The sequence below is a fragment of the Pecten maximus genome, chromosome 18 (genome assembly GCF_902652985.1).
Source record: "Pecten maximus chromosome 18, xPecMax1.1, whole genome shotgun sequence".
NCBI classification, from domain to species: domain Eukaryota; kingdom Metazoa; phylum Mollusca; class Bivalvia; order Pectinida; family Pectinidae; genus Pecten; species Pecten maximus.
In genome coordinates, this window is record NC_047032.1 from 9,338,266 (window position 1) to 9,563,031 (window position 224,766).

Consider the following 224,766-nt stretch of genomic DNA (forward strand, 5'->3'; position numbering starts at 1 on the left):
TTTCCGCATTCAGCGATATTTTCAGTATTTTGTTGTGGTGCACGAGATGTTACACGTCATGGGTGCCCATCACGAAATGTCACTTCCGAGCAGACACGACCACATAGACATAGACTGGAATTGTATACAGAAAGGAGCCAGAGTAAACTTCCAGCTCGAATCATCAGTTGACGATACGGAATATGACCTTGAATCAATGATGCAATATAACCCAAACGTAAGTGTACAGTAAAAGGTCTGAAGACCTTACAGGGTTGGACATGTCAGATCTCGAAATCATCGCAAAAATGTGTCTGGCACCTAACAAATGGGAAGTGTTTGATCTCTAAATCATCGCAAAAATGTGTCTGGCACCTAGCAAGTGGGACAAGTCTGATCTCTAAATCATCGAAAAAATGTGTCTGGCACCTAGCAAGTGGGACAAGTCTGATCTCTAAATCATCGAAAAAATGTATGTTGCACCTAGCAAATGGGAAGTAAGTGTTTGATCTCTAGATTATCGAAAAATGTGTCTGGTACCTACAAAATAAGAAATAACTTGTCCCTAAATCCTCGAAAACAGTGCATGGCACCTAAAAGGTGGAAATGTCTCGTCTCTAATTCATCGAAAAATATATCTTGCATCTAAAAAGTAGAAATGGCTGGCCCCTAAATAATCGAAAAATTTGCCTGACAGCTTAATCATCGAATAATTCAATAAGTGTAAACATTTACAGCACCGGATGTATCTGGTCCCTTAATCATCAAAAGGGTCGACAATGCTCTATGACACATAAGTCAACAAATACGAGTGAAAATATCTGCATTATAACTTAACTGTTACAGCTGTTTCGGGATTGTATCGTGGGCGGGAAGTATGATAACAAAACAATGCGTGCGAAAGATGAGAGGTTTGATTTCCTCATGTACAGACTGGTCCACCAACCCACACATTCTGATATAAAGGCGATCAGTAAAGCGTATGGATGTGAGGAAGGTAAGCGTGTCTTAATAGAATCACATTGATTACTGATAAAACATTCAGTTCCGTTAGTAAAAATTCTATATGAAATAACTCGTTTACCTCGAATATTCTGTATATCTCAAAGTCTACCCATCACCACACTGACTACGAGATGACAAGGATAGGATCAACTGTATATTAAAGACGACAAGCCGTTTATAAAAATAATTGTTCCTGTGTAGTAAGATGATCATATATAGATGCCGGTTGTATTTCCAAAATAAACATTTTAATTTTGTGTGACAGTACTTACATCGACATGATACACGAAAATACCGATATTTGACTGGTTTATATAAATGTTGTAAGTTGATATCTTGGATCACTCGACTTTTTTATGACATGACAAAATACACATGTGTTTAAAGATAAGAAACACCAACAATGGTATTAGATATAATAAATATATCACTTCTTCAATAATTAAATATTAATATCCTACGTATTCGAAAGAAATGGCAAAATTCGTTCTGGACAGGAAATGATGTATTTCGTTTTATACAAGAAATGGCACAATTCCGGAAATGACAATTTGTGAAGGGTAGAAAAATGGCAACATATCCTGTACTGAAAATGGCATAATTGGTTCTGTACAGAAAATGACGTAATTAGTTCTATACAGAAAATGACATAATCGGTGATGTACAAAAAACAACATAATTATTTCTATACATTAAATGAAATAATTTATGCACAGAAAATTACACAGTTAGTTATGTACAGAAAATTACATAACCAGTTCTATAAAGAAAATGACACAAGTTGCTATGTACAGATAATGGTACAATTAGTGATGTACAGAAAAAAACACCGTGATGTACAAAAAAATGCCATAATACGTTTTGTACAGGAAGTGACGTAATACAACACAATATTGCAGGTTGCACTGATGACTGTTTGTATGGCGGTTTCATCACTACGACGGTGAATAACCCCGATTGTCATTGCGTCTGTCCAAAATATTTCTCCGGAAGTCAGTGCACCGACAGGCTCAACGCAGGTATGTTTGTTTCTTCCTCAGCTAGGCTGCAGGCCATGCTATGTCGATAAATTTACCTAGACATCGTTAGATATAATCACATAACTGGCCTGTTATCCAGTGAATGTTACCATGTGACACTCGAGTATTACACCCTGGGGTGTTTTTCATTGGTTACGCCGATGAGAAATCGATTTAGACGTCATAATATTGACAATGACGTAACGTCATGAATTGACAATGGCGCAGCAAAATGATTGCCTCCATTGGATGTTTTTCTCCTCATTTTGACTTTAAAGCTGACAGTTATGCGATAAAAAAGTTTCTTAAAGTTTTCATTTCATATCAGATTTTAGGAAACTCGTCTCGAAGTTTAATGTTTGACCGTCAAGACTCGCAAAAATGTTGGAGAAGCTGATACATAACTGGCAATATAGATACACAGCCTTTCACAATCCAACAAAAGTGTTTTAAAAGTGTTATTTTTTTTACATACAACGCTTTAATGTTACATTTTGAATATTTTAGATAATTTTAAATTTTAGCGCAGTTAACACTTCACGTTTTTCGAAAGCAACCTTATTTATTTTGTGTATTTCATTCAGGAGTAGAGGGATCATTATTGATCCTGTTCGGGTAATAAACTTTACTGAATTTAATTTGCATAATTATTATTGTTGCAGAGTGATAGTAACAGTTAACAGTTAATTATGCTAATTAAATTCAGTTAAGTTTAATACCAGTACAGGATCAGATAATTATCTTTGATAATTTTTTGATCCATTACAAAACAAATCCTAAAATAGTCCCAACAATAATGACTTTTGTTTGGATGTTAACATTCAAATTGATTTTCATTGTGTAAACCTATATACCTGAACCTGCTATCAAGGATTTGGAGAACTAACGACTCACAATTAGGTTTTGCGAAGATTTTATGCATTTACACAATAAATAGCTTTTTCTTTTTAAACCTATTAAATATGTGATCCATATGTGATTAATAGGCCCTTTGTGTTGGACATCTTCTTCAGAAATTTGGGTTTTATAATGATACACGCTGCCTAGTACTGCAATCACAATGACAGTTGAAAATGAATTAATCATACGGAACACTTGAAATGATGATAATACTCGTGTTCTAAGATTGGCTGGTATCAAATGCATACATGTTACGCAGTGATAGCCAGTTTTGAGATCAGTTAGTTCTGATAAAGATCAATATCATTTGGAGTTCAGTACAGCTGTCTGTTTTAAATCAACGTGCCGGAAATCAAATAATCAACCCCCCGTACACCTTGTCATTATTATTTCGTCATGATAAATATTAATAGCGACAACAACGCCATCGGATACACATAGAACATTAATTCAATCAAATAACAGGAAAAGGGTAGCTATGGAGATATTAATTATCATTATTATAACTCATCGTCAACTGTTTCTATGATTGGGTACAAGGTATCATGTTTTCACTACTTTTACACATATCTTTGAAGAAAATGTCCAAAATAAGGGATGTAAGAATAATATAATTACAAAACAGGTTTAGAAGGGACAATAGCTATATACGGTGTAAAAGCAAACAATATTCAATTCAATTCAATTTTATTCCAGGGGCCTTACAGCCCAAAGGTTTACATAGTTAATTGACATTAATGAACATGTTGTAATAAACATAATTTCACATTTGGAGAGTGATCGATTGCGACGTAAACACAATTTTAAATATATGTTGTAAACCTGTGCAAAGCTTACATGTGTGTACATTCTCCACCTGCTTAGTACCAATTTCCGGTGTACCGGTACACATTGTCAACTTACTATGTACGTCTACATTTAACTTAGGGTATGGGAAGCTACGGTGACTGATTTGTGCCATTCGTCTTTTCGCCCCGAAAACGAAAATTAAGAAACCTTAAATTTCATCTTTTCGCCTCGAAAAGACGAAAACCAGTAAGTTCAATTTTCGTCTTTTCTCCCCTAAAAGACCAAATTTAACGTTTGTTAATTTTCGTCTTTTCGGGGATTACAGTCAATAGCGGTCTCGTGTCTTCTTCAACTTCTATCTGAAGATAGGCATGTTTAATATCAGTTTTCCTCGTTTTCCTCACGATAATGCTGCTGCAAAATATCCTTGATGCGCGGTAATGGGTTCAACCTCAACCTCAAGCACTTGGCTAGCGATGACCTTGGAATCGCAACACAACCTCGCCGAACCGCCCGTCTTCACTCTCGGAACAATCTGCGTAGCTCGCGTGTTTCTGAGTGACGCGATATATTCTCGAATCGTCTCATCGTCTCTTTGATCTCTCTGATGAAATCTAAACCTATCAGCGATAACGAGTGTTTTTTGGCATAGATGATTTTGGAGATTTCGGACTATATCAGCGTATTGTTCCTAAGATGGCTTATGTTGTGCTGTAAGACCCCTTAGCAGAGAATTTGTTCCCTCCAACCAAAGTTTACCATTACCGGAACCTTTTTCTCGTTCTTTACTTTATTGCATATGAACTATTTTTCAAGTCTTTCTTGATAATCCCTCGATTCCAAACTGTTGTCGACTGGGTCCATATGACCTTGTTTTTCTTTTTTTCCTGCCATTAAGGAAATTTACGTAAATTGACACACAAAACTGAGCAAGTTTACACAGTTCGGCCCCAGATTTGAGCGCTATTTTGCCCCATACTTTCGACTGTCTCAAACGTTACACAAACCTCGCATCTGCATAGTTTTCAGTCATGTTACGTTGTGGCCTAATAGGCTTGACTTCAAATACACGACAACACATTTAGCCTGAATACGTTGTAACATTGAGTAGATATTCCTTCGCGAGGCGTGTCTAATTCACTACGGTTTTATCCGGACCGGGATTAATAATGTAAGTTTAGTACATAACACTTCGGGTTGTAGATTTCTTTGTCACACCCTTAAGATAGGGAGTAACTTTAACATTTTCTTACCGTGGATACGACTATCCACAATTTTACTAGTGTGAGATTTTTTTTATCAAAACCTGGAGTAGAGTTAAGCTTACACGTGCTCTTTTCACGTTCTCAACAACTTTATGACGTCACGTCAACAATACAAGTACTGCACGAGAGGTTGATATTGAAATTTAAAAAAACCTGCCGTGAGCCCCACAGGTTAATAACTGAATCCAAAACACCTGCCGTAGAATATTGACCATTCAGACTGTAGAGTGTAAACATGGCAGACGACAGAGACGCCTCACCTAATGTTATCGTAAACAAGACACGATATGGAAGTATTTCGGAGGAGGAAGTTGCTTAATTTCCCTCTACTTTGAATAAGAACATTTTAAGGGGCATTCCTTCGTTTCAATAAAGTTCGTCAAAATCAAACTTACTGGAAAATATGTATTTTTTCCAAGAAGCAAAAATTATAATCTTTACATTAATACGGCAGATTTACTCTCAAGATAAACAAAAATTCTTCGAGTATTAAGTCCTGAAAATTCTTAATTCGACCCGATGTATCACTAATTACCGTAAAGACACACGGTTTTTGTATACGATACGCGTTTTCCCTGTACATTTCGGTGTTTATTTCATTACTTGTAGGCACAAACACTCATATAATCATCGTTCGCACAGAGATTTCTTCAATAGAAATAGTGCATGTGTCTGATGGCCGAACGAAGGAATGCCCCTTTAAGAGAACAAAACTATAAAACTCTTTCATCATTTAACTTTTCTAGAGACCGCGGCCAGTCTCGCCATTATCGACACAGTCAATTTCCTGTTTCCGTTACAATTTGCTATATACTGATATGTATTTTGTCATAGATGTCTGTGGCTCACATACCTTTGTTGATGTGAATAATCCGAGAATTGTCAAGTCTACAGGATATGATGCCGGATTTTACTTACTTGATCTTGAATGCGTCTATCTCTTTACGGTAAGTTTGACCACTATTTAATCCTTCAAAAAATCGTTAAATGTACTTCATATCCCACTTTAAAGTCATTATGATCGATTAATAACAAGAATAGGCTGCTGTTTGATATGCAATACCAAAAGCTTCATACAGTTTAATACTTTGCGCTATTACCACCCTCCAAAAGGTTCATACTTTTCGCTATTACCACCCTCCAAAAGGTTCATACTTTGCGCTATTACCACCCTCCAAAAGTTTCATACTTTGTGCTATAACCACCCTCCAAAAGTTCATTCTTTTCGCTATTACCACCCTCCAAAAGTTCATTCTTTTCGCTATTACCACCCTCCAAAAGTTCATTCTTTTCGCTATTACCACCCTCCAAAAGTTCATTCTTTTCGCTATTACCACCCTCCAAAAGTTTCATACTTTGTGCTATCACCACCCTCCAAAAGTTCATTCTTTTCGCTATTACCACCCTCCAAAAGGTTCATACTTTGCGCTATTACCACCCTCCAAAAGGTTATTCTTTTCGCTATTACCACCCTCCAAAAGGTTATTCTTTTCGCTATTACCACCCTCCAAAAGGTTCATACTTTGCGCTATTACCACCCTCCAAAAGGTTATTCTTTTCGCTATTACCACCCTCCAAAAGGTTCATACTTTGCGCTATTACCACCCATTAAAAGTTTCATACTTTGTGCTTAATACCACTCTCCAAGACAAAATGAGCTTTTTCTATCGTTTAGGATTAGAAAGTGAAAAATTGTTATAACTGCACCCGGAGAAATCTGTCGTGCTCCGCCTCTACATTATGTATGCAATTTTATTATGTTTTTCCATTGTTGATAAACAATACGGGTGACATTTATATGCGTATATGGCAAGCAATTTGTACGCTGCCTGCAATGGAGCATCATTTACCCTACATTGATCTTTTAATTCTCAAACCTTGTTGTATTATTTAAAGTTTTGATGATCGACATCATCACCTCATTCGGAAATGTTTTCTTTCCTTGTGCGATATGATGTCAAATATGTTTGTGCTTGTTATATGTCTGATGGTTCCGCTGTCTTTGCGGTAGTTCTCGTTTTGAGAACATGACCAGATTTGACCTAGATTTCTATGACGGGTGTCGCCGTGGCCTAGATTTGTCTGACGGTTGCCGTCGATGATGCAGAAGACGCTCGCTCTTACGAAGTACCTGGTTATATTGTCCTCGTACTTCCAATGTCTCCATGCAATTCTAGAGTCTTAGGTCATAATTGTCCCTCTCTTTATCGAATTGGAGTGATAACTGCGATATTGTTATTGTCGGTATTCTGTTTTTTTGCAGTCACCACCCGGAACTATAATTATGTTAGATTTCCTAGATCTGAAGCTCACAGTTACAGATGCCGAGATATCTACATGTGTGCACTTCTTAGAGGTCCGGACAAATCTGATGGGACAGGATGGTCCGGAGTAAGTTCTAAACTAAGAAATTCATTTGATAAACGAGTGTGAAACTATATGTACATTTCGTATCTGACAGCGCCTACAGGTACGAGGCTCCCTACCCGGGTCGGTTTGTGTTTCTCGGGGATGGGAAACGGGCCGATCTGTGCTGTCGTGACTATGCCCTTCGGCAAGACACTTTACCCTAATTGTTCTGCATGGCATGCGACAGGACTGCCGTATGTTGATTTGTGAGGTAGTCACCAACTACTACAAGGAAAACCCGCCTCAAAATGACCCTGGCTGTTTACGGAAAAAACAAGGTGTCTACTTAGCGAATATAAATTAGATAGCTCATGAATGTATCTTAATATATAACTATCTATACATAATTGGTTATTTTGTATTTGGAATTTATTTTCCCCAACTATAATTTTTTTGTTAACGATTTAAACTTTTGAAGTTTGGAAACATGCGAGACGTTTATCCATACCATGTCCAAATGTCATAGGTTTAAATAGAAACGTATGGGTGAGTTTGGTTATAATGCGATTTTTATCTTTTTTTTTTTCTTTTTTTTTTTTAATTATGTTCCAGAATCCGTTTAAATATTTATTAACAGCTTATATTACTTATTAAGCAATGAAATTGAAGTTCCTGTTGAGAGTATTTTTAGGATACTTACTTCGCTGATAATATAGTTATCTTTTCCAGGGAATGTGGCTCAACTACCAATCTAACATATACGACGTCCAAAAACTCGGAATCCAATATGGCAGTACTTATCTTGAACTCTCTACGGCCGGGTTCTCCATCCAGGGGATTCATGGTAAAGGCCAGCGCCATTATATCAGGTGAATTTCAGTGACGACTACAGGTAGACTAAATAAACCGGCTTTGGACTAGTTATGCAATTGGTGTATGTAAGTCCTGCGTTAGGTTAAATCTAGTAGCGCATAGTAGCTTTATACTTGTAGTACACTAGGTTAAGAATTCATGTTCTTTTACAATTATCAAATACAAAAAATGAATGCGGGGTTAATGCGCCCCTGTATGTATTAACATGTGTTCGGACCAATTTAGATTTCCCCGACTTTTGTGTTTTCACATGATTGGCTCCTGAGTCTTAAAAGGGCCAAATAGACCTTTGTATGATTTCACGATTCGACATAGTTTACTGTATCTATGTCTAAATATATAATTAAGGTACTATTTAGACAATGTCTTTAGTATGATATTATTATCTGTGATAACGTAAGACCGTGTATTTTCACAATGACATACACATGTGGTAAAATTTTACTGAATGATTTCTCTCCATACCAGAATGTGTTACCGAAGACCCCTGTCAGAATGGAGGGACATGCTCAGACGTTGAAGAAGCGTATGGTGTATACCATTTCCACTGTGACTGTCCGGCTGGTTTTAGCGGTGATCGTTGCGCAGACGTAGCGGTTGACGGTAAGCGGGGTGTGGGGTCGGGGTGTGGAGTCGGGGTGTGGTGTCGGGGTGTGGGGGTGTGGAGTCGGGGTGTGGGGGTGTAGGGTCGGGGTGTGGAGTCGGGGTGTGGGGGTGTGGAGTCGGGGTGTGGGGTCGGGGTGTGGAGTCGGGGTGTGGGGGTGTGGAGTCGGGGTGTGGGGGTGTGGAGTCGGGGTGTGGGGGTGTAGGGGTCGGGGTGTGGAGTCGGGGTGTGGGGGTGTGGGGTCTGGGTGTGGAGTCGGGGTGTGGGGGTGTGGAGTCGGGGTGTGGGGGTGTGGAGTCGGGGTGTGGGGGTGTAGGGTCGGGGTGTCGGGGTGTGGAGTCGGGGTGTGGAGTCGGGGTGTGGTGTCGGGGTGTGGAGTCGGGGTGTGGTGTCGGGGTGTGGGGTCGGGGTGTGGAGTCGGGGTGTGGTGTCGGGGTGTGGGGTCGGGGTGTGGAGTCGGGGTGTGGTGTCGGGGTGTGGGGTCGGGGTGTGGAGTCGGGGTGTGGGGTTGTGGAGTCGGGGTGTGGTGTCGGGGTGTGGGGTCGGGGTGTGGGGTCGGGATGTGGAGTCGGGGTGTGGGGTCGGGGTGTGGGGGTGTGGGGGTCGGGGTGTGGAGTCGGGGTGTGGGGTCGGCGTGTGGAGTCGGGATGTGGGGGTGTGGGGTCGGGGTGTGGGGTCGGGATGTGGGGGTGTGGGGTCGGGGTGTGGGGTTGGGATGTGGAGTCGTGGTGTGGGGGTGTGGAGTCGGGGTGTGGGGGTGTGGGGTCGGGGTGTGGAGTCGGGGTGTGGGGTCGGGGTGTGGGGGTGTGGGGTCGGGGTTTGGAGTCGGGGTGTGGGGTCGGGGTGTGGAGTCGGGGTGTGGGGGTGTGGGGTCGGGGTGTGGAGTCGGGTGTGGGTGTGGGGTCGGGGTGTGGAGTCGGGGTGTGGGGGTGTGGGGTCGGGGTGTGGAGTCGGGTGTGGGGTCGGGGTGTGGGGTCGGGGTGTGGAGTCGGGGTGTGGGGTCGGGGTGTGGAGTAGGGGTGTGGAGTCGGGGTGTGGGAGTGTGGGGTCGGGGTGTGGAGTCGGGGTGTGGAGTCGGGGTGTGGGCGGGGATTGGTGTGAGTGGGGATGGGGGTGGGAGTGTAAGAGTGTTGGTAGGGTATCTTTGTGTAGGGGGTACATCAAGGATAGAATGCTAGTTTGTATTCATCTATTGTTCTTCAAGCCAGAACATTTATTCATAACGAAATATCCCATTTGACATGTTAAGTACCAAAATGCTATCTTTGTTTTCCAAACTAACCACATCGATATAGCCATTAAATGAAACTCCCCGAAGAATGTCCCTAACAATTTCGTGCTAAAAAAACAATAAAAATAAATAAATAAATAAAAGCTGAATGTTACGAAATTCACACATTTTGTGAAATATCCTTCATTCTGATAATGGCTGTTACTCGGACCAGAAAAATACAGCACAATGTACCAGACATTGGAGAGAAGTCTAGTGCCCTCAGGGACCTGCTCGTCTCCAGTCCCGGGGTGGGGGTAGGGGAACACCCGGTGTTGATATAGTTCAATCATTACAACTGTTTTTATACATCGCCATACACCGAAATTCACCTATATTATATCATTTATCGGGTTATTGTGCAAATGTAAACCCATATTACAGATAAAACATTTCGTCCGGCGATAAATCATGTAGTGTTTTCGGCAAACACTCGTGATTGATTTCGCGTTGTTATTTAAGTGTCCGTCCTGTTAGCCCATGTTATATATCATTTACCGTTTATTGATAGAATATATTAATGTTTTATTGGACAGAAGTATTAACAGCGATTTTTTTTTCTGTGACCATGTAACTGAAATATAACCCTGCGTTCATAGATCCGAGGCCGAGTGGTTAAGGTGTCCCGACACTTTAACACTAGCCCTCCACCTCTGGGTTGCGAGTTCGAAACCTACGTGGGGCAGTTGCCAGGTACTGACCGTAGGCCGGTGGTTTTTCTCCGGGTACTCCGGCTTTCCTCCACCTCCAAAACCTGGCACGTCTTTAAATGACCCTGGCTGTTAATAGGACGTTAAACAAAAACAAACCAAACTACCGCAGTCAAAAATAGCAATGACATCATCTTACCTTTCAGTCCTTCCCTAAATACACATTATTTTTTCAGCTACTGTTACGTGTGATGCTGAAACTGGAGTAAATCATGGTGTTTGCTTTATGGAAGAGGACCCCGCCAACTCCGGGGACATGCGTTTTTACGAGTACCGTCCAACGGTAAGTGTTCACCGCACGTAGTTGTCCGCTAACTACGCTATAAATAGACTTAACAGAATGTCACGTTTTACAATATCTATACTTTGTGTATTGCATTTCAAATGCTGCTTTCATTTACTTAGTGAATGCTCTTCTTCGTATGGAAAATAAAACGTTATATCGACGATCCCAAATTTAGTCGCCTCTTACAACATGCAAATGACGTCATGAATGGTTTTTATTTCCTACCCGCATAGGTGGATATGTAAAGACATGGTTGAGAATCCAGTAAATATATCAATATCTTTATTCATATTCTAACGTTACGGTTTACACTGACTAGATAGGTGTTATTTATGGGACTGTGAATGGCATCTATTTCTTGGTTGTAATGACGTCATAACTGTAGCCTTGATGACGAAATTAATGGATTACACTGTCGGTCTCGAATAGCGTAATTGAGTTTTAATCGAATTAGAATCTACACAAGCTAGATAAATCTTAGAATCTAGATGAGCTAGCTAATCGAATTAGAATCTAAATGGAGCTAGGTAAATCGAATAAAAAGCTACACAAGCTAACTAATTTGAATTTAAATCTGCATAAGCTAGATCAATCGAATTAGTATCTACACAAGCTAGCCAATCGAATTAGAATCTGCAAAAGCTAGCTAATCTAATTAGAATCTGCAAAAGCTAGCTTATCGAATTAGAATCTACACAAGCTAGCTAATTTGAATTTGAATCTGCATCAGCTAGCTAATTGAATTAGCATCTTCACATGCTAGCTAATCGAATTAGAATCTGAAAAAACTAGTTAATCGAATTAGAATCTTCACAAGCTAGCTAATCGAATAAGAATCTACAAACGCTCGCTAATTCGAATTTACACAAGCTAGCTGTATGCTTTATTTGCACGCACAACTCTGTGATTTATAACGTCTATAAACTGCCATGGAAAGAGAGCTCATTGTTTAAATATATGTAGATATATCTAGGCTACCTGTATAAATCCATTTAGATGCATGTTTCCCTGTTCATTTGATTGATAGATTAGCTTTGTAGTAACACAACCAATACACTTATCATGTCCACATTAGAAATGATAGACCAAGAATTATTTGTGGACTGGAATTACCTTCATTCCACTGTATGTTTGGTAGAGCCCGGAGTATTCCTATGCCTATTTGTATGTGAAGTCACCGGATCTGTACGCTTCTGGGTATGCAACTCTCGTCTCAAGTGTGACATTTGCACGTAAGTTAGCCACTTATCCTCTTCAAAAGTGAAACTAGGGAATGTAAATTATATTGCATGAATTATTATGATGAATTGAATTTCAAATATATCTCTTGTTTGTGTGTGTGCGTGGGTAGGTGTAAACAATTTATATACACTGTAATTAAACTTAACGCTTTTTCGCTGTGAAAAGATTCTGCTTGGTTATGCTAACTCTACATGTGAACTTGTTTTTTCGAGGTATTCATTGTGTTTTTTCTGATTAACTTGGGTTGTATGATAAAATTATGGGGCTTCTATAGATACCGGGAGTCTTTTGTTATCATTTTGGACCCAGTAATCAGAGGAGTTTTAGAGTACTATAGTAATTATCTATTTTTTTTATTATTACATACTGTAATCCGAAATCATTTGAATGTAAAGCTCGGTGTTACTATAATAATTCATTATACCAGCAAATCCATTTGCTCTGCATTGCCACTATAACCTTCTCCAAACAAAATACATAGTTATCATATCACATCTTTCACATAATTCCCATTGCTTTAGTGATATGAAGAGCAATGATCGTGACGTCGTCACTAAATGACGTCACTATATCAAGTGTATTTTTGACATCAGGCTAAGTCGGCTACTGCGTTGAAAACCCGAATGACCAATCTAACTCGCAACCATTGATGAAGTTCTGTTGTATAAAAGGTGAATACACCATTTATTGATTGATTTGTTGAAATTGATGATTTTGTGTTTGTTTCCATGAACTCTACTTTTTGCCGGGAATTTTTGCGTGAACTCGTACGTCACAAAAACAGGTCCCATCAACAGCGCAAAATACCATTTGAATTTGACATCACTTGAATGGAATAACACTGTTACATGTTGAATAAAAGAAAACACTTGAACTTAAAGCGGAAATATACATTTGTAGCGGAAGTGGACCAGGTCGGTCGTCGGCGACCAGGTAGCTCAATTGGTAGAGTATCCGGCTAGTGTTCGGAGGTCCCGGGTTCGAAACCCGGTCTGGCCTTGCATTTTTCCACTTCTACTACATTTTCATGCCTGTGACCATACCGCGTTTCAAGTGAGATGAATACTTGACAAGGGGATACCCGAACCTGGGTTGTGAGATGTTAAGTCTTCGGGGTGGAAGACTTTAAAAGAGAGGGAAGAGTGTAGCGGAACTGGACTGGGTCGATCATCGGCGACCTGGTAGTTCAATTGGTAGAGCATCCGACTAGAGTTCGGAGGTCCTGAATCGAACCCTGGTCTGGCCGTGCATTTTCCCCACTCCTAATAAGCATTTAAGCATTAGACTGCTTTCATTTTATAATTTTGGGGTTATACCAGCGCGCTTCATGTTAAATTTCCCTATATTCAGTGGAAATTATCAGCCCATAACTGACAACGGAAAGCAGTTAAATGCTTATATTTACACAAACGCTCACTATAATTAACGGAATTTAAGTTTCCTCGCTATTCTCCGCTCGTCTGTAAGCTTGTTAACGGCTCTACCATGTTGTCCCGAAAAAAAAGCAGTGCGTAAATTAATAGAAAACCAGATAAGAATAATAAATGTAGCACTAATATTTGATACATATAAACATGAGGATAATACATAATATTTTCATCTCTCCCTTCTTAAGCTAAGTAAACGCAATGAAAAAAGGCTCAGCGGATTAATAAGCGCTGGAATCGGTAACATAATCATGACGTCGTCCCTTTGTGACGTTACCGGAACGTCAACAAGACGGCGCCATTTTCAAAGGACTGGTCAACGCAATTTTAGCGTTTTCTCCTGTTACCCGATGATCTTTGTACAAAAGCTTGTGAGTATTTTGTCAAGCTGAAGATTGCGGAAATGAGTGAATATTTAACATCTCCACGAGGTCAGCTAACAACATATGGCTAAAGCGTTCAGTTCCTATAGAACATTCGACCACGTCACTACTAAATCTGTGTCAATACTCGCTGCGCTTGACAACCATAGTTAATTCAAAACGGAAAGTGTTGATTGTAAATATATAAATCAATTGAAAACGTAAAATGTAAACAAAAATGTTGAGTTGTTTGTTTTGATTTTGTTATAATTAATTTTTCTTTGTTTTCATGGTAAATACTCAAATGTGATTGGTCGAAAAATTCTTTTCATTCTTCAATGAAAGAAATTCAGAGAATGGCGCGAAAAATGTGACGTCACAATACGACAATTGACGTTGCGTATTGATTTGAGAAAAAGAATCCCATTTAAAACCAGTAAAATTGTACATAAAACATGTTTTAAATTAGAAAAACCATTTTCAAAAGTTAATTATAAGCGTTGATGTCAATTTTTTTTTAGTTTCATCGGGGTATTTTTCATACCCCGATGAAACTAAAAAACAAAAGACATCAGTGCTTAAAACAATACTGGTGTCTTTACTTAGATTCATTGGAACTATATTATCTAAGCAACACCGGCTGCGGTAGTTACCATCATCGCAACAAATCACGAATGTTAATTTCGTTTGATGTAAATATATGCTTTGAACTGTGTTTTATTGCGTTTACGATGATATTAACGCAGTGGGATACAGACATATTCAATATATATAGCGGTAGCGCGCTATATACATGTAGAATATCTCTGTATCATATTGCGTTTATCCCACTGTAAACACAATGAAAACACTGTTCGTTCCCTATTTACACTTAACTATATTTTTTTCTACGGCGGAAGGTTCTTTTATTTTGCTGGGGCCGCCATATCTTACTGTTATATTAATACGCCAGTTGGCAGTTATGAGCTCGTAACGCCCACCAAGAGCTGGTAAGGTCATAAAGTGACAATGCGTAAGTGTGATAAAAATGTAAGTAATAAGCTGCCTTCTTTGGTAAGTTATAATCATATATATGGTCCAGACATATACTTTTCACAGGATTGCGGACAAATTCATCATCACGCGCTAACCCGTTATTCAATTTGTCTGAATTTCTGTGAGAATTATAGGACAATAGAAAACAGTTTGATGCTTAAATAAAATTCAATTTTTCAACTTGCTGTATTTTTTTATTACGATACTCGATTTTGAGTTGCAACATATTGACATCACTTTAATTGAAAGACTTATTTAACTGGTAAAATCATAGGAATTTTTCATGTTGTAAATACTTATCTATTAATTAAGTTGGAGTAGAAACAATGACCTTTCTTTACTGTAAAACCTTGTTTTAAAGATGACCTTTTGTTATGAATAGGGGCCGCGGTGGCCGAGTGGTGAAGGTGTCCCGACACTTTATCACTAGCCCTCCACCTCTGGGTTGCGAGTTCGAAACCTACGTGGAGCAGTTGCCAGGTACTGACCATAGGTCGGTGGTTTTTCTCCGGGTACTCCGGCTTTCCTCCACCTCCAAAACCTGGCACGTCCTTAAATGGCCCTGGCTGTTAATAGGACGTTAAACAAAAACAAACCAAAATTGTTATGAATAGGAGTACCTACAAATCGCCCTTTGTTTTATAATTACAACTAGCTGCCTATCGCTGTCTCAAGTACTACGTTGCCATTAGGACAGCAATGAACTATGGCGTCACAACAAACCTTCAGGTCTCATATACATCCGAAACAAACACTGTACCGGTGGTCTTACAATCGATAGATGATACGTCCGCAAGATGGAGTCTACGAAAAGTCACTTTACCTGAGGAAGAAGATGTAAAGGTATAAAGCATATTATCAAACTGTATCATACCTAACAATATCTCGAATAACATCACCGTATTCATAATATCAAAAGGTATTATGGAGTTTTTAAATTTACTTCCGCTCTGGATTTCAATAGGTTATGTTTTATTTTTTTTCTACACCTCATCATGGGACCGTTTGGAGCTCGGCTAGATTTTAACACTTTTGGCCCCCCCCCTCACACCACAGACGAGTTTTTGAAAAATATAACAGATATGTGCATGATATCTGTTACCTTTTTTAACTCTCAAATTTTCTTTTTACAGATATTTATGAAAGTAACGAAGCCTGCCGGCGCTGGAATTATCGCTTTGATTAACTTAGTAGTATCCCCTGGGGCGTGCTGTGAGTATTATCACTACACATTAATTTTAGTATGGTGAAAAATAAATTATGTTACCACTTCTTGTAATTCGTTAGGTTTCACAACGAAGATAAAGAAGTACAAATTTGAGGTTCGTTTTCATTTTGTCTTTTTAAGTTGCTAATTGTTTAAAAGTTCTTCTAAGACAGCACAATATTTATGATGAAATGTCATAGGCTTATTGATTTATGAAATGCCTTTATGATATGCTTATTGATTACTGAAATACATGTACCTTTATGGTAGGCTTATTGATTGATGAAAAGCCTTTATGATAGACCTATTGATTGATGAATGTCTTTATAATAGACTTATTGATCGCTGAAAAGCATTAATGATAGACTTATTGTTTGATGAAATGTCTTTACGATAGGCTTATTACTTGATGAAATGTCTTTACGATAGGCTTATTACTTGATGAAATGCCTTTATGATAGGCTTATTGATATATGAAATGTCTTTTTGATAGGATTTTTTTTCAGGTCTGACATTAATGTATATTCAATTTATTATTTTAATTATCAATCAAATTGATGAGCTTATTGTTACCCAAAGCAAGATATGATCACTTGTATCCCATAAAAAGAAAAATCAAACTTATACATAAAACATGTTCAGTTTAAAATAGCTATAGTTTTGCTAAAAATTAATGGGTCACTTACCGAATTGTTTCATAAAACGTAGATATATATGGGGATGCTATAGATTAATTTTAGATTTAAATGAAAAGCAGATAACAATGTCATACTTGATCTTTAAATATCAACAGACTTTGAAAAGACCCTTTATTCCCTTGAAATGTGTTTTATTGGAAAGACTAATATTCTTTGGATTTGATAGAGATATACCTTGGAGCAAACATTTTCTATTATTATATAACCAGCTTTTGAGATAGAGGTAGACGTTGGTCAAGGCGACACAACACTTTCTCGCCCGATATATTTATTCTGGTTGTTGAACTTTAAAGAAGGTATTCATAAATGAAGATGATGTGGCTGGGGTAAAAATAAACAACAATATGCAGATGACACTAGCTTTACTTTTAAGGATGAACATTGATCTTTTAACACTGCTTCCGAATTTTTAGATATACATGTATTTGGAGAATGCTATGGATTGGTAGCAAATTAAGATAAAATAAAAGTAATTTTGACAAGAAGCTAAACGACGTTGCGATGAAGAAATATTACTCGAGAATAAAGGGAAGCTTAAAATTTTCGACATCAAACGGAATTTTCAGGAAAAGGATATCACTTCAGATAATTATGAATAAAAAAAGGTTGATCGGTTAGAACATTAACAATAGTTAAAATATGTCTAATCAAAACTTAAGCCCTGTCTTTGTTTATTTCACTATTCACGTCATTGTCGGATCCATCAGATGCTTTTCTTTATAAACTACTTTTCTCATAACGAAATGGGCGACAAATAAGAATAATACAATGATAGATACATGAATACTTATGATGATTGAGAAAGCCACATGTACAACCCTTTTGTCATTATCTAAAAATATCACGGATTAAAAATTCGGATCCGAGAATTGTTTTCACACAAATTTAATGGCGATAGAATTGTATTAATGCCTTCAAAAAAAATAATCGGAAAACAACATACAAGCAAATTTTCCAAACACTTTTTGAAGAAATGTTTTAAATATCAGAATAAATTGCATGATTACATAAGCAGATGGCCATCAAAGATTTTAAAACTTAGAATAATAGCCAATATGGAAAAGTAATAACATTAAGAAAATGTATTTGATATGTATCGAAATTTTGTGAAACAGTAGTTTTTTGTTTTTGTTTTTGTTTGTAAATGTTTTATTAGATTAGTCAGGCTATTTCCGTAGTGCTATAGATTTCCAAGCGAAATTAACCAGTTAATTTAATGCATATTGCAGTATTATACATTAGAATCCACAAATAAATTTGGTATTAAGGCAATTTTCACGAGGAACGAATATCCAACGAAAATACACATATTTTGGACCTTATGGCTTTCATCAACTTTGATAGCGAATCAATTTAACATCGTCTCTCTTTAACTCATTCTCTGGCATTTCCACGAAAGATATATGTATTTTAAAATTCATATTCCTTTCAATGGCAGGAATCTCTTAGTGAAAAGCCCTCGTCACCATATACCACGTGCTCAAATGGCCCGTATATGTAGTTAGTGCCTGTCTAATATGACAGTGGTACATTAAGAACAAAAGAAGAGAGGTATGCTAGCTTGGACTGACTTATCGATAACTTTTCTATTTATAGACGTGTGTGATTCCTCGCCTTGCCTTAACGGGGGAGTTTGTTCGGAATCGGCAGAAGACTTCGAGTGCTCCTGCCCTTTGGGATATTTTGGCAAAAGCTGTGAAACATGTTAGTCGTTTTTATTTATTCATTGGTTTATTTTCATTTTACTCCTATATACTTATCACAATGTAATGGACTAAACAAGTTTACCTTATTGAGCTATATAATGTCATAACAAGGGAACTTATGCCGCAAACTGTCTCTTGGTGATTCTATATGGAATGGAACACTGTATCAATTATACTAGTACCGTGTATATCTACCTATGTAGCGTGGCATTTTGTTATAATGAGCCAATTTGCTACCACGTGCCAATTTGTAACAATGTGTGCTAATTTTTACAACGTGCAAATTTGTTACAAAGGGCCAAGTTTTATTTATTACAACGTGCCAATTTTAGCAACGTGAAGATTTGTTCTAATGTGCCTTGTTACAATGTGGTATAACTTATTTCTTACAAAAATAGTTTTAACAAATTGGCACGCTGCATACCTATCATAAGTAGGTAACGGGTGAAGTCATCAAGCTAATTTATCAGATAATAACAAAAGAACTCAGTTGTAAATAAATAAAGGGTGAACCAAAAAAGAAAATTATATATTCAGTACATATGGGCCTGCTGATTAAGGTTGTAGCTTAGAGATAAACTAGGTGTTGATACTTTTTGTAGGATCATGGTGAAACGATGCCTACGGTTTTATATATATTCATGACATTTAGATCAAAAACTATATGTTGGCTTCATGAAAGCCGTCGAATGTTCATATATCTGACAGTGTAGGTTGTTGTCGTGATGTCAGACTTCTTTAGATCTGACAGTGTAGGTTGTTATCCTGAGGTCAGACTTATTTAGATCTGACAGTGTAGGTTTGATATCCTGAGGTCAGACTTATTTAGATCTGACAGTGTAGGTTTGATATCCTGAGGTCAGACTTATTTAGATCTGACAGTGTAAGTTGATATCCTGAAGTCAGACTTATTGAGATCTGACTGTGTAGGTTGTTGTCCTGAGGTCAGACCTCTTTAGATCTGACAGTGTAGGTTGTTGTCCTGAGGTCAGACGTATTTAGATCTGACAGTGTAGGTTGATATCCTGAGGTCAGACTTATTTAGATCTGACAGTGTAGGTTGATATCCTGAGGTCAGACTTATTTAGATCTGACAGTGTAGGTTGTTATCATGAGGTCAGACTTCTTTAGATCTGACAGTGTAGGTTGTTATCCTGAGGTCAGACTTATTTAGATCTGACAGTGTAGGTTGTTATCCTGAGGTCAGACTTATTTAGATCTGACAGTGTAGGTTGTTATCATGAGGTCAGACTTCTTTAGATCTGACAGTGTAGGTTGTTATCCTGAGGTCAGACTTATTTAGATCTGACAGTGTAGGTTGTTATCATGAGGTCAGACTTCTTTAGATCTGACAGTGTAGGTTGATATCCTGAGGTCAGACTTATTTAGATCTGACAGTGTAGGTTGATATCCTGAGGTCAGACTTATTTAGATCTGACAGTGTAGGTTGTTGTCCTGAGGTCAGACTTATTTAGATCTGACAGTGTAGGTTGTTATCCTGAGGTCAGACTTATTTAGATCTGACAGTGTAGGTTGATATCCTGAGATCAGAATTATTTAGATCTGACAGTGTAGGTTAATATCCTGAGGTCAGACCTCTTTAGATCTGACAGTGTAGGTTGTTATCCTGAGGTCAGACTTCTTTAGATCTGACAGTGTTAGTTGATATCATGAGGTCAGATTTCATTAGATCTGACAGTGTAGGTTGTTATCCTGAGGTCAGACTTATTAAGATCTGACAGTGTAGGTTGATATCCTGAGGTCAGACTTATTTAGATCTGATAGTGTTAGTTGATATCATGAGGTCAGATTTCTTTAGATCTGACAGTGTAGGTTGTTGTCCTGAGGTCAGACTTATTTAGATCTGACAGTGTAGGTTAATATACTGAGGTCAGACTTATTTAGATCTGACAGTGTAGGTTGATATCCTGAGGTCAGACCTCTTTAGATCTGACAGTGTAGGTTGTTGTCCTGAGGTCAGACTTATTTAGATCTGACAGTGTAGGTTGTTATCCTGAGGTCAGACTTATTTAGATCTGACAGTGTAGGTTAATATACTGAGGTCAGACTTATTTAGATCTGACAGTGTAGGTTGATATCCTGAGGTCAGACTTATTTAGATCTGACAGTGTAGGTTGTTGTCGTGAGGTCAAACTTCTTTAGATCTGACAGTGTAGGTTGTTGTCGTGAGGTCAGATTTATTTAGATCTGACAGTGTTAGTTGATATCCTGAGGTCAGACGTATTTAGATCTGACAGAGTAGGTTGTTGTCATGAGGTCAGACTTATTTAGATCTGACAGTGTAGGTTGTTATCCTGAGGTCAGACTTCTTTAGATCTGACAGTGTAGGTTGATATCCTGAGGTCAGATTTCTTAAGATCTGACAGTGTAGGTTGTTGGCCTGAGGTCAAACTTATTTAGATCTGACAGTGTAGGTTGTTATCCTGAGGTCAGACTTATTTAGATCTGACAGTGTAGGTTGATATCCTGAGGTCAGACTTATTTAGATCTGACAGTGTAGGTTGATATCCTGAGGTCAGACTTATTTAGATCTGACAGTGTAGGTTGATGTTCTGAGGTCAGACTTATTTAGATCTGACAGTGTAGGTTGATATCCTGAGGTCAGACTTATTTAGATCTGACAGTGTTAGTTGATATCCTGAGGTCAGACTTATTTAGATCTGACAGTGTAGGTTGTTGTCCTGAGGTCAGACTTATTTAGATCTGACAGTGTAGGTTGATATCCTGAGGTCAGACTTATTTAGATCTGACAGTGTAGGTTGATATCCTGAGGTCAGACTTATTTAGATCTGACAGTGTAGGTTGATATCCTGAGGTCAGACCTCTTTAGATCTGACAGTGTAGGTTGATATCCTGAGGTCAGACCTCTTTAGATCTGACAGTGTAGGTTGATATCCTGAGGTCAGACTTATTTAGATCTGACAGTGTAGGTTGTTATCCTGAGGTCAGACTTATTTAGATCTGACAGTGTAGGTTGATATCCTGAGGTCAGACCTCTTTAGATCTGACAGTGTAGGTTGATATCCTGAGGTCAGACTTATTTAGATCTGACAGTGTAGGTTGATATCCTGAGGTCAGACCTCTTTAGATCTGACAGTGTAGGTTGATATCCTGAGGTCAGACTTATTTAGATCTGACAGTGTAGGTTGATATCCTGAGGTCAGACCTCTTTAGATCTGACAGTGTAGGTTGATATCCTGAGGTCAGACCTCTTTAGATCTGACAGTGTAGGTTGATATCCTGAGGTCAGACTTATTTAGATCTGACAGTGTAGGTTGTTATCCTGAGGTCAGACTTATTTAGATCTGACAGTGTAGGTTGATATCCTGAGGTCAGACTTATTTAGATCTGACAGTGTAGGTTGATATCCTGAGGTCAGACTTATTTAGATCTGACAGTGTAGGTTGATGTCCTGAGGTCAGACTTATTTAGATCTGACAGTGTAGGTTGATGTCCTGAGGTCAGACTTCTTTAGATCTGACAGTGTAGGTTGATATCCTGAGGTCAGACCTCTTTAGATCTGACAGTGTAGGTTGATATCCTGAGGTCAGACCTCTTTAGATCTGACAGTGTAGGTTGATATCCTGAGGTCAGACCTCTTTAGATCTGACAGTGTAGGTTGATATCCTGAGGTCAGACTTATTTAGATCTGACAGTGTAGGTTGTTATCCTGAGGTCAGACTTATTTAGATCTGACAGTGTAGGTTGATATCCTGAGGTCAGACTTCTTTAGATCTGACAGTGTAGGTTGATATCCTGAGGTCAGACTTATTTAGATCTGACAGTGTAGGTTGATATCCTGAGGTCAGACTTATTTAGATCTGACAGTGTAGGTTGATATCCTGAGGTCAGACCTCTTTAGATCTGACAGTGTAGGTTGTTATCCTGAGGTCAGACTTATTTAGATCTGACAGTGTAGGTTGATATCCTGAGGTCAGACTTATTTAGATCTGACAGTGTAGGTTGTTGTCCTGAGGTCAGACTTATTTAGATCTGACAGTGTAGGTTGATATCCTGAGGTCAGAATTATTTAGATCTGACAGTGTAGGTTGATATCCTGAGGTCAGACCTCTTTAGATCTGACAGTGTAGGTTGATATCCTGAGGTCAGACTTCTTTAGATCTGACAGTGTAGGTTGTTATCCTGAGGTCAGACTTATTAAGATCTGACAGTGTAGGTTGATATACTGATGTCAGACGTATTTAGATCTGACAGTGTAGGTTGTTATCCTGAGGTCAGACTTATTTAGATCTGACAGTGTAAGTTGATATCCTGAAGTCAGACTTATTGAGATCTGACTGTGTAGGTTGTTGTCCTGAGGTCAGACCTCTTTAGATCTGACAGTGTAGGTTGTTGTCCTGAGGTCAGACTTCTTTAGATCTTACAGAGTAGGTTGTTGTCCTGAGGTCAGACGTATTTAGATCTGACAGTGTAGGTTGATATCATGAGGTCAGACTTCTTTAGATCTGACAGTGTAGGTTGATATCCTGAGGTCAGACTTCTTCAGATCTGACAGTGTAGGTTGTTATCCTGAGGTCAGACTTATTTAGATCTGACAGTGTAGGTTGTTATCCTGAGGTCAGACTTATTTAGATCTGACAGTGTAGGTTGATATCCTGAGGTCAGACTTATTTAGATCTGACAGTGTAGGTTGTTATCCTGAGGTCAGACCTCTTTAGATCTGACAGTGTAGGTTGTCCTGAGGTCAGACTTATTTAGATCTGACAGTGTAGGTTGATATCCTGAGGTCAGATTTCTTTAGATCTGACAGTGTAGGTTGTTGTCCTGAGGTCAGACTTCTTTAGATCTGACAGTGTAGGTTGTTATCCTGAGGTCAGACTTATTTAGATCTGACAGTGTAGGTTGATATCCTGAGGTCAGACTTCTTCAGATCTGACAGTGAAGGTTGTTATCCTGAGGTCAGACTTCTTTAGATCTGACAGTGTAGGTTGATATCCTGAGGTCAGACTTATTTAGATCTGACAGTGTAGGTTGTTGTCCTGAGGTCAGACCTCTTTAGATCTGACAGTGTAGGTTGATATCCTGAGGTCAGACTTCTTCAGATCTGACAGTGTAGGTTGATATCCTGAGGTCAGATTTCTTCAGATCTGACAGTGTTAGTTGATATCCTGAGGTCAGACTTATTTAGATCTGACAGTGTAGGTTGATATCCTGAGGTCAGACTTCTTCAGATCTGACAGTGTAGGTTGATATCCTGAGGTCAGATTTCTTTAGATCTGACAGTGTAGGTTGATATCCTGAGGTCAGACCTCTTTAGATCTGACAGTGTAGGTTGATATCCTGAGGTCAGACTTATTTAGATCTGACAGTGTAGGTTGATATCCTGAGGTCAGACCTCTTTAGATCTGACAGTGTAGGTTGATATCCTGAGGTCAGACTTATTTAGATCTGATATCGTAGGTTGATATCATGAGGTCAGACCTCTTTAGATCTGACAGTGTAGGTTTGACATCCTGAGGTCAGACTTATTTAGATCTGATATCGTAGGTTGATATCATGAGGTCAGACCTCTTTAGATCTGACAGTGTAGGTTGATATCCTGAGGTCAGACTTATTTAGATCTGATATCGTAGGTTGATATCATGAGGTCAGACCTCTTTAGATCTGACAGTGTAGGTTTATATCCTGAGGTCAGACTTCTTTGTCATTTTAGATTGGTGCCTAAAACATATCAAACTTCTTCAGATCTGCTGCTGACTCTGTTTATGGTATTTAATGTTTAGCTTAGATTAAAAAGGGTTTTTACATTATATATTGATAATAATGGATAATGGTAAGATTGATTTAAAATCGTCATCGTATAAGGAATCGCTGTAATTTGTGGCTCCTTTTCACTAGATGTGTGTGACCCATCGCCTTGCCTGAACCAAGGGGAGTGTGAACCGTCATCGGAAAATGAGTCAGGATTCCAATGTAACTGTATGTTGGGCTACTCAGGAGACACATGTGACGAGTGTAAGTATAGTTTTTATATATAACATTTCAGATAAATATTGTGTCCCCGAAAATTGCCTTGATCGTCCACGTGATAAAGGACTATAATATCTCGGACAACTTTAAGTTTTAGGGATTTTGGGTCAAGGTCACGGTCACAGTTACTATTTTTAATGTGCAGGTAAGGGACATATATTACTTCAGCAATACCCAGTATGCTTGGTTGCATCACATTTGGTATGCTTGTGTTTGTTGACAATACTACCTATTCTGATTTCATTAGTATTATCAATTATTGTTGGGGTTGTTTGAGTAACATGTGTTATAATAATTCCTGTTACAATTCGTACTTGTTTTAATAAAATTTGATCATATTACGATTCAGTAAAATAGAACATTTCTGTTAGAACTGGCCTCTTTCATCTTCCGAGAATTTCCGAGGTGTTCTGATTTGTTGGAAAGATACGGATTCCGGATTCTATCGTTTCGTCTTCGGATTATTATATAACATAGTGAAACCTTTAGTGACCACCTGGATAAAGCGACTCCCTCTCTTATGTGACCTTATTTTTCCCTTCCAATTCATTCACTATACTAGTTATCTGATCCTGGATTAAGAGACCACCTGTCATATGTGACCTTCTTATTGCTTCCCTTGGATTGTCACCTATGAACGGTTTGACTGTGTATGTGACCACCTTATTGCTTCCCTTTGACTGTCACCTATGAACTGTTTGACTGAAAATGTGACCTTCTTATTGCTTCCCTTGGACTGTCACCTATGAACTGTTTGACTGTGTATGTGACCTTCTTATTGCTTCCCTTGGACTGTCACCTATGAACTGTTTGACTGTGTATGTGACCTTCTTATTGCTTCCCTTGGACTGTCACCTATAAACTGTTTGACTGTATATGTGACCTTCTTATTGCTTCCCTTGGATTGTCACCTATGAACTGTTTGACTGTATATGTGACCTTCTTATTGCTTTCCTTGGACTGTCACCTATGAACTGTTTGACTGTGTATGTGACCTTCTTATTGCTTCCTTTGGACTGTCACCTATGAACTGTTTGACTGTGTATGTGACCTTCTTATTGCTTCCCTTGGACTGTCACCTATGAACTGTTTGACTGTGTGTGTGACCTTCTTATTGCTTCCCTTGGACTGTCACCTATGAACTGTTTGACTGTGTATGTGACCTTCTTATTGCTTCCCTTGGACTGTCACCTATGAACTGTTTGACTGTGTATGTGACCTTCTTATTGCTTCCCTTGGACTGTCACCTATAAACTGTTTGACTGTATATGTGACCTTCTTATTTCTTCCCTTGGATTGTCACCTATGAACTGTTTGACTGTGTATGTGACCTTCTTATTGCTTCCCTTGGACTGTCACCTATGAACTGTTTGACTGTGTATGTGACCTTCTTATTGCTTCCCTTGGACTGTCACCTATGAACTGTTTGACTGTGTATGTGACCTTCTTATTGCTTCCCTTGGACTGTCACCTATAAACTGTTTGACTGTATATGTGACCTTCTTATTGCTTCCCTTGGATTGTCACCTATGAACTGTTTGACTGTATATGTGACCTTCTTATTGCTTTCCTTGGACTGTCACCTATGAACTGTTTGACTGTGTATGTGACCTTCTTATTGCTTCCTTTGGACTGTCACCTATGAACTGTTTGACTGTGTATGTGACCTTCTTATTGCTTCCCTTGGACTGTCACCTATGAACTGTTTGACTGTGTGTGTGACCTTCTTATTGCTTCCCTTGGACTGTCACCTATGAACTGTTTGACTGTGTATGTGACCTTCTTATTGCTTCCCTTGGACTGTCACCTATGAACTGTTTGACTGTGTATGTGACCTTCTTATTGCTTCCCTTGGACTGTCACCTATAAACTGTTTGACTGTATATGTGACCTTCTTATTTCTTCCCTTGGATTGTCACCTATGAACTGTTTGACTGTGTATGTGACCTTCTTATTGCTTCCCTTGGACTGTCACCTATGAACTGTTTGACTGTGTATGTGACCTTCTTATTGCTTTCCTTGGACTGTCACCTATGAACTGTTTGACTGTATGTGTGACCTTCTTATTGCTTCCCTTAGACTGCCACCTATGAACTGTTTGACTGTATATGTTGTTTTTTCCTTTTGAATTTGTCTTGATCTGCTAACTTTACCAGATGTGTGTGATCCATCGCCATGCCAAAACGGAGGAACGTGTGACGTCTCAGTTGAAAGCCCATATTACGAGTGCAGCTGTAAACTTGGATATCACGGCGCTAATTGTGAACACTGTAGGTTAATTTTGAGTCATAAAATATTATATTTCTTATCCGAACCCGTCTGAAAATATTAACAAAATCTAATGTGAAGGGTCTTATCAGAACCTGTCAGAAGATTTCAACACAATCTAATGTGAAGGGTCTTTATATGTACGTATTATCAGAACCTGTCAGAAGATTTCAACACAATATAATGTGAAGGGTCTTTATATGTACGTATTATCAGAACCTTTTCAGAAGATTTCAACACAATCTAATGTGAAGAGTATTTTCGTAAATATGTGTTTTTTATGTATTTATGTTCAGAACTGGTCATTAATTATTAACAAATCCTAATGTGAAGGCTCTTATCATTATTTATTTTCACATTTACAAATTGTCTGCATTAAATAGTTTGCATTTTAAAATACATGTATATATTTTACCTTTTAGTGACATTATCATATTTTGTTTTAATTTTAGATATATGTGATCCTAATCCATGCCAAAACGGAGGGACATGTAGCCCAGTGACAGACACTTTTCATTGTGATTGTATGTACGGTACTGGTGGTGAAGACTGTTCTGTCTGTAAGTTTTATTTGTTCGACTGCCGTCTATATGACCACTTTCGATCTTTAACATCACTGATTAGTCCTAAAATATAGCTGTATGATGCAGGTTAAACTCACTTTTTCTCTATTGTATCAAATCTATATTTGAAAGGTGCTGGTATCGTACTTGTTTGTCTTTTGTAAATTCTTTGAGATTGCACGTCCTAGGAATTTTTAGTCTCGTAAGTTTATCGAAAACTAATTAATTCATTTAAATAGTGACACGGTGATTAATATAAAAGAGCCTTAAGTTCTTTTGCAATCAAACATATCAAAATTAAGAAATTTATTAATTATGGATCTTGTGCACCTCCGCTTTCAGGGAGAAACCCCTGAACAGATTGTGGTCAAGGAAATAGTGCAGTACCATATATGTCCCTAAGAACCCAATGAGTAAAGTAAAGAATAGCAAATTGAGTGAAATTTCAAAACTCTTCTTCTCAAGACCCAGACATTGTAGCATCAAATACCGATGCTCTTCATTATGCAAGGGTGTTAAGGTGCTTTACCGCATCCGCTATTTCCATGACCCTTGGGTCTCACGTCTTATATTGGGGAGGGGTAAAATTATATATAGTTTATCAAAAAATCTAAATTTTAGCACATTGTTGAATTGCTGTTTGAAATAATTCAAAATTTATTGGAATTATTAGTATGGGATTGCAGTTTAATGGTAAGCACATATTAGCCCCGGCCGGTTTAACGTTGAAAATGGACCCCCGTTGAAAATTGCCCCTAGGTCAGTTTTCAACACTTAATACGAACCCTGGGTCAGTATTCAACGTTGAAAATTGACCCTGAATGACGTTTAAAAATGACAGTTTGGTGAATTCTTAACGGCTGGTCTGTTGAAATTGACTGTATCTCTATCTTCTAGATAGGTATTGGAATTACATACGCTCCCGATCCATCGTCGTATAGTAATGTTTCGTCCGTTTGTCCACAAAATCCTGATGATTTTGATATTGTTTAAGCATACTCTCAGATCAAAGGATATTCGGGCTACGTTGTTTTATACGGGAGTTTCTACATAGTGAAAATGACGTAAAATTAGGTTGCTTGAGCACGAGACTCCCACCAAAACATGACGTCATAATCATCAGAAGATGGGACAATGTGGGAGAATTATGCTCAAACCACGTAATGTTCACCATCTCGAAGCTCCCGTATTGTTTGCCAATATAATAAGTTTCGCACGGAACAAACTACAAGAATAAAGCGTGATCACGTGATTCCCAATGACTGGAGCGTGATGCACACGGAAATTGTGCGTGCTTCAAACATGATCACGCAATTCCAACCAAGTTTTTAACATGAATGGCCTTGAATTCACAGGGACATAAGAATCAGTTATAGTATTGTATGTGTGGTTTGCCCTATGCACTTATCCTAGTCTGTATAGGGCCTTTTGATTTTTTGCGGTATATTTCTGAATGTTGAATGTCATATGTCGCGCTTCACAACATTCATTTCTGAATGTTGAATGTTGTATGTCGAGCTACATGACATTCAATTGCTGAATGTCACATGTCGTATGTCGAGCTACCCTACATTCAAAAGTTTCCTCGTTGGCTAGTGAAAACATCTTAACTATGCTTCAAATCATCTCTTGACCTTGAACTTTGACCTAGTGCCCTTGACATATGGTGTGGTCGATCCGGCGATATTAATCGAGTCGACGGGGCGGGTTTAGTTACGAAATGGTAAACCATCTGTTACGGGGTCAGTTTTCAACGGGGTCCATATCCCACGGGTCTGAATAAAGAATGCTCTGTTGGTTAAATTTCCAAAATTGACCCCTGGTGATTTTCATCGAGGGTCCATTTTCAACGTTACACCGGCTCACAGGGCATGATTGGTGAAGCAGAATTGACTGAAACATATTGGAGGTCAGTGACCGATAAGGTCTGTAGACATGGGAGTTCTTCTGTATAACTTATTAATTACAACAAATGCATGTTTCAATATTTGAAATAAAAACAGAAATGTTCAACCGGTACAAAATTTGATACGTTATTTTGTAGCCTTGACGACCTTTTGTTCTTTCGAGGATGACAATTGCGACTTCAAAAATTCACCTGCTGTTAATTGTAAATGGGAAAAAAGTGAGGTAAGCTTCCATGTTGTTTAACAAAAATGATAAAATCATGGAGTAGAATTAGTATATGAAGATATTACATGGAAATGATAGGAACGAAGGTATTTGAAGCAAAAAAAAAGTAAAACATTTTACCATTATAACTGTAATTCTGTGTGTGTGATACAGTCCCTCTGAGCCTTTTACTGTAAAATCGATTGGCATAAAGTAAGTATATTACTACAGTGATCGCCTAAAATTGATTCAATATCTATCACAGTATATTCATTGTAACATAAACCACACTCTACATCACTAAATAGGGTTCTGGAGACGCATTTTACCCTTGGCCCGAGCGCGCGTACTCTGGGCGGACGTATCTCCATGTGGACTCGAGCAAAAACAAAGGGAAACGGTGCCAACTTGAGCTGAGGCAACAATTTGATGGTGAGTATTTTATTGATGTCCAACCAATCGACTCGTATCTTGATATTATTATTTTCGTTATAACGTTGGCCAAAAGACGTTTGTAATTTTAAACACGTTAGAGGTTAATTTCGACAGAGAAGTCATTAGCATATTGTGTGGTATATTTGTCATTGTGTAGTGTTTTATGCCGTAACTGTATAGACAGAGAGGCCATGGACACATGGATAAATTGTGTGGTCTATTTGTTGTCGTGTTGTATATTTGTCATTGTGTAGTTGTTAATGTCGTAACTGTATAGACAGAGAGGCCATGGACATATTGTGTGGTATATTTGTCATTGTGTAGTGTTTGATGCCGTAACTGTATAGACAGAGAGGCCATGGACATATTGTGTGGTATATTTGTCATTGTGTAGTGTTTGATGTCGTAACTGTATAGACAGAGATGCCATGGACATATTGTGTGGTATATTTGTCATTGTGTAGTGTTTGATGCCGTAACTGTATGGACAGAGAAGTCATGGACATATTGTGTGGTGTATTTGTCATTGTGTAGAGTTTGATGCCGTAACTGTATAGACAGAGATGCCATGGACATATTGTGTGGTATATTTGTCATTGTGTAGTGTTTGATGCCGTAACTGTATAAACAGAGAAGTCGTGGACATATTGTGTGGTGTATTTGTCATTGTGTAGTGCTTGGAAGTGTTTCAGTACTATTGTGTGCGCTACCGGAAATGAGTTGACAAGACCTCTCTCATTGTAAATATATTACAATATTGATATTTATAAATATTAAATAAGAAATGTTCGGATTTATAGTAAAATTTAAACTTTACCTAATTTGAAATAATTGCGAAAGAAGTTTATCAACTTAAATTAATCACGCTTGTTGTCCTGGATGGAAGCGCGGGATGGGTCTAATTGTGGAAGGTAACCGTAGTCGCGGCCACGTGGTCGGGCAGATCACCCCATGCCCTTTTACGTCCCTTCGGGTAATCGAAGCCCGGCCGATTAGGTGAAATGCAAGTGTGTTGCCACTATATATATACCATGCCACCCCAATAGCGTGTTCATGAATAGTATTATTGACGATTATGTTATTACTAAACAAGCGTCTCTCAGAGAACCTGACATCAGCATGAAATGGTTTTATGAAATCAGTCCGGGCCCGTATCCATGAAACCATCCTCATGCCCAAGCATGAAATCAGTGTTCAACTGAACTTCCTTTGAACTCGCTTATATCAGAAAAAAGCAGATCAAAAGAAACACCTAAACATCGAAAATAATATCTCACCTTAGGTCTTTTCTTTCGGATATCAGATTTAAAATCAAATGTTTTGAGCGTATGAGCAAATAAACTGATCTACAATCTCTCAAATAGCATTAATGTTTTCGTCGATGAAGCAGAAGACACTCATCCGGAACAACTTTATCCTACCCGCTTGACACCTCTTAGGTGTTAAACGTATGGATCTCCTGGCCATCTGTTGACATATTCTCTGTTGACATATTCTCTGTTGACATATTATCTGTTGACATATTTTCTGTTGAAATGTTCTCTGTTGACATATTCTGTGTTTATATGTTCTCTGTTGACATTTTTTCTGTTGACATATTTTCTGTTGACATGTTCTATGTTGACATATTCTCTATTTACATATTCTCTGTTGACATATTATCTATTGACATATTCTATGTTGACATGTTCTCTGTTTGCATGTTCTCTGTTGACATATTCTCTGTTGACGTGTTCTCTGTTGACGTGTTCTGGGTTGACATGTTGTGTTGACATATTCTGTGTTGACATATTCTCTGTTGACAAGTTCTCTGTTGACGTGTTTTCTGTTGACATGTTCTCTGTTGACATTTTTGTTGACATATTCTCTGTTGACATGTTCTCTATTGACATGTTCTCTGTTGACATATTCTCTGTTGACATGTTCTCTGTTGACATTTTTGTTGACGTGTTTTCTGTTGACATGTTCTCTGTTGACATTTTTGTTGACGTGTTTTCTGTTGACATGCTCTCTGTTGACATTTTTGTTGACATATTCTCTGTTGACATGTTCTCTATTGACATGTTCTCTGTTGACATATTCTCTGTTGACATGTTCTCTGTTGACATGTTCTCTGTTGACGTGTTTTCTGTTGACATGTTCTCTGTTGACATTTTTGTTGACATATTCTCTGTTGACATGTTCTCTATTGACATGTTTGTAATATTCGCGGAGGATTTAATTTTTTATGGAAATGGTAACATACACTAAATGAACTTACTGACATATTCTCTGTTGACATGTTCTCTGTTGACATACTCTCTGTTGACATATTTTCTGTTATAGGTTCTCTGTTGACATATTCTCTGTTTATATGTTCTCTGTTTTAGACCGGGAACGATGTTTAGTCCTGTTCTATGTCATGATTGGGGCCTTCGTTGAAAGTTTCTCTGTTGATATGAACGTAGATGGCAAGGTTACTAAGTTATGGACGGTGTCCGGTAGTAAGGGTAATCTATGGAGACATCAGCTGGTCGGCTTCAGTACCAGTTCTGCTGCTAATACAACCGTAAGTTCCATTCCGGAATTGATATGCTGTTATAGGAGTTATACAATTGATTATTTTACTATTTTTTACGGTATTACTAATTACTTCATCCCCTCAATCGCTCATTTGAATTTCAAATGATATGAGATTTATATCCAATTAATGTTTGAAGTTATTGCTACCTAAGATCATCCGGAACTCCTCGGTTTTTTTTTCCAAATACAGTAGGTAGAGCCAACCCAAGGATGATCCTAATGACCTAAGATATGATAATATTGTATAGATTTAATGGCATATAACACACCTGTAATCAAAAGACAGATATTTACAGTGGACGGGAAACCCCCACCAGGGAAATTACTTCCTTGTTTTACCTTAGTCCTATATCATTTTATTATTACAGTAGGAGTACATTTATATATTTTAGTTTTTCAAGTCCCAAGACATCATTCTTTAGTGCCTCCCTTGAGCGGTCTTTATAGACAAGTTAACTGTAGTTCTTAAATGTTTTAATTTTGAATTTTTGAATTTTTAAAATGTTCTGTTGACCTTATCAGGTACAGATAGTGGCCACAACAAGACATGTTTTGATGGGGAATATCGCTATCGACAACGTCCAGCTGAAGCCATACCCATGCTGTAAGTGTTGAACAGGAATTGGACCTTGTGTATTTAGTAACGAGTGCATGAATTTCACGTATTCATGAAACATTCTCAAAAACGAAATATTTGCTCCACTCTGCTTTCTTTTTAATCTCGCTGAAATCACGAAAAGGCGTTTTAAAATATAACCCGGTACAATGAAAACATTATCTGACATGAAGTCTTTCCAAAATTCATTGAAATCACTGAAAAGAAATATTAATACATATATCAGATTTATCACCAGAAGAATTTTAACCTGAACACCAAAAATGTGTATTTGAGCAAGTTTAGTTCCATTAATACGAGCCCAAATGATGCATATTAAACTACGTCTACAGCTTTTTCCACATTGTAAGATCATTTTGTGGTGCGTATAGGAAAGACGAAGCAATCAAAATTGCAACTGCTGAATAAAGTATTAGGATGTCATATATCCACACAAGACATATATAACCAAAGATGTTCTAAACCAGCACCATACCACATCGGCAGCACACAAACAAAACCAAATGAACACATCTTTGCTGATATCTCGACAGTTTTAATCATGAATGAAATCAGTGTAAATGATAATGTTGGTAAGATTTTTATGGCAAGCATTAACTTTCCTGTAATATATCCCTAGACATCGCCTGATACCCCAGTCGATTACACTACACTACGTTATACGTGTAGTGTAGTGGACTGCAACCAATCGCTGTTATCCTTGAATGACAGGAGTTTTCCTCAGTGATTCTATTTCCATATGCAATATTAAGTCGGGAGTGTTTGAGGCTTGTTAATATACCTAATGGTTCCGTTGCACTATTCTAACTTTCATTTGAAAATGTAATGTAACCATGATGTTTGGTTGGTGTCGACGATGTAGCAGAAGTCGCTCATACCTCCAGAGCACCTGGTCTTATTGTACTTGTGCTTTTTCGGTTTAGGAGTCCCCGTGCAAATATTTTTTTTTCATATAGTTTTATCAATTTCTCTGTATAAATCGAATGTTGAAATGTTAAGATATATTCTTATTTATCGGCTTTTGGCAATGCTTAGCATTGCAGACCATGATGCTGTACTTCAAAGTTTTTTATTATTGATGAGAAGGTACCTAGCAATCTTATAGTCTTTTTTTTATAATCTACATGAAGTTACTAAGCCACCTTATTGAAGTTTTAATTATTTACATGAATTTACTCAGCCAGATTATTGAAGTTTTTACTATTTACATAAAGTTATTCAGCCATCTTATTGAAGTTTTTATTATTTACATAAAATTACTCAACCACCTTATGTTTTTTGCTGTATCTTAAACCTACAACAAAAACATCCACCATTAATCATCATTTTTATGTCGCCTGAAAAAGGCGACATATAGGTATCAATGTGTCAGCGGCGGCGTCGACGTCCGCACAATGGTTTCCGTGCGATAACTTGAGTTCCCTTGGGCCAATCAAACTCAAACTTCATACAGTGCTTTCTTACCAAAAGTGCTTGCTTGGAATTGTTTTTCATCTTCAAATGCCAAGGTTACTGTTACTATTAATAGGAAATTGATTTTCATGCACTAACTCGAGTTCCCTTGGGCCAATCAAACTCAAACTTTGTATAGTGCTTCCTTATCAAAAGTGGTTGCTTGGAATTGCTTTACAGGTTTGAAGGTCAAAGGTCAAGGTCCCTGTAACTATAGATAGAACATTTGTTTCCATGTGATAACTCGAGTTTGCCTTAGCCAATCAGGCTCAAACTTCGTACAGTTCTTCCTTATCAAAAGTGCTTGCTTAGATTGCTTTTCAGGTTTGAAGGTCAAAGGTCATTGTTACTATAAGTAGAAAGTCTGCACAATGGTTTCCGTGTGATAACTTGAGTTCCCATGGGCCAATCAAACTCAAAATTCATATACTGCTGCTTTACCACATGTGCTTGCTTAGATTGCTTTTCAGGATCAGGTCAAAGGTCATTGTTACTATAAATAAAAAATAGGTTTGCTTGCTATAATATGAGATCCTTTGAAGCAACCAAGCGCAAACTTGATGTATTGCTTTCTTGCTTGTTTAAAATTAATCTCCTAGCTTGCTGCGCAGGCGATACATCCATTTCCGTGGAATTCTTGTTTCGTTGGAAAATCATCTACTTCCAAAGAGGATATAAAAATATATCTATATTATTATTAGATGTTTACACTTTAATTTAAAAGAAAAAAAATGTCAAAACATTTTTCCACAATACTTGTTTTCAGCATTTTCAAAGAAGTAATAGAAATTACAAGATAGAAATGTCGGTGAGAGTCCCAAGTGATCCACCAGGTATATTCTGTAAATGCCTATTTTTAGACTGAAATGGTACAAGATACACATACATACGGAAAGCCTGTTTTTTGTTTCGCTTGTCCAACAACTGACCAGCCACACTTGATTTTACAGCTAAAATTGTGCTTTGCGACTTTGAGAATGGTTTAGTGAATGTGCCAAGTGGTTTATCTTGCGTGAGGTTAAATCCAGAAGTCGATTATGTAAAGAACTGGAGAGTACGACAGGTAATTATAAAAGTTTATTTCATTACGGAATTATACATTTATATAAAATTTTGTACTCTAACACATTTAAAAGCATTTTGCCTTACCGATTTGCATCCCATTTAACACTAGATTCGTAAAAAATCATTTTTTTTAAATTCGACAAATAATACAATATTTTAGCTGTGGCTTATTATCTGATGTAATTGTTTGGATACATTTCAATAATATACTTTAGATTGAAGCCAATCATTTGTTCAAATCGCCCTTTGTCCAAGTTCTGTCGTTACTCCGTCAATCCGTCCGTTGTCCGTCCGTTATCAATCATTATTATCGCTATCTCAGAAATTGATGATGGACTTTCTCAAATTCCATATTTAGGATACTTATCAGAAAGCAGGATGACCGACAGGCGGCCATTTTGACGTTTGAGGTTTGATATCGCTATTTCTCGATCCTATGCTGTATCTTTCTATAAGTTCAAATGTTGGTTACTCTTGTTCCCTAGATGTGCGGGTTCGAAGATGACTTACAGGCGTCCATTTTGAATTATGACAGTTGAAAATTGTTATCGCTATTTCTTGGAAATTCTTGATGGATCCTGTTGGTGCCTAGTTATGCGATATTTCATGATTCTAAAAAGAAGCGTGATAGCTGGACCATTCGTTTGTACTGAGGAACTTACTTAACTGAATAAACAGGATCAATATGGAACATATACGTGTACAATAATACATTATGAGATTTAAGAAATGACCGGAAATTCACAATTCGACCGAATTATCAAACACATGCTGACATCAATGGAATCTATCTGGCAATGTTGTACTCTAACCAATCATTTAAAAATCACATTGTCACATCGTTGCCAATTTGTGATGGCAAAACATTTATGAATATAATAGTTTATTTGTAACTGGTTAATTAATTTCTTATTTAATCACAGAAACCATCACAACAAGTCCTCAACAATCCTTTTACTAGGACAACGGGACCATCGGCATCAAGGAGCGGGTTTCGGTATGCCTTTATCGACTCGTCGTATAACGTGGATGCTACGATGGAAATAAAACATACCTTTACAGGTGAGATTTGACATGACTATTTACATAGGCAATAGATTTCATAGATTTACATTAGAAAAGCAATGTATTACTATCACTCTATAAATAAATAACCATATTGCTACCAAGGTGACTGGTTTAAGTGACCGAAACATAATGCATAAAGTAGTGGTTGTGATATAAGAAAGACATTTCACACGCATGAAATGATGTATTATGTTATTGGGTCATTCGTGAAACACGGGTTTTCCGTACAAAAACGGTTAAGTGTATATAAATAAACGAAACAGTAATGTTTATGACAAAATAAGGGTAAAATAAGGGCAAACAATAGATTTGCATGGAGACAATTGAACAAAGCTACAAGAGAATAAGACCAGGTGTTCCGGGTGGCAAGCGTCTTCTGTTCCAAAGACATACCGGACAATTTCGATACGTCATCACAATGAGTCAACTGCATGACATTTCAGTGAGGTGGCACTTTAAAGTGGCACTCATATTGCCTCATAGACATTGCCTTTAAAAAGTTCAACCGCTGTGTTCTAGGTAACAGATACAGATTTCTAAAGTATATACAGTTTAATATTTTTTTCCTAAAACAACCTTCTTGTTATGTTCAGAGTTATTATTAGTATCTGATAAGAGCAGTTTTGATCATTGAAATGCCTAATCTACGTGTTGTATTTTTTGTATAACAACCAACCAGTCATGAGCATTATCTGTCAATAACTCCATGTCAGTACTATTGTAGACTATATTTAACCTTGGGTTATATCTTCCCTTCCCTAGGACGAGCATGTGTCTCCATCGGCTACCACATGTTTGGGAGTAACATTGGAACTCTCTATGTTAAACTGGCTAATGCGGATAGAACACAAGAGATAGTGGCATGGAGCAAATCTGGTAACCAGGGAGATGAATGGCACTATTATGAATTTGACATAGAATCCATCACAAATAAAAGGGTAAGTTAAACACCATTTTCTTTTGCTTCAACCAAGGTTGCATACGTTCTTTTTTAAGATTGTTTTTCATGTTCAAAGGTCAAAGGTCAAGGTCACTGTTACTATTAATAGAAAATTGCTATCCATGCAATAACTCGAGTTCTCTTGAGCCAATCAAAGTCCTGGTCAAAACTGGTCGCTTGGAATTGCTTTTCAATTTTTCAGAAATGTAAAAGTAAATATTTATAGATATAATATGAAGGACATAACTTCCTCTATGAAAAACGCTCACGTGACATTCGGGAATTCTGACTTATCATTGTTTTGTTTTATACTAAATAGAAAATATACATGGCATACCTTCTAAGGTCAGAACCGGTACCTCTTTGAATGTTTCAGATCATTATAACGGCGGATAAGGGCTACGGCATGCCTGCCGATGAGGGAGACATCGCTATTGACGACATCGTGGTTGTCAATCAGCCTTGTGGTAAGTACCCGTGACACAGCTGTCTAAACTAAGGGTTCAAATGTCTAAAAATACAAATTAAATCAACACAGCTAATATAGTTATATACCCGTAAGCAACAATATATCGAGTCTTAAATACCTTGTACTTTGATGTTGGAAATCAAATATCATACTCAGAATTACACTGGGTATATCTACAACTCTCGTTTAGACTCGGAGACCGTCTAGTGGTCCTTTATAACTCTAGTCCAGACAGTAATGCCTTAAAGCCGTTTTTAACCTTCTTCCGTATTTGATCCAATTTTGATCTAACTTGATTTGATTTTACTCGGGTGATTCTATATTTCAGAATCAGAATGATGGAGATGCGAGAAGACTAGCAATCCATTGACGTGGTCATTTGAAATCGTGATATCAACATTGTTATTGTTTAATGATAAATCGAAGGCTCGAAGGAGTTACACAATTCATCCAGGTCTTCATGTTTCATTGATGTTAGTATATAGTGTCATATTCGTTCTATTACTTTGCCTTTTTATTTGAAGATATTTAAGAGGAGAAAATGTTTTATTTGATGCAGTAAAAAGTTCCGTGATATTTTTTTTTTAATTCTGAGTTGAAAATTAAACGATATTAAGATCCTTTTCGTATTTAACCAGACATTTATGTAAATAATTCTCTTTCTGGAAATTAACATTGGTCCAAACGCTGGTTTCAATTCAATCAAATGAAATTACAAGCAGAGGTAATGTGGATAACATTAAATGCAAACGTATTATGGATTATGATACGTATAGTTCTGTTTAAGCTTGTTATTGTTTCGTTTTTCTTTTGTTTTCCCTAGTTATGTTAAATAAATTAATTAATATAATTAATTTTCTTTGTTTTCATGGTAAATACTCAAATGTGATTGGTCGAAAAATTCTTTTCGTTCTTCTATGAAAGAAATTCCGAGAATGGCGCGAAAAATGTGACGTCACAATACGACAATTGAAGTTGCGTGTTGATTTGAGAAAAAGAATCCCATTTAAAACCAGTAAAATTGTACATAAAACATGTTTTAAATTAGAAAATAATTTTCAAAAATTAATTATAAGCGTTGATGTCAATTTTTTTTAGTTTCATCGGGGTATGAAACAAATTTTGTTTGCAAACTTCTGTAAGAATCCGCTACGCGGATTCATACAGTTTGCAAACAAAGCAAAATTTGTTTCATACCCCGATGAAACTAAAAAAAAAATACATCAATGCTTAAAAGTAAATTTGCATTACTTTTTTCTTATTCTCAATGTTATAAACAATTTCATTTATTCAAGACAATACTAATACCAGTATTATGTTGATTTATCACAGGGCCGTTCTACCATGTCTTTCGGCTATACATACAGTTGCTCCGTATTTTCCTATTGACACAATGCTAAGAGGCAGTTGCTACCATATACACCTATAAAACTCAGTCGGTGTAGGAATACAGACAGATGTTTTGTCCAACTCTTGATGGAGATTTACGCAAACACTAACTTGTATCTGTTTAAACTTGGCGTAAAAATTTGTTTATTCTTTCTTACTTGAAATTCATTATGCTGCAAATGTATTTTCATGCCGTATCAATAAGTATGTAATTCATCAACAAATTAACCAAAAAATACCATTCTATCGTCTGCTATATTAGACTCGGTCATTGAGTATGAAAGTATACAGTTGTTTCGTGCCTAATCAGTCAATAGTCGAAACTTTTCCCCCGAGGTGTTGGAACAGTTTCCCGAGGCCGCAGGCCACAATATTCAGATCAGATATAGGCTATTTTATTAGGCTAAACTCCGATTTCTGGCTTTGGTGCAATTTCGAACCCCAAAGTTGACTTTCCTTTGGCCTCGCAGGTCGCTGTAACAATTATTACAGACTATTTTATGACATTCGGTGTTAGGCGAATCCCTGTTTTCCAACAAATCAACAAACCTTGATTGGAGATATCTTCGAACTTTCTGACTTTGAATTAGCAGCCATCGCTCGGCATTGCTATAGACACTTTTTACAAATCACGATCAGAAAGACGCTTCATCGTAACCATTTGGGTGTTTGGGACGCGTGCGTGCGTTCCTCGCTAGTCAACAGTCAAAAATATTGACCGGTCAACAGTCGAAAATACTTAATTTACATAGAGTTTGGTTTGGTTTGTTTTTGTTTAACGTCCTATTAACAGCCAGGGTCATTTAAGGACGTGCCAGGTTTTGGAGGTGGAGGAAAGCCGGAGTACCGGGAGAAAAACCACCGGCCTACGGTCAGTACCTGGCAACTGCCCCACGTAGGTTTCCAACTCGCAACCCAGAGGTGGGGGCTAGTGTTAAAGTGTCGGGACACCTTAACCACTCGGCCATTTACATAGTCAGGTACAATGTAAAGTTATTTAAAACAGCTTGTACCTCGTGTCCAACAGATTAACGAGTCAACTACGCCCTTTCTCAAGTTACGGACAATCGCCAAATAGCAATCCCAAGCGGTGTATCCGCTTCTAATCAAGTGACAATTCTATGACAAGCCAAAGTGGAAAAATGAATTATGGATATCCATAAATAATTCTAAATATCCATAATTAATTCTAATATCCATAATACGTATTTATGGATATCCATAATTCATTAATGGATATAAGCAAGAGATTTATGAATATTAAAAAATGAATTATCGATATCCATAAATCAATTTCAAGTATCCATAAATGAATTATGGATATCCATAAATCAGCGTCCTCTATATATTCCAGTAGAATTGGTCACATGCACGAGGAGTTCCGAAACACGATAGGTGAAATATAGACCGTATATAATATATCCAAGAGTTTAAATGATCCAGCATTAAATTTCCAATTGAATCAAAGCTTGCTACGGACGAAAAAACAACGTAAGCTATTTACAAAAAAATGAAGAAGAAAGAAATTCAACTACTTGAGAAATATGTTCAAAACGAGATATTCATCAAAGTATATTACACAAATGTATGCTGCATTTGTTTGTTTAATTTAGGTAAAGATTTAGCGATACAGTACTAGTATTCATTATTTCAACGACAACCTGCGTCGACACACTGTCTAGCAGCAAAGATACCATGGTTGGTTCAACTGACCGGTATAGTATACTGGTTGATTACACTTTGGTGGTGTCATCTTCTTGACAATTAGTAGACGACCAATTAAATGACTACAGCTAGAGAATAATACGAAGCCAATTGAAGGAAATTACACGTGTCATCTGATTTAACTACCAACACATCTAAATTGAAGATACTTTTAAAGAATATAAGATATATTTCATTTAAGTGTCACTCATTTTTAAATACATAAAAGCACATATATATAATGCATTAAAATGTCCAAACTTATCAGACTATAAACATTTACATTTCCAACATTAAAATTAGATATACATGAGATCGAATTAATTAACCAATGACGGTTATATAACGTCACAATGCAGTTAAACTCAACCAGTGTTGGAAATATGAAATCTCTGAAACTTTATTTGTCATCCTTTATCATTCAACTTACAAGAGTCGCTTGTGACATGGGGCGTATGTAGAAACCAAGATATTAAATCAACTGTATGTCCTCCGCCTCCTTTTAATCTTAATATATATTGAATAATGTATTAATGCTACCTTTATGCTATTTGCATTTGGAAATAAACAAACTTTTAAAATCGTTTGGTTAGATAAAAACAAACCTGACAAGGTTAGAATTGTGGACTTCCACCAAAACCTGTAAGGTGGCCAATCCACAGCGCAATTAACTAATCAGTCAACTAACACATATATCCCCAAGTGTCATTTCGCCACAAAAGCTATATCGCCCAATTATTTTATTTTATTCCTGAAGAATAGATACACAGCTGTAATATTCAATGAATATTTTTTATGTTCCTGTCATGCTGTGACGTTAACTATAATTAACTATAATTGATACTGATGGACTGACAACGGAGATAACTGCTCTATAATGTTAGAAGAGGTGTGTAATGACCTCAAGACTCAACTGCCAAAATAATTTCATAAATTTTGGAAAATGTTTCTTTTTCTGGATTGTTATTATTAATAAAGTTTTGTTGTCATAATAACAACAGCCAAAACACACAGTGAAAGTCAATTATAGAAAATGAATGATATGAAATCGATATGGCAATTGAGTTTCTGCCCTTTGATAAAAAGTTACAAGTTTGCCCGGGCTTCATCAGTTGAGAGGCAAAAATATCAATTTATTAAAAAAAATTAGAATTATTGAAAAAAATAAAAATTTATCTGAAATCAATTAAGAATAAATTTTGAAATAATATCTAAAGGAATCAATTAAAAAGAATTATCAATAAATTCAAAAACAATTTCAAGAATGAATTTTAAAAATCAAAAATTTATCTTAACAGAAAAACAGCCAATTAAAAATTGATCTGAAAAATGAATTAAAAAACTCTTGAATACATTTTAAAATGATTTCATTAATTCAAAACAACATCTTGAAAGGTTACACAAATTTTTTTAAGCTACATGTCAAAATTGATCTGGTTAGTAAATTCAAAAATTTATTATTCAAGAACAAATTTCTTAACATTTCAAGAATGAATTCAACAAAATTAAGAATTTGAAAATATTTAAAGACTAAATTCAACAATGACCTGAAAAATGTATTCAAAAATTTATTTTTAAAAAAGATACAAAAAGATGAAGGCTACAAGTCAAAATTAATCCGAAGATTTATTTTACAATGAATATTAAAATATTTGAATGAATTCATTTTTGTTTTAATAAATTCAACATTGATGTAAATATACGGAAAAAAAATAATTTGAAAAATTATATAATAATACAAGTCAACAAATCTGATCCAAAATGTTTTCAGGAATACATTCCAAATTACTTAAATTCAAAAATTTATTTCAAAACAATATAAAAAATATATATATATATTTAAAGATAAAATTTAACAATGATCTGAAGAATGCATTCAAAAATTTATATTTGATTTTGATTATAGCTGCAAGTAAACATTGATCTGATGATTGAATTCAAAAAATAATAAACTTTAAAATATTTCAAGAATTCATTCAAAATCTATTTCTAAGAATTAAAAAAAAAAAAAAAATTAAATACAGCAATGATCTGAAAAATGTATCCAAAAATGTGTATTTAAAAAATCTATAAAATAATGTTAAGACTACAAGTTCAAATAAATCTGAAAATTGAATTAAAAAAAATTATTGAAGAATACATTTCAAAATATTTTAACTCGAAAATTTATTTTAAAAAAATAATAAATATTTAAATACTAAACTCAATAATAACCTGAAAAAAGGATCATAAAATTTGTATCTGAAAACAAATTGATAAAAGATTACAAGTAAAAATTAGTCTGAGGATTGAATAAACAATTCTATGAGTTCAAAAATTTATATCTGCATTCAAAAATTTGTTTTAAATGAAAACATTAAAGACTATTAAATTCATCAAGAATGTATTCAAAAATTAATATTTAACTTTGTTTTTATAGTTGCAAGTAAAAATTTTAAGAATAAATTCAACAATGACAAGAAAAGAAGAAAAAAATCAAAAATTTGTATTTGAAGAAATCTATTAGAAAAGTCAAAATTGTTATGAAGATTCAATTCAAAAATTTGTTTCAAAGAGCCAAAAAAATAATTCAACAATGATCTGAAAAAGTATTCAAAAATTTATACTTGAAAAATATTCTGAAAAATGTCATGACTACAAGTCAAAATTAATGTGAAGATTGAATTCAAAAAATCATTAAAGAATAAATATTGAAATATTTAAATGAATTCAAACATTTATTTAAAGAATACATTCAACATTGATGTAAAAGAATGAAAATCCAAAAAAAAAAAAAAATTAAAAGAATTAGGTTTAAACAGTTTCATGTCAAAGTTAAAAAATAATCTTCAGATTGAATTAAAAAAAAATAAAAGAATAAGTTTCTAAAATATTTTAAGTATTCAAAAGTTTATTTCAAAGAACTAAAAATATTTAAAGACTTATTTTGACAATGATCTGAAAAATGCATTCAAAATTTGATATTTGTTTTTTTTATAGTTGCAAGTAAACATTGATGTGATGATTGAAATATAAAAAATAATGAATTTAAATAATGTCAAAAGATTAATTCAAAAATTTATTTAAAAAAATGAAAACATTAAAGACCATTAAATTCATCAATGACCCGAAAAATGTATTCAAAAAATTATATTTGAATATTTTTATAATTGCAATTAAACATTAATGTAATGATTGAATTCAAAACTTTATTAATAAACTTTAAAAATTATCTGAAGAATTATATTGTTTAATGTTTCATGTAAAAGTAAAAAAAAAAAAAATCTTAAGATTGAATTAAAAAACATTTTAAAAAATAAGTTTTTAAAATATTTCAAGCATTCAAAACTTTATTTAAAAGAATCAAAAAAAGTATTTAAAGATTTAATTCAACAATGACTGAAAATTAAATTCAAAAATTTATTAAAACATATGAAGATTGAATTCAAATATTCCTTAAAAAATAAATATTAAACTATTTAAATAAATTCAAATAATTATTCGATTAATACGATATTAAAATACTGATTTTTTTTTAATATTTCAAGTATTCAAAAATTTATTTCAAAGAATCAAAAAAGTATTTGAAAACTTAATTCAACAATGACCTGAAAATTGGATCTTGAAATTAGTATTTTGAAAAATAAGTAAATAGACTTCATGTCAAAATTAATCAGAAAATTAAATTCAAAAATTAATTAAAAAAATAGTTTAAAAAAATTAAATCAAAAATTGATTCAAAAGAATTAAAGAATATTTAGGACTTAATTAAACAACGACCTGAAAAATGGATCTAAAAATTTATATCAGAAAAATCTAGTCAAAAAGTTTCATATACAAGTCAAAAATTAATAAGATTAAATTCAAAAAATTATTAAAGAATGGATACAGTATTGATGTAAAGAAGGAACTCAAAAATATATATTAAAGACTAAATATTGAAATACTAATGTCAAGATTTTTTAATTATTTTTAATATTTCAAGTATTCAAAAATTTATTTCAAAGAATCAAAAAAGTATTTGAAAACTTAATTCAACAATGACCTGAAAATTGGATCTTGAAATTAGTATTTTGAAAAATAAGTAAATAGACTTCATGTCAAAATTAATCAGAAAATTAAATTCAAAAATTAATTAAAAAATAGTTTAAAAAAATTAAATCAAAAATTGATTCAAAAGAATTAAAGAATATTTAGGACTTAATTAAACAACGACCTGAAAAATGGATCTAAAAATTTATATCAGAAAAATCTAGTCAAAAAGTTTCATATACAAGTCAAAAATTAATGTTAAGATTAAATTAAAAAAATCATTAAAGAATGGATACAGTATTGATGTAAAGAAGGAACTCAAAAATATATTAAAGACTTAATATTGAAATACTAATGTCAAGAATGAATTCAAAAATTCATATATGAAACATCTGGCTTAAAAACTTTCATCTACAAATCAAAAAATTAATGTGAAGATTGAATTCAAATATTTAAAAAAAAAATTATTAAATTATTTAAATGAATTCAAAAAATTTATTTCAAGAATAAATGCATTATTGATGTAAAGAGCGAACTCAAAAATATATCAAATACTTAATATTAAAATACTGATGTTAAGATATTTTTTTTTAAATATTTGAAGTATTCAAAAATTAATTTCAAATAATCAAAAAAGGATTTGAAGACTTAATTCAACAATGACCTGAAAATTGGATCTTGAAATTAGTATTTTGAAAAATAAGTAAAAAAATATTTAGACTTCATGTCAAAATTAATCTGAAAATTAAATTCAAAAATTAATTAAAAAATAGTTTAAAAAAAATTTAAATCAAAAATTGATTCAAAAGAATTAAAGAATATTTAGGACTTAATTCAACAACGACCTGAAAATGGATATAAAAATTTATATCAGAAAAATCTAGTCAAAAAGTTTCATATACAAGTCAAAAACTTTTGTTAAGATTAAATTAAAAAAATCATTAAAGAATGGATACAGTATTGATGTAAAGAAGGAACTCAAAAATCTATTAAAGACTTAACATTGAAATACTAATGTCAAGAATGAATTCAAAAATTCATATCAGAAAAATCTAGTTAAGTTGTATCTACAAGTCAAAAATTAATGTGAAGATTGAATTGAAAAAATGTTTTTAAAATACATTAAAATATTTGAACTCAAAAAGTTTTTTTCAAAGAATCAAATAAATATTTGGAGACTACAATAATTTGAGGAATGCATTGAAAATTAAATTTGAAATTTCTTATAGCTTATTGATCTGATGATTGAACTCATTAAAGCTACCAAGCTTACAAGCTTACGAAAAATATTTTAGAATTTTCAATATTAAAATTATTTCAAATTCTTTTGAATAATTAATTTAACATCGATCTGAAAATAACATATCTTGTTAATATTTGAAAAATTACATCAAAAAGCGAAAACCATTGACCCCAAGAATAAATTTAAAAATCTATTTTCTATAATGTATATCAAAAATTCAAAAATACATTTCAAAACATATTTTTTGAAAATATTTAAAGCACCAATCAAAACATTATTTAATAGACCAATTAAACACGTCGCCGCTCCAGCCGCCATGGTCATTTGCTCCTTTCCGGATCTGAAAAAGTATTAATCTAAGAGTGTTATTTGGAAATATTTAATATACATGTAGTATCGATAGTTTTACCAAATAATTGTTTAGTAAAATCAATATTAGAATCGAATTTGTCGCACAAATGTCTTTCTAACCAATTCTGTAAAAAATTGGTTTTATAAATTTATTTCATTCGATTTGCACATAAATATTAATATTATATCAATTTAATTTTGGTTTTACATTTAATTTTTAGATTTTTTTATTGTGGTTTATTTTGAACTATCTTAACTTTATATTTGGTTTAATTTTTAATTCATTTTTTATTGGGTTTTTTTTAGAATTTTTATATCTGTTTTCATACGGATATAATTTTTAAATTGTTTGATTGTTGTTCACTTCAAATTTAATTTTAAATCTAGTTAATTTATTATTTTTTTATATTAACCTTATTCTGTATATTTCTTTTTAATTTTTTATCGGTGTTATTTTATCTCAGTTTTAATAAGATGATTATTGTTAATTTTATTTAACTTTAATGAAACGTAGAAAAAAACATGACAACCACCGTAGTTCAGCTGCTGGTCCTTAAACAGAATAGACAAAAATACATCTGACAAATAATCTGCCCTTCAATCCTACAACAGCAAAAAGTCATTACCTAGACTGGCCGGAAATACCTGACCGGATATCCGTCGGACATATCTCCGTCGTGGTCCAATGGGCGGCTGGTCCTTCCGGGATCTGCAATGTATTGATCTAAGAAGAATTAGAATTTGAAATTATTGAAAGATCGTATCGTTTTACCAAATCGTTTCGGTAAAATCGGCGATACTTTATATACACCGCCGCGATCAAATCGAAAGATACTTTTGGACAGATTTGTATCACCAGGCCGCGTCACTGATGCTACATGACACTATCACTTGTATCAAAAGATACTGTTTGTCGGGAGAAGGGAAGCAAATGTACAGAAACATCATTCGAACTTGGTGCATTCATAAGCATACGTTAAGGTTTGAATGTAGCCTTGTAAGAACTTGAATCTCACAAATAATCTGCCCTTCAATGCTACAACAGCAAAAAGACAAACAAAATCATTACCTAGACTGGAAAGAACCTGGTCGAAACAGATTAGTTGCCGGCAACCGATGGATTGTTGTTTGATCTGGATTTTTTTTCTGTGAGAGTATGACAGTACATGTACATGAGGGACTGAGTGAGTGTGCAAGTTTGTTTGGCTGGTGGTAAGTCTTTTTGACCTATTTCAATGATTTTACGTTTCCCGTTTGTTTGTATGTTTTTTTCTATGTTGTATGTTTTTGTACTTATTGTGTCTCGTTTAAATTCCCTTTCTTTCCTTTCTTCTGTTCTATCAGGTCAGGCATTTCAATATGATACTCCAGATACATGTATGTACGCCGCATACTTGCAGGATTCAAACACGTTATCTGATCCACGTAGTCCTCTAAATGTAATATCTAGACATGTAGAAAATACTTTAGTGTATCCATGTTACCGATTGTCCAAGTTGACAATATTATTTCTTCATGCAATAGTTTTGATTTTATCAATCCATTTAGGGAGATTAGAGTTACTTTCTTATAACTTTTATGGAAGGAATTAAGATATTAACAGCAAATTGTCAGGGGCTTGGGGACAAATTAAAAAGGAAGGATGTTTTTTCATACTTAAGGGACAAAAGTTACAATATTTACTGTCTTCAGGACACACACTTTACGGATGAAATGGAAAATATAATTCAATCAGAATGGGGGTATAAATGTTATTTTAGCTCTTTTAAATCTAATGCAAGAGGGACTGCAGTGCTGATAAATAATAACTTTGATGTGAAGATTTGTAAAGAAAAAAAAGATTTGACAGGCAACTTTTTAGCATTGGATTTAGAAATTGAAGGTAATAAAACCACATTAATCACTCTATATGGTCCAAATTTGGACACTCCTTCCTTTTTTGATAAGATCTCGGAAACTATCTCAGACTTTAATAATCAGAATTGTATAATTTGTGGAGATTTTAACTTAGTGATTGACCCTGACATAGATTATGATAAAAATTATAAACGGGTAAATAATCCAAAAGCTAGGGAAAAGATGTTAGAAGTTATAGAGAATTTGAATTTAGTTGATGTGTATAGAGAGCAACATCCTAATACCTCAAGATACACATGGAGAAAGAGTAGACCAATAAAACAAGCACGATTAGATTTCTTTTTAGTATCTGTAAACCTTCTACCAAGTATCTCTGATTCAGCCATAGATCCAGGATATAGATCTGATCATTCCTTCCCAAAAATAACTTTAGAATTTAATGAATTTAAAAAAGGTAAAGGCTTATGGAAATTCAATAATTCATTGTTGCATGATCAAAACTATCTTGAAATTATAAATGACACTATTGAACAAATCAAAATGCAATATAGTCTTCCAGTTTACAATCCTGAAAGGATAACTGATATCCCTGATTCATGTTTGCAATTTTTTATAAATGATCAGCTATTCCTAGAAACTCTTTTAATGGAAATCAGAGGCAAAACTATTTCCTACTCATCTTTTAAAAAGAAACAAAGTCGACTAAGAGAAAAAAACTCCTACATGAAGTGCAATTGTTAGAAAGTCAAAATAATGTTGACATTGAAGTTTTAAATCTGAAAAAAAAAAGAATTGGAAGATATAAGGTCACATGGAATTAAGGGCAGTATAGTGACAGCTAAGGCTCAATGGACTGAGGAAGGGGAAAAACCCACTAATTATTTTTGTAATTTAGAAAATAGAAACTTTACATCGAAGATAATTCCAAAATTACAGCAAAATAATGGGGAAATAATAACAAAACAGGAAGATATTTTGACTGAGGTAAAAACTTTTTATGAAAATTTATATGGAATAGATAGTAACACCAATGAAGTAAATATTGATGAATTTCTTGATGAGTTTGATGTTCCTAAATTAGATAGAGAGGAAGCTTTGGGTCTAGAGGGTATGATATCTTTAAAAGAAGCTTCTGTAACTCTTAAAAATATGAAAAATAATAAGAGTCCTGGGTCTGATGGCTTTACCTCAGAGTTTTTTAAATGTTTTTGGAAAAAGATAGGTAATTTTATTGTACGGTCTATAAATTTTGGTTTTGTAAATGGCCAATTATCCATTACCCAACGACAGGGCATTATTACTTGTATTCCTAAACAGATAAATCTAAATATTTCATAAAAAACTGGCGACCGATATCCCTTCTAAATATTGTTTATAAAATTGCCTCTGGATCAATTACAAGTAGATTTAAATCAGTCTTAGATAAACTAATTAACTCGGATCAGACTGGCTTTCTATCAGGTCGTTATCTTGGAGAAAATACTAGACTTATTTATGACATCATGCAATATACAGAAGAAAATAATATACCTGGTATGCTTTTGCTTATAGATTTTGAGAAGGCTTTTGATTCTGTGTCTTGGAAATTTATTGATAATGTTTTGAAATATTTCGGTTTTGGTAATGATATAAGAAAATGGGTTAAAATATTTCATTATAACAGTAATTCTGCCATTAATCAAGGAGGTAATTTGTCATCTTTCTTCAATATTAAGCGAGGCTGTCGCCAAGGCGACCCGATCGCCCCATATTTATTTATAATGTGTGTAGAGATTCTGGCAATACGAATCCGAAATAACAAAGATATAAATGGTATAAATGTTAATAACTGCCCTATTTTAAACTCTCAATATGCAGATGATACTTCACTAATACTAGATGGAACCGAGAAATCAATGAAGAAATCAATTGAGGAATTGGATTTTTTTGCAAAATTTTCAGGTCTAAAAGTCAATACAGGTAAAACACAAGTTGTTTGGATAGGCAGCAAAAAATACAGTAATGACATTTTTCTACCAGAGTTGAATTTTAAATGGGGAGTATATAGATTTACCCTTCTTGGGATTGAATTTCATGTAGATTTACATAAAATACCTAGAATGAATTTTGATAAAAAACTTACTAAGATGAAATCAATAATTAAGAGTTGGAGTAAAAGGTTACTTACTCCAATAGGAAGAATCACAATAATTAAATCACTATTAATATCACAGTTAAATCATTTGTTTATTTCCCTACCAAATCCAGATGGAAAGTTTGTAAAAGAACTGAATTCACTTCTGTTTAATTTTCTATGGAACAGTAAAACAGATAAAGTAAAGAGGGATGTAATTATTCAAAATTATAGTGATGGTGGCCTTAAAATGGTTAATTTGATAGCTTTTATTGAGTCTTTAAAGATAGGATGGATAAGAAGGATTTTCAATTCAAAAGGGAAATGGTTAGAAATTCTTAAGACCCGAATAAACCTGAACCTTTTGGCTGTTTCTGGAAGGAAATATCTTGACAAAATATTGACTTGTTGTAAAAAAATTTTTTGGGTGGATGTTTTTAAAGCCTGGAATGATCTTAGAGTAAGAGAAGAAATATATAAGAAAGATGGTTATTCTATTCTTAAATCACCGTTATGGTATAATAAAAATATAATTGTGGGTAAAAAAGTAATCTTTTTTCCAAACTGGTTTAAGAAAGGAATAATAATAATTAATGACCTAATTAAGGATAAAAGTGATGGTTCTTTCTTTTCATTTGAAGAATTTTGCAATATATATGGGAACATAGCTAACTATTTACAATATCATGGAGTAATTAGAAGCATAAAAGAGTTCCTTAATAACTATCCTATCCTAAATAGAACCCCACAATACCCGATCATCCCTTTAGATTTAGAAATTATTTTTAAACAGAAAAAGGGGTCTCAAGATTTTTACAAACTACTTATAAAACAAGAAAACATTGTTTTAGCTCAAAATAAGTGGGGAAATATATTTGATTTTAATAATGATGCATGGAAAAAGATATACTCTCTCCCATTTAGAATAACAAAAAATACAAAACTACAATGGCTACAGTTTAGAATAAATCATCACATATTAACCACTAATGCTTTTATTTACAAGATTGGCCTAACAAATAATCCTAACTGTACATTCTGTAATGGTGACAGGGAGACAATCACCCATATTTTATGGGAATGTAATGAAGTTCAACAATTTTTGTTCACTTTTGAATCACTTTTAGAGATCATTACTATTCCTTTTGCAATTAATAAACAAGCTATGATTTTTGGATTATTTGAACATAAAGGCATTTATAATAAAGTTGATAATGAAATTATTTTAATTTTTAAACAATACCTGTACCAAACCAGGTGCGCTCATAAATCATTAAATGTTATGGCATTGGTAAATTTGATAAAAGATTATTACAAAGTCCAAAAGCATATTGCTCAGGGAAAAGGTGAACAGTGCCTCAATGTTTTAAATAATGAATGGAAAAAATGGTTAAAACTTGTTGAACTTGCCTGATCAAAAACGTTAAATTTAATATTTTTTATATATAAACCAAAAGTCTGACCACCTCTCACCCTAATATCCCCCTATCTTCTCTATCTTTTCCATCACCATGGATCTAACGTAAGTATTAGTGTGATCAGTTAAACTGTTCAAATGAGAGAATGAAGAAAACTTGTGAGCAAGTAATTATATAAATGTACTTGTGAAATGTAACCTGTTTGATGTTTATCATGCAAAATGTTTAAAAAATAAAAGAAATATAAAAAAAAAAGTACCTAGACTGGCCGGAAATACCTGACCGGATATCCGTCGGTCCATATCTCCGTCGTGGTCCAATGGGCGGCTGGTCCTTCCGGGATCTGCAATGTATTGATCTAAGAAGCATTAGAATTTGAAATTATTTAAAGAAAGTATCCTTTTAACCAAATCGTTTCGGTAAAATCGGCGATACTTTATATACACCGCCGCGTTGAAATCGAAAAATACTTTTGGACAGATTTGTATCACCAGGCCGCGTCACTGATGCTACAAGGCACTATCACTTGTATCAAAAGATACTGTTTGTAGGGAAAGGGAAGGAAATGTACAGAAGCATTATTCAAACTTGGTGCATTCATAACCACCCGTTAAGGTTGAATGTAGCCTTGTAAGAACTTGAATCTCACAAATAATCTGCCTTTGAATCCTACAACAGCAAAAAGACAGAAAAAAATCACTACCTAGACTGGCCGGAAATACCTGACCGGATATCCGTCGGTCCATATCTCCGTCGTGGTCCAATGGGCGGCTGGTCCTTCCGGGATCTGCAATGTATTGATCTAAGAAGCATTAGAATTTGAAATTATTAAAAGATCGTATCGTTTTAACCAAATTGTTTCGGTAAATCGGCGATACCCTATATACACCGCCGCGATCAAATCGAAAGATACTTTTGGACAGATTTGTATCACCAGGCCGCGTCACTGATGCTACAAGGCACTATCACTTGTATCATAAGATAGGTTTGTAGGGAAAGGGAACGAAATGTACAGAAACATCATTCAAACTTGGTGCATTCATAACCATACGTTAAGGTTTGAATGTAGCCTTGTAAGAACTTGAATCTCACAAATAATCTGCCCTTGAATCCTACAACAGCAAAAAGACAGAAAAAAATCATTACCTAGACTGGCCGGAAATACCTGACGGATATCCGTCGGTCCATATCTCCGTCGTGGTCCAATGGGCGGCTGGTCCTTCCGGGATCTGCAATGTATTGATCTAAGAAGCATTAGAATTTGAAATTATTGAAAGAAAGTATCGTTTTAACCAAATTGTTTCGGTAAAATCGGCGATACTTTATATACACCGCCGCGATCAAATCGAAAGATACTTCTGGACAGATTTGTATCACCAGGCCGCGTCACTGATGCTACAAGGCACTATCACTTGTATCATAAGATACGTTTGTAGGGAAAGGGAACGAAATGTACAGAAACATCATTCAAACTTGGTGCATTCATAACCACTCTTTAAGGTTTGAATGTAGATTTGTAAGAACTTGAATCTCACAAATAATCTGCCCTTGAATCCTACAACAGCAAAAAGACAGAAAAAAATCATTACCTAGACTGGCCGGAAATACCTGACCGGATATCCGTCGGTCCATATTGGATCGTTTTCCCAAAGCGGTGGCCTTCCATTCAAAAAGCAAAAATTGAATTTAAAAAATTTTTAAAAAAATTTTTTAACCAAAGTTTTTTGGAAAAGGCGATACTTTTAAAAACCCCCCCTTTTTTTTAAAAAAATTTGGGGAAAGGGGGGAAAAAAAACCCCTTTTTTAAAAAAAAAAAAAAAAATTTTTAAAAATTTTCCCCCCCTTTTTTCCCCCGGGGGCCCCAAAAAACCAAAAAAAAAGGGAAAATTTGGGTTTTTTTTTTCCCCCCCCCTTTTTGGGGGTTTTTAAAAAAAAAAAAATTAAAAAATTTTTTAAAATTTTTTTCCCCCCAATTTTTCCAACCCCCATCAAATTTAAAAATTTTTTTTTGGGAAAAGGGGTCCCCAAAAAAAAAAATTTTTTTTAAAAAAAGGGGGAAAAAAAAGGGAAAAAAACAAAAACCCCCTTTATTCCCAACCAAATCAAAAAAAGGGAAAAAATTTTAAAAACCCCCAAAAAAAGGCCCGGAAACCTCCCCGGAAAACCCCCAAAAAAAAAAGGGGGGGGAAAAAAATTTTTTAAAAATTTTTTTTAAAAAAAAGGGGGTTTTTTTAAAAATTTTTTAAAAAAAAAATAAAAACCTTTGGGAAAAAAAAATTTTTCGGGTTTTAAACCCCTTTTTCCCCCCAAAAAAAAATTTTTAAAAAAATTTTTAAAAGGGGGAAAAATTTTCCCCTTAAATTTTATTCAAAAATTTTTTTAAAAAAAAGGGTTTTAAAAAATTCCCCCCCAAAAAACCCCCCCAAAAAAAAAACCTTTCCCCAAAAAAAAAAATTTTTTTTAAAAAAAAAAGGGGAAAAACCCCCTTTTTTTTTTTTTTAAAAACCCTTGGAAAAAATTTTAAAAAAACCTTTCCCGGGTTTTTTTTAAAAAGGGAAAAAAAAAAAAAAAAAAAAAAGGGTTTTTAAAAAATTTTTAAAAAAAAAAACCCCCCCCGGCTTTAAAACCAAAAAATTTTATTTAAAAAATTTGTTAAAAAAAAATGAAAAACCCTTTAAAAAAAACCCCTTTTTTAAAAAAAAAAGGGGGGAAAAAAAAAACCCAAAAAAAAAAAAGGGGGGGAAAAAACCAAAAAAATTTAAAAAAAAACCCCCCCCCCCCCCCAAAAAAGGGGGGGGTTTAAAAAAAATTTTTTAAACCCTTAAAATTTTTTTTAAAAGGGGCCGGTTTAAAAAAAACCCAAAATTTTTTTTGGGAAAAAATTTTTTAAAAAAGGGGTCCCAAAAAAAAAATTTTTTTTTTTTTTAAAAAAATTTTTTAAAAAAAACCTTTTTTTGGGGTTTTTGGGGGGGGGAAAAAACCCCCAAAAAAAAACATTTAAAATTTGGGAAAAAAACCAAAAAAAAAAAAACTTTTTTCCCTTTAAAAAAAAACCCAAAAAAAACCCCAAAAAAACCCCCCCCAAAAAAAGGGGTTTTTTTTCCCCCCCCCAAGGGGAACCCGGGCCCTTTTTTGAAAAAGGGGGGCCTTTTAAAAAAAAATTTTTTGGAAAAAAATTTTTAAAAAAAAAAAAAAATTTTCGGAAAAATTTTTTCCCAAACCCCCCCCCAAAAAAAAACTTTTTTTTAAAAAAAAAACCCAAAAGAAAAAAATTTTTTTTTTTGGGTTTTTTTTAAAAAAAAGGGGGAAAGTAAAAAAATTAAATTTAAAAAAACCCCCTTTTTTAAAAAAAAAAAAAAACCTTACCAAAAAAAACCCCCCCAAAAAAGGGAAAAAAATTTTTTTTTGGGGGGCCCCCAAAACCGGGGTTTAAACTGGGGTAAAAAATTTTTTTGGGGGTTCCTTTTTAAAAAACCAAAAAAAAAGGGGAAAATTTTTTTTAAAAAAAAAAAAAAAAATTTTTTTTGGGGTTTTATTGCCCTCAAAAAAAAAACAATTTTAAAAAAAGGGGGAAAAAGGAAAACCCCAAAAAAAATTTTTTTTTAAAAAAAAAAAAAAAAATTTAATTTTAAAAATTTTTTGAATTCCCAAAAAAAAAAAAAAAAATTTTTTTTAAAAAAAAAAAAAAAAATTTAAAAACCCCCCTTTGGCCCCCTGGGTTTTAAAACGGAAAATTTTTAAAAACCCCTTTTTTTAAAAAATCCCAAAAAATTTTTTAAAAAAAATTTTTTTTTTTTTAAAAAAAACCCCCCCCCTTTTTTTAAAAAAATTTTTTTTGGCCCCCCGGGTTAAAGGAAAAATTTTTAAAAATTTTTTGGGGGGGGGAAAAAAAAAAAAAACCCTTTTTTTTAAAAATTTTTTGGGGGGGGGGTTTTAAAAAAATTTTTAAAAATTTTCCCCAAACCCCCCCAAAAAAAAAAAAAAAACCCCAAAAATTCCCCTTTTTTTGGGGGGGGGCCCCTTGGGGGAAAATTTGGGAAAAAATTTTTTTTTTAAAAAAAAAACTTTTAAAAAATTTTTTAAACCGGGGGCTTTTTAAAAAAAAAAAAAAAGAAAATTTTTAAAAATTTTTTAAAAGGCCCCTTTTTCCCCGGAAAACAATTGAAAAATTTTTTTTAAAAAAACCCCCCCCCGGAAAAAAAATTTTTTTTTTTTTAAAAAAAAAATTTGGGAAAGGGGGAAAAAAAAAAAAAACCCCTTTTTTCCCTTTTAAAAAAAAAAAAAAAATTTTTCCCCCCCAAAAAAAAACCCCTTTCCCCCCCCGGGGGAAAAAAAAAAAAAAATTTTTAAAAAAAAAAATAAATTTGGGGAAAAAAAAAGGGGGTTTTTTTAAAAATTTTTTTAAAAGGGGGCCCTTTTCCCAAAAAAAAAAAGGGGTTTTTTTTTAAAAAATTTTTAAATTTTAAAATTTTTGGGGCCCCCAAAAAAAAATTTTTTTTTTTGTATAAAAGGGGGGGGGGGAAAACCCCAAAATTTTTTTTTTAAAAAAAAAGGGGAAAAATTTTTTTTCCCCCCAAAAACCTTCCCCCTTTTTTTGGGGGGGAAAAAAAAAAAATTTTCCCCCCCCCAAAAACCCCCAAAAAAAAAAACCCCCCCCCGGCTTCCGGGGGCCCCCCGGGGGGGTTTTTTTTTTAAAGGGCTTTGTTTTAATTCCAAAAGGGGTTAAAAAAAAAGGGAAAAAAAAAATATTTTTTTAAAAACCCCCTTTTTTTGGGAAATTTTAAAAAAAACCCCCCCCGGAAAAAAGGGGAAATTTTTAAAAAAAAACCCCCCCTTTTTTTTCCCCCCCTTTTTAAAAAAAATTTTTTTTTTTAAAAAAAAAACCCCCAAAAAAAAAATTTGGGAAAAAACCCCCCGGGGGAAAAGGGGGGGCCCCCTTTTTCCCCTTCCCCCCCCGGGGGGCCCCAAAAAAAAAAAAAGGGGAAAAAAATTTTAAAAAAAATTTTTTAAAAAAAAAAGGGGGGGTTTTTTCCCCAAACCCAAAACCCCAAAAAAAATTTTTTAAAAAAAAAGGGGGGGCCCCCCCTTTTAAAAAAATTTTTTTAAAAAAAAAAGGTTTTTAAAAAAAATTTTTTTCCCGGGGCCAAACCCCCCCTTTTTTTTTTTTTTTTTTAAAAAAAGGCCCAAAACCCCAAAAAAAAAAAAAAACCCCCCCAAGGGGAAAACCCCAAAACCCTTTTTAAAACCCCCCTTTTTCCCCCTTTGGGGGGGCCCCCCAAAAAAAAAAATTTTTTTTTAAAAAAAAAAAAATTGGGTTTTTCCTTTTCCCCCCCGGGGGGTTTTTGGGAAAATTTTCCCCCAAAAAAAAATTTTTAAAAAAAAAAATTTTTAAAAAAAGGGATTTTTAAAAACTTTTTTTGGGAAAATTTTTTTGGGAAAAGGGGGGTTTTAAAAAAACCCCCCTTTATTCCAACCCCCTTTTTTTTAAAATTCCCGGAAAATTTGAAAAAAAAAATTTCCCAAAATTTAAAAGGGAAAAAAAAACCCTTTTAATTTTAAAAAAATATTCCCCCCCCCCCCCAAAAGGGGCCCCCCCCCCCCCAAAAAAATTTTAAAAACCCCAAAAAAAAAAAAAAAAAAAAAACCAAAAAAAAACCCCTTTTTCCCCCCCCCCCCAAACCCCCCCAAAAAATTTTTTTCCCCCCGGCACCCCCAAAAAACCCCAAAAAAAAAAAAAGGGGAAAAAAAACCCCAAAAAAAACCCCCCCCCAAAAAAAAAAACCCCCAAAAAAGGGAAAATTAACCCCCCCCCCCCCCCCCAAAAAAAAAAAAAACCCCCCAAAAAAAAACCCCCCCCCCCCCCGGGGGGGGGGCCCCCCCAAAACCCCCCCTTTTTTGCCAAAAAAGAAACCCAAAAAAAAAAAAAAAAAAAAAAAAAGGGGGAAAACCCCCCCCCAACCGCCCGACCCCCAAAAAAACCCCCCTTTCCCCCTTTTTTTTCCCCCCCAAGGGGAAAAACCCCCAACCCCCAAAAAAGTTTTTAAAAAAAGGGGGGGGAAAAAAAAAAAACCAAAAAAGGGGGTTTCCCCCCCCCCCCAAAAAACCCCAAAAAAACCCCCCAAAAACCCCCCCCCAAAAAAAAAAAAAAAACCCCCCCCCCGGGGAAAAACCCCCCCCAACCCCCCCCCCCCCCCCCCCCCGGGGCCCTGAAGCCAAAAAAACCCCCCCTTTTTTAAAAAAAAAAAAAAATTTTTAAAAAAGGGAAAAACCAAAAAAAATTTTTTAAAGGGTTTTTTTTTTTTTTTTAAAAACATTGTTTTAAAAAAAAAAAGGGTTTTAAAAAGGGTTTTTAAAAAGGGTTTTTTTTTCCCCCCAAAAAAAAATTTTTTTTTTCCCCCCCCCCCAAAAACCCCAAAAAAAAAAAAATTTTCTTTTTGGGGGGGGAAAAATTAAGGAAAAACCCCTTTTTCCCCCTTTTTTTTGGGGGGGGGGGGGTTTTTTTTAAAAAAAAAAATTAAAAAAAAAAAAAAATTTTTTCCAAAAAGGGGGGCCCCCAACCCCCCTTTTTTTTATTTTGGGGGGGCCCCGGGGTTTTCTTTAAAAAAAAATTTTTTTTTTTTAAAAAAAAAAAAAAAAAAAATTTTTTTTTAAAAAATTTTTTTTTTCCCCCGGAAATTTTTAAAAAAATTTTTTTTTACGATTTTAAAACCCCCCCCCCGGGGGAAAAAAAAAAAAATTTTTTTTTGGGGGGGGGAAAAAAACCCCCCAAAAAGGGGTTTCCCTTTTTTTTTGAATTTTTTTTAATTTAAAAAAAAAATTTTTAAAAAAAAAAAAAAACCCCAAAAAACCCCCCCTTTTTTTTTCCTTTTCCCCTTTTTTTGGGGGCCCCCCGGGGGGGGGGTTTTTAAAAATTTTGGTTTTTTAAAAAAAAAAATTTTTTAAAAAAAAAAGGAAAATCCCCTTTTTGGTTTAAGGCCTTTAAAAAAAACTTTAAAATTTTTTTTTCCCCCCCCCCCTTTAAAAAAAAACCCCCCCTTTTTTGGGAAAAACCCCTTTAAACCCTTTCCGGGCCCCTTCCGGGGTTTTTAAAATCCGGAAAAATTTAAAATTTGGCCCCAATTTTTTTCCAAAAGAAAAAATAAACCCCCCAAAAAAAAAACCCCCCCCCCCAAAAAAAATTTTTTGGGGGGGGGGCCCTTTTTGGGGGCAAATTTTTTTTAAAAAAATTTTAAAAGGGGGGAAAAAAACCCCCCCTTTTTTAAAAAACCCTTTTAAACCCCCCTTTTAAAAAAAACCCCCAAAAATTTTTTTCCGGCCCCCAAAAAAAAAAAAAAATCCAATTTTGGGGGTTTTGGGGGGGGGAAAAAAAAAACCCCCCCGGGGGGTTTTTAAAAGGGGGGGGGGTTTTTTTTTTTTTTTTTTCTTAAAAAAAATTTTTTTAAAAAAAAAAAAAAAAATTTTTAAAAAAGGGGAAAAAAACCCCCCCCCCCCCCCCCTTTTTTTTTTTCCCCCCCGGCCCAATTTTTTAAAAAATTTTAAAAATTTTTAAAAATTTTTTTAAAAAAAAGGGAAAAAAGCCTAAAAATTTTTTTTTTAAAACCCCCCTTTTTTTAAAAAAATTTTAAAAAAAAACCCCTTAATTCCCAAAAAAAAAAATTTTTAAAAAAGGGAAAAAAAATTTTTTAAAATTTTTTTTTTGGGGGCCCCCCCTTTTTTTTTTTAAAAAAAATTTTAAAATTTTTTTTTAAAAAAAAAGGGAAAAAACCCCCCAAACCCCCAAAAACCCCTTTTTTTCCCCCCGGGGGCCTTTTTTTTGGGGTTTTTTTAAAAAAATTTTTTTAAAAAAAAAAAAAGTTTTAAAAAAATTTTTTTTAAAAAAAAATTTTTTCCCGGGGGGAAAAAAAAAAATTTTTTTAAAATTTTTTCCCGGCCCCCAAAAAAAAAAATCATTTTAAAAGGAAAATTTTTAAAAACCCCCCCCCTTTTTTCCCCTTTTTTTAATTTTTTGGGAAAAAAAAAAAAATTTAAAAAAAAAATTTAAAAAAAAAAAAAAATTTTTTTTCCCCTTTAAAAACCCTTCCTTTTTGGGGTTTTTGGGGGGGTTTGGTTTTTATTTTAAAAAACCCCTTTTTTTTTTTGAAAAAAAAAACCCCCCCTTTTTTTTTTAAAATTTTAAAGGGGAAATTTTTTTTTTTACAAATTTTTCCCCCGGGCCCCCCCCAAAAAAAAAAAAAATTTTAAAAGGGGTTTTTTTTTTGGGGGGAAAAACCCCCCCCAAAAAAGGGGGGTTTTAAACCCCAAAATTTTTTTAAAAATTTTTTTAAAAAAGAAATTTAAAAAAATTTTTTTTTTAAAAATTTTTTAAAAAAAAAGGGGAAAAAATTTTACCCAAAAAACCCCCCCCCCAAAAAATTTTTTTTTTCCCCCAATTTTGGGGGCCCCCCCCCCTTTTATTAAAAAAAAATTTTTTTGGGAAAAAGAAAAAAAAAAACAAATTTTGGGGGGCCCCCCCTTTTTTAAAAGGGGGAAAAAAAAAATTTTTAAAAAAATTTTTCCCCCCCAAAAAAAACCAAAAAAAAAGAAGGGGAAAAGGGGAAAAAAAATTTTTTTCCCCGGGGGGGGCCCCCCCCCCCCTTTTTTTTTATTTTTAAAAAATTTTAAAAAATTTTAAAAAAAAAAAAAAAAAAAAGGGTTCCAAAAACCCCCCCCCCTTTTTTTTTCTTTTAAAACCCCCTTGGGCCTTGGGCGGAATTTTTTTTAAAAAATTTTTAAAAAATTAAAGAAAGGAAAAAATTTTCCAAATTGGGTTTTTAAAATTTGGGGGTTTTTTTTTTTGGTTAAAAAACCCCCCAAAATTTTCCCCCAAACCCCCAAAAATTCCAAAATTCCGGAAAAATTTTTGGGGGAAAAAAAAAAAAAAAATTTTTTTTTTTTTTTAAAAAAAAAATTTTAAAATTTAAAATTTTTAAAATTTTTAAAAAATTTTTAAAAAAAAAAAAAAAAATTTGGCCGGGGAAAAAACCCCTTTTCCCCCCTTTTTCCCCCCCCGGGGGGCCCCCCCCAAAAAAAAAATTTTTTAAAAAAAAGAAATTTTTTTAAAAAAAAATTTTTTTTTTTTTTAAAAGGGAAAAACCCCCGGGTTAAAACCAAAAATTTTGGCCCTTTTTTCCCCCCCCCGGGAAAAAAAAAATTTTCCTAAAACCCTTTTTAAAGGGAAAAGGGCCCAAAATTTTTTCCTTTTCCCCCCCCTTGGTTTTTTTGGTTAAAAAGGAAAAATTTTTTTTAAAAATTTTTAAAAAAAAAAAAAAATTTTTTAAACGGGGTTTTTTTCCAAAACCCCCCAAAAAAAGGGGGGGTTTTTCCCAAAAATTTTTTTACTAAAATTAAATTTTAAAAAAAATTTTTGGGGGGAAAAAAAAATTTTTTTTTTTTTTAAAAACCCCTTTTAAAAAGCCTTTTGGGGGCCCCCCCCCTGGCCCTTTAAAAAAAAAAGGAAAAAAAATTTTGGGGGGGAAAAAAAAAAAATTTTTTTTTTTTTTCCCCCGGGGTTTTGGGGGTTTTTTTTAAAAAAAATTTTTTTCCCCAAAAAAAAAAAAATTTTTTAAAAGGGAAAAAAAAAAAAAATTTTTTTAAAATTTTTTTTTCCAAAGTAAAGGAAAAATTTTAAAAAATTTTTAAAGGGGGAAAAAAATTTTAAAAATTTTTTAAAAAAAAGGGGAAAAAACCCCCCCAAAATTTAAAGAAAATTTTTGGGGGTTTTTTACCAAAACCCCCCTTTATTAAAAAAAACAAAAAAAATTTTCCTTTTGGGGAAAAAAGGAATTTTTCCCCCCAAATTTCCCCAAAAATTTTTTTTTTTAAAATTTTTTTAAAAAAAAAAATTTTTTTTTTTAAAAAACAAAAAAAAAAATTTTTTTCCCCGGGGAAAAAAAAACCCCCCCCCCCAAAATTTTTTTCCCAAAAGGGGGGGGCCCCCCGGGGAAAATTTTTTTTAAAAACCCCAAAAAAATTTTTTTAAAAAAAGGGGGAAAAAATTTTTTTTTAAAAAATTTTTTTTTTCCCCCGTTAAATTGGGAAAAAATTTTTGGGGTTTTTCCCCCAAGGGCCCCCCCCTTTTTTTTCCCCAAAAAAAAAAATTTTTTGGGGGGAAAAAAATTTCCCCCCCAATTTTCCCCCCAAAACCCCTTTTTTTTTTTTTTGGGCTTAAAATTAAAATTTTTTAAAAAAAAACTTTAAAAAAAAAAAACCAAAATTTTAAAAAACCGCCCCCCCCCCTTTTTTGGGGTTTTATCCCCCCTTTTTTCCCCCCAAAAAAAAGGAAAGGGCTTTTTAAAAAAAAAAAATTTTCTTTTCCAAATTTTTTTAAAAAACCCTTTTAATTTTTGGGGGTTTAAAAAAAACCCCTTTTTTTTTCCCCCCCCCAAAAAAAAAAACCTTTAAAAAATTTTTTTAAAAAAAAAATTTTTTTTGGGGGGGGGGTTTTTAAAAAACCCCTTTTTAAAAATTTTTAAAAAAAATTTTAAAAAACCCCCCTTTTTTTTAAAAAAAAAGGGAAAAAAACCCCCCCCCCCCTTTTTTTCCCCTTTTTTTTTCCCCCCCCTTGGGTTTTTATTTTTTAAAAAAATTTTTTAAAGGGGGGAAAAAAAAACCCCTTTTTCCTTTTCCCTTTTTTAACCCCCCCCAAAAAAAATTTTTTTTTTTTAAATTTTTCCCCCCCTTTCCCTTTTCCCAAAAAAAAAAAAAAAAAAAAAAAGGGGGGAAAACCCCTTTTTTTTCCAAAAACCCCCGGGGGGGGGGGTTTGGGTTTTAAAAAAAACCCCCCAAATTTAAAAAAAGAAAGAAAAATTTTTTTTTTCGGGGTTTAAAAAATTTTTTCCCCCCCAAAAAACCCCCCCCCCAAAGGGGGTTTTTTGGGGTTTTTTTAAAAAAAAACCCCCTTTTTTTTAAAAAAGTAAAAAAAATTTTTTGGAAAAGGGGGGAAAAAAAAACCCCAAAAAAAAAACCCTTTTTTTTTCCCCGGGGGAAAAAACCCAAAAACCCCAAAATTTTTGGGGGAAAAGAAGGGGAAAAAAAAAAACCCCCCCTAAACCCCCCCCGGTTTTTTTTAAAAAAATTTTTTTTAAAAATTTTTTTTAAAAAAAAAAAAAAATTATTTAAAAATTTTGGGTTTTTTTTTCCCCTTTTTGGGGGGTATTTCCCTCCTTTCCCGGGCCGGCCCTTTTTTTTTGGGGGAAAAAAAAAAATTTTTTAAAAAAATTTTTAAATTTTTTTTTTTTTTTGGGATTTTTTTTTTTGGGTTTTTTAAATTTTTTTTTTTTTGGGGTTTTTTTTTTTTTTTTTTCCCCCCCCAAAAAAATTTTTAAAATTTTTTAAAAGGGAAAAAAAAAAAATTTTTTTTTTTTCAAAATTTTTTTTTTTTTTTGTTTTTGTTAAAAAAAAAATTTTTTTTTTTTTGGGTTTTTTTAAAAAAAAAAAAAAATTTTTTTTTGGGGTTTTTTTTTTTTTTTTTCCCCCTTTTTTTTTTTTTCCGGGCCCCTTAAAAACAAAAATTTTTTTTTAAAAAAATTTTCCCCCCTTTTTTTTTTTTTGGGGGCCCCTTTTTTCCCCCCGCAAAAATTTTTAAAAAAGGGGGAAAAAGGGGGGAAAAAAAAAAAAACATTTAAAATTTAAAAAAATTTTTTTGGGAAAGGGGGCCCCAAAAGGGGTTTTTTTTTAAAAACCTTAAAAATTTTTTTAAATTTTTCCAAAAAAAACCCCCAAATTTGTATCACCAGGCCGCGTCACTGATGCTACAAGGCACTATCACTTGTATCAAAAGATACTGTTTGTAGGGAAAGGGAAGCAAATGTACAGAAACATCATTCAAACTTGGTGCATTCATAACCACTCGTTAAGGTTTGAATGTAGCCTTGTAAGAACTTGAATCTCACAAATGATCTGCCCTTCAATCCTACAACAGCAAAACGACAGAAAAAAATCATTACCTAGACTGGCCGGAAATACCTGACCGGATATCCGTCGGCCATATCTCCGTCGTGGTCCAATGGGCGGCTGGTCCTTCCGGGATCTGCAATGTATTGATCTAAGAAGCATTAAAATTTGAAATTATTGAAAGAAAGTATCGTTTTACCAAATTATTGGATTGGCCATATTGTCGCTGCAGTCATTCATAGGTCCGAGATCTGCAATTGATTTGTGTATGTAAGAAGAGTTAGTATCTGTGATTATTGAAAGTATCGTTTTATTAATCCGATTATTTTACCTGGATTTATTGGTTTATTTTCATTGATTTTTATTTAGATTTTTTTTAATTTGATTTAATTTTTTTCTTCATGTTTTATTTTGATCTTTTATACAATTCATTGACTTATTGATGTTAATTATTGATTGATTTGCCTATTTACTTTTGATGATTTTTTTTTGATTTATTTCATTTTATTTCATTTATTTATTGTTATTTTGTTATTTCAACAGTTTATTGTAGTTTAGTTTTAGGTTGATTTTATTTCATTGTTTTAATTTAATTGCTTTTGCTTTTGTTTAATTGTTGTTATCTGTAATTTTTGTCAAGCAAATTTAATTGTTTTATAATTGAAATTTTACGTCACTCTTCGAAAAAACAGAAACAGACATTACCTAAGTTTTGAAGTTTCACCAGGCCATCAATCGCTCATATTGTCACTCCTGTTGTTCAGGTCCTCTGCTTCCATGATCTGCAATTTGCTATTCTAAGGAGTGAAAAAAATGAAAACGGTCAGATTAAAACATATATACAGAAAAAACATTGCTACAGTAATAAAATATTGAGTTCTTGGTATAAAGGCTCAGGCCCAAGAGCAGCGATCTGATTCTATGTATTTAAAATAGTCAGTTAAAACATATAAACACAATACATATTGAAACAGTAATAAAATTCTCCAGATCTTAATATACAGCCTCAGTTGATATATTCAAAATGGTCACATAAACCTACAGGACCCCCCCCCCCCCCCCCCCCCCCTCCCCAACACACGCACACCAGTAGGACCCCCTCCACCCAACCAGTAATAACAAATTCAAGTTCTTAATATGCAGGACCCACTCCCACTAGTAATAAAACATTAAAATTCTCACGTTACAGGACCCCCACCTCCCACGAGTAGTAATAAAACATTAAAAGTTCTCACTATACAGGACTCCCACCTCCCACGAGTAATAAAACATTAAAGTTCTTACAATACAGGACCACCCCCCCCCCCCCCCCCCCTCCGAAGAGCAATAAAACATTAAAGTTCCTACTATACAGGACCCCCACCTCCAACGAGTAATAAAACATTAAAGTTCTTACTATACAGGACCCCCACCTCCCCCCACCTCCTCCCACCAGTAATAAAACATTAAAGTTCTTAGTATACAGGACCCCCCCCCCCCCTCTCAACAGTAATAAAACATTAACGTTCTTTGTATACAGGACACCCCTCCCCCCTTCCACCAGTAATAAAACATTAAAGTTCTTAGTATACAGGACCCCCCTCCCCCGCCCCCCCCCCTCATTCCCACCAGTAATATATCATTAAATTTCCTACTAAACAGGACACCCCCCCCCCCACCTCCCACGAGTAATAAAACATTCAAGTTCTTACTATACAGGGCCCCCATCTCCCACAAGTAATAAAATATTCAAGTTCTTTGTATACAGGACCCCCCCCCCCCCCCCCACCAGGAATAAAACATTAAAGTTCCTACTATACAAGACCCCCCACCCCCCTCCCACCAGTAATAAAACATTTAAGTTCTTACTATACAGGACCCCCCACCCCCCCACCCACCAGTAATAAAACATTCAAGTTCTTTGTATACAGGACTCCCCCACCCCACCTCCCACCAGTAATAAAACATTCAAGTTATTTGTATACAGGACCCCCCCCCCCCCCCACCAGGAATAAAACATTAAAGTTCTTACAATACAGGACCACCACCCCCCCCCCCCCCCCCCCCCCTCCGAAGAGCAATAAAACATTAAAGTTCTTACTATACAGGACCCCCACCTCCCACCAGTAATAAAACAATCCAGTTCTTTGTATACAGGACTCCCCCCACCCCACCTCCCACCAGTAATAAAACATTAAAGTTCCTACTATACAGGACCCCCTTTTCCCACCAGTAATAAAACATTAAAGTTCTTACTATACAGGACCCCCACCAGTAATAAAACATTCAAGTTCTTTGTATACAGGACTCCCCCCACCCCACCTCCCACCAGTAATAAAACATTAAAGTTCTTAGTATACAGGACCCCCCCACCCTCCCACCAGTAATAAAACATTAAATTTCTTACTATATAGGGCCCCCTCCCCCTACAAGTAATAAAACATTAAAAGTTCTCAGTATACAGGACCCCCCCCCCCCCCCCCATTCCCACCAGTAATAAATCAAGAAAGTTCCTACTATACAGGACCCCCCCCCCCCCCCCCCCACCCCCCTCCCACCAATAATAAAACATTTAAGTTCTTTGGATACAGGACACACACACACCCCCCCCCCCCCCCTCATTCCCACCAGTAATAAATCATTAAAGTTCCTACTATACAGGACCCCCCCCCCCCCCCCTCCCACCAGTAATAAAACATTTAAGTTCTTTGTATACAGGACCCCCCCCCCCCTCCACCTCCCACCAGTAACAAAACATTAAAGTTCTCACTATATAGCTCCCCCCCCCCCCCCCCCTCGAATTCACACCAGTAATAAATCATTACAGTTCCTACTATACAGGACCCCCCTTTTCCCACCAGTAATAAAACATTAAAGTTCTTACTATACAGGACCCCCACCTCCCACCAGTACTAAAACATTCAAGTTCTTTGTATACAGGACACCCCCCTACCAGTAATAAAACATTAAAGTTCTTAGTAAACAGGACCCCACCACCACCACCACGAGTAATAAAACATTCAAGTTCTTTGTTCTTTATTTCGATTTAACTTTTCGTTTTAGATTTACACTCATATGATAAAATGTTTGACCCTGAACATGAAAATATGTTGCTGAAAGAAATTCAAAATCTACAATGGCTTCTACTCTACAAAATACTCACACCCAGCACTGGATCAGACCACGTCTTCTGAACAGCAAGTCTCGTGCAAAAGTGACGCTAAACTTCAAATCGCTGAACAAATTTCATTTTTTTTCTATCCGATTGACAGGCATCCAGTGAAAACACCGGTTACATAGGGACAGTTTTTAAGCAACATTTTCACTGGTCAATATGGTCACGTTGGAATGAATTCATACGCAAGCACGTGATATCGGTCCCCTGTGTCGCGCATTGTTACAACTGTGAAGACAATAGTTATCATAAAGTGCACACAAAATGTGCCTTAATTGTCTGTTTATGATTTACATTTCCTGGAATTTGATGAAATAAATGATAGGAAACCATTCATAGAATGAGTATAGGAAACCATTCATAGAATGAGTATATGTAGGGTTGGAAGATTGTAGCCTTGCGTCTGTGAAAAACCCCAATTATTTTCTATCAACTTTTTATGTCGTGTATTTGCACGTGCAGATGGTGCGCCTGAGATGGACTTGGCCTTTAAATTTGGCGCCACGTACACGTAGTGAGGTGTACAGGGACAGATAGTACTGATGATGGGGGTATTATCCATCGATGTTAATGTTTTTTGAAGAAATATGATTATATTTCATGGAATCAATCGATACTGTACGGCCTGTAATTCTAAACTTGTATTGGTATTAAACGTCATGTTGAAATAAATTTTAAAGTATGTAAAGAAATTATATGAAAAATCGATTACTGATTTTTTAGGTTTAAATATTTTACATAATTTTGTCAGTTGAATTGCAGTGCCTTTGTCGCTGTGAAAAATGTATTTGTGTGTGTGTTGTGAGTGCTTGTTTTTTTCTGTGTAATTGATCACTGGCAAATCAAAATCCATAACCAGCTGGGTACGTTTCATTCTGACATAATACATTCCTTAAACTCTAATGAAATTACATTCGAGTGGCGCATTAACAATATACAATAATTTCAAAACACGAGATAATATATAGTGGATTAATCCCTGTGTCATAAAAATGAAGTTTAGATATTTTTTTTAGATCTTTTATTTATTTTTTTTTCATTTTACAGACTGACTCTCTTTATTATCAGTTTCACGACTCTTCAATGTAAGAACTGTGAAGTGAATAAATGACATCATTTTTCACTGTTATATAAAAAGATAGAAGCTGTCTATTTCAGTAAATATATTTGAATATGTGATCAGTGCTAATCAATAAATAAAAACACATGTTTTGAGAGTCATTGAAGTCAAAGATGTTTCACCCTATAAACCCACTTCTCGGATGAATGCTAGGTGAGCGGTACAGGGCCATTGGGCCTCTTGTTATACATTTTGAAACACAAAGATTTCGAGTTTGTTTGACTACTCAGTTTTACCCATTATGGATTAAAATTTACCTGTAACTGGCACACTGAGAGAACTCTGTCTATAAAGTCGGCGAGACGAAACCTAGCGGTAGATAGTCGGCGAGACGAAACCTAACGGTAGGCGGATTAATGTAGGCGATAAAACCAAAAACAAACTAAAGCCGACAGAACACTGACTTAAAATTCGGCGAGACGAAACCTAGCGATAGGCGGAGTCACTTAGGTGGTAAACCTTTAACTAACACATTGTAACTGGGAATTTCAAATACAACGCAATCCACATCCAGTTAAAAAAAATGTAGAAAATATAGATATGGTTTTTTTTTTCCATTTTCGTTTATAAAGATATGAGACAACATGTGTAATATATGCATTACAAAATTAAGTATTTTCTCTAGACAACACCATTCTTTTACAAGAAACTTTAGTTATTAAAAACGTCTATAATCATTTTTGTTTGCCCTTATGGAAGCGCGCTAGGGGTCTTACGGTGTTCAAGTTTCAATTATTATGAACAATAATCGTGTAACATGACGTCAATCATCAATTACATGTAGGTATCACATACATACATACATACATACATACATACATACATACATACATACATACATACATACATACATACATACAAATATGTACATACATACATACATACATACATACATACGTACATACGTACATACGTACGTACATACATAGAGAATACATGGTCAGTGTCTTAAAATATAAGCTGTATTTTGGCGAGGGTAAAGAAAGACAAAAGTGGCGAGCCTTGGCTAGTCACTTTTGTCTTTCTGTCCCGAGCCAAAAATACAGCATATATTTCAAGACACTGACTATGTATTCTATTTATCCTGCAACAGTCATGAAAATAATGATCAAAAATAATCATTTTGAAGCGAAACGGTGTCAAAAATGACAGAAATATGTTCGCCTTTTAAACGTAGTTTCACTTTGAAGTAGGTCAGTCGAACTGACGCACGTGCTAAGATTCCAAAATACAGCTGTTTTCCGTCACTGCCGTATACAGCAAAAATATATACGGTGGGTGTATTCCGACAATGCGGTGGCAGTTGCAGGATAAATACATACATACATACATACGTACATACAGACATACATACATACATCATACATACATACATACATACGTACGTACATACATACATACATACATACATACATACATACATACATACATTAATGTACATAAATACATACACACATACATACATACATACATACATACATACATACATACATACATACATACATACATACATACATACATACATACATACGTACGTACGTACATACATACATACATACATACATACATACATACATACATACATACAACATACATACATACATACATACATACATACATACATACATACATACAAATATGTACATACATACATACATACATACATACATACATACATACATACATACATACATACATACATACGTACGTACATACATACGTACGTACATACATACATACATACATACATACATACATACATACATACATATACACACACACTTTCGCATCGGATCTCAGTATTCCATTTGAATAAAATATGTAGCTTTTAATATACTGTTACATAATGCTATATGTACAGATTCTTAACTCGTTCTCCACATTGTATTTTGTATAGCTGTTGTTCACGTATATTACGATTGTGTATATAATATGTACTAATGGGCAATATGGCACACAGTTAATAAAAGAATTGAAATTGAATAGAGGTAATACATTTATTTCCGGTATTTTGTCCATTCCGGATCAGTCCCAGGTTTCCAGAGATTTTTTTACATGCATATTTCACAAAAAAAATGATAAATGTTTTTATCTTTGCTTTTTAGCCTAGAACTATGTTTAGTTGGGTTTTTTTTACAATAAACTTTGCTTGGGAAAATAAGATTGGAGGTGAGAGACGGGTATATATGTGTGTAAGGTCGTATTGTAATTGTAATTTGCTCAACAACGCATAATTACGCGACAAGCTCTACTCTACGCGGCTGGCTGGTCGGCAAATGAAGTATTTGTGTCGGTGTTACTTAATGGAAGTAGGTAGAGCAATCGCAACATCTCGGGGAAATTTCCGGCAACACTCGGAAATAGATTTCCGAGTGTTGCCGGAAATTTCCCCGAGATGTTGCGATTGGTAGGTAGAGGAGTCATGGTAAAAACTATGGCTAGTGTGGAGGAAACTGGAGTACCCGGGGAAAACCCACGTGGTCTGACAGGTGACCCCATACCTTTTTGCATTCGATCGGGGAATCGAACACCGATCGTCTAGGTGAAAGGCAAGAGTACTACCACTGTGCCACCGACCACGCAATATTCTTGACCATGCAGTAACTAATAATTCTAGCTTTTATTCCTGACAAGGACCACTAGCACCGACTTCGACGTTTGGGGGATAGCTCAAGGTATAAGCTCAGCAAATCTTGATTATAATCAAATTATATTCATATACAGGTTTTGATGTTCGCAAACACTGTGTTCATGCATTTTAGCACAGGGACTTGACACAAAATCACAATCCATATATGCCGGTGTTTATGTGTGCACGTGTGATACATATGTATGTAATACACAATTATACATTTGATGTAACTGTGGGTTCGGCATCTCTCCAAGTTCGGAGTTACATGTAGTATCAGTGTCTGTGTCAGTGGTTCGCGTCGGGCAAAATCCGGGAAATGTCAATTAAAAGTGGACTGGTACCTTGTTCCCCAGAAACCGTGTAGTTTGCTCATGGACATACATAGTATATGGTATATGTACGTCCCTAGTTTGCTGTTACAGTACTTTGTAAAATCCGAGCAATAACTTACAAAATTTTGAATAAAAGCATTTTATATTATATATACGTCGGTGAATCCCAAGATTTCATCAATATGGGTTTCAATATTCGATCTTGTATATTTTGATGACAGTTTTTAGCCTTTGTTTACAATGTAAATGCAAACTTTCTTTATTCTACAACAATTACGAAACAAGTTATATCAACTTGCATTAATCACGCTTGTTGGCCCGGATGGAAGCGCGCGAGGGGTCTTGCTGTGGGAGGAAACCGGGGTACCCGGGGAAAACCCACGTGGTCAGGCAGGTGACCCCATACCTTTTCACATCCGATCGTTGATTCGAACCCCGGCCGCCTAGGTGAAATGCAAGTGTGTTACCACTTTGCCATCCGACCACCCAACACATTTTTAAAGACTATAGAGAATAGAGTCAAGTTTTTTTTTCTTTCTTTTCAGCATCATGCATAGCAATTTTAATATTTAGTTGATTGTTAGTTTTTGCTTTGTTTTTGTTTTGTTTTTATCTTACATTCAAGTCCGGATTGTCATTGGTATATGTATTTGCGTTGAATTGTAGTTGATTAAACACCACTTTAGATAAGTTTCACTTCATTATATAGTGTAACATTTATATCCTCGGCCCGAATTTGAATAATCTGAAAATAATAGACTACCTATCACTAAGATACATACAATTTAAAGGGATCTTTTTAATTTGAAGGGATCTCTCTCATATTTATTATGTAAGTTCATCTTGGTCCCTAGTTTTGCATATAGTATTTTGGGACATATAGGAAACAACATGGTCGATATGCAGCCATCTTGGATTTTGACAATTGAACTTTGTTACCGCTATTTCTATGAAAGTCCTCCATTTCTAGATAGTAATATGCCTGATTCCTCAACCGGCAGTATTTGATATTCAATGGATTTCCCCCAATATTGCATTTACCTTAATTAATTAATGTCAACTGCTGACAGTCAAACTAACAACATAGTGATGTAAGTTGATGAAAACCTGGGGTTGACATCATGAATCATTGAGAAATATCCTTGTACACCGTTTGATTGAAGCTTTATTTGTTCGCTGCTTATAAATATTATTGGGAGTTCGATGTCACCTCTCGGTTATTACAATGGGTGAGAGGCCATACCTGCTTTGACTTCAAATTTTGGCGGATGTTGCCGATGTAGAAGCTTACTCTGCCAGAATATCTGGTTTTATTCTGAATGTGTGATAACATAATCGGATAGGTTAATATCACGTCTTTAGGAAGTATCGAGGGGTATGATCGGGCAAATATCTGATATGATAGGTTAATATCACGTCTTTAGGAAGTATTGAGGAGTATGATCGGACAAATATTTGATATGATAGGTTAATATCACGTCTTTAGGAAGTGTTGAGCGGTATGATCGGACAAATATCTGATATGATAGGTTAATATCACGTCTTTAGGAAGTATTGAGGGGTATGATCGGACAAATATTTGATATGATAGGTTAATATCACGTCTTTAGGAAGTGTCCAGGGGTATCATCAGACAAATATCTGATATGATAGGTTAATATCACGTCTTTAGGAAGTGTTGAGGGGTTTGATTGGACAAATATCTGATATGATAGGTTTTTATCACGTCTTTAGGAAGTGTTGAGGGGTATGATCGGACAAATATCTGATATAATAGGTAAATATCACGTCTTTAGGAAGTGTTGAGGTGTATCATCGGACAAATATCTGATATGATAGGTTAATATCACGTCTTTAGGAAGTGTTGAGGTGTATGATCGGACAAATATCTGATATGATAGGTTAATATCACGTCTTTAGGAAGTGTCGAGGTGTATCATCGGACAAATATCTGACAAAGGTTAATATCACGTCTTTAGGAAGTGTTGAGGGGTATGATCGGACAAATATCTGACATGATAGGTTAATATTACGTCTTTAGGAAGTGTTGAGGGGTATGATCGGACAAATATCTGACATGATAGGTTAATATTACGTCTTTAGGAAGTGTTGAGGGGTATGATCGGACAAATATCTGACATAGGTTAATATCACGTCTTTAGGAAGTGTTGAGGGGTATGATCGGACAAATATCTGATATGATAGGTTAATATCACATCTTTAGGAAGTGTCGAGGTGTATGATCGGACAAATATCTGACATAGATTAATATCACGTCTTTAGGAAGTGTTGAGGGGTATGATCGGACAAATATCTTATATGATAGGTTAACATCACGTCTTTAGGAAGTGTCGACGGGTATGATCGGACAAATATCTGACATGATAGGTTAATATCACGTCTTTAGGAAGTGTTGAGGGGTATGATCGGACAAATATCTGATATGATAGGTTAATATCACGTCTTTAGGAAGTGTTGAGCGGTATGATCGGACAAATATCTGATATGATAGGTAAATATCACGTCTTTAGGAAGTGTCGAGGGGTATGATCGGACAAATATCTGATATGATAGGTTAATATCACGTCTTTAGGAAGTGTTGAGGTGTATGATCGGACAAATATCTGATATGATAGGTTAATATCACGTCTTTAGGAAGTGTCGAGGGGTATGATCGGACAAATATCTGACAAAGGTTAATATCACGTCTTTAGGAAGTGTCGAGGGGTTTGATCGGACAAATATCTGATATGATAGGTTAATATCACGTCTTTAGGAAGTATCGAGGGGTTTGATCGGACAAATATCTGATATGATAGGTTAATATCACGTCTTTAGGAAGTGTTGAGCGGTATGATCGGACAAATATCTGATATGATAGGTTAATATCACGTCTTTAGGAAGTATCGAGGGGTTTGATCGGACAAATATCTTATATGATAGGTTAACATCACGTCTTTAGGAAGTGTCGACGGGTATGATCGGACAAATATCTTATATGATAGGTTAACATCACGTCTTTAGGAAGTGTCGACGGGTATGATCGGACAAATATCTGACATGATAGGTTAATATCACGTCTTTAGGAAGTGTTGAGGGGTATGATCGGACAAATATCTGATATGATAGGTTAATATCACGTCTTTAGGAAGTGTTGAGCGGTATGATCGGACAAATATCTGATATGATAGGTAAATATCACGTCTTTAGGAAGTGTCGAGGGGTATGATCGGACAAATATCTGATATGATAGGTTAATATCACGTCTTTAGGAAGTGTTGAGGTGTATGATCGGACAAATATCTGATATGATAGGTTAATATCACGTCTTTAGGAAGTGTCGAGGGGTATGATCGGACAAATATCTGACAAAGGTTAATATCACGTCTTTAGGAAGTGTCGAGGGGTTTGATCGGACAAATATCTGATATGATAGGTTAATATCACGTCTTTAGGAAGTATCGAGGGGTTTGATCGGACAAATATCTGATATGATAGGTTAATATCACGTCTTTAGGAAGTGTCGAGGGGTATGATCGGACAAATATCTGATATGATAGGTTAATATCACGTCTTTAGGAAGTGTTGAGGTGTATCATCGGACAAATATCTGATATGATAGGTTAATATCACGTCTTTAGGAAGTGTCGAGGGGTATGATCGGACAAATATCTGATATGATAGGTTAATATCACGTCTTTAGGAAGTGTCGAGGGGTATGATCGGACAAATATCTGATATGATAGGTTAATATCACGTCTTTAGGAAGTGTTCTTACCTGTCTATAACTCCCGTTAAACCAATCGGACATCTATAGTAACTCAAGTAACACCTGAAATGAACGATCTGTTTTCCACATTCAAGTTCAATGGAGAATAGGGCATATGTAAGAAAAATGCTCAATGGGAAAAGACGGGCTAAGTAGCGAACAGTAAAAGGCGCTGTTGTATGGCAAACCAAAGTGGGGAAAAGTCACTATTGATGGATATCCATAAATCGTTTATGGATATTTAAAAATGAATTATGGATATTTGAAATGAATTATGGATATCCATAAAAAGTGATTTTTTTCCACTTTGGCTTGCCATACTGTTGAATACAATTCAATCTAATTAAAATTAGACTTGTGATTTCCGCTTCTCAACGATACACTACAATACAAGTATTGTATTGCAGTGTATCGTAGAGGAACGGAAATTACAAGTCTAATTTTAATTAGATTGAATACAGTTAGGCATTTCATTTACGTAAGTAATATCAAAATTGTTTGTAATTCTGCTCATAACAAAGTCACGGTCAGCTAAGCATGTTTAGAGAAAGTCACGGTCAGCTAAGCATGTTTTAGACAAAGTCACGGTCAGCTAAGCATATTTTAGACAAAGTCACGGTCAGCTAAGCATGTTTTAGACAAAGTCACGGTCAGCTTAGCATGTTTTATATAAAGTCACGGTCAGCTAAGTATGTTTTAGACAAAGTCATGGTCAGCTAAGCATGTTTTATATAAAGTCACGGTCAGCTAAGCATGTTTTAGACAAAGTCACGGTCAGCTATTTGTGGTGTTGATAGATGGATGAATGCCATGAAAGCATCCCATTAGTTTCCATGATAGAAAGTCAAACGTAAAGAATAATCTTAAGAAAGTTCAAAGAATCATAAAATGAAAAGGTTTTCCTTTAATCTAACACAAACATTTCCTTTTCGAATACATTAATGCATTAATATCATTATGTTAAGTGGTATGTAATTACAGACTTTTGGTAAGGTAAAATTTGAATATGATTCCATTCCAACATGGTAATCTGGCTTTATATTTTATCTGACAATTCAACATACAGTTCTGATCTCACACACCTATACCTGGTGATACAGCTGCATTGAAATTATAGAACACCATTTGGTAATGTGACAACTTCTGGGAACCCACCTGTCTGGTTTTGACAACAATTACATTGCTGTTCAAAGAACTTCGCAAACTGACATTAGAAGAGTGTTGATAAAGGTAGTATGGATCGTCAATTAAGTTATAAATATATGAAACAAATTTGAATTAAAAAAGAAAGATTTTTTTTTACAAATGGTGTTAAGATCTTTTTTTTTGTTTCTTTGTCAAAATAGCAAATTGTGTTATGAAAGTTCTCTCCGACTCTTTAAAGCATTATCAAGACTAGCTTGTTTGTTTGCTGGTTTTATCGCCCAATGGACAGCCAGGGTCATTTTGAGACAGGGTCTCCTTGTAGTAGCTGGTGACTACCTCACTGAACAACATACAGGACGGCCGTCGCATGTCATCTAGAACAATAAGGGTAAAGTGTCTTGCCTAAGGACACCAACACGACACCACAGACTGGCCAATTTCTCAGTTTTTTTTTCAAAGTTGACGAAAATGGCAAGATAATGTAAATATAAGTATTGAACAGTGCTTAAAATGTTTGTTATGGTCTATACGACAGCAAGATGTATGGGGGCAATTGCAGCATGGGAACCCTAATGGGTTCCACAGAATGTATATGGTGTCCACCATAACCTTGTTTAGTATGGCCTCTTAACATCTTAAATCTACATAATATTGTCAATGTTGGTAACCCACGAGACTATGTTCTATTGTTTGTGGGTTTCCAATGATGCAAGAAACCCATGAGACCTTGTTCTATCGTTTTGGGGTTTCCGGCTATGTAATACTGTATGACATCTATCATTTTACTTTGTGGAGGAGCAATCGTTTTGGGGTTTCTGGCTATGTAATACTGTATGACATCCATCATTTTACTTTGTGGAGGAGCAATCGTTTTGTGGTTTCTGGCTATGTAATACTGTATGACATCTATGATTTTACTTTGTGGAGGAGCAATCGTTTTGGGGTTTCCGGCTATGTAATACTGTATGACATCTATCATTTTACTTTGTGGAGGAGCAGGACTAGTATCTGTATTGTACCACATATGCATCCCTATAGATGCATTATTAAAGCAACTGAATCCCACTCGTGAAAATATCGATATTCTGTCATACTCGTGAAATATATGTTATATTAAACGGGAAACCATTCAATATCCTCTATATATTTCACTGGTACAAATGCTATAAAAATTGTTATAAATTTATTCATCAGAAATATTCAATTTGAGAACAAAATATGAAGTGATCCTCATACAAAGTGTGGACAAAATAAAAAACAGATCCAAATCTGTTTAAGACTTTATTCTATACAATTCATTTTTACGGAGCGTATTACAGATTCAATGAGGTGAACACGGAGTAAATAATTCATTTGTGTCCGTTCTGTGAAAAGCTGGTTATAACTCAAACATAGAAATAATAAAGAAAATATCTTACAGTACAGAACTGTTGTAAATATAATTTGTAAAGAATCCTTATAAATAAACATCAACATTGTAATACACTCTAACCTAGTATCTGTAACATACACACATAATTCCTTAAAAAAACATTTAATTATTAACTAATTTTTATTATGCAAATCATTAACCTCAAAGTACACTTATCCTCTGCTAGACCTTCAACTGAAAATTCAAGATGTTAAATAACAAGAGGCCAACAGGGCCTGTATCTCACCCACCTGGATGTGGCAGTAAATATATCGGGAAACAATATTTTTTTTACAAAATAAGATTTTTTTTTAACCAATTTGGTGCATATTTCTCTGTGTTGGGCCTTGCCACTCAGGTCCTTGGGGGGGGGGGGGGGGGGGGGGGGGGGCTGGCTTCTCTTCATTGTTGATATCTGCTCGGTGGTTCATGACTAGTAGTGTAAATTAAGAATAAGCTCAACGGTCCTTAAAACCAGGTGAGGTAAATAATTGTAAATTCACATTTTTGTGTGTAATTTCTAAAAGCTATGTATTAAGCAATGCTGTTAATTGAGCATGAACTAACCCATCACAAGGTATGTAACCGCAGATACACATAAATACTATTAATATTCTTCAATATGTAACATCTACACACCTGTTACCGGGTGTAAGACTGGACACCAGGTTCACATAACCAAAATGATGTCAGCTTGTAGACACTAAGACAATGTTTAAATATTGTTACAAAATAAGTAACAAGTAATGCTTTAAACAAAATTTTGACAAATTGGAGTTAAAAAATAAAAATAATCATCAAGATTAAATAAATATGAATGTTTTTGAATACTGTACATATATATAAGTATTACACTTGCATTATAAATAGTTTTCCTTGATTGAGCATCACATCAATTGCATAGCCAGTTCTTAATTAATGTATACAAAATCTATTAATTTTATCTGGTATACAGATATCTTCAGAAGAATCAAATTTCTTTTTTAAATATCATGTTAACTTTCCACGATTGTTAAAGTTACCATAATTAACAACAAGAGGCCCATAGCCCCTGTATTGTTCACCAGCCTATTTCAGTAATGAGGTGAACCATTCCGAAAACTAATTTCCCATTTTAGGATCATTAACCTTTTCTCTCAGTTACCATACATAAGGGACATCATAATACAAACTTCAAGGCCATGCTGTTTGGACCTTGTTTTATGTTAAAATACTATCCAATAAAATTTCGTATAATGAGCGACGCGACACAATACAAGACAGTTGAAGAGTCGAAAATGTCGTTCACGCACTTTCTCTCACATTTCCATTTCTGAAAGTTGACAGGCAGGTTTGGTTCATCATCAAAATTCGTCATCAGAATTTGTAAAATCATTCAACAAAAATTGACCTTGTGGTCTTGAACGTTGGTCAAGGTAATTAAATTCCAGAATAATTATAGGTCAACTGGCAACATGTAATGACATTTTGGCCTTTTTCACTGTTTTAACAAATTTGAGTAAAGGTATTTTTTCACAAACCTTTTAGAACCCTATATCATGAAAGCTACTGACTTAGTATCAACAGTCTTAACTGCCAAATGTTTCTTCACTTAAAGCCATTAAAACAATTTCATCAACGTCAATTTAAATATGGGTCCTGATAATTTCATCTTACAAATTTTGTAGTGCTGCCAGGTACCGGCGAAATGTATGTAACCATACCTCTTGGAATTCTGAAAGGGGTTTTTAAGGGCTGGGACAGAACAACATACCGGGTATATAAAGATGTCTATTTCCAGCCCTCCCGGGCCTCTAGATCTAAATTAAATGAACCCACGAACTAACACTTCAGTCCCCCCTAATCATAATAATTTATGGAAGAAATATATATCATATCTGAGAATGCAAAAGCTGCCAAATGTTCGCAGGTTTCTTAGACCTTTAAGTCTGGGTAACAAACAACCTTCATGGGGCTCCTAGAACAACTGTTTCAAGTTTATGTATTCCTAATTGATACGGAAGTTGGTAAGGAATCGTTCCACGATATCAACACGTCTGTACGGTAAGTAATCGTCCAAGATATCGAAATGTTATTAGTTCCATCACACTGGCAATATTAAAGTAGATACTGGCCTAACGCATTAACTAATAATAATCCGAAGATCATGTAAAATGAATATACCGCTATATTACAGCAATATAGCCATAAAGCGATTCACAAATTATTATTTGAGGTTATTTGGCATTTAGCTACGAGCCGATGTCATTCTCAACTCCCTGAATAGCATTCATCTGGAGCTGCCATTCAGTCGCACTAACATCCTGCCACATGACATTTCTTGCACTCATCCCACATATTCTTTTATAGCAGAGTCTACTAGAACACAATGGAGTAAAATATCTGTTCAGGGATACAACACCTTGTATACGCTGGGACTGAAACTGCCGACCATTTGGTCACAGACCTACAACAAGACCACCAAGCCTCCATACATCCTCTGTACCAACCATCTAACTGTATATAAACACTCTTTATTTAAACATCTTTCCATTAGAAACACAGGCCATAAACAATCTCTGTTCTCCATTGAGGAGAAGCTAACAGATTTAGTGTGATGGACTTTCCCCTACAGATGTCTTTCTGTGTGTTTTAGGACATTCTCTGATTCCGATTCTCTCTTTAAACATTTTTACAATATTCTTCATTTCAACATCTCGGACTACCCATGTTATACAGTAGTCATATACAATGTTTTCATTTCCACATCTCTGACTACCCATACTATACAGTAGCCATATACAATGTTCTCATTTCCACATCTCTGACTACCCATACTATACAGTAGTCATATACAATGTTCTCATATCCACATCTCTGACTACCCATACTATACGGTAGCCATATACAATGTTCTCATTTCCACATCTCTGACTACCCATACTATACAGTAGTCATATACAATGTTCTCATATCCACATCTCTGACTACCCATACTATACAGTAGTCATATACAATGTTCTCATTTCCACATCTCTGACTACCCATACTATACAGTAGCCATATACAATGTTCTCATATCCACATCTCTGACTACCCATACTATACAGTAGCCATATACAATGTTCTCATTTCCACATCTCTGACTACCCATACTATACAGTAGCCATATACAATGTTCATCATTTCCACATCTCTGACTACCCATACTATACAGTAGCCATATACAATGTTCATCATTTCCACATCTCTGACTACCAATACTATACAGTAGTCATATACAATGTTCTCATATCCACATCTCTGACTACCCATACTATACAGTAGTCATATACAATGTTCTCATTTCCACATCTCTGACTACCCATACTATACAGTAGCCATATACAATGTTCTCATTTCCACATCTCTGACTACCCATACTATACAGTAGCCATATACAATGTTCTCATTTCCACATCTCTGACTACCCATACTATACAGTAGTCATATACAATGTTTCTTCGTCAAATATGATATGTTACTATATGATAACTTTCTGAAAGTCATATTTTAGGTATATGTCAGCATGCTGCTGGAGTAGAAAACTTGACGTCATACACACATGTCTCCTGTTCTAGGATTGACACAACTCTGTCATTAATGCCACAAAGGAATGATATCTGCAATAAAAAGGAAAAGGAATTACATACTTGTACAAAAAGAAAAAAACCCAAGAAAACTTTTGTCTTATTGAGAGATGTCGGGAGGGACATGAGCTATACTGCCTATCGGTATATGTCTGTAACCCCTTTTCCTGACGAGGCACCAACATAAACACTTAAATGATACAGATAAGCTTTAAAAAGAGATCCCAGAGGGATCTTGACACCCACCATTGAATAATCTTTATTTGTTCTCTGTCAGAAAAAATCTTTTCTCTGCTTTTTCCTTCTTTCTTCTTTTTCTCTTAATAATCAGGTCACAAGAAGTGGAACCTACATGTGAAGTTTGAGAACATCCCTTCAATTCTTTTCAAGAAATATTGATAACAAACTTAAATTCTCAATATCCAAGATGGCCGCCTATTGGCCATTTTCTTTTTCTGATCAAAAATCTAAATTGAACTGGCACAACTAGGGACCAAGGGGAACCTACTCATCAGGTTTGAATGACATTCCTTCAGGGTTTTTTTTCAAGAAATAGTGATAACAAACTTCAATTCTCCAATTCAAGACGGTCGCTCGTCTGCCATTTCTTTTTATAATTATGACCAAAAATATATATAGAATTGGCACAACTAGGAACCAAGGAGTCATCACATTTGAGAAAATATCCATCCAGTACTTTTCAAGAAATAGAGATAACAATTAACAATTAAGCTTCAATTTCTCAAAAGTCAAGATGGCCAACACACAGCTAATTTCTTTTCCTGATAAAAAATCAAACTGACATTAGCAAAACAAGAGGAAAATATTCATATTTTTTGAGGAATATTCCTCCAGTACTCTTCAAGAAATAACGAAAACCAACTTCAATTCTCAAAATCTAAGACCATCCCCTGTTGGCCATTTTCTTCTCCAGGTCAAAAAACAAGAGGCCCATGGGGCCTGTATCGCTCACCTGGTTGGATTTGACCAAATATCAAAATAATGTTCATGTTCAATTTGTTAATTTGTCAATCTCGAACAATGCTATATATGGTTATAGTGTGGGATCCCAACTGCTTTAAAGAAATAACGAAGTCCAGACTCTCTAAGGGTGTGAAAAGACCTCAGGGATTGTTTTTACAACATGATTGTGTTTAAAGAAAGTAAGTCCCTTAAGGTGGGGAAAAACCCTTGGGCCTATTTTTACATCAGAATTGTGTTTATCCCTTAACGTCCAGTGATGCTATACGTGGTTAGAGGATGTTTCTGACTAAACTGGGTTCAAATCCATTCATAACTTTATGACTAGTAGCGATTTAAAGGAATTGCCTCTATTTCCCCTATTGGGTCCCACCTCTCAAGCCCCTTGGGGTTCAGCGTCACCGTTTATGCAAAATCTGATCCCCTTCTGCCAAGGATGTTTCTGACCAAATTGGGTTCAAATCCATTCATAACTTTATGACTAGTAGCGATTTAAAGGCATTACCTCTATTTCCCCTATTTGGCCCCACCCCTCGGGCCCCTTGGGGTTCAGCGTCACCGTTTATGCAAAATCTGATCCCCTTCTGCCAAGGATGTTTCTGACCAAATTGGGTTCAAATCCATTCATAACTTTATGACTAGTAGCGATTTAAAGGCATTACCTCAATTTCCCCTATTTGGCCCCGCCCCTCTGGCCCCTTGGGGTCAGAATGATCATTTATGCAAAATTTGTTCCCCTTTCCCCAAGTATGTTTCTGACCAAATTGGGTTCAAATCCATTCATAACTTTATGACTAGTATTGATTTAAAGGCATTACCTCAATTTCCCCTATTTGGCCCCTCCCCTCGTACCCCTTAGGGGGTCAGCGTCACCGTTTATGCAAAATTTGTTCCCCTTTCCCCAAGGATATTTCTGACCAAATTGGGTTCAAATCCATTCAAAACTTTATGACTAGTAGTGATTTAAAGGCATTACCTCTATTTCCCCTATTTGGCCCCGCCCCTCCGGCCCCTTGGGGGTCAGAGTCACCATTTAAAATCTGATCCCCTTTTGCCAAATAGCTATAACAAACTTATTCTCAAAATCCATGTTGGCCGCCTGTCAGCCTTGATGACTGTAAGAAACTCACCACAATTTGTATGACACCTGTCAGCCCTCTGTGACAGTAAGAAACTTACCACAGATTTGTGTGACACCTGTCAGCCCTCTATGACAGTAAGAAACTCACCACAGATTTGCATGACACCTGTCACTAGTGTCAGCCCTCTATGACAGTAAGAAACTTACCACATATTTGTATGACACCTGTCAGCCCTCTATGACAGTAAGAAACTTACCACAGATTTGTATGACACCTGTCAGCCCTCTATGACAGTAAGAAACTCACCACAGATTTGTGTGACACCCGTCAGCCCTCTATGACAGTAAGAAACTCACCACAGATTTGTGTGACACCTGTCAGCCCTCTATGACAGTAAGAAACTCACCACAGATTTGTATGACACCTGTCAGTCCCTTATGACAGTAAGAAACTCACCACAGATTTGTGTGACACCTGTCAACCCTCTATGACAGTAAGAAACTCACCACAGATTTGTATGACACCTGTCAGTCCCTTATGACAGTAAGAAACTCACCACAGATTTGTGTGACACCTGTCAACCCTCTATGACAGTAAGAAACTCACCACAGATTTGTGTGACACCTGTCAGCCCTCTATGACAGTAAGAAACTCACCACAGATTTGTGTGACACCTGTCAGCCCTCTATGACAGTAAGAAACTCACCACAGATTTACGAGGCACCTCTCCGGGACAGAGATGTGATGCTCCATTCAGCATGTTGAGGATGTACAGTCCCTCGGACATATATTCCCACACCGCCGTCTCACCAAGTAACTTTGATGCACGAGGAAACTGCTGCTGTTTCACACTTTTAAAAGGACAAACTGTATATTCATACCCCGAGGATTTAAAAGGGAAACAACTCCGGCTCAATTTGAAGAAAACGCCATCAGGTCCATATTTCTGAAAGTAAAGAAACATAAAGTAGAAAACTCAAAACATAAAAACACTACAGGAATTATTCAAATTAAAAGAAAATCTTATCTCAGTTAATTTTTTTAGGACTTATCTCCCTTTGGTATACAGTATTAAACTTGCTATGTAATGCTGTTTGCATCTGTGAATTTTATGTTGGGTAAGTTTCAATTTTATTTTAACAAATAACCACATAGGATAAATTACCCACTCCACATCATTGAGTCTGTGATCAATTATTATATTAAATCTTATTTTTGTCAGACTTTCACAAGGTATAAAGCTTAAGCTTGAGCATAATAGTAAACCATCTAGTGAGCTGATACCGGGTAAATAAATATCATTACTCTAGAACTCTAAAATATAGATAAATCAAAGTACTGGAAGTATTGTAAACGAACATTATTGTTTAATGCAAAATCAGTCATCTTCTTAGTTTTAAGTTGATAAATTTACTGATATCGGTTTAGGAATTAATTGCAAATAATTAGAAATGTTTGCAGCTGTTCTGATTTGATTGTACATATGCATGTTTCTGTAAGGTCCTAATTGAAATTGGAAGTTTGTTGATCTATCTTGGATCGATGAAAATAAAATATGTCTTCTTTCTTTCGGGAAGGCATCATCAGTTATAATACAGCCAGGACTCTGTGACCTTATTGATGCCAACTTCTAATATGCACTAAATTTAGGCTAGTTCCATCGTTAGTTTGGCATACATAGTTGTATTTCAACTAAATATGATGAAACACACATAAAGAATTACTGAAAACCAAAACCAGAGCTGCTAATCAAGGCCCGAATTAGGAATGTATCCTATTGAAACTGTACTCAAGCATTTATGGTACTTCAAAACAAAAAAACCTGACTCCTTTTGTTCAGGAAACATTTGATGTTAATAAATCTGTATATGAGAAGATAAACTTCTGTTATAATTACAGTATTGTAAACAATGTGATAAAGAATAACAACCAGATAAAGACTATCTTCATCGAATAATTCAGCAAACAGGAAAAGAAAACTTCAAGATTCATTTTCAACTTCAAACCTGATCACAAAGATTACAGTCCATTCGATGGGACGACACATTCCCTATTTATTGTCCTTTTCCAATGTTGATCATCCAATCATACTGAACCACACAATTCAGCAATGTAATTGCACAAATCACACCTTTATGTGGTGAGAAAATTTTTGGGGGCGTTATAAGATTCCATAACTGTATGCAAATTGTGAAGCGTTCCATATCTATAACTATATATATAACAGTACGTGTATATATTTACACATATCAAAATTGGAATGACACAGGAGATTTGCAAGTTTAAGTTCACCATCAGTCATGGGAGGTTTATGTAAAATGTTATATTTACCGGGGTAATTAGTAATTTTGAGAATATGTTTATGAAGCTCTATTCTGTACATTCTACCAGTGCTAGAGAATGGACACAATTTTCTGTTCTCCAATGTCAAAATTAATCATATGTAAAATATTAGGGGTTTATTCGCCATTCTAGGCCTGATTGCCGTCATAGTAAAATTACCAAAATGGACTTGAAATCAATATTTTTAAGAGAATGATCCATGACTTGAATATTTCATAAAAATAATGTAATACATCGTTTATTCAATTCATTCAGATCTTCAGACACCACATAATTTGTGAAGTCATATATAGAAATATATGAACCATTTTGTTATTATTTATAGTTCACACAAGTAAGCACTAGATGTAAGCAGAAAGCATATGTACTGCTATCTACTGGCATGACTTTGAGTACAGTAAACTACACTCGCTTTGTGGATATTGACAGGATAACATATATTTACATACTTATTCAATTTTAGAATTGTAACTGAAATCTTGTAACAGCATGGCACAAATAGTCATCTGAACATGTGTTGTATATTGAAAAATTATTTAAGGTAAATTTTCAGTTTATCAATTCATTGATTACTCCGTGTTTGAAGTATGGTGTAGTGAGAATTTCAAGTCTTGATCATGACTTGATGAAAATTTTAAATTAACAAATTATTAAAATGAATTTGTTTGAAAAATAACACAAGTTCCACAGCAATATTATATAGAGCATCAATCACAATATATCAAAAGTTATAAAACTACAAATAACAATTAACGGCTGAATATCAAATTAAGTGAATATCACAAGTCTTTTTGCATTTGTTTTTAGATAATCCGGATTTCGGTTTTCCGGCTTTAAAAAAAACGAGAAGTATTTTAATTGCCGTTATAGTTGAATTACCAAAATGGACCTAAAATCAGTATTTCTAAAAAAAGAATGATCTATGACTTGAATATTTCATAAAAATAATTTAATACATCGTTTATTCAATTCATTCAGATCTTCAGACACCGCATAATTTGTGAAGTCATATATAGAAATATATGAACCATTTTTGTTATTGATTTATAGTTCACACAAGTAGGCACGAGATGTAAGCAGTACGTATATGTACCGCTATCTACCGGCATGACTGAGTACAGTAGACTACACTCGCTTTGTGGATATTGACAGTATAACATATATTTACATACTAATTCAATTTTAGAATTATAACTGAAATCTTGTAACAGCATGACACAAATAGTCATCTGAACATGTGTTGTATATTGAAAAATTATTTAGGTAAATATTAACTCATTTGCTTGACTTTTAGAATTGTAACTGAAATCTTGTAACAGCATGGCACAAATAGTCATCTGAACATGTGTTGTATATATATAATTGAAAAATTATTTAGGTAAATATTAACTCATTTGCTTGACTTCAATTTTCAATTTATCAATTCATTGATTACTGTGTTTGAAGTATGGTGTAGCGAGAATTTCAAGTCTTGATCATGACTTGATGAACGTTCTAAATTAACAAATGATCAAAATGAATTTGTTTGAAAAATAACACAAGTTCCACAGCAATATTATATAGAGAATCGATCACACTATTCCAGAAGTTATAAAACTACAAATAATAATTAATGGCTGAATGTCAAATTAAGTGAATATCACAAGTCTTTTTGCATTTGTTTTTAGATAATCCGGATTTCCGTTTTCAGTCTTTGAAAAAAAATTACGTAGGCGTATTGCATAGTAAACGTAGCCATGTGTACATATGTAACAGCTGATTTCAATCAGATTGACTTAACATGAACTTAACACCGTCTCACTCTCAGTAGTTCGTCACAATCGAAAATTTGATCGTGAATTCGGTATTTTGCAAATTCTTTCAAAATACTTCCAGGTAAAGAAAAAAAATGCATATGGTCTCTATACACACACCAAAGATTAATAGATCCTATATTGGGTCCATTCTCTCGTAAAAATATCGATTTGGGTCCACTATCGGCCATTTCGGTAATTCAACTCTAACGACAATCGGGCCGCGATTCGCAAATGAAAAATTAATTTAAAATTCGTAAACCTCTAATATTTTACATATGATACAATTAGGCATTGGAAAACATATATGTGGGTCAATTCTCTGAAAATAATGCCAATTTATATTATAATTAAGCCCCATTTTTCTTCGTTTCGGTATTTCCAAGTCTGCTTCACCTGTGGTCCGTTTCAGTAAATATTCTCGACTTTGCCGAAATAAAAACAAGCTATATAATTGTTCATTTTAAACATAACAACTGCCGACCACACGTATCTAAAAGTGTTATTGTTGATATCATCTGAATATTGCCGTAGTTATCTGTCACTTCGATTGTAAACCCATTGCCAAAGTCATGGAAGAATCGACCAATCAAATTGGTTTAACGTTTGATTTCCGTAATCTTGCAGTTACCTCTCTTACAACAGTAAATACGTTCTAAGTATGTACAGTAACCTATAGTATGATACAATGTATCGTCTCGTATGCCGTTATTGATATATTTCTTTCTCTAAATTATATAAATACTCATCTAGTTGATAATGATGTAACATTCTAGAATATATTTAATACACATTTAAGTAAATCGCGGACATATTTGCAGACCGATGCTATAACGTCAGCCGTTTTGGAATGAACACGGAAGAGCAAAACTTTCTAAACATCCGGAGACGAATGCGCCTGCGCAATATTTGTTTACATAAATATATTGACCTGGAGTTATTCGCAAAGTTCAGGTTCATTTAGTCTTCACATTTCGCTAGCGTTATGCATTTCTCAAATCGTATGCATCTTGAAAACATCTACTGAATACATTTCAACATTTTCGGTAAAACTACTACATAAAACGAAGATATTTTTGCAAGTAAATTATTTGAAGCGTAAGGCAATGGGGGCAGCCATATTTCATTGAAACAGACAGTAGATGGCGTATTGGTGAATGTGGCTACCAAATATGGTCATATTTCTCAGTCCAGTTCTTGATGGCAATAACCGAACATTAATGTTCGTTTAAAAATGTAAAGTAGTTTTGATGCATTTAACCACAGTGACAAACTTGGTAGACCTTTATCACAGCACGCTCCATGCCAAATATCAAAACTAGAGCTGTGTATCACAGGGTGGGTAGCAATATGATTTGTATCGCTATACAGCGGTCACGATATGATACCTATCATGATATATGAGAAACTGATGACCTATATCTGGTAATCCATTAATGTTTTGTTCGTGACATTTCCAGAATATTTGAGTCTTTGCCTACATATGTTTAAAAAAAAAAACATAAATTTTGTCGGTTTCCCACAAAGTGTTCTTGAATTTAGATAATTAGACTGGAACGGCCATGTTGGTAAGCTAACGTTGATCAAGGGAGATAATACTAGTTTTCAAGTATCGTAATACAAATCAAGGTTAGACAATGCACCACTCTGCGATTCAATACATTGATGCATCCTTGAATCATTACACCACTAATCAAAACCCTAGGCCTCTTAACTATAAAGTTTTGAACATAGTCATATTGAACTATTTTGAATTTTAACAATTAGAACCCTTCAACATAATACTAGTCAAATTTAGGACTTTAAGTTATCAAGAACACTCCATACACTAGCAAAGCTGCTAAAGATAAATTGTTTGTGTTCAGCCTAACTGACCAGCCCATAGTTTCACCAATATTCCATTATTACAAGAGAAATTCCTTAACTTAAAATTCCCCATAGGAAAACATTACAGAAAGTTCTTTTTCTGATTACTAAGATTTGTTTCCCTAAATCCAGTAATGCATTTTTGGTTAAAACACATAATTATTTTCTGCTACTGACCTCAGTGACCTTAAATATAAAAAATGCTGACTACTAGAATTGGGATGTGGTAGAGTGGTGAAAGCTGCAAGTATTTCTGGTTTAATAAGCGATCAAGTGCTGTAGATCATGAATTCGTGGCCCAGTCAGAGCACGAGTCATAAAATTGTCTTCCTTTGCCATTTGTGTTACTATGTTATATATACCGTATTTGACCTAATAAGGGCGCCCCTACCTTTTTTCAAGGAAATACATCTTTGACTGAGTGTCAAAATGGTGTTCAAAAGTAATAATTCATGTGAAATATTTTGCTACTTTATGTGTTCAATTTTCTTCAGCAAATTAAGTAACTGGAACACATGTTTTCGCCACATTTTGTGTATTCCTACAGGCTACAGATGACATGTCAGTGCAAAGAGCACCCAAAACTAAACACACATACAAATAATAACTTACCATCTTTATTTGAAGTTAAAGTAAAGACTTCATTCTTGTTGATAAATAACTTTTGTTCAGAACAGAAAGCTAGTAAAATACATTGTAAATCAATTATTAGGTCAAAGAAAACGATGTCTGATGTGATCTGGGAAATCACCTGTTTCTATAAATAGAACACAAAAGAGTTCCATTTGAACATAAATGGTGGAACACACGTTCTCTGGTCTAAAGATCAGCTGGCATGGTTTACAAGTTTACAGGAGTATTCAAGTCATGTTTAAGCTTAATATATGATAATGAATAGATATCTTCATCTGGAATATTTTTATGACTGAATATTTTACCGTTTCCACAACCTTGAGTATTCTGCTATAAGGTATAGTCTGTTTCATAAAACTTCAGAATAACTAATCTTAATAAGGGCGCCCCCACTGTCAATTACCCGCGCCCTGCGCCCTTATTAGGTCAAATACGGTATGTATATTGAAATCTTAAAATTCCCAGTGTCTTGTAATGTACATGAAAAAATGATAAAATTGGAAACACAATGCTTTCATACTACTTTTGCTTAGTCAGTAGGCCTACATAAATATGTAGACAGCCATATAGGCCTACTGAGGTAGCAAATCCACATGTCACGCATCTGAAGATTGAATATGAAAGCGTTTATATGCTTAAGTAATTGGAGTGTTTCCAATATCATTTTTCTAGGTACACATTTATATATATGATGTACAGCAGTAAAATACCACTAGCTACCAACACAATTGTACCTCTTTTTCTTCTCCATGAAGGTGTGAGGCAGCCTTGACGTACTCTTGTCTGTGACGTTTACCGATCTCTCGGATCTTTGTGTCCTCTTCTTTTCTCTGTATGACCTTGTTACACAGATTCTGACAGGGTACTGTCAACACAGTAGCTGTATTTCGGGCTAAAATTTACAAAATGAAGAAAAAATAAATAAGATATGTTTAATACTTAAACTCAATTAATTATTATTTTTAGTAATAGCAATATAATGCTGAAAATAATTTTGAGAATGTGAGAACTTTTAATTAATTTATTCATACATATTTTCCATCAGAAACAATTTATAAAGTTTGACTTTTTTCATATTTGAAATGACATGCAATTTAAATGGGGATCCTGGACAGTGTGACAGACACATCTGAAGGATGGATGGACACAACACAAACCAATTGTCTCCAATGAGGCTAAGCTGAGGCATGACAGAGTGTATATGAATGATGTATGAACACAGCACAAACCTATAGGACCTGGTGGGACTAAATAGAGGCGTGACAGATGTATGAATGACTTATTAGCCTGGTATTTGTTTTAGATGTATGCATACAGATTTTGAGTAATATCATAATCAAAGACTTTTCCAGACAATCTCTGAAATTCAAGGACTTCTGTGGAAATCATGTTTTTCTTTAGCATACTAACTGTATAACATGAAATGTTTGTGTGTAATTCCTTTCATAGTATGAAGCTTTCAAATTATTTTGTGGAAATGTTCATGGTTAGCCCATATTAACAATAATACAGCAATAATACATACAACAATATTCCTTGTACATTGTATTTATATTCGTGGTTCCATAGCAACCAGCAAAAAAAAAAACGAAAGTTTATACATGTGATGGTTCATGGATATGGGCATTTCAGCTGCATAGTCCAATAGCTAGCTTTAGTGGCTGTGTGGTTTAGTGTCGTGTCTGTGTACCGAAGTTAAGCAACGTCGAGCGTGGTCAGCTTTTGGATGGGTTACCGCTCTGTTGTGCCACCGGTGCATGTTACATACACAGCAAATGTTCATGTTATAGAGTACATGTATATCAAATTACACCAGGGTTAAATAGACTTAAGGCTTCATCACACCAGTACCTGCTCGCTGCACACCAGGTGGAGCTGCTATTTCCTTCCATTCATCACTGCCATCACAGCAATCACAGAGGCCATCATTGACTCGGCTACTGGTAATACTCTGTGGCCGTTCATCTGGGATCTGGTGTGTACAGAAGAATCTGTAATATAACCAAATTACAGTAATAAGCTCATTTATCTTAGTGACCTAGTGGAAACTGTGTATCAAACAAGACATTGATAAACTTTAAACATTATGCTTTGGTATACACTTTCATCAATACTTTTTATGCAATATTCCAAATTAACCACACTTTATTAAGTTCATTAAATGAAGGGGTTAGCGTACATAGCCTTTGATTTTCCCCTTTAGGTTTTCCAAACCTTTTGATCGAGGTATATATAATGACATCTATCTAAAATCACTAACGAGTAATATATATGTAACAGGAAAGCGAGTAGTGTGCCTCCATCTGGGAAGTATGACGTTCCAACAACAATTAGTGTAATAGATAGAGCCCAGACAATCATTAACTATGATGTAGGTCAAAGGTCAAAATGTAGGTCAGAGTGACCTATTTTTGATAAATGATACACCGCCTTGCCAAGGTGAACCCATACCCCAAGTATGAAGATCTAGTAACAAGTAGTGTAGGAGAATGATCTCAGACAATCTTTTTCTTTGATGTAGGTCAAAGGTCAAAATGTAGGTCACGGTGACCTACTTCATATACATAAGACACTACCTCACCAAGGTGAACCAATATCCCAATGAAGTTCCAGTGACATGTAGTGCAAGAAATAGAGCCCAGACAAGATAGCGGAAGGAAGGATGGACAAAGGGACAGATGGACACAACTCAAACAAGAGGCCCATGGGGCCTGCATTGCTCACCTGGTTGGATTAGGCCAAATGTCAAAATAATGTTCATATTCAATTTGTTTTATTTGTAAATCTCTAACAATGCTATATATGGTTATAGTGTGGTAATCCGAACTGCTTTAAAGATTAATGAAGTCCAGACTCTCTAAGGTCTGAAAGACCTCAAGAATTGCTTTAACAACATGCATTCATCACTTTATGACTTAAGTAGCGATTCAAAGGAATTACCTCTATTTCACCTATTGGGCCCCGCACCTTTGGCCCCGCTGGGGTCAGAGTCACCATTTATGCAAAATCTGTTTCCCTTCCATCAAGGATGTTTCTGACCAACTTGGGTTCAAATCCATTCAAATCTTTTTGACTAGTAGCAATTTAAAGGAATTACCTCTATTTCACCTATTGGGCCCCGCCCCTTTGGCCCCTCGGGGGGTCAGAGTCACCATTTATGCAAAATCTGTTCCCCTTCCCCCAAGGATGTTTCTGACCAAATTGGGTTTAAATACATTCATAACTTTTTGACAAGTAGCATTTTAAAGGAATTACCTCTATTTCCCATATTGGGCCCCGCCCCTTTGGCCCCTTTGGCCCCTTTGGGGTCAGAGTCACCATTTATGCAAAATCTGTTCCCCAAGGATGTTTCTGACCAAATTGGGTTCAAATCCATTCATAACTTTATGACTAGTAGCGATTCAAATGAATTACCTCTATTTCCCCTATTGGGCCCCGCCCTTTTGGCCCCTCGGGGGTCAGAGTCACCATTTATGCAAAATCTGTTCCCCTTTCCCCAAGGATGTTTCTGACCAAATTGGGTTCAAATCCATTCATAACTTTATGACTAGTAGCGATTCAAAGGAATTACCTCTATTTCACCTTTTGGGCCCCGCCCCTTTGGCCCCTTTGGGGTCAGAGTCACCATTTATACAAAATCTGTTCCCCTTCCCCCAAGGATGTTTCTGATCAAATTGGGTTCAAATCCATTCATAACTTTATGACTAGTAGCGATTTAAAGGAATTACCTCTATTTCCCCTATTGGGCCCGCCCCTTTTCCCCCCTCCGTGGTCAGAGCCACCATTTATGCAAAATCTGTTCCCCTATCCACCAAGGATGTTTCTGACCAAATTGGGTTCAAATCCATTCAAAACTTTTTGACCAGTAGCGATTCAAAGGAATTACCTCTATTTCACCTTTTGGGCCCTGCCCCTTTGGCCCCTTTGGGGTCAGAGTCACCATTTATGCAAAATCTGTTCCCCTATCCACAAAGGATGTTTCTGACCAAATTGGGTTCGAATCCATTCAAATCTGTATGACTAGTAGTGATTTAAAGGAACTACCTCTATTTCCCCTTTTGGGCCCCGCCCCTTTGGCCCCTCGGGGGTCAGAGTCACTATTTATGCAAAATCTGTTCCCCTTCCCCCAAGGATGTTTCTGACCAAATTGGGTTCAAATCCATTCATAACTTTTTGACAACTAGCGATTTAAAGAAATTACTTCTATTTCCCTATTGGGCCCCGCCCCTTTGGCCCCTTTGGGGTCAGAGTCACCATTTATGCAAAATCTGTTTCCCTTCCCCCAAGGATGTTTCTGACCAAATCGGGTTCAATCCATTCATAACTTTATGACTAGTAGCGATTCAAAGGAATTACCTCTATTTCCCCTATTGGGCCCCGCCCTTTTGGCCCCTTTGGGGTCAGAGTCACCTTTTATGCAAAATCTGTTCCCCAAGGATGTTTCTGACCAAATTGGGTGCAAATCCATTCATAACTTTATGACTAGTAGCGATTCAAAGGAATTACCTCTATTTCCCCTATTGGGCCCCGCCCCTTTTGGCCCCTTTGGGGTCAGAGTCACCATTTATGCAAAATCTGTTCCCGTTCCCCCAAGGATGTTTCTGACCAAATTAGGTTCAAATCCATTTATAACTTTATGACTAGTAGCGATTCAAAGGAATTACCTCTATTTCCCATATTGGGCCCCGCCCTTTTAGCCCCTCGGGGGTCAGAGTCACCATTTATGCAAAATCTGTTCCCGTTCCCCCAAGGATGTTTCTGACCAAATTAGGTTCAAATCCATTCATAACTTTATGACTAGTAGCGATTTAAAGGAATTACCTCTATTTCCCCAATTGGGCCCCGCCCCTTTGGTCCCTTTGGGGTCAGAGTCACCATTTATGCAAAATCTGTTCCCCTTCTGCCAAGGATGTTTCTGACCAAATCGGGTTCAAATCCATTCATAACTTTATGACTAGTAGCGATTTAAAGGAATTACCTCTATTTCCCCTTTTGGGCCCCGCCCCTTTGGGGTCAGTGTCACCATTTATGCAAAATCTGTTCCCCTTCCCCCAAGGATGTTTCTGAGCAAATTAGGTTCAAATCCATTCATAACTTTTTGACTAGTAGCGATTTAAAGGAATTACCTCTATTTCCCCTATTGGGCCCCACCCCTTTGGCCCCTCGGGGGTCAGAGTCACCATTTATGCAAAATCTGTTTCCCTTCTGCCAAGGATGTTTCTGGCCAAATTTGGTCAAAATCCAATTAGAACTTTTAGACTAGTAGCGATTTGAAGCAAATGTTGACGGACGGACGGACGGACGACGGACGCTGCGCCATGACATAAGCTCACCGGACCTTCGGTCCAGGTGAGCTAAAAAACTACATGTATCATATACATACACATCATATACTGGTGCAATAATGTACTGCTATTACTTACCTTCCATCCAGACATGCAGACGTTCCCGGCTCATCAGATCCATCATCACAATCACAAAAGTCATCGTTAACTTGAGAAAAAGGAATGTTTTTCTGTAAAATACAGAAATAACAGATAGATGTATACTTGAATCTACATGTCACATACAGGACAAATTTAATCTTTTTTCTTTGCACTATAAATAATAATGTAATTTTAAAATGCTAAAATTTACTAATAGAATATAGTATGATACATACATGTATGTTTGCCAGATAGTATAAAACACATACAAATATGGAACTAACTTTTTTATCAAGACAAAGGAACAAATTGCCTGTTATCGGTTTATAGTATGTTGCATCTGTCCGATGTACACCTCTAGGAAGATTAACCAGGTCTGCCGCTGTTTGTTCTCCTATTTCACTGCCATCTGGTGGTCGATGATTGCTATCCTCAGGTTTAAATTTCAGACTGTCAGAGTTATCGCTCTTGGCCGTTTTTCGTTGATTAACATCTATTTCTACATGCATGTCAAATTCTTCTATTGCCTGATTTCTGCGGTGTCGATTTCCTCGGACAAGATTGATGCCCAATTCTCCATCGTCATCCATGGCCCTAAGTGCTGACAATCTATTGCTGATGTTCAATGCAGACAGAGAAAAGACTTGGAAGGTAAGAAATATAAATCCAGCAGCTAGAATGAGTAGAAGAATCTGTTTCCTCCTCTTTGTCAATACATTCCTTGGCATGTTGTGTCTTATTCATTCCCTGGAATATATATAACATCATTCTGAAATAATGAGACAAAGCAGTGTAATATTCTGTTGGCAAATTGATAACTAATACATGAACCCTTGTCTATGTTAACCCACATATAACTCCTTTCTTACAATTGACAGGATCTTCAATTTTCGAACTAAGTAACCAAAATTTGGTTCACATAAAAGCCTTCTAGAAAAACTCAAGTCCTAAAATGGAAATTTTTTAATAGCATAATATAGCAATTTTACAACAATTAATGAATTATCACAGATCATGAGATCCTCAATTAAAAGTTTCTAACATATATTTGAGTAATACTATATGCATTAATTACTAAAGATAGGAAAAGAACCAACACTCCAATCATTTCAAATAGTAGTATTCTTCTAAGATGGAAACCTGAGGGTATTCAGTAGAGATCCTTGCAAGCTACAAATGAACATAATGCATAGAAATAAGGCTTCTCAATTGCAACTCCCAAGAAAGTTGTCTAGCTTTATTGTTCAGTAATTAGTATAAAACCAAATGCCACATCAAATCATTTGGTGTTACATGGATGGCATATATTGTTTTAAAGTCACAATATGTGAATAAATTGGACTTAATTAACCCATGAAATGAATCTTACTGTTCTAATGAAGCTTTTATTGTCCTGTAGGTAGGGCGTAAGAATTGTACTTGCGCTGTCATCATTGCATGATCAAAGGAGGGCTGGCAACTAAATTTGGGATCTTATTTTTTCTCTTCTTTCTAAACAACATTCTTCCTTACATCTCACTTGACACTGCCTCACTTTTGGCCTTTAGTTGAACGTTCAATAAAATTGGTATATAGTTGCTTCTCCTGCAAAGTGGTAAGCATTTTTCGGAGTGTGGTGACGCTCGTTGTCAGTATAACATGGTGGATTGTTTGGCAGTAGTGAGGTGACACTATAATGTCAGCATCAATTTCGTCCTATCACTAGCTGCGATAATGTAGCTATGGACGACGGACGGACAATTTCTGACAGTTGGTTGTCATCAGAGCAGTCTTAGACTGAGTCTAATGAATATTCGTTCAATCATCTATACCATAAGACAAACACCTACATACCGTAGCCTCACAAAACATGCACACAATCATCACACTCATGCACCTGGCACACAAGGGAATTGTGCGCTCAAGTCACGCTTGAATGCGTTTGACTATCCCTGACAACGCAATAGCGAGCACGGCTACCAACGAACGCATGTCTAATGTCAACGAAATTGTGAGTATTTTTGCATTCAGAATCATTTCAGTAGTGCACTTCAATTTCGATAAAATTCTTGCCGTATCTAGAATCTCACCTACTAATCCGGCATATTGTCAAGTGGGCATAACTGAATAAGTTGAATGTGTTTTGTTTACATCCTTCCAATGAAACACGTCACCTTAACTGGAAGCCACCATTTTGATAGTCACGTGATAAAGTATTTCCAGAAAACATGTATATTACAGATTGAAATCAGTATCCATTCAAAAATATTACTTTTATGTTGAAAAATAGAAATTTTATTGATCTTTTTGTAATGGGAACATCATATCAATTTTATAATTTGTTAAGATAACATTTTCGAAATCCGACTTACAACCATACGTCATTTCCGCCTGGGTGGTGTCCATCTTGGAATGAGATCAAAACATGATGATGGATTGAAACAAAAGACTTCAGAGTGTGATTTGGGACGATGAAGTCAGATAATTTATCAAAACAAACCAGAAGAAAAGTTTCGTCAGGACTGTTAAAATGTAAGAAGTATTTATATGATTTACACTGGGAACTGGCTAGTTATTGTTAGTTTGTCATCTGGATCTGTTGACAGATCGCGGGTACAGTAAAATATGCATTTGGTTTGCTTCATTCTCAATCTGTCTGGACGATCGTGTCAATTATTTCTGGACTTGATCTCTAGAAAATCGTCCGTCATCAACCTGATCCGACGCTAAATTTCATTTTTTACGTATATGGTCATGGAAGTTTATGACATTTGAGGGAGTGTAGAATATTTAAACATGAGGTGTTTTTTTCGGTATTGATATTATATTAATATAATTGCAATGTATTCTACAGTATAGACTGCAGTAGTTATATGATGTAACACAGTTTATACTCTAGAACCCTATTCTTGAGGTGCTTAACGGAAAGGGGCTGTAGCCGTAACAGTTGTTATAAGCATATAATTTAGTTGAAAGACGATGTGATTAGACAACACTTTCATCTTTTAGTTACCTTGTTGTAAATTAATATAATGCACCATTAAAAACATAATGCATATATATACTGTTTAAGCGATTTAGGCTGTTTTAATTTAGAGCTGTCATCATTTCAAACAATATTGATGTGTTGTCAATTCTTATCTTCCGATATGATATTGTTTTTTTCAGTTATTTTACAGGATATCTCCGTCTTTCTACTTTTGTTCCTTCTTGCTAGTCAAGAGGAGCCATGCATTTTGCCTACAACTATATATATTATGTAATACACAATTTAACAATCACTCTCGGGATTTCTAAAAAATAATCCTTTTCATTTAATTTTATGTCAATTGGCTTTTTTTCCTGCTGTAAACACTGATTCAATCTTGCAAATTAAACAAAGGTCAACAATAAATGAATTTTAACATAATAACATAACAAAAAACGGAAAGGTATGATTTTGTAAATTCCATATTTTGGTTCTATTTTAAGCATTACTATTCCCCTTTAGTCAGGTCTCAAAAATATTTTACCGGGTATAAGCTTAAGCCTATGCTCTGGAATAAGCACCCCCCCCCCCCCCCCCCTATTTTCACTTCTCTTTTTCTGCATAGGCTCATGTTCGGGAATAAGCCCACCCCAACTTTTGAATTATAATCCACAATGGAAAAAAAATAAAATGAAAAATGACATGTAGTGAAAATAGTTGATTAATCTAGATCTAAATTCTATTTTCTTTGAACACTTTTTTTATGAAAAAAACCCTGATCTTTTTAATTACATCTGTACTGAAAAAAAATGATTTGTTTTTTTTTCGGATAAAAACGATCTTTTTAGATTATCATTGATATTTTGTTCTGGATAAATAACAAACATTTTAAACTTGAACATATTTCATATTTTGAACATTTATTTTTTGTTGCAAAGTCCAATGGTTCGAATATTATACATATAGACAATGTAGATTTCAAAATGAGGCTACGACGAGAAACGTACACAACGGACAACCAATTGACACAGTAAAATTCCTATTTGATTTCTCGAGTGTATTTCTTTTAATCCAGCTCAAATTTATACGCAAACAAGCCGAAGTGATTTATTCAAGACTTATTAAGAAATTATTTGTTTGCAATAAGTTGATGTACAGCATTGATAACCAGTACTTTATCAATTCACGTTACAGAAGCAAATTTGTGTCTTTGCCACATTATGTGTGTAGACATATATATGGAAGCCATGATTAATATTGTTTGTTGATTGCTATATCCAAGCTATTTGTTTTCGAAGCAGGGTGTCACAATTCTTGTCTAAGGCTCAACCGATATCATGATGTGACAATATATATATAATGCTCCATTAATTTATGCCCATGAATACTCAATACCAGAAAAAGTGGAAAAGGATGTTGGTGTCATATTTGTTTATTATTAATGAAAATTTATATAATGCTTGAGTATATACATATGTTGTGATCAATTAAGTCTCCTCTACCCACCTCTATTTATAGAATCGGTTATCAGTGGATACAATATATTGTTGGGTGCCAAGATCATTTCTCTTCTTTCATAAGATGAAATTCCTGATTTATGAATACCTGTGATATGTGATTGTCCAATTTGTCCCTTATATGATGTCTCTACTCGTATACAGAGACTACAAACTATGTAGTATACATGTATGTTCATGTATATTATATAAATTTAGCCTATAAAATGTTTTGTCCGATCGCGATTATATAATTATCAACTGGTCTCAGTGTTCCAGCATTTTCTTGAATTTAGAATATGAAATCAGAATGAGTAAACGAATTAGGGCTGATCATATTCGCCAGTTTCGATCAAAGCATTTGTTCCTTAATTTGCTCTCGTAAACGAAATGTAATCACAGACATGGCTGTCACATGACCCACGGTTAATGCAGAGTTAGCATTTCAGATATGAAAATAAGACAATATAAACTAAAATTTTGCAATTTTTGCTACCATTATTCACATGAGCAGATATTTTTATGTGACCTTTATTTATTTATGAAAAATAAACATTGTGTATGGAAATCCGTCAATCCAACAAGGAATTTGCGACATCTGCGTTTACAGTTAATCATTGGTGCCCCGCCAAACTTCATCAAATAAAATCAACCGAAAACTAATTTTTATCATTGGAAAATCACTGGAAAATTTTTAAATGATCTCATCATTTACTTAAAAGTTGCTTGGTTTACACCACAAGGATTTCGTGTCATCATGTGATGAAAATTTCAAAGATTTATGGATTGATCACCAATGCACCAAACACATGCTCATGGGATAACATCACAAGCGTGCAGCTCTTTTCAGTCTTGTCAACAGTTGTTTACTTAAGTAAAACAACATTTACATCCATTATCATTTCTTTGTCCATCTTCAAAAAGCCTTCGTGATTATGATTTAATTGGATTACCAACTGATCCTATTGACTCATCACGGTTAAATGAATGTATTAAAATAAACACGGCTCAATCCCCAACTGACCGACCACTACCCCGGGCAGTGTCCATCAGTACCGTACATAAAGGTCTACAGGTACGGGGACTAGTGTTACAGTATATAAGTGGCCAATTATATTATTTCGTGACTGACTGTATATTGCATGGCTTCATCAAATCGGATCTGACCTAGCTGGGACACTGGGTTTAATTTGTTCATGCAGTGTAATCAGTTATAATTGATATATGCCTGTATAGTTGTAATTTTAATTAGTTATATTAATTATAGAACTAAACAGTACTACGTATACTATCATGTTATAAGAAATGATATTAAAGTGAAATCTACTATCACCATATTTATCCAACAGTCATGATCAGTAATTAAACTTGCCTATAATATATGATATGTATACTGCAAATGTACTTTCCAAATATTTTTGTTTTCTTGTTATAGAATCCTATAAAAGCAAAACCCAATATATACGGTAAACCTCTGATTAGTTCGAACACACGGATAGTTCGAACACACCTTTTTTTCTAGAAAAACATTATTTTTTAGCTAGTTCGCACTCTGATTGTTTATAACTGACAGTATTTCGGATAGTTCGAACTTGTCAAATGAAGAACTTACAGTAAGATTTTTTCCGGGAAAACTCCATTGAAAGCTCGCGACGACCCGGCCCCGACGACTGGTCCAGAAAAATGCCGCCAAGACTTAAATTTGATCAACAGGCACGTTTAGGTTATTAGATTGTATGTGTGATCATTAGAATGCGTCTGTGATCTCTTAATTATTGCCAATCAAGGTATTACCTGAAAACCTGCGACCTCACGCTAGGTATAGCAGGCCACGCGAGGTGTCGCTTGCGGTAAAGTTGAAAGGATCGGCCGCCCGGTTGCGCTGAGTGACGTGATAAGCATTCATATCCAGTCAAAACAATCCACAGGTGTCCCAATTAGTGATGGATAATTTTGCAGGTATCAAATATGTTTGGTAGATAATACGACTGGGCATATTTAAAAGCAGACATGTTGATGTTCTGATCTAATTTTATCAACATATATCGCCTATTTTTACAGTAGTGCTTTCGTAAACGCAACAGGTTATGTAGACTATGCTTTCGATGTATTAAAGAGACCATTTATTACAATAATATAGCGATAGTTTCTGATTCGGATAAAAAAATATAACCATGCGGAGATTATACTGTACTGAAATGTGTACTGTACTGTTTTGGGGCCTAAAGCTGTGCATTGCCCGAGCGGCTTTGCGCAATAATCATCATAAGTATCACGAAATGAAGAACATTTAATGATCAATTAATATTGAATTAAATAAAACACTATCATTTTACTTATTTATAAATGTGCCATTGTTCAGACCGCGGTTGTTAGGTATCAGATTTACAATGGATGTGTTTGTGTCTCTGCCGAGATTTTCGCCGATATCGGCTCGGAGAGTTCGAACTTGCGCTTATTTTCTGAAGCATAATTTCGAATAATTTGAACAGGTTCGTCAAAATATTTATTTAATTTTATTCTAACAAACCGGAGGTTTACTGTATATACAGTGATTTTCTTACCCTAATTATACAGGGGCCTGTACCTTTTCCATTGGGAAAATATAGCCATATCTTTTTAATTTCGGCAAAAATGTACTTTCTTCCAAGCTCAAAAATAATCATCAAGACAATGGTTTAATATCATTTTGAATAAGCATAATATAGCTCTATGATCAATCAATTATAGCATTGGCTTGTGAAAACATTATGTGAGATGTTATATGATCAACATTTCTTCATATTTATTAACAAACAAGGGAAAATATGAACAAAAAATTGGGAAAATACAGCAAATTTTCTTTAGGGGAAGGGGCCTGTATTCGGCCCCAAATCCATGCCAAAAAAATCACTGATATAGTTCATGATTGGCCCCTAAAATGGGCTTAATTAACATGAACAGGATTCATACACAATTTAGTACAAAACAACTCGGAATGGAAAACTTGATAATTAAATGTTATAAACATCCAAGTTATTCATAGAAATATGTATCTGTCTGACACTTGTATATATATATAGATGAAGATGTTGACGCATATACGCATATACTGTGTTTTTCTCGGTCACAATGAGTTCATTTACAGTATAGCTATATAGCTTAAGCTTTGATTCATGACACAAGTAGGTCATGATCATTGATTAGTCAAGGCGGGATGGTGAACCAGTCATGTATGAGCTGTATTTATATATACAATGGGGTGGTTATATTAAGATAATATTGTGTCGGTCCTAGATACTGTTATACATTACATCAGAAAGTTCACATAATCTATTCGTTATACATATCTTTTATTATTTTAACCCACTTTTTTATCATAGTGATCTAAATATGCAATATGAATCTTTTAAAAATGTCTCCTTTTTTATCTGTATTTAAACTCAAATAAAATCAATTAGGTAATAGTATTTTGTTTGGCCCTAAATGACATGGGCCGTAAAACCTAAACAAACAAAATGTCTTAGATACTGTCGTAGATCATATACCAATTTCATTTCAAATTTCTTTGACATTTATAATTTTGAATATAATAGGAATTACTTTATTTCCACATATTTGGTTTCAGAATTATTTTGTTTTCTCTGAACATGATTGCCCTGAGAATAGGAAAAACATTATACCTTATGCCCTGCTATCAGTGTTTTATTTCAGGTGACCATTTGACGATGGTGGGCTATTCCAATCGCCCTTTGTTGGAAGTCCTCTATAAACAATCTTTGTTATCACTATTTCTTGAGAAGTATAAGAGGAATCTTTCTCAAACTTCACCTGTTGGTTCCTCTTGGTCCTTATAGCTAGTTGTGACCATATATATATATGCATTGAATTTTGAGTCTAATCACGAAAACAAGATGGACAACGAACAGCCATCTTGGACTTTGGCAGTTTAATTTGTTATTTCATTTCATTTCAACAAATTTTATTGTTTAAAAAAACAATAGGATTGAACATCAGGCTTAAGCCTATTTTAAGTTCTCTCTGTATTATAATAATATTAACAAAATAAAAACATCCGGTATTAATAGCATACAATGTAGAGTAATATATAGTATTACACACACACACGCACACACATGTACACTCGCACATGTTATACATGTATATGTACAGGGGAAAGAAATTAAATTTCTCTATGTATATATACAGTGGGTTTTCCATTACTGTTATGATTAGAATGTTGTTATCACTGTTTCTTACAAAGTTTTGGCAGGATATGTTTCACAAACTTGATATACATACCTGGTAGGTTTGCCTTTGTCCCAAGTTGTACACATTAAATATTGAATCTGATAGAGAAAATAGTCATCTTGAATTTTGATAGCTGAAGTTTATTGTCACTTTAATGTCACTTTAATTTCTTCAGTATATGTATATACGTATATATACGTACTGGAAGGTTATTGCTCAATTTTACTGTATAGATCCTTGGTTCTAACATGTGCCTCTGCAATTTTGAGACTAGTTAGAAAAACAAATTTCAGACTGATGGCATCTTAAATTTTAGCAGTTGTGGTGTTTGTTCTTAAATATATAAGAGAAATCAATCTTGAGGGCAAAAGAAGGACTCAAATCTATTTCTTGATGTACATATGTGTAAAGGAAAGGATACCAGTTGTGGTAAAAAGCAATGACTTGTATAGCTAGGAGGTGGCATATCTTGGAATTTGACTGTAGAAGTTTGTTATTCCTTTTCTTGAGAAAAACTTGAGGGACTTTTGAATTTCTCAAACTTGCATTGTTTCGTAGGATTTCTTTGATACCTTTTTTGTGCATGATTAATTATTTTTATGCTGCCATGAAATGGGGAGGGGTGGCATAAAGTGTTACCCATGTACATGTCCAATAGTCCATTCTGTGTTGTCCTGTCGTTTCCCCTCCACTCAGTCTCTTGGTGCAATGTAACTAGCTTATCTCAGGAACTGCTGATGTGATCCTCATGATCACCAAACTGTGGGGTGTCAAGTTGCAGCGTGGGGCTTATGTCTTACAGACATGTGCATTTTCTAGTTTTCAGAAAGTTCTTGATGATCTTTCTCAGATTTCTTATATAGGTTTCTCCATCTGTTTTCAAATGATCTAATAAAGACCAGTCTTAGGTATCCAAAAACAAAAACAAAAATGCAGGTACCAAGTGCAAGATCCTCTAGCCTTAAGGATCTGTTGTTTTCTGCAAATCTATGAACATTCACATTTATTGAATGCTATAACTTGAGTGTGGCATTATATGCAGACTTGCAAATATGAATGCTGCTGATCAGACTTAGTAAAACTATCCATTATATGTTATATATATATTAATTATTAACACAAATATCTTTAAAAATATATATATGAAGCACATATATCCAATTTTTGTACATCTACTTTTGTATGACCATTTTCGTGGCATTTATATATCACCGCCTATATATATCCGTGTATATATACATGATTTTGGGGAAGTATATATTGATTTGTTATCAGTTATCACAGAGGAGCAGTCTCATTAATGCCTGAACATGACAATTAGGAAAAAGTACTTAATGCGGTACATATATAACAATGTTTGCCAGTCAGATATAGGCAATATTTTTGCTGGTCTCTACCACAAACCCGTGGCCTAAAATATATACAAATATGATGTGTGCATTTAGAAGGAAGCATTGTTTCTAAGGAGGATATTTATAGAAAAATGAGAATAACCATACCATGAGTCGTAGGATTGAAAATTCCTCAAAACTTACAAATCGATATACCATGATGATGTGTTATATAATTAATGCAGATCTTTGGCACATGTAAGTAACAGTTTCATATATCTGCATATCTATAATATAAATGTACTATTTACATGAAGGTAGCTGTTTCTACGTATATCCTTTTATTATTTAAGTGTAATTTTTACAGTATATTATATATAGAAACAATAAAAAATCCAGGAAGACATTAAATACTGATAAATATATATACAAATATACATTGTTCATTGTTAATATATTGTTATATACCTCGTTATTTCATTTTTACAGTATATTTATGAAACAATATAATATCCAAGAAGATCCAATTGATAAATATAGATTGATCCTTGCCATTGTTGATAAATTGTTATATGGTTTTATGATTTTAAGAGTTAATATATATTTACAAAACAAACATCCAAGAAGATTGATTTATAGATTTATAAAAAAAAGAAAGAAATGTACACTGTCATGATATATAGAGCAAGGGTACGTAATTTCGCACAGTACATACATTCGCACACCTGACAATTTTTTTTTCCGTTTTTCCTCTAAGTGGTCGATGACTGTGCTTTTTTGTTTAAATATGTTGACTAATGTCAAACTTGAGTAGAAATTTTGCCATTTAAAATACCTCTTTTCAGATTAAGTTCGTTTTGAAAACAACTGATACAACTCTCTTCCCATAAAATGGATACCAGATGATTAAATATTTTATTTAAAATAATCCCAGTTGTTGATTGGGATGTGAATTTGCAAATATTTGGAAAGATATCATTTGATCAGATTATAATCAAAACTGAATACAAACACTAAAGTATAACTAATAACAGTGTTGACCTGCAGTGTTGTCCATTTTCTCATCTTTAAATCATTGTCACATGACAAAAGAATAACATGTATGATATTTAATATAAAGATTCTAATCAAAAGTACGTTTCTTAAGTTTTAGTTTTCATGCATTTGATAAAATTTTAGTCAGATTGAACTTAAATTTAAAACAAATTTCCGACTGTTCGCTTATGATACCTTGCATTTGTTAATATAGGAGGAGTAGGGGCTAATATTTTTTATCCATAAATACTTATACTGTCCATGAGCAGGGGCCAGGCCTGTGATAAAACTAGCGAAATTCCCCCTTTTAGGAGAATATGAATTATTTTATACCTTGACAATATATCTTGATAAGAGTATATATAATAAATGTTTTATTTATAGAAATGCACCTAGAAACACTATGTACATGTATATGATAGGTAGATTGTGTTCTATGTGTATATGATAAGTAGATATAGTCCAGATCCACAGGTAGTTATATATGACAACCTATACTGGTAAATGTATATATATAGTACTTATAATGTAGATGTCTTTTTTATACACTTATCTTGGTCTGTAATGATGTGTGCTTTGATGTATTGTGTATTGACATTTATATTTCTATATATGCCATGATTTATGGGGACTACCTTAAGCTAGTATATATACTGATCAAGACTACCAGGTGTAAATCGGTGTTGATATATCTGAAGAACATCTGAATGTGAAGTATAATACATTAGTGATTAGCTCAAATTCTATTCGTAATTTTGTTTACCTTTCAAATTTTAAGATTTGCTGTGACTTGTATGACCGTTATAGTGTTATATAATATATATATATCATTGACAGGATTAATCTAGAAAACTATAACACCCAGGATGTAGACGGTGTGCTGTATAACTTACCAGGTGTCAAACTGACAGTATTAACCTAGAAAATTATTACATCCAGGATGTAGAATTGTGTTCTGTAAATATTAATCGATTACCTGGTGTAAAATTGCCGTGGATTAACCCAAAAAACTATTACAACCAGGATCGATGTAGCTTGTAATTATAAGATATTGACAAGGATCCCTGATTACATATTCAAGTTGCATGCCCATTGCCTGTTGTACATGTCAACAATCCTTGTTATCACTATTTCTTAAAAAGTACTTATACTGGAAGGATATTTCTCAAACTTCCCCTTGGTCTCTAGCTGTGCCCACTCAATTTTGAGTTTGATCGGGGGGGAAAAATGGCTGACAGGCAGCCATCTTGGATTTTGACATTCAATGGTGGGTGCCATTAGATCCCTCTGGGATCGCGTTCTGTAATTTGTAAATATGTTCAGTTGTAGCATTGCGTTGTAATTTGTTGATTAATTGAGCAATATTAATTCTTGATCACAGTTCTGATATTACTCTGTATGATATATATACAAATGTTTATATTGTATGTATTCCAGTGAGTGGAATTTGCCCATGTTTTCCAGCTACATAATTATGATGTGATTAATACCAAAATCATTATCATAGAAGGTTGTGTATAGATTACAGTACTCGTGCATGTACAGTAACAATCATAGTACAAAAGTGTTACACTGATTTCTCTAGCTTGTATGATATATACTGGTAACTGATAAAGGTTATGTACTGTTCCTACTGTGAGCAATCAAGCCACCGTGATTAGCGACTTGAAGTATTTCAAGTCCTGTACGACATGTTAATTAACTTAAGTTTTTATGTTGTGTGTTTCAGAGATGTAGCTGACCTGTAAAGAGACCAACCATTCCAAAATGAAGAAGAGGGACTCGGAAGTTGTGTCTGTCTCTTCAGCAAACTCCAAGGGATCCGAGCGTCGAAGAAATGGCACAAGATTTTCTCTACGGAGAATTTTCTACCCAACCGGAAGCAGACGGTCTAGATCCAGAGTGAGCCTTGATTCCGATTCTGGTCGTTCTGAGATGAGTCTAAGTGTACCATCAGACCGAGATAGTATCACACAACATTCCATCACATCCGGTGCACAGACCCAGGTAGTCAGTTGTAAGCCTACAGTCAACGGAGGGTCGGTTCGAGAATGTCCGCTCTGTCTTACCGAACGACAAGTGGAGGATTTCCCAGAAATCATGACATGTCACCATAGGTAAATAGGGATTGTGTTGAATTTTGAATATTATGATTTTATAACACTGAATATGTGATATTGTACTTGGATGTATATATGTGAAAATAAAACAAAAAAGTAGGAAGTAGAGATTAATCACCCGCATTCCGACCCCCTTGCAGTAAAACTTGGAGTGTACATGTTTATATAATCTACTGCACTGAAATAGATTTACAAGTTTGTCAGGATAATGAACAGGTACCCTATTGTATTAAGTTGTCCTTCTGTTCATCCTTTGTTATGACAAAACCTTTAATAAAATATAAGATCTTTCTAAAATTTCTGAGGTTCTGTACTTGTTAGATTTTGGCGATCATCGGTCAATGTTACAGGGTCAGAGGCTGCTTGCATTGCCTGAGGCCGCTTGCTTGTATTGCCTGAGGCCGCTTGCATTGCCACTTGCATTGCCACTTGCATTGACCGCTTTTAAAATAGAAAAAAACTGTATGCGAAATATAAATCTGATTTCAGTTTGGTATCATGCACACACTAGTATCATAACATGAAAAATGTATTACATTACTAGTGTTGTGGTTTGTATAGTATCAGTATATTATAAGCAGTGATTTGATGTAATGCTTGGGTAGACTTCCTGTCTCTAAAATATCAAAATTATAAATAGATTTTGGGTCTCTAGGTTGTGGTTTTAGATTTCAAAGTTGCTAACTAGGAAGAGATGATCTAGTGTTAGAATTAGCTGGACGATTCTTAACAAAAAAACTTAAATAGGGGCTGAATGATGGCCAGTCTAAACAGTTAACACTGTGGTTAGGTTTAGAGTAGGATAATACATGTATTCTGATCATGATGTGTCATTACCCTATTCTATCAAAAAATAAGATATTAGCGTATTTCATTGAGTTTTCATCAACTTTAACTTGTGGAAAATCTATTATTTTTTCATTGTGGATGGTATTGCAATAAAAAAATTCTCCATAGTCTTTATTTTTTCGTGATTGTGAATGGAATTGCAGTTAGAAAAAATATCTTTAAATAAAAGAATATAAAGCTTAGTGGGTATAAGTCTGCAGGATACAGCTCTAAAGCGACATAAAGTCTGCCTCAATTAATTACACTGTGATAAATGTAAGTGTTGGACCTCATCATCCATTCCACGTTGATCCTTGTAGGTCCTGCATCACTTGTCTACAGACATACCTGAAGATTGAGATCACAGAAAGCCGTATAAACATATCATGTCCAGAGTGTACAGAAAAATTTCATCCCAATGACATTCGACTGATCCTGCAGAATGATTCACTCATGGGAAAATACGAGGACTTCATGGTCCGTCGAGTGCTTGTGTCGGACCCTGATGCTAGGTGGTGTCCAGCACCTGACTGTGGGTGAGTTTTACTTGCATCTTTATTGCAGGTTCTAATCGGCATCTTGTTTATAGAGAAGAGATGAGTATTTTTATCAAAAGCTGCTTGAACTAGCTATCCATTCAACCAATATTTTGTAAAATCTCCCATGGCCACCAGTTTGAAAACTTATTGAGAACACTGATATTAAAGTGACATAGTCCTATTTAAATCTAAAAAAATTCTAGAGGAATGCTACCTTTGTTTCAGTTATGCTGTGATAGCGACAGGTTGTGCCGGCTGTCCCAAGCTGAGATGTGAGCGCCCCGGCTGTGACACTAACTTCTGTTACCACTGTAAACAACACTGGCATCCCAACAAAACTTGTGATGCTGCACGTGCTGAACGCTCCCCCAACATGCGATCAGCCTCACTCAGCTATAGTCACGATAATGATTCTCAGAGTGAGGAAACTCTTCATTTACATCTCTGTAGCCACAATGATCATTTGTCTGGTTATGTCTTTGATGATGGTCTTGATTAAGATCTTCCTTATGAAGTCTGATCAAACAAAGTTTCAGTATCTGTTAAGATACCTAGAAGTTGTGTTTGTATCATGTTGCAACGTCTCTGTCCTCAGCATTATTTTTCAATTCATTAAAAACTTATGCTTCATATGACATATATGTTACCATATGTTTTGGGACTTGTTAGTATCAAGTCATTGTTTTCTTGTTAATTATAATAGATTTCTAATGAAATGTCATTCAAATTAAATCACATCTTGATTTTGTAAAGCATTTCTATTATCAAGTGGAATAAGTTAAAGAAACTGCATAAAAAGACCTATCTGTCCATCACTAGATGACGGCCATGGAATGTTTCTTGGACCATCAAGGTCACTTCCGTGTCAACATTCCAAGCGAGTCATGAAATGATGGAACACAATGTCTGAATGAATATAGTATTTCGTAACCTAAGTTGAATCGTGAAGCTGAAGTTGAAAACACCTTGGTGTGTTTAAGACAATGATTGATTTATCTTGTTTCTTTTCACTTGTATTGCGGTTTTTCCTGCAGAAGATGATATCAAGCCATGTCCTAGATGTGGTGCATTCATCATGAAGATGAATGACGGATCATGTAACCACATGGCCTGTCCTGTTTGTGGTGCTGAGTTCTGTTGGCTGTGTATGAAGGAAATCTCGGACCTACATTACCTAAGGTTAGTCAAGTGTTATCAGACCTAAATTACCTAGGGTTAGCCAAGTGTTGTCAGACCGACATTACCTAAGATTAGTCAAGTGTTGTCAGACCTACATTACCTAAGGTTAGTCCAGTGGTCTCAGACCTACATTACCTAAGGTTAGTCAAGTGGTCTCAGACCTACATTATCTAAGGTTAGTCAAGTGGTCTCAGACCTACATTACCTAAGGTTAGTCAAGTGTTGTCAGACCTACATTACCTAAGGTTAGTCAAGTGTTGTCAGACCTAAATTACCTAAGGTTAGTCAAGTGTTGTCAGACCTACAATATCTAAGGTTAGTCAAGTGTTGTCAGACCTACATTACCTAGGGTTAGTCAAGTGGTCTCAGAACCTTAATTACCTAAGATTAGTCAAGTGTTGTCAGACCTACATTACCTAAGATTAGTCAAGTGGTCTCGGACCTACATAACCTAAGATTAGTCAAGTGGTCTCAGAACCTTAATTACCTAGGGTTAGTCAAGTGGTCTCAGACCTACATTACCTAAGGTTAGTCAAGTGTTGTCAGACCTTACATTACCTAAGGTTAGTCAAGTGTTGTCAGACCTACATTACCTAAGGTTAGTCAAGTGTTGTAAGACCTACATTACCTAAGGTTAGTCAAGTGTTGTCAGACCTAAATTATCTAAGGTTAGTCAAGTGTTGTCAGACCTACATTACCTAAGGTTAGTCAAGTGTTGTCAGACCTACATTACCTAAGGTTAGTCAAGTGTTGTCAGACCTACATTACCTAAGGTTAGTCAAGTGTTGTCAGACCTAAATTATCTAAGGTTAGTCAAGTGTTGTCAGACCTACATTACCTAAGGTTAGTCAAGTGTTGTCAGACCTACATTACCTAAGGTTAGTCAAGTGTTGTCAGACCTAAATTATCTAAGGTTAGTCAAGTGTTGTCAGACCTACATTATTTAAGGTTAGTCAAGTGTTGTCAGACCAAAATTACCTAAGGTTAGTCAAGTGTTGTCAGACCTACATTATCTAAGGTTAGTCAAGTGTTGTCAGACCTACATTATCTAAGGTTAGTCAAGTGTTTTCAGACCTACATTATTTAAGGTTAGTCAAGTGTTGTCAGACCTACATTATTTAAGGTTAGTCAAGTGTTGTCAGACCAAAATTACCTAAGGACAGTCAAGTGTTGTCAGACCTAAATTTCCTAAGGTTAGTCAAGTGGTCTCAGACCTACATTATTTAAGGTTAGTCAAGTGTTGTCAGACCTAAATTTCCTAAGGTTAGTCTAGAGTTGTCAGACCTACATTATCTAGGGTTAGTCAAGTGGTCTCAGAACCTACATTATCTAAGGTAAGTCAGACCTACATTATCTAGGGTTAGTGAAGTGGTATCAGAACCTAAATTACCTAAGGTTAGTCAAGTGTTGTCAGACCTACATTAGTTAGGTTTCATCATACCGACTACAGTCAATGTTCTGTCAGCTTTAGTTAGTTACTGGTTTACCACCTACATGACTACGCCCATTGCTAGGTTTCATCATACCGACTATAGTCAGTGTTCTGTCGGCTTTAGTTAGTTACTGGTTTACCACCTACATGACTACGCCCATTGCTAGGTTTTATCATACCGACTATAGTCAGTGTTCATATCGGCATTAAAAATGACGCTGTATAAATATGTATATTATCATTACTCGGTCATGTCTTAATAACCTTTTGTTTTACACAGTCCATCAGGATGTACATTTTGGGGGAAGAAGCCCTGGAGTCGTAAGAAGAAGATTCTGTGGCAGTTGGGTACACTAGTAGGGGCTCCCGTTGGGATAACGTTGATTGCTGGGATAGCGGTTCCTGCAATGGTTATTGGGCTGCCTGTCTGGGTGGGCAGGAAGGTAAGAATGTTTAAAACTATACAATAAGAATTTTGTCAGAATATCTCCCAGGAATCAAACAAATGTCTTTCAGGACAAAATTTCTGACCTGTGTATTTTGGTCACTGACCAACGAGAAAAAACAAAATGACCAGCAAAAGTTAAGAAGAAGTGTGCACACCACAATGCTGGTTATACATTGTTGATAAGAAACAGCGTCAAGAATCATCTTCCATAGGGTCAATGAAATACCTGTGTTTCTTCTGCCTGAATGACCCAACATTTTGGTGCCTATCATGAAGTGTTTTGGTAGATTCCTTCTCTACATAATTTTTATGAAAAAAAATAATTTACTATGGAAATAGAAGAACTTCTGAAGAAAATATTACAGAAATAAAAAGATTTTTTGACTCAACTCACCTATTTTGTTCTGGTAATGGTCTGAGGAAACATAGGTTTTGTAGGTCAATAAACAATACACTACTAATTGTTGCTTCTCAATTACAGCTGCATTCCAAATACGAGCACAGCTCCCGTCACAAGCGTAATATGGCAATAACAGGTGGTGTGACGGCCTCCATACTTGTATCCCCAGTCATAGCGGGACTGGCTGTTGGTATGCTATATTTTAAAGTGGATCCTCTGTAGCAGTTTGTAAACCGGTTGTTAAGATTTCAAAAAGTTCTGGAACTTAGTTTTAATGTGTTTCATATCCTGAATTATGTCACTAGAGCCGCCAGAAAAATGTATATCCTGAATTATGTCACTAGAGCCGCCAGAAAAAAATTCAAGTTATTTGATTAAGTCGTTGTGAAAAAAGTCATTCTTAAGTCATAACTGAAGTTCATTAACTTCAAGCAATATACTGTGTGCATTAAGCAAAATACTGTAATTTTGAATTTTGGAATTGTTGTATAATATGTTATCTTACAGTATATTTTGTACTGTTCTGTATCACAATGAATTACAAAGGCTCAGACTATTATGAACAGTTCTGTATAACAATGAATTACAAAGTCTAGGACATCATGACTTGTCTTACCTCAAGGTATTGGCGTGCCTATCCTCCTGGCCTATGTATATGGCGTCGTACCTATCTCGCTGTGTCGCAGTGGAGGCTGTGGAGTAACCACTACAAACAAAGGGGGCGTCCGCTTCGATTTTGATGAAAATGAAACCGCAGGACAGCCTAGTGTTTATGCAGGTAAAGGACCATTAATGTTGGAGTTCCATCAGTCCTAGAAGACTTTAAGTTATATGTGGAATGTTAACTGTCTTGGGTCAGTTTAAGATCAAGACATTTTTAAAACAGTCTTTACAAACATGTAGATAAAATATTGCTATTTTATGAATTGATTAACGAAATATATATTTTATTTGTTGAAATAACTAATGCTCGGAAATTGGCTGGTTTATGCCGGGTTGTTTACACAGAATGGTGGACTCAGATTTTACTTTCATTTTCTAGGGTGTTGTTGAAAAGAAAAAATCCAAAATATCTACAATTCAATGGAATTTATTGTCCAAAATATAACAAGAATATGTTGTACTTTCTGTCATTCTACCAAACAATTTTACTGTAGATATTTAAGGAATGAAATTTATTTTTGCAACATTCATGAGGTCATAACAACATTGGCTTCTGGAGACATTCCATGCTGATATTATAACGTCACCCTGTTGTAAATCATTTTGTCAAAGCGGGCAGTGTCAACCATGTGCTTGGAAAAGTGTCGTGGGAAAAGGACCAACCCAGCAGCTACTTTTGGTAGCGACCCCTGAAATTTGAATGAGTACAGATCAGAGAGTAAAAGGCCAATTAATATTTAGTGAACAAATAAAAAATATTCTTTCAATAAATTTATTTCAATCTACTCAAGCTCGATTATATTATGGAAAGGTGAACTATGTGTCTTATTTTACATATCTGTTGCATATTTATACAGGTGATAATCAGAGTGTGGGTACTGGACACAATGTAGCCAACCCCAGCATAGCACCTAGCATTGGTGAGGCTTCTGTTGGTATGACAGGCAGCCTAAGCGCCAGTGGAAGCCACATGGAGCGTGTAGGTGTGATTAGAGATGAAAGCGACAGGGACTCCGCCAGTAACCGCGCCCTCGCAGGGTCTAGTCTCAACGGCAGTCTTTGTGGTGGATCATATGTTGTAGGCTGTTTTCAGAACAAGTAAGTTAACCTGCATAGAGTCGATGACAATGCATGCATCAGATCTTTTTCGTTGGAACATCACAGTTTAAACTTAAGATAAAAGGAAAATCGATGTGTCTGAATAATTTTGTGAATACTAAAGAACTTTCAGTGTTGCTATCTACAACAACATTAAGAAGTATTAAGATCTCTGAAAGTGCAAGTGCTTCATACTGAAAATGGCATCTAGTTTTTAAGGTGTGCGAATAAATTCATGACAAAAATAAGATATTTTGAATACTTTGGTCCAATTTTTGGCGTGAAATTTAACATGTGATATCAATCCATGTTTGGCTCATTTAATCTGATATTTAATGAGATATTTTGGGAAAATATTCATGTGTTTTTGGACTTTAACATTGTGGTTGACAAGACAATGTATTTATGTAACTTGCTTTCTGTCACAGGTTAGAAGTCCAAGCCGATATGGTTTCCATGAACAACACCCCTTTAACAAAAAGAAATAGCTTCAGCAGTGAGTCTGCCAACCTTAGTATCGGAGAGAAGTCCACCACCATCTCTTTCAGTGATGATGCCAGCACTAAGGCTTTGGCTGGCTCTATAGCTGGGTACAGGTATTAAACACGATCTTAGTTCACAACATTCCACATCTTATTAGAGAATTAGACAATATAAAGGTCGACTGAAATAAAATGACTTTAACAAAGACTGTCTAGACTAGAGGACATGTTACATTTCTTTTAAAGCCCCATTCCGGGAAAGTTTGTTTAATATTTATTATTTTCTACAGAAAACATCCCTAACAAAGGAAAAAATTAATAGAAAATTAAAATTCGTCGTATTTATGGAGTTATTAACAGAATTCCATCGAAACGCTAAAATTTCTAGTGGTGAATGAGATATGGTAATTTCATATGTTAATGAGATAAAGCGCCACCTACCGGAGACCTATTATCGAGAAGCAATATGGCGTCCAAAACAAAAACGCCAAAGCTCGTTCGAAAAAAAAACCTAAGTGACTCTGAAAAAAACGCAGGAAACAGCGGTATGCAACGGAGCATAAGCTAATAACACTTGGAAAGGAGCATACCCGTTGGAGAGCTCACCAAGATATAATTGAAACAAACATAGGGGAAATGTTTCCATTGATCAGAAGCGCGACATGTATCTAGTGCTGGCGATACTATTTATTTATTAGCTCACTTGGACCGAAGGTCCGGTGAGCTTATGTCATGGCGCGGCGTCCGGCGTCCGTCGTCCGTCAACCGTCAACATTTGCTTCAAATCGCTACTAGTCAAAAAGTTCTTATTGGATTTTGACCCAATTTAGTAAGAAACAATCTTGGGGGAAGGGGAACAGATTTTGCATAAATGGTGCCTCTGACCCCCAAGGGGCCTGAGGGGCGGGGCCCAATAGGGGAAATTGAGGCAATTCCTTTAAATCGCTACTAGTCATAAAGTTATGAATGGATTTAAATCCAATTTGGTCAGAAACATCCTTTGGGGAAGGGGAACAGATTTTGCATAAATGGTTACTCTGACCCCCAAGGGGCTAAAGGGGTGGGGCCTAATGGGGAAATAGAGGTAATTCCTTTATATCGCTACTAGTCATAAAGTTATGAATGGATTTAAATCCAATTTGGTCAGAAACATTCTTGGGGGAAGGGGAACAGATTTTGCATAAATGGTGACTCTGACCCCCAAGGGGCCAAAGGGGCGGGGCCTAATGAGGAAATAGAGGTAATTCCTTCAAATCGCTACTAGTCATAAAGTTATGAATGGATTTCAATCCAATTTAATCAGAAACATTCTTGAGGGAAGGGGAACAGATTTTGCATAAATGGTGACTCTGACCCCGAGGGGCCAAAGGGGCGGCGCCCCATATGGGAAATAGAGGTAATTCCTTTAAATAGCTACTAGTCATACATTTATGAATGGATTTGAACCCAATTTAGTAAGAAACAATCTTGGGGGAAGGGGAACAGATTTTGCAAAAATGGTGGCTCTGACCCCAAAGGGGCGGGGCCCAATAGGGGAAATAGAGGTAATTCCTTTAAATCACTACTAGTCATAAAGTTATGAATGGATTTGAACCAAATTTGGTCAGAAAGATCCTTGGGGGAAGTGGAACAGATTTTGCATAAATGGCGACTCTGACCCCCGAGGGGCCAAAGGGGCGGGCCCAATACAGGAAATAGAGGTAATTTCTTTAAATCGCTTCTAGTTATTAATGGATTTGAACCCAATTTGGTCAGAGATATCTTTGGGGGAAGGGGAACAGATTTTGCATAAATGGTGGCTCTGACCCCCGAGGGGCCAAAGGGGCGGGGCCAAATATGGGAAATAGAGGTAATTCCTCTAAATCGCTACTAGTCATCAAGTTATGAATGGATTTGAACCCAATTTGGTCAGAAACATCCTTGGGGGAAGGGGAACAGATTTTGCATTAATGGTGATTCTGACCCCCGAGGGGCCAAAGGGGCAGGGCCAAATATGGAAAATAGAGGTAATTCCTCTAAATCTCTACTAGTCATAAAGTTATGAATGGATTTCAACCCAATTTGGTCAGAAACATCCTTGGGGGAAGGGGAAGAGATTTTGCATAAATGGTGGCTCTGACCCCCCGAGGGGCCAAAGGGGCGGGGCCAAATATGGGAAATAGAGGATATTCCTCTAAATCACTACTAGTCATAAAGTTATGAATGGATTTGAACCCAATTTGGTCAGAAACATCCTTGGGGGAAGGGGAACAGATTTTGCATAAATGGTAGCTCTGACCCCAAAGGGGCGGGGCCCAATAGGGGAAATAGAGGTAATTCCTTTAAATTGCTACTAGTCATAAAGTTATGAATGGATTTGAACCCAATTTGATCATAAACATCCTTGGGGGAAGGGGAACAGATTTTGCATAAACGGTGACTCTGACCCTAAAGGGGCCAAAAGGGCGGGGCCCAGTGGGCGAAGTAGAGGTAATTCCTTTGAATCGCTACTAGTCATAAAGTTACGAATGGATTTGAACCCAATTTGGTCAGAAACATCCTTCGGGGAAGGGGAACAGATTTTGCATAAATGGTGGCTCTGACCCTAAAGGGGCCAAAAGGGCGGGGCCCAGTGGGGGAAATAGAGGTAATTCCTTTGAATCGCTACTAGTCATCAAGTTATGAATGGATTTGAACTCAATTTGGTCAGAAACAGGGGAACAGATTTTGCATAAATGGTGACTCTGACCCCCGAATGGCCAAAGGGGCGGGGCCCAATAGGTGAAATAGAGGTAATTCCTTTAAATCGCTACTAGTCATAAAGTGATGAATGCATGTTCTATAAACAATTCTTGAGGTCTTTCAGACCTTAGAGAATTTGGACTTCATTAATCTTTAAAGCAGTTCGGATTCCCACACTATAACCATATATAGCATTGTTAGAGTTTTACAAATAAAACAAATTGAATATGAACATTATTTCGACATTTGGTCTAATCCAACCAGGTGAGCGATACAGGCCCCATGGGCCTCTTGTTTGTGATTGCTTCAGTGTGTTAAGTTTCCGGGTTTATAATGAAAATCAGTCTTGATCTGGCCAGGGGTATTAATTAGAGATTAGAACAAAACAAAAAAGTGAAAATACATCACAACCTTGATATTCTGCCATTTTCTGTCCAATGTGATTTTGGCTGTACAATGAGTTTGTTGGCACAACTATTAATTTTTTTTGCAGTTTTAACAGTTGACTATGATTGTCTGCTGATCATCAATGGCCTCTTGCCTAATAATTAGATCACCTGAGACAAAGTCTCAGTTGACCTATAGCGATCACCTTTTGTCTAGCGTCCCCCATCATCTGTCATGCGTCGTAAACAATTTACATTTTCAACTTCTTCTCAATAACCAACAGGCCTAGAGACCTGATGTTATGTTTGTAGCATGCTGGGATGAAGGGCTACCAAGTTTGTTCAAATGGATGACCTTGACCTTCAATCACATCAGGATTGAATGTTTGTTGCTGGGTTAATGGCCAAGTGAACAGCCAGGGCGATTTTTAGGCAGGGGCTCCTTGTAGTAGTTGGTGACTACCTCACTGAACAACAAACGGGAGGTCCAACACATGCTATCCAGAGTAATTAGGGCAAAGTGTCTTGCCCAAGGACACAACCATGACAGCACAGACTGGCCTGTTTCTCAGCATCCCGAGAAATACAAACCACCATAGTTAGGGAGCATCAAATCACACACCTCAGATCTTCACCTGAAATTATGTGGCTGGTGCTCTAACTGACTGAGTTACCACGGCCTCTTTAAGCTGGTTTATGAGAGCAGAGGAATTGATTGCAGTGAGTTCTTAATAGGTAACAGTAAAAAATGGAAACAGAAGTAGCTATTTACATCTAAAATGTTGTTTAAAATGCTTTTCAGGCTAGACTTATTACATATTGATTGGAACTATTTTCCATCATTTCAGGGACAAAGACAGTGCCTCTATAACTACAACATCACCATACGAAGTGCAGGTAGATGTGGTGTCGCAGTCCTCCAGGGGACGAAACAACAGTGGGGGGAGTGCTAGTCTTAGTGCTATTTCCTCGGAAAATAGGAACAGAAACACTTCTGGTCAGAGTTCTCCAACCTCCGGATGTAGTACAAACATGTGTGTAGGAAGCGAGGAGACGAAAAACAACTCATTCAAGTGTCGCAAGTGTAAACGATTTAATGGAAACCATTGCGACAAAGTCACAGATCAGTGTGGTGTACATTTTGCAGAGAAAGTCAGTCTTCAAAATTTCCAGACTGACGACATCGTGTCGCCTACATTGAGTGAGGAATTTGTGAAGTATAATAGTAAAGACAGTACTAGAGATGTGGTACAGACAAAACTATCGGATCCTTTCATCGAAAACTCTGCCGCTTTAGCAGACACTACTAGTGAAGATACTCTGCCAGAGGTAGAAAGTGATCGACCTTCATCAGCGAAGAAATTGATCTCGGCTCCCAATAGGAAGTCAATGTCAACCTCAGCACTGATGAGTGAATGCTGGAGTGCCAGTGATGGGAGTCTTTGTAAAAGTCAGAGTCAGGAGGACTATATGTTCACCAAAATGCCGCTTATGGACGGGGCTCGTCTTCGACGTCTTAGTTGTGAACTAGCACGTGAAAATGGACGTATTTCACCACCATCAGATCTTAAGGATTGTAATTCTGAATCTGTTCCTTTAAAATGAAGGTTTTGATTTGATGAAGAAAGTGCTTCATCGTTTCGTTTTGTCAGGATTATTAAATGAATTTGTCGAAACCTTAATGAAATTATGATTTTGACAACAAATTTTATTATGTCACTGTACAATGCTATTGTGGTGAGTGTCTATCAGCATTGGCATATTTGACCAATCATGGCTCATTTAACAACCTTTCATGTTAAATACTAAGTTGTCATCAGTTTTATTGTGCAAATTCCATTCTTTCATGAAGTCGGTGAGAATCACATATTGGAGTGATCTGAAGAATGACATTTAAAAACTTTAGACAGAAACCGAACATGTGGTCTGTGAAAAATGACATCTGTGATTTTGATTCAAAGAACTAAAAAAATGTTGTTGCTCTGATCAAATAAAAGTAACAGATCTAGATGTATCGCCATATTATCAGCATTGTACAGTATTTCTGTTTTATGTATTTTGTTTAATGGTTTCTTCATCAGATGAAGTGTACACGGTAACTATTTATTATATTTTCTGTCTGTTGTATGTTGTATAAATGAGAAGATTTTGTCCGTCATGTAAACAAAGCTAACGATATACTTTCTGAGCTTTTCTTTGGTTCAACTTGAAATCTGGGCCCTTTTCGTTTGTGCGGTCCAAACGGTTAGACCTCTTGGACTGGTGTTGTTCGTTTATGAAATAAAGACCGACCTGGTGATTTTATATTGTTTTCAGACGAGTCTTGACAAAGACTTCCAAGGCCTGTATTAGCATTTACAGGTCCGTCAAGATATATGTTTGAAATATTAGATTTTAAAACTGACTAACCGCTGGTTTCATCACAATTCATCCATATATCTTTTTTTCTTGGAAATTTCCTGTCTCAGTATATTACCCTTGCTCTTGTTGTGAGGTCACAAAAATGTTTAGCAAACCAATTGTGTTTTTTCCCCTTTGAATTGGTAAAGTAATTCTCATATCATACATATTTATTTTAAAACTGCTATGATATACTTCATTACCACAGGTAAAACAACCACTTATTTTTGGTTATATGTAAATGCTAATCTATTGTGAGTAACACAGTCAACAGTTTTAGTTTCTTGTGTGCTAAAGCCATTGAGAGAATGTTAAACTGACTGCAGTTTTAGCTTGTGTGCTAAATCTTTTGTGAAAAGTTAAACTGACTGCAGTTTTAGTTTCTTGTGCTAAATCTACTGAGAGAACATAAAACTGACTGCAGTTTTAGCTTGTGTGCTAAATCTATTGGGAGAATGTTAAACGGACTGCAGTTTTAGCTTGTGTGCTAAATCTATTGAGAGAGCGTTAAACTGACTGCAGTTTTAGTTTGTTTGCTAAATCTAATGGGAGAATGTTAAACTGACTGCAGTTTTAGCTTGTGTGCTAAATCTATTGAGAGAACGTTAAACTGACTGCAGTTTTAGTTTGTTTGCTAAATCTAATGGGAGAATGTTAAACTGACTGCAGTTTTAGCTTGTGTGCTAAATCTACAGAGAGAATGCACGTTAAACTGACTGCAATTTTAGCTTGTGTGCTAGATCTATTGGGAGAATGTTAAACTGACTACAGTTTTAGCTTGTGTGCTAATAAATCTATTGGGAGAATGTTAAACGGACTGCAGTTTTAGCTTGTGTGCTAAATCTATTGGGAAAACATTAAACAGACTGCAGTTTAAGCTTGTGTGATAAAATCTTTTTTGAGAAAATGAAACTGCCAGCGGTTTTAGGTTCTTGTGTGTTAAATCTATTGTGATCATGAGAAAGTCATCAGATTGTTTATCTTATGATATGGTCTGAAATTGTTCTTTGTTTTCTAGTATGTGGTCAGCCAGTCCTCAAACAATTCTAATAACTGTTATTTCTCAAGAGATACTGCATGGATATTTCATGTATAGCTTCCCCTGGGTCCTTAGTTGTTTTATTTTCAATTTTTAGACTGATTTGGAAAGAAAGACCGCCACCTATCTCCCATTTCAGTGTCTGTATTTAAATTGTTTACGCAAATCTCCCAGAAACACTGGATATATCATTCCCAAATTGTGTTTGTAGATTTCTTTTCTTATTTAATTAAAATTGTGTATGTATAGTTTTGGAACCAAGATGGCCCACAGACTGCCATATATATTGTACTGGAATGAACCTTTGTCAGTTTTGACAGAGATTCAGCTCATGGTAGATCATACTTGTACAGTTCGGTTTACAGATAATGTATAAGTATGGAACCTTGTTATACCAGACTATTTGGCATGGTCACACTCAATTTATCTTACTTACTGCTGTTGGAGCCTAATGAGTCAAATTTGAAATTTCCCTAAACTTTTTTTTCCAGATTAACTTAATGATGTGTGAAAGAAGTATTTTGCTTATATCAATTCCTAGGGTAAGTTATTAGCTGAAAAATGTCTCCAGGCTATCACAAATACATTAATATGCTCCTTCTCTCAGATGTAAAATCTAATAAAGGCTTTGATGATCAGCAATTACTTGGACCTCAGAATACAGGTTATTTCACTTGTAGGCAGTCAATGTGCACGTGTTTCTCTTAGTGCTAATTTGCATATGCCCATGTATGGTATTGCAACTGCCTACCAGGCTGGCTGGTGTGTACATTTGCTTTGTGAAAGAAAGCAAAAAGAAAAGAAAAAAAATACCATTTCAGCCCATCAAAGAAAAAATGTAATGCTCCTGTGTGCTTTCTTTCTCTTACATTTTTGACATATTTGGTTACATTTTAATTTACTACAAGAATGTGTTAGCAGAAGAGTTCCATTCCTGACCGTTGGTGTACCTAGATACTCTGTGTAATGGACATATATAGTGCTGTCTCCTGCAGTGCTCTTGTTTTTTTTTTGTTTTTTTTTTACCATTTTAATGGTGACATTATACATTAACTACAGATATCTGCTATAATATATATCTAAAATTTGATTGGCTATACAACATAGTCCTGTCATTTGATTGGTTGCTCTTGTGTACATCTGTTGTGTGATTGACTACGCCATTGTACATATGTTGTCTGATTGGTTGCTTTAATATGCATAAATGTTGTTTGATTGGCTAAATCATGTGCAATTGTATTTGGACATTGTGTATTTTGATAATAGTCAAGATGACCAGGGTAACATTATGTTCTCTCTGTTGTAAACTTCAAAACTTGTAATGAAGTCATTTGTGCTATTTTTAATGTCTTTAAATATACCATGCTTGTAATTTGATAGAAGTTGAATGATGTTATACTACTTTTAGATTTTGTGTACACAAATATTTAATACAGAGACCAGGGTAAAGTCACTGTATTTTAGAAATTGTGTTCTTCATCCAGTTTAAACTGAACATTTCTTTTCTTTAACATCTGTTCTCAGAAATGTCATATTGTAGATCAACTATATTTCCGATGATAGCCAATTAGTCTCTGCATTTCAGTTAAAATTCTCCAAGAATTACTGTATAGCATGAACTATTTAATTTGTTCGTGAGAAGTCTTTAATAACCAATTGAACCATTGGTCTTGTATTTTTGTGTTTCCTTCCCAACCATGAAAACAGTGAATACAATAACACTACACAATAATATCATTGTTGACTTGAGTCGAAAAGTCAAAACAACAGTTACAGTAAATCTCCAGTAAAATTTGTGGACACAAAATTAGAAATCTTGTCCTATCACATGTATAGCAATCATGGTTAAGGTATTGTTCACTTCAAGAACAAATCATTTTGTGTTTTTCGTAGATATGACCCTAAACAATAGTTTGGTTTGGTTATTATTGTAGAAACAACAAATAGAAGGGTTGAAATGATGGGGCACTTAACATAACCAAAAGTTTTGAGAAAGCAGGTCCCTTTGCGAACACATCCCAGTATGTCAAGGTCATTTAAGCATTGAACGGCTTTCAGTTGGCATTCATATTGACTATGAATGCCAACTGAAAGCCGTTCAATGCTTATATTTACCATCTGCGATTTTTTATTTGTCGTGCGATTTTTTTTTGAAATTTTCAGATTCAAATTTCAGTTGGCAGTTCATAAGCTGGTGAACTCGCAACTGAATTGGTAGGGTTATATAGTGCCATACAATGGTAAATATACCCATATGGATCTTGGCTACAACATATTGTATATCCTTGAAATATGTTACAGAAAATGTGGGAAATGTCAAGATTTTTTTTTCTTCTAAAACATAGAAATTGCAAAAAAAATTAAAAAAAAATTACACCCAGTACATTTCAATGATTTTCAGAGAAAGTTCATCTTTCAAAAATAACCTGATATACCGTATTTTGGATAAGTTCTGCGGGATCGTCAGTTTCTGATGAAGAGCAGTCTACATAAGGCAGGTTCCCTAATATTTTCAGAGAAATATCTTTGATCAAATTTGAAATGGAGATAACGTCATGTATGTAATCTTTTACAATGTATACATGTACATCAGATATAAAAACAACAAGTAGGTCAACTATAACGTCTTCGATAAGTTTACATGTACTCATATTGAGGTAGGTTGTAGCATTTAGCTATACTGTCGTCGTGTTTTGTTCAGTTCTATGAAGATAATCTTTTTAATCCAATTTGGTTTTACTTGAAATATATTTGATCTACAGTATAAAATAAACAGGATTATTTCCCTTTGTTATCATTTTTATCCATGATGCTTTTGATGAGGAAGCTGATCTATATTTAGGTTGCTTCATTTATTGTATGTGCTATTCCGGTCGAATCTTCATCCTGCCCCAGGACTCCAGATTTTGTTTATAAGCACCACCCATGAATTTAATTAGGAATTCACACAGAAAAGGCTGTGAAGTCAACCATGAAATAAGTCCTGAGGCTTGATGAACATTTTACTGTGACTTTGATATTTCTTAATGCTATTAATGTGAGAAGTTCTATGTCTGTGATATTGAAAACATTGTCAAGATTTATACATAAAGTATTGTTAGCTTTATCTATATACAATATTGAGTTTTGTTATTTTTTTCATAAAATTATATACTTATATCTTCATGTTACTGATTTAACCTCAGTATAAACAGAAGTTATGATGAATAAAAAGACCCTAGCCATTTTCACATGTGAAAAAAAAAGTGTTTCAGCCAGTAGGGCAAGTGGAAAAATAAGACTGCTTTTAACCTGTTGACGTATGAAAGAAGACTTAACTTTATGACCAGTGAAAAAATGACACTTTTAGCCAATTGACCATTAAAAACAAAGAAGACTTTTAGCCATTTGACAAGTGATAAAAAAAAAAGACTTTTAGCCTTTTAACCAGTAAAAAACCAAACTGGTTTTTAGCCTTTTGACCATTGAAAAAAGGACTGTTTTAGCCATTTGACAAGTGAAACAGTTTGACATGTGTAAATGAAATAAGTTCTGATAGGCCTTGAAATCCAGGATATATAATTGTAGTATGAATGGGCCAGTTTATATGCAACAGAATGGCCAAGTCTCAGTACTGACCATTCAATATACCCACTTAGTTTTTATCACCAGTAAACAAGTTGTACAAGCTGAGGAATCTAATCAACATTTCAGGTTTGTTCAAGACTGAACAGATAATCTAGCTTGGTACAAATGTTCTACGAAGTGTTGAGCAAATGTTACTGATCGTGCAGCGAACATCTCCTTTTACAGCTGAAGGTTGTGTTCAGGTGAAATTATCTTGAGGGTGGCCATTATCCTTCCAATCTAAAAGTTACCAGGATTGGATAAGCTCTTTGAAGCAGGCTAATCTATGCTATCCCGAGTTTCCTCTGACCCTGCCACCATATGTGGTGTAGGGCGTAGGGCCCCTACACCACACATGGTGTCAGGGTCAGAGGAAACTCGGGCTAAATCTACGCCACAGTCCCTCAGTCTGCAGGCAGTACTCATCAGTCTGATGATACTTATAAGTATATCTAAGATGGACGCTCTGGCCTCTTATTGACGGAGACATGTCCATTTTCTTCCCAATCAAATGACAGGGCAGATTATCACTAAACTTCAAATGTTTTTTTGTAGTTCTGATGAAGGGGTGTCAATTTAAGATGTCTGTGAACTGTTATTTTTGTGCAGATTCTAGTCCACGATGGATACATTGACTTTTGATTAGTTAAGACATGTATACTAAACTCTCAGCCAATTTCAAGCCAATCTCTAATCTTAAGATGCATGGCCAATCTGGCTTCTGATAGTTTGACAACTTTTGACTTCATTCCCAGCATACAAATGTTCCATGACATTTCATGACTATATCAATCTCGGTTACAAAAGGTCTGTTTGATAACAAGGATTACTGAATTGGCATCTGATTGTGTATTTCATGAAGTAAACTGGAGCACCTGAAGAAAACTGAATTGTAGCATAAAGCTTCCTTGAAACCAGGCTGTAAAACTTGTGACAATCTACAAATGAAATGCATGTACAAGTAGACTATGAATGTCAATACTGACCTTAGTCACTAACCGTGGCAAGAACATCAAAGAAAAATGATTTAAAAAAAAACTAATTCTGTACTATTTAATAAGATTTGTAGGACTTATTGTTCCGTTCTCATTTTGTTTCTCGATTTGATTTTCTTTGCTGTAATTTATCGTTCATGTTATAATTTGAACCTAGCACCACTTGTGAGACAGATACATGTTGATCCATTATAATATCCGTTTCCCTCCTGGTCTGAGAGATTTTTTCCTAGAGAGTGTAAATCTCGGAGAAGACTGACCTAATACGTATAATGTCTACCACATGAATCCGTTAGAGATCGAGTTGTATAACATTTAATGTAGCCAGGTGCGAGTTCTGTTCAAATCCTTCGATTGTCATAGAACAAATCGTCTTAAGATTTTATAATTGTTATATCAGAGACGTATATACAAGTCTCTGGTTATATGAGATTGGAGTGCCAATTAACAGAAATTATACTAAAATCAGAAAAAGACCGACAAGTTTACGACTAATCTAACGTACTAAGTACCTCTGTACCAAAGTCACTAGCTGAAAGTGTTCAAAGCCTTACGAGATAATGCTGCAACAGTACGATATACGATCATCAAATTTGAATTTAAATCAATTTTATTGTATAAACAACACACAAAAGGACTGGAAGCAAGTAATCACAACTGATCAATGTCCTCTCCGTAATACTATTATACATAGTATGCAAAAATTAGCAATGACCAAATGATAATCAGCATATAATAATTTTATGATAGAATTTTAATTAGAGCAGAAAAAGAACGTGTAAAAGGAAAAAAGAAGGCGGGGGGGGGGGGGGGGGGGGGGGGGGGGGAGGAACTTGTAGATGAAATGAGAATACGGTCATCGATTAGACCAATGCATTGGAAAGACAGTCCAAAGTCCGCTACATTCAGAATTCATAGTGTGAATATCGGCTCTTGTTCACATTCAGTGTTAATTAAAATTTACAACCAATCCACATACGTTTGTTAAACTGCAACAAACAATTATTAGTTTGTCCAATAGCTGGGGCACCAACGATAACGTATCCGACAAAATATAGAGTACTTATTCCAAACAAGCCCGATATCACGTTCGATACGGAGCAATGTTCCTGGTACCTTCGCTAGTCTTTCTGATTGCAATCAGAAGCCTTGGCTAGCGAAAATGTGTTCTGATCGATTCTACCTCAAGGACAGACAATTGACTCTTTCCCTTCCTAAAACCGGAAATGTTTACCTCGGCACACATTAAACCAACACTTTCCTGGATCTCGAGTCCCCTGTCAGCAAGTGCAATATTTCTTAAGAGAAGTTTCTTTAAAAAAAAAACAAAAAAAAAAACACAATAATTCTTCACAAGATATTTAGCACTACTGTAAGTACATGTAGCGTATGACAGACTTAATATTTGGTAATTTGAAAAAAAGAAAGAAAAAAAGAAAAGAAAAATAAGATTGTGATCTTCCTTCTCCCACACTTCCGGGTAGCCTGTCCAGTCCGTGGGGACTTGAGAATTTGTTACAATCTGCATGTATTTGGACTTCCCCTAGTGTGTATAGCACATTTTGAGACGTCACAGTTTGGTGGCCTTGATTAAAATTCGGTAAAAATGACATAATGCTACAAATGAATTAGCCAACATCAATATCGATACTGTATTTGTAGAAATTCATTGAAATATGATATTCGTACAGAAGTTTTACGAATGAGAGATATTACTTTTACACATAAGAATTTATGAATATTAAAATTTGTCCTGTGGGGCCAACCGGGCTGTTTTTAATTTACGCATGCAAGATTTCAACAATATCTTCTGCAAATACAAACGGCATTAAATTATTTTCAATGTGTTATTCCACGGAGAAATGTCACCCATGTCCAAAATGACGAATGAATTAAGCCAGTTTGATGAAAACCTCACCTCATGCAAATTTGACTGAACCGATAAAAATGACCAAGTCCATGATTTTGAACAATAGAAATGTGAATTTTTCTTAATGATTGATGCGATCGCTGAACTTTTGGCAGGCATTTCCGCCATTACATGGTCCTTTTATTTAAACAGATCATTTTTTCTCTTTCACGGGAGAGTACAAAATGGTGGAGACGTAATGATCACCGATTGGTTGGTTTTTTTTAGAAAATCTGTGTTAAGATAAAGATTTTCGTATTTCAGTATCATGGTTTTTGCTAGTTTTTGACTGATGAAGCAAAATTGCATTAGATGGAGTTTTCACAAACAGAGCTTGGATACACTCGTAAACTCATCGCTTATCATACTCAAATGGACATAGTATAGAAGGCTTTTCAAAATTAATGTTTCAACAGAAGACATATTGTTCAGTTTCATAAAATATCACCAAATCAGCACAAATGTTTAATATAAACTTATAATGATGCTCAGATTAAGTGATACATGTATCATTATTTTTTGCATTTCAAAAGAAAGAAAAACGTGGTCAGATATGTAACTTTCTTTATTTTCCTGATTCTTTAGAAGACCAAAAAATATTATATAGTGGACTCTTTTCCTGAAAAAAATACTGATAACTACGCACCATTCCAAATAAATAGATACATATATATTTATATATATTTATATTAAAACAGTTTAGGCTACTAATGCCCATCGATCTCTGATCTAGTTCAATGCTGTACTGTACAGTATGTCTAGACTATCGATATTTAATATTCAGTTATATTATTAGTGAAACTGGTCAACTAGTCGTCCACCATTATCAATCGTTTATTAATGTTTATTATGTTTCAATTTTTGATCGTTTAAAAAAAACGGATTTATTTACCGTTACCTTTCCGATTTTAGTTCAACCAAGATGGCGGCGCCCATGTGAACACGATTTTTAAAGGTAGCTTTCAAGGATTGTTTGGGTCCGTTTTCTTCCAAATGAATTTGTCATCTTATGTAAAAGGGGCTGTAGTTGGGAGTAAGTATTTGTCACATTTTCTTCTCATTTAATATATTGTGTAAAGGTTGAGAGTAAGGTCCACAGTGTTTTCTTGTTTGCTGCTGCCTAAGTTCCGCTCGAAGATTTGTGGTAATGACTGTTTGGCCCGTTATAATTTCAATATTATCCATTTGTGGATCATGACAACATGTTCAGTTTTGTCATTTCGTTACGATGACACTATAAAAACACCCGCCGGTGGTCAAACATTTCGTGGCCAACGTATGACCTTATCTTCTTATTCTATTATTAACTTAACAAAATAAAAAGATTTTTTTCAATACAACATTTAGATACCTGGATTCAGGAGTTGGCACTCTTCTTTTTATTTTGTTATTTACCTGGATTGTTTAAGAGGCCTCTGTATCTACTATGGATCCTCCTGGAACCAAGCGATGAAACAAAGCATCTTTTTCAACTCTGCAGGACTTGGGTTCTTGGAGAATTTCTCCTTAGGGAGAATTTTCTCTTCTGATTTTTGTTATTAACTTAGGTTATAACAAGTTTAAACAAAACTTAACATTGCAAACCCATTGACGTCTGTACATTCTGTTAACAGGGACTGGTAGATTAATATCAAACCAAACTTTATGAACTCTATAGTGTTAAATTGATTGACCATTACGGATTTTCTTGGATGTAATGGTAGCTAGCAGCATCACTGAATCAATGAGTTGGCATCGTTGAAAGTTAATTCAATCTTTTTGTGATGCATCTTGGTCTTTTCCTATATCAAGATTAGTCCAGACAATGCTCCTGTTGCGGGTCGTGCATGGAGCAGCTGTCATCTGCCCGTTTTTCACCACTGCAGACAAACTTGTAGCCCGAGTTTCCTCTGGTCCTGATACCATGTCTGCTAGGGCCTAGAGGAAACTCAGGCTAACAAATTTGGGGACAAACTGTCAGGTAAACTCGACTCCGACACCAACACTAAATGGGGATATTTGTGGTGACAGTGGGCTAAAACGTGTGTATCATATTTTAGGTACCACCATGTTGTGTAGGAGATGCTCAGTCCTAACCTCATCCACACTGGAAGATTTCTCACATATGCAGAAACGATACATGAAGAGCTGGAAGAAAAGAGTGCAGGTGATTGAGGAAAGGAAAGAACAAGTATTTCAATATGTGAGAGACAATGCTAAGCCTACAGAGAGACTGTATGTATGGGGCTGTGCGACTACAGGGTCTCTTGGTAAGTAAACCCAGGTCATAAGTTCACCGGAAAAAGTAAAATTTATATAGTCTTCCAGCTATTTCCTAGTTCCATTGTATTTCGAAATATTGATTTTTTTAGCCAGGGAGCCGGGTACAGATATTGGCTGCTACTTTTTCTTTTTCAAATATTACCAAAATTAACCATTCTAAAAATGTCAAATTAGCATAATCAGGGATGAGATTTTTCCTCTTTTCAGAGGATTTCCTCTTTTTTGACTCAGTTTCCAAAAAACAAAAACTGTTGGAATCAGTCTGAAAAGCCCCAAAATGATGTTTTTGCAGGTAGGGTTAGTGTTTTTCCTCGTTATGTACTTTCCTCCTTTTTTGGAAAGGCACGAATCTCACCCCTGCATACTGTCAATTCCAAGGATTTTTATATTTCAGGTATATCATCGTACCTTAAGCCAGTAAAAGGACAGAGTTTCATGCAGTGTATGAGGAGACCAGCACGGCTTAAATTCTTTGACAATTATGATATCAAGGTATGCAAGTGACTTTTCCAACCACTGGTATGAGTTGTCTCCCATTTCTCAACAAAAGTTATCATATTGCACAATAGGAGAGATTATATTTTTATTTCATAATTAAAGTACATTATATTGCAATCTTGGCCCACTTTACTCGAGGGTAGGAGTTTGAAGTTTGACACAAGGCTTAGCAGAGTATTGTTCTCCAGTAAAATATTTATAAAGAAATAGTTTTATAGATTTAAAAAGATTTCTGCGGAAATTTGATCAAAAGATACATAAACAAACTTAATTTGTGTAGCCTTTTAACCCTGAAATACAAATTGTAGAACCTTCTTAGTATAGAGGTCATGTACTATGATACCTTAAAAAATGTCTGTTATTGGTTGCTAGGTTACAGAAGCAGCCTGTGGATATGGATTTACTATATTTCTGGCAAAAAAAGGAAAAGAACATTGTGTGTTTGGAACTGGGATCAACACAAACTCGCAGATAGGATTTCATAGAATACATAATGACAAAGGTACTTATATCATCCAGCCATAATGTTGGCCCTGACAATCAGGCTATATGTTTGGGGGAAGATGAAAATCATGCTATAGTAAAGCTGGGGAGAGATGAAGATCATGTTATAGTATAGGTGGGGAGAGATGAAGATCATGCTATAGTATAGGTGGGGGAGAGATGAAGATCATGATGTAGTATTGGTGGGGAGGGATAAAGGTCATGCTATATTATAGGTGGGGAGAGATGAAGATCATGCTGTAGTATTGGTGGGGAGAGATGAAGATCATGCTATAGTATAGGTGGGGAGAGATGAAGATCATGTTATAGTAAAGGTGGGGAGAGATGAAGGTCATGCTATAGTATAGGTGGGGAGAGATGAAGATCATGCTATAGTATAGGTGGGGATAGATGAAGGTCATGCTATAGTATTGGCGGGGAGAGATGAAGATCATGTTATAGTATAGGTGGGGAGAGATGAAGATCATGCTATAGTATAGGTGGGGAGAGATGAAGATCATGCTATATTATAGGTGGGGAGTGATGAAGGTCATGCTATAGTATAGGTGGGGAGTGATGAAGATCATGCTATATTATAGGTGGGGAGTGATGAAGATCATGCTATAGTATAGGTGGGGAGTGATGAAGGTCATGCTATAGTATAGGTGGGGAGTGATGAAGATCATGCTATAGTAAAGGTGGGGAGAGATGAAGATCATGCTGTAGTATTGGTGGGGAGAGATGAAGATCATGCTATATTATAGGTGGGGAGTGATGAAGATCATGCTGTAGTATAGGTGGGGGAGAGATGAAGATCATGCTATAGTATTGGTGGGGAGAGATGAAGATCATGCTGTAGTATAGATGGGGGAGAGATGAAGATCATGTTATAGTATAGGTGGGGAGAGATGAAGGTCATGCTATATTATAGGTGGGGAGAGATGAAGATCATGCTATAGTATAGGTGGAGAGAGATGAGGATCATGCTATAGTATAGATGGGGGAGAGATGAAGATCATGCTATAGTATAGGTGGGGAGAGATGAAGATCATGCTATATTATAGGTGGGGAGAGATGAAGATCATGTTATAGTATAGGTGGGGAGAGATGAAGATCATGCTATGTATAGGTGGGGAGAGATGAAGATCATGCTATAGTAAAGGTGGGGAGTGATGAAGATCATGCTATAGTATTGGTGGGGAGAGATGAAGATCATGCTGTAGTATAGGTGGGGAGAGATGAAGATCATGCTGTAGTATAGATGGGGAGAGATGAAGATCATGCTATAGTATTGGTGGGGAGAGATGAAGGTCATGCTATAGTATTGGTGGGGAGAGATGAAGGTCATGCTATAGTATAGGTGGGGAGTGATGAAGATCATGCTATATTATAGGTGGGGAGTGATAAAGATCATGCTATAGTATAGGTGGGGAGAGATGAAGATCATGCTATGTATAGGTGGGGAGTGATGAAGATCATGCTATATTATAGGTGGGGAGAGATGAAGATCATGCTATATTATAGGTGGGGAGTGATGAAGGTCATGCTATAGTATAGGTGGGGAGAGATGAAGATCATGCTATAGTAAAGGTGGGGAGAGATGAAGATCATGCTATAGTAAAGGTGGGGAGAGATGAAGATCATGCTATAGTATAGGTGGGGAGTGATGAAGATCATGCTATATTATAGGTGGGGAGTGATGAAGATCATGCTATAGTATTGGTGTGTGTATGGAGGGGGAGGGGAGAATGAAGATTATGCTGTAGTATAATAGGTAGATTCAGAAAAGTTAGAGTGGGCTCAGCTTGAAGCAGCGAGAATTATAACTGGTTTACCTTCTTATGCGAAAAATGAATCTTTATATATTGAATCAGGACTTGAACTCCTTTCTGATAGAAGGGCCAGAAGAAAACTGCAATTGTTATGCAAGATGAACAGTAATTTGACTCTAAGCTATCTATCAAATTTATTTGAAGACTTGGCTTTGGATATAAATAATTATGTGTTCGAACATGTGCAGGTTTTCATCAAATCCAGCAAAAGATTTTAAACATGCAATTTGTGTCTATCTTTATATCACTATTTGCATAATTATGTAAAATTGACTTATTTAAACTTTGAATTTGTAAATGTCTACGTCATCAATTGTGTAAAATGTTTTGCTGATAGGAGATGGCTTCATAAGTTGTCATAACTTGTGCCAAATCCTTTGTGCCTATTTTGGACAATAAATATGTTTAAAGTCAAAGTATAATAGGAGTTATTTCCCCTTACCCCTAAAAGACAATAATGACATTTGCGCTATTTATAACATCTTTTATCATATTGGTTTTAAACTTCTAATCACACTACAAACTGGAAACGATTGAAATACTACTTGCTACGCCAACTCTTCCCCATGGCACCACCAGGGAGCAATGTCAAAGGATAATTGTTACATCCTTGGTCCTCAAAGTTACAGATATTGATACTTTAATATTATCATTGTGATGTTACAGGAAAAGGACTTGATTACATCATAGAACCAATAAAGATTGATGTTCCGTTTGATAACCCAGACACCACTAGAGTGACGCAGGCTGCCTGTGGACGTGCCCATACGATCTTACTAACAAACAATGAAGGAGGTTGGTCATCAGCTACGTTATTTTGTTCTCATGTTTTTAAAATTGAGTTATGCCCCTTTTATTAATCCTCCACAGGGGACTGGAGGGACGATGGGTTTGTGTCATATCTGTCCGTCATTCTGCACCGTTGCCTGGGCCCTAACAACACTACCTTTCATTCTTGGAACAGGGTTTCACTTAAGTAAGACGAAGTGTCACTCGGAACTACATATTTGACCTTTGACCTATATGAAATAATCTCATCCTTGTTAGATCTACTTCAATGCTTGTCACCGGAATATCATATATGCGGCATGGATTCACATATGTGAGGCAGTCATCAAAAATAGGTTACTCAGACTTACATTTTGACCTCTGACCTAAATCGAAGTAATAGCTTGTCTGGTGTCAGTCTCCTTCACTACTTGTCATTGGAATACCTTATATAGCACATTTGTTAACCTATCTGAGTCAGTGTGCCATGTACCTGTGTTTTTCCTGTCTATATAATTTGGTGGCAATTGAAACGACCCCATTTCCAGTGCATCTTAGCCTTATTTTTCCCAAAAGGAGGTTGAAATTTTCCATTATGTCCTAAGATTAAAACTTATTAAAACAAGAGATCCCAGAGGGATCTTGGCGCCCACCATTGAACGATCTTTATAGGTTCCATGTCAGATTGATCTTTTCTCTATTTTTCCCTTCCTCTTACTAATCTGTGTAAATTGAGAAACATCCCTCTAGTACTTTTCAAACAAGGGGAAGCTATATATGAAATTTGAGAAAGATCCCTTCAGTACTTTCTGAGAAATAACGATATCAAATTTCAATTGTCATAATCCAAGATGGCTGCCTGTCGGCCATGTTGTTTTCCAATTGGTCTCAAAATGCAGTATGCATAACTAGGCATCAAGGGGAACCTACATATGAAATTTGAGAAAGATCCCTTCAGCACTTTCTGAGAAATAGTGATAACAAATTCCAAATGTCAAAATCCAAGATGGCTGCCTTTCGGCCATGTTGTTTTCCGATTGGTCTCAAAATGCAATATGCATAACCAGGGACCAAGGGGAACCTACATATGAAATTTGAGAAAGATCCCTTCAGTACTTTCTGAGAAATAGCGATAACAAACTTCAATTGTCAAAATCCAAGATGGCTGCCTGTCGGCCATGTTGTTTTCCGATTGGTCTCAAAATGCGATATGCATAACTAGGCACCAAGGGGAACATACATATGAAATTTGAGAAAGATCCCTTCAGTACTTTCTGAGGATTAGCGATAACAAGAATTGTTTACGGACGGACGGAGGGACGGATGGAGGGACGGACGGACGACAGACGACGGACCACGGACGGAGTTCGATTTGAATAGCCCACCATCTGATGATGGTGGGCTAAAAAAAAACCAGAACAATTATGGCAGATATTGCTCAAAATAGATCAGCAAAAGGACAGTTAAGGGTCAAGGTTGTTGTGTGCCTTGTCAAGCTAGAATTTACATTATAAAACCGGTAAGCATGGCTCATGAAATAATTATCAACAAGTGACTTTTTAACCTAATTTACACGTAAAACATTCCCAATTTGTTCAATTAGATTTTCCCAAAATATTGAGGAAAAACACTGTGTACCAAGAATTAGATAGACAATTAATATAATTGATGATAGAAGAATTGAAACTCATTTTAAAGTACACAAAATATCATCATAAGTTTTATAAACTACGAGCTCTTTCTCTAATATCATACCGAGGTGTTCAAACTGGAAAACTGGAGATTTTAGGACTCACACAACTAAATATTTTACTTCATGTTATTACTAGTGACTCCATCCCTTCATTAGCTCGTTTGAAGTTTAAATGATGTGAAATTTGTATCAAATTAAAGTTTGAAGTTTTTTCTATTGGATAAATGACGGCAAATAAGAGCACACGGGTACTCGAAAGACAGTAACCCTGACATTTACAGTACACTTGGGAACCCCCACCTGGGAAATTCCCACCTATTTACACCTGGAATCCTATGTCATTCTAATTTTAGAAGGAGTGTAGATTTTTGATTTCCCAAATCTCAAGACCCTACTCTTTATTCTCACATATAGAAAGTACCCATTTCATGTGTTATTTTCTCAGGAAAACAGCTACGAACCTAAGAAACATGTTTTCTTCAGGGACTTGGTTCAGATGAAACATCAGCTGATTGGCTGACTTAGTTGTGTGATCAGTCCTTGACAGTAGGTCGTAAAATGTGAAATTCTTTCTTTGACTTTACAGCTTTCAGTTTGGGAAACAATGCATATGGCCAGTGTGGGAGAACCATTGTAGAGGGAGAACTTTACAGGTAGGTTGTCTTTATTACTGTTAAAACAAAATTTCATGTGAGATTTATTTTCAAATTGCTATCCGAATGCAAATCCTTCGCAATTATTTGTAGGAAATAACAAGTTTGGATGTCAGGCAAGCTATCTGCTACAATATAGGTCTCTTGTAGAGTCCATCAATCTAATAGCGAATTCGAAGTCATTTCCAGATCAGCGTTCATGCATTTGCAAATATGTCTGAAAAGGTAAGGTCGTGAAATAATGTATTCACGAAATCTGTATGATTTACAGCAACTACAGCTACTGTGAAGTTGATATGGTCAAAAGCCTCTGACATTCAAACAAAACAATAATTCTAACTCGATTAAACAATTTTAAGAATAACAAATAAAACAGACCTTTTCATGAAAAAAAAAATGAAAAAAAATAATACACAGTCAAAGTTTATTTAATTCATGGACAAATCCTACAGAGATCTAAGGAGTAGAAATTGACACATGGAGACAAGGTAAATGATGAATTTGTACCGATCTGTAGTTAGGTAAAATTCTATGGTAATATATATAGAGGCTCACTGGAGTCATATTTTGTAATTATTTATTGATGTTATGTGATCACGATACAGCGTTATTTGTGTTACTGATGTGCTATGTGCGAGTAGGACCCCAGGGTGTAAGAATTTTACCTGGTCATTACACGATACATAAGGGGTGACTAAATTTGGGATCTTATTTTTCTCCTCTTTTTCTAAAAAACTTTCTGCCATCTAATGTGACAATGCCTAACATTTGGCCATTATTTGAGCGTTTGCCCATGTGAGGAAGGTTTTGGGTTATGTCCCCTGGATGAGACCTAACAGAGTCTTTAAAAATGGTAGTTTTTACTTAATTTTTGCTTAAAGCTCAGCATTTTAGGGAGCATGATGACTGTTTTGCCTGTTGTTAGTAATGATATATTATTATTTTTAAAATGTGATCGATGAGGTGTCCTGCTGGATGGCAGTATGCTTCAGTGAGGCAGCACTATAAAGTCGGCATCAGTTTCGTGCTATCACAAGGAGGCAAACAAGAACATTATGCAGCTTCCCCTGTGTGGGAAGCTGTCCTTAAGTGACCTTAAGTGTTCATAGGACATTAAACAATACAAAAAAACAATCCTTTATTGACTTTTAAACATTTCATTATTAGGTACAGCTCACAGATACAACAGATTAGGGATTTACCTGACAATGTCACAAAGGTAAGTCAAACATTCTTATACAATGTATATAAAAAGTTATTAAATAATGTAATAATGTAATGAAAAATTTTGAATCAGTCCTTTTCATACAGGTTATATTATTAATTAAAAAATTTAATTTAAATAAGTATTCAAAGTTATTATGATCATCTATATAGTTTCATTAAAAACTTCACTGTTACTACACATATGTATGATGATGTAGGTTGTCTGTGGACAAGACCACACCTTGTTTCTGACAAAGGCAGGAGAGGTATACAGCTGTGGTTTGGGAGCTGATGGACAGACAGGTAAGCTAATTACCATCTCTCTCTCTCTCTCTCTCTCTCTCTCTCTCTCTCTCTCTCTCTCTCTCTCTCTCTCTCTCTCTCTCTCTCTTGGTTTAGGAGCTAATGGACAGACACTCTCTCTCTCTCTCTCTTGGTTTAGGAGCTAATGGACAGACAGATCAGTTTATTTATAGCTCACTCCTGTGGTTTAGGAGCTAATGAACAGACAGGTGAGTTTATTTAAAGCTCACTCCCGTGGTTTAGGAGCTAATGGACAGACAGGTAAATAATATAATAACTTTGACTAATTATTATACTAGTTTATTCTAGTATGTCTTAGGTAAGTTCTAACCATACTGTCCAGGTCAGGCCAGGTCCTGGTGGGTTGGAGACACTGTCAGGTCAGGTCAGGTCAGGTCAGGTCCTGGTGGGTTGGAGACACTGTCAGGTCAGGTCAGGTCCTGGTGGGTTGGAGACACTGCCTGGTCAGGCCAGGTCCTGTTGGGTTGGAGACACTGCCAGGTCAGGTCAGGTTCTGGTGGGTTGGAGACACTGCCTGGTCAGGTCAGGTCCTGGTGGGTTGGAGACACTGTCAGGTCAGGTCAGGTCAGGTCCTGGTGGGTTGGAGACACTGTCAGGTCAGGTCAGGTCCTGGTGGGTTGGAGACACTGCCTGGTCAGGTCAGGTCCTGGTGGGTTGGAGACACTGTCAGGTCAGGTCAGGTCCTGGTGGGTTGGAGACACTGCCTGGTCAGGTCCTGGTGGGTTGGAGACACTGCCTGGTCAGGTCCTGGTGGGTTGGGGACACTGTCTGGTCAGGTCCTGGTGGGTTGGAGACACTGTCTGGTCAGGTCAGGTCCTGGTGGGTTGGAGACACTGTCTGGTCAGGTCCTGGTGGGTTGGAGACACTGCCTGGTCAGGTCCTGGTGGGTTGGAGACACTGCCTGGTCAGGTCAGGTCCTGGTGGGTTGGAGACACTGCCTGGTCAGGTCCTGTTGGGTTGGGGACACTGCCTGGTCAGGTCCAGGTGGGTTGGAGACACTGTCTGGTCATGTCAGGTCTTGGTGAGTTAGAGACACTGCCTGGTCAGGTCAGGTCCTGGTGGGTTAGAGACACTGTCTGGTCAGGTCCTGGTGGGTTGAGGACACTGCCAGGTCAGGTCCTGGTGGTTGGAGACACTGCCTGGTCAGGTCAGGTCCTGGTGGGGTGGAGACACTGTCAGGTCAGGTCTGGTCCTGGTGGGATGGAGACACTTCCTGGTCAGGTCAGGTCCTGGTGGGTTGGGGACACTGCCTGGTCAGGTCCTGGTGGGTTGGGGACACTGTCAGGTCAGGTCAGGTCCTGGTGGGTTGGGGACACTGTCAGGTCAGGTCAGGTCCTGGTGGGTTGGAGACACTGCCTGGTCAGGTCCTGGTGGGTTGGAGACACTGCCTGGTCAGGTCCTGGTGGGTTGGAGACACTGTCTGGTGAGGTCCTGGTGGGTTGGAGACACTGTCTGGTCAGGTCAGGTCCTGGTGGGTTGGAGACACTGCCTGGTCAGGTCAGGTCCTGGTGGGTTGGAGACACTGCCTGGTCAGGTCAGGTCCTGGTGGGCTGGAGACACTGCCTGGTCAGGTCAGGTCCTGGTGGGTTGGAGACACTGGTTTCTAACATTACTGTCCTGGTCAGCCTCATAATTACACTGATTTTCTCATTTTCTTTTTGTTCTTTCTAACAGGTTTAGGTCATTATAACTGTGAACATCGGCCAACCCTAGTACAAGGTGACCTTCAGGGTGTCAAGGTCAAGGACATCGGTGGTGCCGCTGACTGTGTACTAGCTGTGTCAGAACAAGGAGAACTGTTTGGTTGGGGAAATTCAGAATACAATCAGCTTAGTATGATCACAGACACTACCCAGGTGAATGTACCGCGTCATTTACCTGTGGACAGGTGTGGCAAGGTCAGCAAGGCGGTAGCGGGAGGCTCAATGTGTGCTGTGTTAACAGGTAAAAATAAAGTAGATTATGGAGGGGAAAAACCATTATTATTATCCTATCAGATTACATTCCGTCATCGTCGATAATAAATTTCATCAACATTCCTTAATTAAAGGAATTCCTCATTTTAAAGATTTTCTAGAGGAAAGCATTATTGTATTTAAGGAAATAATCTTAATAATTAGTTGGTAATATTCGTGAGGGATTTAGTTATGCTATACTCGCCGGTCATTACATATAGCGCAAATGTAAATACTAAGCTAATATTCATATATACATGGAAATGTATAGCAGTGTTTACTGTACTCCTATAACATAAGAGGCCGCTGGTCGGCTCTTTTTCTACTGCGACTTCCGACTGCGACACGGCACCTGTCAAAAGTATCTCGCCGTGTAAAACCTCTAACGTTGTTGGAGTATGTTTACTGCAGAATGGTTACAAGGAGTGATTGGACGAAATTTAAAACCAGCGATCTTTTACCAACAACTACTCAGTAGTAACGGAACTCTCCTTAATACAGTTAAGATATTTGGTTAAGAATGTTGTGACTGCGGCCTGGACTTTCATTACATCATTCCATTCATAATTTGATCAAATATATGTCAAATAATTTAATAAAATGAATGAATTCATGAAATAGAGCTATGATTGTCCACTCTTGGTAAAATCACGTGATATTTTCTGTTTACATTGCGTTACAGAGGAAGGCTACGTCTATGTGTGGGGATATGGAATTCTCGGGAAAGGTCCAAATTTGGAATCAACATCTAGTCCTGAGAAAATTCCTCCCTCTTTGTTTGGACAGTATGATTTGGACGCTCAGAGTAAACTGGTGGATATTGCCTGTGGCATCGGTCACTTCATGGCCTTATCAGGTAGGTCTGAAACTGGTCTCTGTAGAGTCACCCAATGAACAGCCAGGGTCATTTTGAGGTGGGCCTCCTTATGATAATGGGTGACAACTTCACTGAACAACATATGAGAGGGCAGTTGCATGTGATGCAGAGCAATTACGGTAAAGTGTCTTGCCCAAAGAAAGGGTCTGGGGTAGTCGAGTGGTTAACTCTTTCAGTACCGCTGTCGACTATAGTCGACATACAACATACAAATGTGCTCTCTCTTCCCCGTTGTCGACTATAGTCAACATGATTTCAAGCTCCGTCTTTTTAAGTTTTTAAAGTTTTTAAAGTGTTGATTTGTTGAAAGCATCAACCAACTTATACAATTACCAAATGCAATGACCTATAAAATGCGTTCAAAACTTTTGAAACAAACACTTTGGTTGATCAATTATTTTTCACTTCGTTGTGTTACGTGTTTTTTGGTAGAGTAATAGTTGATATTTTCTCAATATGTTCTTAATGTAAACAATATGGCGGCTTGCTACATTTGCATTTTAGATATCAGAGTCTAGGACGTTTCAGTGTGTTAATTTGATCTAGATCTTATTTTGTTAAATAATTCTTAATCATGTACAAAGATAACACTGACCTCTGTATGAAAAAACAACACACCAAAATGCACATGTAGTCTGCCATTTTGTTTAAACTTCTGGGGGCGAGGCTAATAACTACTTCCGGTACGGAATCCGGAAAGGACGCAAAGTACGGAAAGAGTTAAGGTGTCCCGACACTTCATCACTAGCCCTCCAACCCTGGATTGTGAGTTCGAAACCTACGTGGGGCAGTTACCAGGTACTGACCATAGGCTGGTGGTTTTTCTCCGGGTACTCCGGCTTTCCTCCACCTCCAAAACCTGGCACGTCCCTAAATGACCCTGGCTGTTAATAGGACGTTAAACAAAAGAAACAAAGTTGCCCAAAGACACAAACATGAAAGCACAGATTGGCCAGCTTCTCAGGCTTCCTGAGAAACACAAATTATCACAGATATGGAGTTTGAACCACATTACCATTGGTTCTCGACTGATATTCTATTGCACGAGGCAGGAGGCAGAGAGAAATAGAACATCGGTCGATTACCAGTACTGAGGGTGAAATATTCTGGACTAATGCACGGACAACCTTGATATATTTGTTTTATTACATAATCACTAAAACACACATAGCATAAACATCTCCTAACTCTGAAGCCAACTCGGCCTCACTGATTATCATATCCAAACTCGCTCCCGACATTCCAATAAGTCTTTGAAAATTCGCATTGAATAGTTTCATCACACTTTTCTTGCTTTTACTGTCGCACTGCCTCAGCTAGTCTGTCGATTTCGTCTTTATTGGTAACTCCAAATCTGGACTTTCCTAGAAGTCTGTTGCTGTCTGGCAGTGTTGACATCTGAGTGACTTAGATGCTTGAAATGGTAGGACTAAATTTCGAAACATGATAGGTGTTCAATACAGTGTATTCTGCTTTATTTGGTTGCCTATTTACCCAATTAACCGGCTTATGCAATAAGTAGTTCGCACTTCAATATAGCTTATGCGTATAGGAAAATCAAACGCATTATATGATAATATACATGTATACATGTATATATCTTTATTGATAGATAACCAGGGGTCATTCTTTGATTTTCAGATTCTGGTAATCTTTATGCCTGGGGAAAGAACAGAAGCGGCTGTTTGGGATTGTACGTACAGCGGGACCAGTTCTTCCCTCTTAAGGTGAGTTTTTTGTCATGTCACCAGTGGAACACAGACATACAATCTATTTTTAACTCCTTTTCATCTGTTGATCCCAGTATGTCTAAACAGTTATAAACTAATAGCTTAAGGAAAGCCAGGTCTATATTGAATATACCTAAAACAACATGGCTGCCTGTAAATGTTTCTTAATTAGAGCCATGGCCCTGGCTGTTCTTTACGTCATAGTTAACACTGCAACAAACACACATTATAAAAACCTGTGTGAAAAGCATGGTAGCTTTTTCTGCTCTGATATTTTGTTGTCCAAGAATTCCTCATTTTCATCTTTTCAACATACATTTATGGTAGTAGAAAATTGTAAAGAATAAACTTAATGAATTATAATGTTAAAATCATTGAGGGACCCATTTTGTACATTGGAAGATGTTTTTGAACTAATCATCAAAAAATGTTTCTCTTTAACCCTAAGTGTTTTTAGAGCAAAAAAAAATTAAATATAAAAAAGTCTTACGATGGTTAAGCCAGATAAATTAACTCGAATTCCTTGCCCTTATAAACTGGTAATTAATTTGAGTTCTCCCTCAACCCCCAGTTACTTTTTCAAGATGGAAGTGGGAACCTGCTGCCTCCCTCCTCCTTACCCTCATCTTATTAGGGTCTAGGTTTTGATCAGTTTCCCTATTCACCTCATTCAAAGACAATTATTGTAGATCAGCTTTAGTAGAATGAGTAAAGCAGACATGGTCTTTAGGTTCTCAAATTAGAAATAAAACATTTGTGCTGTTCATATTAGGTCAAAAATAGTATTACAGCTAAGTAGGAAATATTAACTTGAGGTTAACATTCTGCTTACAGGTGTCAATGCCAGCAGAAACTTACTCGATAGTTTGTGGAGTAGATCACAACGTGGCCTTCTGTAGATCATTCGCGTGATTAGTGATTAGATTTGTCGTAGAATCAATGATTCCGGAAATATAACACAGGACCTGGGGGAAAAGAGGACGGATTGATGGAGATACCGGTGATGTCACATGATTGATGTCGCAGATTGATGGAGATATAGGTGATGTCACGGATGATGGAGATACCGGTGATGTCACATGATTGATGTCGCAGATTGATGGAGATACCGGTGATGTCACATGATTGATGTCGCAGATTGATGGAGATACCGGTGATGTCACATGATTGATGTCGCAGATTGATGGAGATATAGGTGATGTCACGGATGATGGAGATACAGGTGATGTCACGGATGATGGAGATACAGGTGATGTCACATATTGATGGAGATACAGGTGATGTCACGGATTGATGGAGATACAGGTGATGTCACATGATTGATGGAGATATAGGTGATGTCACGGATTGATGGAGATATAGGTGATGTCACGGATTGATGGAGATAAAGGTGATGTCACGGATTGATGGAGATACAGGTGATGTCACATATTGATGGAGATACAGGTGATGTCACAGGATTGATGGAGATACAGGTGATGTCACATTATTTATGTCACAGATTGATGGAGATACAGGTGATGTCACAGGATTGATGGAGATACAGGTGATGTCACGGATTGATTGAGATACAGGTGATGTCACGGATTGATGGAGATACAGGTGATGTCACGGATTGATGGAGATATAGGTGATGTCACATGATTGATGGAGATACAGGTGATGTCACATATTGACCTATGTATTTTTCAAGCTCCATACATTGATATACATCCATATCTGAAAGGCAATATATGGATAATGTATGAATATCAACTGTCACATCGGTCCAATTTGTACTTAAACCATTACACAATCAAATGTAAGTTTCAACAGTATGTATATTTGTTTGAAATGTGAAGGGAAAAAACATGTCTTAATTGAGATATCGTGTGCTAATTCTGACATCACTCACTAATTGAAACATTACTCACTAATTTGTGACATCTCTGGCTATTGTGCCATCTCTGGCTAATGTGACATCTCTGGCTATTGTGACATCTCTCACTAATTGTGATATTCACTTCAGGATCAGAAGATGTACCTGTTATCCTAGGAGTAACAACAGGACAGTGATGGAATATTGAGAGAATGTGCGAGAATTAGGTATAAAAAATGTGTGATAGAATGCGAGGTGTGAGAGAATGCGTGTGGATGTTGAATGTGTATGTGAAAGTTTGTTGTTGAGGTTTATATTTATTTGTAAGATATATTTGATCATTAAAACAGTTTTATAGCGTGATCAGTGTTGATGGTTTTTTATGCTGATCGTTTGACCAAACATTGCAATCTCCCAGAGTTACTTCCCTTTATTTAACTGTGTCAGTATGGTAAAGTGATATAGCTCAACTGTTGATGGGGGCTGAGAATGGGCCCAAAGAACTGGTGTAGTACAGAATCAGTCATTTTGTATGTCCATGGTGTTGATTATGATATTCAAGGGATAGTTCCCAGTGTGTCAATATCTAATATGATGGATGACAAACATACAACAGAGGGATACAAGACAGATGAAAACTGGTTTTATGGTCTTCATTAGTAATCTCGTTGATAAATATTCAATTTCCTTGTGCGAAATGTAGTTTGATATTCAATGCTTCCTCAGTGTTGCCAACTCACCAGATTTCTGTGTGTTGACCCATTTTTAGACCACATATAATATTTCAATAATTTTCAAATAACCAGCATTTTAGACCCATATTCGCAAACTGTTCGGAAAGCCTCGGAAGTTATCCATATATAGATATACCAATGTGCATTGGTTCTGTTGTCCCATTTCATTTCATTAAGAACCGACATCTTGATTTGACTTAGAAATACATTGTAGTTTTTTATTCTTGTTTTGGTACATTTGATAAATCTGATTTAGATGTAGGACTTTCTTTGTTCAGTATCCCTGCCTTCAACAAGTCTAGTGTTAACAATTCTCATTTATCCTGTACGAGGACTCTTCTTATCCTAGAATTACAATTACAAATGGAAATCAACAAAAAACAAAATCCTAAATGTAGGATCAACTTTTTTATTACATGCTCCACAATATGAATACGTAGTACATCACAATTTACTGCATTATTCTAGAAGAAAGATTGGATTTTTAATGGAAACACAACATAACAATGTACTGAATACAATGTATTACATTGTTCTTGTTTTTACTATTTCAACCTACAAGACTACAATGTATTACATTGTAATGTAATATATTGTATTACATTGTACTAGAATACATTGTATTATATTTTACTACAGTACATTGTATTACATTGTATTTCAATACAGTGTATTACACAAACAGATTGGGGAACTATCGCACTGATTAAACATACAATAATCATACAGTACATACACAGGCATGAAAACAGACTAATTTGCTTGATGAAGAACTTTTTTCCTTTCAATTTAAAAAGTATTAAAATCATCTCAATATAACAAAGCATTATTGTTCAACATTTTTTTCTCAATAAACAATTTCAAGCTTTAAAAATATTTATTGAACAATCCTTTTAAAAAGAAAAAATATTCTTGAATAAAAAAAATCCATTCTCAGTTAAGATCACAGAATTATCCTCTTTTTTTCAAATTTCTTTTAAATGTAATGATTCTTTTCTTTTTTAACAATAACTACACACAAAGTTGTATTTGTCGTGTAAATCATACAACTATATGTGTGGGTATAACTTGTACACATGTTTGTATGTGTGGGTATAACTTGTACACGTGTTTCTATGTGTGGGTATAACTTGTACACGTGTTTCTATGTGTGGGTATAACCTATACATGTTTGTATGTGTGGGTATAACTTGTACACGTGTTTGTATGTGTGGGTATAACTTGTACACGTGTTTGTATGTGTGGGTATAACTTGTACACGTGTTTGTATGTGTGGGTATAACTTGTACACGTGTTTGTATGTGTGGGTATAACTTGTACACGTGTTTGTATGTGTGGGTATAACCTATACATGTTTGTATGTGTGGGTATAACTTGTACATGTTTGTATGTGTGGGTATAACTTGTACACGTGTTTGTATGTGTGGGTATAACTTGTACATGTGTTTGTATAACTTGTACACGTGTTTGTATGTGTGGGTATAACTTGTACATGTTTGTATGTGTGGGTATAACTTGTACACATGTTTGTATGTGTGGGTATAACTTGTACATGTGTGTTTTGGTAAACTTACTGTGGGTATAATTGCACTGTTTTTGTGTATAACTTGTACATGTTTGTATGGTGGTGTAATAACTTACACAATGTTTGACTATTATGGCTATACCTACATGTGTTGTATAACTTACATTTTATGTTGGGTAAATTGTCTGTTTTTTTTTATAATAATTTTGTATAGGATTTCCACATAGGTAGTATGGTAAACTTCACTGAAATTAATTCATGCTTTATAATTTCATGATGTGGTAAGTACATGTGTTTGAATTGTACCGAATTTTGAGTGTTGCTAAGAAACATGCAATCTCACTAGTACACATTTACAACACATAAATTATTTTCATAAATGTCCATTGTTTCTACGTGTGGGTAACTATACAGTTGTACACGTGTTTGTATAACTTGTACACGTGTTTGTATGTGTGGGTATAACTTGTACACGTGTTTGTATGTGTGGGTATAACTTGTACACGTGTTTGTATGTGTGGGTATAACTTGTACACGTGTTTGTATGTGTGGGTATAACTTGTACATGTTTGTATGTGTGGGTATAACTTGTACACGTGTTTGTATGTGTGGGTATAACTTGTACATGTGTGTTTTGGTAAAACATAACTTGCGTACATAAATTTGACGGTAAAAACTTGTACATATGTATGTGTAGGTATAACCTGTACATGTGTTTGTATAACTTGTACACGTGTTTGTATGTGTGGGTATAACCTGTACATGTGTTTGTATAACTTGTACACGTGTTTGTATGTGTGTATGTGTAGGTTCTGTAAATCAAAGCTAACACAATCATTGATATTATCATCCAAAATATGGAATGAATTAATAAATTATTAGAATTTATTTTTTTTTAATAATTTATAAGGATTTCCATCATAGGTAAGTCTACATGGAAGACTTCCCTGAAATCTAATCATGCATTTTATAATCTTCATGAACTGTGAAGTACATGTTGAATTTGAACGAGAAATATTTGAGGTTTGCTAAAGAAAAAAGGCAATCTCACTAGACATATATTTACAAACACCAATAAATATATCATTTCATAAATAGTCCACTGTTTCTACCTTTATTTACATTTCAAAACATATCCTATATTCCCTGAGGTAGTTTGTTATGTATTTGAGGCAAGAATACATCAGTCTTGATGCCTATATCAAAATGTGTACACATTATATTCTTCAAAAATTAATTATCATGAGTGTGTTGTATAATAGTCATTGTTTTTACCTAGTATATATTTATGTTATAAATAATTAACTTATTCACAGTAACCACAGAGTTAATGTTACCCCCTATCTTGAGACTAAGCTCCTGTCACAGGTAACACGAGGACTAGAACCCCTGTCACAGGTAACACGAGGACTAGAACCCCTGTCACAGGTAACACGAGGACTAGAACCCCTGTCACAGGTAACACAAGGACTAGAACCCCTGTCACAGGTAACACAAGGACTAGAACCCCTGTCACAGGTAACACAAGGACTAGAACCCCTGTCACAGGTAACACAAGGACTAGAACCCCTGTCACAGGTAACACAAGGCCTAGGTCGCCCTGCCACAGGTAACCAGAGGACTAGACCTCCCTGCCACAGGTAACCAGGGGACTAGGCCTTCCCGTCACAGGTAACCAGGGGACTAGGCCTTCCCGTCACAGGTAACCAGGGGACTAGGCCTCTCTGCCACAGGTAACCAGAGGACTAGGCCGCCCTGCCACAGGTAACCAGAGGACTAGGCCTCCCTGCCACAGGGGACTAGGCCTTCCCGTCACAGGTAACCAGAGGACTAGGCCCCCTGCCACAGGTAAACACGAGGACTAGACCTCCCTGCCACAGGTAACCAGGGGACTAGGCCTTCCTGTCACAGGTAACCAGGGGACTAGGCCTTCCTGCCACAGGTAACCAGAGGATTAGGCCTCCCTGCCACAGGTAACCAGAGGACTAGGCCACCCTGCCAGAGGTAACCAGAGGACTAGGCCGCCCTGCCACATGTAACCAGGGGACTAGGCCGCCCAGACATTTCAGTTACATTGTGTTTTCCCCATATGATGTAAATACCAATACCATGGAAATTTAAAATAACAAGGAAAATCGTGATTCTAGTTTGATTTGTTTTTCTTATAATCAAGCAAATTAATTCTAATTAACCAGAGTAAAATCTAGTAAAATGTAAAGATTATGGAATGTCCAAAATTGATTACAGACTTAAGATAGGTAAACTACTTCAACAATACACATACAACTGTATCAATTCATGTGAATTTTATTGATTAAAATATTTTGATTCATGGTCAATTGTTATAGAAAGTTTCACATCATCCGAAACAACAAATAAATTAATCATTACAAGTCTATACATTAACCTTCAAAACTGATTTTTTTGATTAATTTATGGAATCAGATAATATATCGATGAAAAGCATGGCTTATTTCCTAAGAAAAATAATATATATATTTTTTTTTTACAAATGAAAAGTCTTAAAATAAAAGAATAATTTCAAAACGTACATTTTCACAGTATTTCAACATTAACAGTTTAACACAAATTCTCTTCCTTGCTAATGCCCATAGTTATCCCCCTTTGGAAATATTTGCAGGGAAAAAATCATAATATTATAAACTCCCCCTACAATGATTGTAGGTAGTGGCGATCAAACATATCAGTTTAAAAGCACTAACGTTTAACAAGATGAAAAAACATCGCATCTACAACATAGTACAGTACAACATCAACCATAAAGAACTGGAGCCACTCTGTATAACGAGCAAATCAGTTGCCAACTGATTTTCGTAAAATTACCAGAGAAATTGATTACCATTTTGTAGATTTAAGGTAAATATCATTAAAAAGGAATAGTTTAATTAAATAACCATTTTCCAAAATGCTGACGAACAAATTGAGGCTTGACTACCGGAGGTAAAAGGTCACCAAATCAGAGCCTTTAACAAACAGTGCAATAAATTCCCTTCGCATGTTCGAGTGGGGGGAAAAAAATCAGAAATAAAACAAAAACAGAAATATTTGTAGAATAGTTATCGTTATGAGAAGCACCTATAAACAAAAATAAATGTTTATCTATCAAACTGTTGCATTCTGAACTGTAAAGTGAAACCCTGATATTTAAGATTTACAACGACATATTTTGAACGTCCATTTGCTGGAAAAATGGTAAAATATTAAATTTATTTCCTTTATATTGAGATCAAACGGCATTTGCTTATTCGACTTTTGAAATCGCATACTAAAACCACCAGCTTATTTGATACGCAGGAGAAATTTTCGCAAACATAAATATACTTGGTATCAAAGATCAGATAAAACATGTGACTACATTGTTATTCAAAGTCTGTTACGTTGGCAACACCGAAATTATCACTATAAAGTTCTGTAATGCAACATTTGGATATTTTAAACATTCAATAAAAAGCACCCATCCTTTGCAACTGCATGCAAGAACATAAAAGGATTAAACTTAAAAATTAAACATGCATAAAAAACAAAACGCAATCAATACAAATAGTTTGTGTACAGCATATTATCAGCAGAACTGTGTCAAAAAAAAATTACCCGAAAACAAACGATAAACTTGCACCATTTGTATGAAATGATTAAAATGGCTAATTGGTATGGGAGATGAAGATGTAAAATTTGGTTATCGGAACCCTATATTATGAAGGCATTTTTATTTAACAATTATCAAGTACCTTGCCCCCCCCCTCTTATTTGTACAAACTGTCTACCCCTCCCCTAAGCCCCTTATTTATTTATACATTAGTAAGAGGCTGTGAGTGATATTTATAATAGACCAATCCCTAAGATCCTCATTATGACATCTGTATAATAGTTAATTAGTCACAAGGATCGGGTAACATATACAAATACTACACTAACAAACAATATATTAATTAGGATGATAGGTACAGCCAGCGCCGATGACTAGTTGATTTAAACATTGAACTAAATTACCGGGATATCAAACGAAGCAAACAAAATTATTGTGTTTATGCTAAAACTATAGTGACAGTTCTACCATCTAATACATATTTATCATTTACACAAAATAGAAACATTTATTTAATTCCTAATGAAAAGTTATATCTTAATTCTAAAGCAGGATTTTCATAACACAATCCAGAAAAAGAAATTTAATAAAATGCCAGTTTAAAAAAAAAAAAAAAATTATAACTTGATAATGTTAAATTTAAATCTTGTACAATTCAAAAATGATTGTATTTAAAACATTACATCTGTAGATATTCAAAATGATCGTCTAACAAATCAAAAAAAAAAATTGTGTATTTCACACTTTGAAAATATGATGTAACTTTCAGAACATTTTCTGGGCCAGATACTATAGTACAGACAGAACAGAGACAGGTTACTCTTTCTCTTACCCTGGACAGGGACATCCACAATGATGTCACCACCACAACACTACCATGACATCACGACACAAAAACAATGACATCATGTCGACAATTCAGTCACTTCAACATAGTCTAGCATTGCTGTAGTGTCCATATTAGATATCCGAGGGCAACAGCGTAGGAGAAAAATGATCATTCACCCTTTTTGCGGTGAGAAAGGGATCTCAACCCTCAGGGTAAGCTTCTTAGGCTGCGAAACCCTCTGTAAACCTCGTATTTGGCAATTAAAGGGTCATTCCCTTGAGTTGAGATCCCCCTGTCTCACCGGTAAGGATTCTGTTAGTCCCACTAGCTACAGAGTTTACGTCTGGTAGTTCTGTAGAACTATATTTATACAGATACAAAAAGTTCACTGCTTCAGAATTAGTGTAACAACTCATCTGTGGAAAAGTATTCATTCAAACTATTTTTTTAATGATTGAATATGATGGGAAAATATTGTGATGTTTCTAAATAAAACCTCTGAGGATATGATATATAACCTTTATACAAGACACACGCTTGTGTATCATCAATATGGATATAAATGTCTATTCTATAGTATTACACAGGCATTTTAGAAATAATAATTTTAATAAAAAGACTGGATATCTGCTGAATGAGTTTGTGTTTAGGAACATGTCCAATACAATGACCCGTACTATGATGAGACATCCAATCAAATAACCCGTATTATCCATGGCCCCATCAGAAAATATCATGTGTAACAAAATAATATCCAATAAAGATGATTTTGACTAGCTGCCTTCAACAAAATGGTCAATGAAGAATAAAAGGGAAGGGCGACAACTCTTTATGCAGTTGAAGGATACATATGATGTCAATACACTAAATATTGCAGGAATCAACTAAATGAATAAATATAATTGGATGAGTTATCTCCCCTTCCACATAAAATATCTTTACTAGTTTTTCTCCAGTTATTCAAGAATTAACCTAAAATAAATAACTTTACACTATTTGGGAATAAACTATATCAAAATACTTCAATGTAGACTTGGTAGCCCCGTTTGGCTGAGGAACCATTTGTGTCTGTCCTATGGAATGGAGGAGCTCACAAGTAAAATGTCGGGATATATATACTGAATGATTATATATGGATTAAACCCGTTTTATAGATAAGCATATGAAAGGCATGTATTGCAATAAATTACCTCCATGACAGACTGGGACAAAACAATGTCTGTAGGTAACATATATATATATATACAGTAATAGAGAAATAAATAATTCAACAACAATGTACAATTAAACAATGGCCACTTTTTCAACCATGCACCTGTAACATGTATATTCTCACTCTGTACCACCCTGTCTACAGAAACAACTTCTAAATGCCACTTTTACAAGAAATGTTATGCAAACAGATTAGTCCCTCATTTGTCTTCCATGGGATGCAATCTATCCTCCAAAACTGTATTAACAAGGTTCAAGTGTTTTTATCTACAAACAGAGCCAGGCTGTTTTTATAGGCAGCACTAAACTGTATGGAGGAAAAAGTGACTAGTAGTAAAATTAGTCTTTAGCAACACTTGTGCAGTCTCTTCAGTTCAGAAATTGGTTTCCATGGTTATGATAATATCTGTCTGATCAACCAATCAATTGTGAGCCTCACGAGCAATGTGGAGGAAAAAGTCCACTTTGTCACTACAGGTCAAGCCACACATGTTACATTTGAAAGGATTGCGGTAACCATGGTAACCCATATGCATTGTATACATAACACAGTTACGAAAAGCTATTTCACAATAGGTACACTCGTACTTATCCACGTCATGTCCAATCATACCAGCACTTTTTGACTTGGGTGTACTGGTAGAGATAGGGGTGTGGGTATTGTCCACGGCAAATCGACTATGTAACACATCTAAATCGGGAGTCAAGGGCAGACTGTGACCATTCAGGCCTTGTGGAAAGTAATGAGCTTTATTTGATTCATTCCAAGCATGCATAGACATTTCCATTTCTCTTCGTCTTCCTGTTTCTTTCAACTTCATCTGAGCCATTTCCAGTGCTTTCTTGATATTCAAATTCATCTGTTCTCTGTTTTTTCCATTTTCATCCTTGTCCTTAATTTCTTCTTCCTTTACCGATTCTTTTCTCTCCATTTCTTCTTTGTTATCTACAAACTTACTGCACTTTCCATTGTTGAGGAAGGCAAGGTTTTTATGCACATCTTCAAAGTCATCAACATGGATTTTCTCCTCTGGTCCTTCTTCATTTTGATCCTCATGGCTATTTCTCTCTGCACCGTAGACCTCCGAGTCGCATTCTTGTTGAGTCCCAAGTGCCTCATTATCAACGTAGCCATCTGAACCACTGTAGGCATCCTCAACATCGCTGTCTCCAGCCTTCTCTTGCAGCTTCATACAAAGTGTGTCCAGCTTGAACGCTTTCCCTTTCCGTGACCGTTTCTTCGGGGGTCCACTTTCGAACATCTCCTGTGACTCCACATTGTGGGGACCCTCAGATGGTCTTTTCCTTGGGTGGTCGTTTTCATATGTTTCTGCACCAATTGGCATGTCGTGCTGGTCCATGTGCCTGTCGTCGAGCACACTCCTGTCGTGTGGATGATAACCTTCAGCTAAGGTAGGACTCATTGATGGGGACCTACGTTTGGTGAGGTCTAGAGGTGCCGATTCACGACTTACACGTGGACTTGTCGCTGGCATTCCTGATCCAAATTTATCCATCATCTGTCTGATGATATCGTCTCCGGCTGGAGGGTCAGAGACTTTAAGAGGACTCTTCATGCCATTTTTGTATGAATCATAGGACATCTTCGCCATTCCCCCCAGGCTTCCATTTGGACTGTGTAGATATCTGGCTTTAGTTGGTGAGGCTCCCATTGGGTACTCCTCTGGCCAGGATGGAGTGCTGGATTTCACACTGTCGGGGGACGGCTCCCTCTTTATGTGCAATGCTGGATATTTACCATCATCAGGATGCATCTTGCTGCCTGGACTTCCAAATCTATGTTTGTAGCGATCCTCCAGAAATGCCTCCGGTGAGATGCCAATGATTGAGAACAGATCTCTATTCTCTGAAGCATGTACTTTCATTACGTGACGAAGCAGGTCGTTTTTGATATCGGAAGCGAAACTGCAGAATTTACATTTGAAGAGAGAATTCGGTGACTGCTTGGGTCCTCCTGGACTGTGGCCTATACCTGGAGTGGATGATAGTGGAATATTACGTTGAGCAAATTCTTGAGGTAGACTTCCAAGCGGAGAGTTCATAGAAACGGGTACCAGTGGAGGTGGAGCATGGAGGCCATTTGGAGGAAACTGGTTGAGGACTGGCCAATAGGGGGACATCATTCCACTGTTCATGCTCGTTGGCATGCCTGGTAGTCCAACATGGGGCATTGTAAGAAACTGGTTGACGAACGGGTCAAATTTGTCCTTTCTTGGTCCCCTTGGTCCACGTGGTGGACCCCTCTTCTGCATCAGTGAGAGGCCGGATGCCTCTGCGTCAATTCCCTGTGGCAGACTACCATCAGAGTTCAATACGGTGGCTGGTTTGTGGTTGTATTTGCGAAGATGAAGTTTGAGACTGTGGCAATATTTTGTGGCATACGTACAATCAGCACATCTGTACTGATAAACATTGGTGTGGGATTTCATGTGGCTGTTCAGCATCGACTTGTTCACGCATGAGTAGTTACATTTGTTACACTTGAATGGCTTCGACCCGAAATGGTTGCGGAGGTGGTACTCTAGGTGATGTTTGTACTCAGTGACGAAGGGACAACGAGGGCACTGAAGAATCTTGTCCTCCTTGATGTGGCTACGGGCATGAGCCCAAAACTCTTCCTGTAAAACAAATGAAATTTGCTATCAATTGTGATATTAAGGGACCATTCATCAGCAGAATTGTCCATTTTTTATCATTTCATTTCACAATATTTCCAATTGAAATGTTAACAGCAGGAAATTCTCAAGTGTTGATTTACAGTTGAATTCAGGTAGAAAGGAGTCTCTAAAATATGTCAAGAGACAACACATTGGCTGGTGGGGAGGCAAGTTTTTAAAATCTTGTTTTCTTTTAAGTTTTCAAAATCTTGTTTTCTTTTTAAGTATCCTTTGGGAAAAATAAAATAATACTGCTGAATAAATTTCAAATAATCTTACGACAATTTTTTTCGAATCTGAATTTTTTATTCAAGCTATATTTATTTAATTAATTACCTTCTCTATAGCTGAAAAGTCGCACTGCTTGCATCTAAATACTTTTGGGCGGCCCATGTTCCTTTTGGAACCAAATCCTTCTGGAGGGTCCTCTGTATGGAAATCTTTGATATGACGTTTCAGACGTCCTTCCGTTCGTGATTTGTAGTCACAATGAGGGCAGGTATGTTCAAAATGACAGGTCATATGCTGTTCAAATTCTCCCTGATTTCTACCTGTAATTAGACATGAACAGGTGTTATTTTGTCTTTTACCTTTATCCATACAATACTTTGCTAGAACTTTTTTTTATCTTATTGTATGCCTTAAACAACACTTAAACTAACATGATCATTCTTAAATGCCCTTATAAAAACCTAAAAATCAATTTGTCCGCTGAAAATTTTAAAGTTGTCTAGAAAACAAATAACTTCATAGGTGTGGGGTTGATAGTACAGTGTAAAATATCTGTTCAATTAAGCTTAAGAAATATAGTTACATAAAATTTGGCTGAAAACTTGCGTTGGACATCTCCAACAATGGTTGATATCAGAAATCCATGGGTACAGTTTAAGAAACTTGATTGGAAATTGAAGTTCAAAACCCAAATACAAATTTTGGGTGTAAGAAAATAGATGGATAGCAATGGAGGGACAAATAGTGTTATCAAGATGTGTATACTCTGCTTAAAACAGGCACTCTTTTTTTAGAGCAAGAGTTAAGTGTTTTTTAAAGTTGATATTAAAGGCTTAATGTAGGGTTTTTAAATATTTTTTGATCAGTATCTTTCCAAATGATATATATATGTGTGTAAGAAATAATTAATAACAATCAGTTTTAAGCTAATCCAATTGACAACGGTCACAGACCATGTCTCTAGTCAAAATAGGATACCTACTCCAAAACAACATCCATGTTTTATTTGCAAAGATAAATTTACATTTTAAGTTTTTAACTTCAAAAAGTTTAAGTTTAGTTTGATTTATAGACATTTATTGAGGTTAGAAGTGTATCAAAGAGGTTAATAAAAAGAAACAAAATTTTATCAAACTTACTCACTGTTAATAAATTTAAGTCTATGTGTCAATAATGATATCGCGATGTCAGGTTAAATTGTTAAAACAGATTTCTCTGTACCGGGCCTAAAGCAAATTTCTCTGTAGCAGATTTAAGTTCCCTGTTAGTATATCAAACTTAATAAGAAGTTATTTATGAGAAAATAACACCAATAAAAAGTGTCAATTTATTTCACCTGTGGTTTTCATCATCTTATACAACAGGCCCCTCCTTACCCCTGAACCACTCCAGTCTGAACAAAACAAAATTAAATCAATCTGCCTCATGTTAAATTGGGATTAAATCTGGGATAAGTCTATCTCCAACGTACATTTTGTGGGAGAAACTAGGTCATTGTAGTGATAAAAAGATCATAATTTATCAGTAGAGTGTATTTTAGATAAGAATGTTTCTTAAACAAATACAGGTAAAGTTTTGTGCTTGAAGATTTAGACAGGTTCAAAAAGCCAGGAGTGTCTCTACATAGGTAGAGTCCGGTGTTTTTGACATTTTTGTCATGATAAGGTCACAACCTTTATTTATTTGCGTAGAACATTTATTTTATCATGTTTTGCTGATAAGAAGAGTAAAAAGTTCAGCAGATTGTATGGAAGTGAGGTCACAAACTTCCACTCAGTTATCTCCCCTGATAAGTCACCTGATTCCGGACATGATTGTCCGTGCTATACAACATTATTAATAATTGATAAACAATGAGAGATAAACTGTCAGTTTAATTGTCTCGTTTACAAATGAACTGTATTGTTGTTTATTTTAAACGACACAATCCTCGTGCCAGATTAACATTAAATTACAGGTTTTCCATGTTAAGGTTCAAATAAAAGAACAAATTTAAAAACTTTTAATATTTGTGGGAAATATGTATCAATAAAATTAAACATGAAACGTTTGTTGTGTATAAAATTTTGTTTGAAGACATGGTTGCTATGGAACCATGAATATATATCAAAACAAATGCTGTTTAATATATTGTTACATTAATGTTGCATATGCTAACCATGCAAGTTTATATCCAGAAAAAGAATTTGTTTGTTTGCTGGGTTTTTGCCCCAGGAACAGCAAGGGTCATTTTGAGGGCAGATTCCCTTGTAGTAGTCAAATGTAGTAGTCTGTGACCACCTCACTGAACAACATACAGGAGGCCTGTCGCATACCATCTAGAGCAGTTAGGGTACAGTGTTTTGTCCAAGGACACAACCACGAGAGCTGGCTGGTCGGTTCCTCAGCTTCCCGAGAAACACAATCCAACACAGGTAGGGAGCTTTGAACCACACACCTCTGATCTTCATCAGAGGTTACGTGACTGGTGCTCTAACTGACTAAATTATCACAGCCCCTAAATCACGACAGAAAGTACACACAGCTCTGACTGACACAGCTATTGTGGCCCCTCAACCACTGAAAAAAGTTCACACAAACATTTTATGTTAAAAAGAATTTACCTGAGAAGCTGCAGAGGTGACAGAAAAAAACTCCTTCCTTATTGGGAACCAAATTGATGCTGTCTGTGTCAAAACTGCTACCGTCTGAGATGTAGGAAGTGTTGTTAGCATTGAGACTGTCATCATATGGAGATACTATTGGACTGGAGCTATCCTCAAGGTCATGAGCATCTCTGTGGAAACTGGAGTTGTCAAGATGGTTGTCTTTTTCGTGACTATCACCATGGTAACTGGAGTTGTTTAGATGATCGTCCTCATTAATGCTTTCAGTGTATGATTTTTTCCAATCCTCTTGGTTTTCAATGAGGGTATGATCCTCCGACATCACCTTGTCTACCCCATCAGCTATCTGTGGCGACACAGCATCCGCCCTGAAAGTACAAATTACATAAGTCAACCAAGTATTAACATAAACACTGTCCTCCAAAAGTTCTGTTACACCTGGAATATTTAAATCGAAGGGCTAGCCAATAAAATTTGAGAAAAAGTGTTGTAATATCCGTAAGATAGTCCATTTGTTAGTGAATGATTGCAAATTATTTGAAAAATACCTCACTTCTTTGAAGTTGCAGGGAGAGGGAATGGGCGGTCCTATTTTCCATAATGTTCAAAAATGAATAAAAATATGGGTTTTTTTTTTTACTGATACAAATAAAAGTAATCGTTTAACTGATTAACAGTAAAAAAAATATAAGAAATGCATTTTTGAAATATATAAGAGGGAAATTTCCAGAATGTTGCATTTTTAGGATTTCCATTGTAACAAAACATATGCACTGTTGAAATATGAACATGAACATTTGAAATCATGAACAAAAACATCCTGATTTATGATTCTAACAAATTGTAATAAAGACTTTGAGATTAACTTCGTTGTGTTTTACGTAATAATTGTAACAGGACTTTTCGAGGGCAGTGTACATATACCTGATAGGAACATAAAAGGTTGTAGAATGAGACTTATAACCAGATAAAGATTATGAAGCCATAAAACCTGTCAGGATCATTTTTTTTTTCTTTTTTAGGGGTGGGCCTGTATAAACAATTATTGAAGGATGAATCTTTAACATATGTAGCCATTTTAACTGACCGGCAGTAGACATTGGTGGGCATTAAATATCAGATAAAAAAAAGTACCTTATGTAAGTCACCAGGTATTGTTTTAAAATTAATTACAGTTTGTTTATGCTGTCAGATCATGTTTTAAAGGGAGACAACTCTGCACAAAACTCATCTGCAGCCATTTAAAAGACAGTTAAGATTTCACAAAGACATGTCAAACAAGGTTAAGTTAGGGCATCAAATATGAAACCAACTTCAAATAATTCATTTATGATGTTAATAGTCTAATTAGGTGTTACACTTTGTAATTATCAAATCAAATAAAAAAAAATCTGTAGGAGTGATGGGTATGATTCCCATAATAAAACAACCAATCAGTGTATTTTCTTGCGACATGAAATACTCATCATTTTCCCACAAATCAACAATTGACCACTACAACACAATACATGAATATATACTGGTGAACATAAAAGTTTTGAATATATTTTTGCTTCAAACTGATTTTATTCTGGATTCTTGACTGAAGTTGATTTTTTTTTTTCACAACATGCACATAGTCCCAGCATCTAAAAGTACACCGAGACTTGCCAAAATCTCATAGTTAACATAGTTAATATAAGACTCTCCAACATCTCATAGTATACTAAGACTCTCCAACTCCTCATAGTATTCCAAGACTTACCAACATTTTGAATTATTCAATGGAAATCTTGTAAATTTCTAAGCAAATATTACAGTACTTTGATCTTAAAATTAATTAATTATTTGATTTAATTTCTTTTTTTAAACACTAAAATGGTTTATCTGTTAAGTTTATTATTTACAAGATAAAACAAAATATAAGTTCAATTCATTGTTAGGTATATTACTATGTTTAGCATCAAATGACTAATAGATAGACGTGCCTGTATATTTTATTACAGAATATTTCAGTAAAATGTACGAAATATAAGCATGGCTTCCTTAAAAATTTAAGTCACATGTTCAATACATAAATATATTAAAAACAAAACCACTGACAGTTACTAGGTGGGACTAGCTATTAAGTCTCTTACTTAGCCAATATATCTTTAAAAATACTTAAGTATTATTTAAATTAGGAACATTTAATGCCAAGACACTCACAGTAAAGGCCTATACAGTTTCTACATTTCAAAACATTATTTTAAAATCAGGTCAAAAAAATATTCAGATAATACTCTACAAAGAATCATGACGTATATGGTCACTCCAGGACATCTCAAATCCATCATCAAGAAGTTTTGCTGTTTATCTACCAATAAATGTTAGTTGTCTCACACAGAATAATCCACTCCCTCCTGTAGAAGCGTAGGTCCTGTCCCCTCCTTGGGTGATAATCTATCCTAGTACAGTGGGCTATATAGTACTTTAACCTCTGACCCTTGTGACTGTCGTCTAACAGGCCCTTATCTAACTTATCCACGTTTTTTAGTTGACCCTACACAGTAACTGTGTTACTAATGTTTTATCAATACATCAGACAAATAACTCAACCACTCCTCCTCAAAATCACTTCATTGGTGTTGTTTTTTTTTTAATTATTACTAAAATCTAATAATTTAAAATATTTAAGATTAATTTAAAATTACCTACAGCTGATTTTTTGTTGTAGTTTTTTTAAAAATGTTTTTTGTTTTGTTTTTTGTTTTTATCGTTATTTAGATTTAAACATTTAAAATATTCAAATTCAAACATTTTAATTTTTATTTAAAATTACCATGTCTACACCTATTTTTTTGGTTATTTTTTATCATTATCTAAATTTGATAATTAATAATTTAAATATCTAAATTTCATTAAAAAATTACTAAAGCTGATTTAAAAAATTTTTTAATCCTTTAATATTAATTAATATTCATTATGATTACATTTCTCACCTGTTTCTGTTTATTTTTAAAAAAAATCAGGCACTTTAAATAGACTGTTTAAACTTTTTTCATCGCTAGCAATTTCACCAAATTTTATAGCAGTGTTTTCATTAATTTCAGTACAAAGTAAAGCGAAGAAAATACTGGAATCACATCATTATGATATACAAGTTTCTTCCTTTCCTCCAGCATACTTGTATACCAACCCAGATTTGAACAGATTCATTAAGCTGGAACCTAATTACTGATTTAACTAATATTGGCCTCTTGTACATCAAGAGAGCAACACTGTTTCCTAACAAGAGGCTGATGGGCCTGTAAGGGTCATCTGAGTTCTGATATATTTTAGTCAATTTGGCCCTTTTATGCCTACCCATTAGCCTTAAGGGATCAGTCAGGTCAACCTGTACATACCGTCAAAATGCCATCCCCTATTGAAAATTCTAACTATGTTTGTATTATTTCCAATGGCAATTAAACACACCATACTCAAAAAATTGAGTTAAGTTTACCTCAACCTAGGGGCAAATGTGAGACCTCAGGCTCTATAACATATTTTAAAGTCTAATTATATAACAAAAACTTCCTTCAAAAGAACCCACACCTTCAGTGAAAACTAACATGGTTAAGACACAAACGTGTAGGGCTGCCAGCCACATTTTCAGAAAATAGCATTCAAATAGCATCATCTGAACTTGTGAATTAGCCATATTGATTAATGAAAGTTGAAAGTTAAAATTATATTATTGAGATTTGTGAAATTTGATCCAACAGAAGCTATCAGAATATACTTCCTGTCCCCCAAGCTGTTTGGAGGATATACATGGACTGGTCATCATATAACACATCTTAAAAGTTCACAACAAGGATGACTGTCCTTGACTTTTACTATGACTAATTATCCGATAAGGTATTATTATTTAAAAGCAAACAATTGCCTCTCTATAGGAAACCGGGGATTAGGAAGGAAATATTTTGTGGTCCCATTATCAGAAAGTACTCTTGTCCATGTTAATAAGACTAGCAGTGAGCAAACAAAATCATAATCTTACTACATCTATACTTTAATTTTTAAGTAATGGATTTTTTTTTTTTTTGTAAATCTTTTACTGAAAGTGACTGTTTATATACATACCGAAACATATGTATAATTTTATGTTACCTAAGGAATCTCATTACGATTGGATAGTTGAAGTCACATGGGGACTATTTCTGTAAGCAGTCAACAGCATGGCATCATGGATAATATATATGATCACTGAAACCATTAGAGTGTGTCGTCAGCCAACGTAAAACTTGTTAGTTAAATTATTGTTTGACAGAAAAGGCATTTTTCATTGCAAAATCATTAAATTTTTGTCTCAAGTCTATACTGGATTGTGCTGAAAGATCATTTGTGAGTAAAGATGTATCTTCCTTCAGTGAAAGACCTTTCAACGACAAATTAAATGAAGTGGATTCTGTTGTTTTCACTCATTATTTTACAATAACACATGAGAAATCAATTGTTTACACTGACTGACCCTCTTTATTTCTGTAGACTGACCCTCTTTATTTCCTCAGACTGACCCTCTTTATTTCCGTAGACTGACCCTCTATATTTCCGTAGACTGACCCTCTATATTTCCTCAGACTGACCCTCTATATTTCCTCAGACTGACCCTCTATATTTCTGTAGACTGACCCTCTATATTTCCGTAGACTGACCCTCTTTATTTCCGTAGACTGACCCTCTATATTTCCGTAGACTGACCCTCTATATTTCTATAGACTGACCCTCTATATTTCCTCAGACTGACCCTCTTTATTTCTGTAGACTGACCCTCTATATTTCCGTAGACTGACCCCTCTATATTTCCGTAGACTGACCCTCTATATTTCCGTAGACTGACCCTCTATATTTCCATAGACTGACCCTCTATATTTCCTTAGACTGACCCTCTATATTTCTGTAGACTGACCCTCTTTATTTCCGTAGACTGACCCTCTATATTTCCGTAGACTGACCCTCTATATTTCCTCAGACTGACCCTCTATATTTCTGTAGACTGACCCTCTATATTTCCGTAGACTGACCCTCTATATTTCCGTAGACTGACCCTCTATATTTCCATAGACTGACTGACCCTCTATATTTCCTCAGACTGACCCTCTATATTTCCGTAGACTGACCCTCTATATTTCCGTAGACTGACCCTCTATATTTCCGTAGACTGACCCTCTATATTTCCATAGACTGACTGACCCTCTATATTTCCTCAGACTGACCCTCTATATTTCCGTAGACTGACCCTCTATATTTCCATAGACTGACCCTCTATATTTCCGTAGACTGACCCTCTATATTTCCGTATACTGACTGACCCTCTATATTTCTATAAACTGACCAGCTTAATTAATAATAGTTTATAATGTCTTTACATATATGCGAGATATTTTATCATAAAAGTGTCATATTTGTTGGAAACTAAAACAAACTTTTTAGCGTTGAAACAGCAATGTATACCATATTCAGGAATACTCAATATTATGTTACAGATTGCTCATAACATTGATGCAAAGTTAGTAAGTTTTAGTCGTATGATTTATCCTAATATCATTAAATAGAAAAATTACATACAATATTACCTGTTCAATTATACTGGTATTTCTTCAAATTCCAACAGAAACAACATAAATATATACCGGTATTTCTTCAAATTCCAACAGAAAAAACATATATATATATCAAGTCCAGGTAAAATAAGATTATGTTTTTCTGACAGTGCGTGGCAGCATCTCAATCGTCCACTCTTATCGACTAAACTATATCCTTTTTTACAGTCCTCCTAAGGCTGGTAATACCTGGCCGTATGGATTTTGTGGTCATTTCCAACTGACCGCTACCTGTCCAGTACACAATCTCAGGTGTATAACATTTCAAGTTGATACCTGCTCATACAAATATTTTATCCTGTTTTTTTATTATCCACTTTTTCGACGGGGTGTAATAAAATCCTTTCAGTACAGCCAATGATTGAATATAATCAATCTCACTTTTTTCCTTTAACCAATAAAATAAAATCCTTACTGACAGAGGAAATGAAAGAAAAGCAACATCTGGATAGCTGAATTGGTTTTTGTCTGTGTTGAAAAAATATTTACGATAGTGATTTGATGTTGTTCAAAGCATAAATGAGATTTTTTATCATGTCGATGAATACACTTCATAAATAATCTTGGCAACATTTTGATAGTAAGCTTCTATAACAAAAAAGTTTGCCTATTGATTGCGTACTAGCCATGTGTGACCTCTGTCACTGGGTCCAGGATAACAGAAAGGCCATTCAATATTTTCTTTTCATCTACTTCGTTTATTGAAAAACGTCAGCTTAAAAAACAGGCTTGGTCACTTCCAGTGGGGACTGACGTACATACAAGGTGATAATCAAATGGGTGAAATTGAAATGAGAATATATCCCGAGGTTTAAATTCGGCAAGACATAGAATAATATTATATACATACATATGAACTCCGCTTAAAATATCTACTGGATATGTTTTAAAGGGATCTAATGAGAATATTGAATTCATTAAATTTTAAGTTCTATGAAAAGAAAACTGAGTGTAATATTTTCATCTAAGTTTACAAAAAATGGCAAAAATAGAGAAGATTTCAATAATGCCAATGCCATTCTCAAATATGATAATTAATCCATCATGCCATGGAATAACGGGACACGGACATTTAAATTCGAACACTTAAGAAAATGTATCAAAATTTACATGGACATTCTCCGAGGGGATTGATCTTTTTCTGAATTTATGTATGGTGATAGATATCACTATTTAAAAAAATGACACAGAATCCTTATCCTTTAAAAGTTCTTAAACTCTTATTCTGCAGGACATAATTATGAATGTTGGAAAAATTTGATATGTACATAATTATATTGGCAACTTTTTGAAAGAGTTACTTCCCTTCCCTTGGTGAATCGGTCTCATCACATTGATAATGTGAAAGAGAGCCATTGTTTTCATAATCAATTCTTTCCAAATAAAATTCCTCATAGCCAGAACAAATAAATTTGTTTTCAAACACTAGAATCTTGATTTTCCTATTCATAATTTTTTTGGCTGCATGCAAAAAATTTTAGAGAATGTTTTCATAATTATATAATTACTAGGTAGTTTCACAATGTAATTGAATCTGTATAATTTTTGACAACTCATAAATTCCTCTACGAAAAAACAGTTTTTACTCTAAAAGAACTGTTTTTCATTTCACTTTTGAAAACTTTCCTGTACTTATCTTTTTCTCAGTCATCGTTAATTGGAATAGTAATAGTGATATATACTGAATCTATTGTCAGAAAACTAAAACCTTACCTTATCCTGTTTCGATCCCTCGCTTACAAAAATGTTACTATCGGCACAATTTTCAATGAAGATTTGAAAATCAATGTCAAAATGGCAATTGATTTCCTGTTTTCAGAAAATTAACAATTTAGACTATGAATCCTGAAAACTCCGCGCAGCATTTTAGACTAACTGATACAACAATATACATATCATATATCTAGCTATTGTCAAAAAAATAATTTCCGATTTTTACAAACAAGGTGAAGTGGTCCCTTCCTGTTTGACAGTTATCTACGACTCCCTTACAAGTAAACATCGCTGTCATCACTCTGTTTAGTAGCTCAGATTATTTTTTCTAACGACACAATATGTATGAACCATGCTGGGTTTTATAAAGGTGTCAGTGATTATTTTATGATTTTTAAAAGATTGCCTCTTTAATTCTTTGATTTTTTTTCACAGGTATTTCAAGCCCACAACCTGATATGAAATGAAATAAGTTTGATAAGTTTATGGAGTTATTGATTAGGCTGATTCACTTAATGATGAGATTTTTATCGTCGAAAGCGTACTGTCGTTATATTTTTTTAATCAATTGATTGGTCAAGTACAAATATCTTTGATTTCAACTTTGTGTGTTTGTGTTTTTTCTTTAGCAGGGAGTGTGAGAGAAAGCTAGCTCCCTTTTAATCAGTTTTGTTTTAAAACTGTAACAGATTTCTTTTGCAATCATGAAAGAATCAGAGCTTTAATTATGACATCTAATAAGACTTTTAATATCTAGTTAATTTCAGAATCAGTACCTCTGGGTATTCATTATTCCATTTGGCATTAAATACTACAGTACAAGACAGTAAAATTGGTTTATCAAGCTAAACCTGTTTAAGCGCTGATATATTCATATACAATGATAAAAAAAATCTTATTTGTTATATTCTAAAATGTTTTCTTTTATTTTGGCCATAAATTGATATTTTTTTATATGTTTAACAGCACAAACCATATGTTGTTCACTTTAACTATACAAAATTTGAGGAATATCTTCCAAAGCTACATAAGGTATTACTACATGTATTAGGTTTCCAGTTAATGAAGACACAGGCTGGGAGAGACTGAGGGATAAAAACACACTATGGAATCCCCCGTGTGGAGCCCCTCTCCCCACGGTCCATAAGTACATATATTTATGAGGGGTTTTTACTGATAATAAAACTCTGGACAGCTGCCTGGGTATTTTTACTCTGTCTAGTTATGTAATACAATAACTAGGTCAAAAGCTTAAGCTGACCACCACATAGATAAGAGAAGAAAAGTTAGTGTACACTGGTCAAGGGGCTGTTAGCTTAACATCCCCTGTTTAAAGGAACAGTATGGTTAAAAATCATTGTTCAAAACTTCATCTTCACCAGAAACTGTAATAATATACCATACAGATATAATGTTTAGATCTTGATGAGAAATAATTAGTTTCCAGTCCCTTTACAAAGAATAAATTATAAGCTGGTCAAGGTTTCAATACTGGCTATGGTCAGTTAGATTGGCTTGGTCAGTAATGGAGAATTCTCTGATGGTCAAGCCTGGCATGTCCTAATAGATAAATGAGTCAGAAAGGAACAACATACAAAAACACTGTTGGTCAGTTGTCCAATTATTTACAACTGACCAACACATTAGTGTTAATTTAGTCCATCTTATCCTCTAATGATCTAAAATCCTTCAATATACAGTTACATAAAAAATTACCTATTTGCAAAAAAAAAACCCATCTTGATACTGCTCAAATGTTCTATTACCTTTCACTGTTTTTTGGTTGCCATAGAACCAAGAATATAATTGCATCATTGTTACATTATTGCTGCAAGGGCTAAACCACAAAAGGTTGTACACACAAAATATTTTCAACCACCAAGAAAAGTGCACACAAATATTTCATGTTATTCAGTACAAAATATAAAAGAATGTTTCTTCACAAACATAATCAGTCACAATTGACAGAATACCTCAACAGATGACTTTAACAGATCACTTATATAAATATAAAGTAAACAAAAAAGGCTTGAAATCTTGTCATGATTTTCCAGTTAATATAACATATTCTTTACATGCAATTTGAAAAATAGTAGTACGTTTATTTTTTCAGAACGATTACATTTATACAACAAAAGTCTTATAGTTATTTTCTCAATACTATAACTTTTATACAACAAAAGCCTTATGGAAATTTTCTCAATACTATATCTTTTAAACAACAAAAGCCTTATAGTTATTTTCTCAATACTATAACTTTTATACAACAAAAGCCTTATTGTTATTTTCTCAATACTTTAACTTTTAAACAACAAAAGCCTTATAGTTATTTTCTCAATACTATAACTTTTATACAACAAAAGCCTTATTGTTATTTTCTCAATACTTTAACTTTTATACAACAAAAGCCTTATTGTTATTTTCTCAATACTTTAACTTTTATACAACAAAAGCCTTATTGTTATTTTCTCAGTACTATAACATTTAAACAACAAATCAAACACCTTAATTATTTTGTCAGTACAATAACTTTTAATCAACCTAAGCCTTGTAATTACATTATACCTGGCTTTTATAACTTAATTGTGACACATCTTTATAAAACAATAACCTCATGATTATGTACATTAAAAAAAATAAAATTAATCAAATTTAATTGTTGCATACAAGATGTGATTGAATAAAGCTATTATCATATTATTTTCTGTGAGACGTATTGGACTCATGAACAATAACCAAAACTGATTTTTTTTTATAATTTCTCAAGCTTAAAGTCAAAATCTTTAAGTTAGTAGAAATTACACAATATAACCATTTTTGTAACTTACCCCATCATAGGAAAGTTTTTACTGGGATCTTCCTGTAACATGGTGACCACCGGTCAGTACTGTTAATACTGATTGTTATTCTGTAGGCTCTGGATAGTAGGGATGGCAGGTCCCAGGGGTAGGAACACATAGCAATGGGGGGCAGGGGATATCTATACCTGTCATCTACTCACAGGAAGGTGTCACCTGACATGAGAGGTGGGGAGGGGGGATACACAGTGATGTATACAGGATGACATGGGTGTAGTCTGGAGGGGACCAGGTTGACAGGGTACACACAGGTAATACACAGGGTGACACCTGATGGTTAAGTGGTGGTGGATGGATGAGGATGGAGGTTGTCATGTGAGCAAGGTCATAAATAATATTACAAAATTAATGTTTTGGGGGGAGGTTGGGACAAAAGATGGTTTAATGTGGGGGAGGGGGACAAAAGATGGTTTAGTGTGGGGGGATGGGGACAAAAGATGGTTTAGTGTGGGGGAGGGGGGACAAATGATAGTTGATTGTAGTAATTGTTTTGTAATAGAGTTAATCAGTGTAGGGCAACCCCTAATGTCCCCTATTTTGAGGTGATGTTTTAACCCCTAATCTCCCTTATTTTGAGGTGAAGTTAGTACCCCTAATCTACCCTATTTTGAGGTGATGTTATAACTCCTAATCTCCCTTATTTTGAGGTGAAGTTAGTACCCCTAATCTACCCTATTTTGAGGTGAAGTTAGTACCCCTAATCTACCCTATTTTGAGGTGATGTTAGTACCCCTAATCTACCCTATTTTGAGGTGAAGTTAGTACCCCTAATCTACCCTATTTTGAGGTGAAGTTAGTACCCCTAATCTACCCTATTTTGAGGTGAAGTTAGTACCCCTAATCGACCCCTATTTTGAGGTGATGTTAGTACCCCTAATCTACCCTATTTTGAGATGATGTTAGTACCCCTAATCTACCCTATTTTGAGATGATGTTATTACCCCTAATCTACCCTATTTTGAGGTGATGTTATAACCCCTAATCTCCCTTATTTTGAGATGAAGTTAGTACCCCTAATCTACCCTATTTTGAGGTGAAGTTAGTACCCCTAATCTACCCTATTTTGAGGTGATGTTATAACCCCTAATCTCCCTTATTTTGAGGTGAAGTTAGTACCCCTAATCTACCCTATTTTGAGGTGATGTTATAACCCCTAATCTCCCTTATTTTGAAGTGAAGTTAGTACCCCTAATCTACCCTATTTTGAGGTGAAGTTAGTACCCCTAATCGACCCCTATTCTGAGGTGAAGTTAGTACCCCTAATCTACCCTATTTTGAGGTGATGTTGGTACCCCTAATCTACCCCTATTTGAGGTGATGTTTTAACCCCTAATCTACCCCTATTTGAGGTGATGTCAGAACCCCTAATCTACCCCTATTTGAGGTGATGTTTTAACCCCTAATCTACCCTATTTTGAGGTGATGTCAGAACCCCTAATCTCCCCTGTTGGGAGTTAAGCTCCTTCCCTACAGATATTGAGAAGAAGAGTTTCCTAATCCTGGGCCCCTCCCTTATTTACTCATTTTGTCCACAATCTTCTCTACATTTTTTTGTGTACACACATAACACATTCTACAGTTTACAAGCACTAAACCACCTCTCTGTTTTACTATCATTGTGCTGAGTGTTATTGAAAAATTGACCACGGGTCAAGCTGACCTTTGGCAGGCGATGGTGTATCTGGAGCACATGACTAAGATTCCCTCTGCATGACCAGTAATAAAATGAATAAATATTGTGTTACATAATGTCCGTTATCTGTGGTCAGACCTTTACACATCCTTTGTGTGGAGTTCTGACCTATCATATACTAGTTCAACCTTAAAACAAGTGTTGGACACATATAGAGAGCTGGCCAATTACAGACTATCGCACATCAATCAAACTAGTGTGTTTTATAAACCATCTCTCGTACAATCCAATAACTCTATACAACTATAAAATTAATCATTCTCAAACTCCATTTTTTTAACGCACCCATTTCTCTTTAAAAAAAACACCCCATATGATATAGATAAAAAACGAGGAATATACTAAATATATATATTGCCTAATGTCAGTACTCCAACCAAGCAACAACACCAACATCGTCTCACTGTCTATCTCTCTCTCTCTCTCTCTCATAAAAAAAATATTTAAAAAATAACAGAAAAAAAAAATGAAAAAAAAATGATATCACTAACACAAAAAACTTCTTTTTTCTAGATCAAAATAAGAATGTTAAGAAATGAGATATATATCTATGTTATTTGAAAGTGTGTTGATCACAGGGAGTATTGAAGAAGCAACAGATATATATAAAGTAATATATATATTGTCCACTTGTGGCCTCATATATATTATAAAGCGTTGCCAAAATATTTCTATCAACATTAATACATATATTTTTATCTATTTTTTTTTAAGTAAATTGTTTATATTTTGTAAACATATAAATACCTGATAATTTCGATGTCATACCTGGTGATTATTGAAAAAAAAACTCAAAAAAAATTTTTTGCAACAAAATTAAGTGTTAAACAAAAATATTGTATGTAACCTTACGTTCCCAAATAGTACAAAAAAAATCTCTAAAACAATTAACTACCTTTTTTCCTCGATCCAGCTTTCAACACCTTCATCCAGAGAAGCAGTGTCCATCATTTTCATGTTTGTTAAGATGCAGTGATCCTTGTGCAGTATTTCCTATAGGTCAGTATTATGTCAAATAGTCCATTGTTATCCCTGTCAGCTTCAGCTGTACACTGACCACAGATGACCACTATTTAGGCACTGACCACTCTCTATAGGTCCTGGCTGACCACTGAAGTAGTACTACTATGTACCTACTAGTGGACTTAGGGAAAAACTAACCACACCACACACACACACAGTACTTTTGAGCTACAACTGACCACTGCTGAAGTGACCACTAGAGTACTAAAACTACTATGTGTAGTTGTTATCTTATCAATGTGTACAGACCAACACTGACTTTGAACAGTATGTGTACTCTGTCCACAAGTCCAAATATGTATTTGAGAAAAAAGCCTGATGTCCAACTAATTTTATCAATGGTCAGTGGGCGGTCACAACTATTACCTAATGGTTTCATAGCAGAGCAAGCCATCATGGTCAACCTTTTGTTGTCCAGGGGGCCCCAGGCCAAAAAACATTAAACATTGAAACTTTGTTCTACTATAAACATGTAAAAATGTCTGTATTGAGATCTTTTGTTGTTGGTCAACATGTAAGACTCCAGTTTCCAACCCTATTGTAGCACCAGTGGTGTATGTACAAAGTAAACACCAGCAGTTTTTAAGTAAATATTAGGTTGAAATGTTTTCCTTTTACAACAATTGAAAGCTTTTAAAATGCCCCTGGATTGATGTCTTCATTAGATAGGTATATCTGATTTTATCTCGGCCACCCTAACAAAAACAAGTAGAAAGGCTTCTTAAATTATGTAATTAAACATAACTTCAAAGGGAATGCACTACATCATCATCTTGCCAAAGTCAATATGTGGATTTGATTTTTAAGTATATTTTTGATCAAAGGTGTTTCTGCTATACCAATATGAACTACTGTTATCAATTTCATTTTCTGAAGTTGTGAAATGATAGATATATACTGTCAGCTCATACAAACATTTCTCATTATTATTTACAAATACTTTGTTTTAAAAACTTTTGTTATATATCTACTGTGTAAATAAGTAAACTATTGTGAAATATTTATCTAGTTTCAGCATTTACATTAAGGACGTGAATTATTAAAACAATAAATGCTGACAAAATAAAATCAAACTTTAAAACAAAAATAAGATGACTCAGATATTTTAATTAAAACAAATATATATATATATAATGACATTTAGTACCTAATTTATGATAAAATGTTTATAAAATCAAACTAAAATCATTACAAAGACTTGCAGATTTTCTTCATCAAACCATTTAATTTAATTAACAATGAAATGCACAATGAAAATTAATGAGTTGATTGTTAACTTATGATGAAATAAATGGTAATTATCCATCTAACTAAATGATATGATAGCTGATAAAAATAAACAAATTCCTCAAAATATCAAAGTACAAAGTAATTATACTTTAAAATTATACTCACTTTGTCATTGACATTTTCAATCATTTTTTAATTTGTAAAAATTAAGACAGTCATTCTGTTGTTTTTTTTTCTTTTTGTGAATTCACATTTTTTCTATAGTAGAGCACTGAACCTTATCGTAGTACATTTTTTACAGCTTTATGACCTTGACATTACAGTTACACAGATAACCTTCAGGGAGAAAACAGAATTTAATCAGTGACCAAGATTTCTTCTTTAGAAAGTTACATCACAGACATGTGTCAGGCTGATGGCCATATTTGTCTGGACAGTTTATCAGTCCATCTGGCTGTTCCCCTTAGGCCTACATAAGTCAACACACTTTATTATATATTCATATTATCCTTCTTTACACCATTCTCTTATTTTGCATATTATTTGTCTGTTTAAAAAAACAGTGCCTTAATAATTACAAGAGGAAAAAAAATTTAAAAAACAAAAACATGGCTGGCTTCTATCACAAACATGGACTGGCTTCTATCGCACCTTGAGTGACAGGTAAAAAATCCTGTTTTTCCAACAAAAACTCTTCCTTCCTTGAAGAAAATAAGTTATGCTTGCATCAATATACCTTTATTTATTTTTTTTACAAAATAAATCATTATAGAATTTCATGATCAATTAACTTACATTTTTCTGCTTTAATCTAGCGATTGCTTTCTATGCGAAGATTCAAAGTTAAATATTAACGAAATGTCTTTAAGTTGAAAGTAAAGCATGTAGATACTACAATTGAGTATGTTACTGTTCAACCATACATGAGAGTTTTTATTTGTAGAATTAAAAACTATTCTTACAAATTTATAGAGTTCGTTTTTTAAGGTATAAATTAAATCTAACATAAGAAAGGAATTTTTAAATGAAAACAAAATGTAAAATTTGATCCATGATCCAAATGGTAATTTTAAATTTCTGATATCAAACTCCACATGAGTACAAACATTTTAAATAACTTTGTCATGAAAATTACCCCATGGTTTTTTATTCAAGAATGCAACTTTCTGATTTCCTAACAGCTAGATGGATACCAGAGAAAGTATAAAGAATGGCTTGACCACTGGCCTCCCTCCCCCTTCGGTCCTAACAAACATATTGGTCAGTTGGAATCTTTAATCTTGATCAAGCCAAGGCTATCATTAAGTTAGATAAATGATCCCTGTGTTGTAGGAAAAAGATGGATTTTCCCTCAAGGGTCAAGTTCCTATGACCTTTAACCTTCTATAAACACTATTTTCTTCATATTTTTCCACCAGAGTAACAACTAAAGAATGTGAATTGTGTTTGTGGCGGAGACATTTGATATCACAATGATGTAATATGCTTCTAGCTTTAACCCCTTTCAGCCTTACCTGTGTCCATTTAAAATGGCCAAAGGCCCATCAATAGTAATTTCTTTCAATTTTTATCTGGCGAAGGCCCGTTGGTCACTTTAAAAATGTCAGACAACTACAGAAACATTTTAAGAGAGGAATTTATAAGAATCCTACCTTGCTACAATGTTACTGATGGTCGGGAGGCTACCTTGACATGTCAAATATGTTTATTTTTATCTGTAAAACTTTGTTGACGTGTCCACTTTAATGGACAGCATATAAAAGAAGATTTTTGTGGCTTGTTTATCGGATGGGATCACATCTCACCTTTTCAGGTTTGGACATGTCCATGTCCGTTACGGGGACATGTCCGTTACATATAAAAACACTGTAGGCGTGTCACTGTCTCAGAATATTTTGTTTTATCATATTTAATTTGACAAAGATCATAAGTATAATTTGTTGTCATATAAGTTCTTATGACAATAACACATGATTTTGTAATAACATTTAAGTTCATTTAATAAAATACATTATCCCATTAAAAAGACTAGAAGGCCAGGGTTTAAAAAGTTTTGCACAAAAACCACTTGGGAAAGTAAACCAGTTAACTGAAACATCACAGGAAAACTAAGCCAATTCAATGATTATACATAAATATATGTATGTCCCTGATATAGCCAAACTTATTCACATCTTACAGAAAAACTGAAATTTGGAGAAAAAGAACTTAAAGAAAAACTGAAATTTGGAGAAAAAGAACTTACAGAAAAACTGAAGTTTGGAGAAAAACAACGTTCAGAAAAACTGAAATTTGGAGAAAAAGAAAGACAATCAAGCAAATTTTTCAACAACATAAAAAAAACCAGAAAAAGTTGTGGTAAAATATACAAAAAAAGAGAGAAATTTTTACCGGTCTAAAATAAAGATCATGTCATTAATCATAAAGTAATGCTAATGTATATTGATTCAACTTGAGCGTTTTAGTTTCCCTGCCATTTAGCATGCAGGAGCATGTTTCGTCCTATCTTATCCTGTAGAATGACCAACAAAAATACACCACTATTCGTCTACATATAATACATAAATGTATATTTTATCACACATTTAATCTATGATTAATTCTAGCCATTAACTGACCCAGGGTCAGTATATAAAACAGCTGACACTGGACACCACAAACTGACCATTAGTAATGAGTCCTGGCCTTACAGCAAGTGACCAGCTGCTCTCTGACCAATAGACCTTTTCTTTGTTTATTTGAAATTTGATACAGCCTCTCTCTGATGTAATGATATAAAGAGTCCCATCATAAATTATGTAGAAAGCCCCAGGGGCCTGTTACTAATGAGTTATCTCCCCTAGATTTAATCACTTGAGTAAGTTGGAGTGCTTTAGTGAGGTTTTTATTGTATTTACCTAGGCAGAGCTGTCATGTCATAGGCAACAATGACAATAAAATTTAATCACCGTGGTAACTAAAATGGAAAGATTGAAAACTGATTACAAATAGTATTGTCCAGGAAAAAGTAAATTAACAAGTAGAAATTACAATAAAATGGCTGTGAAAATTAAACTCATGGTGATAATGTCAGTTTGATTACCGTATCACTGATGGACATTTAAATGGCATTAAACTGTCTCAAACTAAATCTTTTATTGGTAAATGAAAAGATGAATGAGAGATTTCGTTTTATAACTATTTCCTGTAGACATTCTTCTACTAGAATTTTCCCAAAAAGACATTCTATCAGTTATACTGCTGCTGTTAAAAAAACAACTCTGCTGAGCTATTGCTTTTAACTGGTGTTACAAATGACACAGCATATATAAATAAGTTTTCAGTTATTGTTTTTATAATTTACTGAACAGAAGCCTTTTACTTATGAATACAAATGTAGATATTTGTATTGTTATAGCTATAGATGTACAGGATATTTGTATAACTAGTTATAGAGGTATATATTTGTATTAGTTATAGTTTTAGATATTTGTATTATAGTTATAGATATTTGTATTATAGTTAGATATTTGTATTATAGTTATAGATATTTGTATTATAGTTAGATATTTGTATTATAGTTATAGATATTTGTATTATAGTTTTAGATATTTGTTTCTATCTATCTTTGTCTTCCGTTCTCGCTCTTTGTCTTCTCGTTCTCATTTTGTCTTCTCGTTCTCGCTCTTGTCTTCTCGTTCTCGCTCTTTGTCTTCTCGTTCTCGCTCTTTGTCTTCTGGTTTTCGCTCTTTGTCTTCTCGTTCTCGCTCTTTGTCTTCTCGTTCGCTCTTTGTCTTCTCGTTCTCCCTCTTTGTCTTCTCGTTCTCGCTCTTTGTCTTCTGGTTTTCGCTCTTTGTCTTCTCGTTCTAGCTCTTTGTCTTCTCGTTCGCTCTTTGTCTTCTCGTTCTCCCTCTTTGTCTTCTCGTTCTCGCTCTTTGTCTTCTGGTTTTCGCTCTTTGTCATTCTCGTTCTCGCTCTTTGTCTCCTGTTCGCTCTTTGTCTCCTCGTTCCCGCGCTCTTTGTATCTTCTCGTGTCTTTTCCCTCTTTGTCTCCTCGTTTCGCTCTTTGTCTCTCGTTCCCGCTCTTTGTCTTCTCGTTCTGCTCTTTGTCTTTCGTTTCTCGCCTCTTTGTCTTCTCGTTCTCGCTCTTTGTCTTTCGTTCTCGCTCTTTGTCTTTCTCGTTTTCTCGCTCTTTGTCTTCTCGTTCTCGCTCTTTGTCTTCTCGTTCTCCGCTCTTTGTCTTCTCTCGCTCTTTGTCTTCTCGTTCTGCTCTTTTCTTCTTCGCTCTTTGTCTTCTCGTTTTCGCTCTTTGTCTTCTCGTTCTCGCTCTTTGTCTCTCTCGCTCTTTGTCTTCTCGTTCGCTCTTTGTCTTTCGTCTTTGTTTCTCGCTCTTTTGTCTTCTCGTTCGCTCTTTGTCTTCTCGTTCTCGCTCTTTGTCTTCTCTCGCTCTTTGTCTCTCGTTCTCGCTCTTTGTCTTCTTTTCTCGCTCTTTGTCTTCTCGTTCTCCCTCTTTGTCTTCTCGTTCGCTCTTTGTCTTCTCGTTTCTCGCTCTTTGTCTTCTCGTTCTCCCTCTTTGTCTCCTCGTTCGCTCTTTGTCTTCTCGTTCTCGCTCTTTGTCTTCTCTCCTCTTTGTCTTCTCGTTTCCCTCTTTGTCTCCTCGTTCGCTCTTTGTCTCCTCGTTCCGCTCTTGTCTTCTCTCGCTCTTTGTCTCCTCGTTCCCGCTCTTTGTCTTCTCTCGCTCTTTGTCTTCTAAGTTCGCTCTTTGTCTTCTCGTTCTCGCTCTTTGTCTTCTCGTTCTCGCTCTTTTGTCTTCTCGTTCGCTCTTTGTCTTCTCGTTCTCGCTCTTGTCTTCTCGTTCTCCCTCTTTGTCTTCTCGTTCTCGCTCTTTGTCTTCATCGTTCGCTTTGTATTCTCGTTCGCTCTTTGTCTTCTCGTTCTCGCTCTTTGTCTTCTCGTTCGCTCCTTGTCTTCTCTTTCTCGCTCTTTGTCTTCTCGTTCTCGCTCCTTGTCCTTCTCGTTCTCGCTCTTTGTCTTCTCTTTCTCGCTCTTTGTCTTCTCTTTCTCGCTCTTTGTCTTCTCGTTCTCGCTCTTTGTCTTCTCGTTCTCGCTCTTTGTCTTCTCGTTCGCTCTTTGTCTTCTCGTTTTCGCTCTTTGTCTCCTCGTTCTCGCTCTTTGTATTAGCTATAAGCTAGCCTGACGTAATTGTCAGTGCCATGATTTGGTTTTGAGCCATTACACTCATGGTCCCTTTTTACTGACCAATGATGACCAACAATATGCTTGTTTATGTACGTTTCCCGACTTTCCCTGACTTTCCACATCATGTAAATCATAAGATAAGAAACAAATCAGGTTCTGTAGTTGCTAAAAGGAACTACTAGTCACTATTACAAAGTAAAAGTCTGTCTTACCCTAACAGACTATCTATAGAGTGTTTTTATCCATAAAAATTACTTCTAGCAATAAAACATGGATTCTTGAAGGCCTTTTATTTCTGATATCGGAAAGAAGAGATATTGTGATAACCATAAGATTATCAATAACTGTTGACCAAGGGAATGAAACTATTCTCTCAGATTACCACAGAAGGTATCCATGGTTACCGAGAAACTTCCTATATCAGTTGATGGTCTTCATTCTTCTATATATATTATGTACCCTTATCTTTTTGAGGCGTAATTTTTATTTTACTTTCTTAATTGTAATAATGTCTAACTTTAAAATAACAGCAATTTTGTTTATTTAAATAGATGAATGAAAAAAAAAGATTCATAAATATTCTAAAATAGTTTTTTTTTTATATATATATAAAATATATGAAATAGGAGAATTTTCCACAAAAATGTTAAAAAGTTTCAACAATCTTAATATCCAGATTCCATGCAGTTTCAGTTTTACTAATATATCTTTTCTAAAAGCTTCAACTGATAATTTAAACTGATCGTGACCTACCTGAATACGTAATACAGATTATGTACATCAATAGTGGCCGAGTACACATGTATTGATTAAACAGAGTAAATTAATTTCTATAACCTTATGCTTCTTGTTTTACCTGTCAGAACTGACCAACCTCAGGTCTGAAATTGATGATGGGCAGTCTGCTGACAGGTGTCCATGTGTCATTGTCAGATTAATGCCCAAACATGTACTGGTGGTCAGGAGATGACCAGGAGAGGTGACATAGGACATTAAATGAACACCAAACACCAACAAAACTGACAGCAACAGCTTGAAATTAATTACAAGGATAATATGTAACAACACATATGTGTCCAAACCAGCAATGCTTGGCGGTCACTGTGTTGCCACAGCAAACTTGTCTTTTACTGACCAGTCGGTGCAACTAATAAGGATAGCTGACCTTATATTTTGACATATATAATAACAAAGCATCGAAGCAAAAAACTGTACATTTCTTTGTACAAAGAACACTTATTTCAATGGTCTCTACATACTTGATATCAATTTGAAAATTCTTATTCATAATTGGTAAAGATTTTTCATATCAACTTAAAATTCAAGCACTTATCCAGCACTTTTCTCAATTTTCCATGTGCATGTTGTGTCCTTAAGTCTAAGGAATGAATAATGCTGATGATCGAAATATTTTTTATAATTTTCTTGTGATAAATTACTCATTTTTAAGGATTACAGAAAAACATGTTGTCCATGCCTGGTAATAAGCTAACTTAAATATACTGTTGTTCTGTAGTCACTGGCCTGGTCATAAGTCCACCCATATACTGTTGTTCTGTAGTCACTGACCTGGTCATAAGTCCACCCATATACTGTTGTTCTGTAGTCACTGGCCTGGTAATAAGCCCACCCACATATACTGTTGTTCTGTAGTCCATGCCTGGTAATAAGTCCACCCATATATACTGTTGTTCTGTAGTCACTGGCCTGGTCATAAGTCCACCCACATATACTGTTGTTCTGTATTCCATGCCTGGTAATAAGTCCACCCACATATACGGTTGTTCTGTTGTCCATGCCTGGTAATAAGTCCACCCACATATACTGTTGTTCTGTAGTCCATGCCTGGTAATAAGCCCACCCACATATACTGTTGTTCTGTAGTCCATGCCTGGTAATAAGCCCACCCACATATACGGTTGTTCTGTTGTCCATGCCTGGTAATAAGTCCACCCACATATACTGTTGTTCTGTAGTCCATGCCTGGTAATAAGTCCACCCACATACTGTTGTTCTGTTGTCCATGCCCGGTAATAAGCCCACCCATATATACTGTTGTTCTGTTGTCCATGCCTGGTAATAAGTCCACCCACATATACTGTTGTTCTGTAGTCACTGGCCTGGTAATAAGCCCACCCACATATACTGTTGTTATGTAGTCCATGCCTGGTAATAAGCCCACCCACATATACTGTTGTTCTGTAGTCACTGGCCTGGTAATAAGTCCACCCATATACTGTTGTTCTGTTGTCCATGCCTGGTAATAAGCCCACCCACATATACTGTTGTTATGTAGTCCATGCCTGGTAATAAGCCCACCCACATATACTGTTGTTCTGTAGTCACTGGCCTGGTAATAAGTCCACCCACATATACTGTTGTTCTGTTGTCCATGCCTGGTAATAAGCCCACCCACATATACTGTTGTTCTGTTGTCCATGCCTGGTAATAAGCCCACCCACATATACTGTTGTTCTGTTGTCCATGCCTGGTAATAAGTCCACCCACATATACTGTTGTTATGTAGTCCATGCCTGGTAATAAGCCCACCCATATATACTGTTGTTCTGTTGTCCATGCCTGGTAATAAGCCCACCCATATATACTGTTGTTCTGTTGTCCATGCCCGGTAATAAGCCCACCCATATATACTGTTGTTCTGTTGTCCATGCCTGGTAATAAGTCCACCCATATATACTGTTGTTCTGTTGTCCATGCCTGGTAATAAGTCCACCCATATATACTGTTGTTATGTAGTCCATGCCTGGTAATAAGTCCACCCACATATACTGTTGTTCTGTAGTCCATGCCTGGTAATAAGCCCACCCACATATACTGTTGTTCTGTTGTCCATGCCCGGTAATAAGCCCACCCATATATACTGTTGTTCTGTAGTCACTGGCCTGGTAATAAGTCCACCCATATATACTGTTGTTATGTAGTCCATGCCTGGTAATAAGTCCACCCACATATACTGTTGTTCTGTTGTCCATGCCTGGTAATAAGCCCACCCACATATACTGTTGTTCTGTTGTCCATGCCCGGTAATAAGCCCACCCATATATACTGTTGTTCTGTAGTCCATGCCTGGTAATAAGTCCACCCACATATACTGTTGTTCTGTAGTCACTGGCCTGGTAATAAGTCCACCCACATATACTGTTGTTATGTAGTCCATGCCTGGTAATAAGTCCACCCACATATACTGTTGTTCTGTTGTCCATGCCTGGTCATAAGTCCACCCACATATACTGTTGTTCTGTAGTCACTGGCCTGGTAATAAGTCCACCCACATATACTGTTGTTCTGTAGTCACTGGCCTGGTCATAAGCCCACACACATATACTGTTGTTCTGTTGTCCATGCCTGGTAATAAGCCCACCCACATATACTGTTGTTGGGTAATAAGCCCACCCACATATACTGTTGTTCTGTAGTCCATGCCTGGTATAGTTTAAACAATGCGGCATCAAAATGGCACCAAGGAAACATGGATTGGCTGGGCATTGTTATATATATATCAAATACAAAATATAGTACAATCTATTTTACAATGAGGTCATTTTAGGAGGGACTACCATAGAACAAGAGATCCCAGAGGGATCTTGGCGCCCACCATTGAATGATCTTTATAGGTTCCATGTCAGATTGATCTTTCTCTACTTTTCCCTTCCTCTAAGTCTTACTAATCTGTGTATTTTCATAAACAGCCCTCTATAGCTAGTACATTTCAAACAAGGGGAACCTATATATAAAATTTAAGATTTAGCGATAATGACTGTCTGTCGGCCATGTTGTTTTCCGATTGGTCCCAATATGCATAACTAGGCACCGAGGGAAACCTACATATGAAATTTGAGAAAGATCCCTTCAGTACTTTCTGAGAAATAGCGATAACAAACTTCAATTGTCAATATCCAAGATGGCTGCCTGTCGGCCATGTTGTTTTTCCGATTGGTCTCAAAATGCAATATGCATAACTAGGCAACCAAGAGAAACCTACATATGAAATTTGAGAAAGATCCCTTCAGTGCTTTCTGAGAAATAGCGATAACAAACTTCAATTGTCAAAATCCAAGATGGCTGCCTGTCGGCCATGTTGTTTTCCGATTGGTCTCAAAATGCAATATGCATAACTAGGCACCAAGAGAAACCTACATATGAAATTTGAGAAAGATCCCTTCAGTGCTTTCTGAGAAATAGCGATAACAAACTTCAATTGTCAAAATCCAAGATGGCTGCCTGTCGGCCATGTTGTTTTTCGATTGGTCTCAAAATGCAATATGCATAACTAGGCAACCAAGAGAAACCTACATATGAAATTTGAGAAAGATCCCTTCAGTGCTTTCTGAGAAATAGCGATAACAAACTTCAATTGTCAAAATCCAAGATGGCTGCCTGTCAGCCATGTTGTTTTCCGATTGGTCCCAAAATGCAATATGCATAACAAGGCACCAAGGGGAACCTACATATGAAATTTGAGAAAGATCCCTTCAATACTTTCTGAGACATAGCGATAACAAACTTCAATTGTCAATATCCAAGATGGCTGCCTGTCAGCCATGTTGTTTTCCGATTTGTCTCAAAATGCAATATGCATAACTAGGAACCAAGGGGAACCTACATATGAAATTTGAGAAAGATCCCTTCAGTACTTTCTGAGAAATAGCGATAACAAACTTCAATTGTCAAAATCCAAGATGGCTGCCTGTCGGCCATGTTGTTTTCCGATTGGTCTCAAAATGCAATATGCATAACTAGGCACCAAGGGGAACCTACATATGAAATTTGAGAAAGATCCCTTCAGTGCTTTCTGAGAAATAGCGATAACAAACTTCAATTGTCAAAATCCAAGATGGCTGCCTGTCGGCCATGTTGTTTTTCGATTGGTCTCAAAATGCAATATGCATAACTAGGCAACCAAGAGAAACCTACATATGAAATTTGAGAAAGATCCCTTCAGTGCTTTCTGAGAAATAGCGATAACAAACTTCAATTGTCAAAATCCAAGATGGCTGCCTGTCAGCCATGTTGTTTTCCGATTGGTCCCAAAATGCAATATGCATAACAAGGCACCAAGAGGAACCTACATATGAAATTTGAGAAAGATCCCTTCAATACTTTCTGAGACATAGCGATAACAAACTTCAATTGTCAATATCCAAGATGGCTGCCTGTCAGCCATGTTGTTTTCCGATTTGTCTCAAAATGCAATATGCATAACTAGGAACCAAGGGGAACCTACATATGAAATTTGAGAAAGATCCCTTCAGTACTTTCTGAGAAATAGCGATAACAAACTTCAATTGTCAAAATCCAAGATGGCTGCCTGTCGGCCATGTTGTTTTCCGATTGGTCTCAAAATGCAATATGCATAACTAGGCACCAAGGGGAACCTACATATGAAATTTGAGAAAGATCCCTTCAGTACTTTCTGAGAAATAGCAATAACAAACTTCAATTGTCAAAATCCAAGATGGCTGCCTGTCGGCCATGTTGTTTTCCGATTGGTCTCAAAATGCAATATGCATAACTAGGCACCAAGGGGAACCTACATATGAAATTTGAGAAAGATCCCTTCAGTACTTTCTGAGAAATAGCAATAACAAACTTCAATTGTCAAAATCCAAGATGGCTGCCTGTCGGCCATGTTGTTTTCCGATTGGTCTCAAAATGCAATATGCATAACTAAGCACCAAGGGGAACCTACATATGAAATTTGAGAAAGATCCCTTCAGTACTTTCTGAGAAATAGCGATAACAAACTTCAATTGTCAAAATCCAAGATGGCTGCCTGTCGGCCATGTTGTTTTTCGATTGGTCTCAAAATGCAATATGCATAACTAGGCACCAAGGGGAACCTACATATGAAATTTGAGAAAGATCCCTTCAGTACTTTCTGAAGATTAGCGATAACAAGAATTGTTTACGGACGGACGGAGGGACGGACGGACGGAGGGACGGACGACGGACCACGGACGCAGGGCGATTTGAATAGCCCACCATCTGATGATGGTGGGCTAAAAAGAGTTGGCAGAAGAAACAAGCAATACACATTCCCCATTATTGGATACAGAGTGTCATCCTATAGATAAAGCTGTGGAGTGAAAGAAGAGGGTCATTTCAAAAGCTGTTGACAAATACATAAAACTGACTAGTTATAACAAATACATCCTATTTTGGAGCCAGCCCTTAGGGTATCATTTGTCCACACAAAATGGTGAAGGAAGATATATAGTTATGTAAACAGGTGTGACCTACTATAGGCCACCTGTCACTGATGTCATGGAAACAAGCGGTCATCATGACAATCCTTATGGTGGTCAGAAAACATCACAGTCAGCAGGTGTAAAGCTCAGGTGAGGCTTAGCTAAAAAATACACATCATGTCCAGTCAAGTGTTGCTAGGCAGCCTTTTACACCTGGTTACATGGGGTTTAAAGACTGGAGAGACTGCTAATTAGAATCTACCAATGACTCTATGTATAATTCCTACATGTCCTATGCATGGAGGTTAATACTGTAAATATTTTAACTAAAAGCACTTCCAGGACATCCCAGTAACGCACCCAGCAACTGAATTCATGTGAATATAGTGAAATGAATGTATGCATGTGTTTGATGTATTTTGAAATCCAATACTGAAAATTATGAAATTATTGAATTATGAAGCTGTTGCACTCCCAATCCAGATTTCAGCAATACTTTTTATTTGCCTCCTAGAAATCAAGTTTATATCCTTGACATCCCTGTTTGATGGACTTAACTTCAATTTTGGCCTTATAATATATAGATTTTGGTTTATTCTGTTCAACATCCTATTAACAGCCAGGGTCATATAAGGACGTGCCTGGTTTTGGAGGTGGAGGAAAGCCGGAGTACCCGGAGAAAAACCACCAACCTACAGTCAGTACCAGACAACTGCCCCACGCGGGTTTCGAACTCGCAACCCACAGGTAGAGGGCTAGTGATAAAGTTTTGGGACACCTTAACTACTTGGCCACCACAGCCCCTACTATACAGAATCTAACTAGAGTTGTTTAGCATTTTGTCTAATATCTTGTGGGTCTCACAAATTCTTTGGATCCTCTCTGAGGTTTCCTTAGTGACATTGGATCTTCTCTGAGGTTTCCTTAGTGACCTTGGATCTTCTCTGAGGTTTCCTTAGTGACCTTGGATCTTCTCTGAAGTTTCCTTAGTGACCTTGGATCTTCCCTTAGGTTTCCTAAGTGACCTTGGATCTTCTCTGAAGTTTCCTTAGTGACCTTGGAACTTCTCTGAGGTTACCTTAGTGACCTTGGATCTTCTCCAAGGTTTCCTTAAGTGTGTGGCCCTACTGGCTGAGCTAATGTGATCTACCCATGGTAAACATACTTTGAGGAAGGCCATGGGTGGTGAAACATGCCTTGTACTTTAAAAGCTTTTATCCTTACAGGTGGAAAAGAATATTAAAATTCTGATTGACACATCTTGTCCATTCCCTTTCCTTCAGTATAATTTTTAACACCAGTCATCAAACACATCCATGGGGGATAAACCCAGTAAACAAACACACATGTCAAGGTTAGGTAGATATTGGATCAGGACCAGATATTTACCATGAAGTCCTCATTATGAAAAGCGTTTACACAGACTAGTCAATATGCCTGATTAAGAATATCACACCTAGACAACTTACTGTCGGACATTTGCTCCCTTCTAAATTGCAGGATTCCAATCTATGATATCAATTATTTATCAAACAAACTGTTTTATGACACACATTCTTGACTAGAAAGCAGAAAACCACCACTTCATAACACTGCGGACTACGATGTGTTACATCAGTACATCGTGTTACATTTCATACCATCAAACATTTTCCTATTCTGAAGGTGAATGTTGAAATCAATTATTTCCATAAAAGTAACACCTTTTAGAATTCGGTTTACCAGAAGGAACAGTTTGAAATGTCAATTAAAGGTAAAAATAGTTCCTTAATCATGTCTGAAATCCCATCCAACGGGGATTTCAAAAAGTTGATGATTTGAAGCTGGAATATAATATTAACTCTATTTATCTTCCTTGTTGGAAAGTGGGAAAGTGGGATGGGGAGGGGGGAGGGGGCTTTAGATTCCAGGGTTGTTTTTATCACTAATGTGAGAAACTGAAGTCAAAACTGTTATCCAATCAGAAATCCTTACAGCCTTGATGCACCACCCATCACTGCTAACAGCCTTCATTAAACAACTCCAACCAATCATTTGACCATTTTTGGTCGGTCAAATCAATTTGAACCATTTTTGGACCGGTCATCTCCTGACACAAATGGTTGGCTATGACTCTGATCTGACCACAGAATGGCTGACCAGAGGCCAAGAAGTGAGGCGGAATCAATATCAGCAACCGAGGTTCATAAAACACATCAAGAAAGGACAGTACTTGCCAGTTTTTTATGAGGTCAATACACTGAATAGATTGTCTATAAATTTGTTTTCAGGAAAAGGTCAAGACATCGAGGTCAAGGATTATTGATGTATGTATTCAAACTTCAATTAACAATTTTCAGAAATATTTTCATGCTCCGGGAAAGCTGTAGCAAGATGTGCCAGAAGTATGGTAACGTACCTTTAGTTTAGCAATGGGGCAATAGCATTGACATCTAAAATGTTTAACTGATTTTGAATATCATTTCTAACCTTGATGTCTAAAATATGGAACTCACTTTGACTTTGGAATCTTATCATTTGTAGCTTTGACATTTACAATGTTGGGGCCCATGTTGACATTATTTTTGCTTGATGTCCAGAATATTGGATTCATTTTAACATTGGTTTTTTGATGTCCAGAATATTTCATTCATGTTGACTTTGGAATCTATCCTATGTAGCTTTGACATTTAGAATTATCAGGACTTGTAATCAGGTGTGGGAGTGAAAAGGGGAGACAACCCTGATATATGCCAAGAACATCCTGCACTACAGGCATCATGAACATCAAGGTAGCATTTTATGGCCGATCATCTTGACAAGAAAGACAGCCTGCTGAACTCTTGTTATGATTTACCACAAATGAAACAAGATTTCTCCCAACTAATATATCACAGGGTAACTGTAGTTTTATGCAAAAGTTTGAAGAAAACTAGAAAATGTCTGTAAGACAATGCCCCCATGGCCACTTGACACCCAGAAACACAGTTTGGTGAGGATCTCATCAGCAGTTCCTGAGATTAGGCATCAGTACAGGACGGGATGGGATGGGAAGGAGGGGACATTGGTAACACTAAACCCCCCCCATTTCAGGGCAAGGTCACCAAAAAGATGAAACGATTAATTTCTCTATCACTCTTGTTTTGATGTGTCTGAGATACACACATATATCATTAACTCTTATACTAATGGAACATTTAACATATATATTATCATTCCATAAGTATACGTAAGAGTTAAGGATATATGTCACCTATCATATTTATATTTGACGTTGGTGTTAAGAGTTGTTTCCCTTTGTTATTTGGATAATCAGTATTACATGGCATCACTACAAGCATTCTTGTTTGTCATCAGGCAAAAATGGGCAGTCTAGAATACAACATTCTTGAAGATGAAGAATGTGTTGTGATTCAGCATCAAAGTACATGCAATTCTGCAAAGAATATGAGGGGAAAAACCCCACAGTTAACAAGTTTTGCAAGGGAAGTAACTTTTACACAACAACAGTAATGAAAGTAAAACAAGACGAACGGATGAACAGGAGACTGTGCATGTGCCCAGAGTAATAAGGTTATTCGTGTCAATATTGGATCCTGGCCCCGATTTGAACCTAAACTCTTGTACAGAATGTCAGACTGCTTGCTAAAAACTATGATTCATATTATATGTCCATGGCCACACAAAATCAATATAAATACCAATAACGCTAGGCCTATAAAACCCAAACAACTGACCAGTGGTCAACTCTGTGCCAAAAAAACAGCCTAACGCACCAATTAGGAAAAAGGAAGTCGCAGAGTGGAGGAGGAAAACGGCAATAAAACTGAGCGATAAAAAATTTACGTATTGCAACAATTTATATTCACGATGAGGTTAGCATTAATATACAGCGCTCTTATTCGCTGTGTGGTCACTTAATTGACATTCCACACTGGGGGACTATGAGCCCCGAGTTCTTTCTCTACTCTTAATTCAGCTAGATTTTCATTATCTACTGTTTTAACTCAGAACATTAATAACTGTATATATTTCAGAGAACTAAAGTTCCATTTCTTAAATGAAATGCCCCCTTTGTTCAATTAGTGTGTCCAAAATGAAGCAGTTTTTATATTAACATTATCATCATAATTTTGTATTTTGGTGCATGAAAAGGATTAGAATTAAATATCATTTGCTGCTAAAACTGATCAATTTATAGTAAATTGCAATTTTTGCTTACATTTATATATTATTGTTCAATATTTGACATGAAAACATGCAAGCCCCCAAAAAATTACAGTGATTTCAAATATGGAATTTTTTTTCTCTAAATATCTTTTTCTATCTCTAAATATCTAAGAGAAATCAAGAAAAGTCAACAATTGCAATTTTTACTTGCATTGAAATATTTTTGCTCTATTTAAGACAAGAATGCATACAAGTACAATCAGTTATTCTAGAAAAAACCAGCATTATCTATAAGAGAACCAAAAAGCCTCAGTAATTCACATCAGTTAATCAAAAACTTAGTAATGATATATGTTGAAGAATCTATCCCATAATAGCTCCCACTTTCGGTCATTTGATTTTTGGCCAGTAGAGAGTGATTAACTGGGGTTATATTTTAACACCCAAAGGATCCTAAATGACATGGGTCCTAACCTTGTCTCAGATTTCGACTGGATAGGTCGTTTGACAAGTTTTGACAGTTCAAAATGTCTGTTGCTAAGTTACCCAGGGGAAATTACAGCATGGCCAGCCACGATGTGAAGAGAACAGCGGTGATAGAATTTTTCCCGAATTTAATAAAAAGGTCTGAAGGATGTCGCTAAATGAGAAATGAACAGGCGCTTTGCAGACATTAGTTTTGGCCCTGATTTGATTTGTGACAATGTTTCATTTTCAGTAATCTCACATTTCTTACAGTAAGTACACGTTTGTGATTGTACAATTGGTCGAGAATTACTGACATCCAGCTCCTGTTAATCTCCCGAGCAGTACCCAGACTGATGTATAGACAATGGCACTGCTAAATAATTCTCCATATCATTCATAGATTTAAAAATAGTACCTTAAAATCTAGGAGAGTTATCATAATCAAATCTTGTGAACATTTTTCTTTTCTTTTTCTTTCTTTCTTTCTTTCTTTCTTCCTTTCTTGCTTATTTTATAACTTAAAAATGAAAATGTCACTATTCATGTGAAATGATACCTATGTACTGACTGTTATGCTCATGTGTTTTATTGAATATCTTGAAAAATAAAAATTAAATTATGATAATGAAATCCCCACTGCATATGACTGTCACCAACAAGTAGCTTCCTGTTTCCCAATCACGCCTTCAATAAAAGGCTTTTATAAAATAAAGGTATAACATCATTCTTTATTTTTGTATTTTCTACTGACACAAATGGTTTTGCTCAAACAAAAGTTATGTTACATCTCAAAAGAGTTGGAAAGTAATCATGTTGTTTCATTTAACTTGCTTTCAAATGCCATTAATTTGTAGTTATAATTGAGTGTTAAGGCTGTAGTGTACTTAAACAACCATTTCCATCAAATTCAAAATTATTCACAAATAATTTAAATTGTGTAAAAGTTATAGCATACATGCTTTATAACAGAAAATGAAATTATTGAATACAAACTTACTGCATTTATAAACATGCTTATTGAATACAAACTTATAGCATTTATAAACATGCTTATTGTAAACTTACAGCATTTATAAACATGCTTATTGTAAACTTACAACATTTATAAACATGCTTATTGAATACAAACTTACTGCATTTATAAACATGCTTATTGAATACAAACTTATAGCATTTGTAAGCATGCTTATTGTATACAAACTTGCTGCATTTATAAACATGCTTATTGAATGCAAACTTATAGCATTTATAAATATGCTTATTGAATACAAACTTACAGCATTTATAAACATGCTTATTGTATACAAACTTACAGCATTCATAAACATGCTTATTGTATACAAACTTACAGCATTTATAAACATGCTTATTGAATACAAACTTACAGCATTCATAAACATGCTTATTGTATACAAACTTACAGCATTTATAAACATGCTTATTGAATACAAACTTACAGCATTTATAAACATGCTTATTGAATACAAACTTACAGCATTTATAAACATGCTTATTGAATACAAACTTACTGTATACAAATGTTTACATCATTTATAAACACACTTATTGTATACAAACTTACTACATAAGTATACTTATTATAATTCCTGTATACCCAATATCATTTTATATTCAAACTTATTTCCTTACCAACTTATTAGTCATATCTTAACGCTTTCGATAAAATTCTCCCGGTGTTCTGTCAAAAACTGTACCCGTGTACTCTATCAAAAACTGGCCACCTTTAATAGCTTATTTGTTATTAGAACAATGTTCTTATCAAGTTGAAAACAAGTTCTCCAATTCCCTTGTATTTAATTGTATCAACACAACAAACACCAGGTTTTTTTTGTGATGATATGTAACCTCCTAATCAGCTCAAAATATGGATAATTGCACCTTCCATCAATAAGATGTCTGTCTTGTCAAACTTCAAGTATCACTTCTCTGGCAAACACTGTCAAACATCCTCCTTTTTTTATCAACATTGTTAAAAATGTATAACTCCTTTACAAACCATTTCTTTAAGTATTATACTGGGCAATACTCCATGTTTACACACTAAAATCACATTAAAAAATCTGTTCTAGCCAACAGGCCATCAACCAACTCCTTCAGTGTCTGTCACATACACTTCAAAAGCAAACATGTTTTAGAAAAGAAAAAACCCAACTCTCCATTAATTCTGTTCCTACATCTGTCTGATTGACAAATGAAAACATGAAATACCAAATTCTTTTCTATCCCAATCAAAACCAATTTCTTTTATACGGACAATGTCCAACAGCAAGTTTCTTTTGTTATGAAAGTGATACAAATTTTCTATTCTTTTCCTCCATGTGTCCAAACCATACAAGTAGTTTCTTTTCTTTATCTAAAAACAAATTTCCATGTCAAAACATATTGACAATCTCATTTTTCTACACGTAAACTACTGCCAGGCAACAGGGAGGAAGGCCGATGAGGAGCTCACAGGAGCAATTGACATGGTGTTTATATGGTAATTAGAATATAATTGTTGAAATAGAATTATTTGTTTGGCACGAGCGGGGCTCCCTAGCAGCATGCGATAGGCCAATCAAATACACTGTTTTGCTAGTTATATATGTTCCCACATCTGTTTTGCTGGCCATATAAATTTCACATCACATGCGTTTGACCATTGTCTGGACCTGCCTTCACTGAGAGGGGGCGTGCTGCTGACATGCGTGCCCACTTATTCCCAAATCAATTGGCCGTTAAGCAGTGTGATTTTATCTTCTTTTTTTTTCTGCTCACCTCCCAAGTTGTTTCGGCATATATTGGAAATATGATAGGAAACGTAACCTTTAGACAGCTAAAATGTTTATGTGTTGCATATTAAAGATAATGATTTTCATTCTTTTAAGAAAATAAATGATTTGTTTTCAACAACATGTTTCAAATATGCTAGTGATTTAACTGCCACAACAACTGTGCAATTTTCTCATTTCTAAATACAGTGTAAACTTCAATCCACCAATTCAAAGTTGTTTTCATTCCAAATAAATTGATGACATTGGTTGACCATAAGGTTTTACATTTTACAAATTATTAAAATATCAAATGTGATTTTGGCATCTTAATTTATTCATATATTTGCAATTGTATTGTTTTTACAATCTATCAATAGATCAAGACAACATATTTCGATGATGTCATAAAACACATATTTTGATGATGTCATAAAACACATATTTTGATGATGTCATCAAACATATTTTGATGATGTCATCAAACATATTTTGATGATGTCATATGAAGCTATACTTGAGTCAAGTAAACTCATAGCAACAAGAGATCTTTATAGCTAGCATTGGTGCCTCTCTTTCAAAATAATAAATCCCATTTTCAATTTTAAATTGGTTACTTCTTGGAGATAAGAGAGACTTTTCCTGATAAGACCTGGCCCCTATCCTACATGGCTTCCTCTCATGGGACTTGTCAGGGACCAGAAAATATCTCAACCATGGTGTTCATTTGGACAGTGAAATAACTAAACCATCTCCTAGCATTCCCCAGAGACAAGTTATTTGATCCCCTCCCCCTTCCTCCTGTCAGTGTCAGGAAATCCTAGTATTTTTCTTCAATTTGAAATTAATTAGGATATCAATATGTTGATGAAATGTTTGTGCATGAATTATTAGATTACAGGACATCCTAAAGGTTCTGACAAGTAATTAGGAATTTTACCAAACTACACAGAAGTGATATTTTATTATTTGTTGTTTGTACCTGATGCAGTAACTTTCCTCCTTCCTTTCTCCTATGGGGATAAGGTAAGCCAGGGACCTGTTTTTCAGTTTGATAACCTATTACATATCATAGTATTTTGCTCCCCCTGGTGGCCTACATGTTGCAGTATTTTGCTCCCCCTGGTGACCTATATGTTGATATATTTTGCTCCCCCTGGTGACCTATATGTTGTAGTATTTGCTCCCCCTGTTGGTCTGAATGTTGTAGTATTTGCTCCCCCCGGTGACCTATATGTTTTAGTATTTTGCTCCCCCTGCTGGCCTATATGTTGTAGTATTTTCTCCCCCTGTTGGTCTGAATGTTGTAGTATTTTGCTCCCCCTGGTGGTCTGAATGATGTAGTATTTTGCTCCCCCTGGTGGTCTGAATGTTGTAGTATTTTGCTCCCCCTGCTGGCCTATATGTTGTAGTATTTTGCTCCCCCTGGTGGCCTATATGTTGTAGTATTTTGCTCCCCATGGTGGCCTATATGTTGTAGTATTTGCTACCCCTGGTGGCCCATATGTTGTAGTATTTTTCTCCCCCTGTTGGTCTGAATGTTGTAGTATTTTGCTCCCCCTGGTGGCCAATATGTTGTAGTATTTTGCTCCCCCTGTTGGCCTATATGTTGTAGTATTTTGCTCCCCCTGGTGGCCCATATGTTGTAGTATTTTGCTCCCCCTGGTGGCCTATATGTTGTAGTATTATGCTCCCCCTGGTGGTCTGAATGTTGTAGTATTTTGCTCCCCCTGGTGGCCAATATGTTGCAGTATTTTGCTCCCCCTGGTGACCTATATGTTGTAGTATTTTGCTCCCCCTGGTGGCCTCCCCCTGGCAGTTACATAAGCCACTGATCTGTTTTGCTGTCCATCAGTGAAGGTCAGTTTGACCCATACTAGCTGGCCTTGACTGGAAGGGATGCTGGTACAATGTTGGAGTAGGCACCAGAGCCATACAGCCAATGTCCACAACAGAATATCTTGACTTTCACATTCTTTCTAACAAAAAAGTTTTGATAAATTTCTCACTGTAAATTTTCTAAAGCTCCATTTATTTATTTTTATCATGTAATGCTTTTCATTATATATGGACAAACATATTACTACTGAAGACCCACCCAGACATCAATCGGAACTCTCTGTGTAGAATGAGAGCTGTTCGCCATCTGTCACGGTGGGTGCTATCTTCATATTTTGTACTGTACTGGAGGGTAAATACTCTAGAAATATTTGTATTTTTCTTATCAATATCAAGATAGGTCAATGTTGGCTCAAGGCACTGACCACTACCGACTAAAACACACTAGCCAGATGGCCACTTCCATGTAAACAATTAAAGCCACTTTTTTTTATCTGACCTAGGGCAAACTGACCATTCAATTTGTCCATAAATTTGAACAATAAAAACATTATCAGATCTTATACATTTTTGTAGCTAGCCCATCCCACTATACACCTACCCTACCTACATTCCCTATCAAGTTCATTATTTATATATTCTGCTAAAATTTATCCTGCAATAGAAATTTAAACAAATTTTCAAACAAAGGCCACAGTTTGTTCATATATAATCAAGCATTCTGATAGTTCATTTAATTACATACATGAAAAAGACAAATTAGATTTTTTTCCCCTACATTCAAAATTAATAACTTAAATCTATCCCTTTTTTGTATTCTATGTAAACTCTTGAGGATTATTTTCTAGTGTGCAGATGGTAGACAGAAGCTAAATGTATGAATCCAGCTAACTACATACATGTGATTATATTATAGAGACAACTGAATCCTTGTAGCTATCCCAGTATGCCTCAGTAAAACCTCGATAATTTCGCCTTTATCTTTTCAACCAATATTGATTACTGCCACTAAGCAGATGATATCTTTTCATGTTATTCCAATGGTTGCTACAAAACAGGGCATTGTCGATAATGATCTCATCCATGTTGACCAAACTGACCATTGGTCAGAACTGTACTGTTTTAAGTCATGTCAGTTTTATTCCATCACTCCTTGACCAAATCGCTTACCTTATCTTCTCTACATACCGAGATGAAATTGGGACTTCCTGTGACCGCAACAATTCAGAATAAGTCTTCAAATTTTGTTTAATATCAATATTTGCAGTCTTCTTCAAATTGGGTTTTAATTCCCCGTAAAATTTATATGCAAGCTAACTAAAACATGGAACAACTGGGTCAAGTGGAAAACTGACCACTGCCCATCGGTCAAGCTGGCCAGAGTAATTTCCATTTTTGTTCTGATTGCCATGGAAACGGGAAAATATTCATTGCAATCAAGACTAGTAACAAGAATATAATAATTAACAATTCTAAAAAGGAAGAAATACTAAACCAGAGATAATATCACTAGTAATTACACGGTAACCAGACCCAATGGTCTAATGATCACAAAATCTCGTCCAATTTTCAAGGATTTAGCAGTAACTAATTAGATTCATTTTGTTTAGCTTTCATTTTAAACAACACTGTATCAAAAATATTTTGCATTCCTAAAATGTTTCAGGAAAATTCGGTTTTTTCCCCAAAAAATAAATGATATGTCAGAACCAAAACAAATCAAAGTATCTTAATCTTTATATAATAAGGTGAATTAAATCAATTTTATAACTAATGAAGCATACAGAGATTTGGATCCAATAACTTTCTGTGAATAAATAGACTCAGACCCTTGGCTCCTGAATATATAAAAAAAATATAAATCAAATTGGTCTTTATAATTTTTCATTCTTAAGTACCGGTACCTTAAGTTTCAAACTAGGGGGTAGATGATACAAATCTGGAGGGCTGGTAGCCAGTCTAAAAGAGACTGATTGACCAACACAATAGTTCAGGAGCACAATCCAGCTGTTTTTTGTTTGTTTTTTTTGTTGTTTTTTTTGTTATAACAAGTCTTGTCATTGATACTTTTTAAAGTAAAACATAAAATATGATAACTAGACCTTTTGTTCTATATCTTTCAAACCATATTTACTTCAATCATTTTTCTTAATTACGATTGTCATTAACAAATTTCTGTATATTACTCTCTCTTGGAATTATTTGGAAGAATGGTCTGACCTTATTTCTGTAGTGTTCTAGATTCCGTCAATAATTATAATAATTCTGAACCAAGAAATACCCAGTCAAGTATTAAAACAGACATTCATAAAAGAAATAATTATTGTTACTTGAGAGACAAAACATCTTAACTGTCCATTCAAACAAATTTAATTGTCCATTGATTTATGGGTCTAGATACATGTTTTAATTAATAATTATAAAACTGCTTTATAAAATGTCAAAATAGGCTGTACACTTTTACCTTGTTTAAAGAAACAATACACATCAGTTTTTTTCAGCTCATGAACTTTTGACATAGCTGAACAGCTATAAAAATATGTTGTATACCACATTTCCTTCCTGAATTGGGTGAAACAACATACAATCTGTAGGTCTAAAGTGTCACTGTTAAAGTTATATACACATAATACAGAGTTACCACTTAACAGTAAAAATATACAAATATAACAATATTTCAGTATTAGCCAAGGTGAAATTGTAAATAACATAACTCAAATTTTTTTTTCGCAATGACTGATCAAGGAGAGAAATTTAATGTTGTGCTCAACTTTTAACAAAAAAAAATTAATTAACCAGCAAGGAAAACACTAGAAATTGCTAATTATTGTTTTTTATATTTCAGAATTATTAATCATCATACAAAGCTTGATAAGGTCTAAAATGTTGCGGACCACAAAACATCAACCAGAATTCCCATGTCTCCTTGGATGCAGACAACTGACCGTAATGCACTTTCTCTGACCAATGTCCACCAGGGAATTCATCGGACTGACCACTGCTCAAATTTCATTAAGATTGATAGCATATTCTCCCTGATCAAAACCAGCACATACTGCCGTACACAATTGAAAATTACATCCCACTGGCCACTGGAAAATTATCACTGGAAAATACTGCTTGACAGAGAACTAAATTAAGACAAATGTTTGCCAAGTGGAAATATGTGTTCACTCAAACAAAGAACATTTTGTTTTGATTGATCTTTTTTATTAAATTCAAAAAACTTATAAAACAGAAAAATATATTGTATTTATTGACAGAATTGTCCAACATCCAGACTTGCACACAGACTTATAGCTGATCTGACAATTACACACAGACTAGCTGATCTGACAATTACACAGACTTATAGCTGATCTGACAATTACACACAGGCTAGCTGATCTGACAATTACACACAGACTTATAGCTGATCTGACAATTACACACAGACTAGCTGATCTGACAATTACACACAGACTTATAGCTGATCTGACAAATACACACAGACTAGCTGATCTGACAATTACACACAGACTTATAGCTGATCTGACAATTACACACAGGCTAGCTGATCTGACAATTACACACAGGCTAGCTGATCTGACAATTACACACAGACTAGCTGATCTGACAATTACACACAGACTAGCTGATCTGACAATTACACACATACTAGCTGATCTGACAATTACACACAGACTTATAGCTGATCTGACAATTACACACAGACTAGCTGATCTGACAATTACACACAGACTTATAGCTGATCTGACAATTACACACAGGCTAGCTGATCTGACAATTACACACATACTAGCTGATCTGACAATTACACAGACTTATAGCTGATCTGACAATTACACAGACTAGCTGATCTGACAATTACACACAGACATATAGCTGATCTGACAATTACACACAGACTTATAGCTGATCTGACCATTACACACAGACTAGCTGATCTGACAATTACACACAGACTAGCTGATCTGACAATTACACACAGACATATAGCTGATCTGACAATTACACACAGACTTATAGCTGATCTGACAATTACACACAGACTAGCTAATCTGACAATCACATGCAGACTTGTCTGACAATAACACAAATTTGTGTAATAACTTCACACAATATTGTCTTGAAATTGACTTAGAATAAATACAACTTGCGTCTAACAATTACATACAATGTTGACAATTTAAAGCAGCTAAATTTGCTGTTAGGAGATCTACCAGCACGGCAATCCTAGCTGTATGATTCACAATATGAAACAATTTCCTGTGTTTTTGGTCATTAGAGAACAGACCACCATACCTTCTAGTCATGCTCTTCTCTAATCATGAAACATCTTATTTTCTCTATTTCTCAATCTCTGAATCAGATAATGTTGCTGACTAATACAAACTACCTAGAAGATCCAAGGCCACCTTGAAATGTCCATAAATGTTTACGTTTCAATGAAAATGGAAATTAAGAAATAAAATACTTAGGATGGACAGGGCCTGAGTAATCCCATTAACGCCTACTAAATCGAGAGGTCAGCTTAAACCTTGACCCCGGGAAAAAATACCCTTCATTGAATGGCTGTATACACATGACCAACCCATGTTACACTTTATTTTCCAGCAAGGTTATCAGGTATGTGAATCCTACACAACTTAACTAAGCTACAGCCTATCCTATAAAACACCTTTACCACCTGCCGGAGCCAAGCCATAAATAAAAATGTTTATTAGCATGTGATAATTGAGCCTAATTTACATGAATTTTATAAAAAAAGAATCAGTAGAATTATCATGACATGTACTACTCGGTACACTGTCTAACCATAGAGATATTACGTGTCTCGCCTCTCGACACTTATATAACCTTATTTATGTTAACATCATTACCTCCCCTACTGTTACTATTGATTACATCATGAAGTACTCAACAAGACATTTAAAACAATTGCCTCAAGATGGTCGCATTTTTGAAACGCAACTTCCATGTTGATTTCATCTTTTTTTAATATTATGATACACCTCACTTAACCACAACTAAAAATTATGGCCACCTCAAAAAATAACTTCAAAACAAATCGATAGATATCGCAAGCACTTTCAGAGCTTTGACAGCAAAAAATAAATAAATAAAAAATAAATTTACTTTAGCTTTTACTTCAAAAGCCGTGAATACACTCAGTGTTTCAAGAGATTTGTTTTGTAACTACTATTTTATTCTTTTAACTTCACATAGACTAGCCAACTTAATATATATATAATTTCAACCAATTGACGGTAGGAATTAGGATGTAATTATTTTCTCTTTGGTATGAAACAAGCCAATAGGTGGCGCTTCCAGTATGTGCAAATGGGCTTAGGTGAAACCAATACGTGTTAATCAGGTGACATGGGTAATAGTGAGCACACGTAATTTTTTTTTTTTTTTTTTTTCTATTAATGAAATGAAGATAGTTTATTTGAGGAATTGGTATGATGTGTGCGAAATGTGTATTTTTGTCATTGTTTTTGATAATTATGGTGTTCTCTTAATAAACTTATCAGCAAGTGCCTATGTCACTGTTTTATTTGTGTTGTTTATCCTATTGGGTTATGTAGAAGAGAAATAATATTGCTTCTATTCCGATGTGGAAAAAAAGTTCCCAATAATGGAACCAATTTGTTTGTGTGTACAGTAGAACCTTGTTAGTCTGGACACTGAGGTTTGTGTGTACAGTAGAACCTTGTTAGTCTGGACACTGAGGTTTGTGTGTACAGTAGAACCTTGGTAAGTCAGGACATTTTGGTTTGTGTACAGTAGAACCTTGTTAGTCTGAACACTGAGGTTTGTGTGTACAGTAGAACCTTGTGAGTCTGGACACTTTGGTTGGTATGTGCAGTAGAACCTTGGTAGTCTGGACATTGAGGTTTGTGTGTACAGTAGAACCTTGTTAGTCTGGACATTTTGGTTGGTATGTACAGTAGAACCTTGTTAGTCTGGACATTTTGGTTGGTATGTACAGTAGAACCTTGGTAGTCTGGACATTTTTCTATCTGTGTACAGGACAGCCCTGTAAGAGGAAGTATGTATGACAGAAGCTCTGGGATTCTGCAACAATTATTAGCTTGGTAAAGATTTAACAAAACAAATTTTGTCATATTTTTTTCTTTATGAATCTAATTACTGTCTCAAACATGAAGTGAAAATAGCAGGAAATAAAATCTCTAATTTCACAAACACAGATATAACAGTACTGTTCTGTTTTCGTGTGTAAAGTATGACACTTTCAGTTTAATCATTTGACTGAGGTGAGGAAGCATCAGAAAGAAGAAAAAAAGAGAAAAAAAAAACGAAAAAGAAAGAGAGAAAAACAAAGTAAACTCTACTCATTTTTCTTGCAATTTAAAACATAAGATAAAAGATTTGATCAGCAAAAAGTTCTATCTTTTGGGGAGTTTTTAAAGTCAATTTTTCTTTTGGCATTCCTATGTATTGCAATGATGCAGTCTCTTTCCTTCCTATTTTCTTTATTTGCATACATTGATAACATCAATATTTTTGTTATAATTAAAAATCTACAATTAAAGCTTGATATATGATTATTTATTCTATCATTTACATAATAATCCATGTCAGTGCATGACATTTTAACTGAAACTCTACCCACCACAGGTAAACATGTCTTCACTACAGAGTTGGCACAGACTATGTCAATGCAAGGTTGAAATCAATATTAAATATTATTTTTCTCATTAAATGCTGTGAAATTTTAAATTAAAAAAATTCAAAATTTAAGAAAAACATAAAGACAGTTACACATGAGTTTTTTAAAGTATGAAGAATAGACTATAGTTATAGGAAAAAGAAAAAGTATAACCAAATGAAATTATTGCTGTTGTTTTTTTTGTTTCCTTTTTTTTTGTGTGTTTTTTTTTCTAAGTTGGAAAGTGTAAAAGAATATATAAAATGGTTACAAGTAGAAAAAGATCAAAGAATTGAATTGTTGAAAAAAAATATAAAGATATTTCTTTTCAGAATTTTGTGAATATGTTGCCCAACAACAAAACACAACAGAGAGATATATAATATTGTTATGTTAAACTTTGTTAATATGACAAACCTGTGTCCGTTCTGTATCACGCCTTTTCCATCCGAGTGCATCTTGATGTTGGGTCAGTGTAACTCACAGGAATGGTCACTACGGTCACTACAACTGGTCAGGATGAAATAGTCTGTTGTTGTTGTTGTTGTACAGGAAAACTAACTAATACACCTATCACTACTGTGTACATCACTGACCAATACTGTTCATAGATGTCCGGAGAATGGTCAAGGAGAATGGTCAAGTTGTCCGGAGGAATTGTTAATGTATCTTTATATGAAACCTTCAGTACCAATAAAACCTTCAATATCAAGAAATAAGATATGATATGAAGAGTTTCCTACGTGTGGCCACTGAGTACATGGTTATCTGAGTACATGGTTATCTAATACCTCTACGATGTGGTGGTTTTAACCATGTTTTATAGAAATCGTGTAAACATCCACCCATAAAGTCCAAAACACACCAATGACGAGTCCTGTCAGTGTTCAGCCTACCCTAGGCATGGCTTGTTAGTTACCAAGAAAACGCATCATGTCCTATTTCCAGATATTTTCATGCAAACAATTACATGAACTGTCCAGTGGTCACTCAAAGGTTGGAGGTCAAGCTGAAGTGTGGCCGATAAGGCAGCTATTCAACCATTGGTCAGTCAGGTTACGAGTAACACCTCCTCCAATATCATCGCTTATATTTTAAGTCAATGGGCTACAGTGGCAGTTAGTAAAACCTGCTAATAATGCTAATACATGTAGACAGTGTTACAGCCCATACCTTCTTCAATCACAATTTTTTTACATACTGGGGTCTTTTTTTTTTTCTCACTTTGGTAGCTCGCATAAGATGTACATACAAATTGATGATAAAGGATCATACTAAGGACATACATCAAATAAGAAGTCTAAAAAAAAATTAAAAATCATGTTGTCTATTAGATTTTAACTGTTTTAACACTTTTTAAGATTGTGTCTCTAACTTCAATAAAATTTCCTCAATACTTACAAAAATAAAAATATTAATGAACTATTAAACATAATATCCTGTCATTATCTGCTATTATATAGTAATATATCTGCTTACTAAAATGGTTTCATTATGTAGTAAACCTCAGAGTGTATACATTTATAAACCTATCATTCTTTCACTTCATTTGTGTCAAACAAAATATCTGCAGCTTTGAATGCAGTGAATTGAAAACATCATTCTGATTGGTTAAAACAAAATGTAACATTTTTACAAACGAACATAGAACATTTGGTAATGAGCATTTTGCATATACTTACCACCTTTGTCTTTGAAGATGAATACTAGTACATGTACATCATTTCTGACATTATTATATTTAGCTAATAAGGTATGTATTAAGATCTTTCAATTTATTATTTTCATTATTCATTAAGACTTTAACCCTTCTGTTTTATAAGGACATTTATTTCAATCCAGCAGGTTTATAATTACTAGAATTTTAATTGGTTTTTATTATTATTCTTATTTTTTTGTTACACTTTAATTATAAGGTTCATAATTATTAGAATTTTAATTACAATCCATCATGCTTTATTATAATGACTAGGATTTTAATACTTTTTTTTTGTAACACTTTTTTTGTATATTTTTTTCCTATTGTAACACTAATAACAATCAATCAGGTTTATAATCATTAGGATTTTAATTACAATTCATCAGGTTTATAATTACTAGGATTTTATAAACAATCAATCAGTTAATTTTGGTAGGACTTTATGACAATCCATCAGTGTATTTTTTGAACGACTTCAAATAACATGTTAATACTATTTGCTTTGATGAGTTATCAATTAATTGTTTTCCATTTAATTGTAATCTCATATTATTTCGAAATCAGTTATTATAAATCATGTTATAGTTTAAAACACAATCTGTTTGTTTCCACTTTTTATTATGTGTTTATCTATAATACATAGATAACCCTTTTTATTATGCGGTTTTTTTTTATTTCTATTCTTTGAAAACAACTGTTCTGCTATAGCTGTTTGATAATGATCATGTCGATTGATTTACGAACATTTCTAATTATTGAACTTGACATTTCTGAAATTTCTTCCCCGATTCCAATCAACAGACCCGTGTCCATCTTCAATTTTTACAGTCAATGCACACGGATATTTTTGAAGCATTATTATTAGATATTCAGATTTATAGCTATTAGCCACTGCCGCCACAAATATTCTTGACCACTGCCCAGCATGAAGTGACCACTGACTCGCTTGAGCTGACCATCAGCCATTTGATGATGCTGTATTGGTCAGCATGGCTGACAACAAAAGAGATAATTAAAGTTGACCCAGCGGTCACACGAGCCACCTTTATTTTTAAAGACTGAATGCTAAAACACCTGTCATTTGACCTCCACACTGCCGTTTTACCTGACCAGTGGTCAAGCCAGGTGACCCTTGTGGTCATTTTTACACAAAGTGACATGTGTTTCATTATGACTAAGTGTAGATATTAGCAGCTCTGAGCAGCTTTAGCCCCAGTTGTATTACATATTAACAGACTATTGTAGTCTATTGTCTAGTTCCTTTGTCCCTAGCCCTGTTAAACATAACAGTCAATTTTTGGTCAACATACTATTAGATCATTATCATACTCTCACATATCGCCATACATAATAATATTCAACTTAAGTTGTATATATTTTACTAGGGTGAGATTCATGCCTTCCAAAAAAGGAAGAAATATACTAATCTTACCTGCAAAAACATCATTTTTGGGCTTTTCAGACCGAATCAAAAGGTTTTTGGTTTTTTTTGGAAATCAATATAAAAAGAGGAAATCCTCTGAAAAGACAAAGGCTCTCATCCCTGAATTTAGTTGTAGGCCGATGATAAAAAATAATCGAAAATTAGTCTGAAAAAAAACCCCAAAAAAACACACACACGCACAAAACTTAATTTATCATTGTGATAATTTTTAAGGCAATTTATCAGAAATTTTGTAAGTGTTTGTAAATCTTTGCTTTGCATATAATCTAGTAATGTTAACGAATCAAGAAGTAGATTTTAGTGATATATTAATTTGGCTGTTTACAAGTGATTAAGGAGATTCAATTATATCAACAACCATTAAATGCTTTGTTTGAGTTCAGTATCAAAAATATTGATAGCAAACTTTTAAGGATGTGTAATAATTAATGTGCTTTAATTAGATGTACATACATTTTCTACAAAAGAGCAATTCTGTGCTAAATTTAGGAATATTTACAAATTATTCATCTTTAGAAACCTCTGAGTATAAATTACCATATATGCAATGAAATGCAAGTCTTCATTGATTTCAATGATTCATACACATCTTCAAATATGGGTTCCGAGTACCTGGTTTTTTCCACGCATTTGAGATTTGGATACGTGGGCTCATTATGGAAATAAAATTGTTGTATCCAAAAGGTAAGTAAATTGAAAAAGTTTGAACATTTAGCTTTATTATTACAAAATTTGGATTGAACCCTCTCTTGGCTACAAAAAAGCCATCAGAAATATTCTGATTGGACATTACTTTTCTGGTTTGCTTCATCAGGGCGCGTTGCGTTGAACAACCAATCAATGTCTTTATCACATATTTCCTGCGACTTTTTTGTTCTCCATGTCTGATGATTCAAGTGTGATTTCAGCACCGATCCATCCATTTTCTCGAGTCGACTAGTTTATGACCAAAATAATTGACGGTCTCTTTTGAAATTGAGACTCCAATATTAAACAGTCACTCTCCGAGTTACAATTTAAAATACTTTTCCCTATATGCTTAATTATGTAATTAAATTTATGTAACAATGAATAGCATATTCAAGGACTTCTCAAGGTCTGGGTCAGAGGTCAGAAATACCATCGTAGCAACCAATTTCGATTATTTGTGATGACAGTATAATTTTTTCTGAGATATAAATGTAAAGAATACAGTTGGCAAGGACATATTCTTTATGAAGCATGTCCATCAATCCAAAAATTACCTCAAATTCCAACTGCGTTCATACTACCATATCTGCAGTCAAAATGTTCTTACATATTTACTGAAGTAGTACAGTATAATAAGAAAAACATCCACAAAACACAAGTCTTTATTAATATCCAAATAAGATTTACTCAAATAATGATACTTAGCAACACAAATGACGAAGGAAGACAACTTTTTGACTCGTGCCCTGACCGGGCCTCGAACTCACGATCTACAGCACCCAATCGCCTAGCCAGAAATACCCGCAGCTTATACCACTACGTGACATCAGCGTTCTTTAAAAGAATGTGTCAATGGCGCAGTGATGGCACCATGACCAGGCTTAAAAAATAATATGCATGTTTCCACTAATATTCCAGAAAAAAAAATTAGGTAGGTAGGTAGGGAAATATTTTGATCTATTTTTTTTTTTAAAGTTTTTTCTATGGATGTATATAGCTGAGGAATCTTGACTTTAATAGTCCTTGCTTGAAAATGGTCAAACTTCAGGGTAGGCACAAAAATATAAGGTCGGTACAGATAGTGGAAACACGGGTACTATTTCAAGTCCCATTGAAATGACCTCTTCCAAAAGACATCAAACTTTGGTGGTAATCTGTTATCTTAGAGATAAGTAGACTTCATTTTTAAGATAGTAATTATCACCTGACCTTTCCCAGAGCAGATGTTCTGTTTCCATTAAATCAAGGAATGTTCCAAATGACCTAGATATTATTACATTCTAAAAGGTCAATTGTCTCCCAAGAAGAATTCTTACCTCCGTCATTTTAATTAACATCATTGTCACAACATTAAAGATATAAAGCACATCACCCAACTACAGGTTTTTATTTTTTAATTTATTTTTTTATTTGTTCATAATATTTTTTTTCATACTTTCACTGTGTTCATCATGAGACTTCATATTTTTTTCTACTTGAGAGTCAAGCACTTGAATGTATGGATATTCACAGCTGTCCAAGGTGTACTTAAGAGTTCCAAGTTGATCCTTGGAAAAGCTCTAAAAATAACCTTGAGATTTTTTTTACCTTATTTGGTATTCATTGCTATCTCTACACATGTTACATACCGTACATGTGCCCCGTGAAACAACCTTATTGGAAGAAATTTGCTTCTAAATATTTTCATTGATAATAAAATACCTTTTTTATTACTTTTTTTCCCCCAAGAAACATTTACTTTCACCTAAATGTTTCATAAGAAATGAAATGGTTATAAAGATGTTTTGTTGATCTTACTAAACTTCTCACACATGAGTATTTTCATTCGTCAAAAAAAAAAAGACAACTGCTTTCTGAATGATTATTTTTCAGATAAGGTACAAATTTCTTTTATTTCCCTTTATGTGTGTAAAATCCACAATTGTCTATTAAATTTTCATTTTGATTTTCCTATTCAATACCACTGAGGCAAGCACAAATGCTTTCACATGCTTTTTTGTATGGATTCGTTTTTAATCACATTTTGCCCTTTGTGCAGGCCTCCCACGACATTTAAACTCGGTCATAAAACATGAACACAACACTTGATCTGATGACCCTACCTTTTTATTGCGCCTCCTAAATAGTGGATGGATTCGCTGCAATCTTCTGGACCATTATACACAGGCTCATCCCCCTGCATCTTCTCTCGACCTTTGACCTCGCAAAACAGATCCTGTGAATGGCCATTATCTGTTCCCGGGTCACAGTGACCGTTTGGGGTGTCATCCTCCCCTGGAAATAAAAATGATGTACATAATTAGTCCAGGGCTTTCATCAAGTACAGATGTTTTTAAGTGAAGGTGATGCATATTATCTTGATACGAGATATTCCTTCCTACACTCATGAGGTCCCCAAAGGGGAACTTTTCTTTTTTTTCTTTTTTTTCTTCTTTAAATTCAGATGGACATCATTTTTCTTTTCTTTTTTATAATTTGTTTAAGAAGTAAAACACATAAAAGCTCTTTTCTTTCATACATAAAGAAATAAAAGCATTTGCCTTAAAAATTATAGAAATCAAAACCTTTTTTCTTCACCTTATTTCATAGAAAAATGGACAGAACAGATTCATTTTTCTTCTGTGAGAATGGGGAATTTGCAATCGCATTTAGCCCTAAAATCAATTTCCTTAAGATTGCTGTAAAGTCGGTTATTTATCCTGGGTCGATTATTTTGGGATTTTCCTTTCAAACGAAAGAACAAAATTCTAACAAATTAACGTTCCCTGATTTGGCCTCATGTTGTAATTTATGTAATAAGAATTCTGAAATTTAGATATATGTGTGTTTTTTTTGTTGTTACTGTTTTTCTTTGTTTTTAATAAATTTCATGTCAATTTTTTTATTTTATTTTTCATATTCAAGTACATAATATGAATGCTCCAGACATGATATACAAACTGTATTCATTTATGTAATATCAAACATGTCCATTATAGTGACAGATCTACCTGTATCCAGTACTTGACCTATCGTTAAAACTGGTAATTTGACATGCAAATACATTATTCTCTATAGAAATGCCAAGTGAAAAACCCGGAGTGCAAATGTCAAAATCCAATTATAAAAATCCCAGATAACAGTATTTGTCTCACGCAATCCGCTGAACAGGAAAATGATTTTGGTGTTACAGTGAAAGCATAACAATGGAGGAACAAATGGACAGGAATGAGAACAGTTGGTACACAATAGACATTGGTCCTAATCCACCCACCTCCGTTTTAGTTAATCAGGGCCAGCCATCATTTTGATGGCTTTTTGTGTCCATCCTTTTAGCCTGTAATGTGTTATTATGTCACCTGGTCAGCTGGTCATTAAAACTAGCCAGTGTCACTATTATACAACCTATGTTTAATGCTATACCCTGTCTAAACCAAACCCTTTCCAATACAGATTCTTGTTTGAACATTGTATGTAAATTGGTACCCCAATAGTCTTGTTTGATTCTATATAAAAGAAAACTCTAATCATTATTTATGCTACATATCTAATTGTGGCATGCAGACTTAAGGCTGTATGCTACCTTACTGTGGCATGCAGACTTAAGGCTGTATGCTTCTTTACTGTGTCATGCAGACTTAAGGCTGTATGCTACCTTACTGTGTCATGCAGACTTAAGGCTGTATGCTACCTTACTGTGACATGCAGACTTAAAGCTGTATGCTTCTTTACTGTGACATGCAGACTTAAGGCTGTATGCTACCTTACTGTGTCATGCAGACTTAAGGCTGTATGCTACCTTACTGTGACATGCAGACTTAAGGCAGTGTATGCTTCTTTACTGTGACATGCAGACTTAAGGCTGTATGCTACTTCACTGTGACAGATATTTTAATCTGTGTGCTGCAGTGTAACTTAGCCTACCTTATTGTGACATGGAGACTTAAGGATGCATGCTACCTTACTATGACATAGAGACTAAGCATGTATGGAACCTTATTGTCACATTGAGACTTAAGGGTGCATGCTACCTTACTATGACATGGAAACTTATGAGTGCATGTTACCTTACTGTGACATCGAGGCTAAGCAAGTATACAACTTTATTGAAACATTGTAATTTATGGGTGCATGTTATCTTATTGTGAAATTGAGACTTAAGGATGTATGCTACCTTACTGTGACATTGAGACTTAAGGATGTATGCTACCTTACTGTGACATTGAGACTTAAGGATGTATGCTACCTTACTGTGACATTGAGACTTAAGGATGTATGCTACCTTACTGTGACATGGGGACTTAAGGATGTATGCTACCTTACTGCGACATTGAGACTTAAGGATGTATGCTACCTTACTGTGACATTGAGACTTAAGGATGCATGCTACCTTACTGTGACATTGAGACTGAAGGATGTATGCTACCTTACTGTGACAGAGACTTAAGGATGTATGCTACCTTTCTATGGCATGAAAGCCTAAGGATGCATGTTACCTTACTTTCAAATGTATTACATTTCTTTTTCGACAAGAAATGCCAATATCTTCCTTGTTTTCTGAACAAGTTAATACATGGCTTAAAATCAATAAATCACCTTCAAAATATAACATCACTGCTGTACGTTTTTTTTCAATTGTATTATACTGTGATTTCCAGGGGTCATATTGGTAATGCAATGCAGAGGTTCTGATCCAGTTATCAACAGTTCAATGAGATGGTATTTACTGAAATTGTGGAGATATCCATAATGGACCAATTATTCAGCAATTGATACAGAACGTTACTGGTTTTTTTTGTACACACTACATCATATGGAACACTATCATACACACAAGATGTATCTTTAGATTACTGGCGAACAAATATTTCTGAGAAAACATTTTAACATAAAAACAGCCGCAATACCAAACAAGTAAAAAACATAAGTTGTATTCAATGTAAGGACATTAAAAAGGTAGTGTCCTGATTTTATCTGATAATTTGGTGCAAAGGTGCTTTTAAAGAATCATGAAATGGTTTGTGCCATTTACATAGGTGTTAAGTAGAAGACCGCAATGCACTCCGAGAGATAGACCTATGCTAAGTCTATCATATACATGTGTATAAATTTTTGATGCAAATATATTTTTCTGTCTTCTTTAAAAACAAAAATCAAATCGAATATAGATTAGTTTAGATCATTGACCCTAAATAGTGTTTTACCCTAAATCTATCATGAAAGTTTAGAGTGTTTTACTCTAAATCTACCATGAAAGTTTAAGCTGTTTTACTCTAAATCTATCATGAAAGTTTAGAGTGTTTTACCCTAAATCTATCATGAAAGTTTAGAGTGTTTTACCCTAAATCTATCATGAAAGTTTAGAGTGTTTTACCCTAAATCTATCATGAAAGTTTAAGCTGTTTTACCCTAAATCTATCATGAAAATTTAGAGTGTTTTACCCTAAATCTATCATGAAAGTTTAAGCTGTTTTACCCTAAATCTATCATGAAAGTTTAAGCTGTTTTACCCTAAATCTATCATGAAAATTTACACCAACTTTTGACAATTGACTCCTTGAATTGATATGAAGCTTGCAGACAAAAGTACACAATATAAATGTGACAAAAGAGAGCGAGCCAGATTACTTTTGTCCCTTTTTAACCTCATTTAAAGATTTTTTTGCTGGTTGTTTAGATATTTTATTTTGTGTTCAATGAGTGGTCTTGATCAATAGAAGAGTCAATTGATTCCAATCAGGGTTGGCGGATTGCTGAATGGACGCTAACCTTTTATGAGAATATGTCATTTGTACCAAGACTGACCGATGGTTCCGAAGTCAGAATGGTCAGATGAAAAATGAACCATTTTAAAATCTCATCAATTACTCCGGGCTTATTTTCTATAATTTTCCATCTGAAAACACCCCAAATACAACATTTGGATTAGATTTGTGTTGATTTTGGTATTCTCTGAATCAATGCTCTATTGCTAAATGTTCTGCTCTTTCGTCATTTTCTTTTGTATATAAATTAGATATATATATACCAAAGCAACTACTACTATTCTTCCAACTCCCTATTCCCTTAAATCTCCCCACCCCCACCAAACTCTTCCAGTTCCCTTCCATCACTCCATCACCCCTCTATCTCCACTCCCCCATTCCTTCCATCACCCCTCTATCTCCACTCCCCCATTCCTTCCATCTCCCCTCCACCACCAACCATGTGGACTCCCCCATGACTTCCTCTACCACTGCACCTTCCCTCCTCACCCTTTCCACCTCCCCATCCCATCACCTCTTCCAGCTCACCTCCTCCATCCTTCCATCTCCACTCCCCAAATCTCTCCTCCCCACCCCCTCCAGTCCTCTCCATCACTCTCCTACCCTCCCCCTCAATCTCTCCTCCCCACCCCTCCAGTCCTCTCCATCACTCCCCTACCCCACACCACCCTCTCCTCCCCACCCTCTCCATCATTCCCCTACCCACCCCCTCAATCTCCCCTCCCCTCCCCACCCCCTCCCCTTCAGTTCCTCTCCATCACTCCCCTACCCACCCACCTCAATCTCCCCACCCCCACCGTCCAGCTTTATGCTTGGACTATTCCACTACACAAGACCTATATATCTTGACCACTTTCTGTAACAAACAAAATGCTATTAAAGTGGTGGTATGTTTTATGAATCAATAGCTAATGAGCTTACCAGTGCTTGATTGGTTTGATACTAAGGTCATTTATAAAGCCATGTTCATTAATTATACATGTATTGATCTTCACTGACCACAGGCCTTCAATTCAATGGCTGACCATCACAATCAGATGCTGGTCGTTTATAGCTGCCCTTTTTCTATTACGTAACACCACTCAGGACCAGATTGTGATGAGCATCTGTGCTGGTCAATGTTGTGTCCAGTAAAATAATTACTATCTACAACAGCATCTGTGTTAGAGGTAATGCATGGTTGTAGAGGAAAATTTAGGCTTAATTCAGGAAGATGTTTTTATTGGCTAATGTATGTTTTGGTGATCAAGGGAAATTTAGGTTTAGTTCAGAACAACGTTTTTTATTGGCTGATGAAAGTTTTGGTTGTCAAAAGAAAATTTTAGTTTAATTCAGACTTTTTACAGATAAATGTTATCATTTGTTGTCAAAGAAACATTGGAAAGCAGGTTAAATTACGGGTAGGGTTATAATGACCTTAAATTACCTTTGGTTACCAAGGAAACGTTCAAAAACTTTTTTTGGTATCTTTTGATGTGGGGAGCGTGTTTAGGGGAGACAACAACCACACAAATTATTGCATTGGCCTGAGAGGAAAAGCTACATGGTAGTACAGGTTGTTTACTGGGAGATCATTGTTTTACATAACACCGGCCAGGAGATTGGACCTTGACTGAGGACGCAACTCCACAGTAATCCCCCAAGGATGAAAAGAGGCCGATTGAAATAAAATCGTGGCCGGAGAAGTACTCCTCCTCGGAACAGTGTTCTGGTCACTCAGGTCCACAGAGGCATGGTCAAAATGGATTAGTATTGACCACTGATGATAAGGCTAGATGTCTTGGGTATATTAATATTTTATTGATGGGTCAGCTGGATGACCAGAATGGCCGGTGTTGGACAATAGGCCTAATTGCTTTTCAAATTAACACAGAAGATGGTAACATGGACTCGGCTGTGATATGTATGTAGATCACTCAGGCGGTTGGGGGATTAATGCAGGCACATCCCTATACAGTTAGTAGGCATTGTTTATCGCTTGACCAGAACTCAAATATTCATAATCATGATGAAAAAAGTTTGACTGTCGGTCAACTGAATATTCATCAACATGTCAAAAAGTGACAAATCATGACTTTTAAACCATCAACACCTAAAACTGTTTTCATTCAAACATAAATTTAACATATTTTTGTCGAAGATTTTTTTTTCACAGATCAGCCTTAATACCCCAGACTAGATAACAATTTCTGATCAATGAAGTCAATTTCATGATCAGATCCCAGAAGAATTCTGGTGTCCACCATTAAATATATATTTATCTAGTTCAATGTAAATCAGTATTATCTGTTCTTTGTTTCCTTTCCCATAAAACCTTGGCGCTCAACACCACAATATATCTTAATTAGAACTTTGAAAAAAAAACGTTGGGTCGAAATTGGAATTTTTTTCGGATTATCTCTGTTGAAATTTCTGAAACTAACAGCAAAATTCAAATTACTGTAATGCTGTAACGTGTCCCCTGTATATGATTTGTATTTCATAAACCTGTAGGATGAAAATAGCGCCAGACCCCAGTTTTATCAATATTGTCAAACTTAAAGAAACATCTCAACGTAAGTTTAATCGTAGAAAAACATTACGGAATTCAAGGAAGGTTCCTGAATTAAGATTTCACCCTTAAATCCAATTATGCTTTCCTATTGAACATTTCAAGTTAAGGAATTTCCTTAAGTTAATGTTGATGAAACCGGGGCCAGAATGATATCAAAATCACTCTGTGTCTGAATTACTTATTTATGGTGTAATAAGCCCACCTATCGTAGTTCAGTTAACATACAAACAATAAATATTCCATTGTTCAGTAATCAGTTCATCCACTACTTTGAATCAAAGTTGATGTATCTTTGTCACACGGCTTATTACCAGATAAATAAGGTGCTAAGTTGATATGATTTTGTCTCAAGACTTTAAAGGATAAAAAACGGACTTTTATAAAAATAATGTTATGTGCGGGTTTGCAGAACACTTTAATTAAGAAATAGGAACATGTTTCAATGACATAAAAAAAATGACACAAAAATAATGTTATGTGCGGGTTTGCAGAACACTTTAAGAAATAGGAACATGTTTCAATGACATAAAAAAAATGACACAAAAATAATGTTATGTGCGGGTTTGCAGAACACTTTAATTAAGAAATAGGAACATGTTTTAATGACATAAAAAAATGAAAACATGACACAAAAATAATGTTATGTGCGGGTTTGCAGAACACTTTAATTAAGAAACAGGAACATGTTTCAATGACATAATGATTGGTGTAAGGACAAAGACAACTTCCAACATGATATATAATCTCTCACTAGACTCTGGTTGCATGTGGTTCTCCTTTCCCAGAAAAAGGGAAAATACTTTCTCATTTCTGATAAATCCCTGCAGGTAGCCTCTAATGATCTCTCATATCATATCTAGAAGATAAACAGAGTTTTCTGCAGCAGGAGAAAATAATCATGGTAGCAAGCTTATGTTACCATGCCATCAGAGAGATCCCTCCAACCCCCACCCCACTCATCAGTGGAATTCTCATAGAAATGATAATCTGGAGATTTCCTGCTGTCAGAAAACATAATTAGATATACATGTATATAGACAGAGGGGGGAGGCGGGAGGTATTATGTCATGAATAACTACTTCAGCATGGGTGTACTTTACAGAGTTGTTTACAAGAAAAACATCCATACTGACTGTTTCTGTACAGTATACCAACCACTGTTGATAAAAAATTCAAATCCGTATGATAGAAGACTTGGAATCATATTATAAATCTGAACAATATCCTCTTTTTTAAATTATCAATCCCCCCCCCCCCCCCCCCCCCCCCCACCCCCAAAAAAAAAAAACAAAAACAAAAAAAACTATAATTCAGTATACCTGAAGATTTTTTACTTAACATTTTTTTAATCTTTAAAATAATGCCATGAGCCAAGGGAAAATGGGACAATTGTGAGCAGGAATTTCTCTAAAAATATAAAAGACACTGTATCCCGTGTGGTGCCCCAATACTAACACTGATAAGAGGTGTTCTGCAGCCCTGCTGTCAGAAAACATAATTAGGGGGGACTTGGGGTTACATAATCCTAGATACTGTAGCTATAGTGAGGAAAAACACAGACCAGATCCAACACTCTTATATAATACTGGACACTGGTCAGAGATAGGTCCACAGCTACACAGATATTTTACACTGACCACCTGACTGACCACTCAAGATAACAAGTAATGAATTGACCATTTAAAAACTTTCAGCATGAGGCAATCCTGTTATTGATTTTTAAATGGTATCAAGAAGGAAATACCAAACATTTTTTGTAAATAACAAGAAGGGGGCACCATACATTAATTTTCTTAATGGAGTGAGGCTATACACTGACCAGGAGAGAATTGATCGTCAAAACTTTCAATATGAGGCTATAGTCTTATTGATTTTTAAATGCTATCTAAAGCAAATATCAAACTTTTTAAACAATGAGCCTGAAGGTCTTCATATGATTTTATTTTTATTTTCAAGATTATAAGGATAATAAATGGACATTGGCTTAAAATGTTAAAAAAAATAATTCTAAATTCTTTCAAGGCTTTATCGCCAGCTTTTCTGATTGTCTTAAATTCTTTAATTGGATTTATTTAGTTCTATCTTTTGATTCTTCATGGATAGCCTTCCACAACTTGTTTACTGATGCATGACATCAATGTCTACTCAAACTTTTAGTCATATGTTGATGTCACTCCACCAATGAGCAACCTACAATAAGTTCATTTTCTCTCTTACCAATAAATACACTTACTAATAGTATTACAACTCTAGACAACTATGGAGATGTTCTATATAATACACTTACTAATTGTATTACACTTACTAATTGTATTACAACTCTAGACAACTATGGAGATGTTCTATATAATACACTTACTAATTGTATTACACTTACTAATTGTATTACAACTCTAGACAACTATGGAGATGTTCTATATAATACACTTACTAATAGTATTACAACTCTAGACAACTATGGAGATGTTCTATATAATACACTTACTAATTGTATTACACTTACTAATTGTATTACACTTACTAATAGTATTACAACTCTAGACAACTATTGAGATGTTCTATATAATACACTTACTAATTGTATTACACTTACTAATTGTATTACAACTCTAGACACCTATGGAGAGCAGAGGCAGCCCATTTTTTTTCATCATCTTCAAATCATGACTTCATGTTCCTGGCTCTATTATGACATCACAATTTATTTCTGACTGGTGCAGCAGGGTATATACTATATATTTGATAAAATATTACATGGGTGAACTATCTGGCCGATTACGTGGTAAGATATTACTTGAGTCAACTATCTGGCCGATTATGTGATAAATATGTGAGTCAACTATCTGGCCGATTATGTGATAAAATATTACGTGAGTGAACTATCTGGCCGATTATGTGATAAATATGTGAGTCAACTATCTGGCCGATTATGTGATAAAATATTACGTGAGTGAACTATCTGGCCGATTATGTGATAAATATTATGTGAGTGAACTTTCTGGCCGATTATGTGATAAAATATTATGTGTGTGAACTATCTGGCCTATTATGTGATAAAATATTATGTGAGTGAACTATCTGGCCGATTATGTGAGAAAATATTATGCGAGTGAACTATCTGGCCGATTATGCGATAAATAATTATCAAATATGTTATACTCCACAGATTTCCAAAGCTATGTAAGTGATTATTGTTGACAATTTTCAGGTGTAAAAACCTTCCAGGTGTATATCAAACTAGGGTAGACATGGCCCCCATCCATCACTAAATCAACTGGGGTAGTCACATATTTTTGACACAAACTAGACATGACTTCCTACTAGGTCCATCAATCACCCCTCAAGTGACCGATCTCTCCACACCCACCTTTTTTTTTTTCTTTTTTTTGCCTGTTTTTGGTGTTTGGTGTCTCCACAATTTCTAATGTCTCTATATAACTTGCTACTTCCTGGGTTTTTTGGGTTTTCTTTTTAAACTTTTAAAAAAAATTTAAAAACTTTTTTAAACTTATCAATATGGTTTAGTTATTAAAGAAGATGTTTTTTTTATGTTGATATCAAGTGAATTTTTTTGTGTTTACACCCGAGAATATTTTAGTGTTGAACATATCTTTTGTGTTGCCATCAGGGTATATTTTTGTTTTCCAAAGGGAATATTCATAGAATTTGTCTGTACTGTAGAAAAGTTTAGTACATATTTCAGTATAACCATCCCAGCTTCATTATTGGGGGTACAAAAAAGTAACTTTTTAAGACTGAAAATGTCTCATAAGTAAGATTGAGGGATGTATTTCACCACTGAAAACATTCAGAGTGATCAACCACATGCAGACTTCACTTCCTGAAACAACTTGTCAATCCGAACCACCCACACAAGGTCCAGTGTCACCATGACTTTATCAATTAAGCAGATAGAAAAGGGACTGAATCGACCAATTAAATCTCCATTTAACAGGATGGATTAAATGGTGTTCACAGTTTAAAGTTTGAAAGCAATCTTCGTGTTTGTCATTTTCTGTCTTTATCACTTTTTCTAAAAAATTTGTGAAACCACAGGAATGCATATTTTACTGTGACAACCCACACACAGGATCGCCTCAGGTGTGGACAGACCATCGGCTACAGAATGACAGGCGCCCCAGTCCACTTTAGTTTGCACTTTCTAGAAAACACTAATTTTAATCACTGACACTGAATATTATAATCAGCTTCTGTAAAATCTGCATTCAAACATTATCAAAGTATTAACCACGGTAATCTAGCGTCACCAAACACCAGGCTAAATCTAACGTGAAAATTGGGAGTCCCATTTTGAAATCCAGGAGTTCCTGTCATTTACAAATTGACAAAATCATGGTAAGGCAGTTCCAGTATCAAAGTTGGTCATCAGGTATAACAATGTTGTCTTAAGCAATGAAATACAAAAGCAATACAAGAGGCCCGACAGGCCTGCATTGCTCACCTGGATATTTCAGTAATTATTGCAAAATACTTTAATTTAAGTTATTGATGAAATATTTTACTATTTTTGAACAGCCTCTCTGAACTTACAGGTGAATTAAATCCTGTCATTTTTGAAAAGGAAAATAATTTTAAAGTTTTTTTGTTGCTTTTTTCCCGTCCCCCCTCTCCTGCCCTAAGGAAGTGTATTTTCATTTATGCAATATACAACATTGCCAAATAATTCTCCAGCCCAAATGCCATTAAAACTGATCTAGTAGTTCAGGACTAGTAGCATTTTAAAAAGATTTACATTTTAGGACATTTAGTTTGGGAGTCCTTCATGTTTTTTCTTCATCTAACAGACATTTAGTTTGGGAGTCCTTCATGTTTTTTCTTCATCTAAGACACAGGAAACCTGTATCAGGGAGAACTGTATAATGTCTTCATTTGCCAAGGTTAATCTAATGTCTTAAACGCCGAAGTAAATCTAACGTATTCAAACAAAGTAAATCTGATGTCTAAAACACCAAAATGTCTTTAAACACCAATTTGTTTTCTCCTACAGCGGTCCATTGAAATACTTTCCAGCATTAAATCATTTATAAGAATATATGGAGCATTAATACGAAGCTATCATGTTCACAGTTTGAACCTTGTAATGGTAAACATTTGTATACACTGTATATAACATACCATCGGTAGATATTTCAGTTTTCTTAAAGCTTAGTGAAACCTGTTGGAAGTTTCTGGGGACTGACAAAATGGAGGAATGGCGAAACTCACTGACCTCCAACAGAGCATAAAAATTAATTCATATTGAACAGAAATTTGTAAAATATATATTAATTGCAATATAACACAACAAATAATTATGAATTGTTGAATTTTGCCACGGACAAAACTCAAATGATGAAACGATTCTTGAAAAAATTTCATACTATTTTTCTGTGATAATATTTAAAAACACCGAAATGATTTATTCATAAGATTGATAGTAAACACTCTCTCTAAAGACTTCACCATAAACAAACATGTTGAAACAGAAATAATGGTCAATTCAGATAATAATCAAATGAATATAATGGCCTGTAAATTAAACTTGTCTATGTTATACATACCATTCATAGCTACTATATAGACACCATTTACAGCACTACTCCTAACTCTAACAGCACTCATTCCTTATTCTGCAAATGTCCAGGAGGTTTTTGACAAGAATTTTGGGTAGAACTGTCCTACCTCTAAAGAAATGTGTATACATATGTAAGTAAAACTTATACACGTTATTAGTGCGAAGTTTTTATACCTTATAAATAAACAGCCCTTCTACCACTAGCCTGCAGCAATTTCTAGTCAACATGATTCCTAATACATAATGTCCTATCATAGGCGTCCAATAATATATGAACATTACTTACCATTTTAATTAGCGTCCAATAAAATACGAACATTACTTACCATTTTAATTAGTGTCCAATAATATACGATCATTACTTACCATTTTAATAAGCATCCAATAATATACGAACATTACTTACCATTTTAATTAATAAAAGATGGATACTACCAGGCCAATTTTGTAAATACTAACGAAAAATGGCCAACAACTCGCTGATTTTTTTTTCTTAAAACCTTTTTTGTTTCCTTCTGCTTTTTTTTTTACTCATGTTTCCCAATCTTTTAGTCGAAAACATGCTTCTTTTATAATTAAATCTTAAGAAAATTATTAAAATTTGAGTGATCGGATGGCACAGTGGTAACACACTTGCCTTTCACCAAGGCGACCGGGGTTCGATTTCCCGTATGTGTAAAAGATTAGAGGTCACCAGTCCAAACACCTGGGTTTTCTCCAGGTACTTTAGGTTTCATTCTAAACTAAGACCCCTTGTGCACTTCCATCTGGGCCATACAAGCATGAGTAATATAAGTTGATTAAAGTTTACATTTACAAAATTAAAGCATTATATGAAATCTTTTGATTATAAGTTCATTGCAGACGAATTATCATTAATTTTAAATTCTGAAGTATCTGTTCACTCGAGATAATTTACCTGGACAAAAGGAAGTATCGGGTAATTATTGGTGTAACAAATCAGGCCCAGTGTGACCAGGTGACATGCACTCTCCAGCGTGTCCTTAGTCAGCTACAAATCACATCATTACTATGTACATATTCAATTAGGTTTTTTTGTTGGTCCATTGCACTGTTAACATGAAGTACCAAATGGGGTAAATTTGATTCTGGGATTCAGTCAACCTTTATTTTGATGAGAAAACGTAGATTTTTGGAAACATTTATGAAGCATGCCATCATATATGATCAAACCGGTTATTCTCAGGTTTTTTTCGTTCCAAGTTTTATCTTGTTTTGAACTTTTCATTGAGTTTCATTCCTGTCGAAGTGGGAATTTGGCATACAAGGTTTGGCTGGATTTTGAATTAAGTGCTATTAAAGGAACTAGAAGTCAAAGCAGGAGTTGTGTGTACATGGTTTTAAAAGCTTAATATAGTGTTTTTACTGCAGTTTTTACTTTCTCCACGACACATCAGGTTAGATGGCATGTCATAACTACCAGTGCTATTTTTTACAGACTGCGACAAACATTGTCAGAATAGCTACAATTTTCACGGTTATATATGGTCAGGGAGTGCTGGTCAAATATGTAGGAAAGTTTCCCTTTTAGCTCAAGAAAAGGTACATTGAAAATATAACATTTTTTCTATCTTATTTGGTTATTTACTAAAATCAGATAACGGGTTCAATCCTTGTTGGGTTTTCAATTGATCATCGCTCAAACAACAACTGACAGCATTAAGTTCATCTTGTAGATGGAAAGGCAAATTTGACAATCACCTCCTGCTGTCACTATGGCTACACTTAAATGGCATCTCTTTTATTACAGTGTGGTATAAATGTTGGTTTATATTGCGGCTCTGTCACAGATCACGCAATGTGAATATGTCAATTTGATTTTTTCTTTTAAACTTTTTTGTTAAAATGTAATCATTCAATGCATCGAAAATCCTTGATATATATCTAATATGCTATAATATAAATCATAATTCGTGGCAACAGATTTGACAGGTCACACCTACTTTATAGTAAAACCTGTCTATAAAGACCATTTAGTGGAAAAGGTGGCTTTTCTATGTGGAGATCCAACCAAGTGGTCCTTATAGACAGGTGATGTAGAGTTCAACTACATTTATCCTGCAGAAAGGTGACCTACACATAACCTCAGGGAACGGGCTTATATAACAGGATAACAAAATATCGTTATTGGTATCTCCAGTTATTTAAACTTCATTTGAAGAAAATTACGAAATAATTTATATCAATTTACATTAAAGTGACTATAACTGTAGATTTCATACTCGTTAAACAATGATCTCTCATAAATAGTGAAATGTGTTCAGGTATAGCATTTGTAAGGAATGCTATATAGAGAAAGCCGAACGGAGTCACTTGGGTGCGAGTCAGATCAGTCCGCAGGACCTACCAAATTGTAATGTTGTTGTTTTATACTGATTGAGGTGTTTACAGAGCACAACTTTTAACATTTTCCAACAGTGATTTTTACAGTAATAGTATTGTTTGAATAACTAGTACTCTTTTTGGCCACGATGGAAGCTCACCAGGGGCGTTACTGAGGGAGGAAACCAGAGTACAGGAGAAAACCTATGTGGTTGTGCAAGTGACCACATACCTTTGCTCGTCTGATCGGGGAATCGAACCCCAGCCCCCTAGGTGAAAGGCAAATGTGTTACCAATGTGTAACCTGACCACCCATTCTTCTTAACATCAATGTAACCATTAGAAGGCTTATTGCTAAGGATGGACTTATTTTTGGATACACATATTATTTTATAGACACAGTTCTTAACAGTACATAAATTAGTGAAATTCAGATGTGATCCGGACGGATCCTCCTAGCTAATGACATGGGAAAATTACAAGTTAAATATGGTTGAGTTCATAAATATAAGAGGATGGAAAGAAATTATACCTATATCTGATTGTACATGAGTGTATAGATATGGAGTTATGAAGTAAACAGACAGATAAATCCCGATAACGATAACAGGATCGTGTACAAGGTAATTCGTGGAGTCCGCTATTGTTTGTTACATCCATACACAAACCCACTTCTATTTTGATAAAAATAATTTACATCTTCACTAAAACTGTGATATTAATTTCATGTGACAATTTGGAAAGCGCCAATCCTCATCAGAAATTAAATGCCTATCCTAAATTTACATATCTATTCAACTGGTTACATTAAAAATAAAAACTGATTGTTTAAAAATTCATTTTTTCATTTTTAAACAACTGAAATATCCATTGTTTCTTTCCTACCATTATCAGAAAGAAAAAAACAATTTTAACAGAGAGCAGAAACTTAAAAAGAATCAATTTATCAATCTATTGTACCCATAAAGACATTTTAAATGTAATTTCCAGATATTTTTTCCTAAGTTGTTAAACAAATAATATGACATAAAAGCACCAAATCATCCAAGGCAAAAATAATGTTGAGGCTTGTTTATTTCGTCTTTTTTAATCAACAACTGGAACAATATCTTGTATGTAACGACCAGCCAATAACAGCTTGTCAGCTACTGTTTTTGTTTCACTAAAAATAAAGATGACCTTTTCACACGTTTTTGTTTCACTAAAAATAAAGATGACCTTTTCACACAAGGATATAACAAGTCCTTAGGTTTTAAGCACTAAACATACTAACAAGATTGTCAAGAGTTTTCTGATACTGAGGTATTATCTATATATGTTATAAGGTAGGGTTAGGATGTCATTGTTACTCTCCCTACATCACCATTGTGGTACCCTGTTTCCCTCCCTACATCACCATTGTGGTACTCTGTTTCCCTGTCTACATCACCATTGTGGTACCCTGTTTCCCTCCCTACATCACCATTGTGGTACCCTGTTTCCCTGTCTACATCACCATTGTGGTACCCTGTTTCCCTGTCTACATCACCATTGTGGTACTCTGTTTCCCTCCCTACATCACCATTGTGGTACCCTGTTTCCCTCCCTACATCACCATTGTGGTACTCTGTTTCCCTCCCTACATCACCATTGTGGTACCATGTTTCCCTGTCTACATCACCATTGTGGTACCCTGTTTCCCTCCCTACATCACCATTGTGGTACCCTGTTTCCCTCCCTACATCACCATTGTGGTACCCTGTTTCCCTCCCTACATCACCATTGTGGTACCCTGTTTCCCTCCCTACATCACCATTGTGGTACCCTGTTTCCCTCCCTACATCACCATTGTGGTACCATGTTTCCCTGTCTACATCACCATTGTGGTACCCTGTTTCCCTCCCTACATCACCATTGTGGTACCCTGTTTCCCTGTCTACATCACCATTGTGGTACTCTGTTTCCCTGTCTACATCACCATTGTGGTACTCTGTTTCCCTGTCTACATCACCATTGTGGTACCCTGTTTCCCTGTCTACATCACCATTGTGGTACCCTGTTTCCCTGTCTACATCACCATTGTGGTACCCTGTTTCCCTGTCTACATCACCATTGTGGTACTCTGTTTCCCTGTCTACATCACCATTGTGGTACTCTGTTTCCCTGTCTACATCACCATTGTGGTACCCTGTTTCCCTGTCTACATCACCATTGTGGTACCCTGTTTCCCTCCCTACATCACCATTGTGGTACCCTGTTTCCCTCCCTACATCACCATTGTGGTACCCTGTTTCCCTGTCTACATCACCATTGTGGTACCCTGTTTCCCTCCCTACATCACCATTGTGGTACCCTGTTTCCCTGTCTACATCACCATTGTGGTACCCTGTTTCCCTGCCTACATCACCATTGTGGTACCCTGTTTCCCTGTCTACATCACCATTGTGGTACCCTGTTTCCCTGTCTACATCACCATTGTGGTACCCTGTTTCCCTGTCTACATCACCATTGTGGTACCCTGTTTCCCTCCCTACATCACCATTGTGGTACCCTGTTTCCCTCCCTACATCACCATTGTGGTACCCTGTTTCCCTGTCTACATCACCATTGTGGTACTCTGTTTCCCTCCCTACATCACCATTGTGGTACCCTGTTTCCCTCCCTACATCACCATTGTGGTACCCTGTTTCCCTGTCTACATCACCATTGTGGTACTCCTGTTTCCCTCCCTACATCACCATTGTGGTACCCTGTTTCCCTGCCTACATCACCATTGTGGTACCCTGTTTCCCTGCCTACATCACCATTGTGGTACCCTGTTTCCCTGCCTACATCACCATTGTGGTACCCTGTTTCCCTGTCTACATCACCATTGTGGTACCCTGTTTCCCTCCCTACATCACCATTGTGGTACCCTGTTTCCCTCCCTACATCACCATTGTGGTACCCTGTTTCCCTGCCTACATCACCATTGTGGTACCCTGTTTCCCTGCCTACATCACCATTGTGGTACTCTGTTTCCCTGCCTACATCACCATTGTGGTACTCTGTTTCCCTGTCTACATCACCATTGTGGTACCCTGTTTCCCTGCCTACATCACCATTGTGGTATCCTGTTTCCCTGTCTACATCACCATTGTGGTATCCTGTTTCCCTGTCTACATCACCATTGTGGTACCCTGTTTCCCTGTCTACATCACCATTGTGGTACCCTGTTTCCCTGTCTACATCACCATTGTGGTACCCTGTTTCCCTGCCTACATCACCATTGTGGTACCCTGTTTCCCTGTCTACATCACCATTGTGGTACCCTGTTTCCCTCCCTACATCACCATTGTGGTACCCTGTTTCCCTGTCTACATCACCATTGTGGTACCCTGTTTCCCTGCCTACATCACCATTGTGGTACCCTGTTTCCCTGCCTACATCACCATTGTGGTACCCTGTTTCCCTGCCTACATCACCATTGTGGTACCATGTTTCCCTCCCTACATCACCATTGTGGTACCCTGTTTCCCTCCCTACATCACCATTGTGGTACCCTGTTTCCCTGCCTACATCACCATTGTGGTACCCTGTTTCCCTGCCTACATCACCATTGTGGTACCCTGTTTCCCTGCCTACATCACCATTGTGGTACCCTGTTTCCCTCCCTACATCACCATTGTGGTATCCTGTTTCCCTCCCTACATCACCATTGTGGTACCCTGTTTCCCTGTCTACATCATCATTGTGGTACCCTGTTTCCCTCCCTACATTACCGTTGTGGTACCCTGTTTCCCTGTCTACATCACCATTGTGGTACCATGTTTCCCTCCCTACATCACCATTGTGGTACTCTGTTTCCCTCCCTACATCACCATTGTGGTACTCTGTTTCCCTGTCTACATCACCATTGTGGTACCCTGTTTCCCTCCCTACATCACCATTGTGGTACCCTGTTTCCCTCCCTACATCACCATTGTAGTACTCTGTTTCCCTCCCTACATCACCATTGTCGTACCCTGTTTCCCTGCCTACATCACCATTGTGGTACCCTGTTTCCCTGCCTACATCACCATTGTGGTACCTATTTCTCCAGCCGATGTCATGATGTCACCATGACGACTATCAGTATACGTCAGAGAAGTTTGTATAATTATTGGACATTCGTTCAAACATCTGTTTAGACAAGTTTTAAAAGTCAAAGTACATGTGGCTGGTCCACCTTAAGATGATGAGCTGACCAGATTGGACTCCAGAGGTCAGTCTCAAGTGTTTTATCTCGCCCTCACCGTCACAGATAATACCCTTTACTTTTTGATCTGTTTTCTTGTCACACACAAGCTTGTTGGGATGGACAATGGTTGACAGTGGGCAGTAGGCAGGCCATATAAAATCCACTATAATTACAGACAATGAGCAATATGGAGGTCAGTTTCTACATGGCTAGTCAACTTCCACAGATTCTTCTAACAAAACTTATTTTATAAATTATATAATATTTAAAATTTAATTAATAAATAATTAAAATTAAATTATATTTTAAACCATTCTGTAACTGTCACAGGTCTTCTTTATAATGTATTCCGCCTAAATATAAATGGACAATAACACCGAGGTCATTACTATCTTTTAAATCCCTCTGCTTGGGATCGAACCCAAAACCACTGGCTTACCAGCCTATCCACTTCCAAATTAGCTGGAGAAATTAATCATGTTTTGTTCCAATGCCTCTGATTGGAATCAAACCCAAAACCACTGGCTTACAAGCCTATCCTCTAGCAAATTAGCTGAGAAATGATTTCTGTTTTATTTCAATGCCTCTGCCAAGGATCTAACCTGGGACCTCTTGTTGACCAGATTATCCTCTACCAAATGAGGTAAAAGGACCAAAAGT

At 35.6% G+C, this 224,766-nt stretch overlaps 5 protein-coding genes and 1 long non-coding RNA gene across 16 annotated transcripts; 3 read left to right on the forward strand and 3 right to left on the reverse strand.

Moving 5' to 3' along the window:
* The first annotated feature begins 46 nt into the window (after nt 1-46).
* LOC117317016 (neurogenic locus notch homolog protein 1-like) lies at nt 47-39,071 on the forward strand. The gene is made up of 24 exons (XM_033871794.1): nt 47-217; nt 826-976; nt 1,884-2,003; nt 5,792-5,904; nt 7,221-7,348; nt 8,036-8,175; nt 8,648-8,782; nt 10,940-11,046; nt 12,188-12,281; nt 15,771-15,958; nt 16,249-16,327; nt 18,617-18,724; nt 24,607-24,723; nt 26,895-27,008; nt 27,459-27,566; nt 29,614-29,699; nt 29,990-30,113; nt 32,486-32,664; nt 33,201-33,282; nt 35,697-35,809; nt 36,735-36,873; nt 37,642-37,817; nt 38,196-38,286; nt 38,617-39,071. Exons 1-24 carry the CDS (start codon nt 47-49, stop codon nt 38,625-38,627), a joined length of 2,874 nt encoding a protein of 957 aa, XP_033727685.1. The 3' UTR covers nt 38,628-39,071.
* A 38,651-nt stretch (nt 39,072-77,722) lies between these two features.
* On the reverse strand, nt 77,723-97,783 carry LOC117316523 (glucosidase 2 subunit beta-like). Of its 4 annotated transcripts, XR_004529868.1 has the most exons (8): nt 97,671-97,783; nt 95,886-96,348; nt 95,599-95,690; nt 92,027-92,166; nt 90,910-91,067; nt 84,247-84,486; nt 81,346-81,510; nt 77,723-81,292 (listed from the first exon to the last, which is right to left on the reverse strand). XR_004529868.1 is itself a non-coding variant. In XM_033871146.1 (7 exons), exons 2-7 carry the CDS (start codon nt 96,327-96,329, stop codon nt 81,412-81,414), a joined length of 1,173 nt encoding a protein of 390 aa, XP_033727037.1. In that variant the 5' UTR covers nt 96,330-96,348; nt 97,671-97,783; the 3' UTR covers nt 77,723-81,411. The 4 variants fall into 4 exon arrangements, 3 of the variants coding, with proteins under 3 accessions (XP_033727037.1, XP_033727040.1, XP_033727038.1); XM_033871146.1 differs by having other exon boundaries at nt 77,723-81,510; XM_033871149.1 differs by lacking the exon at nt 97,671-97,783 and adding an exon at nt 97,021-97,605 and having other exon boundaries at nt 77,723-81,510.
* Nucleotides 97,784-97,977: 194 nt separating this feature from the next.
* LOC117316524 (E3 ubiquitin-protein ligase RNF19A-like) lies at nt 97,978-125,492 on the forward strand. 2 transcript variants are annotated; one of them, XM_033871150.1, is made up of 11 exons: nt 97,978-98,112; nt 108,370-108,757; nt 109,909-110,124; nt 110,353-110,546; nt 111,162-111,306; nt 113,019-113,181; nt 113,668-113,776; nt 114,209-114,364; nt 115,107-115,347; nt 115,776-115,943; nt 119,785-125,492. In XM_033871150.1, the coding sequence occupies exons 2-11, from the start codon at nt 108,408-108,410 to the stop codon at nt 120,539-120,541; spliced, it is 2,499 nt and encodes an 832-aa protein (XP_033727041.1). In that variant the 5' UTR covers nt 97,978-98,112; nt 108,370-108,407; the 3' UTR covers nt 120,542-125,492. The 2 variants fall into 2 exon arrangements, with proteins under 2 accessions (XP_033727041.1, XP_033727042.1); XM_033871151.1 differs by having other exon boundaries at nt 111,165-111,306.
* A 4,331-nt stretch (nt 125,493-129,823) lies between these two features.
* On the forward strand, nt 129,824-145,387 carry LOC117316525 (RCC1-like G exchanging factor-like protein). 3 transcript variants are annotated; one of them, XM_033871152.1, is made up of 14 exons: nt 129,824-129,918; nt 130,925-131,134; nt 131,542-131,639; nt 132,018-132,147; nt 134,627-134,755; nt 137,008-137,074; nt 138,242-138,293; nt 138,499-138,583; nt 140,279-140,548; nt 141,242-141,415; nt 143,078-143,163; nt 144,001-144,166; nt 144,416-144,641; nt 144,741-145,387. In XM_033871152.1, exons 1-12 carry the CDS (start codon nt 129,879-129,881, stop codon nt 144,076-144,078), a joined length of 1,419 nt encoding a protein of 472 aa, XP_033727043.1. In that variant the 5' UTR covers nt 129,824-129,878; the 3' UTR covers nt 144,079-144,166; nt 144,416-144,641; nt 144,741-145,387. The 3 variants fall into 3 exon arrangements, with proteins under 3 accessions (XP_033727043.1, XP_033727044.1, XP_033727045.1); XM_033871153.1 differs by having other exon boundaries at nt 144,769-145,387; XM_033871154.1 differs by having other exon boundaries at nt 144,444-144,641.
* A 764-nt stretch (nt 145,388-146,151) lies between these two features.
* On the reverse strand, nt 146,152-147,826 carry LOC117316528. Its single transcript, XR_004529869.1, has 2 exons — nt 147,719-147,826; nt 146,152-147,103 (listed from the first exon to the last, which is right to left on the reverse strand). It is a non-coding gene; the product is annotated as an uncharacterized LOC117316528 (long non-coding RNA).
* Nucleotides 147,827-149,445: 1,619 nt separating this feature from the next.
* LOC117316526 lies at nt 149,446-217,663 on the reverse strand. Of its 5 annotated transcripts, XM_033871155.1 has the most exons (5): nt 217,552-217,663; nt 205,795-205,966; nt 158,444-158,814; nt 155,946-156,160; nt 149,446-155,570 (listed from the first exon to the last, which is right to left on the reverse strand). In XM_033871155.1, the coding sequence occupies exons 1-5, from the start codon at nt 217,610-217,612 to the stop codon at nt 153,354-153,356; spliced, it is 3,036 nt and encodes a 1,011-aa protein (XP_033727046.1). In that variant the 5' UTR covers nt 217,613-217,663; the 3' UTR covers nt 149,446-153,353. The 5 variants fall into 5 exon arrangements, with proteins under 5 accessions (XP_033727046.1, XP_033727048.1, XP_033727047.1 ...); XM_033871157.1 differs by lacking the exons at nt 205,795-205,966; nt 217,552-217,663 and adding an exon at nt 200,277-201,092; XM_033871156.1 differs by lacking the exons at nt 205,795-205,966; nt 217,552-217,663 and adding an exon at nt 171,212-171,591.
* Between the last annotated feature and the right edge of the window lie 7,103 nt (nt 217,664-224,766).

Coding starts and splice junctions, on each gene's coding strand:
- LOC117317016 (XM_033871794.1), top strand. CDS start 47: ATGTTACACGTCATGGGTGCCCATCACGAAATGTCACTTCCGAGCAGA. Junction 27,009..27,458: donor CGGCGCTAATTGTGAACACT/GTAGGTTAATTT, acceptor TTTTAATTTTAG/ATATATGTGATCCTAATCCA. Junction 29,700..29,989: donor GTAAATGGGAAAAAAGTGAG/GTAAGCTTCCAT, acceptor ATCACTAAATAG/GGTTCTGGAGACGCATTTTA.
- LOC117316523 (XM_033871146.1), bottom strand. CDS start 96,329: ATGCCAAGGAATGTATTGACAAAGAGGAGGAAACAGATTCTTCTACTC. Junction 92,167..95,598: donor TCTGCATGTCTGGATGGAAG/GTAAGTAATAGC, acceptor GTTATATTACAG/ATTCTTCTGTACACACCAGA. Junction 81,511..84,246: donor AGGTGCCTCGTAAATCTGTG/GTGAGTTTCTTA, acceptor TTTTTATTGCAG/ATATCATTCCTTTGTGGCAT.
- LOC117316524 (XM_033871150.1), top strand. CDS start 108,408: ATGAAGAAGAGGGACTCGGAAGTTGTGTCTGTCTCTTCAGCAAACTCC. Junction 110,547..111,161: donor TCACGATAATGATTCTCAGA/GTGAGGAAACTC, acceptor TTTTTCCTGCAG/AAGATGATATCAAGCCATGT. Junction 113,182..113,667: donor CTGTCTGGGTGGGCAGGAAG/GTAAGAATGTTT, acceptor TCTCAATTACAG/CTGCATTCCAAATACGAGCA.
- LOC117316525 (XM_033871152.1), top strand. CDS start 129,879: ATGAATTTGTCATCTTATGTAAAAGGGGCTGTAGTTGGGA. Junction 129,919..130,924: donor AAAAGGGGCTGTAGTTGGGA/GTAAGTATTTGT, acceptor ATCATATTTTAG/GTACCACCATGTTGTGTAGG. Junction 141,416..143,077: donor TCACTTCATGGCCTTATCAG/GTAGGTCTGAAA, acceptor TTTGATTTTCAG/ATTCTGGTAATCTTTATGCC.
- LOC117316526 (XM_033871155.1), bottom strand. CDS start 217,612: ATGAGTGCTGTTAGAGTTAGGAGTAGTGCTGTAAATGGTGTCTATATA. Junction 156,161..158,443: donor TCACCTCTGCAGCTTCTCAG/GTAAATTCTTTT, acceptor GTCTAATTACAG/GTAGAAATCAGGGAGAATTT. Junction 155,571..155,945: donor ACTTTTCAGCTATAGAGAAG/GTAATTAATTAA, acceptor TTTGTTTTACAG/GAAGAGTTTTGGGCTCATGC.